The sequence below is a fragment of the Streptopelia decaocto genome (genome assembly GCF_964273445.1).
Source record: "Streptopelia decaocto genome assembly, chromosome: 15".
NCBI lineage: Eukaryota > Metazoa > Chordata > Aves > Columbiformes > Columbidae > Streptopelia > Streptopelia decaocto.
This window is the reverse complement of record NC_138670.1, coordinates 1,208,811-1,451,563: the sequence shown is the minus strand read 5'-3', so window position 1 is coordinate 1,451,563 and position 242,753 is coordinate 1,208,811. Positions and strand designations below refer to the sequence as shown.

The following is a 242,753-nucleotide window of genomic DNA, read 5'->3' as shown; positions in this document are numbered from 1 at the left end:
AGCACAGCAGCAGCCTCCTAACGCTCCGCAGGTGGGGCCGGTGCCCCACACTCAGATTTTTCCTGAGCCACACCTGCCGGTTTGCAGACCTGGGGATGAGGATTTGGAGGGTCTGGCCTGTGTGATTGCTTGATATGGAAGAGCTGGGGCAGCTCAGGGCAGTGATGGCATCCAGAGGGAAAAGCCCCTGAGACATTGCAGCAAAAGGCTCACAGCGGGCTGGGGCTGCTGCTCTGACCCAGCTCTGCCTCCGCTGGGTCCTGCCCGGCAGGAGAGGGGGACACGGAGCAAGGGGGACACGGAGCAAGGGGGACACGGAGATGGGGACAGTGTGTCTGAGGGGAAATGGCACAGGTAAAGCTATGTGTGTGTGTTGCGTAATTTCTCTGGGTGTATTAAGTGTAAAGGTAGAGGTGAGAGTGAGACAGAAAAGGGGGAAGTGATCTGGAGTAATGTATGTATCAGTAGTGAATCAGAAAGCGGTTCTGGTTTTTCAGGGTGGAATGTTTATTCTACAAGTCTTTTTCTACAGAAAGTGATGATTGTTTTAAAATGATTTTGTTTTTCCTTTCCAATAGAAGTTCCTCAAGTATCTAACTCTTTCAGATAAGAAAAAGCCTCTAGCAAGTGCTTTGCTAGCACTTCAAGTGTGTATATATATATTTATTTTTTTTTTTTCCTGTAAGCTCCACACCGGGTTTCTGGGATGCATTTCTTGTATTTGTTGCTACTCATTCTGGGGGCTTTGCTCGCTGGCTGCTGCGGCGGCGGCAGAGCTGCCGTCTGCTCCCTCCCTGCTGCTCCGCAGCACTGCAGCCTCTGCCCCCTCCTGGTGCTGCAAACAAGCTGGATTTTGATGGTGACCAGGGGATAATGCATCCTGTGGCTCTGCCCAAGCGAAGTGCTGCCTGTGACCTGCGTGCAAACAAGTTGTAGAAACTCCCGGGTTTCACCATCGCCTCTTTGTTCTATTCCAATAAACTAGAAAAACCCTCTGGGGGCAGATTTTCTTCTGCCACTAAATGTCCCTGGTCCAGCTGCCATGGGGTCAACCTGGGCTGTGTAGCTCCCCTGAACTGCCTCCTGCTTGTTATTTTGATAGACAATGGAAATACTCGTGCTTTTCCGTTGGCTGCAGGCAGTGGTTGGGGCTCATGGCCCGTTGGGAAGTTATAACAAGAAGTTATCTTAATTTCTCTGGTTATTGTGGATGGTGGGTTGCTTTGGGGGTTTCTGCTAGTTTCTAAAAATCAAACACTTTACCCGTCAAATTCCCGTTGATACATTACTGTGCATTTCTCCTTGGCACCAAAGGGGTCTTCCTACCTTTCAAGTCTCTGCGGCAGCCGCTGTGATGCTCTTGTCTTGAAGCAAATATCAGAGCAAAGCAGACAGGCAGGACACGGCTAAGTTTGAGAACAGTTTTATATGTTCTGAAGTATGTGTCCTTAGGCACGTCTCTGGAGCAGGAGGTGTGATGGCGTGAGGAATTTCAAATCAGACCTCCACAGATCTCTGATTTTCCAAACAGGGTTGTATTTTTTCTGAAGGCTAAGGAAATACTATTTTTTTTTTTTTTAATAGGAAAAGCTTATCAGAGGGATGCAATAGCTTCTCCACATGCAGTATCTGTGCAGAGCAAAGTATGTGAAAGACAAATGTCAGGAGATCTGCTTGTCTCCACCTGTCCCTTAACTCCAGCTGCCCTGGTGCACAGGGGACAAGAGGGCTCCTGGCTGGGGCCTCGGCTGCACGTGGGGTCACGGCAGGGTGGGCTCATCCCGAGTGTCCTCCCCATCCCCCTGAGCACGTCCCTGCCCCGCCAGCCCCGTGCCTGCTGCTCTCTGAGCCTCTTCCCAGGAGGGATGAGACGAAGCCCATCGTGGCCATTGTCTGAGCGACTATGAAGTGCCGCTAATTAAAGGAGCCACAAACGTATGCGAGCTCCTGTGCTGAACTAGCATTCTTGCACAAATTAAATTACAAATAGGAATAAGCCTGATTGTACCAGACAGCAATTAATATGTCTTTGCTGTCTGGAGACAGACGGTTTGTGCTGGGCTGGACAGTCGCTCTGTCCCCTGGGAGGGGACTTGTGTGCACTGAGAGCTCCTGGGGGACGGTTCTGGTGGCTGGAGTGCCTTTGGGACAGTGTGTGTCGCTCTGAGGTGGGAGGTGAGTATTTAGGGTGCTCTGGTACCCCACACCCACCACAGAGCCCCACAGCCATGTCCGTGCACGCTCCGGCTGCTCCCACATCTGGGATGCAGCTGTGCGGAGCAGGACCAGGGTATTTTTTGGAAACCAGTGAATCTGGGATCCCAGACCTTTGTTGCAGACTGATTTCTTTCCAGCGGCACATTACCCCAGTAACTGAGCATCTCTGACCTGTATCTTCCTCAGGAAGCCTCTGAGAAGCGCGAAGCTGCTGCCAGGGCTGGGTGACCGGGGCTCCTGGTTGTGCCTGGTCCCAGGTGGCAGCTCCAGACCAAAGCATCTCCTGCTCACCCACCTTCCTCCTGTGCTCCAGCAATGTAGTTGCCCGTTCCCATGTCAAAACAAGGACAATAATGAGTGAAGCTGGCCCATATTGAGCCTCCTGTCACTGACAGCTGCCTTCTGACAGTTCAAATGCAATGAGTTCAGGTCTGAATCACTTGGCACTGAGGCTTTAGAAACCCCAAACTCAATTGACAGAGGATTTGCAAGAGCTAGACCCCAGTGTGCTCGTTCAAGCTTTAATAACGTAGGGAATTAGTGGTAAAGTATTGGACGATTTTAAAATAATAAAACGATTCTCTAGTGAAGCTTAAAAAAAAGAAGGCATTTGATTGTACTTTGATTAAGCACAGAAAGAGGCTGTACATAAAACATCCCTTTGGACATCTTGCTGCTGTAGCCACCGTAATAAAAGTTTGGTTTATGTAACAGCTTGCAATCTGTGTAATGCACTTGAGTCTGCAGTGTGGACATAGAGCTGAGCTGTGCTGTGATTGCCAGGAGCTGTGGTAATCTGTTATTCTGAGGACACAAGGGGTAAATAAGAGCTTTTCTGTAAAGCAGGGAGACTTTTCAGTAAGACCTTTAATAGAGCAGTGAGATTTTTTTTGCCATATATACCTGGGCATCATTGCAAACAGGAAGATTTACTGGTAGCTTCAAGCCAGAAGGTTCATGAGCAATTTATTTCCAAAGCTCTGTGCTACTGCATGTGTTTGCTCTTGGTAAAGGAAAACCTTTCAGGTTTGGGTTTATTTCTTTGGTTTTTTCTCTAGGTCTGATGCTCTTCTGTCTGCTGCAGCTTCTAATGCAACAATACGTAGCGAGCTGCTTAGGATCCCGGGAGTAGAAAGGAGACATTAAAGTTGAATCCTGAGAAATAATTAAGTTCCCAAAGTTGCTCCACAGATTGCACCAGTGGTTATTTCACATGCCTCTGCCACGGAGGCATTGCCCTTCCATTCTGAATGGGGCTTCTGTTCTTCACCCTCTGCCAGTCCAGGGCAGAGGAAGAGGAGGATGTTGCTCCTCCTGGGTCGGTTCCCTCCTCTTCCAGCAGAAAGCACTTAGTTTGGACCTTGATTGTAACTACCATGGCTGAGAATAGCCACAAAGGCAAAACGTGAGTTTTGCCACCAAGAACAGGTTCCATGGCATTTCACTTGCCTTAGTTAACTGATGCTTTCCCTGCAGGCTTCAAGCCGAGAGGACTGATCAAGCGAGTTAAACTTTCCTTTGGCTGTAGTTTTGCTGAGAAGGTCTGGAGGAAGCTGTGGAGAAAGAAGACTTGCCAGCATTGCTTTGGCTGGATTTGGTGCACTGGAGTTGCTCTGCTCGAGAGATGCGGGGTTTTCTGTTGGGGCATCAACAGGGAGGCAGAGCGGTGCTGGCGCTGCCCTGGGTTGTGGTTAGCGCTGCTGGGGCCACCCCAGCTCCCTGGGCAGCGTGTTGCCAAGAGATGAATTGTTTATAGCAAGAAAAAGCCCTGAATTTGCAACTCTGCCTCCAAAATATCCTTGGGTTTGCTGACGTTTCAAAACAGGTTCCAGGGTTGCCAGCTGGGCTTTGTAACCAACTGGGTTATGGAAAACTCCTGGATGTGCCGTTTGTGAACTGCTCAGCCCTGAGTCTAAACAAGCAGCCTAAACACACCTTAAAGGTTCTTTGCTTACTGAAGAAAAAGTTGAATTTGAATATTCAGGCTCCTAAATCCCGTTATATATGGAAAGCAGCTGGGACTGCATCTGTGTGAATGCAACAAGGGCCTTAGGCCAGTGGCTCTTGAACCTCATGAAGACCTTAAGGGCAAAGAAGACCCAGGTCAGGTGAGTAGCATGAGAAATTAATTATAAAACAAAATTAGGAAGACCATCAGGAAACTGTTGTCCATCCTTCTGCACCAAGGTGGCCAGTTGAGCCTCTTGCTCTGATGGTCGGGGTCCCACAGCCTTGCCAGGCAATGAGGTTACATACGTCACTGTTCTTACAGCTTTCCATAATGTCTGTCTTTCCTCTTCTGTTTTAATCTCCTTTCTGCTTGTCCCATCCTCATGAATGTTTGGGTTTTTTCCCTGCATCTTCTTTTTATGGTAATGTTTCCCCTTCAAAATATGGGTATGTCACACTTCAGTCTTTTCCCATAAAACATCTGAACGCTTTTTGCTGCTCTCTGTTGAACACCAAGTAATCCCCATTTCTCCAGAAGTGAGGTTCTCGGCACTAGGAGGACACCAGCGTTTGTCTGGAGTTCAAACCCAGGACTCCCAGCACCTTAAATAACTGTTGCCCTCCAAGAGCAGCAGCCGGGCAGAGGGAAGAGCAAGCTCAATGGGGAGCAAGGAAACCCCAGTCAAACCCCATTTATTGGGAAGGGGAAGGAACTGGCAGGATGTACAAGAAGGGAAGAGGAAGAATTTTGGGGTAAACCAGGAGGAGGAACAGTGTAGAGAGCAGAGCAAGGACCGGAGATCAGGACGAGCATCCCTGACCCAGCACGTGCAGGTTGCAGGTCTGGTCCCTCCTCACCAATGACTCTGTGATGGAAAGTGTCACTTCAGAAGCTTTACTGACCTCGCCAGCAAAATCCCCCAGATCTATGAGCCAGGTCTCTAGAAAGGTTGCCCATCAACTTGTCATATGTTAAAAGATGATGTATGGCTGGATGTAATTGATGAGGTGTTCTGCCATTGCTGAAGTTCTGCCTGCCTCTATAGGATACAGTGTCCGTGTGCATCTGATGGATTGCTGGCTTTTGATCCTTGCCACATAATTTGCTGTCTTCCTGACTGACAGAAAGCGCCAACACTTACTAAAGCATTATAAAAGCAGGTCAAAAGTTTCATGATTTTCCTAAGCCAAAGAAGAGTCTGTGTTTAAATAGTGTTAAAATTAGTACTTTTTTCCACTGGAAATTCCATCAAATGCTAGTTTCAATATTGGTTTCCTTTTTGGGTTTTGGTTGGCTTTTTTTGGCTAAAGTGACTATGTTCTGGTTAATTAACCTCTAGGCTTCTCTTCAGTGTTTAAACAAGAGAGTGCACGAAAGGATGTTGATGTTATTGAACGGCAATGGGAACAAGGATGGGAATGCTGCTAGTGAAGAGACAATTACACTTCAGTTGCTTTAACACAGCAATCTGGCCCATCCTTCTGCCTGGCTCGTTATTACAAGATCTTGACTGAGGCTTTGCTGTGTGGGGGGAGCTTGCAGCAAAGCTGAGCCTGGAAAACATGAGCTTCTTCTGTACTGTTTTATAATTCATGGGTGTTAATGGCTCTAAACGCTGTTCTGGGGGAAGCGTACAAGGCAGCGGGGAGGCAGACGTGGCTGGTGTTGCGTTATGTGGTGTGTTCTCGCGTCTGCTGGGTGGCACCGTGGCTGAGCTGAGCAATGGGCTGTTGTGGCCGTCGCTGATGTTACTGCGGTGCCAAGGGACTCCGGCAGCACATCCAGACGATCCCGTGGTATGTGCCTCACAAACATGGAAAAAAGAGCTCCCGTACCCAGGAGAAGACACGAAACAAGGTGTGAATCCATGCAAGAGAGATGAAGGAACTACGAAATAATATTGCTTGGCTTTTGGACTATAGATGTATCGGAAAGAATACACCGGGGGGGAGGGTCCTGATCTTATAGGGTATGTTCATAAGCAAAGGGAGAGTAGCACAGCTGATGTGGGTTTGTTTAGAAGGAAAAAACAAAACATGCAGAAGGGGCAGCATGGAGGAAAGTGCGAGTGTGAGTGTTTGGGAGCCCGCAGAGGCAGGGGGAGGCCGGTCGGCCTCGAGGCGGCGGCAGGAGGGAACCCGCTGCTTGGTGCTTAGCGAGTAATAGAAGACAAAGCAGGGTTGTCTGTGAAAGCCTTTGAAATAAAGACAAACAGTTTATGTTTGATCTGATATACAGAATTCAGCAGAGAGCCGCTCAGATGGGAGCACAGAGAGATGGTCAAAGCGATAGGCTTGGAAGAAGACCTCTGAAACAGCTTTTGATACCAGACCTGTATGGCGGTGATTGGCAGGGCGAGATAAAAGGGCTTTACAGCAGAGGAGAAGCCAAGTGGGCAGAGCTGCGGCTGCCGGGGAGGCTGCGGTTCCCGGGGGCTGCGTGGGGAAATCTGCAAGATTTAGACTAGGGGCAACAAACTCATTTTCACCGGGGGCCACATCAGCTTCACGGTTGCCTTCAAAGGGCCAATTGTAATTTTAGGTCATTACAAATGTAGGACTCATTACAGGCTGTTGTGGCCCCCAGTGAAAATGAGTTTGGCACCCCTGATTTAGACTTTGGAGTTAGAGAGGTCTGAGCAGTGTTGCTGGTGGGCTGGAGGGGGATGAGCCCTGGGGGAGATGGTCAGTGCTGGTTTGGCTGGAGCTGGAGCTCGGTGTCCGTGAGATGCTGGAGAACTTTGTGTTGGTGTGTGATCGTGCAGAGACCAGAGTCCCGTGGCCAAGAGCACTGCAAGCATCCCTGCAGCATCCCTGCCCTCCGGAGCCCTGGCCTGAAAGGAACACTGATGTTTTTCCCACTGCTCCTAACTTTGGCTTCTTTCCTTTCATATAAGCTATTGAAGAAATGTCAGTAGGTTGGTCTTTCACTCAGAGAACAAGGAAGAAAAAAGCCATACGCTCTCAAGCCGTGTGTAGATGCCCTGTTCTGCTTCATTTTTATTTGTGGAAAAGAAAAATTTCCAGATTTCCTATGAGTAGTACTTAACATATGTGACTATATGGCTATCACTTGTCTTGGAAAAAGAATTGTATTTTATTTTGTAATCATTGGTCACCCATCAGTCCTAAAAGGGTGATATTAATTGCAAGCAAATGAGTTTCCAGTAATGGATTTTCCCATGGCTACCAAAGCTTCTAGGAGAACAGGAGGAGAATGTCACAAATGTCCTCGTTCTCGCACTTGGCAGCATAAATTGACTCAGCACTTGGGCTCAGCACGAAGCCCGTGGTCGCTGCCCCGGGGACGTGGTGTGTCCCACCCCCCCCCGTGCCGCACTTTCTGTCTCCCTGCTTGATAGGGCAGAAAATTGTCACTTTTCAACTTGCCAAAACATGCGCATCTGCAGCGATATGAGAGGGCAGAAGAAGTTGTAGAGTATCTGCCGATAAGAATTGCTGCATATTTAATGCGAAGGATATTTTCAGTGTAGCTGTGTAATTGGGAAATTAAATCGTCTGAATGTTGTCATACATGCTAATTATACTAAAGACACCAAGAGGAAAAAATCTTCCTCTTGCACGTAGCGCGTATAGTTAGGAGATAATGACATTTTAAATTCATACCATCTTGGTGCACAAAGGTGAAAGTATTTTAAGCACGTGCATTTTGGTTGGAATGCGTGTGGAAAGAAAACAAATACAGTGTATTTGTTTACAGGGTTTTTTCCAAGCCCTGATGATACCAGACAGATCGGGGAAATGCAAACTTGGGAATCAGCTTTGCCAGTGTGTCTTGTTTTGCATAAAAGTTTTGTGTTGAAAAGAGACTATGGGCATCACAATGAAGAGCTCTCTGCTGTGTCTGTCAATTTGCTGCTTCTTACTTACAGATGATTGCAGTTATCTGTATTTTGTGTTGTGCAAAGCAAATATTTTGGCTAAAATATGTTGAAATGCTGTTTTAACTGAGTCATTCATTTGCAACAAGTGAAGCATAAAGAATGCATTTTAGAAGCTACACTTAACAGAATTAAAATTGTCACACTGTTTCTTCCTTTAAATAAATTCTATTCAGCAGCTCACCTGTGTAATGAATGGCGTGAAAACTCTGTCCGCCCCTGTACTGTTCCTATGACATGAGCATGGAGTTAAAGCTGTGCCATTGAGGGGGGTTTTATTGACTGAGGAGTAAAGAGAGAAGAAATATTCCCAGTTCCATCAAAAGCTGATGCACCCCAAGGCGGTGAAACTCGCCCCTGGTGCGCGGGATGCGCAGGCTGCGCAAAGCAGAGCGGGTGGGGAGCGATGGGGTTCTGCTCCATGCTGGTCGCTGGGAGGATGGGAAGCGATGCGGGTGGTGGCTCAGGCTACGCCTGCTGCTGCAAAACGCTCTGCAAACACCCAAAACTCTGTTATTACCACCCGTGCCTGTATATAATACGTATACGTGAGAAACGGCTGTGGGAAAAGTAGTCTCTTGCAATAGACAAGTTTTAGTATATTTTACATTTGGTAAAAATGGGTACACTGTTAATAATGCCACAGGAAAAATCTGAAAGGATTAAAGTACATTTGACACAGAGCAGCATCTTCCATTCGCCCTGCTGTCTATCTGCTTAAAACACCCGGTCTGATGGGAACCGTGAAGATTTTGTCCCTGATGTGCTGCTGTGAGAAAGGATGACCTGGAAGGTGAAGATAAAATGGCAGCATGTGTCCTAAAATCTTGACCCCTTGAAGTTAAGAGCAAAACTCTTCCAGCCGGAGTGGGCTCAGCCTTTATCTTTGGTCCAACAGCTCACAGGCTGCCCACGATGGACCTTTATCCTTCATTGCCCTCATCTGCAAAATGGGATTAAAGGTTGAGGTGGAGCGTGAAGCATCTTCCAGAAACACGAGGAGGGCAGCCGAGGTCCCCTGGCTGCTATGGGATGGTGCCTCCTGGGCAGGAGAGGTGGCACATGGATAGAGCATAGGATTGAGCCATGGAGCTGCAGGCTGCCCAGCATGGGGACCAGGCAAACTGTGCCACGGAGAGGGACAGCGTTTGTGCTGAGCAGCCGTCAGAGAGCCCAGAGCCTCTAGAAAGTCCTCCCAAGTGCTGGAGTATTTGTCAGTCATAAGCCCAAACCTGGTTCATGTCTGTTACTGGGGTCAGTGAACTTGTTCTGGCAGTTTTCACCCCGTCAGGGCTGTCGCTGCAGCAGCTGCTCGCCCCAAGGGCTGGGGGCTTTGCCTAAACTCCAGAATTTGGAGCTACGGCTGCACGTTCCCCTCAGTCCCGCGTGGCCGTGCTGCCTCTGCTCCCTGCCGAGGATCGCTGTGACCTGCCCGCAGCGTGTCAACTGCCAAGAGAAATGACCCCTAATAAGAAGAGGTTCTGGAGCTGCTTAGCAGGAAATTACTACGTGTGATGTTGCTAAGCAATGTCAGGCTGGCCTGGCTGCCCGGGATAACGCTTCTCTGCTGGAAAACCCGGGGAAGGTTGAGGGGTGGTGGGTGGCTGCTGCTTTCTGCTCAGAGCTGTGGATTCTGGGCTTGAGCAAATAATAATCCTCGTCTCATGGGTGCTGGTGTGACAGTTACCGGAGGCGGGAAGGAGATCTCCCCCGGGAGCAGCAGCAGCTGTGGGATGGACAGGACGAGGCGGGGGCAGCAGCAGATGCGCAGACGAGTGAATCCTGCGAAAGGGAGAGGGATGGACAGAGAGGGGAAACCACCCCCTGGGAGATGGGGGCTCTGTGGCCAGGTGGCCGTGGGCTTCTTTCCAAAGTGACATTAAATGGTGAGTGGGAGCTCCTGCCCTTTGCAAACCCCCTCCCTGCACCTGTGGAACCAGAGGATGGGGTTTCCTGGTCTTTTGAAGAAGCTGAACTTTCCTTTATTGAAGAACAAAGCTCTTGAGCTACAGCGGTAGCTCTAGTTGGTGAGGCTCTGGGCCCTGTGATGCAGGGTTGTCCTCTCCAGTTTCTCCGGTGTTGGAGCAGTGATTTCAGCCTGGCTCAGGGGGACACAGGGTGGCATGAACTTGCCTGCGGGAAGCAAGGTCTCTCCGTCAATTCTCTTTAACCTCTTCTGGACAAAGATTTCTCCACTGTTTTGCTCTTGTCCTGTCTGATACTAAATATCTCCTGAAGCAGCTACAGCTCATTGCTGATTTAATATATTTGTGCAGAAGGTTGGCATATCAATGTCCATTATAACTTTGTCCCAGCAGCATCTAGAAGCAATTTTTCATCTCTGCCAATTCTTCATTATTTCAATTTCTTATTTATTTTTAAAAAACAAACAAAAACATTTAAAGTCTCTTTTTACAAACAATTTACAGATCATTTCCAAAACCGTTGAGTGTATTAATGTGCTAGTAGGAAGTGAGGAGCGCAGGTGCTAAGTCTGAAGCACATTTTCACCCCGAACTGGCGGGAGCTGGAGATGTCAGGGTGTCCCCTGCCATCTGGCATGTCAGAGCATGTGGCAGATTCACAGCTCTCGGGGGAGGGAACACTGCAGAGGCTACACGATCCCATTATGCCGTTTATGGGGACAAGCCAGACATTTGTCTTGCTGAGACTGGATATCAGTTGGAGATACACCAACCACACAGCGTTTTCCACAGCGCCTTAAAAACCCCGGAGGAGGAGGCTGGTCCTTAGAAAGATGTTGGTGCTTAGAAGCGTGTCGGTAAAGCTTTCAGCCAGACGTAGATACGAAGCTGAGAGAGGCACATCCCGCCCCCCGGGGCTGAGCCCGCCCGCAGCCGCAGCGCGGGGAGCGCTCCCGGTGCTCGGCGCTGAGCCGCCCCCTCCCCGCCGGAGCGCGGACACCGCCTCCCTCATTAGCATCCCTTCCTCCTCCTCCTCCTCCTCCTCCTCCCGCCGCCGGCCGGACGCACAGGGGTGCATGGCAGGAGCGGCGGAGCCGCGGCGGCCCCGGGCAGCGGCAGCAACAGCAGCAGCCGAGCCGCGCTCTGCTCCGCGGCAGCGCCCGAAGCAACTTTCTCGCTCCGCGGGGTGCGGGAGCGAGGCGATGTGACCGCGCAACCGCCGCCCCGCAGCCGTCCCGGCGGCGGAGCCTCCCCGGCGGAGCAGCGCGGAGCGGAGCCGCACGGAGCGGCGCGGAGCCTCCGCGGCGGAGCAGCGCGGAACCGAGCGGAACCTCCGCGGCGGAGCGGAGCCCCTCCGTCCCCGGCGGCGCCCGCAGCCCGGGGCGGGAGCGCGGATGCGGCGCGGAGCCCGGCGGCCCGGCGGAGCCCAGCGCGGGGCCGGGGCCGGGCCCTGCCGGGGCGGGCGGCGCGGGGCGCGGGGGGATGCTGAGCCCCGCCGCCCGGCACCGCGCCCGCCGCCGGGAGATGCTCCTCGTGGTTGCCCTGTGGCTGGCGTGGCAAGAAGCGCCCGCGGCGCCGACCCCCGCGGCGGACGACATCACCCGGGGAGTTGTGAGTTATCCGCGACCCCCCGCTCCTCTCCGCTCCCACCCCCCCCGGCCCCCGCCTCTCCGCACCCCCAGCCTCCGGGCACCGGCGGTCCCCGCGGCGCTGGCCGAGCTCCGGCGGCTGGAGATGCCCCCGGAGCGCCCGGCTGCTCGGTGCCCCTTTACACCCGGTGTCCCCCTCCCTCTCTACGTGGTGCTTCTCATTACACCTGCTGCTCCCCCGCGCTGAGCGGAGGGTCCATCTCCCGCCACCTACCCACTGCACAAAGCCCTTTTGAAGCCACTGCCTCCCCCCTCCCTTGCACCCTTGCATCCCCTTGCAACCATCGCACACAACCCTTGCACCCGCTGCATGGTGTCCCCCCCGCACCCACTACGCTGTGTCCCCCTGCACCCCGCTGTGGCAGCGCAACTTTCCCCCAGCCCAGCACCCGTGGGGTGATGGCCCCACCAGCGTTCACACACGGATGGTGATTTCTCAGGCGCTGAGAAAGGGCTGGCCTCTCTCAAGGGCTCCCCGCCTGCGGTGGAGCCACACAAACTCCTGCCAGCAAGCAGGATAAAATGACATGTTTGGTGTCGGAACCATCCCCAGGGAGCGGGACACGCTCGGGGATGCGCTGGGGACTGGTGTTAGGTGGAGGGGTGACCCCACTGCGGTCTGCACGGCGAGGGCATCCCTGTGGTCCTGCTCTGCTCACAGGTACCTGTGCGGTTTGCAGGGAGGTGACAGGTTTTAGCAGGCAGGGAGGGTCATGTTCCCGCCAGGTCACAGTGCCAGCTGGTCCATACAGCTCCACTCCATCCTCTCCGAGAGGGGAGAGATGGGGGCTTTTCTCCTGGAGGAGGAAAAGTTTCTTGTCGCTGATAGCAGCCGTAGCACAGAGAGGAGAAATGCCACGACTGCCTCAAACCTGGGTGTGGGGAAGCTGGCTGTGGCTGTGCATGGCAGAGCAGTCCTGGGGCTGGACTGGCCGGTTTAGAGAGATTCCCTGAAATTCATGGAATTTAAAACGCTGCCTGTGCGCCGTGCGAAGGCGCGAGGGAGGATTAGCAGCACGACGGGTTATCTAACGAGCGGGCTCAGGCGGAGCCGTGCGCCAGGACGCTGCCGCCCAGGCTCCGGCGCGGGCTCCGGCTCTAACACCTGCTCGGAAGGACAAAGCATATCGTTCCCCATTGCTTCCTAGCAGAATAGAAAATGTGGGGGAAATACGGCACATCTGCATTATTACGGTGCATTTGCTTCCCTCTATAACCAAATGTTAAAACTGGAATTAATATTTCATGCAAACAGCACACAAATTGGTGTATTCTGCCCCAATCAATCTGACTCAAACTTTGACCTGCTTTTACCCTTGCTACCGTACATGCTGCATTCAGCTTTTACAGGTTAAATGTTAATACTCGAGTGGGCTTATTAGTTTTCACTGACGGCTTCCAGGCATTAAGGGACCATTTTTTTGTCCTGGACTGGATGTGAGCGGTAGCTTAAAACCACGCTGAAGAGCTGTGGCAGCCTCGTGAAGCAAAGGGTGCTGGGGATGGGAATAACTGCGCAGAACTGAACTGCAGGAGAAGGGGAATACAGAGTCCTGTGTTAAAACCAAACCCTATTTAGTCTGGGGAGGGTAGAGTGGATGATGTCAGATGGTGTCTGGGTGATTTCTCCCCTCCGGTGGGTGGGTTTGCTGGGGCAAATACATCTCTGGCTGGAGATGGAGCTGGTGGGACTAGGAAGGGGTTGATTGTAAAGCAGGTTTGTGTTTATGCCCTCTAATGAGCAGCAGGGAGCAGAAAATGCCAGGTATTTTCAGAGGTGTTTGTCAGGAAAATACCACTGTGTGGGAAGTGAGAGCTCTAAGAAGAATTATTTGACATCCACTTAATGAAGCAACTAAGAAATTAAAGGTCTGTGATGCATTTCAATCAAATATTTGAAAACTAGGAAGCGTGAAACCATGGCAATAGAGAGCTCCACTAACCTTCGAAAATTATATCCAGCAATTCTCTGCAGTAAATAGAGCACAATGTCAACAGAGCTTTTACAACCCCAACAGCCCCCCCTTGCAGCCGAGAGGCGCTCGGTGCCACAGGACTGCGCCTCCGAGCCGCGTCCTCCACTCCAGTCCTGCCGGCCGCTTGTTTTAAATGAAACAGTGATGCTGGGCCAAATTAAAGTTCAGCAAAAGGAAAGAGGGCTATAATTCAAAGGTGGTTCTTGTTAGAGTGCTGCCCAAAGCAATATAATATTGAATGATTCTCCAGATTTCATTACTAGTGGAATATCCTGCCCAGTTTATAAATCTAGCTTGATTATTAATGTTTTTATTGTTCTCCATTAGCTGCTCTAACAAAGAGAGCATAAAATAGCAGATGGAACAGAGCTTGACTTGAGTGTTTCCCTTGAATTTTAGTACGTTGCTGTTGAGATTTACTACTTTGCATCCGCACTGCTGCCTCTACAGTAAACCCCCCAACCCCTGCTCACCGCAGTGCCCGGTGTTCACAAATTGCATCTTTTTATGGCTGTTGGGCTTGAGTGTCTCCGGGGTGCGGGCAGCAAAAACTTTATATGTGTTAGCAGTAACCAAGTAATAAGAGCTCTCACTTGACGGGGCTTTGAAGCCGGTCTGAAGACAGGTCTACCTTCAGGTTTTATTTTTGAGAAGAGCTGGCTCGGTGGAGTTTGTGCACTGGAGTTTGATCTGGAGACCCGCTGGGTTGTAAAGGAGCTGGATGTTAAAGAGGCCGGGCTGCGTTACTGCCGCCGTGCGGCACCTGTGCCACGGGACACTGGGCAGCGGCAAAAGCTGCGGCTTGGGGATGGACCAACATGGTCCAACACTGAGCAAGCTTGGCCCCGAGCTGGAGTCGTGGGATGGGAGGTGGTGGTGGCATCACCGCCATCATCCCTCATGAACATGGGCTCTGGCATCAGTGGCCCAGGGATTCAGGAGTGCTGGGGATGTTTCAGTGTGGTTGCAAGAGCGTGGGTGCAAAAAGTACTAGTGTGAGCTGCTTTTTCCTGACCGCGTGGTCAGGGGTGACGGGGAAGGTCCGTGTGTGCCCCAGGCGTTTCTCCAGCTGGGGCTCGCTGGGCATTCCTGGGGGCTTGCGTAGGAGCGACGGCTCCCTCAGCCTCCCGCTCACAAAGCCCCTCTGTGTGGTTCCCAGAGAAGTTGCTCCAGGGGGATGGAGGCATTTGCATTCATCAGTGGAGACCACAGACCCGCGTCCCCCTCCGCCATCCCAAGCGGCTCTTTGTTCAGGGCAGGGCCCTCGCTTTTGTGGCAGCTCCTCATTTGAATGATAAGGATGTGCTTGTGGGGAGAGCCGGGGCTGCGCAGAGCCCTGCGAGCCGTGGGGTGGGCTGGGGGCAGACAGAGGTTCCTCTGTGTCCCACCTCGGGGAGCGGAGGGGCAGGAGGAGCAGCAGTTCCTACGCATCTCCCAGGTGCTTCATTTGAAAGCAGAATCCAGCCCATGCCCAGAAAACAGCTCCTTCCTGCTGGTTCTGGGGTGATCTCCCCGTCTGCGGAAGGGCAGGAGCATCCCACTGCTGCCAGATGTGCAGCACGTGTGTCAGTCCAGTCGTGCTCCTGCCTGTCCTGGGATCAGCCAGGAACTCTCCTAAATTGCTGCATTTAAGCACTTGGGGCCAGACACAGTGTCCCTGAGCCATGGCTTACCAACTGGTTCAAAGCCTGCCATAATTAACCCTCTTAAACTGAAATTCTTGTATGGAAATAGGCTGTTCCCTCACAGTGGAAACTACCAGACTCATAACCTTCTGTTTCTGCTAATGGGGAAATTAAAAATTGATAATCCCAGTTGGAGCTTCATTCAGCCTTCTAAAATGCCAAAATGCTCAATAGGTTCCCTGAGAAATAATGCATTCAGGCCAGTGGTGTTGGAGAGAGGAGCTGTGCTTGGCCCTGCTGCCATTAAAGCACTGCAGTCCTTTCCATGTGGAGTGGCTGTCCCACGTCCATGAATTCCCTTCAAGAAAATTAAGCTACCATGTTAAAAAGAAAAACAAAAGTGCTGCTGGTTACATTTTAAGGTACTTCCTAAAGCCAAAGTACAATGCAAACTAAATTACTTGACAAAAGGCTGGCTGGAAGCTTTCAAATAGACAGGCTCCTGTGGAAGCATTTAATCTGGTATGAAAGCCCTGGCTGGTTTGAACCGCTGCTTCTCCTTCAGATTTGAGCACCCCAGATACAGTAATGCAATTTCCTCCCGAGCTTGGCTGCTCTTGTGTGCCCGGCCGGGTGAATTACCCAGGACAGTGAAGGTAAATTACCCGCTTTAATGAGAATCAGGCTCCAGGAAGGGCGCAGGGCAGGTGGGTGAAGTCCCGCTGGCGCTGGGGACATCCCCATGGTTGGTGCTGCGGGTAGAGTGGGTGGGATCCCACCTTGGCCTCGTTCTTCATCCTTGGGTGCTGTTGGGGGGTAGAAGCAGCTGGTGGCTGGCAGGACCCTGGCTGGACCCCCCGTCCCGGGCAGCGTGCAGTGGGGCTGCCCCTCTGCACTCTTCTGTTGTCCCTAAAAACCCATGGGGCTCTCGCAAGGGAGGCCGCTGCTTGCGTGTGCCCGCCTGACAAGCTACGATAGTTCATTATTCTCCCTCATTAAACTAAACTTGCAAAGAGGTAATGTGAAACACGGTCCGTTCCCACCCCCTGGCATCAGATGGGGCTCTCCTGGTTTGGGGTCTGGGTGACTCACTGGTGGAACCACGCGTGTTGGTCCTGCTGGGGACACGGGGGTGACATGGGTGACATCGTCACGAAACCAGGGCCTTGGATGTCTCTGACACGCTGCTTTGTCCCTGCCGGTTCATTAGTGCCAGCGGCCGCTCGCTCTGACTCATCGCCGGGGCCACGCACTAATTTCTCATTATGTACTCACTGGTGAAGGCGCTGCCGGGTGGGCTGCGTGGCTGCGGGAAAGGTCAGGCTGCGCGGTGGAGCCGACGTGGACCCTGCGTGGGTCCTGGCTCCTCGCTGACCTCGCGGAGGTGACAATGTGGGACGGAAAAGCCCTCGCACCTCGGGTGCAGATCACCGGCTGACGGTAAACCTGGGCCACCACGTCGCCACTCTTTAAAGTGTCACGTTCAGAGGAAAGCTGCGCTTGAAAGCCAAGGATTTGCTTTCAAAATAACCCAAGATCTGACAGCAACACTTCTCAAAATGCTTTCTTTAATCAAAACCACTTTAAATGGGTAGATTTGGGAGTTTTGGGAGCTCTGCACGCGTGCAGCTGCGTGTGTCTTCTTTGTCCCAGATTTTTATGAGGATTGTCTCTGATTTCTGGGTCAGAGAATTAAGAGATTTGATGTTATATTGGAAAAAAAAAAAACCCTCTCAAACAAAACAACAAACCCACACCAAACCACATATGCAAAGTGAAATCCGGTGCAAAACAAAGCAGACGCGCGGGGGCGAGGGGAAGGAGCTGCTGAAGGGCCAGAGAGTTTTAGATGAGCATAATGAGAATCTGCCTTGGACAGCAGGTTTGTTCGGGGGAAAGTCCTGCCCTGACTGACGTGGAGTAAATGCCGACGTTCAGCGAGGAGCATGGTCTTCAGCTGGGGCTCTGGCGGTTTGATCAGCCGTGATGGTTTAATAGAAAAGAACCCGATTAAATCTGGGGAGTTTCCTGCATCAGAATAAACCGTGTGCACAGAAAATCGTTCTTCCAAGAAATCTGGAGATGATCTACAGCTCCTGGCGAGACAATCCGAATACAGTGCTTTGGAAAGCGGCAGCGTATTCAGCATTTTCTTCCCTGTTTTCTCGAGAGGGAGTCTCTGCCTGTTGACTGGCAGTGGTCAGGTGCAGTTCTTCACACGGGCTGACATATTATTTCATCCTGACAATATTGATCTTTTGGGTGAACAAAAGCAATTTTACCCGTGTCACAGGGTCCTTGCTTGAAGGTGATGGACATGTTTGGATTATATTGTCTTGTCATTTAACAGACCCCAAGTGGCACCTCCCGTGGCTCAGCTCCCGGCTGCTGAAGTTCACCCGACAGCGCGGGTGCTGCCGTTTCATCCTGGATTGGCTCTGCCGTCTGTGTGTCCTACATGGCCCGCTGCACACATCTGTAAGGATGCAGGACAGAAGGTCCCCTCATCCAAAATCCAAGTGGGAGATAGGAGATCTGGACTGCTTCACCCACAGGTCTTCATTTGCAGAGGCTGCCTGTCCTACACCGTGGTGGAGATCTTTAATCCCATCAAGGGCCCCTGTCCCAAACCACCCAACTCTGGATTCTTCCACATCCCATCAAATGCCCCTTGCTGGAGATGCCAGACTACCAGGATGTCAAAAGGAAAGCTCATGGGCTGTCACCAGACTTTGGGGATGTCACTGTCTTTTTGGAGGTTGAGGAAGCAGGTCTGAGAGCAGTGTTTGGACCAAGGGAGCAGCTGAACCCTGGAGGGGACCTGAGTGGGATAAAAGGACAGAAAAGACCGGTGTGTGAGGAAGGGGTTCCCATGGGATCACTTTTGAGAGGAAAGCCTGGAAACGCTCATCTGATGAAGCATGCGCTTGATTGGCAGCTGTAGACTCTCCAAAACACTGCAAGTTATAGGCTTTACTGCTTGTTCTCTGGCTTTGGCTGTCTACGTATCAGTCAACCCTTGATGAAGACTCGTTTTTCTTGGTGAGATGTTGTCACATGCAGAAACACCACTGCTGACATTGTGGCTGAAATCCGTCTCAGGAGATGGGGTTTTGTGTTTCCCTCGAAGCCAGAGCTGTGAGTCCTGGAGCTGGGGGGCAGCTCTGCGGGGCTCTCACAGACCCCGGGCAGGGCCTCTCAAAGGCCCATCAGCACCAAAAACTTGGAGGTCCGCTTGGCTGAAGAGTGCAACACAAGCAAATGTTCCTTTTGTCCTATTGTAGCCCCTGGGAAGTCTGGTTATGGATCCCAAGGAGAGCACAAGGAGCAAAAAGATACCATGACTGCTAGAGACAATGCCACCACGACTCCAGATCTCATTACCTGTAAGCTCTGGAGGTGATGAATTCAGCCTTTGGGAAAGGGTGTCAGGTCTCATTTATCACTGAGCAAGAGAGAAACAACAGAGTGTCTCTTGTTTTTCTTGAGCTGACCATGTGGGATCTCCTCCGGAGATACTGCAGCCACTCAGTATTAGTGGTGTCCTCGCTGGTGCTCGGCTGCGGCTGCGCCTTTGCCAAGACACATGGTGGGGACCACGGGGAGCTGCCACCAGCCCACGGGCTTGTTCCCACCTTGTTACTTGTGTTTATTTTGTCATCGCTGTTCCTTCTTCGTGTTCGCTGCCCCTCAGGCACATCAACAGAAGGGTGGTCAGCGATGCTGCTCAGACATCTTTGCTCCTTTGATAAATTCTCTGCATGAAATTGACTTTTATTTTCTTCTTTGCCCCCCATTTTGTTGCTACTTGGCAAATTCCCCGTTGCTCTGTACCAAGCCATGCTGTCTCTACCTTTGCATCCTTCATGTCAGAGATATGTTTTTGATCAAAAGCAAGAGAAAATTGGGTTCACAAAAGGGAAATCCCTCATAGACGAGCCTGTGAAATGGCAACGTGTTTATATAAAGGCGCAGCTAAGAGAGGTAGGTGATTTGGGACTTTTGCCACATTCTGTTTATGCTGTAGAAATGGATCCTTCAGCTCTGATCAATGAGACTCCGAAATGAGGAATAATCTTGCATGGCCTCAGCCGGCACTAAAGTGTACAGCAATCCAGTTCTTCCTCCTGGGCTGGATGCATGTCATATTTCATGACAGATTGACAGCCCTGTCAGACAATCTGTTGCTGTTTTAGCATTTCTAATACACCTCGTGCTTTGGTAGGCACTCAGTGTCCAGCAAGATCAAGATAATCTGGAGGAGATCAGCTGCGATGCTCCGGGCTCTGCTGGGTGGGGGACTGGGCGTCCGTGGGAGCTGGGCCTGCCCTGGCTGCAGCTCTGGGATGCAGCTCCCCCAGGTGATGCTCCGGGGTGGCTCCTGCCTTTGGGACACCAGGTTGGGTAGGTGTGTGCCCCCTGGTCTGCTCTGCAAAGCCCACCTGCTGCGCTACGCCAGCTCTTCTCATCCGTGCTTCTGCTCCTGGGGGCTTTTGGGTCTTTCCCTGCGTCTGGGTTTGCTGGCAGCCCAACAGGACCCTGCGAACGAAGCTGTTTCCCCAGAGGAGCAGCTCCTGAGGGTTCATGCTCCCTGCGTGGGCTGCACATGGGGATGCGGAGAGCGGAGGAGATGGGTGATGGTGGGTGCCCACGCACACCCACCAGAAAAAGACCATTCCCCTCCATGTAGCCCCTTGGTGTTAAGAGAGCTATTCCTGAAAATCACCTTTTTGAGCAAAAGGGGTTCCTTTCTGCAATAGCAGATGCTTCAGTGAGCCAGCACTCCAGAACCGACATCTCACAGCCTTTGCAGGGAGCTCTCCTGGGAGATGAACATCAACCACTCTTCTCCTGCAGTCAAAACCCCCTGGAGATGGGTCCCTGAGCCGCCGTGGTGCCCCAGCTCCTGCTGCCGTGGGGCTGGCGGGAGGGGACCGGGCTGCCTGGGGACACCACCGTGTCCCCGTCGGTGTCGTGCCGGTGCCCTCTTGTGGAAACTGGGAAAATATCCGAGAAAATCGCTTGGTGCTGAGCTGGGTGCGGAGGTTGGACACCCACCCGTGGGTGCTGGGCACTCCTCCCGTGTTCGCCCCGTGCCCAGCCCTCCATGCTGCTGCCCAGCTGCCGTTTTGTTGCTGTTATTAGTAGAGGGTGAGAGAAATGGTATTTGCTCACTTAGCCTGGGAGGCAGGGGCTCCCGGCATCGGTCACCAAATCACCGCACAACCACAGTGGCCCGTGCTCTACATGGATACAGTTTGCAAAACGCCTTCTGCGCCTCCTTGCTCTTATTTTGCTATAATTGCCATTTACCTCACAGCAAATACTATTATCAACAGCTGCACAAACTTTGACTTTCTTAATGAAATAGCACGTGGCGGTACTGAGTGCACCGAGTATTTCCCGTGGCCGCAGCACAGGCACAGACCCGCTGCTGCCCGTCTGCGGCTCCGCCGTTCTCCTCGGGAAGGTTTCATCCCGCTTGGGCTGCCTCTTGACAAGTTAGAGCGTGACCGTGCCCGTGGGACCGCAGTGCCCGCGTGCTGGCTCTTGGCAGCCCAGCACCGTCCCCCTGTTGCGCTCGGGCTGCTCTGGCCGCAGCGGGTGATGATTAATAACTAGCTGCCCCAGAGCAAACCTGCTGGTGCCAGGTGTCTTGTGATGCGGCTGACGCCTTCCGTCCAGGTCCCTTTGTAACAGCCGGCAGAAATCACGCTGTGCTGTGGAGGAAACGCCAGCCTGGCACCGCCGGGCTGTTTTCTGTTCTCTGTTCTGGTTTCCCAGCCATACGGGATCCCCGTGAGCCGTGTGTCCGTCTCCCACCTCGGCCACAGGAATGGCTCGGGCTGTGAATCTAACCCTGCTACAGCTTCCCAGAGTTAAAGTTCTCCTTGGCTTCCCCATGTCTGCCTCCTTTCTCGGTTATTAATAGCCTCTTCCTGAAACAAACAGCTCCTGTTTTAAGTTTCTAAAGGGTAACTGTTAAACCCAATCTGTCTCCTCCTGCATTTCCCAAGCACGTGGTGGCTCCTCTTCCTTCCCTGCTTTCCTGGAAAGCAGCGGCTACAAAAGCCCAGCCGTGGTGGCAGGGGACATCAGTGCCAGCCCAGGGACATTGGTGCCAGCCCAGGACCATTGGTGCCAGTCCAGGGCTACCGGTGCCAGTCCAGGGCCATCGGTGCCAGCCCCAGGCTGTGCATCATCAGAGGCGAAAGGGAGCAGGATTGCAGGAGCTTTGTGTCCAATTCATCGGAGTCCTCGGGGTGACTCGCTGTCCCTCCGGCATCGTGCCTGGCTGGGCAGCCACAGATACTCATTTTCGGTTTTCTGTTTAGAGGAAATCTCCGGGCAAGGACATCTGTTTTTCTTGTGGCTCTGGGATCATCTCTCAGCTTGCAGGTTATCTAGACCCAGACTGTATCTGAGCCCTGACAGTCCTGAATTAATTTCCTTTTGGTGAGGGACAATATTGCGTTTCTGATGCTGCGTCCAGGGAATTCGGTGTTGGGAGCCAGGCTTGTTCAGAGCCAGGTTTGAGCAGGGATGAGGAGCCGAGCCGTTCCTCACGCGCTCAGAGGCTCGGATCTCCTTCAGAGCCAAGAGATACAACTGCAGAAATTTAATTAACGTTGCAAAACCCTTTAAAGCAGAGTTCTGGCAAAATTGCCAGCTCTGCTGTGCAGACGGGTAGGATGCCTGAGCGGCATCCACAGGGATCTGTCAAAAAATAACAAATGCTGCTTTGCCCAGAGGGTTGCAAGGACAACGGAGGAGATTGATACGGCACGTTCTCTTCTGCCGGGGTAGCCTTGAACCCTAAAGAGAAAACTAATTTCCAGCCAGGTCCCCAGGACACGGGCTGGGGATGCTGCAAAGAGCTGGGAGCTGCTGGGGAGCAGCTGGGAGCGGGGCGACGTGCGGCTCGGACCAGCGCGGGAGCAGCGGAGGTCACCTTCAGTCCAAATCACACTTCTATCGTTTATAGCAAATAAAAGTGACCCCTGCAGCCATGACTGAGCCTGGAGAAATAATACTAGTTACGGCAGTGGCAGGTGGAGTAAAGTATACACCCAGCTGGCTCCTCCGCAAGGGTGCGAGGGGCAGAGGGAGCTGCTCGGTTGAGATAATCCCCAAACCTCCATTTTTCAAGGGCTCACAGGTCTCCATCCACATCGTCCTGGAGGAGGAGCTCGTTCCTGGTGGGTCCCACGGGAACAACAGCACTTTCTGCTGCGATCATGTCATCAGAGTCCAGACGGGACGTGCTCAAGACATTTGAAAAGTTGGTGACCAGAACTGGCCCTTTTTTGGGGACTGTTTGACTGAAGGATTGCCGCCAGTTCCCATCCCGCCTTACCTTCAAGGGGCATAAGGGCCTATCAGCCAGAAAAAAAATGGAGATTCTGCTCCTTATTAAGAAACACAAAGGAAATTATTTGTTTCCACGGCATCAAAACAGCTGAAGGAAGCTGGTGGGCTCTGGTCTCCTCGGGCCTGACTTGCTGGCGCGTGGTGGGCTGGGAGGAAACCTCGGCAAGAGCAGCGACCGCAGCAGCTGCAAACAAATCCTTTAAGGGCTCTCCTGACATAAATAAACATGGAAAATAAATGATGTCCCCGGCACTCTGCCCTCAGCTGATGGGAAACAAGCTGCACTAACATAGGAGTTCAATAACAACCTGGAAGAGCTTCAAAAGAGACGTGTCCCCCAGCCCCAGGAGAAGGGGCCGCAGGACCAGGCTGTGAAATGTGGCAGAGTGCGAGATGATGGGGTGAGAAAGTACTCAAAAACTGAATTATGAGTCACGGTGGTTTTCCTGTGAGAGCAAGGGTGTCAGGTTTGTACCCTGAGCTTTGGAGCTGTGACCTGGGAAAGTCACCCGGGTTTTGTGTCTGTCACACCAGCGGTAATCTTACCTTCTCCAGGGGAATACAGTGAGTTAAGGTGAGGGCATACAAAGTCTCCTAGCGCACACAGCTGTGTAGATCCCATCCTCAAAGGTGCAGAGTGAGGTGACCAGGCAGAGGGGGCTGCCGGGGTGGCTCTGCTCCCACCATCATGGGTGGTTGCCCCAGCTCTTCATGGCACAAAAAACCTTGAACTTCACCTCCAGCCCACCCTGCTCTTGATCCAGGCTCCTTCCTGCTTCCCACCACTTCAGCCCATCTCCTGCTTCATCCTTTAATTAGACAGGACGGTGCGTTACCCCAGTATTCAACACTCCCTGAAAGCTTCTCTCTGCATGGACCGGAGGGGTTACCGCTTCTTTTATTCAGACTGTTACATTTCTCTGGCTTCTCTAGAAAATTCCCTTTGTTCATTAAACGACCTGTCTGTTAGGGCCCAGATGGCTGCTTTTCTCTTGGCTTTAGAAATCGCCTGCTTAATTTCGCTGGTGCCCTGCCAGCCCTGCGCCGGGCGGCCGCGGGGAGGAGGGACCGTGCGGCGGCTGCGGCGCTCACACCATGCAGGCTGAGACGCTCCTGCGGGGCTTCCCCGGCATCGTCCTGCCCGCGGGGACAGCTCTGCGCAGGATGGGGAGGACCGAAAACTGCCACGATGTGGCATGACCCCTGGGACACCCTTCCCGCTTGGCTGGCTCTGTGTGCTGTGCCCATCAGCAAGGCAGGGGGGGAGCTGGGGCACCCGAACAAGTGGCCAAGCTGGGCAAACCCAGCTTTTCCACCCCAAGTGGGGATCCGACCGCAGCTCTGGCAGCAAAAGCCCCGCCAGGTCTGCATTAACCAGCCATCACCAGCAATGTGACGTTCCCGATAGGTGAGCGGTGAGACAGCTAATGACTTCTGCCATTTGATAAATGTTTCCTGACACTGCCGGGGAGGTCATTGTATTTTCCCCAGAGCCATTTGTCTTCTCGTCCCAAGTATGTTTGTGATCAGACTGCAGCTTTCTGGGCACTCCTGGGCTGGTGTGCCGCTGCCCATCTGCCTGTACGTGGAGCCTGATGGAGGGTGGCAGCTGAAGAATATTGCACAGATGCAAAAATCCAAATCCAGCGAGCACCTCCCTCCCTAACGGCAGCACGACACGGCTTTGCTCTGCTGGTGTCCCCCAGCCTGAGCCAGGGACCTGCACTGGAAGGAGCGTTTGGTGTGTGATGCTGTGTCCGCTGGTCCCTGCGCTGCACTTTGCATCGGACATTTATTTAGCAAAACATGGAAACAGCAGACAGCTCCAGGCAGTTTTGCCTAGGAATCGATATTTTTGGTCTCATTCTCAGCTAAAATACTAACTTCAACCATTTAAACCAAAAGAAAAATAAAGCAATAAACAAAAGTCTCCAAGCGACTGAATAGCAAGACCTCACAAATGAGATCAAGTAAGACAGAGGAGCCTGGAATTTTAATGTTGGAGGAAATATCTTTCGCTGGATTTATTTCCCCTTGAAAGGGTGAAGCTGCTTCCAGCCAGCACGGGGGCTCCTCTCCTGGTGGGGGGTGCAGGGGGCAGCCGAAGCATCTGGAGGGCTGGACCTGGCCCTGCTGCAGAAGAGGCAGCACTGGGTGGGTGCAGAGCCCGATGGCATCGCTCCTGAATGCATCGCTCCTGAATGCATCGCTCCTGAAAGCATCGCTCCCAAAAGCATCATTCCCAAAGGCATCTCTCCCAAAGGCATCACTCCCGAGTCCCTGGGCTCGGCCGCCCAAGGAGCGGAGCGTGGCGATGCCAAAACGGCGAGTCGAGGTGGGAGCCTTGCGAGACAGAGCTGCTCCGTAGGGAGAGCGTCACCGCTCGGGACGTCGGTGTCTGCTGGAAACCACTCCCGTTATTGTTATTTCCCTCTCGCGGTGCCGTGAGGTGGTTGGGCTTTTTCCAAATCGCCCCCGTGTGGGTGGAGAGCTGAGGGAGCTGCGTTTCACATTTCATAACTGTGTGACTTGATTAATTCAGCCATACGTTAAAACCTCGTGAAACTGGCCAATTTTACCGAGGTTTAAAATAGATTATATCCACCTCCTAACATCAGTTTTGAAAATAACCACTTGGCGGCTTCTTAAAATGTTAAAGATAGCGGATAGGCTGCTCACTGCCAAGGAGAAAGCATATTTAAGAGAGATAATATGTCTTCTGTGTGAGCTCAAATGAGGAAATAGATGTTTGTGAAGCTCTTTAAAGCATGGTTATGTCAAGAGCAAGAAGATCACATGTGTTTTTTCATTTGTATGCAAGGTGAAGGAAGGACAAGCAATATTTTTTCTTCTCCTCTGAACTCTTACAATCTCCCACCATGGAAATTGGTGATAATTGCTGCAAAATGATCCAGCTGGGTCAAGGTGTAATTTTGAACCTGGAATGTCTTTCACTCAGTGAGAAATTCAAATGATTTGACTTTGGCACCTTGGCAGCCCATCAGTGGAACAAACAGGAGCAGGAGAGCGGATGGCAGCCGCCGAGCAGCATCGATCCGGGCGCGGGGCCCTGGGAAAGGCCAGCGCTGCCTTCCCGGCACCCGGAGCCTTTTCTGTCCATTCGCCTCTGCTTTGGGTAGTTGGCTTTTGCACATCAGACTGCAAGTGCTTTAGAAGCTGCCTATCTTTTTTCTTTCCTTCTTTCTGGAAGATTTTGTTAGTTTTGAACAAAGGATAAATTTTGAGTTGCAGGGTGAGGATGAACTTGGAGCAGCAGGACGAGGGTGCTCGGGATACACCCGTACGTGGGTGCAACGTGCCGTGGAATGGGACGGGTTTTCCCTCCCGCAGGAGCAGGGACACCTGCTCATAGGACACAACCTCGTGTCCCCGCTCAGGGATGCTCTGCCGACCGACTCCGCTCGCCCGCGCCCTTGGGACAGAGAAAACTCCTGGTTAATTACCGCAGCTTTGATTTTGACAGCACAAATTTCCCCTGCTGCCTTCTGACCCTTCGGGGTTTCCTGACAGCAAAGATAAAGCCCCTTTGCAAAGGCTGTTTGCTCTCGGGAGCGTCACGGTGTTCTCGTGCTGGGTGACAGTGTGGGGAGGAGAGGGTGACACATGCCAACTGCACCTGCTGACCTCAGCTTCAAAAATGGGAGTTAATCCAGTCTGCAGCGATGCCTTGTAGCCATGTACTCCTGCATCTCCCACTTACTGGAGCTGCAGATGTGACACGTGCCCATGGGGCTCGGGGAGGCTCCCTGCGTCCCTCCCCTTCCCCCCAGTAATGCAAAATTCATCAGGTTAAGGAGGTCTTGCCTCCGTCATGGGGAAGCAAAAGGGGACTCTGTGATGGCAATCAGGTTGATCCAATTTGAAAGCTTAAAAGCACTGACTCAGCAATCTGTAAAGGATGCACATGTGAATTCTCTTCAATAACGATTAATTTATTCACATGCCACGAACTTAAGCACCTGCTTATTTCCCATTGACCTCTTGGGGCCTTAACAGCAAGTGCTCACTGTAGCAGGACTGAGAGAGAGAAAGAACAAATGAATATGCTTCCATTTCCAGGTATCTATTGTTTTAATCTATGCATTTTTAATGCAGCTTCACTGGGGAATAGATGCATTGAAGAAATGTAAGGTAAAGGTTTGGCTGTGTGGATGCCTTTGCTGAAATTATTCTTGGTTTCATTGAGGTAGAGTTTACCTGGGTGGATTTGTCTTTAATTTCACTTTATTGGAAGGAAAAAGGGAGGCAAGGAAGGAAAAAGGCATGAAAAATGAAGCTGCATATCTTGTGTAATTAGAAAAGCTGACAAACATCATTAGATAAATCCATTTATGAAGCAAATGCTGATTGTGGACTAGAACTAGCAGCATTTTCTCCTGGGACAGCTGGGAGATGAGGGTCTTGCCTGGGCTCTCCTGGGTTATTTTGCAGGGATGCTGACGCTCGGCAGCTGCAATCAGCGCTCAAGAACTTCTTCTTTGCTCTGTGCAGCTCCATGTGCAGTAATGACTCTTCTCCATCCCAGATGTGGTGTTGCAGTGCCAAAAGACATTGGTATGGGAATGTTCTTGCCCAGCCCAATCTGCGTGGCTGGCTATGGGTCTCCAGGGCAGACAGGACCATGCAGCTCTATGTTTCTTTCTCTCTGTGCAGCTCTTAAGCTGGTGTTGCAAATGCACTGGCAGGCTCCTCTGCCTTGGTGCGTGCCCAAGGCCTCTCTTGTATATTGATGATCACCAGGAGATGCTCTTCTCGCACAAGCTCCTAAGCTGCAGTTTCTAAATGAGCTTGTGTCTGTTGGAGGAGCCGCATGTTGCTGCCTTCTGGGCGCTCTGGTACCGCATGGAAGTGCCAGGGCTGGGAGAGTTTCCACCACCCTTGTTCCATGATTGCTGCTTTTGGAGGAATTGGTGCTTCGTTGTGTATTAAATTGTTTATAAGTAGTTTTGTTGGTGGCTGGACTTGAGAATTAAAATGCATATGTGAAACAAAGACTTTTCAATAATGAAATAAGGCAACGAAAAGATAAAGCCATTATATGCATAATTAAAATGATGGATAACTATATGTTCTTTATGTAGCTGCTTCAGCATCTCAATTACCTTATTAGGCTGAGCATCAGCCTCTGAAGCCTCTCCCAGGCCAGGTTTGCCTCCTGCTCTTGCTAAATATGCCCCAGAGCCACCTGGCTGGTCCCTTGGGGACAGTGGTCCTGCCTCCCCCTAATTTCTGGGCTTGGAGAGTGGGACATTATATGACAAGGCAGAAAAGCAAAATCTTAAATCTGATTAATGATCTTGCTTGGGTAGAGAGCCCCAGGGAGTGGCTGGTCACGTTAGGCCTTCTCAGTCCCTCTAACCGTGGGGATGGGGAATGGCAGCATCTCAGGATGCTGCTTTGGTTTTCCCAGGGGTGTCCTACAGACTCCCCGTCAAAAAAGCCACAAAATGAGCTTGAATAATGGCTTCTTCAACCAGCTCTTTAATTAAAAAAAGTGGTTTTCACCACTAGCCGCAGCTGGAGCCCACACCGTGCCGAGTGTGCACATGAATATAATCTCCTGCAAACGTAGTGTTTTCCCTTGAAGCCCCCGCAGCAGCCAGACCCTGCGCGGGGCGGCGCTTCCGGCACCTTCAGCAACATGAAAGGTGTCACCTTTGGGCCTCTGTGTTCAGAGAGAATAATTTAAGCTTCTTTAACCTCTCCTTACAAGATCCGTTTCAAAAGGATCCTTGCTGTAACCCTAAAACACATGCACTTGAGCTGCAGGGAAACCCCTGTCCCTGGGCTCCTTGTTTACCCTGTGCCTCTTATTCTGCCCTGTTTTGTCTGCCCAAGTATCAGGGGATTCTTGGCTTTTTGTCCGTGGTCCGGGTGTCCCTGGCGTTGGGGCAGACAGCAGAGCCCCCAGCAGCAAAAGGGGCAGGAGCAACACACTGAAGGGGTTTTTCTTCCTGTCCAGGTCAAGTATATCTTGAATTTACTCTGCTTATAGTTGTTGAGCTAAAGCTTTCTTGTCCAAAGAGCTTGCTTACTTTCCCCTAATAGTTTTGGTTGACGGTGTGTTGGTGGGTTTGTTGTTGGAAATGCTCTTTGTAGTACAACACAACGGAATACAATACACTCAAACACAGAGCGAACAAAACGTCCATTACAACGGGCCCCGGTGGGCTGGGTTACTGTGGGCACCTGCCTCTGCTGCCTCGGCGGCTGCGGCTTTTAGTCAGATTAAATTGTGTCAGAGCGATCTGAATGTATTTCCTCCTGCTCCTCCCTCTCTATCCATCCATCCGATGCCTTTTCTGACATGTCTGTGCTCCCCCCCGGTACCAACCGTGGCCGTGGTTGACGCTGGGTCTCACCGGGTGATGGGTAACGGAGGAGGAAGGTGATTTCTTGGAACTCCTCACCTGGGTGATCGGATGTCGGGGAGAGATCCTGGCTCCTTTGGGCCCCCAGAGTCTTGCTCCAGCCCCAGAGGAGCTGAGATTTCCCCCTTCCTCCCCGAACCCGCCAGCCCAGGAACTGGCAAACTGGGAGCAAAATGAGACGAGATTTTGCCGCGGTGGAAGTGCCAGACTGCACTCTGCTGCCCCTCCAGAGCAAGGCGGTTTATACCCATGGAACTGAGAGAAAAATACAATCTCTTCACTTCTGCCGTCCTAGCAAGGACTTGGCTTTTCGCTGCCCCTCTGCAGGGCTGCGTGGGGACGAGCACCCGGCTCCATCCCCACGGGCTGCGCTGCTCCTTCCCGCCCATCCGGCAAGCTCAATTCATCTCATATCATTTTGGCTACTGTTTGATTTTTTAGCCTCTCCATTCTATTAACTTGCTGCTTTTTTTTCTCCATGTTGGCCACAGAGAAACTGTCTCCTGTGTGTTTTCACATTGTGTTTTCTCCCCTCTTTCCTCTGCAGCTCTGGCATATGCTCCATGACGGTGGCTTTTGCTCTGTATTGGGATGGTTTGGGGAGGTAAACGTGTCAGCCCAGCAGTCAAGAGAAGGGTCATCCTGACGGTGAAGGACGCTGGGTCAGGCTGGATAGGGTCCCGATGCGCTGGTGGGAGCCCAGGTCTTGGTTCTCTTTCTCTGATCCCAGCCTATAAAGGGCAAATGTGCTCGTGGCTCCTGCCACTGCCACAGTGTATGAAATGCTGCTTCTCAAAGGAAACATTCATTCCTGGCTGTCAGTCAGTAGTTAAGGCCTGAGATATATATATGAACTGGTTTGATTTCTTCCCCCATCATGCCATTATCTGACTTTGTATAGCTTGAAATATTATTCATGGTCATAAAATTATCTTGGCCTTTTTAAAAGTCAATACTTGCTACTTAGTAAAACCATGAGCCTACGGGCTGGAAAAGAGTCAAGTCTTGGTAGCTTAGCTAAAAGGCATTAATTCACAGAATATGTACATAACAATGCTGTCCTTACTTGTGACAAGTCCTGTCTGCAAGACTTCTTCCCTTGTCTACAAGATGGACTTGGGATGTCTTATTTTATTACTTTGAAAGCTCATCCTGATGGATAAGTTGTCCAAAGCCAAGTGAGGTCTTTATGTTAAAGCAAGAAAAGAAACAGATCAAAATTAAGCGTCGGGATGACTGAGGTCAGTACAGCTGGGTGAATCCAGCCCTATGTGGGTTGTCCAAGAACAGAGGCAGAGGAAGGGGCTCTGATGCCTGGTGTTGACTGCCGTGGAGTAACTTTACTCTTGGAGCAGGTCAGTTCTTCTCCTTGTTGGGCCAGGCTGGTGTTTGTCCAGCTGTGATGTCCCCATGTCTCTGGGGAATCAGACAACACAGCCCCCGATGGCAAAATCTAATTGACTTTCCCACCTCAGAGTTTCATTCTGTCAGGAGCAGAAGCGCTTGTATCTGGGGATCCTTGGGGAGCCCCGTGTGCCTCAGTTTCCCTGCTTGCTTGGCCACCCACCCAGCCACCCTACCAGCTTGTTGCCAAAGCAGAAAGGAGAGCAGAAAGATGGAAAAAGACATTTATGGGAAAAAAAGGAGAGGAAAAGAAGGGAAAGGCTCTTGGCAACCCCTTGCTCTTCCCACACAGCCAGCTCTGACATAACCTCATTAAACACAGGCTCTCGGCTGCAGCCCTGCTCACACAAACCAGATTTCTTGCTGAAAACTCGCAGGACACTCGCATGCAAACCCATTGCTTTTCCCAAGAGCCTTATAAAGGGTGAAATTAAATACAGAAAAGGGAGCAAAACAAAGGCTACAAAGGGGTTCATTAACCATTATGGCCTGATGCGTGCTGGCGGGGAGCCAGCTGACAGCATCACTGCCTCCCCAGCAGCGCTCCAGCGGTTGCGAGCACTTCCCAAAAGATCAAAAATAATAATAATTATTATTTTAAAAGTTTTTAACCTGAGGCTTTACCCAGGAAAAAAGGCTAGACAATAATGCATAATGTAAAGCACTGCTGTGAGTAACTGCTGAGAGGCGCGGAGGCTCGGTGGCCAAGCCCGGGGTGCGGGACACGCTGTGCTCCCTGCGCTGTGACCTTCAGCCCACGCCGCCTCCTCCCCGCTGCCCTTTGCCGTTCTCCTGCCGACACAGACAGGTCTCTGGGGCAGGACGGGCTCTGCCGGCTGCGCGGAGCCTCTGCGCAGCCCTGCAGGACAGCAGCCCTGCAGCAGAGACGCTATCGCTCGCTGAAAGGCACCGGGGATTATTATTTGTACCGTTGCTAGAAGGATGTTAATTTTGGTGCTGCTAGATTAAGCAATGAAATAAATGTGTGATGGGCAATCAACGCAAAAGCTTAAATTTGCATTAACTCAGGGGTTTATGTTTTGATTTCTTTGGTTATTTTACCAAGGAACAAGATTAACTCGGTTTAATAGCTTGATCACTGAAATTGGCCTAATTATGCTTTGAAAGTCACATCCCTTTGAGGAGGGGGCTGTGTCCTACCTCTGCTCTGCTGCTGGGGTTTTCCTGCGGGACAGCTGTCCGCTCAACTGGGTTAATTGCACAGCAGCACAACTGCTGCCTTGCTATGGAAAAAATAAAGGATGATGTCTAAGCTGGTGGCTGTGGCATGTAGAAAAAAAAGAAGGAGAAAAAACCTGAACATATGTAGTTTGTGTTTGCAGATAGACAGGTCTCAGTGTCTAAGCTGCTTAGAGCTGTTTGGAAGCTCCCTGTGCTGCCTTTGCGCTCTGCAGGCCAGGTGTACCCAGAACGTTTCCTGCAAGGCAGGGCTGGAGCTGGAGAAGCTGCCGGCGTCTGGAAAGGTCAAATTGTCTCGTTCCCTGTGTTAAAGAGGGCATAACACTTATTTACTGATTTCTTTATAGCTCTCCTGTGCTCGCTGCCATTTGGGCACAGCAGCATCCTTCCTTTCCCAAGCAATGCAGGAAGAGTTGACATGTTAAGGTGGAATAAGGATTCACCTTTATGAAAAATAAAACCTGTGGGCAGTTTTAGTCCAGCTGGCAGTACCTATGTATATACTCTGTGTTGCAGGATGATGCTGGTTACCTTCCTGCACAAGGGTCAGCAGGAGATGAGCTGGTTCGTGTGGTATTTAGGGCAGGAGACGGCAGACCTGGATGGCTGGAGGTGACAAATGGTCCTTGCAGCCCGCTCAGCGTGCCGGGCTGGTCTCCGCTCCTGATGGAGCGTTGTCCTGGTGGCACAAGGACAGAGACTCTGCTTGTGACATGATGCACACGGTCACCTTGACGCTTTCAATCAAAGATGTTGACAGAGCTTGTGTCATGAAGCCGAAGGAGTCAAAATATATGGGCCTTTAAGAAAAAAAACAAAGGCAAAACAAACCTGGTGTGATTAAATGTATCCAATTTACCAGATGGATTTTTCTGCTGTGCAGGATGGTCTGTTCCAGGAGTTTCTCTGCATTTCATATTCTGCTTATGTAGGAATGTGAGTCCTCTCCATTCAATGGCTCTGACTGGTATCAAGAGTTACGCTGCGTTGTTCCTGCTGGAACAGGTCTCAGGAAGGCGCCAGGGGATGAATTTCTGTGTAAATCTCGTGAGCACAGAGCAGGGGCTGCCATAACAGGTTCTGTCTGCCTTGTCCTGCCACCACCCACAGCCACGGAGGGGAAACGGACCTTTACCGATGCTTCAACAAGATAAAAACGTCCATCTTCCTTTATTGCTTATGACGTGAGGGGCCAACCCAGCCTGGAGGGCAGGGAAACGTGGCTGAGGGTTCAGGGGAGCAGCTGCTAGGTGGGATCCTCACACCTGCATCTCAGCATGGGGTACGTGGCTGGAAGCTGAAATCTCGTAATCTCAATATCTGCTTGCCACTGGAAATAGATCTAATAGGTACATAAAGTCTGGCTGTTGACGTGTAGAAAGGTGAAGGATGCCCCCAGCTGTGTCAGGCTGTATCAATACTGTAGAGAGGACACAGAAGATTGGGGATATTTTCACATTAGAGCTTTTTCAGATATGTAAGTTTTACAATCTTTTCATTTCATCATTTGCTACCCAGTGGGAGAGAGATGATCCTTGTGCATAAATGTGCCTGTTGCCAGCTGTGCTGGGCAGGGGATGCGCAGAGATGCAGGCTCAAGGGCGGTGGGGAGAGACAGCTCCTTTATTGCAAGCTCGGAGTGGCTTTTGATGTAGAAAATCGCAGGCGCTGGCTTTAATTTGCACATGCCATGTTGGTTCGATCAGGACCACAGCAAGCGAAGAGATGCCGTTGTAATTAAGATCAGGCTTGGATACGAGGCACCGTGCACGGCTGTAGTCACAGTGATGGCCATCGCGTTGGGAAAAGGCTCGTCCCCACTGCTGTGCCCACCTGGAAAATAATGCAGGGGTTTAGGTCTGCAGCCTGGTGAGGTGACAGTGGGGGGACCCTGTGGCTGTGGGCATGTGGCAATGAGCCACTAGGCAGGAACCCAGGGTTGGGGTGCCTGGGGATGCTGGTGTCCCCAGGACCAGCCTCCTGCAGGGGCTATAGGAAGCTGCATGTGGGTACATGGGACAGCCTGTCCTTCAGTGCATGGCTACCCAGTCCCTGTCCCTTCAGAGAGATGAGTCACAACAGCAATGCTCTGTACCCACGTTCTTTAAGGGGATGTTAAAAGCCACCCAAATATCATTTATTGTCTGCAGCCCGTGCATAAAGCATCACCTCTGAGCGAGGGAGCGCTGCGCCGCGGGGCCATCAGTCACAGCAGCCACTGCCAAGGCTTCTTGCTGCTGCTGGTCAGAGCCGGGAACGAGGACTAATTAGGGACATGGTTGCACCCAGGAGATGCTCAGCCAAGCCTGGCCCTGCTTGCCAAGCCTCAGGTTTGGGGGTCCCCATGCAGAATGAGGAGCCCTTTCCCTGGCACCTCCTTGCCTTCAGCGCCACCCATGGGAGCCTGGAGATGATCCTGAGCACCCACAATGTCTGTGCTCAGCGAAGCGCCCTCGCTGCAGCCTGCGGGCTGGTTTGCAGAGGGGCACCGCTGCTGTGCGTGGCTGGAGGGACACGGTTCTCAATGAGACCGGGCTTGGCACTCGGCTCCTTGGCTCTTGCTGTGGAGCTGGTTATTGCTGTTGGTCCATCCGTGGTGCTCTGGTGCATGCACAAGTGGTGCTGCACAACTTGGCCTGGGTTGTAATGCCTCAAGAGATAGCAGTGTGTATAGCCATGTAGATTTATTATTATTTAAATTGGCATTTTTTGGGGGGGGAAGTGCTGGTAAAAGCAAGTTCTACATCGCATGGGTCAGCTCGTTTGCCAAATTCAGGTACTGTGTAATTTGGATCCCTCTAGGGAGGGGTATAATCTGTGTTTTTGTCTGGTTTCAGCTTTATCCCGTTTTTCTGCCAAACTGCTTTGCTCCCAGGTCATGATTAACAGCAGCTCTCACTGAAAGCAGAGGCATCCTGGTAGCCACAGGAAAATGCTCTGGACTAGTCAGAGCTGGTGAAATTATTCATTTCAGTTAGCTTGTTTTAATAATGAAAGAACTCTTGGCATGTTTTGCAAGTTGTCCAATGCTTTGTGGTGCTGTAGGGATTGATTTCTCATCTGCCACCGTTGGGTGGGTAACTGGGGAACCTCCTCAGCTCCCCAGCCCGTGGGTGCTCCTGCGGTTCTGCAGAGCTCTGGGTGTCTGTGCCGCCCACCCGTGAGCTGCAGTGTCATTGCTTCCTTTGATTTAACAGCCTCGCTTATGAAGATAAGGTTCCTTTTTTTCTTCCTGTTTGCACTTGCCCACAGCATCAATAATTGTTCAAGACACTTGTACAGCTAATAGAAAGAGCCTGTCAACAAGAAAAACTCATTGTAATACCGCTGTTTGAAGAGACTGGGGAAAGCAGCAAAGCCAACTACGTCGCAAATGTGTTATTCCTGTAGTCACATAGATCCAGGGACAGGAGACATAAGTGGGATTAATTCTCTCCCAAATAGATGCTCTGTTTAACATGCCAGCGCAGCTTCTGATTTATGGATTTATTAACATCATAATGTTTTCATTGCTAAAAACTAAATGGACTAAATGGGAAGATGCAGCTAAGACCCCATCTAAAAGCTGCTGAAGGAAATCGGGGACTGCGGCTGTTGTGAGCAGCCGAGCACAGTGATCACAGCTTTTGATTTCCCAGCTTGCGGAGGACTAGAGAGTTTCTGCAGTCTCTGGAAAGGGACATGGAGCCGTGCTGCGGGCAGATCCAAACAGGCGGCTGTGTCCTGAGGTTATCTTGAAAACCAAGGCTGCCTGCCTGGAGGGAAGAGTGATGCTCCAAGGGGGAGGAACAAGCCACTGATCTCCAGACTAATTGAGTGGAGGAGAGATGTGCAGCTGAGTCAATCCGTCTGGGTAAAACATTGTTGGCTGCTGTAAATGGGGATATTGTGAAGCTGTGCTGGAGGCTGGGAGCTGTGAGTGAGGACACGGACAGGCCAAGGCAAGCGCTGGCGTTACCAGTCATGCTGCACAGGCAAAGCTGGGTCTGAAGTGCGTCCTGGAGGAGACACTGTCCTAAGAGAAGATCCAATAAATGGAGTTAGTGAGAGGTCTGTTTGGATGTACTGTTTTTGTCTGTTCAGTGAGGTGCCAGGTGTGGTTTGTTCCATCACTGAAACCAGAAGAGCAGGAGCTCATCTCGGTGAGACCAGTAGAGAATACAGATTAGTGCCATTGTGTTCTCAATGTGTCATTGACTTTCCCTATGTACCATGAGCAAACACACAGTTTGGGTCCAATGAGACGGACAAGCTCATTAAGTGAAATGGGGACCTCTAAAGTCATCCCCTAGGAGAGCCTTGCTGCGTGTTTGCACTTCGGTAAGGAGCAATTTGTACTTCTTCTAGAAGAATTCATCATTTTCTTGCTCATCTTGGTCCCGGTCCAGCTGGAGGACAGGAGTGTTTGGAAGTTCTCTGCACAGTCTGCTTGGGTGATGTCAACAGCCCCACATCAGATACACGGGAGGCTTGGAGGTTCTAATGAAATGTCTGAACATCTGTGTGCTGAGATGAACCAAAGCCCCGGAGAGCCCGTCCTGCAGAGCCCTGAGCGTCCCAGCTCCCACAGTGGACAGCGCTGGGGAGCCTCCTGATCCGGGATTCCCGTGGGCAGGGGACAGCAGCTGTCCTCTCTGCCACCCCCCTGCTCTATGGGTGAGATGAGGTGGAGTGCGGGGAGGGGAGGGTGGAGGTCCCTTTGTTCGCTCTGTCCATCTCCAGATGTTTCCTGCGGAGCGCTGTCCAGCTGGCTCTGCTCACAGCAGCCCCCGGCTGCTTCAGATGCTGCTGAGTCCTGTGCAAAATCATCCAGGAAACCACGGACGTTCCCATGTCCTGTGCCCAGAAAACCCTGAATTCAGTGTCTTGGCTTTGTTTCTTCTCAAACAGAAAGGATGTGATTTCAGGGATGAGGCAAACTCTAACCGTGATTTATTGCTCTGTGTTGAGCAGGGAAACCTCCTCCCTGGCTACGTGTGGACAGTGGCCGGGTACACGGGGAGGAGAGTTCTCCTGGGCTTACAAATGCTGTAAAAACTATATCTGGTGACGTTTAATTTAACTGTGTCACACCAGATCTGAGGTTAGATATGGTCCAGTCGCACCTGAGGGTGTGCTGAGAACACATCAGCGGTGCTGCAGGTGGGAGGCGGTGTGCTGGGGACGTGGTCCCGGCTCTGGTGTGCTCAGAGCACATCAGTGGTGCTGCAGGCGGGAGGCGGTGTGCTGGGGACATGGTCCCGGCTCTGGTGTGCTCAGAGCACATCAGCGGTGCTGCAGGTGGGAGGTGGTGTGCTGGGGACGTGGTCCCGGCTCTGGTGTGCTCAGAGCACATCAGCGGTGCTGCAGGTGGGAGGCGGTGTGCTGGGGACGTGGTCCCGGCTCTGGTGTGCTGGGGACACATCAGCGGTGCTGCAGGTGGGAGGATTTGTGCTGGGGACATGGTCCCGGCTCTGGGTGGCCTCTGGCTCCAGGCTCCAGCACAGAGGGGAGCTGGCATCAAAAGCATCTGCCTGGGGTGTTGTGAGAGCTTTGAACGCTGCTTTCGGAGTGGTGGGTGGCAGGTCTCATGGTTTCCAGTTGCTCCATCTCTGAATTGGGCTTTTTCCTCCACCCTGCCTGGCCACTGTCCATCCTACCTGGACTTGGCAGTCAAGGCCGTACCCTGGTTCATCCTGGGTAAATGGAGCCTGAGCGGGCCCACGAATTAACCCAAGAGCCCCCGTGCTCCGTCACCCAGACACAGCCCAGGTACCAGCAGCACAGATGCTCTCAAGTAGATTTTTAAAGCACATCCAAACTCTGCAGTGGATGTTTATGTGCCATATGTTGCAATGGTAATTACTTACTGTGCTTCTCAATGAAATAGAGTATTGGGGTTGTTTAGATCCTCCCGGTGATGTTATTTGCCTCCGTGCCCACCAGAGGACTAGAACTCATTACATTTTTATTTTTAACGCAAATGTTGGCACTTTCCTTTGCAGTGAGCAAGGCTGGGAGTATTTGGGGAAAGTCCAAGCCCCAGGTTTGCTGTTCAGCACAGGAATTTGGCCAGTGGCATCTGTCACCCTGACACGGTTCTGCCAGGGACAGCCCCCCCCCGCACCCCCACGGCAGCCCCCCCCCGCACCCCCACGGCAGCCCCCCCCCGCACCCCCACGGCAGCCCCCCCCGCACCCCCACAACAGGAGCGGGGCTATTTTCATAAACCACGTTAAGCAACGAGCTATGTGATTTAGAGCTATTTTTGCAGCAAGATAAAATCCAGTCATTTACCTAACTTCCCACCATGGTTCAACAGATGATTACATGCCAGGACTTTCTCCTTTTCTTTTCTTAATAACTCATGATGAAAAGGGATGCTTCAGCGGGACAGGCAGCATTATGCAAAACTAGGGCTGATTTAAAACCAAGAAACTACTCCCATTGAAACTCTTTTTTGATGGTCATTTGAAGTTTCAATTACACACAAATTTATTGCATCATTCATTGCCTTCGAGTGGAAATTTTCAGGATGTGCTGAAAAACCTCCAGTGATTTTAGGCCTCCCTGATGTATTAAATCTCCACCAAGAAAAATACACATTTACGTTGAAAATACAGAATAATCTGTACCTTGTTTATATGTTTTTTTTTTTGTTTTTTCTTACTCTGAAAATAAATCTAAAGCAGCTGTAGTAAACATTGTTCTGCACTGCACTGTTCTGCCTGCCTTCTATGGGTGGGAATTGTTTCTTTGATCTTCAGTTCAAAGAGGTTGAGGAGGCTGTTTCTGCAGTCTGCAGAGAATTTCCTTCTGCTTCCACACCAGCTCTTGATTAACTCTGTGTTTCGGGAAGGCTCTCGGTACCCATCCAACCACAGAGATGCTCACACTTTGTGTAGCATCTACCGCAGAGGGGCTGAAGTTTGCTTTCCAATCACGCCGCCCTCCTGCTGTGTCCCCCCCACCCGGTGGAGGACGTCGCCCCCAGCGCCCGGGGGAGCCGCACGGCCATCAGAGCCCGGCAAATGAGCGTTTGGGGCTACAGCCAAGACCCGATCACGTCCACCGAGTCCTGCAGGCAGCCAGTTGGCACCCAGCCGCTGGCTGGGATGCGCGGTGCTCTCTCTGCTGGATCCTTCATGACCTGGATGTCCCAGGTCCAATGCCACCAGCTGGTGAGACGTGTCCCTTGCCAAGGCGCCCGTGGTCTTCGGGACTTGTAGGTTGCGGCCTTTTGCAATGCTGCTGTTGTTAACCTAATTGAACGTTTAAAGTAACAGGGAGGGCTAGGAGATATTAGCAGCTGCATTAACTTCTACCCTGGATTCTGTGCACGGCGTCTGCTGGAATTAAACTGCTGTTTGGATTCCAGCGACTCCTCTGGTGTGAGCTGATGAAACCAACCCCACCACTCAGCAGTGGCAGCAACTAAACCTGGTTCTAATCCAAACTGCAGGTTTTTCTCCTAATGAGTTAATCAGGTGACTATGTGCGTGCGATAGCTCATCAGAGAGGTGCGGGGCAACCTTTGGAAGATGATGGGGTTTGCGTGGCCCAAAGGCTGTTAGATGGCAGGAGCGCGCTCCTCGGAGGATTGCGGCACCATATGTGTTGCTCTAATTAATGGGCGTTGTTCCTGGGGCTGTTTGATCTCAGGAAAATGACTGTAAAAATTTGAATACTATAAACCTTCGAAAACTTGGAAGAAAAACTCGAACAGCCAAAAGCAATTTCCCTTTAATCTGGCTTGTGGTGATGGTGATTTAATTTTTTTTTTTAATTTAATTGTATTTTTTTTAAAGCTTCCACCCTATTTAATGGTGACTGCAGAGATAAAGTGAAGTGTGAGTTGGAAATTAGTTCCGGATGTTTGAGTTGTGGCTTTATTTTAGTAATCTGGGTCATTAAATTTGTTGGATAGTGTATCTGGTGTGTGCAAAGCACGGCTGCACCTCTGGCACAAAGGGGCTTCCAGCAGGAAAGGGACCCTTCAAAGTTTGGAACTTGGGGTGTAGCAGCATCCTCTCCATCTGCAGAGGAGCCAGCGGCTGGGGCTAAATCTCTGCTTTTCTCTGCACTGGGTGATGTGTGGGGTAAAACAACATTCCTGAGCAAAGGGGGTGTCAGAAATTCCACAGGATTCAGGATGTTTTGTTTGGGTTTCCTATATGTTGATGCAACACCAAGAGGAAAAAAAAAGGACCCTTATTTTTTGGGGCTAAGCTTTAGAAACATGGTCATTATAATAACACAAGGGCAGGCAGAAGCATGGAACTGGCTTGGGTAGAGTTTTTCTGCTTATCCTGATTTCTGTTTTGCTGTTTATCCTGTTTATCCTCTCCTTGTTATCCTCAACGAGTTTGTCGTCTTGTAAATGCCAACCTACAACCCTTAAAAAGAAATAATCAGGAAGAAAACTTGCTGACTGAGTCTTTTTTGGCCTGTGGCAGTTGAATAAGCCCATAAGCTTATATAATATTAATATTTGTAAAAGCAAACCTACAGAGCTCATAAATCTTCCATAGAAGAGGGACACTATCTACATCTATTTTAAAATGAAGCAGGTAAGTAGGTTCTAGGACAAAAGGGTATTGATACAAAGGAAGCGGATAGATGAAAGAAATGAAATTGCCATTTTCAGCTGAAAATTAGCTCTGCATAAGTGATCGCAGAGGCTCCCCCCCTGCTGGAGCCAGTGCTGTGGGTCATTGCCTGTCCATGGAGACCCCAGCCCCACATGTTCCATTCAAGGGGCTTAAGGAGTAAATAAAACAGTCGCAAATTGAAGCAGGGCTTGTTTGCGGGGAAGGAGAGGACTTCATTAGTGTTTTTCCTAACTTTGTGCCTTCTCCAAAAGAAAAAAACACTACGTGCAAAAGAATCCTGCAGTATTAGTCAGCTTATCTTTTTTTCAAGGTTTTTTCCCTATTGCGCTCTGCCACAGCAGTACGAGAACCCAGACAAGAAAAAATAATACAGCTTATTTTTAGGCAGTGACGAGAGCGATCTGTCTCCAAAGATGCCCATGGAGCGGCTCCACGGAGGAGCAACGCTGCTGAATCACCAACACGGGCCCTTGTCAAAGGGAAGCTGTGCGTTGAGGCCGCTCCTGTTGGGCTGGGGACGGAGCTCCCGGTGCCAGCGGACTGGGCTGGTGGACGGGAGAGCAGGGGAGCCCATTGCAAGGGTTTGATGGGTGAGGAACTGGGGGCCAGAGACACAATGAGGTGATTCCCACAAAAACTGAGCTGGGAGCCCGTGAGCCCCAGAGAAAGGCATGTCCCCCAGGCCATGACATGAGTTATGTAGCTCATCTCGGAGCTGACACCTGGGCAGGTATTGGCTCAGTCTGAATTTTTTGATGAAGCGCTCTATTTTTTCCTTTTAAAACAGGCAGTTACTGATGCTGAATCTTCTTGGGGGATTGGATCAATTAATTTAGTGCAGCACACTTTTTAAGGAAAAGTTTTTATCGTGCCAACTCGGGCAAGAAATACGTTCAATGAATTTTAGCATTCAGCTCCAAACACCATTTAAACATTTTAAGGTAATGAGAGTTGGGGGAAAAAGCTTTTTTATTAAAAAGAAAACGTGGAAATAAGAAGGGAATGTGTTGAAGTTATCTCAGTGGAAAATATTTTGTATTTTTCATTTATGGAAGTTTATGGGTTTGGCTTTTGTCTGAATTAAGAACAAGGAAATATCTGCAAAGCTTTCACAGGGCATGCAGATAATGAGCCAGACAATTCCTGCTCATCTTTCTCATCTTCAGATCCAGCTGTGTTTTCCCTAATGAAATTTTCTGCCACAGTAAAGGTGGAACGTGAAAGTTCAATATTATGGATCAGCTTTGCTTACAAGGAGAGAGGAAATAAGGCAGAGCCCATACACTGGAAAAGAGATGAATGAGAGTGGTATCACAGAGGTCTATACAATGATGGAGAACCTGAGTGAGAGATGATGAACACGATGGTCTGGATGAGAAACCCCATTCAGGACAATGAGTGCTTGCAAGGTAGATCAGGTGAAGGACTTTATGTGCCTGTTCCCTCCATGTTCCCTTTAGGGAGCCCCTCACCTGCTCTGGGGTGTCCACTTGTGTTTGTGCCTTTTATGTTGCTTTGGGTTAAGAAAGAGCAGATCAGCAGGACATTGCTGGGCCTCATGGTGACTTTGTCCTCAGCCTTTTGCTGCCCCCTCCATCTCCAGGAGGACCTGAGCAAAGCTGACTTACGTACATCTCTGGTGCAGCATCGGCTCCACTGTTGTTAGAGGATAAATTACGCTGTCTCCGTGGCCGGGGAACAAAGCGAATTAAACCCCACCACCCTCAGCAATTGATGGGCCGGCTGCCGAGCTGTGTCACAGCCGATTTCTCAGGAACAATCAGGGGCGAATCGTGTCTCTAACTTCTGTCACAAATGTTTTTGCTATGCAAGGGGATGAACGGGAGCAGGAGGACAGGAGAGAGCGCTGGGCCTGGCCTCAGCCTGCTGGCGAGGGTCCTAATGTGCTCCCAGCCAGGCGGTGGCTGATGGAGCTGCATTAGGCAACAAGAAGTGGCCAGATAAGCTGCTTTCTCTGGCTATAATAGCACATGGTTTGCTAAAATAAGGCAACTGTGAAGGAGAGTGGGGACGGAAATGAGTTGCCAGTGATAAACCTGGCAGAGGAAACCACGCACCCCAATGGAGAGCAACACCATGTGTGGGGAGAGCGTCATAGAGCTCTGTAGGTGTGAAATGGTTTAATTGGGTTTGCCGGAGAGGGGCTGGGGATGCCGTGGTGTCCGAGGTGGCTGCTGCGGGGGCACCGAGCTGTGAGACATTCAGACTGTAGCAATAAGCAGGTACTGACTTTTGGCACTGATCTGACTACAATAAATTTGTGGCGTATTGACCACGGTAGAAGCCTAGATCAATATCCGTCTTCAAGAGGCTCAATGGATCAATGTTTCCTTGATACAGATAAAGAAAATAGAATTTAGGTGTTTATGGCATTCCCTGCATGTGGTATTATTATTCTTTGCTGATCCTGCTGCCAAGGTAAGGGAGGGGAGCGAGAGAGAAGGTAAGAAAGGATTTAGAAAGATAATTCATCAGACATTTAAAAAGCAGTTGTAAGAAGGAGATTTATGGCATTTTTTTATTTTCCATCAGTTTCAGGCTGAAAAGAGGAAGAGAAAGATCTTCTTCAAAATGTACTGTCCTCCAAGAGGCAAATTCCTGTCCAGTGTTGTGTTGGGTTGATCGAGGTGGCCGTGCTTGCTCAGGCTTTGGCAGAGGGACATGTGGCTGTTCCACAGGTTCCCACTGAGCGTGGGGATACCCACACCTGGCTTGAGATGCTTCGAGGCCACTGGTGGGGAAATGGTTACATCAGGGCACATGGAAATGCTGGAGACGAAGGCATGGAGAGAAAAGCCATTTATTTCTCTTCTTAAATAAATCAGTTGGCCCAATCAGGGGCTGCAGGTGGCTGAGGTTTCAGCTTCCTTTCCTTTTCTCATCCCTCTTCTTCCTTGCTCCACAGGACTGGCTGACGAGGTTTGGGTACCTGCCTCCCCCAGACCCCATCACAGGACAACTGCAGACGCAGGAGGAGCTCACCAAGGCCATCACCGCCATGCAGCGCTTCGGGGGGCTCGAGCCCACGGGGGTCCTAGGTCAGTGGTCCGTGAGCCGTCCTCTCCGGTGCAGAGGGATGCAGGGACGGCTCCTTGCAGGTCTGGGGAGGAGAGGGGAGTTGGTGCCGAGCTCTGGAGTAGCATCATCTCCAGGAAAAGCAAAAGCTCACCCAGGTGTAACATACAGCCCAGTTTGCAGCTGTAAGAGTAATTACATGGCTCAGGTGCTTTGTTGCGTTGTGCTTTCAAGAACCTGAGGCAAGCAATTATTTCACCAGACCCACACACCCTTGGGGTTCCCACTGTGCTTAAAATAGCTCAAAAAAAAAGAAAAATAGACAGAGAAACTAAGGCTGATAGGTTGTCCTGTTCAAAGCCTGATTGCAGCATCACATTGAGTTGAAGAAAAATCCTGATGAAGCTTCCCAAATTGTATATGTAGATATTCTGGCTTCTTTACCGCTGGGGCAAGGGAAGGAGGAAGATGGTGTCATGTCCCCCCAGCGCTGCTGGCTCCTGCTGTGGCACGTGGAGCCAGGAGGGGCCTGCGGAGCTGGCAGGGCTCTCCTTGGCCTCGCTGAGCCCGGCAGCTCCGGGCACCCATGGGACAGGGCGCTGGGTGGCTTCTGCCTGACGTGGCGGCCACATCTGGCTGCGAGGGAACCGTCCAAGGCCAGGCTGAAGTGACACACATTCCTCAGTGTGGCTGAGGTCATTCCTCTCAACGTCCTTGTTGAGGGCAGGAGAAAGCCAGCATTGTGTGCTCTCCTCCCTCCCTGACGTGTGGCCGTGACCTCTTGCCACGTGGCCGTCTTGCTTCCACTGCTCTGGACAGAATTAGCAAGAAGCTGCTAATTATCCAGCTGGTGTGTGTCCACACCGGCCCCGGTTGCCCTCCCCTGGCCCCAGAGCTGCTGCTGCCTGTGTCCCATCACTGGGACCTTCCCTCTCCACTCTTAATCCAGCACGTGCAATTACTTCTCTTCCCCCTCATCACGAGCTGCAGGAGGCTCAGGAGCAAGGATGGCGTTTTAAATGCATTTGCATTTTTGGAGGGGATGTTTGAAACAAGCACAGGGGGCTGCCCAGGGCAGGTCACAGATACAGGTTTGTGCCTGAAAATTAAGTGTTTAAGTGGAGAGGTAAAGCCATCGTGGGAAATGGGTGAACAAACAACTCGTCTGCCCTTCAGCGGGTGAGAATAGGGGCTTTAAGCTTTCAGTCTTAAAAATAAAGTAGTAATATGAACATTCTCCAAATGAGCTCCTAGCTGAACAGAGGTACAGTTTATTTACATGTGAATGTCTCTCTGCTTTGCTGGGGGAATAATGGGAAAATCAGTAAGAAAGAGTAAAACAGAATAATTAAAAATCTGTGTTAAAATGTAATCAAAGCTGGCCACAGGTGGTTTTCCACACAGGTTTTGGGGACCTCTAGTGTCACACAAGAGGTAACCTCCTACATTTTCTCCTGAAACTGATACAACTGCCCGTTGACACTGAGAGCAGAGCTGGCACCTTCCCCGGCCGTGGGGCGTCACCTCCCCCGGTGTCCCGGCAGCCCCGCTTGGAAGGCAGAGCTGCCAGCAGGAGCTGCTGCTGGTGGCAGTGCCACCATGGCACGGGGGGACCCAGCGTCCCGCGGGTGTCACCACGTGTCACACTTCAACGTGCTCCCGGCGCTGCCGCCCGCTCCGCTGCCGCATCCCCAGCGCTCCCCTTCTCCCTGTCCCCCCGGGGTTTCTTAACCCGCCATTCCCCCGATCTCTGTTGTTTTCTAACCCCAGACGAAGCCACGCTGGAGCTGATGAAGACCCCTCGCTGCTCGCTGCCCGACCTCGGCGCCGCAGACGCCAGGAGGAAGCGATTCGCTCAGGCTGTCACCAAGTGGAGCAAAAGGAACTTATCTTGGAGGTAGGAATTGCTCCTCGCCTGTTCAAATGGGCTCCATTTTCTCCCTCAAAAAGCTGGCGCTACAGCAATTCTCCTCCAACAACCGCTGAAGAGAGGACCACGAGATGTTCATACTATCCTGAAAACACATGTGGATGCTGTGCAGAGATCTTAATAATAAGCTTTTCTTTGACTTTGATATAGTCCCTAAAATGACTCCACCTCCCACTGCAGTAACAAATCTCAGCTTGGCTGGTGCTGTTAACATGTGTTGAAACTGTGGCCTCAGCAGGGATTTGGTCCATGTTCCAGCACATCCCCTGAGACCTTGTTTTCAGAAAAGATAAACATAATTCAGCTTGAGGAAGAAACAATTTTGGCTAATGGATGGCTTCTTGTAGAGAAGTGACCCATGGTATGGAAGCTCAGCCTGTCCCCCGTCCACCAGCCCCATCCTCATGGGCAAGAGGAATAAACGGCGATACTGCAGCAAAGATTGCCGTAAAAAGTGGTTTAGGTCTGAGACATTTTTATACGTATGATATAAAAATTCCATCTCCTGACAAACTCATTTCTGCTTTTTATTCTTTGATCCTTTCCAAAATCTTGGCGCTTGTTCAAGAAAGGGCTGTGTTTTATAACTGGTGGTTATATAAGCCAACAGAAGGCTATAGCATTATAGGGACTCCAACGTATTATTTACATCCAACGCTTGAGATTAAAACAGCTTTTTTGAAACTGCCATGAAAATCTGCCAATAGAGACATAAAGTTTTACACACTTACCTTTTACGCATTGATTGAAGATTAAAAAAATATATATAAATAAAACCAAATTCTGGTATGCCATGCATTTAAAAATCAAAGAAAAACCTGGACAATTGCAAGGCTGGAATAAACAGGTAAGCAAAGCTGTACAAAAGGATGGTCTTGGGATAGATATCTGCTCTAATGGGGAAGGAAGCGTTGGGCAAACAACATTTTAAAGGCATGCAGATTGTTCAGGTTTCTTCTTTTTACCCTTAAGTACAGTGAGTCAGTGGGAATGGAGGGGTCAGGGAACGAAAGAGAACAGGCTGAACCCTGCACAGTCCATGGTGCAGCATCGGAGCGTCCCAGTACAGCATCGGAGCGTCCCAGTACAGCATCAGACATCCTGTGCCTCATCTCCATGGGAAGTTTCCAGGATATTGTAGCATATAAATCTTCTTTTCGTGGGATATTTTAAAAGTTATTTATTTTTTCTGCACTGTACGCAGGTAGGAGGCGGCTCAGTGAGCTGATGGGGAGGCAGAGGGACAGATTTGGGATGCCCTCTGCTGGCCTTGGTGCCGGGAGCCGCCCGCAGCGAGTTCCCCCTCATATTCGGAGTCTGGTTTTTCTTTCGCTAATTTTGCTTTATGGCTTCTGGTTGTGCCCTACAGAAGGAGAGGTCACAGCTGCCATACGTCTCTTCCCGGGCACTCGCTGGTTCCTTGCGGTCCTGGGAAACGCAGCGTCGGGGCTGTGGCCCCTCTGCTGGCTTTCAGCTCCCAAAGCAGGGGAACGCTGCCAAAGCCCAGCTTTCTAAATTTCCCAGGTTTTTTCTTGCTGAAATCTCAGCCTGGTGCAGAACTGAGCTGACTTTCATCCATCTTTTGTTAAGGATGAGTCCCTGGTGCCACTTCATCAAAGCTGCAGTCGCTGAGCGGTGGCACTGGGCCGTGGGTGCCGGGCCGGAGCAGAGGCAGGCGGCAGGGAGCGCAGGTTCCATCGTCACCAGCTGCCATCGCTGCGGGTGTCCTGAGCCCCCACAGCGGAACTCTGACACCCCGCAGCATCTCCGTGTGGATGGACAGGGGCCTGGAGGGGCTGAAATGGGGGTAACCCCCATGCCACGCTCCCCTCCCCACAACAGACCTGATCTTCGTGCTTTCCTCCTCTAACCGGTGGCATCCCACCGTGGGGGCCACCCAGGGTGACACAGGGTGCAAACACCCCCCCGCTCTCCTCGTGTCGCGTTGGGGTTTGGCGGCGGTGCCAGGGTAGCACCAGGCCGGGGCCGTTGTGCCGCGGGGGCCCTGGCCAGCGCGGTGACCCTGTGCCATGGCAGGGAGCAGCCACCTCGCCCACTGTCTCCTTTTCTCCCTCTCCCAGAAAAATCAATTTGGGTTTATCAGGCGATCCTTAGCCTGCTGTGTTCAGTAGTTATCAGCATTTATTCTATTTCTCTGTGGTTTCAGGGCTGCAGAGGTGAAGGAGCGCTTTCATTAACCAGCGATTGATTTCTCGTACGTCACTAATGCTCTTCCACTTTAGACTATTGGAGACAAAACCCAAAAAGGAACCCAGAAATCAAAATAACTATTGGTGTGGGTGCCCCTCGATAGCAAACAGAGGCAGATCAAGGCCTCTCTGGCCTGTGCTTATTAACCACGTTGGACCCCAAATCTCTTAGGGCTGGGCCGAGCAGGGGGGCTCAGGGCAGGCCCGTCCCCACCACCATCTCTGTCTGGAGCAGAGAGGTTTCTCTCCAGTTACCCACATCAGTCTTGTTCCTGAGATTGGAGCTCTGTAAAGGGAGTCTCAGGGGTATTGACACCCAAGAAGGAGCTCTGCTCTCCACTGGGTACCTAAGCAGCATTTACTACAAATAATAATAATTAAGGTGGGAGGAAGCTTATTTAGTCCTGCGTGCATCTATATGATGTTAGGAATGTCTCCTTTTCAGTAGAACTGGGTAACGCATCCCTGATGAACATCCTATCGGCATTATAGTCTTCTCCTAATCTCATTGAAAACAATTAGCAGAGCTCCGGCAATCAAATCGGATGCTGAATTGAAAAACCCTGATGGGATTCTCTTGAAAAATAATGGTGGTAATGAATAAAGGATGGGGGATTTTTCACTTACACCTGCAGCATGTTAATAAAATGTGGGTCAGCTCAGAGGTGCAGGACTCTTTATAAGAAGCAAAACAAGTATTGATACTGTTTCTACCTTAATCTAATGTTTCTGGAATGGAGTGTTGGGATGAATGTTAATCGTGTTTATCTCTTTAGACAGGGCTTTTCATGCACCCGCCTTTTACAAGGGAGATCAGATTTATTATCCTCATTCTGCAGCTGGAAAGGGAGAGGAGAGGAGCTCACGGGGCTGAGTGGGGCCTGAGGAGGGAAGAGCCGATAATGTCCCCGGGTCTGAGACTGTGGACTAGGCACCGAGATCTTGGAGACAGGTCATAATTCCTGGACTAAACATGGTGTGGTTTACACATATAATGACTTGTTCAGTAGAGGTTACAGCAGCAAAGGGTTTGCTGAAGTCCAGAGAAGCGTTGTGGAAAATGAAACCTTTATTTTTTTTTTAACTGTAGAGGTTTACATCCAGCCACAGTCTTTTCTATGAATTAGAAATTGCCTGAAAATTGTCTTTTCTAAACCCATGCTCATACTGTTTGCACCCCCATGCTGTCAGCTTTACAGGTGCACTTTGTTTGACGTCCTACAATTATTTGATGCTGTGTGTATGCTATTTCATTGAGTGTAGTAGACAAGGTCTTTCCTTGCCCAGAATAGTGTAGGGATAGCGAAGGCGTAGATATGAGTGACTTTTGCTCATCTGGCTGTGATGTCTTTTGTCTGATGCCCCATCTCGTTCCCAACATCTCCAGGATGGGGCTCCCAAGCTCTTCAGAGAAACTGTTAGTGAGATTTCTGCTTGTTCTCATGAGCCCCTTTTTCTTCTGTCCTGGATTTAACCCTCCCTAGTTTTGCGCAGGTCAGGAGGTTGTACCCGCATTGAGCTGCGTGTTCCTGAGGACACGGGACGTATGTAAACACTTGGGAAAGCAAGAACCCTCAGTCAACGAGTCATTCCTGCTCCCCTTTGCTGGTCCGTGGTGTCTCTCAGTACGCAAATCACTATTTGTAGGAAGAGCTGGAGCGATGTGATGCCCCTTTCTCATACCTGTAATTGCCTCTAGAGGTTTAATCGGGTCATCGCTTCACACGGGTGCTGGGGACGGGTGTAATACCGCACGATGCTCTCCCAGCTGCATTATGCAGGAGGGCAAGTGGGGTGATCATAATTGTTGCTTCAGCCTTTAAAAATCTGTCAAGCCATGAATATTTCATGAAGGTTTGGTTGGTGTGCTGGTACACAAGAAGTAAGCTATCCATTATTACTGGGGTAGAGCTGGCCAGAAATTTTCCAGCAGAATTGGTTTTTGTCAATAATTACTCAGTCAACAGCACATTTTCCTGGGGTGTGTTTATTTTTGTCAAAATTGTCAATGAAAGATTTTCTAAACATACTCTTTTTAGAAGCCAAGGTGCCTTGTTTCATCTTTATCTTTTCGCCTCCTCTATTAAATCAACAGCATTAGGAATTCTTTTTCAAAGCTGGGTTATAGAGGAACCATTGACTTTGTTTCATTCCAGCTCAGACCGAAGAGAGGTTTGAACTGTGCAGCACACAGCTCGTCCCGCCTGGCTCCTCATCCAGGGCAAGGCAGAGCTGGGACCAGGGACGCTGAGGAACCAGCATCACCCGCGATGGGGCAGCGGTTGTTGGAAGCCCCTGCTCATCAATGCTTTTGCTACCAAGGAGCAAAATAACAGCTTCTCAACTACAGTGCTCCATCAGGTAGCCCGGCTCCTGCAGGCAATAGGCTGGAGGCTTTTTGAATGTGATTTACATAATATACATCTTTTCCTCTTCCTCCTTGTTATGGATTGCGGGCTCGGAGGCTGCTGGCAGTGCGCTGCTTTCAGAGTATATTTTATACCTCCAGCAGACATGCTGGGAAATAAATGGAGGCAGCAAATCCACACTGGATTTCTCTGTGCGTGTAATAAGAATGAGCAATGACCTGATGTTTGCTGCAGGAAAACTGATGGGCCTGTGTGTGCTGCAAAGGCTTCAGAAGTCAATAATCTTTGCATATTTGGAATGAATAAGCGGTGAGAAAATAATCATCAATAGGTCTGAAATGAAGCTTGAGAAACACATGTGCAGGCTCTTGAAAGGGACTCTGGCGTTGGCATTTCAAGGCTGGCCAAGGGCAGTGGTCCTGGGCGTTAACAGCAGTTTGTGCGTGAAATGTGGCTCTGAGGCTGAGCGACACCTGGTGCTGCAGGATCGGGACGTGTCAGGATTCAGATCCTGGTTGTGTTTCACACCCGCGGGATGTTTCACACTCTGGTGGGCAAGACTGGCTCGGCATTTCCGAAGGACTCCAACTCCGCTTCTGAAATCCTCATAGCTCTGGAACTGGTGTGATTCGGAGATTTGAAGACATTTATAAAGGGTGTTAGGGCACTTTGGAGGGGCGCTAATTGCTCTGGAGGTCTCACCAAGGCTCTGCGACACACCAAGCATCTGCAGAGCCTTCCTGCTGGTTCTCAGAGATCTTTCATGCTACTGACCTATCTTTACTTGGCCTCTTTATTTCAGAGTTCGCACCTTCCCGAAAGAGTCCCACCTGGGCCACGACACAGTCCGAGCGCTGATGTACTACGCCCTGAAGGTCTGGAGCGACATCACCCCGCTGAACTTCCACGAAGTGGCGGGTAACAACGCCGACATCCAGATAGACTTCTCCAAGGCGGATCACAATGACGGCTATCCCTTCGACGGGCCTGGCGGGACAGTGGCACACGCTTTCTTCCCCGGAGACCATCACACTGCAGGAGACACTCATTTTGATGACGATGAATATTGGACCTTCCGATCCTCAGGTAGGCCAGGGTGGGAGAGCTGCCACCAAACACAAGGGCTTCCACTTTCCTCTTGTGCTCTGGTGCTTACAGTGGTTTAGCCTCTGCTGCGCCTTCACCCCAGGCTTGGGGATCCCAACACCTTCTTCTGGTTTCCCCCTCAGCCTTGGTAGTGAAATAACAACAGCCAGTGTTGAGGACCCTCAATGATCATAGGACCCTCAATGGCGTCTCCGTGTTTCTCCCCATTGCATTGGCAGCTGCAGATCACCCATCGCCCACCCCAGTCCCAACCTCTGCTGGGACCTGGTGGGTCACAGGTTGGGTGGGAGTGCCACTGTTGGAGCTCGTGGATCGGGACTGTATTCTCTGACTTAGGCATCATTTGGGTGGCTTCACTGCCATGTGTCCTGGTTTCCTGTTTTAAAGCATCTTTATAAGCTGACCTGCCTGGAAAGGGCTCTGTGGTCTGCAGGGAAGAAGCCTCCTGTGAACACCAGCTTTTCCCTGCCACCTTGCATCCATTACCTGGCATCAGGATGGTTACAAGTTAGTTTGATCTCTTTTTTAAAAATTTTATTTCATCTCGTCTGGCTAAAACAAGTTTTAATAAGCAGAGGGGCGCTCAGAAGTGAGTGTTCCTCAGCCGCGCGAGCCATCTGCGGGGATCGGGTCCCCAACCTTCGCGTCAGGCGCGTTTTGACAGAGCGTCTCCTCTGCAGGCACCAGCTGCTAATTGACTTGTCACGCCACCACCTCCGCCAGCCTCCCAGAGGGCTCCCGCTGCCTCCGCTTAATGGTTTTGTTTAGACCTAATCGTCTGCTCTGAAACCAGCTAATACCTTCTACCTGCCCACTGGTTGACCTCCATCCATCCGCGCTGAGCGCTGGTGGGCAGGAGCGTTCACCAGACGTGCTGGAGGAGACCTGAGGTTAAGACTAAAGGTCTGGACAGGCTGATTCTTCAGGATTCAACCTGTTCCTCCATTTATGCCACTGTGCAACCCCAACCAATATCTCTTATGGGAAAGAAGAAAAAGCAGCAGCTCTGCTGTGCAGGCTGGGGTCTGGCAGCTTGTGAGAGCAGAAGTGATGGGGTGAGGAGCGGTGCCCCTTGTGGAGCTGGTGGTTGGGAACGCTGGTGAAACGGCTCAGGGCCCGCAGCCCCCAGGGAGGATCCCACAGACACGGCCGAGGCACGAGGGGTGAGCCTGACAGTGAGAACGCTGCCCTCTATTTTGAAGGTCTTGGAGCTATTCAAACTTCATCTTTTATTTATTTCATTCTCCCTAGTGCTTCAAAAATAGCAACTTGGTAGGTAATATAAAAATATCCCCAAGGTTGTCAGTTTGGCATTAAAATGTCAGAAAGCATATGTCTTGTTCTCTCCTAGTGCCGGTGAAAACCAGCACAGGTTATAAACATCTTGGCTGTTTACAGACACTGTAAATAATAGTCATCGAGGAAAAAGCAGAATTCAGCAAAGATATTCCCCCCAACACCTCGAGCTGGCGGAGAGCACGAAGCCCTGCGCAGGACAACCACGGCAGCTCCTGCACGGCACCTCCTTGGCCCCGGGAACATGGAGCTCTGAGCTCCGCGGAGACCTCGGCTTTCCAACCTCACCGCTTTTACTACAATACTTCTATTTCAATTTTGTCTTTATTTCCAGACGCTCACGGAATGGACCTATTTGCTGTAGCCGTGCATGAGTTTGGCCATGCCATTGGCTTGACCCACATCTCTGCCATCGAGTCTATCATGAGACCCTACTACCAAGGGCCGGTGGGGGATCCTCTCAAGTATGACCTACCTTACGAGGATAAAGTCCGAATCTGGCAGCTCTACGGTAAGTTTGTGTCCCTCACCCGGCTATAGTCCATTTCTGCCATGGGGCACGCTGGAATAGCTGTTTTCTGGGGTGAATGGAGCTGATGGGGAGGATGGTGGACCCTCTACTGCTTCTTTGTCTTTCACGCAGGAGTCAGGGAATCCGTCTCCCCCACAGCCAAGCCTGAAGTCAGCAAAGCTGACGACCACCCCGTCCTGCCGGACCTGCCCGAGAACCGCTCCACTGTCCCGTAAGTCAAGTTCATGTCTCTTTAGCTGTCACTGATGCTCCAGCAAAGGACGTGTAGTAGCAAAGCTCCACTAAAGCATCAATATCTCATTGCCTGCTTGCTCTGGCTTCAGTATTTCCCTCTGGACCTCTTCTCTTCTGGAAAGCACACACGTCTACACGTTGCCCCTTTCTCCTCAGCTCTCCTGATCCTCTCCTGCGTACGCCATTGCTTTTTCCCAGCAGTATGTGTGCAGACTGGACAGCCAGCCCATGCTGAAGTGGGTAAGAGCGGGAACAAGTGATAGTTGCTATTTATCCCTTGCCTTATTTTTAGCATTCAAGGCATGTCCAGAAATTCTGTATCATCTTGGAATGTTTTGCATTTTCCCAAGACTCAAAATTTTACTTGTGTAAATGGAAATTCATCCCCATCACCCTTAGGTGAACTCATCCTTGCTGAAATTTTAATCAAACTTCCTCTGCAGTGTCCTGAATTGTGCAAGCATAACGTAACTACATCTTTCCACGGTGAGCAGCTCCTAATGTACCTGTGGGGGTGAATATTGGAACAAGTGGACCGATAGCCTGACTCCAACGCAGGTCTGAGCTGGCAAGCGGCTGCTTACGCTGAGTGTCATCAAGCAACCAGCATGCCCTCGTTAAGGGAAGTTCTGGATCTAGCTCATTAATAAACGTTGGAGTTACCAAATAGTTTTGCTGCCAGGGCAGCAGGACGGGTAAGAGAGGAAGGGACACTGAACTAAAAGGCAGGAGTTCATGGTCACACACATTTTTGCTGGGTACCAGGAGCACCCCCAGTGAGAGCAGCAGGGATGGAGCAGGTCACCTTCACCTCCTGCTCTGGGCCGTCACCTCGAGGGGGTCACTTCATTTCTCGGTGCCTCATCTGCAAAGAAGGGAAACAGCACTGAAGCATGAGTAACTGGATTAGTCCTACAGTAATGGGACCAAGAAGAATCTCATATTGAAAAATATCCCCGTGCTACAGTTGCTTTTCCCACTTCAGCACCTTCTTCACCCCGCTTTGCCCTGCCTGGTGTGACGCCCGCAGTGCAGGCACTGAGCACCTGGTGCAGGTGTCCCAGCTGCCGGGGCTCACAGAAAGGCTGTGAGGGACCTAAGGGACCCTTTCCCTCGAACACGCTGAATGCCACCAGTTCTCTTTCTTCCTGTGTAGCTTCTAATGGAGTTATTTTCCAAGGCTTGGTCTGGCCATGGATGGGGTTCACCTCCATATATGTCATTTTGTGCCCAAAGAGGGCTCTGGAGCCGGTGCTGCCAGCCCAGCACAACTCTTCTATCAGAAAATTAGATTTATGCTTCCCTGTCACCCACAGCAGCTCTTCTGTGCATGTTCCCAGCATCCTCTCCTTGCTCTCCATCAATCATTATTTCTCACGTGGGCTTTGTGGTGCTTTCGGTCCCTGTGCACACGTGTCCTGGGTCGAACGTGAGGAACAAGTGATGCAGCCTGTGGTTTTCTGCTGGGGTCTCTGGGGGAGGACGCAATCCGTGGGACGGGGGACACGGCCCCTCGCTGCTCACCCGGGCGTCTCTCCACAGGCTCAGGCGGGACGTGCCCAACAGATGCAACACGCACTTCGACGCGGTGGCCCAGATCCGGGGAGAGGCTTTTTTCTTCAAGGGTAAGCGCCCGCCACCGGTGGCGTCTGCATCGGGGTGACAGCGCGGTGCTGCGGCAGCGTGGGACAGCCTGGGGGGGCAGGAGGACAAGCTGGCTCGGGGTTTGCAGGCTGCGGGTCCCACAGACCCAGCGAGGTCTCTCACGTGGTGCTGACTCCTTTTGGCTCAAATCAAAGGGGCTCAGACCTTTAATCAACCCACTAAGGGTGAGGATGGATGATAAGGAAATTCTAATGTCAATGCAAATCCTGCCTCCAGCGCAGAAGGAAAGCGCCAGGCTCGTGCCTGGACTAAAATCTGATATTTGCGCTATCGGAGTCAAAATCTGGGTCAAACCAAGGGTGAGCAGAGCAACAACAGCTCTCCGCTGCTTTTTTTCCTGGATGCCTCCGACTTCCCCCCCTCCACCTTCCCTCACGCTCGCGGAGCCCGTGTGCGCTGCGCTCCATTGGCGTCCTTCCCCATCTTTCCAAGAGGGAGACATGCCCCCTGGGCACTTGGCCACCCCAAAGCCACCCAGCAGGGAAGCAGAAGCATCTCCCTGGGGATCGGGAGCAGCTCCGGGTGCGTGTGACACATCTGGGTATCACAGTGCGAGTCTTGGGTCACAGCAAAAAATGGCAAAAGGGCTCCAGAGAATTCGACGTTGTCTGTGCCCTTGGGGGAGCACAATACAGAGGCTGTTCCCTTGTGGTATTTCTTCAGATGGTGGCTCCAAAAAGCCACCACGAAGATGGAAAAATAAGAGACAAGAACTGGTGTTCAGGATAAATGGCTGTCTGTCCTTCAGAGGGGGGAAAGAAAGAAAGAAAAGAAAGATAAAAAGTAAAGAAAAATCCATTTCGGTGTCTATTTTTGGACATATTTATTGTGGGCCAAAATGCAAATGTAAGAAGCCCTGGGTCACAGCGGGTGCCAGCTGCACATCCGGAGCCCCCATCGCTGCCACCAAACCGGCCTGTGCACCACGGAGCAGGGACGTCCCAGGATTTTAACAACCTCCATGGTGCTGAGCTCCCCCCATCGATGGGTGTTTTGTTCTGGGTGGTCCGGCTGGTTCCACAGCCAGGAGCATCCGCAGAGACACCAGGACTGGGACTCCCCAGGGCTCCCGGGCTTGTCACCCTGAACTCTGCGCTGGCTTTGATTGAGGTGCCTTGCTACACACTCATCAAGTTTTAAAACGACTTTGGCCCGCGTGTGTGTCTCGCCAGAGGCGGCCCGAGCGCGGAGAGCGTGGCACACAGCTGGGATCAAACCACCCGGTATTAAAGAAAGTGATTGCCTCAACCCTTCATCCAGATAAAACAAGACGCTCGGGACAGCAGGACTAGACGCTTGGTTTTCATCCTGCTCAGTCTGCCGCCTCCGCGGGTGGTTTTAAATCAAGCTTTTTAAACAAACGTGGGGCTGAGATGTTTTTTTCAATTATATTTCTGCATGCTAAGGGCGGCGCGTTCCCCCGGATCCGGCTCCGGCTGGCGACCGTCGCGGCGCTTTGGCGAGCAGGCTCGGCAGTGAGAGAACGCGAGCGCGGGCAGACTGGGGCCGCTGCGTTAGGAGTTCCTTGCTGCTTAATTGCTGCCTTTATTTTGCTTTTTCCTGAAAGCTTATCGAGAAGGGAGCACCAGCTCAGGCTCTGCCTGGCTTCGATGGTGCATTTAAAGCTTGTGCACCTGCGCACCCGCTGAGCCCATCGCTGCCAAAGGGCTGAAATGTCAGAGCACGGGCGCTTCCCTCCCGTCACAACGGAGCCCAGGGCACTGCGGAGCTCAGACACACGAACCCACTGAAAAGGAACCACGGGGAGCCCTATTTCTTGTTAAAAAAGTGAAAATCTGCCTTTGTCTAGTGCCTGGCTAATTAGAGATGCAGAGATCATCTTTATTTAATTACACGCGTTTCCATCGATGTACAATGGCCACCAAATCTGAATCCTTTTTCTTTTTTTTTTTAACGTTCTTAAAAAGAATCTGTAATTATGGCAATTCCTGCCACATTTGAATACATTATTCATTTGTGGTTTTCAGTCGCAGCAAATATGCAAACTGGAGCAGAAGAACAAGAATATGATATAAATCCTTATAATTAGAATAAAACCTCCTCTCTGCAGATGTTTAAGTGTTAGAGTTTTGCCTCCTGCATTATTAGGCTAAGATCCAATTTCCATAAAATTTTAAAAGGTGGTGTCACAATCTGCCGGCCCTGGAGAAAGGGCTGAGTGTCGTGAATACAAATCTGAAGACGCATCTTTGGTTTCTGTTGCTTTTCCCCCTTGGGGATCCATGCAAGAGCAGATGTAAATAACACGCGATCATTTCTAACAGGCAGTAACAAATATCAGACCAAGTGGAGAGCTGGTTCTTGGACATCTTGCTCCGGCTCAGATCTCCCTGCGTGGAGCTCTTTGGGGAAAACACGGCATGAAACGTGCTGCGAAAACTCAGGCTGAGAATCCCGGGGATAGTGCAGAGAGTCGGGTTTTGAGTTGCCCCTAAAATCATTAAGACTTCCCAGGAAATCCCACATAAGGCTCCTCGGGCAGGAGAAAGTTTGGCATCCTCCCCACAGAGAACAAACCTGTTTCTTTTGCCATCACCTAAACTATTCCAGGAACACGCTGAGCCCCTCTGTGTCCTATTTCGGGCATTGTTGCTGCAGGTGCTGGCAGCGCGTTTGTCGCAGGACCGAGGCTTCTCCTGCGCCTCTAGATGGTACCAAACTCCTTAGTTGTGCCTCTTCCCACCTCCATCCCTTCCATATTTATTACTATAGCTTCCTCCTCCTCTATTTTCTTAGTCCCTTTCTTCATTTAAAAAAAAAAAAAAACCTCTGATATTTCTGTGTTTTATCATAACTTCCCAGCCATTTCTAAATGTGCACGCAGCCGGTGTGCAGGGAGCAGCAGGGGCTCCGGGACGGGAGGAATAAGGACGGCACCTGGGGGGCTGTCACTGAAGGCTGCCGGTGCCTGCTGTGCAGGGCGTTTCAGAAACACGGACCCAATTTCAGCAAGACCGAAGTGGTAATTGGGTCCGTCTATTTGAAACACCCCCTGGCTCCAGCCGCTCCTGGTCCCGCTGGTGCAGGGAGATGAAAGGCTCCCACCAGGAGTAAAACAACCCCAGTGCAACGTCCAGAGGGTTCTTTTGATCCCCCAAAAAGGGGATTTCTTCTAACGACTGCCAGGAACAGCAGGTGCCAGCAGCCGCTGCCGGGGTGCAGGACGCCGGTGCCTCCCCGCTCCGTCTCACGCTCCGCTCCCGCGTGCCCGGCGTCGCTCCCACGCAGCTGGGTTGCAGTGTGGTTCAGTAATGTCCAGTCTGTTCCTCCAGGCAAGTACTTCTGGAGACTGACTCGCAATAAGCACTTGGTCTCCCTCCAGCCGGCTCAGATCCACCGTTTCTGGCGGGGTTTGCCGCTCAACCTGGACAGCCTGGATGCGGTGTACGAGAGAACCAGCGACCACAAGATCGTCTTCTTCAAAGGTGAGAGCAAACCCGGTGCTGGAGGCGGCATGTGTGTCTCCCTGGTGGCAAAGGACCTCGGCGGGGGTTTGACCTCTTCTGCAGGTGGGGGACACCGGACCGGGCGCTGGCACCTCCCAGCGCCGCTGCAGGAGAAGCAGCTCCCGGGGAAGCGCCGCAGTGCTGCTCCCACAAAACCAGGGACACGGCGTTCAGGAAAAACTTCAGCCATGCAAAACTGAAATAGAAGTAGGAACCACCCATGCACATACTTTGTGCGGTTTGTGTTCCTTCTTCGGCCTTTTCTCTTTTCAGTATTTGTTGCTGAGAAGTGAAAAAGCTGCAGATGGGACAAAAATGAAAACCTGTCGAGCCTGGTTTTGCTAATTATATTTGTTACTATTTTTTTGCTTAAAATAAGTGTTAGAATCCTCTATTTTTTAAGAAACATCTCAAAAGTTTCTTTGCAAAGAGCTGGAGGAAGAAGGTTAGCTTATGGTTCCTCCACAAATGTTCAAGTCCCTGACAAACCATCTGTCCACACTGGTTGACGTTACCCGTGTGCTAAAAGTCACCCAGGTCCCAAGCAGGCACCGGCTCTTGTTTTGGAAAGTTTGTGCACTTGAGGAACTCAATACATCTCAGCCCTCCGTGCTCCCCAGCTGGAAATGGCTTTTTGTCTCCCGACCATTCTGCTCCGAGCACGGTGCAATTATCGGGTTTAGAATGCTGAACCAACCACGTCTGAGAGCAGAAACGTGGGGCTGGTTCCTCCAGCGAGGCTGCAGGAATGGGCTGTGTCCATGGGAGCCTCCGCGCTCGCAGAAGCGTTTCCCATTGCAGCCACAGCCCGTCCAGGCTGCCCATGCACTGAGCCCCATCGAGCCCCAGGACCGCAGGGAAAAGGCTCTGCCGTGTGTTTCCAGCCCCCTTGAGCAGCCAGATGTGCTCTGCCTCTCAGTAACCTGCAGGGAATGGGGCACTGGCTAAATTTGGCTTGTGAGGCCAAAATGACAGCTGTGCCACACCTGGGGTCTTGCCCCGCCAGGCACAGCGCTCCGCGGTCACGCATGATGTGTGTGTTAGGCCTGCCCAGCTCCTGAGATTAAACTTGAGATTTTCTTGCCGGCTATAAAATAGTGTCTCGTTCTCTCCCTCCAGCGCTGTTTTATTGATCCCTGGACAGAAACCAAAGCGCACAAATTACCCCGGCCCCTAAGGTCCTGCTGCTGATACACGGGCTGCTGCTTAAGCGCCTCTTCAGGTTTTCTAGAAAACCAAGGCAGAAAAAAGCCTCATGTTCAAAACAGGTTGTGTGATACCCAAAAGGACTCTGCAGGTTCCCAAAGGGACGTTGTACAAACAGACAGGCTGTGCCAGTGGTTAGAGGATTACGTAGGAATTGGGAGATCTGGGTTCGCTTTCTTGTTCTGCCGCAGCCCTGGGGCCGGTTGTGTTGTGCTCCGCTTCTATCTGAGAACCAAAGCCAATAGGCCACCACACTGGCAGTGCCCTCCTGCCCAGGGTGGGGACAGGACAGGGTGCTGGTGGCCGTGCAGGGCACTGGAGGAGCAGTGAGCAGCGGTTCAAAGCGCGGGGTTCCCCATGGGGCTGCTGCCTCCCGGTCCCCGTCCTTTGCTGCCCAGAGCTCGTTCCTGAGGATCATCACGGCAACAGATACTGAAACATCAGCTCGCGTGCAGGGAAATGCTGGTTTCAGCTGGGAAACAAATGTGGTTTCGCTCTGTGCTTCTTTCCTTTCCACAGGAGACAGATACTGGGTCTTCAAGGACAATAACGTGGAGGAAGGATACCCACGGCCCCTCTCAGACTTCGGTCTGCCGCCGGGAGGGATCGACGCCGCTTTCTCCTGGGCCCACAATGACAAGACTTATTTCTTTAAGGACAATCTCTACTGGCGCTACGACGACCACGAGCGGAGGATGGATCCCGGGTACCCCTCAGAGACCATCCCATGGAAGGGAATACCGAGCCCTTTAGATGATGCCATGAGGTGGTCGGATGGTGAGTCCATGTGCCAGTTCAGAAAAGAAAAACACAATAAAAAGATCAGTGCTTCGTTTCCCTGGAGCTGTAGCCACTTGTACCGTGTCTGCTGATGGAAAGGGCCGAGCCCGGGGTGGGACGGCAGCTCCCGGATCTGGAAGCTGAGGAGTGGGGTGGCTGCAGCCCCCGCTCCCGCACCGCTCCAGAAATGACTTCATAATTTCGAGCAGGCAAGAAAAACATCCTGGGGGCCTATAATTTTGATATTATTAAAAGAACGCAGTCAATGTTGCTTTGCAGTCATTTTTATCCCAATATGTGCTGATTTGCTCCTCACTGACTTTGTTGTAATTGGATTTTTAGCCAGATATATAAGGATGTGGAGAGAAAATATTTTTGAAGGCGATGTTTTTTCCAGTTTCCTGGTTGTAGCATGGAGGGTGCTGGTCTCTCCTCCCAAGTAACAAGCGACAGGACAGGAGGAAACAGCCTCAAGTTGCACCAGGGGAGGTTGAGGTTGGATCTGGGGAACAATTTCTTCCCCAAAGGGCTGTGGGGCATTGGAACAGGGCAGTGCTGGAGTCACCATTCCTGGAGGGGTTTAAAAGATGTATAGATGAGGTTCTCAGGGACGTGGGTCAGTGCCAGGGTTGTGTTAACAGCTGGAATTGATGATCATGACAGTTTCTTCCAAAGAAAATGATTCTGTGATTCTGTGATAAGTGCTCTCGTGCCCTTTCCACTGGGAGGGCACCCATCCCTGCTCATCTTGCCTTTGGATTTTGGTCTCTTTGCAGGTGCAAGTTACTTCTTCAGGGGCAAGGAGTACTGGAAGGTGCTGGACAGCGAGCTGGAGGCGCAGGCCGGCTACCCGCAGTCCATCGCCAGGGACTGGCTGGTGTGCGGCGACATGCAGGCCGACGCGCCCGCCGCGGCCGGGAGCGGCAGGACCGGGGCGCGCTCCAGACCGGGCCAGCACGACCACAGCCGCGCCGAGAACGGCTACGAGGTGTGTTCCTGCACCTCGGGCTCCCCGGGGCTCCGACCGCCGGCCAGCCTGGTGCTGGCGAGCCTGTGGACAGCGCTGGTGAGCGCAGCGCGGTGACAGCCCAGCCCGCGCCACACCGCCCGCGGTGACAGCCCAGCCTACGGTGACAGCCCAGCCCGCGGTGACAGCCCGGCCCGCGGTGACAGCCCAGCCTACGGTGACAGCCCGGCCCGCGGTGACAGCCCAGCCCGTGCCACACCGCCTGTGGGGCTCCCGGGAGGGCAGGCGGATGCGATGCCGCCACGGTCACTGCTGCGAGCAGAAAAACATTGCTAGGAACACGCCGATGAAGGGTTTGAATTCTCCATGAGAAATGAACAGTGATTTGGGGGTTTTTTGCTTTTTTTTCTTTTCTTTTCTTTTTAATTTTAGTTTTAAGATCTAATAACAGATTTTGAGTTCTGCATCTTCTTATTCCCCTATCTGGTTAAAGATGAGAGCAGCCTAACATTGAATTTAGAAATATTCCACAGAGGTGTGATGCTTTGGATGTTTAAACACGGCAGATGAGGGAGGGGAGAGATACTGCGGTTGAATGGGAGCAGAAGAAATGCTGCTGAGACAGACGGCAGCATCCCGAGGAAAGGCAGGACGGCTATAGGCGGGAGGTGGTAGTTATGTGCTGACACAATGTACACATCCTATTGGATGTACTAGGTAGAAAGAAGCTTTGACTCCACTAAGATTAACTGCAAGGTGATTATTTTAGTGTCAAACCTGCTGTGGTCACTGATGTCTCGGTAACCTGTATCAGTTTCTACGGGGCAGAAACACCTTTGCCTTTCAGAAGGCAGTGCAGCTTATCTTTGTATCCAAGTCATTTGAATTTAACGATTTCTGTAATAAACCGTGGCTGCCTATGCAGAGCTGTCCCGTCCCCCGCCAGCCCGCGGCTGCCGCCTGCAGCCGGGCGCTCGGGAGCAGCCTCACACCTGCGGAGCAGCAGCCACGCTGGACGCAGCCACGCGAGCTGCAATCCCCCCGCCAGCCCCATCCCTGCACACGAGCTCCTGCTCTGGTTTGACATTTGGGGAGGGATGAAGATGCGTGGCGCTCATCTGCGATCTCACCTGGCTGCGTTGTGGGGGGTGGGCTGGAGGGGGGGGATGCTGCAGAGTCAGCATCCAACTCTCTGCCAGGAGTTGGGAGCAACAGAAGCAAGGTCAAGCACTGTATAAGGGTGTCCTTGTTTTGGTTTGGTTTTTTCTTTGTTTTTCTCTCACTGCTAATCCATTTTCTGCGGTATAATTTGTACATCTGAGAGTCCTTGAAAGGTTGGAGTGAGAACGTGCGCTGGGAGCTGCGGTAGCGGAGCCGGGAGGCCCGGCCGCCGTTGTCAGGGGGTGTGCGGGACGGACGGGGCAGCAGCTGCCAGGACACGCTGCTCCTCTGCAGAAACGCCTCTCGCTGCTGTGCCAGGGCTGGGGGCGGCGGTGCCACCGTGTCACTGCGGGACCACGGCTGCTCCTCCGGCCCCGCTGCCGCAGCACAAAGCCCTCCATGGCCAAGGAGGAAAAGCAGCTCACAGTTGCGTCCCGATAGAAAACAAGGAGTCACCTTGAGTTTCCCTTTCTGCTGTTGGCATTTTTAAATAGTCCCGATCATTCACAGGGTGCAGCTGTTTTCAGGACAATGTGCTACAGAGTGACTCGATGGGGCACGATTTAATGGAAAGTTCCCATTAAATCATTAAATATCCTTTAAAAACAACTACAAACCAAAAAATCTCGTGTAGCAGCTCCCTCTGCTGAGTGAAGCTGCCTCTGGTGCTCTCAGTGCTCCTGCTCTGCTCCAGCACCCCCAGCCCAGCGCTGCCTGCCAGCCTGGACGTTGCCATCACAGGAGATGGGATTTTCCTCCAGTTCATGTTGCTTTTTTTCTTATCTGCTCTCGAATCAAGAAGACATGGCTTTTAGTCCTTGCTGGGGTGACACTGCTTGAATGTCACCATGTTATAGATTCCTTTTTATTTTTATGTCTTCCTTCTCAAAAGAACGGTCCCAAAGCTGCTCTGAAGGACCAGAGGAGGCAGGGTCACAGCCAGCACCGCTTCCACAGCTTCTCCAGCCCAATCAAGGAGTCCAAGCTGGTGACTGGTGGCCCCATGGCCATGCTGATATGGTCACAGTGGTGCTGAGACCCACACTAAAGGGACATCAAGTTCAATTTGGTTTATTTAACATGGGGGACTGTGATTTATAAATAAAGCCTGTGGAAAGGCTTTCAATATGCCCTTCTCTACTTTAAACTGTGCATTTTGATAATGAGAAATGGAGCAGGAATCGAGGCTCTGCTGCTGCTGGACAACCTCGAGGAGGATGGAGAAACGCTGCTGTCTGCTCTCAGCGTGTGGCTTGGCCATTCCCCTGGCAAAGCCACCCTGCCATTGCCATCGGCTTCGGATGCGGCCACGGGAGGCTCGAGATGCCCCAGGATGGAAACAGGAGCTGGAGAGTTTCTTGTGGGGGTCACTGGTCCAGCGCGGGGCCAGCTGGGCTGGGGCATGGGGAGCAGATGATGTCCATGGCACGGGGAGCAGATGATGTCCATGGCACGGGGAGCAGATGATGTCCATGGCATGAGGGGCAGATGATGTCCATGGCACGGGGAGCAGATGATGTCCATGGCACGGGGAGCAGATGATGTCCATGGCACGGGGAGCAGATGATGTCCATGGCATGGGGAGCAGATGGTGTCCATGGCACGGGGAGCAGATGATGTCCATGGCACAAGGACACCATGCTGTGCGCAGGGGCCTCATCATCCGCCATGGGGACACAGCAGCCCTGCTGGGTGAAGCAGTTGGGGTTTTGTGCTTTTCGTCCCCAAAATGAGAGAGCCCCGTGCCCAAAAGGGTGGTGGGCTCCATGGCACTGGGGGGGGTGTGAGGCCACGGGGCCCCAAGGCTCCCACACGGTGGCTCTGCAGCTGCCCATCCAGGCTTGCTGTAGCATAATGTAACATAAACACAGTCTCCGTACTCCAAAACGGTGCTGATGCTCCCTGGCACCACCCCTGTGCCTCGATTCCTCTGGTCCTACCCAGCGTCCCTGCGCCAGCTCTGCCCCACAACATCCTTCATCTTAGCTGGAAAAGCCACCTCCACCCTCCGAAAAAATAACCTGAGCATCATATTCCTGTTGCATGTTGCCCAGTCTGGATATTTTCCAACTGTTTAAATGGTCAGAGGATTTTGTGAGGTCATTTCAGAGTTGAGATACTTCTCCTATGGAATGGGAGGGATGGGAGTTTAAAGGGGTTCCTGGCCATCTGAACCCCTGAGTGTTTAAAGCTGAAAACCTGAGTTTAAGGCAGCTACGCCTGCTGTGGCTGGCGCCAGGGCCTCAGTCAAGGTTTTTCCTGGCTCTCGCTCCCTCCCGTCCCCAGCCCTCAAGGCCTTTTCTGTTTTCCTACCATAAAGAAAAGCAGAAGGAAAAAAGATCGTAAGGTGGGCAGGAGCCATTTTCAAATGACAAAGCCATGGCAATGCCTGGATTTCAGAAAAATGAGTAGCAAGTCCACTCAGACAAGGTCTGGCATTTAAAAGCTTGAGAAACACAATACAATTATTGAGAAGAGGCTCATCTTTACTTGCTGGTTCAAGTCATAAGACAGGTGTGTATGCTATAAAAGGTTCCTGCCTCCCATAGCCCCTGTACAGCTGGGGGAAGACTCAGCCTGGACCCCAGACAGCTTTTCTAAGCCGGGACTTTCTGCTTTAAGAACGACATTTCCCTCCTCAGCCCCGGTGTAATCAGAAAATGCCCTTGCAGAGCTGTGGCCAGGAGAGCAGGTGCTGGGATCAGCTCAGGTGCGGCCGCTCTGGCTGATGCCCGATATCAGCAGCGGGTTTGTGCTCCTCAGCCCTTCCCTCGCTGCAGCCCCTGGAGCTGGCGCTCTTCTTTCCTGCTCAGATGGCAGTTTGAGAGAGGACAAACACCAGAGCTGTCTCCAGCCCTGCTGCTTTGCTTTTTCCATCCCTGGTGCCAGGTGAGTGTGGTGTGTGTGCTGGGCTGAGCCCAGCGCTGCTGGAAGCAGCACAAACAAGCCCAGGGGATGTTTTGTCCAGGGGAAGAGGCTCGTCCTGGGTCTCCATGTCCCAGCGGTTCCTGGTAAGCTCAGTGCTGTGATCACTTACTTGCTTTTCTCTGCCATTTCTAGGCAGGGGGAGTTGGTTGGTCTCAGGGGGCTGGAAGAGGCCGGGGGAGGGACATCAGACAGCCAAAAATAGGGAGTACATAGCTGAGTAATAGTCTATAAGAAGACCAGCTTGGGCTAAGAATAGCAGAGGGTATGAAAGCTGGGTGGTATGTGGAGGATTTCTGTAGGCATGTGCTGGGCTGTACGTGGGGAGGTACAGGGGCTGTGCGGGTGATCGCTGACCTTGCAACACCAACAGCATTGCTCCCTGTCCTCCACCCGGACTTCTGGTCACTGGTTTAAACAAACAAATCCCAAACCTCTGGGATTTGTGATCCTGTCAGCAGTGAAACCCTAACCCAGCAATAGGCTGCCAGCTCCAGTGGGCTTATTTCTCACTGGTATGGAACGATTTGCGTTTCCTTTTTATTTATTTAAAGCGTTCAAGCTTGACTGTGCACCCAAACCAGGCAAAGAAAATGAGAGCTAGGCCTGGCTTTTGCTAGGACAGCGATCAGTCTGCTCTGAGCAGCTCTCAGCAAGCACAGCTTGGCAGGGGAAGAGCTGCGCTGACCACAGGGCCACCTGGTTGCCATGACAAGACTTCACAAGCTTCCCAAGGAGCTGTGTTGAGATCTATGGGCTTTGCTGCTTGGGTTGTGGTAACTCATCTTTGGGCTCCACGCGAGGAAGCGCAGATCCTGGGGAGGGGTCTGACGAGCCAAACCAACATGTTGTGCAGCTGGGAGAGGGTCTCTTACTCAGAGACCCCCTTACTCAGATCAGACGATCGGTCTGTTCTCTCTGCCACAACAACAGGATGCTTTTCGGAGGAGCACAGGTGGTGACCACAGAAGCCTGTTTGCATGCAGGGCCTCTACGCTAAATTCCAAAGGTTCGAAGTGCCCTATTTTGCTCCCCCCGCAAGCTGTACTGCAGAAATGGCCAAGCCAGGGTGGCCCCACCACGTTCTCCCTGTGCAGTAGGGGAGGGAGCTTGGTGGTTACAGGGCAACTCCATGACAATGTCTCTTTCCTTTTCCTACCCAATCTGGAGAAATCAATGATTATTCTATATCTGAGGCTCATTTTGTTCAGGGAACAAAAAATTATGGTGTTGAATGGTCTTCATTTTGAGACAGTCCATTGTCGCCATGGCCATCTTGCATTCCCGGGGCCTTACCCTGTTTGTCTGCGTGCATCGGCTCTGCGTGCCAGCGAGGAGGCAGGGCCAGCGGATGGGTTTGCTTGTTTGCCAGGTTGCCAGGTAATGAAGTAGCTCTGGCCAAGGAGGGCTTGTTGTGACAAAACCAGGTTCCTGCCTTTGGGCAGAGCTCCGGGAGGGGTTCCCACACAAGCTGCGGTAACTCTTTGTCCCACTTATTTGCATCGCTGTGCTTGAACTTATCTGAAATGTCATCACTAGTGCCCAACCAAGGCTCTTAACTGCTCTAATTTCCTGAGCATGAGGAAGCAAAGGGCTCGGAGTTTTACAGCAGCTGTCTGCTTTCACCCTCCCTTCTTTTACCACTGTGTTTGTCATCCCTTTATCCTCGCTTGCTGCCATGAAGTTCTCCCTCCTCATTGCAAAAATGCACAGGCCAAGCTGGAGCTGATAGTCTCTTAAGAAAGAAGCTTCTGGAGCTCTGCAGGCACCAGTGGTTAGAGAGCTCCTCATGTCTCTGTATAACGACGACCACCACCCATCAGAGGACAGCGTCACCTCAGCCCAGGGTCGTGAAGTTCAGAAATACCGCATCATATTTGGTGAATCTCTGATAGTCTGACCTGGGAATGTGAAGCTGAGAACAAAACAGGACTGGAGTGACCTGGGAACATCCATGGAAGGGAGATTTGCATGATGGATTCGATAGACGTGGTGCTGCTTTAAAACATCTGTCCAGATGTGCCTGCTGGGCAACATGGAAGCTCCCAGGCTGCGATGAGTGTGGTGTAAGGAAGCCGTGAGGAAGAGTGGAGCAATTTGGCTGTAACTCTGGATGCTCAGCTGGCTCTTTGTCGTGAGCCGCCCCTGCGAGCGGGTGCACTCCTGCGTGTCCCAGCCCACGGCTCAGAGGGGGCAGGTATCTGGCTGACCACGAGGAGAGAGCGTTTCTAGTACTCAGCAAGAGGTTACACAGCACACCTGTGTCCAGTCTCCTCATATCCTCCCTTCTCTGATATGAGAGGGGGACTCTAAGGTGTTCGTGTTGTGCAAGTGTAGCTCCCAGGAGGTTCTGTCCAGAAACAGGTCCTGGATCCTATTCCAGTCTCATAAAAACCTTGTGTAGGCTGCTGAGTTTCCCCCTGAAAGAGCGGGGATGGGCTCAGGAGGGAGAGCTCATCAGGAACGCGCTCCCTTCATCTCTGTTGGCTCCGGAAGACTTTCACAATCATGCACAACCAGGATAAACAAGTGAGATCAGAAACCCCCTGAGCAAAATCCATGCTCTGACGAGTAAAGCTTTGCAGGGCCCATGATTATCCTGTTCTGCCAAGCACATGCCAAGCACTTGGCACCCCTTGCGTTTATAGGAAAGCAGCCGTGTCCCGGCTGGTCTCCATCTCCTGATGGGCCCCAGCTCCCAGAGCTCTTGTCCCCGTGTGCCGGGCAGGGCAGCGAGCCACGGCTGCCGAGGAAGCCTCTAAATAGCTTCGTTCTGGCAGCGTGAGGCACCGCAGCCGCTTGTTATTCTTAACCCTTGGGTCAAGCAAGGTAGCAGTGACGCAATGGAAGAACTTGGCTGTGTCAGGCAGCAATGAAGGATGGCTCATCCATCAGCTGCCCCGCTGGGATCCGCATCGAAACTTGTGCCGTGCTCTTTGTCACTGCAGAGGTGGCCCCAGCGCTCCTCTTCCCGTGATGTGAGCCGTTTCCCGTTGGCAAAGCAGTACGCTCTTCTCCGCCACCAAAGGCCACCTGGTTTGCGGGTGAGGTGACAGCGGCCGTGGGAGCTGCCACCTCGGCACAGCCCGGGCAGAGGGCTCAAGGACAATGTCTCTCCTTCCGCGAGTCTCTGAAGACTGATATGGGCCGGCTTGGCAAGCGCTTGCCAGGAGACAGTGATCCCTTAGTAACTCCTGTCCCCTCGCCTCCCACAGGAGGCTGCCAGAGAAAAGGGCTTGGCAAGTATCTGAAGGGGCTGCTTTAGCAGCTCCTGAGCAGCATCTCTCTCTGCTGTGCTCCCAAAGCACGTGAAATGCTCTAACGCTATCCTGAGCCTTGCAAACACAAATGAAGGCTCCGAGGTTTAATTGGACTCTGCTTCCTACGTGCTTGTCTGTGTCACTGAGGGCGTGCAAACCACCGCTTGCCAGCAGGCTCCACCAAAAGGCAGAGCCGTGCTCCTGCCCGGCCCCGCAGGGTGTGTGTGCTCACACGCGTTATCTCCAGCTCTGTTTGGACTGGGCTGGACTGGGCAGGTGCTGGGGAGCTCCTGCGGCTGTAATCGCGTTGCAGATAGCAGAGAGAAAGTGCAGTATTGTTCTCTGCCCGGTGTCAGGGCTCTCACCTCGCGTGAACCCGGCTTCCGAAGCCTGCTGGCATGGATGGATGTGAAGAGCTCTGATGAACGTTAAGAAATAATTCAAATGCATATCGGTGCATATCCATCATGCCACAGACCTTTGGAAGGTGGGGATTTCGGGTTGCTGTCCCAGCGCTGCAGAAGCAGTTCAGCTGCAGCACAAGAGCAGTTCGTGCGGCTGCTCTGTCTGTTGTGCCCGTCCTTATGGGCAGAGCAAAGGCGATTGTGCTGTTGGACTTTCCTCCTTCACTTCTTGCCTCTTGAAGCCATGAGTGCCAAGCAGATTTTTTTTTTCTTCTTTTTTAAAGTCAGAGCAAAAGCCTAAATTCAGTATTTGGCAAACCATGCTGAATTAGAGCTGGGTGAGCAGTAGGAGAAGTACTAGAAGTTAATTCTATTCTTGCTTTTATATTGCTAACAAGTTACGTCACTGAGCATTTGTATTCCAAATCAGAGCTCGCTGGTGAAATGCAGCCCCAGGAGGGAGAGCGGAGCAGCGCCAGCTGGGGACATGGTGCCCTTGCCTCGGCTGGGTCCTGGTCACCAGGGTCTGTGGCAGGTGTCCGACTCAAGGGCTGTCTTTGGAATCCTTGCTCGGTGCTCCCGAGGTTCCCTCCTCGGGCTGTGAGCCAGGGAATCGGGTCTATCAACCGACGGGCTGTTTGTTTTTCCACCGGCTGTTTAAATCGCACCAGCACTATCAGCGAAACCAGGTCTGCTCGTGGCCTCCTGGTCGGCGGGTGCGGGAGGCTCTGACCTCCTGCTCCTGCGTTTTGGAGGGTGGGGGAACATCTTGCATGAGTTTCCGCAGCACCAAGCACAAGGTGACCACACTGTAACTGCCTATAAAGGCAAGCCAGCCCTACAACAGCAGCTCCGTGTGTGTGGACCTGTAGTAGATGTAAAAAATATTGGGGAGGAAACTGTATGATCACACAGCTGGGGTCACCAAGCTTTTCAGTGTTCCTGCCCTCGCTCTGAAATGAGGACAGGAAAATGCCATTCTTTTGGAGGGTGCTGTTTGTCTGGTTAATGCTTTGCTATGGTCAAGTGGGATGTGACCAGTCTGGAGCAGCTTTGAGGAAGGTCCAGCTTTGGACCGCCTGGATTTTTGCTCTGGAACCTTTTGGTGGTTGGCTCAGTTCTGCTTATTCCCCCCTTGCCCCAGGTGGGGGATTCACCCGCTGGAGTTTCTGCCTGTGCGGCTCTTCATGATCAACAACCGTCCTTGATCGACACCCTGATAAGGCTCCAGGAACCAACTTGCCCAGCGCTGATAAAGCTCTGGGTGCTGGTGCCCAGCCCTGCGCGTGGGCACAGCCTGGAACAGCCGCTCAGACCCAGCTCTGCCTCTGTTGCTCCCCTTATCCAAGCAAAACCAACTGCAATCTGCTCGTGTGTGTGCTGCCAGAGCCCTGCCAGAAACAAAGAGAAGTTCAAATATTTGCGTTGGGTTGTTACTCTTTCCATCCAGGCGATAAATGACAGGCTGCAGCGGAGTCTTTTGCCGCTGAGTTGCAGCGTTTCCACCGTACAGGCTCCAGCTCAACACAGTGAAACACCCATAATCAGTAGTTGGGCTTTAACTTGGGGGAAAAGGACTGAGGGTGATTAAAATATGAGCTTTTAAAAACATTTAGAATTGTCAGTTTCCCTGTGTCAAACGGGAAGTGTCTGCTCTTTGTGTGTAGTTTCCTGCAGAAAAGCATTTTCACCATTAATCAGCTCTGTAAGTTATTTCTGCCCCGGTGCCTGGGATGCAGGCTGTGAGTCTGCATGCAAACGTTCCAGAGATGCGCTGCTTTGGAAAGCCCCAAGCTCAAAGCCATGGGAAGGCCTGAACTTCTCTAGGGCTGGAGCTCTTGTTTCCCTTTGACCGAGTTGATCAAGGAGCCACAGATGTCTGCTAACAAATTAACCCGTTAACTTCAGAGCTCTGCCTCTCGCTATCTGGGAAGCCGCTGTGCTTCAGCACCTGGTAAAGCTGGAGCAGACAGGGGAAGAGCCTGTGTTACTTCTTACGGTGCTGCTGGCCGTTCCTGGCGTCAGTCTGGACAACCGCATGTGCTTGACAAATTCCCATTGCCTTATCGAGTTCATTTGCCATTTTCCATTAGTCTCACCACCGGTTTTCTGGCTCAGAAATTTCTTATCAGGAATTCATTAGCTCTGGAATGTAAAGAACTGATTCTTCAAGCTTAAATACCTTCTATAATTACCTTCTCTTTCTGTTATATTTTAGAAGATACCTCTAGTGTTTCATTTTACACAGCAGGCAGTACTCCCCTAGTATTATGACATGACGTTAAATTGTCTCTACTTCAGGTAACTGAAAAACTATCAAAAATCTCAAGAGCTTCAGGACAAAGAAAACTAGTGCTGGAGATGATGGTTTTTCTGGCTTCCTTTTCTGTCCCGTTCATTACAACCAGCAGCACTAGTGGAGTCTGCTTCAGCTGCTGCTTGTGTTTCCAGAAGGCTCCGTTTTGCGGGCTCTCTGGGCTCCCTCCTGCTCGCTGAGGTCGCTCCAGGATCGTGTCAGAGCCGAGGAATCTCCTGGGAGCCTGTTTTGCTTCTGGGCCCAGCCTGGCGCTTGACACTCATGCCTGACGGGGCTGTCATAGAAGTATCTATTGAAATGGAGATATTCCAGGCAGAGAGTAGAAGGTGGGTAGACACTGTATTGCCCATATTAGAAATGCTTAAATCCAATTTATTAGCACAGCCTGACCCTCACATTCACTGACCGACAGCTTTGAGGGTAGCAGAGGGGTAATTTTTTCACTGCCTTTGGGCCTTTAGCACTGGCAGTGGGTCAAGGTCAAGGACACCAGGACACGTTGCCAGACACATTTCCTTTTTCGAGCTAAATGCAGTATAGGTTTAAAACAAACCCTTTGCAGAGGCTATGTATGCATCATTGTCTATGTAAAAGCAGTTGATTGATAACAGTTCTTGCAATCAGCACAAGGAGCACTGTTGGAAACTTCCTGGAAAAGCCTTGTACACAGCAAACCTGCGACCAGGAGCTGCATGATAAGGGGTGAAGAGCAAAGAGGCCTTGGCTTCTTGGATAACAGAGGGGAAAAAAAAAAGGCAGATGTCATGCCCATCAGCAATGCATAAGTCAGTCATTTTGTGTAGTTACAGAATAGGTTTAATGCTGGCTTTAATTATCACACGCTGTCAGCCTGGAACAGCGTCGTTACTCATATTCTCACCTGCCAGAAGTAACCGGGTGGGTGCTCTGGGTGCTCTGTAGCCCAGTGGTTCCGCGTTCCCACCTGCAGCCTCTGGCGCTGCAGCCTGACGCTGGCCAGTCTGCTCCCAAGAGCTGGCAGGAGCTTTGCTGAAGAAGAGCAATGGATGGCCAGCCTGAATCCCCAGGGCGGTGTGCTGTTCAGGACCCGCCAGCAGCGGTGCTGAGTCACCCGCTGCTGTGGTGCGCGGCGATGCCTTTGCACAGGGCCGGGCAGGACGTGTCCCGTGTGATCAGACAGCGTGTGCCTCCTGGATCACAAGGGAACTGGCTCAACGATTATAAGAACACTTGATTAATTGTCTAACAACAGATCCTCGATGATTCAGATGAGACTATACTTATGTTGTTAGAATGGCATCGTTTGCTCCAGGGCCTGTTTGTGCCTGGTCTTCCGAACTGAAGCCAACCACAAAGGATTTCTCTGATCGAACTAGGCAGGTTGGTTTGGTGTGGGTGGGTCTGTTACTAGCAACTCCTCCCCATCAGTGACAGTGCTGACTTGCAGTGATTGGTGATGTTTGTGTATTGTTTCTGATACTTTAAAAAATATATATATATATTTCTTTAAATGCTGATGGGGTGTTCTATTTGGACATGGGGGACCCTTCCTCTGAAGCTCACTGTGAGAAAACCCAAACCTCCCATCCACACCTCCCAGTTCTCATGCACCACGATCAGAATGAATACGGATGCGTGTGAGAAAATGCATCTTGCTGTGGCCGTTCCTCCTGCTCGCGTGCTTGGCTTTGTCTGTGTCAGTCACAGGGACGGCCCATCTGCGCCTCACGCAGCAGCCTGTGCCATCCAGGTATCAGCAGATTTTATCGTGGCCTTAGTTCAGTGTCCTGTGATGCATTAATCTGATGCCACAGTGGTTACATGTGTCTTTCAAGTTGATTCTCTTCCTAAGCATGTTGGCTGGCGTTAGCCAGGTCCTCTGCCCGCACAGGGCAAGATCATTAAAATTGTTTCAGCTGGCTGAAGCTCTGGGCTCCTATAGGAGTGCGACATTAATTTGAGTGTGTTTTATCATGTGGTTCATTTAAGGCTACACTCTGGTTTCTGTGTATTTGTCTGATAAACTTCATTTATTTGCATTAGAATGGAAGAGAACTGCATTTAAATCTAAGCTAGTATTAATAGCTCATTGCATGTGGTCATACTTTCTGTAACTGGATTACATTAATATCGCTATTCAAGCCTTGAAGCTGCAAAAAGTGCCCCATCCTAATTACACAACCTCAGCTGAGGTCCCTTGGTAATAAGTGAGTGGATAAAACTCTTCCTTACAAGTCCCTCACCAGTCAGAAAGAGGATGTTGGTATCCTGCTTATTATGTCATGTTAATTTTAAAAGGCTCTTGTCAACTAAGAACCCAATGGCTTTTCTTCCCTCTGGGTTTTGTGAGGTTGATCCATGAGTCACGGAATATTTGACTACAGTTCCATGAGTCATGGGAAGCTCCAGAGCCCTCATAGCTCAGGATGATCTTGCTGTCTAGTACTGCCAGGTTAGGTGTACTCACAATGCCTATATATATATATATTTATATCTCGTGAATGCATCCTGCAACATTCTATAGTGTCAATAAAACCAGCATCCTCTACTGGGAAACATGAGAGTTAACCTGGCTTTTTAGGAGAACAACTCTCAGGGCTTGTCCCCAGCCCTGGGGAGAGCATGAGCTATGGACAGAGGATTCCTAAATCAGGGTTAGCCTCTTTCCTCTTGCCTTCATTCAGATCTCTGCTTTTATCGGTGATTGTATCCCAAGGCATTTGACAAAGGGCAAATGACAAATGCTGAGATGTGTACGTTTCTGATCTTTAATTGAGTGCAGCCATTACTGCATTACAGTCACCACCAACATCAAAGTAGTACAGGAATAATTGTGAGAAATTAGGTCTTCAAAGATCTTACCATTTACACAGATGAGGCAAAGGGGGAGTTTGACATCTTAGCAGATCAGTGTTGGGCTTGGGTTTTTTTAAAAGAGTTGGAAAGCATCAAACGCTACAGAACCTCCTCTAATGCTGCATTGGAAACTTCTCTTCCATGTCGCTCATTGCTTCAGCTTTCTGTGCTGGAGAATGGTCCCTCTGCTTTCCCAGAACCGTGCAAGGACGAGGGATCATTGCAACTTGGGGTCAGATCGCGGCTGCTGCGAACAGCAGCATCCAGACTCGCTGCAGGGCGCAGCTGTGCTGGGTTTTACATTGCTGTGGGGCAGCCTGTCCTTGTCCGTTGTAAGCGCCGCCTGATAAGAGGTCCAGAGGAAGAGCGTGGGTTTGTTCTGTTTTCCCAAGTGATCTTGCTTTGTACCTGTAGGAGTGGGGTGAGGATGATGATAACTCCCAAGGCCTGAGTTAGGAGTGACTGCTTGTCTTGACTTCTAGGGAGAGAAACTCTCAGCCTCTGCCCACAACCAAAACACTGGAAACAAACCACAGGAAGGTAGAGAGAGCTGGGCACGACACAGCTGGCTGGTCCAAGGCCACGGTTTGACCTTGCCTGTGTCATTCCCACCAGAAAGGCTCCAGCAGTAACGGTGCTGTGCTCCCTCCTGCACCCATGGCGGGGGACAGACCTCCTCCCGGGTGCTCATGCTCGTTATGTCTTGTCCTATCTCCTGTGGACATTCCTCACTGTCACAGCTGTTATTTACGTGTGTCTGTAAATAAAGGAAACGGTCTTTTCTGCTCTGGCTGTACACGGAATGAGCGAGGCCTCGGCTGGACCGATGCCTGCCTGAAGTTGTATGTGCTACTGGTCTGCTTGAAAACGCAGACGCCTCCAGCAGGTTGGTCACAGGGAGGCCAGGTCCATCACCGTCCCTTCCCAGGTGGGGCTGCACGCAGCCAGCCCGGCGAGCTGGCCCAGGCGCTCCTGGCGTGCCTCCCATCCCACCCACCTGCACAGCGAGCACCGCTGGGGAAGGAAAGCAGGAAAAAAAGCCCAAGAATCCCTTTTTTAAGCTGTCGCAAGTCTCGGACTTTCCAGGTTCCCAACAGAGGGGAAGAGGTGACTGTTTCTATAAGCCTGCGCGCTTCTGTGGCTCTTTACCTGAAGGCAGCAGGGAAAGGGTGCTAAACCTGCTCTCAAATGGGCAGGTTTTGGAGCAGGAATAGTGATGAGGCCTCAGATTCATAACAGGACAGATGCAGGCTCTCTGGGAGGCAACTGCTGACTTCTAATATTTTAGCTTTCATAGGTGATTAAGGCTGCTTTTGAGAAGGTTAAAGAGAGCTGAGGTGATAAATGTGACTTCAGTGTCCCCCAGGACTGCTTTGGAAAGACTTTCTTGAGTGGAGAGGTTCTTTTTGACCATGATTGTCAGCTCTCTCCTGGAGAAGGAGGTAATCCACAGACCTGCAGGTCTCCCCTGTCTGAGTCATGCCCCCTCCTCACCCCACCTTGGCCCTGCCCTGTCTGGAGATAAGCCCAGGCTGAAGGCTTAGCAACCTTCTTCTGGCCTCCTAAAGGTAGGAATCCGTAGATGTGAAAGATAAGGGACGTGGCACTTGTACTCCTCCTCCTGCCGTGAGCTGAGCGGTTATTTTTAACACAGGCCACCAAAGCAAGGGCTGGTGATGAAGCACGTTGGAGCTGCTGCAGAGGATCCTGTAGCCTTGAGTGGGCACGGGAGGGTCCCGGAGGAGCAGGGCAGGGGCTGAGGTGACGTCCATGTCCGTGTCCCCTCTCAGCAAACCTCGGCTTCCCCAGGGCTGACACGAGGGGTCCCACAGACGGCAGGAGCCGCAGCGTGTGGCTGCGCAGGGAGGTGAGCGTGGTGAGCGGGACAAGGTGACACCTCGAGAGGAGCTGCATGGGGATACCTGCTGGTTTATGGACAAGCAGTGTTCGTTCTGGCAAGAAATAGCTTCCAATTAGCCTGAAAACAGACTGCTCTGGGTGGAGGATTTGCAGACTCTCTCTTATTTATTGGCAAACCCCATTTTAATACAATCAGCCACTTGACAGGCAGGGTGGGTAATGGTCCCCGATGTGAGCACTGGCAGATTTGAACAGAGTAGAGCCCGTAGTGCCCAGAGCCCTCTGCCAGCAGCTGAACCGCATCTGATATCAAAATGCAAGGGGAACCCAGGGAGCCCCTTGCCAAAGCACCTTGCTGAGTACATTAAAACACTGCCTTCAATAATTCATAAAATCTGTTCAGTGAGATGGTGGATATGTGTGGGAAGGGGGGTAATAAACCACCTCAGACCTGGCCTGCCAGGATAATTGAGTGGCTAGTTAAATCTCTCAACAGTATTAATCAATAAAGGGGCCCCCAGTGTAAATAAATCTAGAATGTAATATGACGGGGCTATGGAAGTGCATGGAAAGCAATTCTTCCTCTCCTGTGCATGACGCCAGGTGCTGTGCTGCTCCAGCAACCGGTATGTGAACAACCTCACTGCTCTGACAGATCAAACATCCAGCCTTCCCAGCTGTGTTATCCCATGTCTAGATGTCACCTCCATGTCTTCAATCCAGCTGTGCATGCAGTGGAGGGAGCAGCTGGTTGTGACAGGCAGGGAGCGCAGTGTAAACTCTGTCACTCAGCTGAGTGCCTCCAGTTTCAGTGATCGAGAGCTGCCGTCACGAGCAGGGGATCACTCGCTTTCTAAGATAAAAGCATTTTACCAGAGCTGGAACCCTGTTTCTGCAGATCCCTGGTAAGGTACGAACAAATACTCTTGATATAACTTACACTGCTGCTGTGAATTTACAGATGTTTTGAGGCCTCCAAATTAATCTACTCATCCATCTTCTCCAGGAATGCAACACAACACGGCTGTGCTCCAAACTCCCTCACCCTGCTGTGACTTTGGTGCAACGCTGCTGCAGTCTGTCTCACCCTCACTGTAACTGAGCCAGAATCCAACCCACTAACAGACATCGCAAACAAGTACCATTAAAAGATATCATTTTAGTTTTCCATTAAATTCAGTGTGCAGCTTCCCTTGCATTTGTTAACACTAGGCTAATATTTACTTCTACCATTTACAGATATTTGTGGACCTTCCACATATTTCTTTCACCAAACCGATTTTCAGCCAAGCACTGCATATGTGGTTCCTTCACTCCTTCCTGAAGAATTTGGCAAAAATTCCAGCATTCAGGTTAGCGTTGGCTCTGCCCAGATACAGCGCTTAACGCTCAGCTATTAGGATGTTGGTGGAAAGCGGATGTGTAACTGTTTCAACATGTCTGAATTTGAATCAGATTTTGAACCCGCACAAATACGGTGTCTGGTCTTCATCCAGACGTGCTCTGAAACCAAGCCATACCCGAGCCTTTCCTCTTGTGCTGCTCTGTCCATCTCTTGGCTATGAAATACCCAGGATAGGTTTCAAGCACCCACTTCTGTGAGGAAAACGACTTGCCCAGCAGCAGCACTACCTCCGTGTACACCCATGACTGTGCTGCAGCTCGTGTTCAAGCTCATCTTTCATTTCACGCAGAGATGTGTGGCCAATTAACAGGCTCAGACCATGTGCAGTAACTTGTCCAGTCACATCTTGCTCATGTGCCCAAGCCTATTTCAGCATTTCCCTTCCTGCAGAAGCACCGATGTGGTTTCCTGGGCCCTCGGTGCCTCTGTCTGCGAGGCGATTGCTGTGATACAGAGATTACACAGGAGCGCCGTGGAGATTCCCTCTGTGTCAAGCAGAGCTTTGATTTCAAAACACAGACACACAGCGAGGGAAGAGCTTGTTCTTCGCTGTTGCACCTGGCCCAGGATTCCCCTGTGCTGTCCAGACCGTGGGTCAGCTCACGCGTGGCCACGGCGAGGCTCCTCTGTCCCACGGGACAGCGTGGGCAACATGGACTCCCATGCATATTTCCTTCTTGCATAATTCCCTCATGTTTCCGTAGCTTTAACCAATTCTGCAGCACAGAGGTGGTGTCAGAGAGAATTCTATTGTACCCTTGCAGCCCAGAGGTCAGGATGGCACCCTGGGATTCTGGTAGGTCGAAAGAGCCGTATTGATGACTACGGACTAAAACACGGTATCAGAAAAGAGTCTCCTCTGTCATCAGGAGATCAGTTGTCTGTTGCTTCCCTTGTGTGAATTAGAAAAAAAAATAATGGAGTTGCATTAAATTAAAAAGAGAATTTCAAGAAAATATTCCAAGGTTTCCCACAGTCAGGTGTATGCTTATGTTTTTCTGCACCCATCGTAAATCCCAGCAGTAGACCTTCCCCCACTCATGCTTTGCATTAGTAAATTGAACTATATGCTCTGTCCCCTCACAGATTAATGCCTCCATCTGAGGGAGCAGCTGCATACGTGCCGGTGGTAGCACCCTCATCATTAGCAAATGGAAGACTGTGGGAGGAGGGCAGAGTTTGCATGTGCTGGATGTTGGCCTGAACATAGTCTCACTGAATTCTGGACATCAGGGGAGAACTGATAGAGCATAAGCATTTAACCAGCAAACCACAGGGAAAAAAAAAAATGAGGAATCCTACTTCTAATTAAAAAGCTTTTCAGCCACCTTTGTTCCAAAATGAACAAATGTTTTGCTAATACCACGTGTCTGCAGAGCGAACTCCAAATATCTCAAAACTGTACTTGCTGTCAAGTGGCGTTACATTTATTAGTTGTCCTTGAGTAAGTTTCTAAATCTTTGTAGAAGTCTGCGATCTTTTCACTAGCCTATTTTTGGATGGCACATTTGAAAGACATTTAACTGCTACAAACGTTAAACCATCAGCTCAAAGCAGGTGTCGTGACTCGTGTGTGCACGTGGCACCTGGTACAGCTTGGGCACGACCCTTCCAGAGACCTCTGAGCACCTTCACGACTCCTGTGCGGCTTTGGAGCTGCCCGGTGACTCTTCGGGCTTGCTTAAAAACAAACCCGGTTTGCTTGGCATAAAAACAAAAAGCCAAAAGAGAGGAAGCTGACTTGACTGCCCCCCTCGGTGTGTAGCACCGGGATGGTGATGAAAGGAAAGGCAGAAGCACCTGTGGCCACCAGAGATTTCACCGCAGCTCTTGCAAAAGTGCCCTTGCTAACCATGGTGCTCTGGCTGTTCTCCAGGGAAGGAGACAAGATTTTGCCTGCCTAGAAATCATTTCAAAACATTGTCTTCCTGCCTTCAACTTTTGCAACCGTTATGTTCTGCATTACAGTGGCTTTTAACAACTGGTAAAATAAATTCCTGTGCCTGTCATTTGCCAAGTAGATTGATTTTATTGCACCTTTGATGATGTTTGCCATTTTTACCGGTTTGTGTGTTAACTTTTTAATTAACCCCTTGTGATCATTGAGAAACGTCTGAAATTGTAGCCCTCATGGATGGCACAGGCCTGGATGGGAGGAAGAAAACAAATAGTTACGTTTACAATAACAAAGGTGCTCTAGTAATGTTTTGGTTTAAAGGCTATTTCAAGAGATGCGGTTACCAAATTCCCATTGAAGGATACCCTTATCGCTTTTACAGTTCCCACTAAGCCCTAAATAATAACTGCTGGAATTTGAGAGGCCAGTTACCACCAGTCAGGCACTGCTACTTTTATATCAGCGTTTGCTATATGCTGTCATTGTTTCAACAAAACCTTAAGTGCAGGATGGTACCTGAACACAAGTTATCCAGCAACCAAGGGCAACAGACCACAGGCCAGCCCTCGCATCGGTCTGACTTTGTGCAGCAACCGCAGCCTGATGCCGAGGTGCTGCTTGTTCCTAATTTTTGCTGGAAAGAGTGGTAACTGCAGATGCAGATGTCACGATACGAGCACCCTTCGATACCGCTGGTATCTGTGGAGCTGCCGGCACGGTAAGGGCAGCGCATGTTTGGTGTTACAGTGCTGATAAATGCCGATAGACAAGTTGATACTGTTAAATTGTGTAAAAAACAAACTTCAGAGTGGAGTGTGCGAGCAGGGTGCTGCCTGCGCGGCACGTTGTTTAATCCGCAGCTGGAATGTGGTGTTCTACTGTGGACACTTTGATAGGGATGCAGATGAACTGGAGCGGGTGTGCAAGTGGTGCAGACCCCAGCATGTCTGGGGATGGGTCGGTGTGAGGTTCCTGCGGCGGAGAAAACAGCTGGCACAGCTGGTGGGTGACTGCGCAGTGAGGGACTGATGGTGGCCCAACGTGAGCAACAGGCTTGGGCTGGGAAAGGTTCACAGAATGTCAGGGGTTGAAGGGACCTGGAAAGCTCATCCAGTGCAATCCCCCCATGGAGCAGGAACACCCAGCTGAGGTTACACAGGAAGGTGTCCAGGCGGGTTGGAATGTCTGCACAGAAGGAGACTCCACAACCCCCCTGGGCAGCCTGGGCCAGGCTCTGCCACCTTCACTGGAAACAAGTTTCTTCTCATATTTAAGTGGAACCTCCTGTGTTCCAGTTTGCACCCATTGCCCCTTGTCCTGTCACTGGTTGTCACCGAGAAGAGCCTGGCTCCATCCTCCTGGCACTCACCCTTTATGTATTTATGACCATTAATGGGGTCACCCCTCAGTCTCCTCTTGTCCAGCTCCAGAGCCCCAGCTCCCTCAGCCTTTCCTCACACGGGAGATGCTCCACTCCCTGCAGCATCTTTGTTGCCCTTCGCTGGACTCTCTCCAGCAGTTCCCTGTCCTGCTGGAACTGAGGGGCCACAGCTGGACACAATATTCCAGGTGTGTTTTTTCAGCACAACAATCACTGCACATTTGGCTGTGCAGTAGGGTGTCGAGGTTTCTCAGTGGAGAGCTGGCTGGATGCGCCCTCCATCAGCACCCCCTGAGCCGGAGGCCTCGTCTGCTGCCCGGAGCAGGGACGGAGCAGGGACGGAGCGGGGACGGAGCGGGGACGGAGCAGGGGACGGAGCAGGGACGGAGCAGGGGACGGAGCAGCCGTGTCCCCAGCGCAGCGGCACACGGAGACGGGCCACAGTGCGAGCAGAACGGGCCGCCTGTCCCCACAGCCCCTCCGCTCCCACCCGGGCGCCGCCACCCACCCGCTGGTGGATCTGTAACAGTTCACATGAACGGGCCCATTTCTTCGGCTGCCGGGAACATCTCCCCAGGCTCGGGGGCGGTAGGAGCGGGCGGGCCCGTCCCGATCCCCGGTGCTGCGGGGGCACGAGGGCCCGTGTGCGCCCGCTGACTCAGGCCCGGCCGCCGCGGCGCCTTTAAATGTGTCGGCCCGGCCGCTCCGCCTCAGGCGGCCGCCGCCTCCCCCGCTGCCGCGCACCGCGCCTGCGCCGCGGCCGACACTGCGCTGCCGCCGACACTGCGCTGCCGGCCGCGCTCCGCGGAGCTTTGTCTGCGCCCCGGCGGCTGGTGCGGACCGAGCGGGCGGCGGAACCCGAGCGAACCCCGGGACCCGCGGGGTGACCCCGGCCCCGCCGTGTACGAGAGTCGGGGGCGCAGGCGGCCCGTAAGGTGGACTCGCTCTTAAGGTGGACTGGGCGTTAAGGTGGACTCGCGCTTAAGGTGGACTCTCCGCGAAGCCGCGCCTGCCGGGCGGGGAGGGCCGGGGCTCGGCATGGGGAGCCCCGCCTGAAGCGGCCGCCGGAGGAGCCGCGCCGGGCCGTCCCGAGGAGGAGATGGGGGAGGCCCGCTGCTGAGGAGCCGACATCTCCCCGGCCTCTAACAATGCCCAGCGCCCGGCCGTTCTGCAGGAACAGGCGGCCCATGGACGAGGTGGGGAGCGGGGCCGGGCTGGCAGCGGAGCGGCTCCCCCCGCCGCGGCTCCCGGCCGCTCTCTGGGGGGGCGGCGTGGGGGGTGCCCCGTTGTGTTTGGATTGGGAGAGGTTTAATTTTCTTTCAAGGCAGCCGCTTCATCCCCGGCACCCTCCTCCCCGTCCCGTTGCAGCTCTGAAGCCGGCCCGGCCGCGGTGTCCCCGGGCAGCCCCCGGCGCAGCGCCATGGAGACGGTGGGAAAGTTTGAGTTCAGCAGGAAGGACCTGATCGGGCACGGAGCCTTCGCCGTCGTCTTCAAAGGCAGGCACAAAGAGGTGAAGAATCTATTTTTATTATTATTTTTATAACTAATTGTTTTGTTCTGGGCACCGCGTCCCCGCCGCCCGTCCCCGCTGGGCTGCGGCAGCTATTCTTAGCCTGGGCATCAACCCCGGGCTCTGGGGCGGCTCTGCCCGTGCTAGACGTATTTTTTATTATTTATCGCTGTTACTCTGGAGTTTTTGCGGGAGGCAGGCGTGTGTCCCAGCCGAGCCGGGCAGGTGGCCTCACCTTGCGGCTGCGGAGGAGCCCGCAGGGATGTCCTGCTCGCCAACGCTACCAGGAAAACAAGGGAAAAAACACCCCCCCCGCACTATCTATGAACTGGATAGAGGCCTCTTACTTTGGCTTTTATTTGTGTGTCTGCGAAGCTTTGTCCTTCTCCACTTAATTTTTCCAAGAGGAGGGGAAATCGCTCCCTGGTAAATAAAAGGAAACCAATCCGGCAGTGGATTTTCCATCATTAGGGCTTGGGATAAGCCGTGGCTCCCACAGTGCGTTTATTTCTAGTGATTAAATAAGAGGATAGAGGATAATCATCGTATAAAGTAGTAACAAAAACCCAAACCTTGGGCTTTTCTCCTTGGGCTGACAAGCGTAGTTCGGGAAAGGGCAAGTCTGAACAAGTGAGGGATACGCAGCAGGGTAGGAAGTGAGAGGCCTTTCCCAGTGCTGCAAGACACTTCTTTCAGTAGTATTTGTAATCTGTTAAGAGGCTGCTTATCCTAATGTAAATTAATGGTGAAATTTCCATTTGTTACTGAATTACATATGCACTATTTCAGAAACCTGAGCTGGAAGTAGCTGTGAAATGCATTAACAAGAAGAACCTTGCAAAATCTCAAACTCTGCTGGGCAAGGAAATAAAAATACTGAAGGTAAAGGCAGACTGACTTGTTTTCTTTAGCCTTTGTTCTGCATGCCCTTTGTTGCTCCTAGCTTATGGTCTTTGTTTTCCTTTTTCTAGGAATTGAAGCATGAAAACATTGTTGCCTTGTATGACTTCCAGGTAAATACATTCAATTACGGCAAAACATTCTGAATTTGGGAGAGGTTGAATGGAGTTTGTGGAATTTAAGTTTTTAATAGATGTTTTGTTATCAGATGTGTATTCTGAGGGGGGGAAAAAAGTCATCTGTGATAAGTTAGGGAAAGATAAACACGGCTGAGCAGATCACATTTTAATAGCTGTCTGGACCACAGAACTTGTACACAGTTGAGAGCTCCTGTTCCCAGGCTGTTCTGCAGTGAATGCAGGGTGTGGTGGGTATATGTCTGTGTTGGAGGCTCCTAAGTTCTCAAAATGTTAGGAATAAAATGACAGTAGTTATTCTTGGCATGCCCACCTTTTACTTGCTTTCCCTGGTCTGGATGTGCTCCCTGAGAAAATTTCTTTTTCCTAAGCAATGTAAAAGCAGCGTGAGTGTGACTTAGTAGCATATGATTGTCTCTGGCTCCAGAGGATTTTCAGTTGCGTTTTTCTGTTGTCCTTGTGGCGATCACTAAGTGTTAAAAATTGCAGCAGGCATTTTTAGATTATTGTGGTTTCCCGCAGTTGCTTTTTCCTTCGAGGTCAGCTCTGAAGAACTAATCTAAGGGGCTAAAACCGATATGCTCTGCAACCCGAGTTCTCTGATTACTTTTTCTTCTCCTTGAATTTTTAGCTTTAAGTGGGGCAAGTTTTCTCTGACACTAGTCATGCTTTAAAAAGAAAAAGGCAGGATCTAAAAGGCTAAAATGGACCCCTCCTGTGTCTGGGTGGAGGGGCAGGTGTGCCGTACGTGGGTACGTTTGCTGCCCCCAGGTCTGATGTTCATGAGCAATGGCTGCGTGACCGCTGGCCCCACCGGCCCCAGCTGGCCCTGGGGTGGCTTATCGGGACCGCCCGCCCTGTCCCTGTTGTCACCGTGTTTGTTGACATTCCTCCTGCTCCCGTGGATTGGCTCCGGTGGCCTCTGCGTCACCCCAGCACGTCCCGGACGGTCGGTACAGCCCGTTTGCAATGCTTGCTGGGTGCTGTAGTCTGCCTGTGTCACCCACCGGCTCCCTCTCTGTGTCACCCACCGGCTCCCTCTCCAGGGGCAGGGGGTCTCCGTGATGTGCTGCAGGTCCTTGGAAGGCGTTTAATGCCTGACGTCGCTTTGGCGAGAGGGGGTGTGGGGGGCTTGAGGTTGTTCTAGGAGGGAGGCAAAGCTGCCGGAATGGGATTGCTCCTTGGAAACACGCTTTGTGTGAGCGGCCAGCCGTGCACCGCCCCTGAGCCAGCCGTTAGGGCTGGCTTTGCAAAGCCCACGCTGCTGCAGAGGCGTCTGAGCGCTGGGGACGTTTCCTCTGGGCACAGGCCACTTGGGGCATTAGATCTCATGGCTTTTTTCATCTTCCTCTGTACCTTTAAGTTTACTTAATAACTCTTCAGTTGAGGGAGTGAGTGGCCGCTCCTGCGCTTCCTCTATAGTTTGCATTTGTATGGAGCATTATGCTGCTGGATTTGCTTATTGCAGATCTTTCAAAACTTTTGTTCGCATTCTATTCCTCGCCCTGCTTCAAATAACTGCCTGGTAGGAAGCAGCTCAAAGGCATTTCCTGCAAGAGGAGTGACTTCATCACGGCTACAACTGCAGCAATGCATTTTTCTCTTTATGTGATGGCTAATGAGCTTTAGTTAAATTCTGTGTATAGCAACGTAGCCTAGTGAGATGTTAGCGAGAAGCTGTGTAAGGTGCCACAGAATAGGAACTGGAGCGTGGCCCTGGGCTCCAGGCATGCCCAGGTATATGTTAGTTACCAGCTTTGTCAGAGACTCCTTGCATGACCTGGGTGATTTGATTTCTTGGGCGAAATGAGATGACTCGGGTGGTATTGGATATTATATAGTGCTCCCAGGGTGTGGAGTCTCCTCTGGTGCAAGGTGGTTGGTGATCAGATACAACCTGATCGCGTGTAACGTGTCTGAGTGTTTGGCCTTGCTCTGGGTCTGCTTGGAGCACATTATCTGTACAGGTAAAAGTGCAGCTCTGGGGAAGGCTGGCTCCCCTCCTTTCCTTGCTTTGTGGAGAAGACTACTTATTGCTCACCTTGTTCCTCTGATACAAGACCGGTTGCTTCATTTGTGTATGTTTACCCTCGAAAATGTCATAGTTGCAGTTAATTGAGCCCTTAGTTTTAGGCCTTCTAAAACTTGAAGAGGCTTATTCTTGTATTACAACATCGTACAGTGAAAAGGAAAAATGATTTCCTGTGGATCTCCATGCTGCCCTGAAGCTCCGTCTGTCGTTGCACTCGGTGTCGTCCCTTCGGCCGCTCCTCCTGCCAGCGCTGCCGTGAACTCTTACTCGTGTGTTACTTACACGCACGGAAATGGTTGCCAAAACCACAGCAGCTGTAAGCGAGTGATTACACCCTATGATGTTTTTGGTTGCGTTTTCCTGGTTAAAAGCTAATGCTAACCAGGCCTCACACAACTCGAGATTTTTCGATGTAATGAAAGATTTGCCCCAGACAGATACTTGCAGTGCTAATATTTAATATTGACAGCAGCTCTCACCTTGGCACACTTATTTTATCCTTCAAATCCAGGAAAATTGCTGTGTTCCTTTGGATTTCATAGACCTTTGTGATCTTGGTTCATAAATAATGACAAAATAAGAACCTTCCTAGGAATAAATAATACTGGTGAATGTTTAATGCATGGAGGTTCATACAAGGGGACTTTTATAGATCCCCTCACTGGAGTCCTGAGACATGAGAATGGCTGACAAATGAAATATGCATATTCCCATTATGATGTGCTCATGTATTAATGAGAGGTGCTGTGAATAGTCGAGGAGCCTGATGTGAGAACCCCGGCTCAGAATGAGGATGAATCACATTGGGTTGCCTCTCTGAAAGTACCGTCCATGCAGTGCCTGTATGGAGTGGTGGCTCAGGCCTTTCCCAGGCGCGGGAGGCGTTTGACGTACGGTAAAAACCATATTCCACCATTCGTGGAGTGCATTAGTTGCTGCTGAGCAGTTTCCCAAAACTCTGAGGATCAGCTCAACTCTTGGCACATGGTGACACTGGAGGTTGAGCAGCGTATGGTCTGGTGTGTGGGATTCACTTTGGTTTCATTTGTGACTCAGATGTTCAATCTGTGATCAGAGAGCAGTTGACTAGCTAAGGAGATGCGGTGGTAGGAAGGTGACTCTTGAAGCTGTCAGGTCCTGGGAGAAGCCAGACAGCTTCTTCCAGCACTACCAACAAGGGGGTTCTTACATGTAGCAAAGATCTTCGGAGCAGTGGGAGGTCCTGGTGTGTTGTTTTTTCCCGGTGCCCCAGGGAGGCTGGTGAATACATGTCAACTGAAGATCTCGCGTGTGGCCATGTTGGTGCCAGGGCAGAACATCTGCTGTTCCTGGACATAAATCATGTGCATATTAGAAATGCTTTTGCTGCATGAAATAAGAAGGATTATTTTACCGACACGTTTTTTCCTAGTTGCGTGCTGTGATCTGAGTTTGCATCTTAAGGCAGCCTAGTTGTGACTGTGCTTGTATGGGTATCAGGTGGTGTTATGTTTGGGTATTTTTACGGTTTTTGTACCGGTGGGATGAGCTGGTTGTAGGAACATGGCTGGTAATGTCACACTGCTGAGTTTCTGATTCAGCCCGGGTTACCTGGGTCTGCTGTCCATGACTTTTTGTCAGGTTGGCTCGTACTCACCAGCTCAGGATGAGCCGACAGCAATGCTTAACTCACCCATGCAGGACACTCACCAAAAATACTTTGCTGGGGTGACTGTATCACCTGGAGCTCCTGGAGACAAAGAACACGGAGTCCTTGCAGTGCAGTTTTTCTTGTGCACGTGGATTAAGGCATGGGCGGCAGAGCAAACGCTTCTCAGCTGAATGATAAGTCATCCTGGGCTGGTCTTGAGGGCCACGTAATAACAGGCTTGTTCTGTTGTTGCTGTATAGAAAGTCTTTGTGATCAGTAGGACTATGGCTGTTGGATTGGGTTGTGCTGTTGGGTTGGGTTGTGCTGTTGGGTTGGGTTGTGCTGTTGGGTTGGGTTGTGCTGTTGGGTTGGGTTGTGCTGTTGGGTTGGGTTGTGCTGTTGGGTTGGGTTGTGCTGTTGGGCTGTCTGCACCATCGTTCCTTTCTGACACGGAGCCTTCATCTGCTCTGCACCTCGTGTCCGTGCGTCCTGCCGTCCCTGGGGAGCTCCACGTGTGGCAGTGTCCTCTGCTGTGCCCTCCAGCACCGCTGCAGCGCTCCGCTGGTGAGCGCGGTGTCGGGTGAATCAGAGCTGCTGTGGTGTCACCGCCGCGCCACCTGACGCGGGACCTTCTGCTCCTGGGGCGCTGCTGTTGGGGTGCCCTGTCTGCAGCGTTGGAGGGGCTGAGTCTCGGGGATGGCGCTGCTGAGGCCAGGCTGCCTGCCTGGTTAAGCCTGGGTTTAATTCCATCCCGAGCGGAGCTGGCAGGCTGCCTGGGAGTGGGTGTGCAGTGCAGCCTTCTCTGAGCTGCCAAGCCACCCTCAGTTTGCGCTGCGGGCAGGAATGAGGTGTCTGCTGTCCTGCTCCGTCAGCATCCTCGCATCTGTTGAAGGGAATCACGCTGATACTGAAGGTTGGGTCTGGCTTAATTTAGAGCTAGAAGGGGAAAAGGACAAAAACACAACCAGCCTCTGCCAGTAGTTTGTAGGATGAGGCTTGAGAGTTCACTGGACCAAAGTGGCTGTGTTCATGGAGAGGACAGAACTTTATAGACTTGAACTTCTCCTTAATGTTGGCTTCACTAATTGAGTACCCTCCTGTGCAGGTCACAGAAGCATCTAGCAAATGTTGACCACTAAATATAGACTGAAGAGCAGTCATGAGGTTTTTTTAGAGGGAGTTGTCTTGTTGCATTTCTGAAATTATGCTCACTGTTTTACTCATCCTGTGTGCGAAGCACATACCTGTGTTCTTCTCACATGATTAAGGTGTCATGGAAGAGCCGTCGACGTGGACGTTAATAGTCTCTAAAGCTCCCGTGGAAGGTGGCATTACTCAGAATGTAATGACAGAGTAAGGAATGTTTCCCAGGAGTAATGGGAAGCTGGCAGGTTGTGTTCGCAGCTGGACAGCAGCGCTCTGGCTGCTGAGGGGGTGTTCGTGCTGCTCCATGGAGCTCCCTCAGGGCTCCCATTGTGAAAATGTCCCCTGTTTGAATCCTCGTGGTGGCTGAACACGTTGGGCTGGAGTGAGCAAAGCGAGGAGGGGAGATGTGGGAGCTGGGTGGGCAGAGGTGCCTCTCATCAGTGGCCAGCAGGGACGGACTTCAAGTGGAGAACCACTCTTTAGATTTCTTTCAAATACTTACAGGTCCAAACCAAAGCCCAGTTAGAAGTTTTAATTCTGTGGCCGGACTGCACTTGACCCTAAGCTGTGAAACTGCCACAAAACTGTGTGTTTCAAAAGCTCGTTGTGATGTTTAAGCATGTGTAGAGAATGGAGGATGCAGGTCGCTCCACGTCTCCCTTTCCTGCGCCTCTGCCCTCCAGCGGGCTGCTCAGCACAGGGGTGTCCTGGAGCTGCAAGTCCAGGACAGTTTTCTGGTTTGGTTTTGTTTTCAAAATAAATATGGACTTTTTTGCTCATTTTCTGTTGGTTGGGGTTGTTTGTTTGGTTTTTTGTTTGTTTGTGTGGCTTCTTTGTTTGTGTTTTTTCTGCTACTCATGTTCACGTAGCAATAGTAAATGGCAACTTTGGTGGAAAGCAACTGTGAGTGATGTGACAATGTTTCTCGGGTACAGTCCTAAACATCCTTTGCTTAAGAAAAGCCATCTTAATTGTCTTCAGATGTTCTGGTTCCTCCCTGAGGAATTTAATAGTGAATGTCCACAGCAGAATCCAGGGAAAAGCGCTGCCAATGAATAGCTTTGGAACCTCCTTTGTTCTCAGTATATAGCAAAGAGGTGCTTAAACTGTGTGATGTCTCCCATTTTATGATGTGCAGGCCTTAAATACCACAGTGAATGTAAAGAGATGCCCTCAAAATGCAAAGTGGGGATGTGAAAGCTGCGTTTGTTTACTAAGCAAGGTTGTTTCAAGGGGAGCTGATAGGAGTGAATCAAATTCCGCATCACCGCTCGCTTCGGGCACAAATGTTCTGTCTGGCTGCGGGAGCACCTGGCTCGTCTCCTGGCGTCAGAATAACGAGGAATTAGGTCAGCTGAGCTGGCACGGTGGAGATAACCAGACGGGGGGCTGCGGGGGGGGAGAGACAGGATTCTAAGTCCTTAGAGATCCTATTTAGCAAAGCATCTTAGGCCTCCGGGAAGGGAAACCTCCCAGCCGGCTCAGGACATGATGGGACCCCCCATGGCAGTGGGGTCAGGGGGCTGAGCGGGGATTTGGGGTGATGGGAGCCCCCCATAGCAATGAGGTCGGGGGCAGAGCGGGGATTTGGGGCGATGGGAGCCCCCCATAGCAATGAGGTCAGGGGCTGAGCGGGGATTTGGGGTGATGGGAGCCCCCCCATGGCAGCGTTTGCGTTGGATGTGTTTTCATTCAGTTGGCAGTCACAGCCAACATGTTAAACATGTTAAAATATACTCAGTTCTCTTCATTTTTTTTAGATACTGCAGGTTCAAGCCCATGTTACTCTGGTGTCAAGTGACTGGATTTCCCTCCCCCTCGCCCCTTTATTTAAGGCTGGTTTTATTTGGAAGAAAACCCATGCTTTTTTTTTTTTTTTCTTTAAACTCATACCTTCTTAGTGCTGTGTATCAGCGTTTGTAAATCTGGTAAATGAACTATGAAATAAATGGGTGTAAAAGGGAAGACTTGCAAAGCCCTGTCGGTGGTGCAGCTGCCATAGGAACCCTGTGAAGGTTGGGCCTCGAATTTCCAGAGTTGCTTAAAAGAAAAAATAATCTCCTGTAGGGTGTTAGGTTGAGTTTGGGATAGACCGTTTGAAAAAGCAAGCAGTTCTCAACTTTATTAGTAGAACTACATGAATTGGTTCTAAAATCAAACTTGCAGATTTGCTTTGCTTGTGTTTGAGCGTATCTCAGGAGGTGAATATGTCTGGTGGGTGGTGGGAGCTGCGCTGTTGGCTCTCATAGCCTGCCCCGCTGCCCCGACCCACAGGAAATGCAGCTTCATGGTATGCAAGGATTTAATGCCTGTACACGTGACTGAGCTTAAGGTAATGGGGAATTCAGCCTTAAATGTTCACTTTGTAGTATGGCTGTGGTACAGAAAGGAGATGAGGAATAAATATAGAAAAGCAAATAGAATCCCCAGTATTTTTAATTGGTTTTAGAATTCTGGTGTTTCTTCTCTTGATATGTAATGCATTGCCATTCACCAAAAGGAGCTTGCTTTTGTTTAAAGAAGCTTCTGGGTCTTATCCTGCCAGTTGCCAAAGGGGTTACTATTCCTATTTGCTCCATGTCAGAAAGCCCAAACTTTTCAGGATTGTGCTGCTTTTTTCTCCACACTCTGTTGTCCTTGCTGGGCTGCTGGATGCAGGTGTGACCTGCACCGTGCGCTCTGGGGCAGCGATGGCCCCCGAGAACTGGGACACCTGCTGCGTCAGTGTCACCCGGACCAGCAGGACTGCTGTAAGAGGGACTGGTTTTCAGTGTCCCGGCACCACAAGTCTTCAGTTTGCTCTGATGCTTTTGGCCTCGCCTTGAAGCTCGATGACTTATGGAACCTGCCACTTTGTCTCTGCACTCTTATTATGACATTAAGGCTGCAGTTTGGTTCTGCGGTCAGGCTGGGGTGCAGCTCCGGGCTTTGAGGCGCTGTGGCGCGTTCCTGTGCCGAGCGCGGCTGCCTGCGCAGGAGATGGATGTTTTCCTGTCGGAGCCGCGCGCAGCCATCGCTCACCCGCGCGCTGGGTCTCGGGGCTTTGATCGGAGCCTGCGTGAACTCGAGTGAAGCCAACAAGGGCCGTGCCCGGGCAGTGGGGCCGTGCCGGGCTCTGGAGAGGAGGACGGAGCTGGGGCTGCTGTGGGGGGAGCTGCAGGAAGCTCGTGTGCAGTGGAAGGGATGGAGAAGTTTCTCCAGGTCACTTGGAGACTGAGCTGTATTAGCAGCTGTCCTACCATTTGTCTGTGGTGGCATTTGCTGCCTGGCAAACAGTAGCTCCACGGGCATGACGTTGTCTCGTTTGTTTTTAATGTCATGCAGACGTCAGTACTGCTGCCAGGGGATGGGAAGTCCTTTCCCTCCCTTCCTGAAGCTCATGTACAACCAGAGGATGGCTTTCCTGCTGTTCTTCATCTGCCCTGATGTGTGACCTGTCCCAAAACAACTCATCTGTGGTATAAGCAGAGAGCAGGTCTGCAGGAAGCAGAATGCAGTCAAGAGCCAGTACAAAAGTCAGGCCTTTCCAATTCTTGCTTCTTATGCTTATCCCCTGGGATCTACATGAGGAAATTAGGACCTCTCATTCTTTTGGGCAGTCAAAGATCTGCTGAATGTGGCAGTAATGCTTCCCAGTCAGTAGGTGTTATTGCTGGACCTGGATGTGCCAAAATGGGCAAAGATATCAAGTAGACTTTGGTTGATGGTATTTGTTGCTTGCAAGTCATCTCCTGGACTATACTTGTGTGACTGGTGCCGCAGCCCGAGATTGATCATTGACAGCATAGCCCATACAGAAAATGAAAGTGGCCACTGGCTTCTCACAGCCGTGACTCTCTGGGTGCAGGACCTCACTGGCTGCATCCCAAGAGTCTGTCCTAAAATGTGCTTTTGTCTGGCTGTGAAGCTGTGTCTGGGCTTGAGAAATGTTTGTGGTATTGTGTGTCTGTGCAGAGAGGAGATTATACTGCAGTGAATGAGTACTTTCCTCTTCTTTCCTATGTTTCTTCCTTCATCCCAGTTGATTGTTGTCTCTTGACTTGGAAACCAGCTTGTAACGTTTGAGTTCCTTATTGGTAAAGTGCAGAAGGAGTCAATAGAGTGACCGGGGCCGGAGATCAAGGAAACACAATGGGCCCTGAGGTGTGTTTTTCTTTCTGTGTGAGGTCAAAAGGCATGTGAATATCTTTTAGCTATTTGCTTTAGATCTATTTTCCAAAGAGTGAGCATTGGTAGGTGCTCCCACAATTTAGATTTATGTTACTATTGTCTTTTATCTTGCTTCCGTTCAAATAGTTGCGTCAAGAGATAATCCTTGCACAGCACGATGGTTTTCCTTTCCTCCTTTAGAGGCTGGCCTGCTCAAACCAAGCTGTGAGCCGGAGTGAAATAACACCAAGAGATTTTGCCATTCGGGAAGTTTCTTCCCTGTCTGAAGAACGGTGGGTGGTGTTTGGCAGGCCCAGCTGGGGTCGGAGCGCCTGCCTTAGCCAGGGCCTTTCCAGGTGCTGTTGGCCGAGGGTTCGGCTTCTGTACAGCAGAGCTGTGTGTGTTACAGCCTGTGCAGTGACCCCAGTGTCCCAGGAGTGGTGACCATAGGCCAGAAGGGCTCTGGCTCCACGGGGCCCCGCTGGCAGGACAGGCCGCGGTGTGCTGGGTTCTGTGGCACACGGGGGAAGTGACATTGGAGAAAAGCTTAGCTTTCTATTGGGGTCAATTTATTCTTTTGCCGTCAGACCCTCAGCTTTATCTTGCGCTTCTGTGGTGTTGGTGCAATCGATGATTCCTGTCCCCGTTGGGAGGTGTGTGTGCAGCGGTTATCTGTGCTGGGCAGCTGCCGCGGGTGCTGCTGGAGAGGCAGCGCTGAGCATTGCCTGGTACACGTCTTCTGGGGGCACAAACAGAAACCTGCGCTGTGGAGGGCGGCCAACAGACCGGCAGTGGCGCGCTGGTCCTCGTGGGGAAACTAAACCAGCTCTGAGGAGCTGAGTCCACGCGGCTCCTCTCGTGTGGGCCCGGGAGCCTTGTCAGCCATGTGCTCAGCTCACGGGTGGAACAGCGGGGCTGCGTTTGTCTCCCACGTTCTCCTCCTGCATCCCCCGATCTTCCTAGAAAAGGGGGTTTGTGTGAGGTGAAGCCATTCTTCGCTGCTTTTATCCCAGTGTCTGCTCCAACACTGGTCCCATGCAGACTGCTGAGAATGCTGCGTTGCTTGAGAGAGTTTTAGAGCGTTGTGTGATTAAACTTCAACTTTTTTCCCTTTCCTAAGCGTCTTTCTAAACTTGGTGCAGTCTGGGTGCTACGGCCGAGGGCAGAGGAGGATTTCTCTGAGGAAGTTTCCTCTCCCAGGCTTTTTTTAGGCTGCGGCGGGAGGGTGAGTAACTGTGGGTACACCCAGACGTTTCCCTTTGGACACACCTAAACACAGACTTTCCAAGAAGAGGATCATGCCACCTTCCAGTATGGGCGGAGAGAGAACTTAAATGGAGACGGGACTAATGGGTCTCTCTGCCGTTCCCTTCATCGAGCCTGTTTGGTGACAGAAGGAGCTGTGGCTGCCCGGGCTGGCGCTTGTGAGGAGGAGGTCTGCAGTCAAAGATCTGTAGCGTCTCTTGGACATAAGCCTCTGCAGAAATACAACAAAATAATGTTGTTCTTGTTACTGGTGTAGAAATTAGTGGGTTGGGCATCTTGTTTCTTTTCAGAGAGACTGGTAGCCTGCAAAATTTGGCTTGCAGCATTTTTTCCTTGTTTTGTTAATGAAAAAAAAATCAGAAATACCATGGGAGCAGAAAAATGGAAAAGAAATAGTTTCTGCTGCTGAATCAGCTTGGGAAAAGTCCATCAGCCCTTTTGGGTAACCAGAGGTCTCTTTAGACAGCTGTATCTGTTGTGACCACAGTAAGTTCCTGACTGAAGGCTTTTTCCAAACAAGAGCTGTTTCCAGGGCCCTCCTTGAAATAAATGTTTAGGTTTGGTGGCAGCTCCTACAAATCTTTCTGGTGAGTGGGTCTTGAAATGCTGAGGCCGCCAGTGTGGAGGTTGTGTCGTCCGTGCTACGGGCGTCTGCGTTCTGAAAACACAGGTGCTGAATGTTGGTGTGCTGGGTGGGTGTGCAGGATGCTCCCCAGTGTTCCCAGTAAGGCTGGGCTGGGCAGAGGGTGCTGCTGGGGGGTGGAGGGGAAGCCGCCCACTTCTCTCCCAGGAGCCGTTCAGGCCTTGCCCTCTTATCTCCTCACCCTGTGTTGGTGGGATAAAGCCACCAAGGTCCCTCTGTTGCTGGGGCAGTCACGCAGAACATCTCCCCTGCCCGGGCAGGTCCTTGGTTAACCCCGGTCACTGTACACAGCGCCTGCCAAAAATCAATGACTTGCTTGATGATGTTTGTTTGCAGAGCCTTTAAATAACGTACAGTGGAAAAACAACCAAACTGCACAGTGTACATTAGCTGTTGGCTAATAACTTATTACACAAAGTCCAAAAGATATTTCTAAGCTAAACTTCCCTTTCATTTTCTACACAGGTAATAGTATATTAAGCTTCCCCAAACCCTGCGGGTGCTTTACATATTAAAGTGTAGAGTTTACTGAGCTGCAGTGATCGCAGCACATTCAGACAAGAAGTGTCTATGACAAACGTTGCTGTAGCAGTGACTAACTCGGTGTGAGCTGCAAAAACCGGTGCAGACGGTTCCCCGTCCCCATGCTGAGCTCCTGCCCCACAGCCGGTCCCTGACCTGCGTGCCCCGTGTCTTCGGGTTTACCTGTGGCTGGAGCTCCTGGAGAAGCGAAAGGCCTGGATGTCTTTCACAAACCTTGCCTTTCTGCTGTTCTGCTGAGGACAGCAGGAGCCAGTGGGCTTTGAACGCTTCCGAAAACGTTCCCTCGGCGTTTTGTCATGTGCAAAGCTCCTGAGGATGCCTGGGGTTCTCTTCTTGCGCTGCTTCCCTGCGCTGGTGCTTTTAACCGCAGACGGGTTCCCCACTTCATGTGGAGCGTGTGTGAAAGTGGATGACTTAACATGTGCTGCTTTTAAATGCAGAGCTTGGGAAACAAGGCCCATTTAAAGAAGTGCTCATTGTGCAAGGAAATGCAATAAATTCTGCCTTGCAGTGTTACAGAAAATTGCTTTTTGGACAAACAAGGTGACTTTCAAGCAGCTCAGCTGGGCTTGGCGGTGAGGAGAGCTGTGCAGGCTGGGGATGGCCATGCTGGGGTCTGGTGGGGACTTGAACCAGGGGAGCCCCAGGAGCTGAGGCTGGTGCCCTGTGCCCCCTGGGGAAGGTGCAGCTGTAGTTTGGGTCTCTCAAATCGCAGGTGGTTCAGCTTCCTCTCCTCTCCCCTCCTTCCTCCAACCAGTCATCCAGTGAGCATCTGGGAGATCAGATTTCACGTCGTGAGGTTAAAGGAGACTGCAAGAGAAGCGATGGGAGGTGCTGAGGACTCGGAGGGTTGGCAAAGGCAGTTTGGTGTGGGCTTGGCGGGAGGCAGAGATGAAAGGGGCTGAGGGCAGAGTGGAGAGTGCTTGGAAACTGAACGGCTGGTGGGGTGGATGCTTTTTGAAGTTGTGGTCGGGGTCAGAAGAGCGACTGGGCGGGCAGGTGTGTCAGCAGGCCCTAAGCAAGGGCACGCTGCCCTGGAGCTGTGGAGATGGAGGGGAGGCTCTTGCTCTGCTGGTGCTTTCAGAGCCGCTCCACTTGCCCAGGTGACTGCTGCCTGCGCTTGCCCAAGGCTGGGCCTTGAGTTGAGGAGTGACTTCTGGCATACAGGCACTATGTAGCCGGTCTGCTTCTGCCTGACTTCTTTTTCAACAAGAGCATTTGGAGGTTTTCACGCTCTTGGGTTGCTGGAACATGTGGCTGTTTCCCTGTGGGTTGGGGGCTCTGCTGGCCGAGCGCCGGGCTGTGTGTTGAGCAGCGACCAACACTCCCCATGCAGCTCTGGGGTGTTTGTGGGGCTCTTCTCTGCAGCCTCTTGTGCTTGGACAGTGTGTGTCCTGCCTTTCTGTGCTTCCTAAGGAGCCAGTGGAGCAGAGCAGCGAAGGTGGAGGTGGCCTCTCAGACTGGAAGAAGCATCACCCGCAGCAGACTTAGGAAGATGAGCATTTGGCCTGGAGTTGGCTGGTGTTGACCCCTGTGATAATCCAGAAAGCTTTAGGCACCCGATAGTAGCACCATTGATTCATGTGTAGAAATTGACTGGCCAAGGTTACATTTTTGACCCGAGATCTGGCCTTTTTGCCCTCAAATCAAAGGTGAATATCTTGGGTGCTTTTCAGGTGTGGGTTGAACTGCAGGTCCCGAATTGTGTTGATCTTATCTCTGTGCTCACACTATGATGCTCATGTGGCCGTAGCTCCTACGAAGGACCCGCTGAAATGTAGAGATGATGAAGGCTCAAGACAGCGGTGTGCGGGCGTCTGCATTGTGTGCTGCAGTTCCTCCTAGAAGATAGAAGGGAATGTGAAGGCCCAAGCCACAATACAGGAGATTTGCTTGGTTAAATAGGCGCACACACAGCAAGGAATAGAATGCCTAAGTACTTGGCACTTGCAAAATGAGCAGCCCTCCAGGAATTAATCTGTAATGAATTTTTTCCCCTCTCTTCAGTCTGAATCATATAGAGCTCAGTTTTCCTGTTTAAAAACAAATGCAGCAGCTGTAATGCATGTGAAATATTTCAATACATAAATATTTTATTTTCCCATTTTATCTTTCCCCAGGAGCTGGCAAACTCTGTCTACTTGGTTATGGAGGTGAGTGTGGCTCTTTTTGTTGTTTGGGTTTTTTTTTTTTCCCTGTTATATTTGCCTTATTTTTTTCCCTTTTCCTCTCTATTTTTAACTTGTGTAACAAGTTGGTGTGTTTAAACCACGTAGTGCTTTCTGCTCACGGTGCTGTCAGTGCTGCTCTGGCACAGCCTGTGGCTGCATTGCCTCCGAGAGCTGGAGCGGCGGCGTTTCTCACGTCGCTGCTGTCAGAAGGTCGTGCTGACACGGGTTTAACCCATCAGATGTCTTACCTCAAGGGTCAAATGGGTGTTGCTGGGTAGTATCTGCTTCAAAGATACACGGAAAGTAAATTTTCTCCATGCAGCTTAGCTGCAAAGCGTTTGAGTGGTTTCTATGCTCTGAGGTCTTGTTGACTTTCCCTAATGATCTGGAACGCGATGTGGGGAGTTTGAGTTTCCATGTGTGGCTGCTCCAAGGCTTTCCTCAGCCACATTTCTGCTGCTGTCTGCAGCGCTGACCCCTCTGCTTGGCTCTGGGTTTGTCTTTCTGCTGTGCCTGCACACCCATGTCCACACGCACCAAAGCTGGTTAATGCTCATGGATCAAAATGTAACATAACATGTAAGAGGACAGAAGAGGAATGTTTTGTTGGGTGTTTTTGTTTGTTTTCCTGCCAAGTTCTGAACACATGTTTTGACATGTGTGTTTATTTCTGTTTAAATACCGTGATAAGCCTGCCATCCTAGTGAAGTCTACTGTTTTTAAATCTTCGACTTGCCTTGCATTAATGGAGCTTTCTCTTCTGTTTGCAGTACTGTAATGGTGGTGACCTGGCAGACTATCTTCACAGTAAGTAGAACAATACGGAGAATATCTTCTGTATTCAGAAGAAAACACTGGTTTAACTCATTTAAGTTGCTGGGGTTTGTGGAGCGTCTACGCAGATGATCTTCTGGTGCATCCCAAGTGGGGTAGGGACCCCTTTGCAAACAAGAGGTGTGGGGCACTGCTGTGTAACTTTTCACTCTCTGCAGGGAGGTAATTAAGGACATGATGAGACTAGACCTGTCTGGAATAATTCTTCACAGGAGTCTCCCTGGCTCTGCACGGGTGGAGATGGGCCCCAAATAAATCAGCTTGGTCTCTTAGCCTTCAGCATGATTTGGATAGGACCCATGTTAGAGATACTTGTGGCACCTGTGGGTAAGAGGAGAAGTTCTTTTTCCTAAATAACTTTTCCAAAACGATGTTGTGTAACATCAGCGGGTGTCCTCCAGCACATCCTCCCTTGGATCAGCTGCCCAGGGCTGTTTACTACAGTTTACCTGGCAGGTTGAACATCTTGGCACAGGTTGACCAGAGCATGTTTTAGGTGGTTTTGTCCTCTTCCTACACCTCGGGAGGTACAAGGCGCACGTGCCCGTGCTGCCCCGCAGTGACTGTTCGCTGTGACCCCGGCCGGTGCAGCCGCCGTTCCGCGGGCAGTGAGCTGAGCACCGCGGGGGCAGTGCAGCCCGGGGATAAACACGGGGATATCGTTGCTTCTCAGTAACAGCGAAGCAAGGCCTGTGGAACAGCCTTCTCTGCAACAGCGTGTTGCTGACCACGGGCCTCCGTGGGGATGCCCAGGCTTCGGTGCGGGCTTACTGTTTTGCCACCAGTTTTCTGGTGAAGATGAGAGATGTCCCGTTTTACAGGGACAGAATTACAAGTTCCCTATTTGGGATGTAGCCAAGAAAGTGAGTTGTTTTCTTCTACACGCTTTTTTTTTTTCGGTAGCACCTAAATTGAATGAGTTCTGTATCTTCTCCCTCCCTCTGCCTGTGGTAGCCGGTCTAGAAGATCCTTTGCAGGCCAATATTCTGAAGTTGCGGAAAGTGTTGGTTGTATTTATGTCTCTGTCCTGCAGTTGGAGATTGCTGCTGTCTCTCAGAGTGATGGGCTGAGTATGAGACAGAGAATGTGTTTCTGTGTTACAGCCTGTTGGTTAATGGAAGGAGGGAAAAGGGGATGTCCCCACACTCCCCGAGTGCCCGGCTGTCCCTTCCCCGTAGCTTAGGGCAGTGTCTCAATTTCACGGTCCTACCTTGCTGCATACCTGGATTTACAGGGTTTAATGCTGCCAGGGGATCCAGCAGAGCCCTGTCTCGCTTTGCTGTGCTGCGGTGTGGTAGCTCTGCTCTGCCGCAGCACTCGCGCTGGGGGATTCTGCAGGCTCAGACACCCGCTCAGGTTCTGCATGTGTCAGGAAGATGGTCCCTTTGCAGGGCTGAGGGCTTTGGGCAGACTTCTGTGAAATGGAGAAGCCTAAATTCGACAGAAATTGGTAGCTTAGAGGCCCTGTTTTCTTGGGGTGAATGGATTTTTCTGATCTGGGTAGCAGTGTGTTTGTTTTCAGTGTAAGAGTTGGAATCCACATTCAGGAGGCCGCTTAGCTGGTTTGCTGGGGATGGTGCCTGGTGTTGTGTTAGCCTTATAACCCCCAAATTAGAGAGGGGGTGACGCCTTGAAGATGTGGCGCGCTGTCGGGCTGCAGGTCGGGACAAGGCTCTCAACAGCAGAGCTGTTCTGCTGCAGGCTGAGTCTGCTTAGCCAGGGGTTTGTAATTGCCTGCTAGCTGCATGGTGTTAAGAACTGCCAAGTTTCAAGTCTTGCTTCATGTTTGGGCAATGATGAGGTAGCTTGTCCTTTCCTGGGCAAGAAGACTTCGGAATTCTCACTGTTTTGTTTAAAGATGGTGTTTTAACCATTCCTGAATAGATTTCCTTGAATAGGAATCACAGAAATATTGCAGAGAGCTTTTGTTGGAGAGAAGGTGGAGCACAGCTAAGCTGCTGGACCTTGAGTAGACAGAAGGTGGTACAGGACCGAGTGCACTGCTGCGTTTCAGCAGGAGGTCGGGGAAGGCCCTGTTGAAGATGAGGCAGTGCTTTTTCCAGAAGGTGCAAGTGGGTTTGGAAGCCTCGCATCTGAGCTGCCTCTTGATATCCTTAAAACCTCCCCTTCTTGCAGAGGAGCCTCTTGAATTCCAACCGAGTGCCAGCTGGTGAGGGGAAAGGCCCAGTGAGGGGAGGGCAGCTCTGTGTCCACGTGCTCCGGTCTCACATGGAGCCAGGACCAGCCCATAGCCGTGGTGACATTTCAGCCCCGCATGTGCCGCCTCCCAGAGCAGCGAGCTGTGCGAGCCCTGGGAGTTTATTTTCTATTCCAAGTGCTGTTTAACTTCTGTGTCCCTCACTGTTTCCCATGCACATATTTTAAAAGCTAGACTTTTTAATTTCCTGTGTTGTGCTAAAGCTGCGTGCAACCTCCTCTGTGTTTTCATAAGGATTCCTCCCTTCTCGCTGGCTAGGTAGAGTAGCATTTTGAAGCTCTCGCCAGCTTGTTTTAATGTCTTACTAGAGAACAGCTGGAAAAACACTAATGGAGTCCCAAGTAATTTACAGGGACGTTTTAGCAAAGGGATTATTTGATTGAAGCAGAATGGTGCTTTCCCGAAGGCCGAGCCGCTGCGTGCCTGGCAGGGAGCCGGGCCGGTGGCGCTGTGACCCGGGCTCTGTTCAGCAGGCTGCTCCCGGCTCTGCCAAGGGGTTCACACACATGGCTCTTAACATAACGAGAGCTAATGTCTCATCACTCTGATTAGAAGAGCCAATTGAACATTATTTTAATCCCTTCAATGTTAATGTTTACACCACTGTTCTTGGGAAGCCCACATCTCAGGAGAGCACAGTGTAGGACTTCCATATTTGCGGATTTTGATTGCTAATATTTATTTTAAAAAAATAAATTGCTTATAAATGTGTTCTGAAGCAGTCTTGCTGCTCTTTCCTACCGATGGATGCGAGATGGAGGGTGTCAGATGGCAGCTTGCAGGGTTGTTTGGTAGGGCTACGTTATTGGATATTGGACTGTGGTTCATCTTAACACCGGGTGTGGGATTAGAGTTATGGTTTGGTCTGGTGGGTGATGACACACAAGGGTTAGGCCTGGACTTGGACTCACACCCTCAAGTTACAGATTCCCACTGGTCATGTACCCTGACTCTATCTGAATTTAACCTCCCAGCCCTTTCACGGCCCAGGCTGGGCCTTAACAATCCCTGCAGGCGTAAAGCCTAATCCTGACTACCTTTTAGACGTTTTAGACTCAGCTGATAGGCGGGTGCTAAATTTGGGTTGAGTTCACTGTGAGAGGCTCAGTGCTGAAAGCAGCCCTGGCCACAGAATGAGCTGGGAACGCAAACGCTCTCCCTTGTTGCCTGTAGGAATCATTCAGAAATAGTGTGTGGAGAAAAACACGCCATATGTAGAAGTGAAAATGCCAAATTATAGCTAATTGCTGTGGAGAATCTGCCTTCTGGGCTCTTCAGAGAGCTGGCCTTGTAATTTTTTTCATCTGCAGCTATTTTTTTTTCTCCTTCCTAGCCATGCGGACGCTTAGTGAAGACACCATCCGGCTCTTTCTCCAGCAGATAGCAGGTGCCATGAAAATGCTGCACAGCAAAGGCATCATCCATCGGGACCTGAAACCACAGAATATCCTCCTGTCCTACGCCGGAGGCAGGAAATCGAATCCCAACAACATTCGCATAAAGATCGGTAAGACCCCATTGCAAACGTCACCCTCAGAGCTCTGGGGTGAGTTTGGTGACAGAAAGGTGGCAGGCCTCCGTCGTTCTCCGGGCAGCTATCTAGGGGAAGGGAAGAATTACTGCACTTCTTAAAATGCCCTGATGTTTTTCATCTTCCTCACTTGGTTCCCCTGCTGGACATAACCATGGGTTGGCTCCAAGCAGGAGGAGCGAGAGCTTCTGCTCGGCCAGGACACAAAAGAACTGGGCAGGCCTTGCTCCTCTTCCAGTCTGAACGGTGCCTCCCTTGGTAAAAACAAACACCAGCCTGCCCTAATTGGCTTGTAGTCTCCAGGCTACTAAGAAATAAGCAGCGGTTGTGACTTTAGTCTTCAGTTTTTTATAGAATTGAGGTAAACGTTGGTGTCTTAAGGCCTGAAAGTGGCTGCTCTCCTGGGACAGCACAGCGGGAGTCGGGCGTACCTAAAAGCACTTGGAATTAGAGGCAGGTTTCTCAGCCGTATCTGGAAGAGATTATTTTTGCACATTAGGCAAGTGGCACAAATGGCCCAGTAGCTGGGACAGATGCTCTAGAAATCCAGTTACAGAGCACGCTCATCCCCTGTGGTCCCTCAGAAACAAGAGCTGGATGATATCACCCTCAACACGAGGACCTTTTGATGGTGTTACAGTTCACGAGCTGAAGCTGACTGCAATTAGAGAAAGCTGTTCACTGCCTGAACCCTGTGCAGCTGAGAAATGATGTCCAGTGGAAAAGTTGCTGCCCATTAGGCTGAAGCGTTTTTTGCGCAGTGCAGAGTAACCTGGTGGGTGGCAGCGGGTGGGAGCTGCAGATGGACCCTGCAGCCCCTTCCTCGCGCTTCCCTCAGAAATACTGATACGTGGTCCAGGGAACAGTGAGCTGTACCCATTCATCAGCGACAGGTGACAGTGTCAACAGCTCTGTCACTCTCCCAGCCTGAAATATCTGGTAACCTTGAGAGAACCTCTGAGTATCATATGATCAGATGCTGAGTAACCTGCGGAGGGAATTTGTCGTGGTATTCCTTGCCCTGGCTTCTCCAGCCACCAGGTGAACTGTGGCTCAGCTTTCTGTCCTGGGGCTGGAGTCCGCACTGTTGAAGCAGAACAAGACTCTTCACCAAGGCCAGTCTAGAAATGGGGCGGTGACGAGTAGTGGTTTCTCATGGATGTATGTTACATTGCAGCCTTTTTAATGGAAGTTTTAGTTCTCCAAACTAGAAGTTGAGATGGAAGCAGTTGGATGAGCCAGTACGAACTGGCATCCTCTCGCTGAAGCCAGGAGAGCTTTACCAGCTTCCAGCAGCTGACATTTCGAGTGCAAATGGGTACAGGAAGAAGTGACTACTGATCTCTGAAAAATGAATGGGGTTTGTTCTTCAGAATGCTTTTTTGGTTTTGTGGCTTGGTCTGTCCTTCTCCAGGGTCTGCAGTGTGCAGTGGCAGCTAACACAAGGAGAACAGAGCTATCAAAGTATTGCTAAGACTTTGTACTTCACTTGCTGTAAAGATTCATGAGAAGTGGAAGAAAAGTAGAGGGAATCAACTGGGGAAGGGACAGGCTCTGTAGAACTGGTGTCTGATCTGACCTACCTCTCTGTTTCTCTTTGTAGCTGACTTTGGGTTTGCCCGATACCTGCAGAATAACATGATGGCAGCAACGTTGTGTGGTTCACCAATGTACATGGTAAGTGTGGTTTACCTACAGCTTTGTCTGTATTGTTCTTGCTTTGCCCCCCAGAAGCAAGGCTTTGTTTTTGCCTGGTCTTGTCCCCAAAGGTGAAATTTTATTTACTTGTCAGAAAGCAGCGATCACACAGCGAGTTTTCGTGAAGTTCTCGCTGCTGGTTGTGTTGGACAACAGGTGCTTGTGTTGTGATCCAACTTTCAGGTGAGCTGTTGATAAACAGAACTGAGCAAAACGGAGAAATGATTGCTGTCTGCTCCCAGAAACTGCATCTCACAGAGGGGCCTGATGTGTCTGTGCTGGGGGCATTGGGAAATGAATCTGTTTCCTCTACAGAGAGCAAAGCAACAACAAAAGAATAAGGGCTGGGGTGACATTTCACATATCTGGCTATCTCTGAGGTGTTGCTTCCTTGGAGAGGAACCTCAATAAATCGCTGTTTCAGCAAGCACCTTGGGGACGGAGTGGTTCCATGAGTCTGCTGTCACCTTGGGCTTTGCAGTCATTCTGCTAAGGCCACAGCATCAGGAGCAAGGTCTCTGTTTAACAGCAGTTTTGTAAAATGGTCTTTGGTCTTGCAAAATCCCTTCAGATATATGGACCTCTGCAGGCAGAGATTTTGCCATTCCGGTGAACTTACTCCTAAGAATGCTTTGCCGTATGGCTCAGTGGATGGGTGTAAACAGAGCTCACCCGCTTGTGTTTGCAATTTTTGTGCATCCCCACTCCCTGACCTTTCCCCCAGCAAATACTTTGACCAAACCAGCTGCTTCCAGGATCACTTCTTAGCTTGTGAAACTGATGTGTTCAAAAACCAAACCCATCCCTTTCACCCCCTTTGTGCTGTCCACTCTGGGGCCAGGATGTGAGGAGGTGATGTCTTGTTTGTGCTCGTGGCAGCAGCCAAGGCCTCGGTGTCACCTCAGGTCAGTGAAATTAAAAATGACAAACCAGGCCAGAACTAAAAATGTCCATGTCAGCCAGCCATGTAATAGTACCGGGGGATGTGGTGTCTGAGCTCAAAGTAGAAAGATGATGCGGATCAGTTAGGGTGAAATGCTTACAGGTGCCCTGGGCCAGTAGGTGTCTGATGTTGAACGTGGTCTGATCAGTGCAGGGTTTTGCCCGCGCTCGCTGGGCTGCCCTGGCTGCCCTGGCGGGGTGGGCGGCTGTTCCACAGCACTGACTCCAGCAAAACACGCTTTCTCTCCCTCTCTCTCTCCCTTTTTATGAAGCCTGCTGTTTATTTTGACTATGCTATATGTAAAGATGATGTAATTCTTTTTTCTTCTGTGAGAGTTTCCTGAATTGTCTGTTTTTAGTGATACTTTTTCTTTGAGAATCTCTTGTGAAAGTAAATGAAAACACAGCTTATTTTTTTAAAGGGCTAGGGATGAGCTTTCTCTCTTTTTTTTTTTTTTTTTTTTTATAAATTGGACATCACAAGGAATTTCATATTGTTTTCTGTTCAGTGATGCATTTGGAGGAAGATGAGGAGGGAGGGTTCGCTTACCTGCTTTAGCTTGTAGCCCATTGCTGCTATTCCCATTTTGCTCCTTTCAAAAAGGTATTTTACCCCCAGCAGAATGAGCTTTCGGTGTGAACCCCTGATGTGAGACTTGAAACCTCCTTGTGCAGTTCTTGTCCTGCTTCCCTGGCTTCGTTTGGTGTCAAACCTGCTTCCCCTGGGGATCCAACCAAGCTCCCATCCACCACGTGTTTGCTGCCATTTTTTCTGTTACGTGTGGCCTTTACCTCCAACAGAGCTAGAAAACTGCTCTTGTTCCACGCTGGCAGCAGCGCAATGCAATCTGTTGTTGTAAACACGTGAGGCTCTGGAGCATAATTAATAGGCTGCTGTCTTGGACTAAATGAGGACAGTGCATAAGCGATGGAGATGAGGGTGGAGGCTGAAGCTCACCTGTGCACTCTGAGCTTTTCTCCAGCATTTACACATCACTTGCTTTGATGCAGAAGATCCATCCATGGTGTCCATGAGGCGTCTGCTGGGCACGGGTGCGCTCAGGGGATGGTGCGCTGAGAAGGGAGAGTAGGGAGTTGGCCCCAGGTAGCCAAACCGCATAGGGTACATAGGGTATTTCATAGGGTACATAGGGTATTTCATAGGGTACATAGGGTATTTCATAGGGTATTTCCATCTGCCTGAGTGAAAATCTCTGCTTCCCCACTTGGATGGGGCATTGGCCCTTTCAGGGCAGTGTTAGTCTTCTCGGGAGCAAGTCTTTAATGGCTACTGGGGCTACTGACTTCTGTTTCTTTCTTGCAGCTGCTGAAAAAAAGTAGTATATATTTTATAAAACATATGTCTGTTCTCCCCCAAAAAGGCACCAGAAGTCATTATGTCTCAACACTACGATGCCAAAGCCGACCTCTGGAGTATAGGAACCATCATTTATCAGTGTCTGACGGGAAAGGCTCCTTTCCAGGTGAGTTGCTTAGATCTGATGGTTCTGACTCTTTTTTGCTTTTTTCTTTTTTTTCCTTTTAATCCACTTACTCTAAAGCTTCTGTCGTCTATAATATTAACTGTCATAGATCCAAACTCATGGAGATCTGGCTGCCCAACACCTCAACAATGTGGTTGTAATGCCGAGTGTGTTACTTCTCTGGGCTGTATCTCAGTGGAATGGATTTCCTGGTTATAAATCTTTAGGAGTGTCATCTCTTCAGAAAACTATTGTTAATTGGTTTGAGCAGTAGCTTATTCCAGGCCCACACTTAAAAAATTTCTGTTTAGAATTGTACTCAGTGTATATTTTAGAATCATAATTCTGTTGGGTATGGCAGGACAATAAGGAACATTGTAAGTGCAAGGTAATGTTGATGATTTGATGGTAACTGGTGTATCGCAGATAAATTGACTTTGTTTTTAGAGCAGTTAAGTAGGATCTTATCAAAAGGATCTTACCTGTCATCTCCCAGCAATCCCTTCCAGCACAAAACATGTATGTTCATCAGGTCCAAACCTCACGTTTGCATCTCATGTGTCGGCTGATGCCGACTCTGCAGCTCCTTAGCTCAGCCTTTGTCCCGACTCCCTAACAGAACAACGGAGAGCACACGGCACTGTGGGGGGAAGGAGAATCTATGCTCATGTAATAAGGCAAATTTTATGAGCTGCAGGACTTCCAGAGCTTTAGTTCCACAGCTCTTCAGAATTTCACACGAGACCTTGAATGTTTCTGCAGTTACATCACCAGGAAGGATAAAGTGAATTCTGAATCTGCTGCAGGAAGGAGTGGGCAGATACAGCCGTAACCTAATGGCGCGTTTTGGTTTTGTCTGGAGCCAAGAACACTTCTCTCCTTCAGGGTCATTTTTTCCCTGCTGCTTTAAGAATCTCCCATTTCAGTGCTTTATATTCCGTGACCAGCTTGCTCTGTATTTAGATCAAGACTTCATTTCCTTTGCATGTTTCTGTTTTTACAAACACCCCTACAAAGTGCGCTGGAACTCCTGAGTGGCCCGTGTTTACTAGCTGCACCCACCTGTCCTCAGTGTTGGCAGCTTCGTTTGGGAGGAGAAAATGACTCTTAGGATAAAAGAAAATAAATATTTGTGCATTAAGGAAAAAGAGGGGGTGGAGAAGGCAAGATGTGAGCCCTGCGCTCCTTCTGTCTTTAACCTGGTGCCCTTCAGTCTCGAGACACCTTGGTGTTATACTCATTCAGATGATTTAGTTCTCATTTAACGTGGTGCCTTCATCATAGGTGTTCTTCACTTGGTAGCTCGCACGCAGCCTTGGGGCATCTGATTGCTTTGGAAATAGATAGTTGGTTTTTATCACTGGTCATTGAAGCGTGTCACAAATGTTCTTCTGACAACATCTGTTCTTATAAAGAAGGTTTTCCACAGGGTGTGATATTGAGCACTAATCAGCTTCATTCGGCTCTCCAGGTTTTGAAAGGGCAGGTGGCCAGAAAACCATCAGCTCTGTGTGTCCTGTGGCCCAAGGGCGGTGAGAGCAGAGCTGGTGTGTCTGGCTGGCTGGGCACAGCTGTCCCCGTCATGGGCAGCGAGGGGACATCCTGGTCCCGCTTTGTGCCTGCCTGGATACCTGCTCCTTCCCATATACACCCAACACCTGTTGGCTGGGGGTGGGGGTCATTTGTTTCTCCGTTTTGTTTTCCCCCGCGCCCTTTCCTCTGTTGGGGTTTGTGTTCGAAGGGAAGCGCCGGGCCCCGTCTGCTCCTGCTGCAGCAGCTGTGGATTTGTTTGGTCAGGCAGAAAGCAAAGCTCAGCCCAGATGGTTCTCCGGGCGCCGTCTATTTGTTCTGACCATGCGTGTCACAAATTGCTTTCTCCTCGCTGAGAGTTTCAGGTGAAGGAAGCCTGTCTAGGGCAGATGTTGGAAAGCTAGTTAAAGGTTAACCGGGTTTATTTCTTTGTTGGCATGACTGTGCTGTAAGAATTCACTGCTGATGTCACCGAGCAGGCGAGGAGCAGCTGTTCACAGGGCTTGGGGACGAGAAGAGGGTCCTGGGCAGAGGCAATGGGGACACTGTGAAGAGGAAAGATGCTTTTGGGAGGGACGTCTGCAAACAGGTGGGGAGAGAACAGGCTGATTCCACACGGTGCCACCAGCAGACCGGCTGTGCAGAGCAGCCAGGAGCGGGGTTTCGATGTTCAGGTCCTCCCTGTCGTTCCTGGCAGGGACAGCCCCGCTCCTCTATCCGGGTGAGGCTCCATCGGGGTCCGGGGCACGGAGGGTGAAATGTGCTGCGTGTGGGTGCTCGGGCTGTTCCCTGTGAGCCAGTTGGGCATTTGGATGGTGATACGAACCAGGAGGACTCCAGTGTTATCTGTGGTGAGGAGAATGAGCTGTCTATAAATAAAACAGGGCATTGGGGGCTGAGTTAGGTGGAGAAAAGATCAAATGTGTGGAAAGGCTGAGGCAGCTGTCAATCCAGAAAGTGCTTGTAAATCAAGGCAGATGTGTGTGAATGTGACTTCTGGCTGTCTCGAAGTTAAAATTAACTATAGCTGGGTCACCCAAGGCAACTTCCCAGAGCCATTTCTGTCCCTTCCCTGCGTGCAGACAAGAAAGAAGCTGCTGATGCTCAATGGGAGCAGTTGGTAGGATGGCTGGTGAAGCTGTCTTAAGGAGCTTTCTGTAGTAAACATGCCCATAAACAAAACAGCGAGGCTGCCATAGGGATGAGATTAATGGGATTCATAATCCCTATAAACAGATTTGCTGAGCACTGTATTAATGTGGAATTGTTAATTTGCCTGGCCTAATAAGGGGTGTGCACGTACATCTCTTCATTTCTGTTGGTGAGGACAGGACTTGAGCAGCGTGTTTCCTGGTCATGCTGAGCAGTGCAGAGAAGTGTCTCCAGAGTACGGTGGTTTTCTCTTGTCCTTGCTGAGCTGCAGAGATGGGGACCCAGTGTGCACCATGGGGTGACACAGGCTGTGCAGACAAGCGACAATCAGAAGCAAAACTGGAGGCAGAGAGGAAAAATATTCACACAACCTCTAAAATATCTTCCAAAACCAATCTAGTACTTGTCAGATGTTTTAAACAAGACTAGAGTTAAATTATCTCAATCTTTTTTCTTGGTGGGGAGGGATCTCCTGATGTACCTGTTGGTTTCTCGTGTGACCCCTTTGAAAGGTGGGCAGCTCTCGGTGGTGACACAACCAAACACGTGCACTTTGTCAGAGCCGTCCGGCAGCGGCACAGGTCCCGTTAGACACCAGGTCCCGTGAACCGCGGACCCTTGGCTGCCCGAGCCCCCTGTGACCCCCTGCCCCTGGGGCTGCGGGAGGGCCGGGGGGACGGGACCCAAGGTGACAGGGGCGGTGCCGCCTGGTGGGGCAGCTCTGAAGGAGTTAACCTGCCCGCGGGTGTTCTCATCCCAGCTGGCTGCTGGGTGAAAAAGTGATTTCTAAGCCTGGTGTACCAAGTCCACTGCTTTTCTGAGTTAATTCTGCCTGCATAAGCCCTAGGATTATGTATCGCTTCCAACAACTGCTGTGTTGTGAAATGGGCCTCGAGGAAGACTAAGGAAGGCTGAATTTTATACCTACGTTTTGAATTCCTGGTTTAATTGTTAGGCTCTTCTGTTCCCAAAGCTGTTCCTCTGGACTGTCCCGTGTCGATGGGGACAGGTACTCCTGCTGATGGGGGTTACTGTGCCAAAATGGGGTGCGGTGATTGACTTGTTGCTGTAGACAGCGAGCCGCTGGCTTTTGGCCCAGTGTTTGTGGGTCTGATCCTGCTCTGTTGGGAGCAGAGAGAAAAACATTCACAAACAGCTAAAGAAAAACATTTAGGGTGGATTTTTTGTTTATTTGTTTTCCAGTCCTTGTGCTTTCAAGGATCCCCTGCAGGCCAACTGCTTACTTGTGGGAGTCTTAAGATATCAACTGTTAAGGCTGCACACACAGGAGGTATTTGCAGCAGGTTTTCAAGCTTTTCCCTAGAACTACTGAGCTAGAAACACTTTATTACTTTTTTTTTCCCCTAACATATGTGAATCCCTTCTTTACACCTTCAAATCCCCAGGACTCCCACAGGAGAGGGTTCAAAGCGAAGAGCAGATCCCGCGCACCTGCTGTGAAGTGTTGAGCAGACCGTTCTGTTCACGGGGGTGTGAATGTCTCTCGCCCTCTTCAAGCTGAGCTCTGGGCTTTTGCATCCAGCCTTTCCCCGGGCACAACAAATCCGGTGCTGAGCGCTTTTGGAAACACCCCCGTGTGCTTTTTGCCGCCCCTGCGTGCTCTTCACGTGCTTTTCGGCCAGCAGCCGGGGGGGTTTGGCAGGGACACGCCGAATGCCTTTGGCTCAATGTATTTCCACTGCTGCTCAGGACAAAGTCACAGAGTGGCAGGACTGAATTTGTCCAATTGTCTTTCTATATAGAAAGGACAGACAAAACCAGAGCGAGTTACAGTAATGCAGCTGCTCCGTAGTAACACGAGAGGGGGAACAAGGTGTGAATTGTGCTGCTGGTGGCTCCTGTTCCTGGGGAGACCGAGCTGTCCATTCTGCATCCCTGGCTCTGACAGGTGGCTGCTGTCCTACAGTAGCAGCTGGCTCTGTGTACCCTGAATGGTCTGGTTCTTAGGTGCCTAAAATGTGCTTTTTCTGGTATTTTTCTTGGGTAGGCTATATCTGCCTGGAAGGTGGATTTCAAGTTAAGCCCTTAGCTTCCTAGAAGAAATAATTCAAATGGCATTCTTGGTGTTTTACAAACACTTCTGCATTTTTTTTTCCGTGATTCTCAGAGAAACTCTGAAAGGAGAGGTGAGCAAAGCGGCTGGAGGCACCCGAGCTGGGCGAGATGGGTGCTGACAGAGCGGTGGGCGCGCTGGGTGCCCTGGAGCCCGCTGCTGGCAGCACAACTGTGCCGCTTGCTTCATTAATAATGGTTTACATGGAGGCACAGTTGGTTTTGCCAAATTAATGATGATGCAGAGTTTTCTGTGCTGGGCACTGGCTGAAATGACTCTGTTCCCACCAGCCTGGAGCGTTGGGCGCTTGGGTGAGGAATCGTGGTCTGGTGTAGGAGCGCGACATCTGGGTATGGGCCTTGCCGAACAAGGGGGAATCGCACTGAGACGGCAGCGTGTGGAGGAACATCCCTACAGGGACATCTCTTTAATTTGTACAAAGAGCAGGGGAACTTGCTGGGGATTTCATTTGCTATCCAAGCCGATGCTTAGAAACCCTCTCTAATGGACTGGGCCTTGCATATGTGCTGCTTTTAATATACTCTGTCTTTATTGCCAGGAAAAATTCTGACAAAACAGTGTCTGAAATAGATCAGAGCTTCATTGTATTTGTGAAACAATTGAGTTGTTGCGACAGGAAATGACCAGAGCAAACAGCCGGAGCTCGCATCCGATGTGAGCGCATCGATTCCCTGCGGGGTTCTGTTCCTCCTCGGCCCGTGTGTCTATCAGCCGCGCTTCTCGTGGCGCTGAGCACCGTGGCCGAGCCGTTCGGTGCAGTGTGCGCGCTTGCCGAGTTACAGTGTGCCAGATATTAAGAGTCCAATTACAGGGCAAGATCTGCAAGGGAGGAAAGCGTAAAATGCAGTTTACTGAACCAAACTGAGCGGCAGGGATTGGAAATTTTGATGCAATTTGGCATCTACATAACAAGGTGCTTTGCTGAATAACTTTCATTTTAAAGGTTAGTGAAGAAGGTGTTTTTGTGCCTCCTGTTTGGTCCCTGCTGTGTCTGTGAGCAGCGAGGGACGTGTTACTGTGGAAAGGACAACCAGCAAATCTTTCTTGTTTCCTTTTAGGAATCCAATAGCTCTTATTGTACAAATTGATGGGAGAGCCGTGAAGCTTGGGTTGCTCAGACGGTGCAAGAAATACTGTCCTGATCAGTACTACATGAGTATTAATAGTTGCAGCTCTTGAGACTCTCCTTCTGGTTTCTCTTGAGGTTTTGTAGTGAGCTCTGTTATCCTTATTTTCCATCTTCAGCCTGAGGGAGCAGGTGATGTTGAAACAGCATCTTATGTGGCTGCTTTTCTAGCCACGCTGTGTTAGTGCTGTTTTGATGGCCATCTGCAGATTGGCTCGTCTGATTTGCTGTTTTAAGCATCTTAATTGACCTTAAATGCTTCTAATTTAGAAATGGCAGTAGGTGGAAGGCTGGAGCCTGCCCTGCGCATCGGGAGAAGCCGCCTCCTGCCTCCTCATTCACACTTTGCTGCACTCTCTGATGCACCAACAATTGATGGCAGATGAGTCTGTCTGATCTTCCCTCCCTGTCTGTATGAGGCTCCGTGTCTGTGCTGTGCCAGCCAGCCTGCTCGGCCTTCGTTAAGGACACTGTGTCTGGGCAGAAGAGCTTGAGACGCTGGGGTTCATTTACTGGCCTGTATTATTCATTGCATAAAAACGAATGGAGAAATGACGTTGGGAGATTTTTATGTATCTGTACTTCTGTACTGGAGATTTTATTTTTAACCTCAGCTGTAAACCTCTTGTGCCTGGACTTTTGTTATTTTTAATCCCATCTCTCAGAATGTGGGATCTCATCATCGACATCCCCCGCAGTTGTGTATGTTACTGCGCAAATAGGAGCTGTGGCTTGAGACCTTCTGACTTCCTGGCATTAAAGCGGAAAATCCTCATTCGGCTGCTGTTCCCTGGCGTTCCTGGTCTCTTTGCAGGTCCCTCGCCCATCGCCGGGCTCTGTGCCCCTTCTCTGAGTGCCCCGCAGCACTAACCCGCGTTCCCCGCGGGAGCTGCCGCTCCTCACGTCTGCAGCGCCGGGTGCTGGGCTGGCTGGGCCCCGCAGAGCCCTGGGAGGGCAGCGCGGGGCAGGACGGGAGCACAGCGCCTCAGATGGTGCGTTTTCACTCTGTGCCGTGCTGGCTTTGCAGTGCAAAGCACGCTGCAGGTTCTCGTTCTCTCTGCTGGTTCAGCAATTGAAAAGTGCCTCTGTTCTTCAGACTAACTGGGAAATGAAAATGCGAATCCCTTTCCTTCATTGTCAACTGCTTCATGCTTTGCTTTTCTCTCTCCTCTCCAGGCCAGCAGCCCACAGGATCTTCGTCTCTTCTATGAGAAAAACAAGATGCTGATGCCGAAGTAAGCGCTTTTCCAGTGTCACCATTTCTGTGCACTTGTTTACTCTGTATTTACACCTGTCCTCATATGCTCCTAGCTTGTCACTCAGGGAGGTGACTGAAATATTTGGCCACCTGCCTTCCCCATTCCTTAAAGCAGCAGTGATACGGCCCAGAGACAGGCAGGCAGCAGCGCATTGCCAGAGTTGGTGTTCACTCTTTTTGTAGATGCTGTTTCCTCCTCCAGTGTAAAAACACAGGGTCACTGGTGATTTTGGGAGCAGCTGATGGCCCTTCCCTGTGTGTGGCTTCCCTGAGGTGCGAGCCGCTCTTGAAGCCACACAATTCTTCAATCACACGAGCAGCCAAACCGCAGCGTGTCCCATAACCTGCCACACCTGACTGCAGATCACATTCCCATTCCTTACGTGTCAGGACAGCAACTGCTTGTGTCCATCCTGCTCCTAGGAGGAAATATTATAACCTCGAAAGATGGCCTCAGAAAATAATACTGTAGCATAGCAAAGCTTGGTGTTTTAAATGTGAGAGAGAAGAGGAGGCAAGGAGGCTGTTAATCTGCACCATCTTCAGCCTGTGTTGTGACATCTGAGGTCTCCTACTTGACCTGCCTGTTTGTTGGCTTTAAAACCCTACGAAAGCTAAAGTCATTGCTGGGAAATGGACTCATTTGGGATGAGAGCTTTATGTGTCATGGATAAATAAATGATGACGATAATGCTGGAGGACTGCAGGTCTCCAGCACTAATGTATTTTTCAGGAGACTCTGCTAGCTGTGGTATCTGGGGTTATTCCATTGCGCAGTGTGCTCCCCAGGCACACCTGTTTGGATGAGAGGGAGGCTTTTCTTGGCTCAAGCGGAGTCTCAGTTTAACTGTGTCCCATCCATAGTCCTGGTGGCCTCTTTGTTTGACCTGGGAAGGAACTGTTCTGGGGTCGGGGTGGAAAAGCATCTCCAGTACAAACAAGGACAAGGGGTGCTTGCCGTCGTTCTCTCTTCTAGGAAATGCTGGGCTCAGATTCCTGCACCAGCGAGGCCTGGGGCTTCACAGAAAAACAACTGAGTAACAAGGAAACCTATAAATACATCCCTCACCTCCCGTCTCTAGTTTCACTGAGCAGGAGTCTGTTAGTGCTGGCTCCCACCTCCTCTCCCCTCGCTACATTTTGTCCGTTTCTGTGTTTTTGGGCTGTGGGTGGTGGGGCAGAGCGGATGGCGGGGTGTAGGAAGGGTTGTTTCTCCCAGTGTCGCTCAGGCCTGGCTGGAGGATGGTGAGCAGAGTCTTGCCCGAGCCAGCACGTGCTGTTGGATCCTGGTGCTGAGTTACCCTGGCTGCCCCAGGCACGGGAGCGCCTGGCAGACCGGGGGGGCCGCGCTGGACACGGCCGCGGTGAGCAGCATCGGTACCGAACAGAGCTGGAGCCTCCTATGTGTAATTTGGAGAGCTCAGCTCTGGCCCCTGAGAGCGCTGCTGGTTGTGCAGGAAAGGCAGCAGAGCTGAATCCGCTTATGCAGGGGCTGAACTCTGCTTTCCCTGCCTTAATCCGTTCGCTTATTCCCCGCTTCTTGCAATCTGCTGGGGCTGCGAAGGGCTGCCCTGGCCTCCCCGTCTGCCTGTGGGGCGAGGGAGTGCACACTGATTTACCATCTCTCTTTGTGCTGCACTGGCCTTTGAAAATATTTTCTTCCTACCTATACTGGAAAGTGTGGCAGTAGCTGCACTCATTTTAGCTTGTTCATGTGGCAGTTGCTCACATCTTAGTGGCCTTTGGTTAATAAATGCAGTATATCAAGGCAGCAAATAGACAAAGGTTACTTGTTAGTCTTACATAAGCTGCATTGAAAAAGAAATGCCTTAATAAAATGGTGGTAATTGGTGATACATTTCACCACCAATGTCTTAATTGGAAGCTTCCCTTTGGTAACTGCTTCATTTGAATGACCTCCTTACTCCCATTAGAGCAAATAAAAGAGATTTTCTTTATCATGTGCAAAATATTGCCTGTCGAATGAACTCTGCTGAGAGCCAGAGGGATGACGCTGGCCCCGCTGCGGAGGGGAAGGGTCTGCAGTGCTCCTGGGAGAGGCCGCTGAGGCCGGATTAGCTCTGGCCTTAACAATGACAATGGGGACTAAAACCTAAACTGAAATGCAAATAGAGATGTTTCTGTTCAGCTTGAGCTCCTCGTACGTTCCTAGCCCAGCAGGCACAAAGGGAGTTTGCATTTGCAGGTTGCCTTCCTGAATATGTAAAAGCAGTTTAAGTAGACTGCAAGCCTCTCTTACGTTGCTTTTGTTTCAATCCTAGCATCCCCAGGGAGACGTCGAGCCACCTGAGGCAGCTGCTGCTGGGCCTTTTGCAGCGTAATTATAAGGACCGCATGGACTTTGGTAAGACCTCCTTCCAGTTTTGGTTCTGCTGCCTCTTTGTTGTCTTTTGTGCCATGGCATGGCACAAACTGCTGTACTTTTGCAATACCCCCTGTTTCTCAGGGTCTGCAGGGATAACCTGAGCCAGGAGCCAGCAGCGGCCTGCAGACCCTTCCCTCCTCCTCCAGGAGGAAGCAGCCTTGGTTCGCGGGGCTCAGGCTGGCGGTCTCTTGGCTCTCCCTGGAGATCTGTGTCTCAGCCTCCTGACTTGGCTGGCATGAAGATTTCCTTTTCTTCCCTTCCTTTTGATGTCTTAATTCCTTCTAAACTGAGAACAGTCATTGTGCCAGGCAGTTCTGGGTTGGGCAGCCTCTGCCAGATGTGTCCACCTGAGCAAGAGGTCTGAAGAACCTTTAGCGGGGCATGGCTGGCATATGGGACCTTTCCTAGAGCCCCTGAAAGGACCAGGTCATCTCAAGGCAACTCTGTGGTCTTTAATCTTCCCCCCACCTCTCCCTTCCCCTCGGGCAAAGCTGTTTGTTCAGAATGTGGATAGTGTCTCACCAAGGAAGTTGGCTGAACCAAGGCTGATCATAATTATACCACGCTGAGTGTGAAGGACTATGGTTGCTGGGGTGCAGAAGTGAGAAAAGCCTTTTGAAAAGGGAGTTGTCGAAGCTGCTGACAGACTGATTTGGATACAACACCTCTGAGGGTTATTCCCTGCAGATCTGCTGTCTGGGCTCTGGATCTCTATTTCTGCTCTCATGCTGCTGAGTATTTCAAAAGAAAACATCTTGGAGGCTCCTGTTTCCCTGCTGTCAGAAATGGTGTCTGGTAAACCTTTTTAGGCCTTCATAAGCTGTTTTGTACCTCTTGGGAATGAACTGCATGAGTCAGTGTCTAACACTTGGAAATTTGAGATAATAGACTTCGATCCCATTCAGGATAACAGTCACAGCGCATCCTGCCGCGTTAGTGCTGCGGTTGGGTTATGGTTGGACTCGATCCTGAGGGTCTCTTCCAACTGAAATGATTCTGTGATTGAGATTGTTGCCTGCCCTTAATCACGTGTGGGATCCTTTTCTCTACAAGTTGGCACATCCTTGTAAGATGTAATTGTTCCTCAGGGAGGGTTTGTGAGTATATTCTGTACAGAAGCCTGTATTTGAGATATTCCTTCTGCTTTATGGAAGCAGATCTCTGGCTGTGTGGCATCCTATGACTTATTCTAATATCTCCTGTCAGTTGAGAGCAAAGCAAGTACCAGAACCGTGATTTATTCAGACCAATACACTTCTCAGCATCCAGTGGTATTCTTGGTCTCATCCACCTCGGCCTCCTCCTCCGAGTCTCTGCTGAAGCACCTGAGCCTCTTCCCTGCATGTGGCACAACTGTTTTCCTTTCCCCGCTGGTGCTGGGACTTCAGCTCCTCTGTGTTCCTGGAGATCTGAGCTCCACCTGCTCAGTGGTCCCATCCTTTCCTTGGAGGGTCAGCTCAGGAGGCCTCCAGATGATGCCCCTTGCCAAGACAGCAGCAACAGCTACACGGGAGCACTTCCCTGTGCCCAACCGTTGTCGTGTTTTCTGCTGTCATGCACAGAGCATTAGTGTCCAACAGCTCTGATATTGTCTGAAGCAGATGTCCCCCTTCCCGTAGATGGCTCCTGGTAGACAGGTGCTTTGTCCTCCCACTGGCAAACTAACCGTAGGCTACTCTCTTCACCTGCACAACTTAAAGGGTCTGCTTTGGCTGATGGTCACTGCTCCGTTGCCCTCCCGAGCTCTGCGGGTGAGGCTCAGGTGTGCTGCAGGGTCCCCCTGCCCCGAGCGGGATGTCTGCTGCTCCTGTTCCTCCGTTGTGCCTGCAGACCGGCACAGCGTCCTCCATGGAGCTCCCCGAGTTCAGCCACTTCACACAGCAGCAACACACAAGCTTGGAACTCCAATTACTTGTGCGTCTCAGCTGCTCCTCTAGCAGGAACTGATGGTCTTTGCAATCGCAAGATTATCTAGAGGAAAGCCAGAAGGGTTTGAAGTTGCAAGTTTCCTGCTGATGATTACAAGCGGGGTTGTTGAATTTTGCTTTGCAAGCACAACTAATAAACAGTTTGGAGTTGGGAAAAGTGAAAGAAATTGTCATTTCCACCCCTTCGGTTGAGTAGCTCTGGAGGAGCAGGCTGAAGAGGCAGGAAACTCCGGCAGCTGGGTGGGATGGGGATGGTCTCCAGCTGATCTCAGCTGCCAGATTCCAGTTTACCCTGCGGAGATCTCCGTCACTTCTGTTGTGCCAGCTCCAGACCAGTGTCCTGTGGCTGCAGGACCCCAGCATGGCAGTGCCCACGAGGGGCTGGGGAGCGAGAGTTTGTTTGAGTTCAAAAAGCAGGCAAACAAAAAGGCAGTGGCGACTTGCTGGGGAGCTCCCAGGCCAGAGAGGAGCTGTTTACAGAAAGCAGAACTCTGTAAACCTTGGGTGTTGCAAGAGGAAATCCGTGCTGGGCAAACAAGTTGAGCTGCCTGCAGTCAGCCAAATAATGAGTGCAGATCATGACTAACGCTCCCGAAAGGCCGAGTTTGAGTGTGGTGGGAGAGGACTCGGTGCGGAGCTGCCCTGGGCAGAGATGGAGTCAGGAGGGGCGGCTGCTTGTGGGGACAGGCAAACATAGAGGGTCTCCAGCAAGCCAGGACAGAAGGTTTTCTTGGCCTGGGTCTGTAGAATATCCTCCTGTAATGAGTGGAGAAAGCAGCAGTTGTGTCAGTGTGAAAGGAAGGGTGTTCTGGGCTGTGGTTCTGTGGTGGAGTTTTAGAAATTGCATTTCTGCCTTCAGCGCACGGGGTTCAGGTGTAAAATCACTCAGCGGAGCTCCTGCCCATCGTTCTCTTTGTGGGATGAGTGGCGGTGCAGTGCGATAAGCAGAGTCTCACCTGATCCTGCAGGGAGGGTGACGCACTGTCCTCAGCAGCCAGGGACTTGGTCTCTTAGTGCTACTTTGCACCTTGGAGTTTCTCTCTTCTTGCTGATAGCAGCTTTTGACGCGCATGCGCAGACTTGGCCGTACCGGGTCTTGACGTAGTCACCCTGTCTGCCTCCCAATAAGCGATTCCTACAAGTGTCAGAGCTGTTGTAAGGCAGAGGAGCATTCACAATGAATTCAGTGTATTCTCCCTGGCAGCCCAGGGTTGTAGCTTGCAGCAAAACCTTATCAAGTTCTTTAATGCCCTGTGGGGAAGGAGAATCCATTAGTATGGATGGTGAGTCCCAGGGAACAAACCCTCGTGTCCTTCGGCCATGCTTTTGGCTAAGATTTTTACCTCCCTTTCCTCATTCATGGAACTGCCCCCGCTGATTTCCCTTCCCCGCCCTGCTCAGCCGATTTTGCAGAGATGGCTGTAGCAGAGAGACAATTTTTTTGGTCGTACTTACATAGCAGCCCCTGGATCCAAATAACTTCCCACCCTTTTTTGACGAGTAGGTCCAGCATCCAGCCCCCGTGGGCATTCTTGCCCACTGCAGCCGCACTCGCTCAGCGTCCATGGTTCACTACATTGCCTGGGAAAACGACTGTAAAATACTGTGACTTGCTGTGCTTTAATTGCTTTGTAAACTTCATTTCCTTTCACTGAGTCATTGTTGTTGGTTTTTTTTCAGATGAGTTTTTCCATCACCCGTTCTTGGATGCAAGTGCCTCTATGAAAAAATGTAAGTGGTGCATTTTTGATTACAGCTCTTTTTGAACCGTGACGTGACGTGACTTTCTTTGCCGCTACTTCAAAAGGAAAGAAAAAAAAGGCTTTGTTTTCTTAGTTACTCAGGCAGGGATTCAGCATTTGTTACTGCGTTGTGCCCAGATTTTGCCATCAAAATGTATTTGTTTTGCTCAGTTACCTCTGGAGGGATGAGTAGGGGGCTATTTAGAAGGCTAAAGCAGAAGTAACTGTAGCTTTGGAATGCGTTTAGCTGCTTTGCGTGCAGAGCTTGGCCGGGGGGGACGCTTGTAGCCGAGCAGGAACACGCAGCGTGATCTTGCTGTTCACCCACATCCGCAGGACAGTTCAGATGGCGAACGGTGGCGACTGTCCCTTGTCCCTGCATGCCAGGCGGTCCCTTGGGCTGGCTGTGCGAAGCAGCGGCTCTGGTTACCCAGTCTCGTTTCAGCATTTACCTCCGAATCCGTGATAAATCTTGTTTTAGAGGAGTTGAATTTGGGTGCCCTGGGAGAACTGGTCAAAACACAGACACATTTCCATTGAAAATTCTTTCTTTCCTCTTTTGAATCAAAACTTTGGAAAATTTCCAGCCACATGTGTTATGATGCTGAGGTTTGTTTTCAGTGGAGAACAATTTAGAATTGCTTGTGGTGTGGGATGTAACAGTCCTCTGGTCAAGAGGCTTGGTTTAGTAGAATTGTGTCTGGTTGGCATCTTCTTCTGGAAGGATCCTGCTGGGCCTCTGATCTCCTGAGTAAGTGATAGAACCGAGATTTTCATCAGTGACTGACGCAGGGTGCCCAGTCCAGAGGCTGGAGGCTTCAGAGGCAGCTTCCTGAGCATGGAGCCTCTCGTGGATGTATGTCGTGGGTAGACACCCTTTGTCTGATGTCCGTGTCACCCCGACAGTCTCTTACTTTCCTGGACACAGAGCAGAACTTCTCAGTTGTTCCTGATACACATTTAACTGTGTATTTAGGTGACTGTCCTGCGAGCAAGAAGAGACACTTCTGGTTTAGGGGAGCTCGCAAGCCACCCAGGCCTCTGTCTCCATCTGCGCCAGCAAGATGTGGAGTGAGTCCTGCAAAGCAGGGCTGCTCTGCAGGCCAGAGAGGACTCTGCCTGTGCACCGCGGCTCCTAAGCTGGCTCCTAAGCCGGCTCCTAAGCCAGCTCTGCTCCCAGTGCCTGCTGCACCACTGCTGTGCAGGAAAAGCCCTTCCAAGTCCGATCCCGCTGTGGGCAGAAGAGGACTCCATCGGCATGTTCTTGCATGCCCACCAGCTCATCTCTTACCTCCAGCAGTTCCCTTGGTTTGTTGGCCAGGGGAACAGAAAACCCCCTGCAAAAAGGAGAGGGTTCTTCTGATTTGGCCTCAGTTTCCAACTTCTGCACATTTGCTGAGCAGAAACCAGAGGCACCATTATGAGCAAGGGACTGTAGTTCAGCCTTTGCCCCCAGCTGCACCAGAATTAATGGTGTGGGGTCAAGGCCCCATCAAAAGGGCCCCTTTACTGGCAGATAAGGACCGTCTGAACACTGAACCTGTCTCCTGCTGGTCCTCACCTCCAGGTATATGTCCACAGCCTGGAGGAGTGTCCAGGCGTGAGAGGCCACTGCTGGCTTTGAGAAGATGAGGGGAGGAATACCGCCCCATTTCTGGTGGTCCTCAGGTTGTACACAAAGGCTGCTGTTGGAGGAGAGGGTTCTCTAGTCCCCCTGGAGGCCTCTGCTGCTGACAGGGGTGGACGGAGGTCTCTGGGAAGCACAGTGAGGAGCCTGGATGGTAAAGGCTGCATGTGGGAACGGTGCTTGTTTTGATCCCTGAATAGGTTAGAGAAGAGCCAAAAGTTTATCGTGCTACTTCATCTCAACAAGTGGCTCAGCAACATGAGTGTGGGAAGTACCAAAGAGACACGGCTGCATCTGAATCATTATGGTCGTGCGCAGACTGACTAGTCCTCAGGCCTGCAGTGGAGCGCTGGGGAAGGAACAGCGTGTCCTCGCGGTGTTGCTCTCCCGAGAGCCTGTCATGGGGCTGCCAGTGACACTGGTGGAAGCAGGACTAGGTCGTTCACATCTTGGGAGGGTTTGGATGATCCGTACCAGGATGATCTGTGTTTTGGGGCAGTAGCTGTTGAGTGATGAAAACACTGATACCTGAGCTAAGCCTGGGACCTGCTATGCAGCCTTTGCATAAAGGACCATCCTGTTCAGAGGTGTCCGCGCTGCGGGGCAGGCAGACGTGCAGCCCTGTAGGTCCCAAGCCGATTTTAAGGTGAGACACTTTCCATATGAGAACATTTTGCAGCGTGATGTCTCCGTAGCCCTGCAGGCAGATCTGCCTTTGGGTGGCAAGGGCAGAATGGGAGAACATGTGGAGCTGAGCTCATCACCCGGGCCTGAACCCCGCTGGGCTGGTCCAGATCCGGGCACACAGCCATTAGAAATAAAGGGAGAGCCATTCGTTCTGTGGGGATGTGTTAATGCACCACCTCATGGAGTTATAAAAAAGCTTTTGCAATATAACATGATTTTGAAATTCTGGAAAACTGGGGAATCCTCAAATATGGGGAATCCTCAAATATGGAAAATCCTCTAAGTGGATAATTTTTGAAGTTCCCAAGGGGGGGGCTCCATCTCATTTAAATAAATTTGCACGTTTTTCAAGACACTTTAGCAAAATCAACCTTTCTGTCAAAAATCTTTGAATATGGCATCTGTGAGGAGCTTCTCTGCGCTGCAGGTGTGCGGGTGGTTGTTCTCGCATCCCTCGTCCCTGTCCTTAGTGAAGCCGGGACGCGTCTCCTGGTCCCGGGTGCAGCACAGAAGTGAACCCTGCACTTTTCTTTTTGTTTTATTTACATTTTTTATTGTGGGTTTTGTACCTGTGACTGTGTAGATGTGTATAAGTTTATTAATAAAAAGTCTTCAAAATCCCGTGTCTAGTCAGAATGGTGTCTGTGTGTAGCCAGGGCTGATCAGCATATGGTGTGGGGCAGTGTGTTACTGTAATAATGCATGAGGAGGCATAATTAGACGCTTGTGCAAGTCTTCTCTAGTAAACACATTGTAATTGGTACCCGTGCAGAATACTTTGGAGGTTTTGTTGCTCCTGCCATTAATGAATGGTGATCTGGTACGTTCTTTACTCTGAGTTAGGAGAGCTCGAAACGTGAGTGGTTATGGTTCCGAAGTGTTCGGGTGGTTCAGTGTCTGGTTTAACTTGACTTTTAACATCTTAATAATATTATTGTACATAAAATACTCAAGTAAAAACTAGGAAATAAAATCCTTGTGACTTCTGCATTTCAATGGTGCGCATTTTTTAGCTCTGAAAAGCAGCTCATTCTTTGGGCAAGTCCTTCCAGTTTTTGCACTCAAACTATTCCGCTGCCAGAAACTGCAATTAAATGACTTTTTAATGACTGGTTTTAATTGAATCCACATAAACACAAAAATGCATCTCTCCAGTGTGTGTAAAACTTGGATTCCAAATAAAGCGTTTCTATCCAGCTTGAAGCTCAGCTGCTTTTAGGGCACCTGGTGGGATGGTTGAGCAGCAGTGGTTTGTGCAGGATCGGGATCCATTCAGCCCTTATGGCTCCCAGCTCACCTGCTTTGACACCAGTTGGTTACAGGACATGGGATGAGTGTTTTGTTGCTGGAGCAAGTTGGAAAGGACGATTATGAAAACAGACTTATTTACATTATAATTACAATCCAGTAATGTTTGGATTCAGGTGGGGGCCTGCAATTCAAGTTACCATTGCCCACACTCCGACTTGAGCTGGAAACATGATGAGCCAGGTGTTTGCGCCTTTTTAATTGTACCTGGGAGTGCCCGGGCGTGTGGAGATGGAAGCGTCTTGCTCTCAACCTGTCCTGCGTGCCTCGTGTTGAAAAATGCACGAACAGGGCTTATATGGTGGTCAGGGAGGTTTATCAGAGCCAAACCTTGTGGTTCTGCATGAATGAAAGTCTGGTTTTAGTGTCAGGACCTTTTGAGTTAGACCTCCCAGCATTGCAGTGTGCATTGGGGGAATGTACAAGGGTTTAAATAAGAACCCGACTAATAGAGGCCGCGCTAAAGGCGTGTTGAGCGCAGAGAGCTTTCACTTGAGTTTCAGATAATAGTGGCAAAGTCTGCCTGCTCCTCTTCCTTCCTAGACTAATGGAAAGCTGTCCAAAGCAAACAGACAAGAATAGAAAAGTCTAAACTCCAGCCAGGTTTAAATCAATAATAAACACAGAACCAAAATAGAGCGGAGGGGACCTTGAGAGAGAACTGAAATGGCTCTAACAAAAATACTGATTCCAGGAAAGTGATGCAAGTCTTGCAGCAGGCACGTGTGGACGCAGTTCAGAAATCTCTTAGCCTTTTCGTAAAAGCACCTTTGCATACGAGGATGTTTGTGTACAAGGGTGGATTGTTCTGTAGCAGCTGGTGGGATGAAACAGGGAGGTTTCTGGTGTTGAGTGTCTGGGAGGTGCTGGGCTTGCTGTGCGGGCCCTGGGCCGGTGATGGTCGGGCAGGGCAGAGCTCTGCTTTACAGCCGCGTTCCCACAGCGCTGTGTGTGTTCCCGAGCGTGGGGAGCAGAACCAGCTGTGCTGCACACCCGGGGTGCGGGTGGTTGTATCTCTCCCTGCCAAGCCCTGACCCACCTCCCAGTGCACCCATCGCCAGGGCACGGCGCTCACTGGTCCTTCACCGGAGCCGGGGCGGCGTGTTCCACAGCACAGCCCATGGGGGTGCAGAACCACGTGCAGAACAGATGCAGAGGCCGAAAGGGCTTTGTAAAGATGTATTGCGTTATGGACCTGACACGGGGGAACAGTCTGTGTCACCGCACACCGGCCCCGTGGCACAAACCCTGGGACATTGCCACATCAATCTCTATTTGTAGTATAGCTGAACCTCTTTAGGAAAACATTCCGTTTCTGTTAATGTCAGCAACGAGCGGAGGAGATCGCTGTGACCCTGGTTAAACTGTTACAGTGATTGGTTACTTAGGTTTAAACATATATTTTAAGCATACGCTTCTTTGGCTTCATTTTCCTGTTGTTGGATCTTGTTACATCTCTGAGGAACTCGGCATCTGATTGTTGTCTCTGTGCTGAGAGTCACTGGTCCAGCCATCCTTCAACCTTTTTCACAGGCTGCACGGAAAAACTTCTTAAAGCCTTCTATTAAAAGGCATATTTTCCCATTCTTTTGTAGTTGGAATACTGTTTCAACAGTTAATTGCAGAGAGATGTACTTTCATTTTTCTAGCCAGTTGAATAGAGTAAGTACTTTGTAGTATCTAATGTGATTAATGCCAGAGGTAGTTTCACTTCAAACAGAAGCATTCTTCTTCTAGGTGTTATTAACCCTCTTTGTATTAGGTGCGGAGTGGTGGGCACAGATCCTGCACAGCCATGTGCTGCAAGGTGCTCGTTCTCTGCCAGCACAATGGGAGAGCAGCAAAGTGTTCCTCTCCTCACTCAGGCGTTGCCTCTGATCTCTGTCTTAAGTCATTCAAATACCAAAACGGCTGCAGAGTGAAATCGGATTTCAAGCTGCCTTGAAGTGGGGATGTTGGGCTCTTCTGCAGCTCCTGCTCTGTTCATTCCTGTGCGGGTGGAGCAGGGAGTTTGAACCACTGCCTACTTCAAAGTCTGGTGCAGAGTCAGTGTCACCTTTGACTCGCGTCCCTCCTCAGCCGAGCTGAGCTCTACCGGGTTACTCCCAGAGCCTGGCTTTCAAAAGTCATTGGACTTCAATATTCTTTTCTCCTGTGAGGCCTTAATTATCTTTTCTGCCTGAAGGTCAATGCTCACTGCTCCTTGCAGCGTGAGCTTTATGCTTCTGCGAGGGTTACAAAATCCACTTCAACAATGAAGCGAATAAAATGGACAGGTCTGATATAGAAGAATAAAACAGAAAAGGAAGGGATGCAAGAACAGCCAGTGCTGGGGAACCATTTCTGTACAAAGAGATTAAATAAGCAAAACCTCCTTAACTTGCAGAAGTGACTGAGGGGGGATGTGTTGAGGTACAGGAAGCACTGAGCTGTTACCTTGTGGAATGATTAATTCTGCAGGTTTGGTTTGGTTTGGTTTGGTGTTACATCGTGTTCTGGGCTGTCCCGCTGCCCGTGTGTAACTGAGCACAGACCCGCAGTGTTTGTGGTCCGTGTGCTGAGCCGCGGGGTCCCAGGAAGCAGCTGTCAGGGCACGGTCTGGGTTCTGCCCTCTGTCGCTGACACGAGTAACTCAGGCCGCTCTTCTGTTTGTCTTTCCCTTCATTTGTAAAGATGCTTTGGAGGCACTTTGGGGCAGAAGCCACCTTGCCACCTCTGTGGGTCAGCTACTGAGTGGATACCTGACCTTGGTCAGAGGTTCTGAGACCTTCTACCCTAAGAGCTGTAACTGTGAAATAATGCGTGGAAAAGGGGGTGGATGTCAATCCTATAACTGGACAGAATGCTGATTTGTATTCTCCTTTAACTGATGATATTGTCATGACATAATGATGGTACATGTGATAAACTTGTGGGAAGGATGGAAAAGACCTTCTTTATTGCTGATTGATCTTAGTTTGACGACTTCCTTTGTTTTTGTCTTTTGCTGGTTTTAGCTGCTTCCGTGCCAATGCCTTCGTACCCCAGCTCAGGCTCCGGGAGCTCCTCCAGCAGCTCCTCCACTTCGCACCTGGCATCGCCTCCGGTAAGTGCCGCTCCGAGGACGCGCTGCTCGTTAGCCCACGGCCGGCTGCTTTCAGACAAGGTCTGTGCTGCTGCTGGCGGCTGGTAAAGTCACCGAACGCCTTAGTTCTGCCTGGGGTTGGTTCAGTGTCTTCTCCAGTCTGTCGAGAGTTTACATCTCGAAGATTGTCAGGCAATACTTCAGCTTGCTGTTGCCTATTACGTGAAAAGCCGTTATGAAAGAAGTTGGTATTGGCAGCACTGGCTTGTCTTGGCAGAGTTGGAAAGCTCCTTGGAACCAAAGAACAGCGGCTAATTCAGGGTGTAGCGCTGCTTGCGTGGCTGCAAGTCCCCTGCTCTCACGCAGTCCGTGGGTCCTGGCAGCATCTCCACCCTCTCTGGGCGGTGAAGCGGGCGCCGCAGAGGGACACGGGGCCACGCTGTGTGCTCAGACCCGCCACAGCCCAGTGGCCTCCTGAGAGATGATCTGAACTGATGGGTTTTCCCTCTGGTTACCTGAAATGACGAAAGGTTTTCCGGAGGGCAGAACGTTAGCTGACCGGTGAACTGACATTCCTCCAGCTCACTGAACTGAAGGCTTGTTGTCGGAGGCTCTCGGTGAGAGCCGCCTTTTGCCTTTGGGCTCAGGAATGTTGGTGGTGTGATGGGCAGGGGAAGGGAGGATTGGATTTTTTCCTCCCTGGCATTGCTGCTTTATTTTGCATTGTTCTCTGAGTTTGGCTGTGCCGAGGTGTCTCAGCCCAGTGTGGGAAAGGCTGAGAGGCGCTATCAGGAGCTGAAGTGGGTGCTCGTGGTGCAGAGGGAACGTCACGGAGCTGTGTCCTCAAGAGCTTCTGCCCCCCTGCAGCCCGAGTTGTTGGCTGGGGCTCTCCTGCCTGGGAGACCCCAGCAGTGGGTAGATGGTGTGGAAGCAGCCGCTGCCCTCAGCTCCCGCAGGTCGGGAGGCTCAGGGATGGTCCAGACTCACTGCCAGGCCGGGAGGGGTGTTGGGAACTGGTCCCGTTTTGCAGTTTTGCTGGTGGGGGTGTGCAGGCCCAGCGTGTGTACGATGTCACCTCTGTGGGGCAAAGCTGGCGCGCTGGGGGGAAAAAAGACAACTTTGGCTGCTGGAAAGTTCCCTCATCTTGTGTGTCCTGCAGGGGCGGTGAGAGTCCCACCACTGGGACAGCAGGACAGGCTTTGGAGGGTCAACAAGGTCTTAACAGGGCCCAAGTGAAAGCTGATTCAGGTCTTTCTCAGCCTACAAATGCATTAGGATAAAGATTGTGATCTACTCTGTGTATGGTTCAGCTGTTTTAAATCTTTCTTAAACCATCCGGCTTTGTCCATCTGTCTGCACAACATGAGGTTTGCAGGGCTGGTCATTGTTTGGCTGGAGGAGGAGGAAAACCGTCACTTTTCAGTGTCTGTCCTGCCTCCCATGGCCGTGAGGTGTTCACCTATTGAACACCATTCTCCAGCCCTTTCTTTATCAGCACTACACCAAAACAGAGTTGTCTTGAGGTGCAGGGACGCTTATGTGCATGTTGCTGAGCACTGCTTACTGCAAAAAAAGTGAATAGAAGCCAGATGTTTAATGTTTAAGAAGAAACCAACAAAACATAACCCCAAAGAGCAACCGAAACCATCTCTGAAAGCTCTTCTCCATTTCACAGCCACGTTAAATTGGGTTGGTAGAAAATGCATGGTTGTTGGAGAAAGCCTTAGCGGAGGGATGCGGCACCTCAAGTTAGTATTTCTTATCTGGGGAGCATCAGACGTGCTGGTCGTGAGTTTTGTGCAACGAAAGATGCGCTGCTCTGGCATGGGCGTAAAAGGCTGCTCCTTTTCAGTAAACGAAACAGCTGCTTCTGGCAAACGATCAGCCCTGGTTTATCAGCACAATGTTGTTTGTAGCCTTGCACAGTTCGGTTTAAAGATCCAGCAGGATGATGAAGTGGCTGTGCTGAAGCCAGGGTTTGGTTTTTGCCGTTCTCTTGCATTAGCAGTCCCTGGGAGAGATGCAGCAGCAGCTGCAGGAGAAGGCGCTGGCGTCGCCCACCCAGGACTCGCCCGGCTTCCTGCACGGCTCCAAGGACTCTGCTGGGAGCAGCAGCAAGAACTCGTCCTGTGACACAGATGACTTCGTCATGGTCCCAGCGCAGTTCTCAAGTAAGGGGGCTTCTGGAAGTGCAGATCTTCTAAGCAGGGCGGGATGTGGATGCCAAGGATAGTTACTAGAAGGTTAAAAGAGCGATTAAACCTGCCTGCTTTGACTGAAGAGCAGGAATGGTTTTGTTCTCAAGCTGCTACAGACATCTGTCTCACTGGTTAGTTCCATGGGATATTTTGTAATTACCTTCAAATACAGGATTTGAGAGTAAAGATTACTTAGGGACCTCAGTAAGAGGTTGAACCTGGAAATCTGACTGGAAAAGAAGCTAAGCAGGCTCGCAGGGAAATGTCTTTCCCTCACAGAGCCATTCCCATGTCATCCTGTCTTCAGTTTCAATCAGCATCACAGTCGAAGACAGGATTTCAGCCAGCAAGCTGGATTTTATAATGAAAAGATCCCAGAGAAATCTAAAAGATGTTGGGTTTTTCTTCTGACCGTGTGTGTGATGCTTTGCTGAGCTGGGACTCGGTGATAACTGCTGTGATTCCCCCTTCACAGTTGCACTACTTGTATTAAAACAGGAATCTGGAGCGGTAGAACCGGATCCTTACGATAAGGAAGAGCCCAGCGTTGCTTGTGTTCTTCCTGGGAACAGCAGTGGGACCAGTAAATACGTGTCCTGTGCTAGTCGTGTTTCCAGAGCTCAGATGTTTTGGCAAAGGCACGAACTCCCTGTGTTGTGCATCCAGCACCAGCTCATTTGGCTGCCCTGGACTTTCGCCACTTAGGACACGGGCGTTTCATAGCCCTGTGTGCAGCTCACACCGCTGGCTTTCCACACAGCAGCTACTTGCTTGCGCCAAGTGGGCATTTACCTACTGCCCTAAATGATTGGCGGGTGTTGACCTTCTTCCAAAAGGGCTCCCTTTCAGCTTTAATTTGCCAAAACTTCAGGATATAAGGATCAGAGGCATCCCCATCAGCTTCAGCCCATGTCTCTTTGACAAAACACTGACTTCAGAAGCAACTCAGTGGGTCTTGGAGCAGCAGGAAATTCTACCCAAAAATCTCAGTTGCTCTGAATATTTAAAGATTTTTTAAAGACAATTATCTCAAATTGTTTTTCTGCACTTCTGTGTTCCTCAGGTGATTTAACTGGCGAGGCTGCAGGAGGGAAGGCAATCCAGGACAGTCTGATGTACAGCGGGTAAGAGCACCAGAGCTCCTGGGGCTGAGCGGGGGCTGCTGGGCAGACACAGCTCGGTTTCCACGTTGCAGGGGGAGCAGCGTTGGTTCCCGGGCTCTAACATCTGGGCTCTTTCTGGCATTCCTCAGGAGCTCTCTGGTGACTTCAGCAGGCTTGGAAAGCCAGGGGAGGACCCCATCTCCTTCACCGCCGTACAGCGGCTCTCCCAGCCCATCCAGGTAAGAGCGGCTGTTCAGTGATCACTATCCAACAGGGATTAGTTGTATGCCCCTTGACTTCCAGGAGGGGATTTTACAGGTGTTGCTGGGCTGGGTAAGATCTGCATCTCTCCTTTAATTAAAGGGTAAGGAGAACCAGCCAGGAGGAACTCCCCAGCCTGGGGCACTGATCAGTGCCGGTCTCCCTTCTCAGGAGGGGCTGGGACAGAATGCAGCAGAGTTGGAATTAACCCTCTTCCTGCAGGGGCAGGAGTTATTCTCAAGCAGAAAGTGAATGTACTCCACGGTTACGTGTGTGCTACTCATCCCCTCTGTGCTCGGCCTGCAGGGGTGGTGAGTACTCCAACCAGAGAGCCTTGCTTCTGAATTCGTGCTGTGAATTACAGCACAACACTTCGGCCAAGGCAGAAACTGCTGTGTGCTGGGAAAGGATAAGAGCAGATGAGGATTGTTGCTCTTCTCCCCTGGCTGTTGAAGGACAGATCTGGGCCTACTTAGTTGTTTGTAGTTTGCTTGAAGGTCTGAACATCTCCTTGCACCATGTGTGTGTAAAGCAATGCTGCTACATGGGCCTTGTTTAGTGATAGCGAAGGCAGGAGTAGGAGTAACAAGTGTAAATAGGTGTGGTCATAGGTTCAGTTCTAACTAAACCAGTTGCTCTAAGCTCAGCTTTAGCCTTTAGAAATGTCATAGTTGACACCTGCCCACGCAGACCAGCACCAGCGGCTGCCTGCCGATGCGTTTAAGTTCAGAAGATGTTAATTGTCTGTGCAAGGCGATCGCATGGACTCTACAGCTTGAAGCTTTAGGGTACGTGCTTAGCTTGCAGGGAGCTGCTGGTGCTGCTGCCCATCCCGTTGGTGCCCCTGGGGAAGCGGGACAGCTTCCCTCTCCGGTCTGGCAATATGGGACCTGCCGGGGAGGAGAGATGAAGGGGATTTCACACGAAGAGATGGATGACCCTGTAATCTTGCTTAAGAAGGAAATGTGGTCCCAGGCTGTATGTTGAACACGCTTGTCACTTAAACGGAGCCCAGAAAATGACAAAACATAGCCTCAAAGCATGAAGATTTAAAGGAGAAGAATATAGCTCAAAGCCTTGCTGACGTGATCAGATTAATTGGCAAGCACGTACCAGTGTGGAGTTTAATTGCATGAGGCTTCTTATGCCATTGCCTGCTAAGCTTTTTAACAGCTTATTCCTGAACTGATTCCTTTGCATTCTGGGGATCAGTCTTTATTAAAGGATTTTGCCTTGTTTCTGGACAGCAGTGAGTGGAAATTCATGGAATTTCACCACAAATGCTGCCTACTTTTCACTGTTCACCGCAGTCTTCACCAAACCGGCCTCGTCATGCTCAGCTGGATCACAAGGTGGCAAATCAGTGCCCGTGGCTGCGATCTAAACACATTCCTGCTCTCGCTGTCTTTGCTACTCATTCCAAGCAGCTTCTGTGGAGCAGGTGCCAAACCCCTTAGTGCTACTTCCAACTTTTCTGTCTACTTTGGAGAAACACTGAAAAGTTACTTCCTTCCCAGTCCAGGATGGGGAATAAGACATAAATAATGAAAGATTGGAGCAGTCACTCCAAATCCAGAGTGTGAAGCACGATCTTTGGTCCGACCCCTAAAAGCGCTTTGGACCGGTGCCACCGGGGTGCGTCCTTCAGGGCGGGTGTTGTGAGGTCTGTCCGTCCAGCGCCTGGCGTCCCTGGCCCAGAGGACTCTGGGGTTGCTCTCCTCTGTCTGTCTTCGCTCCCAAGCCACGTTTCTCCCTCTCCGGGGGCTCCGGGCTGGCGAGGGCGCCGGGCGCCATCCAGCGGGGCACAAAGCGGCTGTGTCGGGGGCCAGGTGGCTTCTCCTTGTGAACCAAGGCCCTAAGAACGAGGCACAATTTAAATATGCTGGTAGTTGATCTTTTTACCTTTTTTTTTTTGTTGTTGTTAAAGCAGCTCCTTGTTGAAATTGCTTACTAAGTTGAACAAAAAGTACTTCCTTGCCTGTATCCCACAGCAATGGGTTTAATTCCATTTTCAAAGAGTGTTTAATTACCGCCAGGTAATTGAACTCCCCATCCCTGCTTTATCTCTTGGTCTTTGCAAATTTATGCTCAGTTGTATTTTTTGAGGCTTGAGGCCAATTAGCAGGTTTGGTGTGTGTCAGCTCAGTTGGGTGCGTTTTTCGCAATTTGCACGTTGTGCAGAAACCTGGATCCTATAGGGATGTGTTAGAGCTCTTGGAGAGAGGGGGCATGATTTCACATGAGAACTCCTTTTCCTCAAGGGATTTTGACCAGATGGAAGCAAAAAAGCATTTGAAATGTATGTTTGAAGTCAGGATCTGTACAACGTTTGACAATAACACTCAGATTTCTTGATTAAAGCTCCATTCGCTTCATCTCTGTCTGACACAATGTCCTACATTGGTGGATGGCAGAGACATGAAAGCCTCACCTTGCCGCTCAGCAGTCAGATACCTGGAACACCTTTATTTATTATATGTCAGTGAAGAGTCAAGGCTTCCATGCTACCTTTGAGAGACAAACATCAGCCTAAGAGCCTGTTCTCCTGATGGAAGAAGTAGGAGCACACAATGTAGAATATATAGAACTTAAGAAATCATTAGACATATGGAGAGAGGAACAAAGAAATCTGAATCACATCTTGATCTTTCAGCCTTGATGAAAGGTCTCTTCACATACACTCTGGAGATCTGCAGACACATTCCTGCAGGTCAGCTTTGTTCAACACCGTCAGAGTGCTACTGACCTTCCCCAAAGCATCAGTTCTGGGGGTGGGATGCTTTAAACTGGGCAGACCCAGAGCCAGGACCCCTCAACGGACAGCAGGGAAGGCTGCGGAAGCCTTCATTACCAATGAGATCTTTCTATAATTGTGCAACATCCCTGCGATTGGTGTTGGCAGTTGTAAATAGCATTGCCATGGCAATTAATCCTAGAATTCTGAAGCCTTTGGGAAGAGAATTTAGGCAGCTACTTAGTTAAATGTGGCGTTTGCATGGGTTTTGTATAGCATGGCTTGTGCGTAGCGTGGGCTAGGAGTGACGGGGAAGCTGTCACCTGGGGGAACGCGTGTCAGGCACGAGCTGACGAACCTGCTCAGATGGAGCTCAAGGTCTGAAGTTTGCAGAATGAGCCTGTCCCATTTTGTGCCTGTGATACTCTGGCCGGCCTTGATGGGTATATAGATACCAGCTTCTGTCCCAAAAATTTATTCTCTCCCGAGTTGCCTTCTCCACCCTGTAGTTAACTTGCAAATACTCTGGCATACACCGCAAGTTTCTATTGTTTTCATGGAGATGCCATTGCTGCAGCAGTGCCTCTGCGTGAAGGCCAAGTAGCTCTTGGCAGCAAGATCTTTGCCGGTGCCCTTTGTGAGCGCGAGCGTTTAGTCCCGGTTCAGCGCTGTGCTCCTTGGCCGGGCTCTGAGCTGCTGGAAGCGGGGCCGGTTGAACCAGCAGGACTCAGTTCTCCTGCAGGGAGGGTGCGCTGGCGCGTGTGCTTTAACTTCAGCCCGTGGGTGGGAATGGCGCTGGAAGAAGAAAGGTGCCTGTTTGCAGGAGACGCGTGGTGTCACTTCCCTTTGATATGACTTCAAACCGCCTCCCAGTGTAAACCCACAGCCCGAGAGCCGCCAAGGGGACGCGCCCTGTGTACCAAGATAAACCTCCAATTACCTGGCTGGAGAGCCACCCCCACTAGAGCTTTTCTTTGTGTCTCCTCTCAACAGCCGGCCAGGACAGTTTTCCAGCAGCAAGTACGGACACTCCGTGCCCATTCCGGTCCCAACGCAAATTCATAACTACCGCCGGATTGAGCAGAACCTGCAGTCCCCCAACCAATACGCGTCTCCACGGTGAGTGCTGGGCTGGGAGAAGGGGGCAGCGTCAGGGCCGAGGTGCTTGGATCGCAGCTTGGGGCTTGGAGAACAAACTGCTTTACGGTTTATTCACTGTACCTGTAAATACCTCTAAAAGTTTCCCTGTGTGATGGGTGCTCCTCCTTGCCGAAGGGAGCCTGTGTGGTGATGTAGTTTTGGGGTATTTTTGTAGCAGTGCTGAGATTTGTTAGCACATGCCATGAGTTTTGCCCGTGTGTGATTGTGTGGCAGCTCCCGTCAGCTCTCAGCACAGGCTGAGCCCCTCTGGGTCCGACAGCTTTTCCCAAGCCAGTGGGCTGGGTGTCCGAGCAGGACAACCGAACATCTGGCAGATCCCTCTACAAAAGGAAAATTTCAGATAAACAACTAAAATGTCTGGGGCTACAACACTTACCTGACTTCACCTTAATTGGTTCCTGTAGTTAATCACAACCTCGATGATGTGTCTGCCATGAGCTCCATGTTAATGTGGTTACGCAGCCAGGGCTGTTGAGTCACGAGCAGTTTCTGCCCGTGAGGCAGAGGATGTTTTCCGGCGCCGGTGCCGGCCGTCAGCGTGCAGCTCGCCCGCGGGGCTCGCTGGTGCTGCCTTCTACACCCAACACACACGGGGCTCTTACCTCTCCTCATGCGTAGTTTCTGGTTCTTGCAGGTTGGAGATCTGGGTTCGCAGCAGCAGCGCAGGTCACAGGCTGGTTGGAGGGAGACTCATGCAGGGTCTTGGAGAGTTTGTGCAGCAGGGGCACTCAGAAGTGGCTGTGAGGCATCTTGTCGTTTTTGGATGAGTTGCTTTGGTATTTGAATTAGTTAAAGTTCAGATTTCAGAAGCAGAGGAGTACCTATGCCAGCTGAAGTTTGGGCTTCAGCCAGCCTAATTCAGGATAAGGCTTATTCAGAGCGAACCCAGAGGCAGAGGCACTGTATGTTGGTATTAATCAGGGATCAGCAGAGAGATTGTTTTGTGCTGGTGTTACTTTAATACTATCTTATGTTCACTTGTTCGAGTGTGTGGCAGGTTTTGTAGGAAGCTCCTTCCCGTTTCCTGCACACCTTGTATTTTCTACAGCAAAACTTGGGGAGCCTGTTAGTGTTGGAACTTGCCAGAGAGTCCTGGTTGTCCATGTGATGTATCAAGTGAGAGCTCTGGAGAAGGTGCCCTGGGCACCCAGTGCCCACCCCAGGCACCCAGTGCCCACCCCAGGCACCCTGTGCCCACCCCAGCCTGCTGCCGGGCTGCTGGTTCAGGTTCCCAGCCTGCAGCTGCCACTCGGGGGTCAAACTGTCACGTTTTGCTCCTTGTAGTCAGCGCTGTGTAATGGTGAGATGAGCATCATCCTGCAGAGGAACTCGAGGAATGGATGCAATCAGATGATTCACGCTTTGCTTTCAGCACCTGCTCAAAAATCTCTGGCGTCATGTTTTCTTTCTGCCCCAGGAAGCCATAGTTCTCTCTCACCATCACTTCCTCTAATCAGCAAATTCAGGAGCCACCCTTCAGGAATGGCAGGAGAAACCCTCACCGGGCACTGAGGATGTGATTGCACTTTGCTATCAAGTGCCATTACAGCCAAGTGCCTCGTCATGTTTGCCAAGTCATTTGACAGCAAACCCTGATGTACACTCTTGTTTCTGAAAAATGGACATGGCACCTGCCTGGCAGGTGTGTGCCTGCGGGACGTGGCCGCTCTGGGGACGGGTATGGTGCTTGTCGAGGTGGTAATTACGTGGGTACTGTTGGCCACATCACCTGTCCTGCTCGTCTGCTCGCTGGCTCATCCCGCGTCCCATCGGGTGGCAGCTGACATTCCGCGTCTTTCAGCAGCCGCTGTTCTTTTCTGCAAGCTCCTGACAGATGATGTTCAGCCTCCTGGATGGCTGATTCTGGAGAGCTAAGAACAGGGACGGCAGTACCTTCTGCCACTGGATGTCTGGGTATCCTTCCACCTTGCCAGGCGCCCATTCCCCTGTTGTGTGTTCATTTTGCTTCGGGGCCAGGCATTTGATGAGCATGAGGCCTCTGAATCTGGAGCAACCTGAAGAGAAGTCATTTTAGGTTAAAATTGTAAAGGACTTCCTTTTTCTTTTCCTCCCAGCATGTGAATGTAGTGTGGGTTCATTTGGCTGAGAGTGGAGGATTGAAGTCTTTTTATCTGAACTGCTGAAGTAGATAGGGTTTGGTTTTTATTATTTATGTATTTATTTTCTGAAACATGGCAAAAGTGAAACATACACCTAGCAGTGCTGTTGAGTAGATGCACTGAAGCTTCGTTGGAATGACTTTGCCATTCCCGGGTGATGTTGCACTGCAGAAACCCATTTGCCTTTGTTCCTGCTGTGTGGATGTGTATGAGCAGCGCAGCGCAGCGTCACCGGGGAGCAGGCAGGGTTCCGTGCTAATAGAATCTTGCAGTGCTTTGAGCACAGCAGCTTTTTTCAGCGTATTCATTGATTCCTGTCCAGAAAGCCACCTACTAGCTGAGACTGATGTTTAGATTTTAAGAAGGGAAAAGGTGTTTCCAAGTTGAGAGCAGAGCGAAGGATTTGATGAAAAGACTGTCTTCTCACCTAGAGGAGTGTAATGGGGATCTTGGTGGAGGAGCCTGCAGAGGCAGAACGTTCCAGTAAACAGAGTTTAGGTTGTGCATTTTCCTGCTTACAACTAAGCTAATGTCATTCTTTCTTTCCGTTTGGTTGGCGAAATCTTGTTTGCATCGAAACTCTGGAGAACCAGGATGATCATGTTAATCTGTATTGGTGTAGTCCTGGAACAGTGGGATTTCGATCCAGGATGAACAGTCATGAGGCTCCGCTCTGTGGAAGGAGCTCTGTGTGTGTATGGAGTGGTTCTCCTTGCTCCTCTGTACCGGCATCCAGAGTAACGTGTGTGCTGCTGTTTTTCCCTGTAAGGTCTGGTACGGTCCGGAGGTCTAGCAGTACAAGTCCTCTTGGTTTTCCTAAAGCCGGTGCTTCACCTCCTTATCCTGGAGAACATGGATCTGTGCCCAGCTCCAGAAAGCTGTCCTTTGGCGGTGCCAAGCCATTCATGCCGTCGCCACAAGGTAAGATGTCAGCTGGCGTGTTGCTGCCCTAATAAAATCGTGTGCCTCTTTCCTGCAAAGACGGAGGTAATGACCAGCTGTAGCTGCCAGGTAATAGGGAATTCAGACGCTTGTGTTCTCCCATGGCTCTTCTCAATAGATTATTTGACAAGTGTTTTTTGGCCTCAGTAAGGAGAGGAAAATACCTATTAGTCCCAGGAGAGGCAAGCTTTGGTTTGGTGCCTGCTTCAAACATTTTGCTGCCCTCCGAAGAGGATTTCTGTAAGTGCAAAGTATCTTCTTACTGGCTCAGGCTGGGATGTGAAAAAATGTGAGCCCATTGTTGTCAGAGCAAAATCCCGACCGGCCGTGGAAGGGCTTGAACTTCTCTGTTCACACTGAAAAGCAGCTGTCTGAGTATCTGGCAGCCTGATCCAGGTGCTAACAAGCAATTCAAGTGGAAAAGGGATAAGAAAAACCCCAGTGTGCAACTGATGCAATCTGCTGTTTTCTATAAAAGAACAGATTCCAATGTAACTAGCTATTCTGTATCCCTTGTGTCTCCGATCCTGTATTTATTAGTCTCTGCTGGTGGGGGAATGCAGAATATTCATATTCTATTCCTCTAAATTAATATCACTGCAAAGTCAGACTAAAATTGGCTAAACTAATATGAGACAGCTTTGTTTCTTCCTTTTAGAGGAGTTGTTGATCCTTTCACAGCACAGCTAGGGCTGAGAAGATGGGAGAGATAACCAGCATCTTTCTGTAAAACAGATGATGTATAGTGTTGTTATTGCCAATGGAAACTTAATAGTGAATAAACTTTTTTTATTGTGTTCTCTCCAAGTTGGAACAATCCCAGAGCAGCCCAGCCAGGCTGTTATCCCCTCTGCTCTGGGAGCAGAAGTGAGGAGCCGGATTCCTGTTGCTGGTGCGTTGGTCCTTATCTCATTATTCCTGTGGCAAAGGCCAGACCTGTAGTCTCAGGGTGTTCAAGGTTGGATATGGTCCTTCAGCAGCTTCTCCTGATGCTCAGCCAGCAGGATTTCTGTGTGCTGGTCGGGGTCAATCCATTCACATCCCACCGGTCAGCCTCTTCCAGTGCTGACAGACCCTGTGTCACGGAAACTCTAATTTGAGACTTGGGAGTTAATGAATGAAAGAAAAGCATCTCAAAAGCTCCAACTCCCCTGTTGCTGCTGAACTCTGACAGTCAGGGTCCCTTTCTCTGCAAGGGCTGCAGTGAGGAGAGAAGCTGTGCTCCCGTGTCCCTGCTGCGCCCGCTTGTCCTCCTGCAGAGTCACAGCCCCACCGGGCCTGGCAGCCTGCGGTGCTGGTCAGAGTCCCACCCTTAGCCACCACATGCTGTAGCAGTGGACCCAGGGGTCAGGCTGGCGTTTTGTGGCAGAACCAGACCATGATGTGGTTTGTCTCTGGGCCCTGCAGGTTCCTCGGCGCCCGAACACTCTCCCCGAGGGATGGGCTCGCGGCTCCACAGTGCTCCCAACCTGTCGGATCTGCACTCCTGCCGGCAGAAGATCACCAAGCAGCACTCGGACCCGCTGGTTGCTCAGCTGGGTCACGGCGCGGGCAGCCAGCCCCTGCAGATCCACGGCCTGCAGCACTGCCGCCAGCTGCGCTCCTCGCCCAAGCTGTCCGAGTTCATGCAGAGAAGCCCCCTGCCCACGATCATGGGCTCCCCTACCAAGGTGGGTCGAGGAGTCTGCTTTGGGGCTTCTCACGGCTCGATGTTCTGGGCTGTTTGAGGATGAATCGCTGCGTGATCAGATAACTCTGGCCTGGATTTGTCTCTGCTCGTTCGCTTTTCTTCAAGGGCTGTGTAGTGATCTGTGTGAAATGGGGTAGTGTCCTACTTCTTAGCGGGCAGCTCTCACTTGGCAGCAGCGCTCGGTGTCGGGGCAGAGCGCAGGGTTTTGGGAGGTGGTGGGGAGGAGCAGAAGCGCGTTAGTGGCCCGCGGTGCCGGGGCTGGTTTGCACACCGCGGCTCGGCTGGTGACGCGTGCGCGTCCCGAAGGAATCCCCAGCGGGGCGGGCGGACGGTGAGGCAGGTGACAGCCCTGGTGTCTGCGACGCTGGCGCCGTGACAGCGCTTCCTCTGCTTCTTTTAGGCTGCTACAAACTTCCAGTGGAGTTTGTCCTTTCAGTTTAGTCGTTCTGGGGTTGGGCGCAAGTAACTGTGTAGGGTGGGATTTCTCCCTCTTTATTTCAGGCAGATTGTTAATCATGTGATCTAATTTTAATAAACAGATGGGGGGGTGAGGGGAACGTTCCTCCTTCACTTTAACGACAGATCTCTGTTTTTTTGTTCTCCATAGGCTGTGTCCCCCTTTGAGTTTCCCAAAACCCCAAGTTCCCAGAATCTGCTCACCCTCCTGGCCCATCAGGGGGTCATGATGACTCCGACACGGAACAAGACCTTGCCAGATCTGAAGGAGATGGGTCATTTCCACTGCCAGCAAACTGGCTTGGGATTGAGGCCTGTGGAAGAGGTCAAGGGCAGGTGAGCTTCACGCAGTGGTGCTTTGTTTCTAAAACGGGACAAATGGGGCGAATTTCAAACTCCAGTTAACATTTAAGTTGTAACATAGATAACTGCAGAATGCTTGCAGATGCTGCTAGCACCCTTGGGTTACAAGCACATATGATGCAGATTTTTAAAGTCCTCCCCTACAGGGCTGGGCCACGGCCTAGATTTTTATAAAATAAAAGATGGTTTGCAGTTTCACACGGTGTTTAGTGTCAAGGGTTTCATCAAGTGGGGATCAAGGATTTGGTTATTAGGCCAGACTCCCTGCAATTATGCAGATGCCTGTTTTCTTTGTAGCGCCTGTGCCTGTCGTGGCTGAGAGCGTGTTGCGGGTGTGCTGGCTGTGAAACAGTGGGCACCGGCCTTCAGAGCAGAGATCAGAGGGATCGCAGATACCAAGTCACTGAGGTGTTAGTGTTCAGTTTTTCCAACATGCCTCTTTGCAGATTTCTGCAGTGACATGGGGGACTCCTCTGTTATTAACTTCTGTATCGTCTGCCAAAGAAAAATTGTGTTAGAATAATGCTGGAGTCAGTGCTTGCATTACTGCACTTAGTCATGGTAGTTGTTTGCTTTCTGCAAGTAGCAGGAGGTGCTTCAGACGCTCTGTTGAAAGAGGAAGAGAGGTTATTCAGCTCCAGACTGTTTGCCGCGTAGTGCTAAGTGGTTGTGGACCAGGAATGACACAAACTGGAGTAGAATTTAGTGAAACCTTGCACCTGTTAACTTTCTGCATCATGGTATTTGGCCTCTTTTTAGATCTCTGAGCACGGGCCGGCTCACTGACCTGCTCCTGAAGGCAGCGTTTGGGGCACAGATCTCGGAAGCTGGCAGCAACGACAGCCTCAACAACGAGAAGCCCATGGAGATCGCAGGTGGGTGGGGGGGCCGGGCAGATCTGGCAGGGTGTCCTGGGCTGGGTGCGTGGTTTGCCTGAGTGCCTCCTGCTCTCCTGGTGGCTTTTGGCGAAGGAGGTGACTGCCGCGTGTGAGGAGTGCGATGGTGTCTGCTTTCTTTGTGGAGTGCTCGAGGGTCTGTGGGCTGCGCGTGCTGTGTAACTGCTGGCTAGCGGTGTGATTTCGTAGGCAGGGCTTCCTCTCTCGACCCCTTCTGAATGCGATAACTTGTGGAAGTGGAAACTTTTCTGCCAGGCGGTTGGAATACGAATGGCTCTTCGAGGGTGGGTGTCCCTGGGCTCGCAGGTTGGGAAGCACGGAGGGAGAACAGCTGCAGCAATGCCGGACGCTGCCCAGGCGCGTCCCGCGGCCCGTGCCGGCCCGGCCTGGTCCCAGCGGTGCCTCCCAAGGGACGCTGGCCCGTGCTGGTCACCACTGCCTCCCGGACGGTCTGCAGAGCACCAGCTGCTGGGTGAGGCACACCGTGCTCGAGTAACCTTCCTGTAATGCCAGTCTGCACCTTTCAACTGTCTCCCCAGCTCCCTCAGGTGCTTACGGAGGGACCCTGCACTCTGGTGCCCGGGCTGGGGGCTCTGCCAGCCCATCCCCAGTGATTTTTACTGTCGGATCCCCTCCCAGTGGAACAACCCCCCCACAGACCACGAGGACCAGGATGTTTTCAGGTAAAGGGCTGATACCTGCCTGTTCCAGTGGGAGTGCCCGGGGGCAGAGCGATGTGTTGGATTCCTGGTGGTGGCTCAGAGCACAGCCCACAGCTCAGCTGCTCCAAGTGCCTTTGAGATCCTCACGCTGGCTCCTGCCAACCCCCGGTATTGCTGAAAACTGTCGCACTGGCACAAGGACTCATGCCATATACTGGTTTTCCAGTGCTGGAAGAGTGAGGCAAACTTCATTTACTTCATTTCTCTCTGCTTCAGGAATAACGCTGCAGCTGTTCATAAACCCACTGTTGCTTAGAGGTCAACAAACGTAAAGATTGTGTTGTGTTCTGATGGTTTTCCCTGTGGGTTTTGGATGAGCTATAAAACGTGAGCGTGACCATCCGTGCCCAAGAATTTCAGTGCACAAGTACCCTTAGGAAAGGGCCAGGATGGCTCTGTATGCAAAATTATTAGTGGTGTCACTTGTGCTCTGAGCTGCTGAAGTGGGAAACGGGGAAACGCGCTCCTGCTTGGCAGACCCGTCTCTTAAGCCGCCAGCGCCCTGGTCTGCTCAGCCAGCAGCTGACGCTGTGGTAATCGGCCCTTTTGGGATCGTGCGTCTGGGAGCTGGAGTCTGTGTTCAGTTTAAAAAAATATTTGGACACTTTTATTTGCATTTTTGGCTTGTTTGGGTTCTTGCCTTGGCTGCTCCTCATCTGAATGCGGTCCACGCTGGTGGTGTTCATCACTGCAGGGAGGGGTTGGATGTAACCATGAATAAGCTGCTTGACTGGGATGGGGGGACTCATGGGCTGGGTTCCTGGGCATGGCTTGGGTTTCCATCGTAAATAAAACTGCTCACATCCTTGATCATCTGGAAACCTGGGACCATAATCCTTTCTTTGTCTTTTCTATTTAGAGGGTAAAGCTCTGTAGGGCCAGGACTTGTATGAAGTGTCTGACAGGCCTGTAGCACAATGGGGTTGCTGTCCTGGCTGCAGCCCATGGCTGAAATGTTATGAATAGAGGATGCAGACTTCCCGTGTTGCTTCTGTGGGGATAATAGCGGTTTGGAAGCAAATCCCAGCACTGGTTTTCAGTGGGTCGATATCTGGATCCTTAAGGGTCTGCCGAACAGTCCAGATCTCAGGTGGGACACCTGGAAGAGAAGGCAGCTGAACAGTGAACCTGCATCACGGCTGCGGGGCTGGGTGAGCGCAGTCAAACCACGCTGCTCCACAAGCTCTGTTTGTTGGGTCTGTGCAGTAACTCCTGATGTTCTAGTTAATGCACACGGTTAATGGTGAAAAGGGGAGCTTTGCAAGCTAAAACTGCACCCCAAGTGCCTGGGCAAGCCATGAGTGAGATCACTTGGCAGATATAAAGGCAGAGCCATTTCATGAGCCATCATAACAACTTCTGCAAACAGCCTCTTGGAATTACGGGGTATCTAGAATGTGCTATTGTCGGTCCTTTCCTCTCTCTGGAAGATGTGGGATGAATACCCTGAGACACAAACTGCTTTTGAAGGGCTCGTTTTATAAGCAGTGTGCCTCTTAGGGTGGGTTCAGTGGTTGAGAAAGGGAAAAGATGACGGCGAGGGCGTCGTCTGATGGACACTGTGCTTCAGGGTCCCCTGGATCATGAGATTACAGTCTCGACTCAGCTGAACTCACTCCCGCCCAGCCCCCTGCTTCTAAAGAGAGGAAGCAGAAGCGCAGGGCACGTAATGGAAAGCCCTCCTGGTTTGCATTTAAGTGCTTGATGTTTGAAAACCCTGATAAAAGCCTCTCTTATCAGAGATGTTCATTCAGTGATAGTGTGAAAACCGGGGAAGCAGCGTTCTGATCCGTGATGGGGACATGGCTGTGGTGCTGTGTGATATCAGTCAGCCCAAGATATTGGGGCAGGATTCAGAAAGGGTTTGGACAAAAAAAAAAGAAAAAGAAAAAAAGATGCGTCTGAATTCTCCATAAACGACAAACACTCTGGAAGGTGCGTTAAATCTGCTCGAGCTTGTAGGCTGGTCTACCTGAGCCACCAAGGAGCTCATGTTGGGGAGCGCTTATTCTGCACGAGTCCTTGCGTCTTCCTCCCAAGTACATGTTACTGCTCCTGTCAGATCCAGGATCCTACAGGATCGTCCCCTCTGCTGGGCGAGGAACACCTAGCCTAATATTAACATCTTCAGTAATTCCTTTGCCTGTTTTTCTTCTCAGTAGGGTCTTCCAGCTCTCTCAGTTCTGGAGGCTCGTTCACCGGCAGGCACCTGGCAGTGGGAACTGGTGGGGATGCGGTGGAAGGTCCCTCGAGTCTCCGGTACGTGTTTGCTGATCCCATCACCGCCAACCTGGAAGGTGCTGTGACGTTTGAGGCACCAGAGCTGCCCGAGGAGACGCTCATGGAGGTGGGTACATCCCAGGGGCTTGTCGGGGGGAATGAAAGTGAAGCAAATCCAGAGGTGAGACGGCTCCACGTTTGCAGCCGAGGAGGGGGGTTGCTTCCGAAGGTGGTGGAAACTGGCTTGGAGACAGCCAGGCCAGCGCAGCACCCAGAAAGCCCAGGGCATGTTCAGCACAGTGACTTTTGAGCCAGTTACCAACCCGTTTAGGCCATGAGACAGCCCATGACCGGGGTTAAAATTCACCATTTCCAAAGCTGCACTCACAGGTGGGAAATATCAGTTACCTGGTGCATTCTGTATTAACAGCTTCTGAAGAAAAACTGGCTGCTTTGGGCCTTTTCTAAAAGGCTCAACATTAGTAATAGCTGCCTTGAGAGCATGAGAAGATAGTGTAGCAAACAAGTGCCTGCACTGGGGGGTCGGGCAGGGGTACGGCCCCTGCTGAAAGGTCTGAAAAAGAGTAAACCTGGCAGCTCTGTGCCCAACGGGGGCGGCGACACCGCAGTCTGCACCGCGAGACCTGGACCAGGTTGTGGAGCCGAAAGGCCGCCAGGCACAGCGACTGCTCCTGGAGCCGAGATGCGTTTGAGATGTGGGTCAGGCTGCCCGTTGGCAGCGGAGCTGGAGGCAGGTCGGTCACGGTTCCGGTCTGTGACACCTCCCTGGGGCTGGGGAAGGCTCTTTGTGTCTGAATTCTGCTGGTGTTGCTAAAAACCTCTAGATAGCCACAGAGATATGGGTACGTTTTTCTAAGGATGTGGGTTTGCTCTTCTACTTCAGAGTTTATTTAGCTCAATTTTTTTGTCTATTATGCGTTGAATTGCGTTTGTTTGCTTAATTACCTGCAGAGCCAGAGTGCTGGGTCTTTCAGCACTGATGTGGTCACAGTAGTAGTGAGTTTAACTGAGCATCCTCGCCTCTGTGAGGTCCCAGGAGTGTGGGGCACTGCCAGCGGCACCACATGGGACACTGCTCTGAAGTGTCCTAGGAACTAGCAGCTTGATCTTGTTAACACCACCCACTTCAGCTTCCCATATCTGTAATGAATCTTTAGGGTTTGGTCACCATTTCTGCTGAGCACAATAATCCATTTGCATGTCACAAAACCTTCACAGCATATTCCAAGAGCCCTTTGTGCTCTGCAGAGTTGGCCATTGAAAATCCATGCCCGTGTCAGTGTTGTCCCAAGCACGGCTGCGGCGCGGACCAGAGCTGGGCCCGTGCTGCACATGGTCTCTCCCGGTTCCTCACTGACTTGTGAAGAGCCCCGCGGAGCGGGACTGCTCCTTGGGAAGGGGACGTGGAATTTCGGAGCAAGTCTCAGCAGCTTCTCCAGGGAGCCGCCTGGGAATTCCTGGCCCGGTGCTGTCACTTGCTGGTGTTACTGGGGCGGAGGAACTGGTGCGGTGTGCGAGCTGGGCGCTGAGTTGGGCTGCCCCTGCCCAGAGCGGAGGTGTTGGGGCGGTTTGGGGGCCCAGTGTTGTGTCTGTTAGCTGGGAAGAGTTGCTGGCGCAGCTGCAGGCGAGCAGCCCTCCCCGGCACGCCAGCTTTCTCTGTCTAACCCCCTTGGTGTCCCTTTGACAGCAAGAGCACACGGACATCCTGCGCAGCCTCCGCTTCACGCTGGCCTTTGTCCACTACGTGATGGAGATCGCTGCCCTGAAAGGCAGCTCCAGCGAGATGAGCAGCTCGGTGGCGTCCGAGTACCAGCTGCAGGAGAGCGTGGTGGCCGACCAGATCAGCCTGCTCAGCCGGGAGTGGAGGTGAGCACTGAGCCGCTCCCCGGCGGCTGCCGCCCCCTCCAGCCCACGTACCGGGGTGCGCTGAGTCCTTCGGGACGCTTCCCGCTGTGCTGTCCAGCTCCTCACATTGCAATCTTCTTTCTTTGCAGCTATGCAGAGCAGCTCGTGCTGTATCTGAAAGTAGCGGAGCTCCTGTCCTCGGGGCTGCAGATGGCCATAGAGCAGATCAAAGCTGGCAAGCTGTGCCTCTCCTCCACCGTCAAGCAAGGTAAGAGCCTGCTGGGCACCGACACACAGGGCTCCCCGGAATGGGAGGTTTGGAAGTGCTGCAGAGGGTATGGAGGGGGGTGAATGAGTGTGAACCCCATCACTGTGCCCACTGGTTTATTTCTTGTTGCCCCCTGGCATTAGGAGGAATGTTCCTCTCTTCACGTTGACTTTAGGTCTCAGCACTCCTGCTCATACCCCTGTGAGAATCTCCAGAACTAATTAGTGAGAGGGGAATGTATCTTATCTTAATCCTTGTGCAGCTCTGTCTCAGGTGCTTATTTGTACTTGACGTAAGCCCAGCTTAATTACACAGTGCATGTCCTAGGAAGTGCTTACTCGGCAGATGGAGACCTGGCTTGGCAGTGAGGACTTTTCAAGTGAAACAAAAACACAGGAAGTAAAATACTGATAATGCTGGAGTCACTTCTTTGTTGGTGTTACAGCCTCACACCTGCCGCTGGCTGGTGATGTGAGCTGCCTGTGATTCGGTGATTAGAAAAAACAGTTTAAAAACTACCATTGTAGTGCTACTGAGGGAGCTTTTTGAAGCGCTTGAAGTACTTGACCCACCAGCCGCCTTCCCCAAGAGCTAAATACAGTGAGCACACATAGATTGTAGCAGGCAGCATGGAGCTAGATGCATGGCTCCTCCTATGTGTTCAGGCTAACGGGAGACTTGTCATAACCCGGATCAATTACTCTTTTCAGGGCAGATTGTAACTTGTAGGTTTGTAGTGTGATATGTCATTCAGTGTGGAGGAGCAGGGCAAGGCCTCTTATTTCTCTCCGCACAAAACACTGCTCCCTGGAGGCTTTTCAGGGCACAGCAAGGGCACGAGGATTTCAAAGGTACTTGTGTCCCCTGTACTTGGAAGAGCAGGGGAGCAGGACAGGACGCTGCCCACAGCCGTGTCCTCTTTCTGCTGATAACCTGGGCCCAGCTCAGAGCTGGGACTGAATTTCACGGAGGAGGGTATTGCTGTGTTTGTGTGCTGTTTGCTTTTTGTTTTTTAAGTGGACTCTCTTCTGGAGTTTTTCTTTTCACCCTCCTAATGTCACCCATGAGATCTGGGTTCGCACTCCTCAGATTTGTTCTAAGCAAGGAAGATCTGGTGGTCTGGCCCCGACAGGGGTAGTTTTTGTCCCTCGGTGCTTTTTTCCGATGAAGAGTCACAGCCTTTCTCCCCAAAGCCGCTCTCTTCTCTGGCTTTCTGCTCCTATCTCTGCCCAGGAAGACCAGGTTTAGTTGTAAGGCCTGGCTGTCACGTGAGCTTGTCCCTCTGCATCATAGCCGAGAGAGGCTGGTTCATGGAATGGGTTCATTTGCTTCTCCCAGCAGCAAATTGTGCAGCGTGGGTATTTTCAAATGCGCACGTAGCAGTTACCACGGTTGTGTTTGGTACTTGGTGCAGATAGTGCCCTGCAGCTGGGGACGCTCAAGCCTGTGGCATCACTTGCTGGTTTGGATTGTTATTTAATTCCTTGGAATCCTATTTTATTCCTGATTCTCTGCCCCGTGACCTTCCCGTCCGAGCTGCTGTGGTTCAGGGCAGGCGGTGGCCGTTCGCAGCTGCCCGTGTCCTTTCTTTCCGGGACAGCAGAGTCCCGGGAGAGAGATTCCGTTGCTGAGTCAGTGCTGCTCGTCCCCACCCACACGCAGGTCACGTACTTCATGGCACGTTGTCAGCGGCGAGTGACAGCAGCTTTCTGTGTGTCCCGTCTGCCGCTGCTGGGGCAAAGTGCGCTCTGCTCCCGGCAGCTGAGGGAGGGGAGAACAGCCCTGGCCTCGGGTACCCCGGCCTGCGGTGGGCGCACCTGCAGGCTGAGACCTGCTGGGGGTGGCAGGGAGGACAAAGACCCTGTTTGTGCAACGAGTACTTTCCTGCAGGTCTTTTGTCTTTAACAAGACCCTTTGTCTTGAAGTTGCTCGCTTGGGGTCCTGTGCGTGGAGACTGGGAGGCACAGAGAGCACTGGAAGCAGCACCTGAAGTGTTTCTGTCCTTTACTCTAGTTGTGAAGAAGCTGAATGAGCTTTATAAATCCAGCGTGTCGTCCTGCCACTGCCTCAACATGAGGCTCCAGAGGTTCTTCTTGGACAAACAGAAACTCATGGATCGGATCAACAGCATCACCGCAGAGAAGCTCATCTTCAGCTACGCTGTGCAAATGGTAATAACCACGGAGCAGGGGCAGCGCAGAGCGGTGCTGGGCATTGACGCTTCCTGCTGGAGGCCTCAGCAGGTGCTTTGCTCCTGGTGCTGGCTCTGGAGGCTGCGGGAGGGAGGCGTTTGTGCAGCTGAGGGGCAGCGCTGGGAACGCTGAGGCTGGTCTGCCAGGAACATCTTGGCACGGGGTCATTTTCCACAGGTACAGTCTGCGGCGCTGGATGAGATGTTCCACCACAGAGAGGACTGCGCACAGAGGTACCACAAGGCTCTGCTGCTGATGGAGGGGCTCCTGAACATCATCACCGAACAGGGGGACATAGAAAACATCAATAAATGTGAGTGTTCCGGGACTTCTTTTTCTCCCACTAGAACGTGTGTTTTTGCAGCTGCATGGATCAGAAATTTCAGTACCCAGCGTCCTTTTTTTCCTTTGCCTGCATCTTGGTGGACATGGCAGAGGGGAGTGAATTCCACCAAACGCGGAGCTGTTGAGAGAGCCCGGGGCTCGGGCGCTGGGGCTCGGGCGCTGGGGCTCGGGCGCTGGGGCTCGGGCGCTGGCCGTGCTGGGCCGGGTCTCTGAGGCGGGAGCTGTGACAAACGGCACTGGAGACCCGGAGTCACCGTGCCTGCTGCCAGTGGCTGCTCCGATAACCAGAAGTGAATCAATTGTCCCCAGTGGATGGTGGTTCCTTATAACATCTTGATACCTCTGTCAGAACTGCTGCCTCCTGCCTTTCACTGTTGTACCTCCAGTTACTCAACCCTTGGGCCTGTCCCTTCCCAGCACGGTGTTTGCAGGTCCTCACCTGCTCTAAATTGGTGTGCGGTCACGATTCTCAAAGGGCTGCTTAGATTTGATGAAGTTCTGCCTTTTTCTTTTTTCCTTTTTCAATCCCTAGCGTGTTTTGGCAGCCTTTATATGGCCAGGGAAATGAGAAGCTGATTTCTTGTGTTTTCTGTCTCCCAGGTAAGCTGTGCATCGAGCGCAGGCTGTCAGCTCTGCTCTCGGGGTTCTGCGCCTGAGTCCCGCCTTGTTCCTCACGCCCCTCGCCCCAGCCCATCTGTTTCCCGCTCTGTGCTGGGAAGCGGTTCTGGCAGTGGGAGGCCCGGAGGAGGCACCGCTCCATCTTTTGTATTCTGACATTTTGGGAAGTTGTTCCACAGACTTGGATTCCTTCGCGGGGATGTGTGACTGCAGCAGCACGGATGCTTCCCCGGGTGGAGACGCAGCCGATGTGGAAAGGGTGAAGGATAAAGTCTGCTTCTTCCCAGCACTTTGAAGGATAAGATTGCTGCCTATCCCTCTTGCTTACGAACAGGGTATTCCAGTGCTGTGTCCATTGCAGGCGATGGATGTGCTGAAACTGCTGGCTTCAGTTCGTGTCGGAGGGTGTCGCGCAGAAATCAAGGCCAGTTTGTGTACTTTTCCCTACCCAGCTGGGAGCCGGGTGTCCTCAAGCTTCCCGGCAGCCGCAGGCTCCCTCCTCTCCCTCCTCACACGTTCATGCCTTGGAGTCCTCACACCGAGGAGGGAACCTGCTCCCTTTCCCCGAGCATTGCTGGAGCAGCCCCGGCGGCGGAGGACGCGCTGCCGTGGGACGGGGCGTCTCCCGCGGGACCGTGGGCGAACGCGCGGGCAGAGACTGAGCACGGAGACGGGAGCGCGGCAGAAGCGTCACGCTCCTGTCTTTGCAAGAAGCCAAACCGATCCGTTCCGCGGTGGTCCGAGCGCGGCGCAGCGCGGGCTGTGCGCACGGCGGCCCAGGGGCGCCCGGCTGCCCGCCGGCGGCTCTGGGCTCCGAACCCCTTTCCTGGACCCCCCAACCCTGAACACTAGCTTTGTGAATCAAAGGAGCACTTTACACACTATGGGAACTTGGAGAAGTTGACTTTGCATCACACAACAACCCAGGAACATCACGACTGTTAGGAATGCTGTTCCTTTTATTCCTTTCCTTGCTTCCTGGTTGTTTCATTGCACTACGTGTGTGCGTATATTGATATGTATTCCTACGGGCGAATATGTATTGATATGGTTTGTGTGTAACTGTATGTGTTTAACTGTACTGTAGCTGTGCGTGTGAGGCACAAGGCTCTACGGAGCCCGTGCTGCCCTCCCACACCGGGCAGAGCTGACTTGCGGTCTGGCAGTACCACAACTTGAGTTTTTTATTTAAATGTTCTTTTAAGGACGGTCGATACAAAGCTCCGTGCTTTTTAAGAGCTCAAGAACAGGTGTTAAGATCCTACACACACTTACAATTGGAAATGCATTTTTTTTTTTTTTAAGAAGTTTTATTTGCTGCTTCATTTTGTTTTTTATAAAGAAATCTCGTAGTGTTCAGTTGTATGTTCAGCATTTCCTTCAAGGAGACTCTGTGGCCAAGTGAGACTGTGGTGCGAGTGCTGGAGCTGTGGCTGAGGCCTCGGGCGCTGCGTGCGAGCAGAGCTGGCTCCGTTCCGTCCGTCTGCGTGCGCGGGTGTGTGTCCTATTTATCAGAGTCGTCGCAGTATTTCGTTAGCGCTGGGCAGAAAAGGATCTTTGAAAGCAACTCGGAACCTCAGGCTTTGTTTTTGGGATCTAAAAATACTTTGCACGCGGTGGTTAAGTCCTCATTGCTTGTTATCTCTCGATATTGGCACATTCAGTGGTTTCAGGAGCAAGTTAATTGACCTTGGAGGTGGCAGCAGCTTTGGCAACGTGGGTGTTTCTGGTCCCAGAGCAGAAATGCCGATCAAGAAATCTAAAACTATTTCACATTGCCACAACCAGGGGAGTTCAAGTGTAGCTTCACAAATGCTGGGGTGACGGGCTGCGCTCCATGGTGGGTGCAGCTCCTGCGGCTCCTGCGGCTCCTGCGCCTGGTTGTGCTGCTGGAGAAATTAAAGTTAAAACATCTAAAAAAGACAAAAACAACCATTCGCCCCCCAGGGTGTGGCCAGAGGTGCCGAGGAGGCTCAGAGCGCTTCCCAAAGGCTGAGCGGCTCTGCACAGGAGAGGCGGCAGGAACGCGCTCAGCCAGGACTAACTCTGGCTCTGCAGCACGGCCACTGCTGCACGCTGAGCCAGGACTAACTCTGGCTCTGCAGCACAGCCGCTGCAGCGCGCTAAGCCAGGACTAACTCTGGCTCTGCAGCACAGCCGCTGCTGCGCGCTAAGCCAGGACTAACTCTGGCTCTGCAGCACGGCCGCTGCTGCGCGCTAAGCCAGGACTAACTCTGGCTCTGCAGCACGGCCGCTGCTGCGCGCTAAGCCAGGACTAACTCTGGCTCTGCAGCACGGCCGCTGCTGCACGCTGAGCCAGGACTAACTCTGGCTCTGCAGCACGGCCACTGCTGCACGCTGAGCCAGGACTAACTCTGGCTCTGCAGCACGGCCACTGCTGCACGCTGAGCCAGGACTAACTCTGGCTCTGCAGCACGGCCGCTGCCGCACGCTAAGCCAGGACTAACTCTGGCTCTGCAGCACGGCCGCTGCTGCGCGCTGAGCCAGGGCTAACTCTGGCTCTGCAGCACGGCCGCTGCCGCGCGCTAAGCCAGGACTAACTCTGGCTCTGCAGCACAGCCGCTGCAGCGCGCTAAGCCAGGGCTAACTCTGGCTCTGCAGCACGGCCGCTGCTGCGCGCTAAGCCAGGGCTAACTCTGGCTCTGCAGCACGGCCGCTGCTGCTCACCCCAAACCTGTGGGTCCCTCCTGCCCCACGGCCGGGGGCTCCAGCGCGGGGTCCCCGGTGTGGGGGGGTCGGCTCGGCACCCACCTCCCCGCTGGGCTGTGTTACTTGAATGTACCAAAACTGTTCATATTTGATGTATACAAGTATATATTGCTCCAAAAAATTTTGGTTTACAGACCTGCAAGCGATGTATGTTTGTGTATATACGTACAAGAATATGTGTGTGTACGTGTACAGATACACACGCGAACACAAATGTATATGTGTGTTTTCTCTCAATACTTGAAACTTAGCCACTGTGCTTGAATTATAAAATAAAAGAAAAAAAAAAAAAGAAGAAAAAAGTAAAAAACCCCATACATACAAAAAAAAAGGGGGGGAAGCAATCAGCCAGGTGACTCATTTTGCCATCACTTTGGTGACTTTCATTTTTTATCTAATTGCATGTAGCGTGAATCCAACTTTTTTTTGTGAAAAATATTTATTGCTTTGTAGACAATAAGGTATGAAAAAAAACAAAAAAAAGGAAAAAAAAGACCCCAAAAACCAACGGCAAGCAGTGCTGAGGTTGCCAGGGCAGTGCCGTGCCGTGCAGTGCCGTGCAGTGCCGTGCAGTGCCGTCCGCCTGCTGGCGCCACGGCCCCGTCCCCGTTGCAGCGTTTGTGTCTGGCGTCTGTAATAGATTTCAAGAAACCTCAGTCTAATAAACACGTACCTTCAGGTTTGTGAGAGTGTATGATGATGTTCTTTACGAGGTAATGCTTGATACTTTGTCAACATTTTTTATTTGTGTTTTGTGTGACTTTTTTTGGCTTTAAATTGTACATCACTGATTTAAGAAAATAAAGTTTATTTGAAATTGTTAGTGGCCCGTTTTCAGTACTTTATAATTCAAGTCAGTGCGGTATCTGAGTACGGTATTTAACATGTTTGGTTCCACCAGCCCTTTCTCTTGCCCACGGAGCGATGCAGAAGGTCTGAGTGGGGCAGATGGTCCAGCAGGGATGCTGAGGGCTGGTCCAGCGGGGATGCTGAGCGCTGGTCCAGCGGGGATGCTGAGCGCTGGTGCAGCGGGGATGCTGAGCGCTGGTGCAGCGGGGATGCTGAGGGCTGGTCCAGCGGGGATGCTGAGCGCTGGTCCAGCGGGGATGCTGAGCGCTGGTCCAGCGGGGATGCTGAGCGCTGGTGCAGCGGGGATGCTGAGCGCTGGTCCAGCGGGGATGCTGAGCGCTGGTGCAGCGGGGATGCTGAGCGCTGGTCCAGCGGGGCTGCTGAGCGCTGGTCCAGCGGGGATGCTGAGCGCTGGTCCAGCGGGGATGCTGAGCGCTGGTGCAGCGGGGATGCTGAGGGCTGGTCCAGCGGGGATGCTGAGCGCTGGTCCAGCGGGGATGCTGAGCGCTGGTCCAGCGGGGATGCTGAGCGCCGGTCCAGCGGGGATGCTGAGCGCCGGTCCAGCGGGGATGCTGAGCACTTGTCCAGCGGGGATGCTGAGCACTTGTCCAGCGGGGATGCTGAGCTGGTCCTGCCTGTGGTGCGGGACAGGGAGCTGCAGCCCCTGCTGTGCCTGAATCCGGATATTCCAGGACGAGAAGCTGAGCTCTGTGTCTGGGGCCTGAGAAAGGTCCTGAATTGATCAGTCCGGCCCTTCCACTCTTGCAGGAACTCGAGCAGCAGCGCTGTAATCGTTCAGGAGCCGAACACCGTAACTCCAGCGAACACTTCCCGCAGCTCCGCTCGCTGGACCGTGCACGTTGTTGGCTGAGCATCCCTGGGACAGCCCTGCCCGCCAGCCTGGGTGATCCAGCACCACCCCACACCCTCACTGGAGCGTATTGGTGTTTTGTAAGAAAATACCCCGTTTCAAAACCTTAATTTACCACGAGCTGGCATTGTTTTTCCTTGCTCAGCCCTATTTATAACTGTGTCTCTCCCAGGCTGTGTTCTCTCCGTGAGAACAGCCCTGCCCAGGGACGCCGGGCTCCAAACGGCTGGTGACGCCACTCGGGGACACTCGAGTCCCTTCCCGGGTTGTCCCACGCTCAGCGGCGTCAGCGGTGGCGACAAAGACGAGAAGCTGCACCTCAACATGGGACAACACCGCGGTGGTTCAACCGCGGCGAGACCCCCGGAGCCCTTGGGAAGCTGCTCAGAGCAAAATAATCCAAGTGCTGGTGTTGCTTCAAGCCTGGCAGCTCAGCACACTGGGATCTTTGGGGTTCGGTGGGGGTTTTCTTTGGTTGTTTTTTATGTTTGGGGTTTATTTTGGGTTTGGATTTTGTTTTCAACGTGCCAAGCCCACCTTTTGCGAAAAACCTTGTGTTGTCCCCTGCAGCGTGGGACTGTGGTAAAGAACATCTATGTACACGCAGGTCTCTGACGCTGGGGGTAAGACGCGCATGAAGAAGGTTAAAGGTTCAGGTGGAGAACCTGTATCTGAACCAAAGCTGGAGCAGCGTGTCGCATGGGCCGAGGACACTGCTGGGGCCGGGGACACTGCTGGGGCCGGGGACACTGCTGGGGCCGGGGACACTGCTGGGGCCGGGGACACTGCTGGGGCCAGGGACACTGCTGGGCCGGGGACTCTCGTGGGCTGGAAGCGCTCGCTGAGAGGACTTAACAGAGATAAACTATCTCGTATAAAGTGCTAAACCGTGGGGTCCGGGCAGTTTAAAAGCACCAGTGAAAACTGCACAGCCTTCTGGATGTTGACTGTGATGTGATGTTACTGTTGATTTGGGGAAAAAAACAAACCTGAGCAACTCTCCCAGGGCATTTGGCTTCATTCCGCCTGTTATGTTTAGTTGTCGGTAAGTACATCAGCACAAACGCGGTTGTTGGTAAGAAACCGCGCTCGTTCAGCTCTGAGCGATCAGCGGCGGCTCCGGTGACAGCGCGAGCGCGGCAGCGGGTGGGCGCGCGCTGAGCCGCGGCCGTGCGGGCGGACACTGCGGGCCCGGTTTCCCGCGCTCTCACGGCTGTCGCGCGGGCGGGCGGACACGGCGGGCCCGGTTTCCCGCGCTCTCACGGCTGTCGCGCGGGCGGGCGGACACTGCGGGCCCGGTTTCCCGCGCTCTCACGGCTGTCGCGCGGGCGGGGGCCCGTTCGGGGCGCGTTTCAGCTGCGGCCCGCGGGGATTTGTCCAAATTTATTCCCGTAGATGCAGCGGGGACGGCAGCGCCGCTCCGGGGTGAGGAGCGGGACACCGACCGCCCCGGGACGGTTCTGTTCTAAAACAGCACTTTGAGGGACAATGGAGGCGGAACCGCTCCACCCCGCTCCAACCGGCGGGGCTTCCAGTGCCTTCAGAAAACACGTTAAACAACGAGTGTCTAAGAACGAGCTCAGGCAAATAATGACTCGGGTTCCTGCCCTTCCTGTGGACAGAGGGGGCTCTGGGGACCCCGTGGAGCTGGACGCACCCCGGGCCCGGCTGTGCCCACAACCCCGCTCGGATCACAAGCGAGGAGGTTCCGCTCCCGAATGAAGCCGCTCCCGGGCCGCCCGCGACGCCGCCCGCACACCCGCCGAGCGACGAGCGCGCTGTCCCGCGCGGGTCCCCCCGCGGCTGCCGTAGGGCGCACGTGACTCTCCGGCGCCGCGGTGACGTCATTCGGCAGCGCCCGCGTGAGTGGCGGCGGGAGCGGGCCGGGCGGCGGGAGCTGAGGCGGGACCGGACCGGACCGGGCCGGGCGGAGGCGGCGGGACCGGGACCGGGACCGGGACCGGGCTCGGGCTCGGGCTCGGGCTCGGGCTCGGGCTCGGGCTCGGGCTCGGGCTCGGGCTCGGGCTGAGGGGGCGGCGGCCGCGCTCGGGTCGATGCTGCGGCTGCGGTGGGGGCTGCGCGCTCTGAGCCGCGGCCCGTGCGGCCCGGCGTGCGGCGGGACCTGGCGCCGGGCGGGCCGCGGGGGCGCCGCCCCGACTCGGCCTCTCCCCTCCGTGCGGCTCCTCCCCGCGGCTCCTCTCAGCGTCTGCTCGGTACGCGGCGGCGGCTCCGGAGTGACCCGGGGGCTCCTGGCCCGCCCCGCCCGGCGCCCCCGCCGCCGCTCCGGGAGGAGCCGGCGCTGCCCGCGGCCCCGCGCTCAGTCCCGCCCGCTCTGCCGTCCCGCAGGGTCGCACCATGGCCCAGCACCTGAGCGCGGCGGGTGGCAGCCGGACAAAGAGACCGAGCGGCGGCAGCGCGGCGGTGGGGAGGCCGGAGGAAAACGGGCATCACAGCAAGAGGCTGAAGGGAGACACGGGTGAGGAGGAGGCAGAGGATCAGAATAAAAAGTCACCTAAAAGGAAGATCGTGCTGCTGATGGCGTATTCGGGGAAAGGCTACCACGGGATGCAGGTATGTGGTTGCGCAAAACCATGCGTCCTGCTTTTTTTTGAAGTCTTAAGCTTATAAGTGTAGTTGCAGTGACTGAGCAGGGAAGCAGCTGCAGCTTGGGAAGCTGGGGAGGAACAGTGCGTGGCTGGATTCAGATGGCTTGGTAGTAACTGGGATAAAACACCTCGGTGGTGCATCTCGTGTATCAGGTGATTGTAGTGAGCCTGTTGTAGTACAGCGTGCCGGCAGATCTCCCAGAGGCTGAGCTGCAGACAAGGCTCTTGAGGGGACGGGCACTGCAGTGCTGTCAGAAGCTGAACCGCTGCCTCGTGATCCCCTTCTTACTTTTACTATATATCCTTTTAGAGAAACATGGGATCTTCACAGTTCAAGACAATTGAAGACGACTTAGTGTCTGCCCTTGTTCAGTCAGGCTGCATCCCAGAAAACCACGGGGAAGATATGAAGAAAATGTCTTTCCAGCGCTGTGCTCGAACAGACAAGGTACATTGATCAGGGCCTGTGCTCTCAAAGCTCTGCTGGTGCTACTGGGATCGACTGGTAAAGCGTTGTCTAGAGGGAGATCCAACAGCAAATGCTAGTGGCAGTGAATGTTGTTTGGAACTTCTCCCTTCAGCTGCACTAAACTTAAGCGCAAGTAAATATTGAGAAAGCGCAGGATGTTGATTAGGTGGTGTTTGCAAAGCTGGTGCTTCGTACCTAAACCTTCCGTTTGTTTTTCTGTCACATTCATCTACTCCAGCCTCCCAGCCCGCGCCTGCTTCTCCTTGTTGCTGCCTGGCTGATGTGGAGCTTGAGAGTTTAACTGCATCTGATGCTCTCAAGCCTCCCACAGTGGGGTTTTGAGTCTGAACTGGAGCCAATGGCTTATTATAAGTAATTTCTTTTCAGTTGGTGCTTTACTTAATAGCAAATACAGTGAGATGTCAGAGGAGGAGATGCAGTGTTCTGCTGCCTGGGATTGCTCAGGTGCCGTGGGGCAGCACCAGCAGGGCTGCCAGGAGCCCTCTTGAATTTCTGCCTGTGGCCTCACCTTCCCCTCACTGCAGCTTGAATGACCAGTGACAAAAAGGACTGAACTTCATTTTTCAGCTGTTTCAATTCTGCAAGTGCTGTCCCAAAGCTTCCAAAGTACATAATTCTGTGTGTGTGTGTTTGTGGTTTTTATAGGGTGTGTCTGCAGCTGGACAGATTGTGTCGCTAAAGGTCAGGCTAATAGATGACATCTTAGAAAAGATCAATAACCATCTTCCTTCTCACATCAGAATTCTGGGTAAGGATGCTAAAATGGGCAGGGAAAATGTTTTCAGAGAAGCTTTCTCAAGTAGAAGGTCTCTCCCTTAACATTATAAGTTTACTCATACATGGTTTAGTTTTAACACGAATCCATATGTTTCCATTAGTTTGAAATTAGGGTCCGATAAAATAAATCTTTCTATCTTTTGAATGCGTTTCATTTTGAAAGTATTCTTGTTGGTATGAGTGGGATCACAACCAGGCTGTAACCTGCTGATTCAAAAACCTGATGTCCCTTTCCAAACAAGGTCTGAAGAGAGTCACTGGAGGATTCAACTCCAAGAACAAATGTGACGCCAGAACCTACTCCTACATGCTGCCAACATTTGCCTTTGCCCATAAGGACCATGACGTGCAAGAAGAGGTTTATCGGCTGGACAGAGAGACCCTCGACAAAGTCAATAAACTGCTTGCGTGCTACAAAGGAACTCACAACTTCCACAACTTCACGTCTCAGAAGGGACCCAGGGACCCCAGTGCCAAGCGGTACATCATGGAGATGTACTGTGGAGAGCCCTTTGTGAGGGAAAACATGGAATTTGCCGTGATCAAAGTGAAAGGCCAGAGTTTCATGATGCACCAGATAAGGAAGATGATCGGGCTGGTGATAGCTATTGTCAAAGGTTATGCTGGCGAGTCCATCATGGAGCGCAGCTGGGGAGAGGAGAAAGTAGATGTCCCCAAAGCTCCGGGACTTGGGCTGGTCTTGGAAAGAGTGCACTTCGAAAAATACAACCGGCGTTTTGGAAACGATGGGCTGCACGAGCCGCTGGAGTGGACGGAGGAGGAGGAGAAGATTGCTGTTTTCAAAGAGCAGTACATCTATCCTACCATTGTCAACACAGAACGGGAGGAGAAATCCATGGTGAACTGGCTCAACACCCTCCCCATCCATGACTTCAACTCTTCTGTTGTTGGGGTGCACGCTAACCACAAAAATTCAAAGGTAACTTTTGAAACCATTATTGTATCAAATGAGAATTTCAACATATACAATTTACAGCCTCGTTAAATAGTACAAGATACCAGCAATTTCTCAGGCTTGTTTTTGTACTTGGCGTCATTGTTTCTCTGAAGTCTGGTGCTGTATGAGGACAGTTGTGATGGGAGATGATGACAAATGCCACATTAGTACTGGCTCCGGCTCTTGCTGGCCGTGCTGGCAGAACCGCTGCTCACCGCTGCGGGAGGCTCTGCTGGCCTCAGGTAAACTCGGCCCCATACGGCTGTGCTGTCGCAGTTAGGACGGGCTGGCTGGAGCGAGGGCTCCTCTGGGAGTGTGCGGGCTGTTTGCGCTTCACGGGCTGCGCTGCCTGGTAGGAGGGCAGCTGCCTCTCACAATGTGTTTTGTAGCGTTAAATTGTCGGTGTTAAATTCATGGGATTTGGGAGTTTGTATGGTGAGGCAAAAAAAGGAGTAACTACAGGTATCTTGTGTTAACCTTTCTTCATCGAATCCTGTGATGCCCATCAGAGCAGTCAAAATACGTGCTTCAAAAATGGCATAAACCCCCCAAATTAGTCGCAGCCTGTCGACTTCAGACTTCAGCTTCCTCATAAGTTACTGACATTTGTGGTATTTCCCTAATACTACTCTGTACAAAACTGGCTTCAATTTTAAACAGGCACCAGTGAGCCCTTCATATGTCTAACACAGTTTGGACATAAATCCTCTGTGCAGACAAAAAAAATCCTCAGAGAGGGCTTTAGACAGTGTAATAAACTTGGCTTTTGAGGGACTTGCATAAAAAAGGACTTGTTAACTTGTCACACCTGCATTTATTTTAAACATCAGCATTTCATGTTCTTATCCCGCTTTTAGGTTTCCAGCGTGCTGTAGGTTGTAATCATGCTGTTGTAAATATAAATGAGATTTCTTCTGCTGCTGAGTGTAATCCAATGCACCCTTTTTTTGCTACAAGAAGTGTCATTTACCATCATAGAAGTTTGTTATGATAGATGGATCTAAGACATGAAGCTGGGATCTAACCCCATTTCCTTAACTTTTGGAGAAGTTTGAAGCCCCTGTTTTTGACGTGGGTCGGTCTCTGGGTGTAAATGAGACACTGACAAAGCGTTTTTGATGTTACTCCACAGAGCAGCAGCGATCTGGAGGGCAGCGACGGCTGCGGCGACGATTCCGACTGAGCCGTCAGGGCTGGACACGGGGCCCTTGCTGCTCCCAGTTCCCTTCACCTACGAAAAGTGGCCTTTGCGAACCCCAGATCCCGCCCCGCGGGGTCGTGTCCTTGCGGAACCAGAACCGGCTGCCCAGGAGAACCTGGGTGGGAAACTGCGCTGTAGGAAAAAGGAAGAGAGGCTTTTTATACCACTGATTCACCTGACTGGTGCACTTGAAAATAACAAGAAAGAAGCTTTCTAAAAGAATCTTAGGATCTTGGAATGCAGGATGTCTTAATTGCTATTTGAATAGTGTTTTTATTTTATGTTTACCGGGAAAATAGTATTTTAAATATGTATAATCTATACCTAAAGATGGGGCAGATCATTTTAATATACTCTTTGATTATGAAATTATGACTCCATTAACTTTTGGGTTTGTTTTTTTTGTTTTGTTTTTTAAATTTTCTCTACCTTTACTTACCCTGATCTCTAAACACCACTGAGGTTTTATTTTCCACGTCACCCGTGACTTTCCCGTGGAAGAACATCCCTGGGTTAGGAGCTCATGGTGCTGGCTGCTGTCAGTTCTTTTGGTATTGGAACAAATTTTCTGTGTTTTCTTCTAAAGCTTCGCAAGTGTGAAAGAAACGATCCCTGCGCTCAGTGAGAGGGCCTGACTTCCGACCATGGACTGAACCAGATATTTAAGCCTGGACCTTTACCTGGGAGGTGTCGTCCTCCCTGTGTTGCTGGTTTTTTTGCCAGAGTGCAGCTGTCCCATAAAAAGAGATTTGCTTGTTTATTTTATCAGGGTTTTAATTAGAGCTTTTTATTATGAAGGCCTTGCTCTATTTTACCAGAGCAAATGTGTAGAAGTGCCCTGGGGAGGGATTCTACCCACATCTTCATTTGTATCCCTCGTTGGTTCACACCATTGACCTGTCTGCGTTAGTCTTCTATCCAGAGCTCCGTCTTTCTAGTCTTTCTACCTTTATTTGCTGATAATAAAGGCTGCAAAACTGATGTGTATCTCAGTTGAAATCAATGAGAATTTCTATTTATAGCCTTTGAAGAAAACAATAATAAAAAGAGGGTATTTCTTACCTCTTGCTGCGTGTGGTGTTTTATTTCATGGGGATTATTAATTTGGTATTTCAGCTCCTGTTTCATTGCGGGAGCGGAATAAAAAACCCCGAGAAGTACAGACGTGGTTTCGATTCTAAACCGGGCTCTTTGGAAAGGTGCGGCACTAAGCTGTGTCATGGGAAGAAACACAAGGGCGGGCCCGTTCGGCTGTCCCGCCGGTGTCCCGGGGCTGCTGTGCGAGCCGCCCGAGGAAACGCCGCGGTTTAACGGCAATTGCGATTACCCGCCGCTAATTGCGGAGCTGCCGGTCCGCCCGGCGCCGTTCGGGCTCTGCGCATGCGCTGTGCCCGGCAGCGCACCCCCGCCTTGCGGGTGGCACCGCCGGGTGGGAGGTGCCCCCCAGGTTGAGAGGGGAATGGTAGCGCTCAGGGACGGGGCCGGCGGAGGGGGCGGGGCCGAGAATGGGGCACCGGGGTGTCCCAGGCGATCGCGGGTTCGAGTCTCACCCGCTCCGCGGGAGGTTCCACACCGGGTGCCGCTCTGGGGCACTACAGCCGATCTTTCCCCTGTCAGGGAGGTGGAGGGCGCGGAGTGACGCGCCCCGTGCCGCCCGGAGCCGCAGCCCCGCGGGAGGAGCCGGCTCAGCCCGAGCCGCCCCGCAGCGGGCGATGCTCTGCGGCCGGTGGGTCAGTTCAGCCGGGAAAGCGTTTCATTATTTCGTGCAGCAATAACTGACCCTTTGAGTAAGAACGAGAGCCGTCGGAAGGATGTGTTGCTCCCAGATCTCACTTCTACCGCAGGGAAACACGCGGAGGGTTTGGCAGAAGCTGCGAGAGTCATTACCCGGCGGCCGCGCTCAAACCGCAGCAGCAACCGCAGCTACTCCGGCTTTACTCCGCGGCTGCCCGAGGGAGCACCGCAGGGCTGGGCTGGAGTGGCTGGCACAGCTCCACAGGGTGAATCCCCATGGCGTTCTGGCTGACGGAGCCGGACTCGGAAAAGCAGTGCAAGTTGTTGCTTTTTTTGCACACCTGGCATGTAATGACACTAGGAAATATTGTCGATCTTTATTTTGTAAATCTCTGTTTTTAACAGTTCATTAATGAAGGTGTGTTCAGTAAGGAAAAAATAATCCTTTTACTAATTAACGCTTTAAAGAAATGTACCTGTAATTAATTTTATAGAATACGATGCTTTCATTGAGTGTTAGCGCATGTGTATGTTGTTTGTATATACACAATCACCTTTTCCTGTGAGTCCTGAACTGGTGTGCAACGATTTCCAGTAATTTTGTACCTTTTCTCTCTATAGGTAACTGGGGTCCTATTCTTGTTGTTTCACAAAACTTTAACGTGCTGAAGTGGCAGACTGAACTGAAATGCTGGTGTCCTACCTTGAAAATTCTTCTGTATAATGGGAATTCACAAGAGCTTTTCAATAGCAGACAGGTATTATGGAGCACTGTTTATCTGCACATGTGCTGGGTACCATAAGTACTACACAGGAAATACCAGCTGGAGTCGCCCTTACACCACTGTGGTTCTGAAGTTCCGTATGGTGATACCACAGCCGGGTCTCTGCTCTGCCGTGATGTGCCGTCCTGGAAGAACGAAGGTGTCTCCTCATCTCATGGATGCTGGGTCAGATACTTACTAATAAAATCTTCTCTGAGGACCAGCAACGCCTGGCTACCCTTTCTGAGTTGGTCTGCTGTGTTTGCTGGGTAAAGGTTTCCTTTCTTTAAAATAACCAGTTTTTGTTAAAGATATTTTATATAATGCTTTGGACATCACAACCATAGAGTTAAATAGAGCATTGTCTTCCCTTTGGGGATTTTGAAAGCTTTGAAGAACTGCACTGGGGTAAAGTGCAAGATTATCTATTTTAATCCCAGAAAACAATAATCTTTGCTCTGAAATCCATCAGAAAACCCTTTGGGATTTTTTTGTTTTATGTTGCAGGAATGGACAGACCCCAACAACTTTAACGTCTGTGTTGTCTCCTGCAAGCAATTCTTTAAAGCCTACGAAGCATTCCTGGAAGTCCAGTGGGAGTACCTGGTTTTAGATGGGCGGCAGAACGGCAATAACGTGGCAGAGGAGCACGGGGATGCCACGGCTAGAAAAAGAAGTTCCTCAGACAGGTTTCTGTGTGATTAATTTTAATTATGTAGAACTTTAAACACTGTCATATTTCTACACTCTGTCACTTATTTTAGTTTTACCTCTATGCTTTCAGCTAGCAACCGATATTCACCGAAAATTTAATGCTAGGCACAGGATGTTCCAGAACCGCGTCCTGGTGGTCAGAGCACGGCGCCTTCTTTGGCAGAGGTGAGATCCACGTTATCCTGATGGCAAACTAGGAAAAATAAACTAAACCCAGCCTGGATTTGGTGTGCGTGACACCTCCAGTAGCTGATGTTTACAGCAGTGGAATCTCTGCTGTGTGAAACCAAATAATTCAGCAGGTAGAAGCTGTATTTTCCTTACTGCTGAACTATTCCCCAGGTTTTGGGTGGTATTTTTTGTAACCAAAGGTCGCACCAGGTTACTTTTAAAATTATTATTATTTTATTGCCCGTGCTCCAGGTAAGCAGTGTCTAGTGCATCCTGGGAGGGGGAAAGTGTTCTTTGCACGTTTTTACACTAAATCTTGAAGAGGATTGCCAGCACTGCCGCCGATACTGACAGAAACCGTTATTTGAACGTTTTTACACTAAATCTTGAAGAGGATTGCCAGCACTGCCGCCGGTACTGACAGAAACCGCTCTTTGAACGGCTGTTACTCTCCCTCCGTGTACTATACGCTACAATAAAAGTTAATTTCCCGTCCTGTCCCCGCGTCTGGCTGCTGTCCGTCCTGTGCCCGAGGCCCCTGTCGCGACACACGACCGAGCGACAGGGTGCGCCCCGTTCCCGCCTCCCCAGCCCGCGCTCAGCGGGACGCACCGCGCAGGCGCAGGGCGCAGGCGCAGCGCGCGGAGCGGCCGGCGGGGGCGGCGCATGCGCGGTGCGGGAGGCGCGGTTTGTCTCCTGCCGGCGCTGGTAGCGCCGCCGCTCCGGCCGCCCCCCGCCCCCGCTTCCTGCGAGGAGCGAATGGAAACTCCGGCCCCGGCGCCCGCGGTAAGTGGGGCCCGCCGGGCTCGGGGGGTCACGGGGCCCCGCTCCGATCCGCCTTCCCGTTTCACCAGCCCCGCAGGCCGCGGGCCCGAGGCCCGGTGGCAGCGGTCCTGGCGGCGGGGGCGGCCGCGGAGGAACGGGCCTTCCCCGCGCTGGGCGGGGGGCGCGCAGGGCCGGCCGCGTCCCGCCGCGGGGAGCGGCGGCGCTTCCCGGGGCGCTGCCCCTGCGGGCCGCGGCGGGGGAGCGGCGGGGGAGCCCCGGGCAGCCCGCGGGTGCGCGGGGCCGGGCCGGGCCGCCGGGCGGGCCCTCGGCTCGGTTGGGTTCGCACACAAAAGGCGATCGCCGCTCCCGGGCGGGCAGCGGCAGCGCCTTCGTGACGCTCCTTATCAGCGTGTCATTAATTAGGTGTTTTCACTTGGGCCGTAAATGTTAGTGTGGTATAGGTAATTAAAGCAATAAGACCTTTTTACTGGCGATAAGTGATATCACTTGAATCTTAATTATTTGATTTTAGCGCTACGAAAGAGTCACAATACCACGAAGTATCATTAGATCTTTTGGAAAAGGTGCTTGTAAGGAGCGGAGTGTTCTTTTCCCTTCCCGCTCTGCTGAGGGTTCTCCCCCAGGTTTGAGCTCCGGAGCTGCTCGGAGCCGCAGCGGTGACAGCGCCGGTCCCGCTCGGGATCGCGGTCCCCAGGGCTGGAGCAGCTGCTGCTGGTGGCCCTGCCCGGGGGAGCGGGTTCCGTGCCCGGGGGAGCGGGTTCCGTGCCCGGGGGAGCGGGATCCCTGCCCGGGGGAGCGGGTTCCGTGCCCGGGGGGGCGGGTTCCGTGCCCGGGGGAGCGGGATCCCTGCCCGGGGGAGCGGGATCCCTGCCCGGGGGAGCGGGATCCCGCCGGAGCGGCAGCCGCGGCAGCTCCGTCCTTTCCAGCAGCGCTGCCGTGTTGTGCTGCTGCCACTTGTAACCAACTCGAGTTGGGAGCAGAGACGTGTACTTGTGCGTTCGTCCTGAAACACCAAAAAAGAAACTGTTGCTTTGAAAGTATGAGAGAGTTTTTGAAAAAACAAAAACAAAACCCAACCCACCAGTTTTCATTTTTCTTTTCCTCCTACTGCTGTGTGACACCTGGCACTGAATCTACCTGTCAGTGGAATTTAGTTTTTATCAGTGATTGAAATACAAAACCAGAGCGTTTTGGGATTTCTGGAGTAGCTTTGCTCAATGACCAGCATTTTAAATTAAATGCAGATTTGGTTTAATTCTCATCTCTTTAAGGGGTTGGTGATCTGAACAAAAGGCAGAGTTAAGTGTCAGGTACAATACTTTTTTGAACATCTAGATAACTTGGTAGTGAGATTTTTCATGACACGTTTTTTTCTTTGGTAGCTAAACCATAACGTTGAATAGTCTATGTCCACTATTACCATCTTTTTAGTTATTGTTGAAAAAACCTACAGTACATTTTAAGCAACTGTTGTGTTTTTGAGAACATCATACTAAGCATTAAAAGCACTGAAACATTATGAATAATGAAAAAAATAGAGTAGATACTTCTGATCTTGGAGAATTGATTCTTGAAGTTCTGCAGAAAGGGACAAACTTTTTTTTAAATTATTTGAAATCATTCTAACTAGCGAAGAGGCACATGTCATTTGTAAACTATTCAGCAGCACTTTGTTAGCTAGGGAGATGTCTGAGGGGTTCAGGTGAGCTTTTGTGATGAGGAGGATTTCAGGCTGCTGATGTACAACATTGTAAGTAACGGCAAAGTCAGGATAACCTGTGTAGTGTAGTTCTTACTATAAGGTAGTCTTTGGAATCGTAACTAAATAGTTTCAGTTACAGACATATTTTTAACTTCTCTGAATTTCTGGTTTTGTGTGTTTCTTTAGAGTGTACTGTAAAAACCCTAGAACAGTGAGAATGCACCATGGTAATGGTCCTCAGAATGCCCAGCGCCAGCTCCAGAGGTCCAGATCCTTCACGGGCAGTGAGGGAGAAGAGCAACAGGCAAATTTACCCCAGTCACCTGCAGCTTCTTTCGCACCTTCTGCAAGTCCATCTGCACCCCAGTCCCCCAGTTACCAAATACAGCAATTTATCATGAGTCGGAGTCCAGTGGCTGGGCAGAATGTGAACATCACGCTGCAGAACGTTGGACCGGTGGCTTCAGGAAACCAGCAGATAACGCTTACCCCCTTGCCAATTCCAAACCCAACATCTCCAAGTTTCCAGTTCAGTCCTCAGCAGAGGCGGTTTGAACATGGATCTCCATCATATATTCAAGTTACATCACCGCTGCCTCAACAGGTCCAGTCTCAAAGCCCCACACAGCCTAACCCTGTGCCAGTGCAAACGTTACCAAACGTTCGGGCTGGCACTCCAGGCCCTGGCTTGGGAATGTGCAGCCAGAGCCCTACGAGAGGGTTTGTAGATGCTAGTGTGCTCGTGAGACAAATCAGCCTGAGTCCTTCAAATGGTGGCCACTTTGTTTATCAAGAAGGACCGGGAATTGCCCAGATTGCTCAAGGAGCTGCAGCGCAAGTGCAGCTTCCATCTTCTGGGACAGCTGGTACGGTAAGGGAACGCAGGCTTTCACAACCTCATTCGCAGTCTGGTGGCACCATTCATCATCTTGGTCCTCAGAGTCCTGTAGCTAGTGGAGCAAATATGCAATCTTTGACTAGCCCGGGCCATATCACGACTACCAGCTTGCCACCCCAAATCAGCAATATTATCCAAGGGCAACTGATGCAACAGCAGCAGCAAGTGCTTCAAGGCCAGCAGCTGGGTAGACCCATTGGATATGACAGGACTTCTGGTGGATTGATAGCAGGAGTTGGAGGACCTAGTGCCTTTGGAATGACATCACCACCTCCTCCCACAAGTCCTTCACGGGCCACGGTACCACAGGGGCTGTCGAGTCTTCCTCTTACTCCTACAGTTAATACAGCAGTGAAAAAACAACCTAAAAAATTGGAGGAGATTCCTCCTGCCAACCAAGAGACTGCCCAAATGAGAAAACAATGTTTGGATCATCACCACAAGCAGATGGAAATTCTCAAGGAAACTTTTAAGGAATGTTTGATTGAATTGTTTTTCCTGCAACATCTTCAGGGGAATATGATGGACTTTTTAGCTTTTAAGAAGAAACATTGTGTTCCACTGCAAGCGTACCTGAGGCAAAATGACCTGGATCTGGAGGAAGAAGAAGAGGAAGAACAATCTGAGGTCATCAATGATGAGGTAAGAAATCCATTGATTAATGTTTTGCAATAAAATTGTAGATGAAGTTGTGGCACCTGGATTGTGAAGAATTGAGAATGTGACAGTACCTGAAAAATGATTTTTGTTTGATGAACTAAGTTCTGCTAGGTTGTGCGATTTGACAGGTCAGCTTGAGTGTGGTGGTAGATGTGTTTGAAAGAACAGAGGTGAAAGGAGCTTTCTCTGTGCTAGTTGGTATGCAAGGCAATGCACAAATAAAGATAGCATTGCTGTGCAAGCTGTTTTGAGCTATCAGAATGAATATGAATAGGAATCACAGATTAAATTTCACTTACTAAAATTACACAAGCTAAAAAAGAATAGGCAAGAATTCTTATAAGAGGTCAACCTTTATTTGACTCCTGTGACTTCTAACCGTAGATGTTACTGAAGTTTAGTGTTGCTGTAACCAACAGAAAACCCTGAAGTAATCTAATTACTCAGGAAGAACACGTGAATTGTAATGTGTAGGGGTCTGTAGTCATGAGTCGGGTCACTTAGGCTGTCTCGGAGCTCCGTGCATGTATTGCTGTCTAAGTATTAAACAAATAGCACTTACAGACTGGACATTAACAAGTTAACTTTGTTACTTACGCAAAGATTTAAAATTACTCACTTGAATTCACTGTTTATTGATGGCAAAGGACGTGAAAAGTGCCTGCCTGGGACAGATGCCGTTTGTGCACGTTTGTAGCAGTTCGTGCAGCTCTCGACCTGCAGCCTCAGAGCTGGAGCGGCGTCTGTCCCTTGCGCAGATACAGCTGATGCCACCGCATCAGCGACACTCAGAAATACCTTTAAACTTTGTAAAAATACCTATGAGTATAGAGCTGCCAGTTTGTAAAGAACCGAACCAAGCCTGTTATGCAAAAAAACTCATTCTTCTTTGAAATATCTGTTAGAAATGAGTATCTTCAGTGAAAATGGACGATTCTCTTAGGTGTGAATCCTTAGTGATCGTACCTTCAGTTGGAACTGGTGGGAAATTTTAACAGTGTAACAGCTGAAGTTTAATTTGTTCATTGTTTTGTGGTCTATACTTCTCAACTAGGAAAAATACATTTCTGCTTGTGATAGTTATTGATAATTTTGAAATAATAATTTATTTCTATACATAGTAACATAAAAGCTAGCCTGTTGTAATTTATTGACAAAGGTTATTCAGTATTTTTTTTTCACCTGGTTTGTATTTTGTCAAATTGTTTAGGTGTTCTTGTTGGCTTGCGTGTTTGTCAACTGAAATACCAGGTATTTTTAATTACAGTACACATATTTTGAGAGACCTTTAGTGGGTGTAAATTGTGTAGGTTCGTTGAAGTCAGTGGTGCTACTACAGTTTACATCAGTTGAGGCTCTGCCCCCCTGTCTTTGGGGTTTGGGGTTTGCTGTCTTCACTGCCTTCTTGCGATAAGAGTCTTTGTTTGTGAAAGCCGCTTGTCTGTCGAACTGCTGAAGAATTTTGCAAAGTCCAACAGCAAAAATCTTTGTGTTTTCAACTGATGAATCCTTTTGAAAGATTAAGACATCTTTTGATTATGTTCTTTCTTTGTATTTTGTTTTGTCTTCTTCTCTTTTATTTCCCCCTCCCCTCTCTTTATCACTTTCTGCTAAAGCAACGTGCTTCATCCCTTGCCTGGAAAGGTTGATCCCTTTGGGAATTCAAGGGAGAGCGATTGGTGGCTGTGCTCATTGCTTAAATAAATGTTGGAGCTCTCTTAAGTTCAAACTGTCTGTCATGCTAATTTGTTGTCCGTTAGGAGCAGCAATCATTCAATTTAAAACACACTTTCATGTTAACTGGATTTAAGAAAAGGTTTCCAGTGCTGAGAAGTCGCTATAAATAGTCAAGGCCATACGCTGTTCTGCTACTAAAAGCGAGACAGAACTCTTCAAAAACGGCCAGTGCTCAGACCGAGCGGTGCTGATGGTCACGTAGTTATAATCCCCTCTTCAGTGAGGTGCCATCGGTACAAGATGAGTGTGTTGAACAGTTAAAAAAAAAAAAAAAAAAAGAAGAAGAAAAACTTTTAAAAAGAAAATGATTCTCCCTTCTTTTTTTTTTCCCCCAAATATTTCTCTCAGGTAAAGGTTGTGACAGGAAAGGATGGGCAGACTGGTACTCCTGTCGCTATAGCAACTCAGCTTCCTCCAAATGTTTCTGCTGCTTTTTCATCCCAGCAGCAACCATTTCAGGTACTTTTCAATGGTTCTAAAATGTAGTTTCATCCCAGATTTTTTTTCTTCATTCAGATTTGATATTTCTTAGATGAATTAGAATTTTCCCGAGAGCCCATCCCTTATCATCTAAAACAAACAAACGAACAAAAACCTTTGCAATCTTCAAATGCATCAGTATGAATGAAGTCTTGAGGAACTGAAATCTTTGTCTCCAGGTTGCTGGCTTATTTCATTAACTTTCAGCTTGAATGTTTTCACTTTGGTTTGTTTGTCTTTTGTTTCCCTAATGCATTTGGTTCATTTGTGCATTCTGCATAGTGATAATATGGATTCTTTTGTCTGTGGCATTGTAATTGTGGATTTCTTCTAAATTTCTTTTCTTTATTTCTTTATCTGTTGAAGGTTTTGAGTATGGCTACAGAAGGTTTTGGATTTGCCTCCCCTGAAATGTTTTAAAGAACAATAATAACCCTCTGACACGTTTTTTTTAAATATCTAACCTCTTTCCATTAGCTCTACCATAAATGTTGGGAAGAAGCAGCTGAAGTTTGTATTATATAAATGCTTTTTTACCTTTTTTTTTTTTCAATAAGGGAATGCTTGACAAAGGAAATAAATGTGATAATCAGTTAAAATTTCTGTGGATCAGTGATGTTGCAACCTTTAAATTCAGGTTAATATGGACTTATGCAGCTACCTTCAAATCTCTGTCCCCCAGACATGTTTGCGTATATACCCTGAGAAGAAATAGACCCTAATTCTTCTGCAACTAAAATATTGACCTTCAGCTCCAATATATACACTTGAATAGCAGGTGTTCCAGGGTGAATGACTCTGCTGCACCGGGGATGCTGTGCAGTCTGCAACGCCTTCATTTAGGTTTGGAAATGGGGAGTTAAAGGAGTGTAAAATGGGTTGTATTGTTGTGTACAACATGTGGGATGGGCACTGTGATGTTTTACAAGTGAGTTGCGTAGTTAAGGGCTTGCACTGAGACATCTTTGCTATGGCCAACACTGACATGTCTTGGAAGTCTCCTCAGGTTGTTAGGCTTCATCTAAGCTCTTTAAAATATGTAATACTATATCAGGTTATTGATTATAGTAATTAGGGTTATCATCAAGCTGTAACTATGGCAGTGATGAAGTACTTTGGAAAGTATTACACCCTTTCAGAGAAACAGACAGAGATGCTAAAACCCTGCAGAACTCTGTGTAATTGTGATAATACCTTTATCACAAATTGTTAACACAAAGTATCATCTCTTTCCATCAGTCTTTCTCGTTGTAACTGTTTATAGAGAAGTAATGTGCCCGATGAGCATCATCATTCAAATTTGAGTGCGTAAGTGCAGCACTCAGAATGATTATTGTGCGTGTGCTGCATAATCATGACCCGCAGAGAGCTACATTATTTTAATGAAAGTTAGGACAGTGTTAGTCTAATATTAGTGGTATGTGACTGCAATTTATAAAGATGTAACATCTTTGCTCTTTGAAGTGTCTGGCCTAAATGACATGGTGCTAACACAGAGAGCTGGGAGGCAAACTCTTAAGAAAATGTCAGTCAAAAGTCTGAAGCAGAGCTGCAGCCTGGAGCGGTGAGTGTGCACTCACCCAGAGCAGAGCGCAGCTGAAGAAATGGCATTTGAAGCAGTTTGGAGAACATACTTTCTTAAACAGCTCTCCCAGAAACCATTTGATGCAAATGGGAATTAAGGTGAATTTGTTAATTGACTCAGTAGCATTGTACAAAGTAAGTTCTTGTGACTTATTTTGAAAATTCTATAAATGCCTAAGTGTATGATGCTCTGCAAGCCGCTGGCTGTTGGACTTGAAATAAGCTGCATCTGCCTTGTGAGAAAGCAAACATTTGCAAACTTAATTCATATCGAGCATGATATGACAGTGAACTGTGACCATTAGGGATGAATGTGAGTCAGAGGTTCTTAAAACCAAAATTCACATCTCAGGGCTACGGCTCTATTGCTAGGGTGGCCACGAATGCCCTCACAGCAGCAAAGAGATCAAACGTTATTAATTCAGAGCTATTGATAGAATCTGAGTGGCGTGAGAGATATTCAGCTCCAAAAGGAGTCTTCAAAAGCCGGTCATTTTAGGTGACATTGGCTGTGTTTATTAATATTGTTGGATGAAGCATTGAAGATGGAGGATTGTGATTGCTACGGTTTATTTAAATATAGACTGGAGTTTACTTCCCTAGGCTTGATTTACAGTGGTAGAATTTCTATTAAAAACTGGAGAGGAAAAGACCTGTGAATAAACTAGGAGGTTCTTTCTGGAAATTGCTGTCTTTGCTATGTTGTCATAATACATTTTCGCAACATTTGCAAACTGTTACTGTACATCAGTATGGCCGAGACTCTCACCAATAGCAAATTATACTTAGAGAACTTGAATGTTAAATTAGATCATTTTTCAGGACATAAAGACATCGATAAAGCCCATCTTTGTGTTTTCTGATAGGATCTCTTAAGCCCTTTCTTTGTGTGATGTTCATCCTCAGACAGAAGTAATTTCTGGTGAGCTCCGATGTCATATTAGCCTTATGGCAATATTGTGTTTCTCCTCATCGAGTTTCTTCACGATACTCATTTTGCCAGCTGCGCAAACAAGCACAAGACTGTGTAGATCTGTTCACAAGTCACATCCTGGTGTTAGACTATCTACAGATTGAACTTGTGTGATTTGTTTTCTTTTTCCAATAGCAAACGCATACAGGGACTCCAGTAACGGGGACTGTGAACACCATCGAAATCGAAGCTTTTAAGAGGCAGCAGGCACTTGCACCAGCAGGTACGTCCCACTGACAGAATTTCGCTTTGGTTCTTTCTTTTTTCCCAAACAGTTAATGGAACTCACTGATTTGTAACTCTTGGAGTACAGTTTTGCCTCACCTCGGGAACTGCCACGTCCTGAGGCCTGTGTGTGGTGAACGGTGCTGTGTGGAGGGTGCGCTCCACCGCAGTGTGCAGGGCTGGATCTGGCAGGCATGGACACCTCATTAGGTTGATTGTTCTGGCTGAGAAGGTTGGAGATGGCCAACTTGAAGTGAGAGGGACTCTGCCCTTGGAGCATGTTCATCCTAAATGCTACACATGTCTAGTAGTCGTAGCTTTCTGAGCTGATGTCGGAAGCATGTGTAGTAGTTTGCTTTGTAAAATTGAACCCATTCCATTATACCATGCCATAAATGGAATTTGAATATCACAGATTCGTCTAAGAGACCACGAATTGAAGTGGGCCGCCATGGGATGGTTTTTCAGCACCCGGGTGTGGCTTCAGGAGTTCCTCTTCAACAGCTAATGCCAACGGCACAAGGTACTGTGTCACCACATGCCAGTTGCACATTAATTTAACAAGGAGATGTTAGTGATGGGACTAGAAACTTGGGCTTCCAGCCTTCCAAGATCCTAGTCCCACCACGCACTTCTCCATGTAAATTAATACTTGGTATGCAATGCCTGGTTTGTTAAAGGAGCTGAGTGACGGGCTCCAAGGTGCATGTGGGCATGGAAATACGTCACAGGTGCTGATGCAAAATGGTTAATCAGAAAATTCTGGAACCGAGCCAATGATTTGTGGAAAGGAAACCTCTTAATTTGGAACATCGTGACAAATTTTTATTCATTAGTCATGCCAAGCTTTAGAATATGTGTTAGAGTGAATGTGTTAAGAACCAAATTTTATACTTGATGCTGTTATCTTAGGTTAAATTCCATTAGCTCACCAGTCCTTTTTGTTTTGTTTTTTTTTTTTTAAGACATTCAGGAGGCATCTAATGACATCTTTTTTTATAGTTGCTCTGCTCTGAATTTTACTCGCAGTCTTGTGCATGAAATATTTTGTTGTTTATTGTAATGGTGTTTTATTTTGTGATTGTGACGTGTTATTTTCAAGTTATGGTGTCTTGTGGCAAAGTAAGTAACAAATTAGCCTGTTTGCAACTGATTTCCTCTTTCTATCAGTAGAAAGCATTGGATGTTGTGTTGTGATCAGCGCTGTGTTTCCTCTTGCCGTGCAGGTGGAATGCCTCCCACTCCTCAGGCCGTGCAGCTGACGGGGCAGAAGCAGAGCCAACAGCAGTACGACCCGTCCAAAGGCCCCCCGGTGCAGAACGCTGCCAGCCTGCACACCCCTCCGCCGCAGCTGCCGGGGCGGCTGCAGCCGGCCAGCGGCCCCGTGACGGCTCTCCCGGCCACGCTGCAGCTTTCCCAGCAGCAGCCGCAGGTCGTGGAAGCTCCAGCTCAGGCTCAGATCCAGGTGAAGATCCAGCCGCAGAGCGTGGCCCTGGGCGCTGCTCCGCTGCCGGCCCCGCTGCAGCAGCAGGTGCCACCAGCGATCCACGTGCAAGGGCTGACACCGAACCAAGTGTCACAGCCGCAAGCTACAATACAGCAGCAGGTTTGTGAACTTTATTGGGGTGAAAGTATGTTTGCTTCAATGCCCACTAAAATCTGAGAACATCTTCTGGAAAATATATAAAATATGTTAATTTTTTTTTTAATTCCATTGGACGCTGAGATCTTTTGCTTACAAAAACACAAGTGTAAATTTTTTATTAAAGTAAATTCAAGTCTGCTTTATGTTCTGCTGTAGTGTAGATAAGTGTTGAATCCTAATGTCATCACTGACAAATGTGTTTCTTGGGCAGACTGTGACTCTGACACGACCACCTGCGGATCCTGCTCAGACTTCTCAGCGTCTTACGGCAAATACGCTACCGCCTACCTCATCCGTTGCACCAGCAACCGTCTCGGGCACAACACCGCCTTCTGCATACCCAGTGCAAGCAAACAGGACCTCTCCAGCCACCACCAAGTCCCTGTCTCCTATTGCATCCAAACCCCCAGGCTTGGCAGTAGCAGCGGCACCGAAAACACAAAGCCCAGCTCAGAACGCAGCAGTGTTGCCACAGGAGAACTCTCAAGACAAGATTGCTGAGCAAGTAAAGCTGGTAAGACTTTTTGGTTTTCCCTGGAACTTACGAACAGTTAACACACAAGTAACAACCAACATCAGCGCTGTGTTTGAGTAATGAAAAGGGGCTGTTTTCCAGGGGAGTGGGATGTTTGTTTTTTTTTCAGTCTGCTTTACGTACTGAGTTTTGCTTTTATGGGCATTCAGAGAAGTTGAGGATGACTTATTGGTCTTCATACCGGTGTTGGGTTCTTTCTATTATATTGATTCTGTCTACTCATTTGAGGTGACTGCAACCTTATTTCTTTCTATAGCTAACTGGCGATGTTTTGCTTATTTATCCAGAACATCACAGAGAACTTGTTTTTTCACAAAATCAAGCAGTATTAAAAATGACCATATATTTATCTTCAGTGGATAAACACATCTGCAACATCAGTTTGTGGGAAAAAAAAAAAGGACTGTCTGATCGCAGCTTGCCTACGGCTTGTAACTTGGTTTTTGTGCTGCCCAGTGACCCTTTTTTATCCTGTTATTTAACAAAATACCTCTTGTAATACAGGTTCAAGTACTGTGATTCTCTTTATGCATATGTTGAATTTCGTCCAGTAATTTTTTCATTGATACAGTGTTCAGACTTGATTTTTGTAATGCATGTGTCATGGTGTTACAGCTTTTTTGCTGTCAATTATTCTGATGGAGTGGGAGCAATTGTTCTTTTTCTATTTGGCTAGTGTTTTAGGTGCATTCTGCAGCATTTTTGTAACTGTATGTACTTCTTCTTAAGGAAAATCAAATCCATCAGCGAATAGCAGAACTGAGAAAGGAAGGTTTATGGTCCCTGAGGCGACTGCCTAAACTGCAGGAGGCTCCAAGGCCAAAATCTCACTGGGATTATTTGCTGGAAGAAATGCAGTGGATGGCAACTGATTTTGCCCAAGAAAGAAAGTGGAAGATGGCAACTGCTAAGAAGGTACTTGAAAAACCTTTTTGGATTCAGAACAGTAGATCTCGGTTGATATGTTTATGACATAACGAAGACAGCAACTGAAGGTCGTCAGTTTAAATTGCCGTGGTCTTTTCTGTTGTGTAGTCTCTCCCTTTCCAGCAAAGTAGTGAAGTAGGTGTATTATTGTGTAAAATTAAGATCTGCATTTTGGAGGTAGTTTAAATGTGGATTTGGAGCACTTGTTCCATGTGTGGCCAGTGGTTTGTATGAGCAGGAGAAGCGGGCAGGGCAGATCTGAACTGCTCCTTCCCCCGGCGCTTCATTCCGGCTGCTGGAGTCAAGGTTTTAGGGCCCTCCTGAGCTAAAGGCTGCTGTCAAGTCAGTCTTTAACAGCCGCTGGCTGATCTTTCACTCGTGTGTACCCTCTTTTGGAACTCATTTTACCTTTGCTCTCTAGCTCTTTGTGGTGTGATTTCTATGAATTCATTCATGTGAAAAAAAGTTTTCTTTTGTGTGTTTGCTGCTAATGTCAGTAGATTTTTTTTTCCTAAGTTTTTTATGGAGAGGCAGTAGTCAATTGTTTCTTACTTGATTGCGTAGTTGTATTTCTTGTATTTTCTTTTTTCCTTTTGAGTTTCGTGTCTTTTTTTTTTACTGGCATGGTAATAATTAGAAATATCGGAGGGACGTGCTGCCTCTGTAAAGCTGTAGTCAACACCTGCCTGCTGATAACCACCATAGTTATTTTGAGGTAACCTAATTCAGTCTCACTCATGGTATTTTAGATGGTAAGAACTGTGGCTCGTTATCATGAAGAAAAGAAGCTTAATGAAGAGCGAGCTAAAAGGGAAGAACAAAACAAACTGAGGCGAATTGCTGCATCAATTGCTAGAGAAATAGAATACTTCTGGTCCAACATTGAACAGGTAAAATCCCAACTCAGTAATACTTGTGCAAGCCATACTGGTTTTAGTTTATAAAATTAAAGTGCTATACTAGACTTGATTTACATTTCAGGTCGTTGAAATAAAACTGCAAATTGAATTTCAAGAGAAAAGGAAAAAAGCGTTGAATTTAAAGAGAATTTCAAGGAAAGGTAATACTGTTCCCTTTCATAAGAAATGCAGTATAAATTCTGATGCTGTAGTTTTACATAATTACTCTCAGTGGTTTTAATCCCGTTAGCAATAAATTGTGAGATGCTAATAATAGGTTGTGAACAGATCTCAACTGTGAGTTACAGGTTTTTTTTCTCTTTTTGTGGTGGATTTTGTTAATGTTTCTTGTGTTTTATGTTGAATGCATTTAAAACTTTACATAACAAACACACAATTGCTAAGTGAGTAATGCATCCATCAAGTGTAATAATTTTCCAGGTAAGGATACAAAACTTGGAGAAGACCTTTTATTGGAAAAAGACAGTGAAATGGTAAGTCTTTCTGTTTCTTCAAAAACCCATCAAATTACCTGAAATATGACTACTTCTGTGAAAAAGTTCTGATAAATGCGAAATGTTTTCCTGAAATACACGACGATGATAAGCAGATTTCTGTGTAGTTACTGACAATTGAACATATTGTCATAAGCACATTTACCAGGTTTTCTGGTTATGAACCACGACGTTTAGTGGGGAAGTGGATTGCAGTTGATACATGTCTTGGAAGAATTCATACTTAGTGGCTCTGAATTAGTCATTCTAAGATTTCAAGACCACAAAAATTGTACAAATTAATTGCCAGATTTTGTTTTGGGCAAGAGTTTCATTGACTGTAACCAGGGGTGAGCTTTTTGGGGCATGAAAACATGTTTGCAGCTGTTCAGCTGTGATTTATCTGCTGGAAGATGTAGGTGTATGTTACAGAGTGGATCAAACTGAGTGAAACGCCTGAGATGAAATGTGTGCTGGGACCCCCTGGCTACGTTTGTGCCATTGGGAAAGAATGGCTGAGGGATTGTTCCTCATTCATGGTTGTCGATGTGTAAAGGGTGAGCGTCAGGAGGATGGAGCCAGGCTCTTCTCGGTGACAACCAGTGACAGGACAAGGGGCAGTGGGTGCAAACTGGAACACAGGAGGTTCCACTTAAATATGAGGAGAAACTTGTTCCTGGTGAGGGCGGCAGAGCCCGGCCCAGGCTGCCCAGGGGGTTGTGGAGTCTCCTTCTGTGCAGACATTCCAACCCGCCTGGACACCTTCGTGTGTAACCTCAGCTGGGTGTTCCTGCTCCATGGGGGGATTGCACTGGGTGAGCTTTCCAGGGCCCCTCCAGTCCCTGACATTGTGTGACTCTGTGCGGTCCTGCCCATCTGGCCCGGCGCAGCTGATGCGCACTTGCTGCAGAGCTCCCCCTCACCAAGCACAACGCTGCAGCGGATTTTCCTGTTAGGAACAAGCCTCAGCGTGTCTCAGCAGCCAGAGGCTGCCCAGGCTGACCCGTTTGGCAGTGCTGGGCAGCTGGAGCTGGGCTGTGTCCCTTCGCTTTTGTGACTGGGGAAAATCCTGTCCATGATTCCAACCTGTGGAAAAGTTTTGTGCATCACTAATATTTTTGAGGGAAGGAGCGTACTGAGGCTCTGTGCCACAGTTAGACCTGAGTAGTTTGAACCACAAAGTAGCTGATTGCACACTGTCCTCAAGTACAGAAGCAGAGTATCTGGTTTTGTGTGACCAGGAAAGTGCTAAGAGCTGTTAAGTGTCTATTACCAAATGCTGTTGTGCAAGGTGCTTGTTGCTTCCTTTAAAACAAACAAACAAACAAAAAACTTCCCTAACTTTGTTGGATATGACTTCATGTATTTTAATTATTTAATGCCAGGGTTCTTCGTCATCTGGCAGGAAGAGAAAGGCAAGCACATCTTTGACTGATGAGGAAGGTAAGTTGCTTTTCAAAATTGTGCATCTATAGCTTAGTACGGAAGTTGTGTATCAGACCTGAGAGCGCAGGTTTGCAGTCTGGTACTGCATGGATGCTGTGCTTTTCACAAACCAAATGCCAGCTCTCCTCCATTTCTTAGATAGATTATCTAGTTAATTAGATAGTAAATATTGCTTAAAAGAGCTTCATTGAAAATTTGAAAAAAAATCTTTTCCCTGAGAACACACGGACATCATTAGTGGATTTTAATTTTTTTCTGTCCTTGTTCTTTTGTTTTTCAAACCGTACTGGTGGCCTCAAACTTCCTCTGAGGATTTCAGACTGAATAACCCATCTGCTTTAGTTCCTCTGTGGTGCTGACATCTGTGTCGTGTTTCCGACAAAGAAGATCCCCAGTTTACTGCTGCAGAATGACCTGTCTCTGGTGGCCGTTGACAGCCAACACGTAGCAGTTCCAGGCTGCCTTTTGTCCTGGGGCAGAAGTGCTTCTCTCCTTTTCACTTACCTTTTAAGTTCTGTGTGATTCTCTCAAATTTTCTTGTTTTCTGTACATCTCGTTCTTTTTGAATCCTGCTAACATTATAATCTCTGCTAGTACCCTTCAGAGGCACATAATTACAACCTTCCTGAATTACTGTGTGATTTGAATGCCAAGGTTAGCGTTTGTTTTTATTTTAGTTGAAGATGAAGAAGAAACAATTGAAGAACAAGAAGCTAAAGAAGGAAACATAAACCATCAAAGCGAATTGTCTAACCTAGCCAAAGAAGGTAGGCATGTGGCTTGATTCCTCCCTGTGGTGCGCTCGGAAACAAGAAGCGAAACCATGCAGCGGATATTGTGTTTGTAAATAGTGTTGTAGATGAGGGGTTGAATGCGTTCAGATGTTGCCATATGCAATTTGATTTTTTTCTGTTTGTAAAGTTGTAGCGGTTGGTTTCTGGGCTGATGATGGATATCTGTGTTTTATAAAGTGGTCCATATGCTTAGCTAGTTATCACACAGGGTAGCTTGAGAAAAAGGCTGAAGCTCTGCATTTCTGTAAAACCTCACAGCAAAAGACTCTCAGCCTGAGTTCTCGGAATGCATGATAAATGCTTAAAAGCAGAAGCGTATCAGATTGAACATGAACATTTAATTGTCAACTGTCTTGAGTATCTCAGCAGGATTTTGTCACCCACCTCATAAGTCTGAAAGGGCCCATAGTGCTGATTTTGGGGGGCATAAATACTTGAGATAAGCGTTTTTTTCGAGACAGTGCTCTGGCCAACAGCTCTTTTTCATTAGCAGTGAAACAATCACTTCTCTGCTGAGCCTGACTTATGCAAAGTATCCCATAGGGCTCATTTCACTTATCATGGTGAAAACCTTGCTGGGTTTTAGAGGCAAGCCTGCAATTAATATGCAGCTTGCAAATCCGTTTGTTTGGTCTGTTTGGCAGCTTAGTGGCCGCAGCCAGCTGGCCAGTTGGAGGGATTATAACTCTTGGCCAGTCAGCCAAGTTCCTAATGAGGATGTTTCCTGATGGGCTGGCCGCTGTCAGCACACGCATTCCCGCTTCGGCAGCTCAGACAAGGGATCATGGAGATCCTGTGCAGTGGGGTGGAGGTGCAGCTCCGTTTTGAAACTTTGAGGTCTTGAACTGTCCTTCCACCACCAGGCTGGACTTGATGCCCCTGCCTCCCCAGTTTGTTGTTGGTTTGTATGGTGGGTTTGTCGCGTGGTACGAAGCGAGCTGGGTGAGCAGACTGCTTGGTGGCATGCCAAGTGTTCTCCGTAATCGAGGTCATCAAATAAATAGTGCCATCATCCACCTAATAATTACTTCTCCAATTAACTTCTGATTAGAGAACTGGCTTTATACAATTGCGAAAAAGTAACGAGATTAAGAACAATGGTATTGATTGTGACAAGTTTCGATATTTCTAAACTTCATCCTTTAATGACCTTCAGCTGAATTGCCTCTGGAAGATTTACTGAAGATGTATGAAGGTGCCTTTGCAGAAAATTTCCACTGGCCCCAGCCGAAGCCCGACAGCGAAGAGGACAGCAGTGAGGAGGGTAAATCACTTGTTGTTTAGAAGTTGTGCTGACTTAAAAGGTGAAATAAATTGATTAGCGCCTCAGGTCTCTGTTAAAAGACATTTTATACTAGGGGAAAATGTAAGTTTATTTGAAATACCAATGTCATTTTTTGTCCCATAGAAATGGAGGAGCACATCTCTGATCGGGAGAGTCCCCAGAAGGAAGTTGTCCTCATAGACTCCCTGCTCACCATTGACCAGTACAAGGGGCTGGACAGATCGAGTCCTCCTAAGAAGAACATGCGAGACATTTCAGAAGTTGCTGCTGCAGCAGAAATGCTGTTACCTAAAGGCAGCTCCAGGATAACAACAGCAGTAAGGCTCTCTGTTTTCTGCTAGCACTGTGCTTACTTTTACATAAAGATTGTTTTTTTCATGGTTTTGCAGGTTTCAGCAACAAACTACACTAAATATTTTCTAGTTATTGAACTAGATAATGGCTATGCTTTGTGAATTTAACTCAGAAAAAAAATGTAAAATCGTTCCCATTACAGGTAAAATACAACACTCCATCGCTGCTGTATGGGCCTCTCAGAGAGTATCAGAAGATCGGGCTGGATTGGCTGGCAAAGCTGTACAGGAAGAATCTCAACGGCATCCTGGCAGACGAGGCCGGGCTTGGGAAAACAGTGCAAATTATTGCCTTCTTTGCTCACTTGGCCTGTAATGAAGGTGGGTTCATTTGCCTAACGATTTTAGAGAGGTGCCGGGCCGGCATTATCTTCGAGAATTGTAGCCTAGGGTCACATTTTTTTCTGCTGAACTGTACCAGACTCTAGTTGATGCAGTTAGGGGTGTCTTCATATCAAGGATGCTGTTTGATCAGTCTGCTGTTACCTTCTAGGTGATAAAATTCCTCTGAAGCCAGTTCATTAGTATATAAAAGCCTCACAAATTTCTTAATGACCAGATGGCCATAGTTAATTTCAAGGAGTAAATACAAACAGTTGGACAAGTGTGTCTTTGTATCATCTCAGATATTGCTAATAGTGGTGGTGTATTGAGGATGGTCTAAGAATATAAGTAAGGCAAAATCTGTTGTGGGGGTAGTATCTCTTATTGGAGCAGTTGATGTAGTTGAGGGAAGAATGGATACCAGGTGCAGAACGGGTGCATGAGGTCTGAAAAACAATAGAGACTAGATTAGCCATTGAAATACTTCTTGTTATTGGATTGCACTTTTAATGATGCACTGCACTTAAAAAATTAGGGGACAGTATAAACCACATGAATTGTCAGGAGTTTCTCTCTGCTGTTAACTGCTCTGTTTCCCCTTCTGTAGGTAACTGGGGCCCTCACCTTGTTGTTGTACGGAGCTGTAACATATTGAAATGGGAGCTGGAATTGAAACGCTGGTGCCCAGGCTTGAAAATACTACTCTACTTTGGCAGCCAGAGGGAACTTAGGGCAAAAAGACAGGTACTGTGATTTGCAGCTCTTACCCTGTTGTATCGAACATTTTAGATGGCAAGATTCTTCCTTTGACCTGCATTTGTCTGTGTGTTCCTTGTATGCTGATGGGAGATGAGAAGTTTTTAACACTACGAGTTGGTTTACAAAGAGATTCATACCTAAAAGTTCTAGATTTTCAAAGGCATTTTTGGAACTTTCTTGGTATTGAGCAATACATGCAACACTTTACGTGCTTTTTGAACCGAATATAATTTGAAGAGCAACACTATCTTTTAGAATGCATTGAGTCACAGCATCTTTCTGCTCTTAGTTGAAAAAATAGCTGGTTGAGAGTTCTGCTGTAATTTTGTCTCATCCTCTCTTTCCTTTTCTGCAGGGATGGACAGAACCCAACAGCTTCAATGTGTGCATCACTTCCTACAAACAGCTGTTCAAAGGCCACCCGGCGTTCATGAAAATGCGATGGAAATACTTAATAGTAGATGAGATGCAACAAATAAAGAACATGACTGAGAAGCACTGGGAGGCACTTTTCAGTCTCCGCAGGTACGGAGCAGAGAATTGCTGTCCTGCTGGCACTGGGGTTTTCTCTCTTGTCACACAGTTTCCTTCTTGGCAGAAAACTGCTAAAAACCCTCATGATTTGGCCTTCCCCAAATCCTGTGCAACGTGCAGCCACAGAGGTGCCTTTGGTTGAAACACTCAGGATTCACAAACATGCTTGGGATATTTTTTTGCCACTGTTGTAACAATGTAATTGTCCTTGGCTGTTAATTGTGCTCCCAAACAGACCCCCCTGTATGTTCTGAGACTCTGCAAGGAGGAAGCTAGTTTGGTGCTATATTTAGGATTAAAAAGATAATTTATCCTAGATTTAATTTTGTTAGCAATACTTATTTCTTTTGTGTATCTGACAAACCTAAATCTACAGTAAACAGTGTTTGAGTATTGTTGTCCCTTTCATCGTGATGAAAATGATGTATCAGTTAAAACTCTCCTTTTATTATTCACAGCCAGCATCGTTTGCTTCTGATAGACACCCCTTTGCATAACACATTGATGGAGCTGTGGACCATGGTGCATTTCCTGATTCCGGGAATTTCCAGACCTTATCTTGATTTTCCAGTAAAGGCAGCTAATGAGGAGAACCAGGACTATTGCCATAAACTGGTCATCAGGTTACACAGAGTATGTTGTCGTTTCTTCTCATCTGTCCTACTACTGTAGTTAAGCTGTTGGAGGAAAAAGAAATGAAGCAAGCAAAAGATAGTGCTTCAGCCTGAGATTTCTGGCCTTTCTTAAAACTTTGTCCAGTTTAGACAGAAAATTCTGCTGAAAGCAGAGATTTCTGCTACCAAAATAGTGTGGAAACTTCTTTTAAAAATAATACAAGGCTCAGATTTTGAAGCATAACATTCAGAAATGAAAGGACAAATTACTGCTGTGCAACTGGGTGCATGGCAATGTGATTATATGTGGTACGTGAGGTTTATTCCATCAAATGTGCTAAGTGTAAATAGGTTCAGCTTCCTGTTGTAAAACTGCATCTTTGAAGTGAGAAATGTTATTTTCCCTCAATTACGAATTGTTTCAGATGATTCAGCCGTTTATTTTGCGAAGATCCAAGAGAGACGTTGAAAAGCAGCTGACAAAGAAATACGAACATGTGCTGAAGTGTCGTCTCTCTAGTCGACAAAAAGCCATGTACGAAGATGTCATATTACAGCCAGGGTAAGCAGTTAAAATAGTGAATAAAAAAGGCTGCTGTTTTTGGCGCTGAAGCAGGATGAGAAATGATTGTCATGTTGGAAGTGGTTTAGGTTTTTTTTCTGAAATGTTCCATAATGACTAGTGATTAGAATGTGATTACATTGTAAAGTAAATTACAGGCAAGTGATGCTATGGGCCTAATCCCAAACATGCATTTACCTCTGGAACCTAAAGACCAAATTGTCATGGTCAGGTTTGCTGCTATTTTGTTTTAAGATTTGTCTCTAATGCGCGTAGTTCTTTATTTCTTAAAGCCCAAAGTGTTTCATGTTTCCACATTTACATGTGGAACCGTCTACTTAAAAGGTTCTAGAAAGACCTGGGTAAAATCAAAGCGTGTTTTAAACCTTTTGCCTAACACACTGTGCTGCACATTCTCACCTTGCTGATTTAGGGACATCTCCATGAAACCTGTACTTACATTAATGTGTTTCTCTATCACTTATTTGGTAGAACCCAAGAAGCCCTCAAAAGTGGACACTTCATCAGTGTCCTGCACGTCCTGATGCAGCTGCAGCGGATCTGTAACCACCCCGATCTGATCAACCCCCGGCTTTCCAGCACCTCGTACGTGTCAGAAACACTGGAGTACAGAACTGCATCTCTGGTACTGAGTGCCCTGGAGAGGGATATTTGGAAGGTGAGTAGGAAAGTTAACTGTTTTCTTCTTTCTTAGTGACCCTGTAGAGTTTCAGTACTTAATATTGTTTAGTCTACCTGAAATTTGTAGATAGAAGGAGTTGACTGTTCCATAGCTGTGCCTGCCAAGTGCGTAGTTGCTGCATCTCTTTTTTAGGAATAGTAGCCTGAGCTTTTCAGGTGATTTGTAATCAGTAATTTTTCATTAACCACTTGTTCAAAGAGAAATTAACAACTTTGCTTCATCATACTCATGTTTGCAGGAATTTTCCAAGAGGGAACACACTCTGGGTAGCACGGTGCTGATTTACGGCATTCTGAAATTTTCTTTCAGCTTTCAGTAGCTAAAGGAGAGCAAGACTTGCTCTTTTTCACATAAGAGTAAGAACTCTGATTTAGTGACTAGATTAATACACTTGTGTCAAGCCATTTGAAATACCGCTACTTGTGTTATCATTAGAGAAGTGATCCCTCTCTTTCACATAATCAAAGGAAATAATTGCATTAGAGAGAAGTAGGAGTAATGGAGCAGATGAGGTGATCTTTTTGGTTGATCTTATTTCCATCCTTCATATTTTTCTACTCCTAAATTATACGCATGCCTTTATAGTTTGGCATTTGAACTCGATAGTTAACAAACACCTTGTAAGAGTTCTACGTGATTCTTTGGAAATTATGGTACATGAAGACCTGTTAAATGTGCCTTGCTTTGATTTCCCTGGCTGGGTAGTGATTGCAGTTCTTTCTCTTCCATGCTGATGTTTAAAATGGGACTGTCATTTTAAAACAGACTTCCAAAGTTTCTAGACAGTTTTGGCTAATAACTAATAGTTTACTTTTTAAAATTACAGCATTCATTTCAACATTCATTTCAAGTTAAGTAGTAAAGTATAGAAAGTGAATTCAGCATAGAAATAGAGAGGGCTTAACTGTTTGGGTCACCACATAAAATGAAGTTTATTTTACAATATCCCTAGGAATCAGACCTGTCTCTCTTTGATCTCATTGGAATGGAAAACAAAATGACTCAGTATGAAGCACAATTGTTGCCAAAACAAAAGGTTACTAGAAAGTTGATTGAAGAGATCTACAGCTCCCCGGCCCCACCGGCCAGGCCCAACCCCGTGAAGCTCAAACCCAGCAGGTACGTGCAGCTGCCTCCTTTTCAACTGGAATTGCAGAAGCAACTGCAGTTCTGTTGGGACGTTGACAGTTTTGTCTGCATCTCTGGTTACACAATTCACACAAAATCTCAGACCGGACTTTGCGCTGTATTATTCTGCTGCTTTCTTGTTTACCCTTGAAAACAGAGATTCTGTTTTAATAGCTTTTTGAGGCACACAGTTCTAGTTGAAGTTCGTTCATGGATTTCCCATAGATTTTACTTCACCAGCAGATGAATTTTATTCTTGGAGTCCTTGTTTATGGCGAGCGTTGTTTTTCAGAATTAGCGTGGAGATAATTCTTCAGGACTAAGCTGGACTTACAGTGTTAGCTGTGCTTGCCGCGTTCTAAAAGACATAATGGAGTTTATAGCAGTAAATTTTTAGAAGTATTTCTCTGCTAGTGCAGTAGTGATCTCACAGTAATGTGGAGCTGTTTTTCTGATGCGAAGGAGCTCCCGATGACCAGCTTGGCCTGTTCCCGTCTCTCTGGGAGTGATACGAGAGCCCTGTTCTTTTTGCAGATACTGGGCTAGACTCTCATAGCTGTTTGCTGTAATTCTGATGCATCCTGCAATAAACTGGATGCACACCAATGAAGGTTTTCTTCTTTCTTGGACTTAGCTAAATGACACTGTAGAATGTCCACGCGTGAAGTTTGCTTAAGTGATGAGTCTTGCCAGCTTCAGCCATCCGTAAGAGAGAGACGAGCATCTGATGGGATCAGTTTATACTTTCCCTGGGTGACAGAGTTTATTTTTAAAGGCCGAATTTTGCTCTTCCTGTAGCCTTTGACTGTTGGTATCCTTTTCAGGTTGTTTCAGCCCGTTCAGTACGGTCAGAAGCCGGAGGGCAGGACTGTGGTTTTCCCCAGCACACAAGTCCAGCGCACGGTGGCCACAGCGACGGTGACTCAACAGGGACAAGTGCGAGGAAGGTCACCCATCGCTACGGTGTCTTCCAATCAAGGTAAGAGAGTTAGTGCCAGGCTGTTTACCTTCAACCTGTGCAGAGATGATACAAGTTAGTCTGTTAATAGGACTCCTTTTCCCTCTAGCTTAATGGGCTAGAATACTAATGGCTTAAAAATACCAACAGACTAATTGCCAGTAAGTTTCCCCACTAGTTTCTACAGTACGATCTGCCAGTATAATGCAAAACTAAGCTTTGTGTAACCTAACTGTTAGCGTATGGAGTAGATATGGCACAGTTGGTATTTAAACCCTGATCGCGTGTAATGTTCTGTCAAAGATGGGAATTTACAGTGCTTTTGTGTGTTTTATTTAACCCTTAAACAATGCTTTCCAAATATATAATGTTGTAAAAGTAGGATGGAGTAAAAGGTGTGGTTAGAAATCCCAGTCCGTAAGGACAAACCGTTCCTGTAGCCATTTTAATATCCTGTTGGAAAGGTTTCTTTTTAATGCAGGTTGTTTAAAAGAGCGGAGTTAAAAACAACCTCTAACAGCTTGCCCACACAACCCTTATCGATTGCAGCCGCAGCAGCACAGTTTCAGACAACTCAGGCTTCCACCAGTGCTCCAAGACACCAGCCCGCAGCGACCTTCAGCACAGCAACTAGCACAGCCAGCCCCGGGAAGGCGCGGGGCCAGACCTCCGCGCAGGCCCCGCTGGGCCAGGCCCAGCCCGCGGCCCCCCCGCAGCCCGGCCCCCACACTGTGCTGCCCCAGAGGCTGGTGCTCACCTCCCAGGCCCAGGCACGGTTGCCTAGTAAGTGGCCTCCCCTTTCAAGGTTTCTCCCACCTTTGTACTACAATGAGGTTAAGTTACTAGGCACCCTAAAATGTGTACAGAATCGTTGTTTTCTTTTTTTTTTTTTTTGTTTTTATTCACTCTTCTGATTAGCCTTGCTCAGTATGTCACTTGTGACCAAGGAAAATCGAAAATTGGATAAGAAACAATAGAATTGCTGTGGACATACATTAGTGGTGTCAACTTAATCTCCTATTTCTGCATGTTTCTTCCGCTGGCAAGACTTCCTTCAGAACAAATGTTTTAGCTCTGTCCTAATGATTCCTTTCATATTAAACACTAATCCATCTGCTAAAGGCCTCTCTGGCGGAGAGGAGCGTCGCAGCTGTTAGGCAGAGAAAAGCGATGAGGCTTTGCTTTAAGGTTGTATGTGCACCGCCTATTAGCATGTGTATAGAGTACTGAGCACTGATGTATTAATTTTATCTCTGGGGTAATGCACTGCCTTTACAAAAGCTACATTTTCACACCAATATTTCCTCAATGTCATAAAACTTAATGCTTAAATGCCTCTAACCTTTCTGCATTTAAATCACAAAAAGCTTGGTCCTTGTCACTCTAAAGCTTTTTGGTTTGTCTAAGTGCAGATCATTTAATATAAATCAAATTTCACCGTCAAATTTCAGGCCATTTCAAATGTGTATTTATAGTGGCACGTGTGTGAATATTTTTGTCTCAAAGCTTCGTGCTCTTGGAAAGGCAGTGAAAATCACTTTAATGTCTATACTTGTTCTGTTACAAAGTGTCACATGAGTTTTCAGGTAGCTCTTAACCTTTTTGCTAATGAAAGTGATAATTTCTAAAATGTTGATGTTCTTACCCTTTAAACAATCAGCTTTTTTGCAGTTTGTCCAACAAATATAGAAAGCAATACCTGCTTAACTTCTATATGACACTTTCGATGCACTAAGTATAATTATGCATGGAAGGCGCTTCAGCACCAGTTTACTAACCAAAACTTAGAATTGTGAATGTTGAACAACCTGCCTCCCGCTTTGTTGTTTTTGTAATGCCCGTTTCCCTCCCTCGCAGGTGGTGAGGTAGTAAAAATAGCCCAGCTGGCTTCTATAGCCGGAGCACAAGGCAGAATCGCTCAGCCAGAGACCCCCGTGACGCTGCAGTTCCAAGGGAACAAGTTCACTCTGTCGCACAGTCAGCTCCGGCAGCTCACTGCGGGGCAGCCCCTGCAGTTACAAGGTACTTCCTTCTAAACAGGGACTTTCCCATTCTCTAGAATGCTCGTGTTTCGACGTGCGCACTGTGCTCCTCGTTCTATGTTAAGGAGATTGTTCCATCCCCACTGCTTGTGCTGTTCTGCTCTACCTGTGTTCTGTGTGAGACACGAGGCAGGTCTGTTTTGAAAAATAGATGTCTAGCAAATGAAAGACAGAGTGACTTTCTTTTTCTGCGTTGTATTTCACTATTTTATTATTGAACTTGTTTTTACATGTGTGCAATACAGCTGAAGTAGGGTGAGATGTTATTTCAGATAAACTCCCTGAGGAGAAGAAACAGACAAAACTGAGGATGTTCTTGGTTTGTTCTGAAGTGGTGTAAATAACACTTCAAGATTGGGTTTTGATCCAACTGTTCCCCTGACCTGCATGTTCTACCTACAATATATTTTGTCCTCACATTTCCCTTGCTGGTGGTGTGTCTGTTGCCAAATTCAGGACAACCTGGAAATCTTGATTCTCTGTGGCCAACACAATAAATAGAGGGAATGCTAAATGAGATTTTTTAGTCGATTTGGTTTCATCTGAATTCTGTATAAAATACCTAAATTTAGAATGCTACCCTTACAAGGTGAAACTCCTCTTTCGCTATGAAGACTTGGGTGTTTCCCTCCTGTTGGATATTATAGAACTTTAAATCAGATTGGCATAATGAACTTCTCTGGGAAAATTTAGCACAGTTTTGAACGGTGACGATGAGTTTGTAACAGGAGCATCTTTTGCTAGAGAACTCTATTTACCGTTTGCCGCGCCATCCAGCGTTATTTTGGTCCAATCCTCTGTTGCAGGAAGCGTTCTTCAGATAGTCTCAGCGCCGGGCCAGCAGTATTTGAGGCCCCAGGGCCCGGTGGTCATGCAGACGGTGTCCCAAGCGGGAACTGTTCAGAACGCTCTGAACGCTTTAGGAAACCAGCATCAGGCAGGTGTCCCAACCTCCACAGCAGTGACACAGCAAGGTACGTTTTGTAGCCTGAAGAAACATCTCTAAATATTCACTCACTAAAAACACATTGGTATGTAACTCCAAATTATTATAGACCATAGTTTTGTAAGTTTGGTTCAGAAGCAGGTAAACTGTGTGGCTAATCCATCTGGTTTGTGCATGATGTGTACTGGAGTTTTAGATGATTTTCTAGTGCAAACTTGGGAGAGCTTGAAACTGTATTAAATATATGGATTCTTTTTGTACCAGTTGAGTCTTAGGTCAGATTTTTGTGGGAAGAAGTGAGCTTGTAATACTTTGTTACTTTTTCAAAGAAGGATCAGGGTGACTAATTTTTATACTGACAGAGAATGTCCAGCAATTCTCTCCTGTTTTTCCACATTGATTTTGCTTTTATCTCATTTTCTTTGCTTCTCTATCTAATCAAGCTACTGTTTTCCCTTTAGACTAAAAACTTGTCTGCAATTATGGTACGTTACAGCTGCAAAGTGTCTACTTGTTCAAAATAATAAATGACACCAATCTTCAGAAGAATAAATATATAAACACAAGGTTTATCCTCAGTTTGTATTCCAGGTAGAACTGCAGTTACTAGTTTGTCATCCGCTGACATGGGAGCAGCGCTGAAAGCAGCGCCCACGCATGGGCAGCCGCAGGTACTCCATTCTTATTTTTTTATGGAAACACAACTTTCCCGAATTGATACTAAGGCTGGACTTAATTAGGAACTTTGATGATTACAGAACAGGTAAAAAACCTTTTTTTTTTTTTTTTTTCTGAATTTTCTTGATAAAGGAAACGTATGAGGAAAAGAACCGGCTTTTGAAAGAGCGCCTGGACAGAATCTTTTCTGGCAACGAGCGCCGCTGCTCGCGGGCTCCGGTGTACGGCAGAGACCTGCTGAGCGTGTGCTCCGTGAGCGGCGCCGGGGCCCCGGGGGCCGGCGGCTGGGGCTGGGCCGGCTCCGTGCACTGCGGCCTGTCCGCCAGGGCCCCCGCGGGCGCCAGGAGCCCCTTGCAAGACATGATCCTGACCTTGCTTCGGCAGCAAGAGTCTCTGAAGGATGTTGTTAACAGGTAACGTGGGACTCGGCCTTTGCCATGTTTAGTTATCTCCTAAAAGCTCCTTTTCAAAAAAAGCTTTAAAACCTTGTTTCTCTTCATGAGCCTTTTTGGCTTAGGCTGATATATTCAGCAGTGAATGATGTGCAGTGCGAACGTAAAAATAGCAGTCACTTCTGTTTCTTTTAGGATCTTTATAATAAGAGTTTTCAGTGCCTCACTCCTAACCCAAGCTCCAATTCAGTTGACCATACTTCAGCTTGCGTTCTTACGCTTTGGATTTATCTCTGAGTAGGAACCTCTTGGAGCCAACCAGTGAGAGTTAAGACACAGAGATGTAGGCAGCAGCTGGTTTAGCTAAAGCTGATTTTAGTGGATCGTATACAGAGCAATAGCTGCCGTTTTCTAGAAACATGAAATGCGATTAGAACTCAAGCTTTTTTGAATTGCTTTTAGTAAGTTTGGTATGATTTCTGGTGTTTGAGCTCCAGTGAGGAATACAGTGGTCACAGTGCAAACACCTTGGCAGAAGCAAAAGCAAAGCAGACAAAACAAAGCAAAAAGATCAAGGGATGTAGAGGATAGGCAGCACTTACTAAGTCAGTTTAACAAAGTCCTTAGATAATAGTGTAAAATCTCATGGTTGACAGACTGAAAATTATTCCTGCAGATGATCATTTTGTATGTAACATTTAAAACTGGTTTTGGTGCTTTTCACAGGGCTCTTTTCGTATTGCCAGCTGCTGTTGCCGCTCCCCCATGTTTATATGTAGCAAATCCTCCCCCTTCGTATAGTCACAGACTGAAACTCCTTAAGCACAGTCTGAAGGAGAAGGCAGCTCCACACCTGCATCAGTTGCAACAGATGACGACTCCTCACTTGCTGCAGTTCCCTGACCTCCGGCTGGTGCAGTACGACTCAGGTAAAGGAGGACATGTAGTGATCATAGTTCAGTAATGTCCTGTTCCACAGGAATGGAATTTCTGTATCAATCTGTCATTGGTTTTTGTGTTTGAAATACAGGAAAATTAGAAGCTCTCGCTGTCTTGCTTCAGAAGTTGAAATCTGAAGGGCGCCGTGTGCTGATCTTGTCACAGATGATTCTCATGTTGGACATACTGGAGTTGTTCCTGAATTTCCATTTCCTCACGTTTGTGAGGATCGATGAATATGCTAACCATGAACAACGGCAGGTAAATTTGCACTGCTACAGCAATACGTGCCGCTCAGGCTTTCCCCTGGTTCTTACTCAATTTGCAACACTTGACTTTCCTGGCTTTCCTTAGGCTGGTATTTTGTTTTCATTAGGTATTTTGTTTTGGTGTATGGTTTTTTTACTCTCTGCTTCTGTTTGTGTAGGAGCTGATGAAGATTTTCAACAGAGACAAGCGCATCTTCTGTGCCATCCTTTCCTCTCACAGTCGTTCCACTGGCGTCAATCTTGTTGAGGCGGACACGGTTGTGTTCTATGACAATGATCTGAACCCGGTGATGGACGCAAAGGCTCAGGAATGGTGTGACAGGATCGGGAGATGTAAAGATATCCATATATACAGGTGATGGTTACTGGTCAACAACTGCTTTTTAACATGCTTTAATGTAAGGTTAATTCAGATAGTGCTACTTTGTATGATATGGAATAAAGTGGAAACAGTGCCAAAAACTTCATCTCGCTTCAATAAAAAGGATACCAGGTTATCATATGAAAAGACAGTCTCACCACCAGCTCTAAGGAATGAGTCCTGCCTGCCTGGGTTTTGTCTGCTAGTTTACATGGAATTAATTTTAAGTGAGCTGTGGTGTTGTTTCGTTTCTGTTTTTAATAATTACACTACCTGTTAAAAGAAAGCATTAAAGTAGAGGTGGTAGTATGTGTTTTGTTCTGGGCCTGTACCAGAACCAAAAAAAACCCCCCAAACCACCACATTTTAAGAGTTCAGTGTTATTCTCTAAGGGCAATTTCTCTTCTTGTTCTGAATACTGTTTTGGAAATGACTTATCAGATTTCTGTTATTTTGGTTTTCCTTTTTTCTTTAGGCTTGTCAGTGGTAATTCTGTAGAAGAGAAGCTTTTGAAAAATGGCACAAAGGACTTGATCAGAGAAGTAGCTGCTCAGGGAAATGACTATTCAATGGCCTTTTTAACACAGGTAAGTTAGCATTCGAAGTATGTTCGAACACCGGTGTTGCAGTGTTCAATACATTCAAGCATCTGCATTGAAGTATTTAATAACAGAGTAGCAGAGATCTGTTTGGGCTGGAACTGATTGGAGAGCAGGTTAGCTTTCGTGATCACCCGCGCTCTGGCTGTGCCTGTCTGTCTGCTTTTGTTCCGTTACTCACCTGGTGATGCACAGGCATCGCCTGTGGGCCCCTAAAACATTCTGCTTTCTTGCACTCTTCTGCAAAATTCTCTATAGAGCTTGTAAGGATGAAGATTTCAACAATTTGAGAGTGTGAGGTGGGATATGTAGTGGTGCAGCTCTCCAGCGCTGCTCTGAAGACGCAGATGGGGACAGCGCTGGAGCTGCTCCGTCCCCCTCTGGTGCTCCTGGGACGATGGGGCGGGATAAGACTCTGCATTTCTGACTTTCCTGTGTCTGAACTGTTAACACTTTATTCTACTCTGTCCTGCAGGAGAGTTACAGAAGAGATTTTCCAGAAATAATAGATAGAAGTTTATTTTTTCTTTAGTCAGTCCATAGTTTATAAAGTCACTTGAACCTGGGCCTAGTTCAAAGTTATATAAAAAAACAAAGTGGCCCTGAAAGCTGAATATACTTCACTTTTCTTTTTTTTCTTCTCCTTACTAAGCAAACGATTCAAGAATTGTTTGAGGTTCATTCTCCTATGGAGGATTCTGGATTTAGAGTGAAAGCAGAAGAATTTGTAGTACTTTCTCAAGAGCCATCTCCAGCAGAAAATATTTCTCCTAAAGTTGCAAGACCATTCATAGAGGTAATTATTAACACATACCTTAAAAACACAGCTGCGCAGCATTGGTACTGAACAGTTGTCTTTTTTTATTTGGGTAAATTTTATCAATCTCTTTTGCTGGCAGTTTTATGTTGTTTTGTCATTTTCCTTGTGACAAAACTTCCAAAAGCCCACAGCAGAGGCTTATTCCAGAAATTTGTGTTGGGGTTCAGTGAACTTCTTAGGGGATTTCCTTCCATATTTTTGAAGCCTTCATTATTTTTAAAATGTGTCTTTCTGAAAGGCCCTCAACAGTATCGAACAAGAGGATGAGGAGTCGAACGATTGCGTACGAGAAATAGGACCTGAGTCAAGCCTTGAACCTTTAATCTCGGAGCTCTGTGAGACAAAATACAATGAAGAGCCCTCACAGCTGGAGGAATTAGTTGCTGTTGTGGATCAGGTACCATGACTTTCCGTGCATATTTGGTTCTAAAGTAATGTTTAGTGCAAACATTTCCGTTTTTCTGCAGTCTGGCCTTATAGCAACTTTGTGGGATTGATACTCCTGTTAAATGGATGGGAAATCTCCTACTGACTGAACATGTTAAGCCCTCAGAGAGGGAGATTAGCGCTAAGCAGAGCTTTGATAGACTCTCTTTCAGTTAACATCAATACTAACCTTTTTTTTTCCTTGATACGTCCTCTCAGCTGACTCCAATTGAGAAGTATGCTTTGAATTATTTAGAGCTCTTCCACGTTTCAGTTGATGAGAATGAGCCGCGGTTGAATGAGGTAAAACAACTACTCTTTGTTTTCCGTGTTGTTCTGTCACGGTATGTATGATCAGGCTTAGATTTTCAGTTCTCCAGTGACATGGGATATGCTGTAGGCACTCCTGTGATCTCTCTTGCTTTATGAACACTGGAATGCCCCGCAGAGGGCTGACTATGTTGGGATTCTCTTGGTTTAGGCGCATGTCAGTTCTCCATTTATGTTGTCTGCAGTGGGAATGACATTCTTCAGCACAGCTCAGCAAGTACCCGTACTCTGCTGATAGTGGCTGAAAAAAGGTCATTCATTTCAGTGAAGCTGCTTATCTGGGTAAAGGAGCCAAGTTCTGGTTGTCTTGCTTATTTAACTGAAATTTTGAGTTTTATTCTGAGTTTAAAGACCTTCAACAGAGACCGAAAAAGTCTTTTTTAAAATGATTGTGAAAATCTAAAAAATTCTATAAGATTTCTGTGGCTGAAAATGTCGAAGTTCAAAGAGTTTGTCCATAGAAGTACAAATCGATAACTTTTAATCCAGTATCTGTTACTGCATAAAGTTCATAAGGAGTCTGACTTTCATCTAGATGGAATTGAGGAGTGCAAAGAAAGCCTGGGAAGTGCAGCATATGAAGGAGTTAAAGGAAAAAGAGCAACAAATGCTTTGGGAGGATGAAGAGGAACTACTGACCTACACGCGGGAGGATGCGTACAACAAAGTAATTCCTCATTAGTCTTGTTTTTCTTCATAGTGTATTTATTAATGGGTATTCTGAGAATACTGTTTCCTTCAGGGTTCAGTTGGATCATTTGAATTGAATTCTCTTTTTGCTGTGTAGGAATATGTCTATGAAGGCCCAGATGGACAGACCGAAATAATGCCGGTAAGTCACAGTAACACCAGGTGGCCTAAATAGGCTTTTTCTTTTTGAGAAAACATAAAGATCAGTGGAGAGTTAATAGTGCAGTAACTACAGATGTTGTTGTGTGCAGCTGTGGACTCCTCCCACCCCCCCTCAGGATGACAACGATATCTACATTGACTCTGTTATGTGCCTGATGTACGACACCACCCCGATTCCGGAGTCAAAGCTGCCCCCGGTGTACGTCAGGAAGGAGCGTAAACGACACAAAACGGATCCGTCTGGTGAGTGTTTGCTCAAAGCTGTTCTGGTTTATTGCTGAAAATTTAAAAAATTGGGATTTTTCATACCTCTGCGTGTCTGGTCTGGTAAAGGTCAAACATGCAGGTTTGAAGACACAAAAATTCTTGTCTCATTACGGTCTTGAAGCAAAAGAAGCCCCAGTTTTTATAGTGTGTCTTTCTCTTTAGACATATAGGAGCTTTTAAAAGGACAGTTTTATAAAATGGACTTTCTACTATGTGAGTAAGGACGAAGACATCTTACTTTCTGCCAGGCTCAGTTTAGTTACTGCCAGTATGCTTTGAAGAGGCAGTGGGGAATACTCAGGACACACGTGGGAGCATTTTGCGGCTTTAAGTAGCAGAGGAATCAAAGAATGGTGGTAACTGCTCACCAAGAACGGTTTGGGTTTCTTTGTCTCAGCTGCAGGCAGGAAGAAAAAGCAACGTCATGGAGAGACAGTCATTCCACCTCGTTCACTGTTTGATCGAGCAACTCCAGGGATGTTGAAGATGCGCCGAGAGGGCAAAGAGCAAAAGAAAAACATCTTGTTGAAACAACAAACGCAGTTTGCAAAGCCTTTGCCGACCCTTGTCAAACCAGCTGCCGAGGCTGGGCAGGACAACCCGGAGTGGCTGATCAGCGAAGACTGGGCACTTCTGCAGGTCAGACCATACCTGCGCTTTCCGCTCTTGTTAATTATTGTATTTTTGCTTCTAATTTCAGAAGTGGCTCTTTCTTCACTTTATCTCTTTCTTAATGGTTAGCTTGGCATTTTGCTGACGTAACTCAGAACAGATTGCCTATCATTTGCGTTCCTCTAAGGACAAATTAAAGGTTAAACTACAGAATGCATGATTAAGTTATTTTTTTGTTGTAGAGACTGCTCACTATCGTGTTCCAGATTGGTTGTGCTGGCTGAACATTGAATCATGCAGCTGAGGTTCTCCCCGCCTTTGAGAGCCGCTCTCTGCTCCTCTCACCCCAATCTCCAAGGCTTTTCTTGCTCGCCAGTCTGCAATAATAGCATTTTATGCTGATTTATTCTCTGTGAATGCAGGTGAACCCAGGGCCTGAGCCCTAAGCTGCGCGTATCATTGTAGTAATGGTGTGTGGACACATGCAGATAAGGGGAGCTTTGGAAATGGGAGTGATTTGTCACCTGAAGCTGTTGTACCTTTATCTCTCGCAGGCAGTGAAGCAGCTGCTGGAGCTTCCTTTAAATCTCGCTGTCGTATCGCCAGCACACACTCCCAATTGGGACCTGGTTAGTGATGTTGTTAACTCGTGCAGCAGAGTCTATCGCTCACCCAAACAATGCCGAAACAGATACGAAAATGTCATTATTCCAAGGGAAGAAGGAAAGGTGAGCTTACATTGAATGATGCGTCATTTTTTACCTTAAGTTTGTAGAGTTTTTTTCCTTATCTCCATAAACACTTTTTTTTTGTTAAATGTTTCAACAGTGTAAATAAATAACTTTTAAAAGATTTTAAAATTATCCTCATCAGGATTTCCACTTATTTTATGTGATTTCTTTGAAAAGAAAAAGCACCTGAACAAAATCTTCCACAAAAGATCATCTAACTTTCCTTCTTATTTTACAGCTAATGTACGAAGCTAATCCTAAAAAGAAGACAAAAAGTATTTATAAGGTGTGCATTGGTATTCTTTCAAAATCAAATCTAGACACTGTGGTATTTAGCAGCAATGGAGGTGGGCAGATAATTCATATGAGATCCATGTTGAGTGTTACTTGAGTTCTGAAACATCAATTAAAATTCCAAGTTTGTTTTTCCTTTCTTTGTTGATACAGTGGATTGACACCAGACCTCACCTTTTGGATTTGGTAGACAAATTCTAAATCATGCAAGAAGTTTGTGATTTCACTTAAACTCTAGTGGGCATTTTCCCACCTAACAACCGCCACGTAACTTGTCCTGATTATTAGGATGCTCCTTAAGATCTGTAGGAATGTACTTCATGCCAGGGTCTAAGTGGATTCCAAGTATATAGTGAATGTAATGCTTGCAGCACCTTTTAGTAGATGAGGATGGTAGTGTGCTAGAGAAACAAAAATAAATTCCGTGATTATAAACAGCTTTTTCCAAACCACACAGCAATGTGGTGACAGAACTGGGTAGGAATGCAGAGCTTCTGAGCGCAGTCCCTTCTCTGGGCAGGGAGCAGGCTGGTGCTGCCCCGCCAGGCTCAGAGCAGCGGCAGCGAGGCCGCTGTGCCGGCTGAGCGCAGAGCAGGTCACGGCGCTTCCGTTCCGCTGAGTGCGCTCTGCAGCACTAGAAACTCATGGGCTTTTGGTTTGGGTACCGAATTAAACTTGCAAAATCTAAACGGAAGCAAAGATTCTTTTTCAAATTAGAGTTTGCCATTTTGTATGTCCCCCAAGTGCCGATGCCAGTGTGACCGTGAGAACTGCTCCTTATTTTGCTCTTTCTTTACGTATTTCCCATAGAGTTTTGTGTAACAGTAAGTTATCAGTGACTCAAGGCAGAAGCCAGTCTGTGATAGATATGTTGGAGTACGATTTTAAATAACCTACAAGCGCACCATGTGTTTATACGTAGACAAAATGCCATGTGGGTGTGTTCACAATTGAAAGTTGGTTTGTTTTCATTTTCTAGACTAAAAACAGTCGTCCGCTTCGTACCAATCAGATCTATGCTCAAGATGAGGGTGCCACCCACACGCAACTTTATACTAATCACTTTGAGATGATGAAAATGATTGCAGGGAAAAGAAGTCCACCCATCAAACCTCTGTAAGTGTAACTGGGATCACTTGATCAACCCATCAGCACAGGTGGCTTGGAAACTGTTCTGAATGGTTCTCACCACCGAGAGTTATTTTACACTCTGTCCAAGCTGCTGGTTTGTTTTTCTGTTCGTGATCTCTTTCCTCGTGTCCTGGCCGGGTGTTACTGGAATGCCTTTATATTTCATATGTTTGGCTTAGCTTTGACTCACTTGTTTTGTGCGATTAAAAGCAGAAGAGCAGCCAGTTGTTTTTTTTAATCTGTTTTATAAACCACATCCCATCTGCCTGAATTGCAAACATTTTGATGTCTGTGCTGTTTTGTAGTACATTGTTTTCTATGTATATTCCCGCAATGACTTTTTCTGTATCAATTTAGTATTTACTCAGAGTCTCTGTTAAAATGCCTGTCTGTATGTAGGCTGCGGTACTGGTGGGGATATAATGAAAATTTCGCCAAAACTGCAGTGTCACCTGCTAAAACATGTGAAATTAAATATTGGTTTTAAGTTTTTTCTGTCTCCAGTAATACAGTTTTGCTCAATTTCAGACTTGGCATGAATCCTTTCCAGAAGAATCCCAAGCATGCATCCGTGCTTGCAGAAAGGTGGGTGCCATCTGTCCTAAAGGAGTTATGAATTGCATAAAAGTGCTTGTTTTCCTTTTTTTGCTTTCAGTTATTTATTTTTAACGATTGCGTGCTTTGTCTTATCGTTGTTTCTAGTGGAATCAACTATGATAAGCCACTTCCTCCAATTCAAGTTGCATCCCTCCGAGCAGAACGCATTGCAAAAGAGAAAAAGGTAGGGTGTCCATCTGAGCTGTGCACAGGAGTGCAGGGCCGAGCAGTCAGACAGCAGAGGAAGGATGAGGAAAGCGGCCTCCTGGGAGAGGTTTGGCGGGACGGGAGATGTTACGAGCAGCCGCAAATTGTTCACGTACTAGGGTTTAGAAATCCAGGGTCCAAAGTGGGACCTTTCCTTGGGCCTGGATGTCACATTCATACTTGTTTGGAAGCATCTTTTTGGAAAACGTATTAAAAACAAGTAAAAATCTTGTTTTAGTTTTGACCATTACGTGGTTTTATTCTTGACCGTTGTGTAGTCTCCTTTCTTATATTACGCAAAAAGAGATACCTGTCCTTGCCTGGTAACCAGTTGTGCTCTAAACCATATAACCATGAATGTAGCTTGTAGTTTGAAACTGGGTAGGTCATATCATCGAAGTCAGAGAGTTACAGTGAAGACAGATTTGTGTGCTGTCCCTGCACCACGCACATATATAATACATCCTTAGAAGTAAAGGCGTTTTGTTTATTGAAGACACGCACCCGGGTTGCTCCGCGCGCTGTTGTGCAGACTGTGCTCCCCCCTTTGTCCGCAGGCGCTGGCGGAGCAGCAGCGGGCGCAGCAGCAGCCGGGCGCGCAGGCGCAGGCGCAGCCCGCGGGGCCGCAGCCGCAGCCGCCCGTGCCGCAGGTGCAGCCGCAGCCGCAGGTGGTGCAGCAGCCGCAGGCCGTGGTGCAGACGGCAGCGACCACCGTGGCCAACACAGCCGTGCTGGTAAGAACGGGAGGGCTTGGTGCCTCTGCTGTAGTAACTTCTGTGTGTACAATACCCACGTGTTTTATTTTCTCTGGAAAGTGAGGATTTTAGGTCAGTATAGTGAGAAAAAAGCTATTTCCCTTTTCCCCTTTCCCTTTTCCCCTTTCCCTTTTCTCCTTTCCCCTTTCCCCTTTTCTTTTTTTCCTCATTATGCTGGGTATCTTCTTTTTCGCTCGTTTATTAAGACTATGTTCATACCATTACAGCAATAAATCTTGGCATTCTGAGGTGGAGAAACCCCATACGGTTTGCAAAGGTTTTTGGCTTTTCTCAGTTTAGACTAATTTAATTGAACTTAATCAAAGTCTGAGCAAATACATTTACAGTCAGCGAACAGAGAACTGGGACAATAAAGAGAACGTAGCTGTAAGAGCTGCTCTGTTAGAGTAGCTTTATTAACCTTTGCAAGGCAAGTGGAACGTTGCATCCTGCCGGACCTACCATGGTTGTTTTATTGCAAATCTGCAAACTTTTTGGAGCTTCTTTGAATCTAGAGTCCATTTTAATGAGTCTGACACATCTGAGGCTTTTGTTTTCAGAGCCAGTCCAGTTTGCATACTAATGTCTGCAGGCAGTGGTGACTCTGGTTTGCTTGCTGAAGGGCAAGGACACTGCAGCTTTTACAGGGAGAGGCAGAGGAGGGGCTCTGACCCAGAGGAGCTGCTGCGCCTGCTGCTCGGTGACGCTCACGTGTGAGCAGCCGGCTGTGGGGCGCCAGAGGAATATTCATATTTTCCTCCCTCCTTCTGCGAATGAGAATGTCAAAATGGTGTTCACCAAGCATTTCACTGGTCTCCAATTGCTCCTTAGTGTGGTGGAATCCTGATACATACATGACTTGTTGTTGACATGTAAAATGAATGAACGACTGCAGAAGTATCCTTGTATTTTATTGCATTCTTCTTATTTTGTTATTTCTGGAATACAGCATTGTGTTAAATGGCATAGTAGCATAAGAGCTATGTTCAGTTTTCTTTTCTTGTTTTTCTGAACTGTTACCTCAATTGTCTTCTAACTAGGCGGGCACAATCAAAACAGCAGTTACGGGGACAAGTATACAGACTGGTAAGAAGACTTTATCATTAGGCATTGGAGATGACAGGACGTTCGGATTTTTGCTTTGAGAATCTCACATTTAATCTTGGCTCACTTACAGCTACAGTGAGTGGAAACGTGATCGTGAATACGGTTGCTGGTGTCCCCGCTGCCACCTTCCAGCCCATCAACAAGCGGCTGGCGTCACCGGTTATCCCTGGGACACTGACGGTGAGTACATCCCATCACAACCCGCGCTGATCTTGGCTGTGGGTTATATCAGTGCATGTGTTTTCTTCTTCAGCTTGCCATGGGATCAGAAACTCTGCTTCTTGCAGATTTCGTGGGCATCGTGTGATTCTGTATCCAACCCCACTCTCTTGCCAAAATATCAGAACGCACTGGAACAGTTTATCAGAACAAAGTGTCTGATACTGCTGTTAAAAATAGTTCACAGACGAGTGCTATCCCAGGCAATGTATTATGTTGTTATCGTTTCCAGCTTGTAACTGTTTTATGCTTTGTTAATTATGATCTTTATTATTATTTTATTAATTTAAGGCTACGGAAGATAAAGCAAAAAATTGAAAGGTAGTAAAATCAAATTTCTGTCATGTAGTGAAGGGTTTGATGATCAGCCTGTTTGAAAAAGACTTGACCAGATGCTGATTTCTGAGACGTACCCAAAGAGATAGATACCTTAGAAAGATTTGGACCGTCTTTGCCTTTGCGATGCTTTTGTATTTTTGATGGTTGTTTCTAAAGTTGTATAGTCCATTTCCAGAGGTTCCGTAGCTGTATAGGAGGCATGGAAGCTGTGAGAAACAGGGACTGTGTTCGTTTGCAGAGCTCGGGAGGCACGGCGGCGGCACAGGTTGTGCACACCCAGCAGCGAACTGCGGCGGCACCCGCTGCTTCCACAGAGCTGGTGACCATCGCGTCTACCCAGGGCGTTCGAGCAGTGACATCCGTGACAGCATCCGCGGTGGTGACCACAAACCTAACGCCTGTGCAGACCCAGACAAGGTCTTTGGTGACTCAGGTGACACCAGGTAATAATCTTGTGTTTAGGGATTTTTTCCAAGGGTATGTAAAGGGCCCCAGAATTTGTAGGTGGCTTCACCACTGTAGACCCACAGTATTGAAAGTCTGGATTTGTTGGCAGCACAATTAAACAGTGCTATGATTTTTAACTTGCTTTATTGTTGGTGCTCAGGTTACGTTTTTCTCCAGTATTTTTGGATAAAGTGTTGCAGTAGAGAGCTGATTGACCACCAGAATTACGTATTAAAAATATCATTAATAATCTAGCAATAAGATATCAGAATTGACTGTCTCGTCTAAAAACCATTGTGAAGAAAGGAGCATATACTTTATTATTTCCTCTGCTTTTGCATCATGTTTACGCTAATGTGTTGTTATTTGTAGTTAGTCCACAAACTGTGCTGGAGCAGAAAAATATGCATTTAACAGCTTGGCTTTTCAGGTGAAATCAATGAATTGAATAGAATGTTGAGAATCTTGAGAGCATTTTGTTCTGTCTTCATTCACAGCCACACCAACAGTCCAGCTCTCTGGCAAAACCATCACCCCCGCTCACTTCCAGCTCCTGCGGCAGCAGCAGCAGCAGGCGGCGCAGGTGCAGGTCCCGCAGATGCAGGCGCAGGCGCAAGCCCAGTCTCCAGCTCAAATAAAAACTGTCGGGAAGTTGTCACAGGTGAGGAAATCCTTCTGGAATAACGTGGCATGTTACTCTCATTGTTACTGTAAGCATCGTTAGCAGTGTGGGTTGTATCCTGTTTTCTTCAGCTAAATTGAAATGCAGCTCTTTCCTAAATTTGATCCTACTAAAATTTCATTTCTTAACTAAAGTCTGGCATAGGCTGTTTCTCCCTTAAAACTCCAGATACATCTCCCTTCTTTTTCCCTCTTGTCACATAACAGATTAGAAATGATGGCAGTGTGTTCTCTCTGCAGGAACAGCTGCTCAAGCTGCAGAAGCAGAAGCTGCAGCTCCCCCAGCAGCAGGCGGGGCAGCCGGCGCAGCAAGGGGCGCAGCAGCAAACAGCACAAGTGCAAGTGCAGCAGCAGCAGCAGACTCAGCAGCTCGCTACTGTTACGGCACCTCGTCCTGGCGCAGTCCTCACAGGCACGACTGTGACAAACCTGCAAGTTGCTCGTCTTGTAAGTTGTCTTTACTTTGCAAAAACAGCCCTAAACACCTTATTCTCTTTGCTGGTTTAAATGAACTGGATACTGGTCATTCGAACTCACGAGTGCCCTTTGCATTACTTAGTACAAAAGATACAGCTGTAACATAAATAGCTTTAAATTGTGCTTACCCACTGATACCTTCTCTGAATTGTTTTACTGTAAAGGAGCGATTATATTTAGAAACATGTACAACTATCACTTTATAATGACCTGTTATATGCAGCAAACTTTTTTTGCGCCAGTACAATAATCTCCATTCCTTATTGCTTAGACTCGTGTTCCTGCTTCCCAGCTCCAAGCACAAGGACAGATCCAGGCCCAGACTCCGCAGACAGCCCAGGTTGCTCTGGCGAAGCCTCCGGTGGTGTCTGTTCCAGCTGCTGTGGTCTCGTCTGCAGGAGTCACCACGCTCCCCGTCACTGTTGCAGGCATTAGTGTTGCTATTGGGCAGCCCCAGAAAGCAGCAGGTATGGCAACAGACTTGCTAAAGCATCACAAAATTTGAAATCCCACTTTTTTTAAGGCAGGATGTTTCGAATAATGTCTTCTGTGGGACACTTAGGCTTTTTAGAGACTAAAGTGATAGAGGCTGAATTCCAGTTTGGTTCAAAAATGGGGGAAGATAATTGTGCTCATTCCGTGTAATCTGGAGGGTGGTGTGATTCTTTGGCCAGATATGGCTGAGTTTTTAAAAAAATCTGTGCATGAGAGTAGGTGAGCAGATATAGTTTTAAAAAGAAAGATATAATAATCTCATTTTTTTTTAAATGCAGAATGGAAATAGAAAAACTTGTATTTCATAACTGTCTCCTCTACTGTGGACAGAACATTTCCTGTAGTAAGATTATTGTTAGGAATGGAGTTAGCTTACTCATGCTCTTAGATAACACTGTCAAAATAATATGTCTTATTCCCGTTAAAATCAGTTGGTTATTAGTGCTCAAGGCTATGCAGATGTGCAAGCCTATAAAAAGCACAATTTGTGTTTGCAAGCTGTGATTACTGGGACAAAACAGCAAAGTGAAGACTCTTACAGTTCTAATTACGTTTGTGATTTTAAGGAGGCCAGACGGTCGTTGCGCAGCCGCTGCACGTCCAGCAGCTTCTGAAGCTCAAGCACCACCAGGCAGCGCAGCAGCAGAAGGCGATCCAGCCGCAGGTCGCGCAGGGCCAGGCCGCCGTGCAGCAAAAGGTACTGGCTGCTGCTCTCCCTCTGGGTTGTGCGATGCTTCCGTGGTTGAAAAGCTTCGGTTCTGAGTGACGAGGACAGTCCTACAGAGTCAGCCGGTGTTTCTAGGGGTGGATCTTAAGTATACCTCAAGAGAACGGTTTCTCATGTGCCTTGTCAGGTGCTTGGTGTTTTTTAAGTAAGACTGTTGTTTGGTGTGATTTCTCATGCCTCAAACTAGGTTTTCTTCTTTAGGTAATAAAGATAGTCTTTAGTCACTTCTAGTATAACCAAATGTGGAAAGTTCCCCGAGATTTTCACTGTTTACAATATAATTTGTGTAAAATATACTTTTCTCCTGAAATGTCGTGTTCTCCTGGGCTTCGCTGTCAATCAGCCACCAATGCGGTTTTTTGGAAGTGTACGTGTGCGTGAACCTTTTCAGTAAATACTTTAAATGCTTCATAATATTTGTACAAATGCATGAAAGCTTTTGCTTAGTGCTCATTTTGCTATTATTAATCCTTGGAGTATTTTGTTTCAATAATGAAATGTAATTAGTCTCGTTAGCTACATGCCTGTTCTTTAAAATACATGTTTTGTAGTAATTGATGCACTTTTTTCCCTCGTGCAGATAAATGCTCAACAGGTTACGGTCCAGACCCAACAGCAGACTTCGCAGCAACAAAAAGTAACTTATACTACACAGCCTGCCATTAAAACACAGTTCTTAACAACTCCAATTTCCCAAAGCCAGAAACCAGGTGGAACTCAGCAAGTGCAGGCCCAGATTCAGGTACAGGTAACACAGGTTTACACCTTTAAACTCTGCGGTGACTGGAGGATTGTAAAGATGACAGGTGACGTAGCATTTTAGCACCACTCGTATTAATTCTAGTCACACATTTGTTTAAAGTGACTTTGTCATAAAATTAATTGGTGCTGAATGCATAGTCTTGTAGCAGGTCAGAGGAAATAAGCCATAAATTCACTTTTCCTCTTTAAAAGAAATACATTGTCCCTCGTTTTTATTGCACAAGGAATTCTGTGCTGTATTTCCTGAGGGCCGTTCAGCCAGAGCTGGTCGTGTTGTCTGACTCTGTCCCAGTCCGGCCGCTGTGGGCAGAGCAGCCGCAGGCGTCTGCCTGGGGATCAGTGTCGTCCAGGGGGGGAACTGGGGTATATCGAGGATAATATCACCCATTAGAGCTTCTGTGCTTTCTTCAATTTTATATATAGTTAGGAGGAAGCGAGTCTGTTGCAATTAAAACTGAAAATACGACCTTTCCTCTTCCCCTCCCAGCTGAGTTCTCCAATACACTGATCTAAAAAGTTTTTTAATGGAAGTTCAGTATGACTGAGAATGCCAAGCTGCAGCTTACCATGAACAGGACTTGGGGAAGGTCTTCACTTGGTAGCAGTGTTGATACGTACAGTGTGTTGCTGCTGTTAGCAATTCCTTGTTTTGACCAAATCTTTCTTTATTTCATGTTACTACAGGTCGCAAAACTTCCCCAAGTGGTCCAGCAACAGGCTGCAGTTGCCAACATTCAACAGATGGTTTCAGTTTCCCAACAGGTAGGTTTTGTGCTTGTCAAATACAGCACTAGAAACACAATCCTATTGAAAGCTCATTTATTTGGAATGTGTCTATTTTTCACCATATGTGTGGCACAGGCAGTATTTTTGAAGTATATAGCAAGTTATCTTCTATAAAAATGAATTGTGTGAATACTGAGTCAGCTGCTGTGTATCTGCTCTGATACCGAGTAAGATGCTCGCTGTAGAGCAGAAATGTAGTGGATGCTCAGTTTAATGCCAAACTATGATTTTGTAATTGCCTTGTTATCTTGGTGTGTAGGTCCAAGCTCAGCCCCAAACGGTGACGCTTTCCCAGACGACAGCAGGGCAGCAGCAGGTGCAGGTGATTCCTGCAACCACCGCCACCGCGCAGGTCGTGCAGCAGAAGCTGATCCAGCAGCAGGTGGTGACAACAGCGTCTCCCCAGATCCAGGCTCCGGGGGTGCAGAATCCAGCCCAGCCACCAGCAGCGTCCGAAGCCCAGAATCAGCAAGCGAAAGTCCAAATGAGGACGCCCACGGTCAGATTAAAGGCTCCTACTAAACCAAGTTGAACTGATGATTTCAATGCAATAACGGGGAAACACAGCATTTCTTGCTTGCTCAGCCAAGTGAGAAGCTACTCCAAACATCCAAATGAAGACAAACCACCTCTATATTTTTTTTAGCAGAAGGTTTCTTGCTGGTGAACATTTAAACATGGAAGCACTTGCATAACTTTCAGCATATTAGCAACTGTTTAGCACTCAAAATCTGTACAAGACGCATTCTGCCAGTGTTCTCTGTGCTCGTTCGAACCACATAAAGCAAACATTGCTTACAGTTAAATTCTGCCCAGCTTCACGAAGTAAAATGGCGATATGCCATAAATGTCAGTAAAATCCATCTGTGTTAGCGTTGCATAAAGTGCCCGTGGGAATATGCAGTTCTGTGCTGTAGTTGGGCCGTACGCTCGATGTCCCGGTGAAGCCGTTCAGAGGTGCGAGTGGGGCTGACACAGCAAAGTGTTTCCAGCGGTAGAACAGCCCATTGAGGTCGGTACCTCTGGAAGATCCAACTCACCTTTGAAGTGCTCCCTGCAAAGTTTAGCCAATAAATGTGAAAACCTGTAAGTATATGTAATTAAAAAGGAAAAAAAAAGTTTCATTCTCCATTTTTGTAAGTCTTTTAAAATGTTTGTTAGTAGTTTTGTGTACAGTTTACTGAATCACCCAACCTGTGCGCTCATTCTCATCTTTCAATTTAAGATAATGGATATTTTAGGCATGAACTGAGTAAATACTGTGTTGATAGTAGATGTGTATTACAGTGTAGCCCATTTTTTTGGTAAAAAGTTTGGTGGATTCAGCTAAACAAATGATCCACAGCTGTTTCTCATGGGACTTCTGTCAAGGAAACTCTCCAGCTGATAGAATTTGATCTCCCAGTTTCATTCTGCTCTTGCAACATGTTTAAATGTTCAGTTCTTTCTACTCAGCTTTCGGCTCGGGGGGTGGGGGCCGAGGGAAGGGGGAGTAGGGAAATTAAATCTAAGACTTAATTCTTCAACTGTGTAAAGAATAAGATCTAACTTTTATACTATTCTTTTACTAAAGCTAATGATGAATGTATCTTCAGGTGGATATTTTGGATGCGAATAGAGCGTGGCCTCTTCCTCCAAATCAGTTTGCCTTATTGTTATGAAAAAAAAAGCAAGAAGCTGCCTGGGACTGTGAGGGGGTTCTTTCCTTTTCTGGTGTCAAATGAACCCAGACTGTTTGCAAACAGCACTGAGTGAGGAGTCAAAAAGCTCTTGGTGGCTCGAATGCATTTGTTTTACTTTGGCCATGGAACCGCATGATGTGGAAAATTCAGACAAAGTTGTAACATTCCTTTTCCGAGATGGTTTTAAAGTTATTTTCCCGTTCTGTGATCTTTTTACTCTTTTAGGGGGGCAGCCTGTTTAGGGGCAAGGAAAGCGAACCTTTTGTTCTCACCTCTGTGTGTAACACCTGTCGGCACCTGCAGTCCAAATGGCTTAAACAAGAGACCAGCCAGCTCCTGATTTCCCCAGGGCAGGTGCAGCGGGCAGGGAGGTCACAGCTGCCAGCGCCGGGGCTGCCCGCGTTCCTCATTTGGTTTTTCTTAGTTTTTATTTTAGCTTATACCTCTTTTCTCCTGCATCCTCTTTTTCTTGGACCCTCCGGTCTGCAAATACAGGGGCATTGTTGGTTTTTTTAAGCTGTTCGTGCAGTCGTATTGCCCGACCCTGCCGAGCCGCTGGCTTGTGCCGTTACCTGAACTTCATTAGTAGCCACAAAGCTGAAGCATTGGCAACGGAATAGTTTAAAATGCAAAGCAAATGCAGTGGTAACAGATGACTGACCCTGTGTACAGTATAGTGTTGCTCATCCAAAAATATTGCTTAGTTAGCCCCAGGCTTACTTTTAAGTGTTTAGCTCTTATTATGTGCATGAAATTGGGGTGGGGGGGAAACACTTGGAAGAGTGGGGGAGCTGTGGGCTGCATCGTTGTGCTGGTCTGATTTGGTGTCTAAAGAGGCAATTGTTTCTTGTTTAGGTCAGTTAATGAGATAAAAATAACTTCTTTTTTTCCTTATTTTTCATTTTTTTTCCTTCTGATGTGTCTTTCTCCCAGGAGTGTGTTAGGAAGTCAGCCTGTAAATAACTGATGAACATAAGCATTTGTACTTGATCCAGTAGGATTGTAAGAATAGTGATGTATCCTACCTGAAGGTGTAATAAAGTGTACATTTTTATAACACCGCCTGCCTGCCCTTCTGTAGCGCGCGGGGGTCACTGCTTCACGGAAAGGAGGGGCGCGGGCAGCTTTGCCATCCCCTCTTTTTAAAATTCTTTTAGACGTGATGAAGAAATTGTCCCCGTGGGTGGTGAGAGCCTGGCCCAGGTACCCATCCCTGCAGACATCCCGGGCCAGGCTGGACGGGCTCTGAGCGACCTGAGCTGGTGAAGATGCCCCTGCTCATGGCAGGGGTGGCACTGGGGGAGCTGGGGAGGTCCCTTCAACCCAAACTGTCCCATGGTTCCCAAAAGCTGCGGTTCGGGGTGGGTGCAGCGGAGGGAGCGGGACTCGAACCGCGGTCCCGCCCGCGGGCGGAGCGGCCGCCGGCTCCTCCTGCTCCCGCCCCTTCCTGCTCGCTCGCAGCATGGCGGGCCCCGCGCTGGCCGCCGCGCTGGAGGCCGTGCTGGCCAACCGCGCCAACGCCAACCGCGTCTTCGACATCCTGGAGCCGCTGGCGGTGCGGGCCGGGCCGGGGCGGCGGGCGGGGGCGGAGGGCTCGCGGCCGGCCCGGGGAGCGGGGGCCGGGGGGCCCGGTTTGCTGAGCGCCACGCTGTTCGCAGGGCCAGGAGCAGGCGGAGGTGCTGAGCGCCGGCAGGACGTGCAGCCGGCTCTTCGGAGCGCTGCTGGAGCGCAGGGAGCTGTTCGTGGGGGACCTGCCCGCCCAGGACGCCTCTCTGGCCGGTGAGTCGGGACGGGGCGGCTCCCGCGGGGTGTCGGGGCAGCGCCCGGGGCGGGGGCGCGTCCCGCTGCGCGGGGCTCAGGACGGTCTGCGCGTCCCCCGCAGAGACCTACAGCGCCGAGGACAAGTACAGGATCTGGATGCGGCACCGCTACAACGAGTGCGTGGAGAGCCTGGCGGAGCTGCTGGCCCACGACGCCTTCCCGGTCAAGGTGGGTGCTGAGCCTGCTGCGGTGACGCCAGCCCCGCGGGGTCCCTGTGCATCCACTGCTCCAGCGTTTCGGTGCGGGAGGGCGGGCGGTGCTGTGGGACACGGCACCCGGCGGGGTCCCTGGCGATGCACAGGGATCCATTGCTCCAGCGTTTCGGTGCGGGAGGGCGGGCAGTGCTGTGGGGCATCGCTGCGCTCCGGCTCGCCTCTGCTCACCCGCCCACACCGCTTGCCCAGCAGAGAACGCCCCAGTTAACTCTTCCACCTTTAGGAGTTGCCTCCGTTGAGTCTGACCCCTGGTGTCCTTGTTGAGGTGGGTGTTTTCTGTTGTGTGGTTTTTTAAAGGAACTGGCACTCTGCACCCTGATGAAGTTTGTTGAGTTGGAGGCAAAATATCCGTTGATCAAAGCAGAGTGGAAGGGGAGTTTAACTTTTCCTCGTGAGCTCCTGAAGGTAAGCGGCAAAGCCCAGCAGTTCTCCCCGTGGTGCCCCCTGTGCCCACCTTCCCCCGGGCTGCAGTTCCAAGCCAGCAGGTGTTGGGATGGAGGTGGCTGGTCTAGAGACACCTCCAGCTTCTGGTGGCACCTGCAGTGCGGGAGCAGCTGCCTCGGACAGGGTCGAGCTGCGTTCCTCACAGGTTGTAAGGTCATGGGGTGTTTTTTTGGAGTCCCCAGCCTCACTCGCAAGGATTGTGGGATGAGAGGACAGGTGCTGCCCCTGGCTCAGCCACCGTGTCACTTCTGAATGACACTTTTTGATAGAAAGGGCCCATCTCTGAGGTCAGGAGCGCCTGTCAGGTGGCTGGTGGGTGTTGCTGTGGGTCAAGCAGAACGCTTCCGCCGTTGAGAAGCGCGGAGGGGGTTGCAGCCGTCGCCCCCGTCTGCCTCAGCGCTGAGAGACTGACCTGCTGCTCCACCCGGCGAACCCCGTGTAGGTGGTGGTTGATGGTTTGCTTCCCGTGGACGAGGACGCCTCGCTCCTCATCTCTCGCTTTCAAGAATACATGGAGTATGACGACATCCGGTACTTTGTGATAAAGGCGGTCACCGAGAGCATCGGGCAGGTCATGCAGAAGACAAAAGAGGTATTGAATTGTGGCTGTTGAGGTGGGTCTGCATAAACTGCTCTGAAGTGTGGATCTTGTGCATAAAGCAGGGAGGAACTAGTGGTGTATGGAAAGACTTTAGAAGCAAGAGGAAAGACTTTGCCCACTTAAAGGCGTTGTTGTTTTTTTCTTGCTCACAATGTACATGAATTACGCTAAGACCATCTTCAAGCTGAAACTGGAAGTAAATCAAGACAAACTCCTGTTCTTGCAAATCTTTCTGGTTTGGGCTCTGGCTTCTGTTTTACTCAGATATCTGCAGCTTGGGTACCACACACAGAAAGTTTAATGCTGTTCTCTCTGGTGCAGAAGACTCTGTTTTCTTCAGTTGGTTCCGCCAGTCCTGCCAAACCAGAATTAGTTTGGAGACGGGTTTTGTGTCAGGCAAACGAGTAATGCTCCAGGACAGGCAGCAATAGAGGATACACCAGGTTGTGCTTCAGCTGCCAGTATTTTTCCTTTCCTTTGTCTTTCCTAAATGTATTAACTGCTTGGGAAATAGGGCAATATTGAAGTCCAGCATCTTACTATCTGCTGTGGAACTTGCTTCATGTTTGATTATACGCTTTTTTTCTCAGAGGCCGTTACCGTTTTACCAGCAGAACGTGTTTTCCCTCATTTCACCCATTAACATGCCGAACAAAGAGTCCGACATGGTCAAGTTCCTGGTGAAGCAAGGTTAGTGAGCTCTACGTGATGAGCCGCCTACGGCAAGGAAAATGGCATTGGAGATTTGTATTGGCTAAAGGCTTTCTCGCTGGTTGCTGATGAAAATGTCTGCTGTGACCACAGTGACTCTGAACGGTCCTACACAATGCACATTCCTCGGGGTACAGCGGGGTCTGTCATGGCCTTTCATAAGACAGGGACTTCAGCCTAAATTTTTAGGATATCAAAGGACTAAGAATAAAGGGTCATTAATATTTTTTAAACATCCATTTTTCCCTTTCTTCTTAGATAACTGGGAGGAGCTGAAAGTGTCGAAGCTGCAGGTAACTGTTCATTTGATGCTTGGGGGTTGAAATGTCATCTACTTGAAGCAGAGCGTTATCTACAGCACGGTGTTTAACTCGCTGTCTGCAATTGTTTGAAGGCGCACAAGCAGGCGTTTGAGAAGATGTGGCTCAGCTTTTTGAAGCACAAGGTGAGTGTTGGTGGGACCCCGCGAGCGTTCGCTCCTGTGGGATCGTTCTCCTGCCAGAAGCTCGACCTCAGACACGGGCTGTTCTTCTCCTCTCAGCCTTTGTTTCCCACCCAACCCATTCTGCCCATGAGGAGCGATCACAGTGGAACAGCCTCTGCTCATGAGCTGGTGGTTCCCGAGCTGGTTTTCGGCTGACTTCCCCCTCTGCAGCGTTACCCTCTGGGCTGCGATGACACTTTGAGTTTTCAGCACCCGCTTCTTTGAAATAACTTAATTTGGAACAGTTGGGAACTGTTGCCACCAGCCGTTCTGCGTTGTCCTTCGCTTGTGTGTTGCCTTTGTGAGCCCTGGTTGCTGCTGCTCTCCCAGTTCTCCTGTTTCTCTGTGTTGTTTTGTCCTCCACAGCTGCCCACCGGCCTTTACAAGAAAGTTCTCGTCATTCTGCACGACTCCATCCTGCCTTACATGAACGAGCCCACCCTCATGATGGACTTCCTGACCGTGGCCTATGGCATCGGTGAGTGGGGACGGCTGTTCGGCCTTCGTGAGGAAGAGTAGAATACCGGAGTGATTTATTTTAAGTATAGCCAGCAATGCTGATACCTGGGCTGCATCCAGACTCAGGGTGTGCAGATTCCTATGGAAATGGAGACCTTCTATTCCTATGGAGACCTTCGCCTCCCCGGGCGGTTTTCCTGGGGGATTAGAGCAGCGTGTTTGTGTCTCTCAGTCCTTCAGAGCCTGTTCTTCTAAACTGCCGTTTAATCTTTGTAAGTGACTTATGAGCCCCTGGCTGGTTTTGGGTGAATTGTGTTACCTTACAGCCATCGTGCTGGCTCAGATTTCAGGTGCTCTTTGGTTTGTGTTCCTTGTGGGAAGGTTTTATCATAGAAACAAGTTGAAGCTGATATTTATTTCCTTATTGTGTTGATGCCTGCCTGCTTTCTTACAGGTGGAGCAATCAGTCTTCTGGCCTTGAACGGGTTATTTATTCTGATTCATCAGCATAATCTGTAAGTGAAAAGAGCATCTTGTTTAAAGGAACATGGGGTTTTGCACTTGTGTATTTAGGAACTGAAATAAATTCTCCACACCATCAGGTTTTACAGTTTCTCCATGAGAAACCAGACTCTGCACAAGAGGCTCAGCTGCCTGGAGACTCAGCTCTTTTGATAGCCTGACCTTTCTTCAGCTGAGCCCAAATATCCTCTTGTGCAGGCTCTGGTTGCTCAGCACTTGGAAATCGATCCCTATTGATCTGGTTGCACAGCGAAGCTGTATTCTCTGGTGTTCCTGTCGCTGGATCCCGTACCGTTTGCAGTCGATGGGCACAGCTCCGTGTCCTGGAGATGGCTGAGCACCGCAGGAGCCATAAATCCGCCTTACGGCGTGTTTGTTGTGGCGAGCAGGCTCCGCAGGCTCTGCGGGGCGCGGGGGCTCCAGACGCAGCGCGGTCCCGTCGCGCAGCACCGAGCTGCACCGCATGTTCTCCTTCTCCTTTTTTAACAGGGAATATCCTGACTTCTACAAAAAGCTGTACAGTCTTTTAGACCCCTCTGTGTATCACGTGAAGTACCGAGCCCGCTTTTTCCACTTGCTCGATCTGTTTTTGTCATCGTCGTAAGTAGCCTCTTTATTATGTATGTTCGCGTATTTTCCTCCTGCTTTTCTGTTGGCCAGAGACTCTTCTGGAACAGTCCCCCGCGTGTCTGGATATAATGTATTCAGTGTGACTACTGGGTTAGATTCATTTTTGCATAGAAAACGGAATCCAAGACTGTTCCTCTAGTGTTGTGTAATTTTTCATGTGGTTTTTTTTGAAGATTTGCCACACAGCCATCAATTTCAGAAAGTAAAAATGCACTTGGTTATCCGAGTTTGATCTGCAAATGGTTATGGATGTATTTTGATATGCGTTCACCTTTGACTGAAAGTGATGATTTTCTGTCTATGAATATGGAAAAGTAACATTTGCAGGCTTTTTATAGATCATAAAGCTGTTGATAAATAGATGACCTTTTGCAGACGTGTAACATGGCAAGATGAAGCGTTTGACACTGTTGATGCTGGCAATTCCCTGTACGCCAGGAGGAAACTAGATAAGCAGCTGGTCCTATAGTTGCCATCATATGTTATAAACCAAACCAAAAGTAACTCCTTACAGCTCAGCACTAGGCACGTACATGAAGCCCTTGTGTTCCGGGTGTGCCGTGGGGCGAGTGGCGGGTCTGGTCCGTGTTGTCCCATGGGCGGCTCTGCTGAGCCTGCAGATGCAGCTGGAAATCGTCATCTCTCATCCGGCCCATCTGAGCAGAGGAAAGTGCTTAAATGTGCTGATTGCTGGTAGAAATTTGCATTTTTACCATAAAAAGAACAGCTACCCCGCACATTTACATTACAGCAGCTTTATGTTCCCGTTAACAGCTGCGCCGCTTACTTTAGTCCTGGAAGCATTGCGTATACTTAACACCGTGGCCTGTGTATTAATTAAACCCTCAAAATGACATTTGAAGAATATAATTAAGGTTGCCTGGCCAAGCACTCAGAAGTTGATAAAATGACTGAATGAAGGCTGAGAACAGGCACGTCCGAGAGCTGCGCTTGGCCGCGGCGGAGCCTGGAGCGGCGCCGTGCGCTGGACCCAACCGCGGGCTGATTCGACATTATTCCTGTATTCAATGGAAACGCGCCCTATTTGTTCCCAGGAGCGCACTAGAGCCCGTATTGCTGCTTGAAACCAGGATTCTTGCAGCTTCTCTTTACTCTGTAGCCCCCAAAAACCCAAAGAGCCCCGCTGATCCTGGGTGTCCCCGCATCCAGGGGGGGTTAGAAGGGGGTGGTCAGTAGGTCAGAGAGGTTCTCCTGCCCCTCTGCTCTGCCCTGGGGAGACCACACCTGGAATCTTGTGTCCAGCTGTGGCCCCTCAGTTCCAGCAGGACAGGGAACTGCTGGAGAGAGTCCAGCGCAGCCACCAAGATGCTGGAGGGAGTGGAGCATCTCCCGTGTGAGGAAAGGCTGAGGGAGCTGGGGCTCTGGAGCTGGACAAGAGGACACTGAGGGGGGACCCCATTAATGGTTATAAATACATAAAGGGTGAGTGTCAGGAGGATGGAGCCAGGCTCTTCTCGGTGACAGCCAGTGATAGGACAAGGGGCAATGGGTTCAAACTGGAACACAAGAGGTTCCACTTAAATATGAGAAGAAACTTGTTCCCGGTGAGGGTGGCAGAGCCTGGCCCAGGCTGCCCAGGGGGGTTGTGGAGTCTCCTTCTGTGCAGACATTCCAACCGCCTGGACACCTTCCTGTGTAACCTCAGCTGGGTGTTCCTGCTCCAGGGGGGGATTGCACTGGATGAGCTTTCCAGGGCCCTTCCCATCCCTGACATTGTGTGGCTCTGTGATGGCTGACGTGCCGTGGTTGGGGTGCTGGAGCTGCAGGCTCCCGTGCCGGGGCTCTCACGCTGATTTCTGCTCCCGACAGCCACCTGCCCGCCTACCTGGTGGCCGCGTTCCTGAAGCGGCTGTCCCGGCTGGCGCTGACGGCTCCTCCCGAGGCTCTGCTCATGGTCCTCCCCTTCATCTGCAACCTGTTCCGGCGGCACCCGGCGTGCAGAGTGCTGGTGCACAGACCCGACGGGCCGCAGGGTGAGAGGAGAGCTGGGCAGGGGGGTCTGTGTGGTGCCTTTAGACAACGTAACGAGCAGGATTCACGGGGGAGAGCAGGGGAGATCCCAACCCAGTTCTGAGGTTTAGAAGGACCCCTCAGCCCCCGGGCTGTGCCAAGGCCACCGGCTGCTCCTGCGGGTTCTCTGAGCGGGAGGACCTGCCTGTGTTGCTCCTCTGCGCTGGGCACAGCTGCTCCCCGGCCTCTGCTCGGCGCCTCGCACGCAGAGCCAGGCTGCTCACAAACGTTGACAGACCGCAGGAGCCGAGCCAGGCGCTCAGCTTGCCCTGTTCATCTCAAGAATGAGAAAAACATGGTTGCAGAGACCAGAGACCTCTTTGATTTCAGCCTGTAGCGGTTTTGTGTTGGTGATCCCACTGGGGCCTCAGCAGCCTCCTGAGTTTTTACTCCATCTCCAGCGTTTCCTGAACCCTACACATTTTGGAAAAGAGCAAGTCTGGCTGCAGCGCTGCTCGGGGCTCCCTTTGGTTGTGTACGTCACGCAGGTTAGCTCTGTATCTCGTATTTCTTTAGATATGTCAGAAGATCCGTACGTTATGGAGGAGGAGGAGCCATCTGAAAGCCGGGCTTTGGAGAGCTGTCTCTGGGAGATTCAGGTACGTCGGCAAACAAGGAACATCTGCACCGGGTATGGGCTTCTCGCAGCCTCCCGCGCCCTCCACACGCGTTGGCCATGGGCAGTCCCACCTGGGAGCAGCTCCTGGCGTATGTCTTGCACATGAGATGAGTTTCTGGCCCATCTTTTATTCTGCATCCTTTTCTATCCCAGCGTGAGAGGCAAAGGATTCCACGCTCTGGAGAAATCGCACGTGCTAATTAGTAGGTGACTTGTGAGCACACAACTGACCGTGCAGCTGAATAGTTGCAGTTAACAGCTGAAACGGGCTAAATGGCTGAAAATGCTTGAGGCTTTTTATTTGCTTTTGAGTGGAGAGAGGAACTTGCTGAGCACTGATGGAAATTAATTGGGTACAGCTAGGTCATCTTGTAGAAATGGGTTGAAAAATGCTGGAGAAGATTGTAGCGTTCACCTTTCACCTGGATCGTTTGTAGGATGGTGTATGAAGGCCGAAATCGCTTAAATTACTTCTGATGGCTCTAAAACCGTAATGCCAGGGTTATCCCTTGACGTTTAAATACTACAAGGTTTTGCGTGAGGGGCTGTACTCGCTGGACCGTCTCCTGTTTGTCTTGCCTTTGCAGACTTTACAAAACCATTATCACCCCGAGGTGGCCCAGGCGGCCGCGGTGCTGAGCCGCCCGCTGGCGGAGCTGGAGGACGACGTCTCGGGGCTGCTGGAGCTCTCGGCGCACGAGGTGGGCTGGCGTGTGCTCGGAGCCGCGTGAGCTGGGGGGACGGAGCCGCGTGAGCTGGGGGGACGGAGCCGCGTGAGCTGGGGGGACGGAGCCGCGTGAGCTGGGGGGACGGAGCCGCGTGAGCTGGGGGGACGGAGCCGCGTGAGCTGGGGGGACGGAGCCGCGTGAGCTGGGGGGACGGAGCCGCGTGAGCTGGGGGGACGGAGCCGTGTGAGCTGGGGGGACGGAGCCGCGCTCCCGGGCCCCGCAGCCCGTCAGCCTCGCTGCTGGGGGGAACGCAGCCTGACCTTCGTTACCCAGGGAGAACGGGAGGATATCCGTTAAATCATGGAGCGTGAGGCAGCAGGGTAACAGGGCTGCTGCTTAACACATTTCCTGCTGGATCTTTGAAGAGGTCAGAGTGAGCAGCGGAATTGCCAGGGTGAAGAGCTTGTACTGAGTTTTGCCAATACCCTGTTTTTTTCTTTGTAGCTTTTTGATAAAGAAGTAAAGAAAAAGGCTGCTGATGTGCCCCTGGAGTTTGAGCAAATACGAGGCTTGTTTGGGAAGAAAAACGATATTTTTGCACAGCACTTCGCTTTAGATTGATGTGACCTCTTGTGAACACCTCTGCACGACTGACTGACCTCGGGACGCTCACAAAGCCCACGTGTTGTGCTGGGTGATTCTGCCGTTGAGCATCTCCCTGCGACGGGAGCTGCACCGCTGGGGGAGGCGCAGCCCTGCTCCGCGCCCTCCGCGCTGCCCGGGGATGGACTGCTCTGCCGCTCTGTTTCTCACGCTTGTGTATTGCTGCCTGATATTTGGGAGGGATTTTTGGTCAGGGCAGAGTTTTCTGGCCCTGTTCCTTGCTGGGGTTCCAGCCGTTCGCTCCGAAGCTGCTGACGCTGGCTGTGATCAGCGGCTGCACTGACGGACCATCGGCTGCCGTCCATGGGGCTGCGGGGAATTCAGGTCTCTACTGCTGTTATTTTTCACGTGTTACTTTTATACTAGAGCTGACAATCTGTTTGTACAAGTGACTTTGGTACGTAGCTGTAAACACCTGATGATATTCCAATTATATTTTTATATACGCTTTTAAACTCGCAGTTCAGATGGATGTTTAGCTCATCTTAACGCTCCCATGTTTGAGGCAGCGAAAGCTCTAATTTGTCCATGATGCTCAATAATTCCGTCTATGAAGCGTGGCTGGTGTTGCTGTATGCACACCCATCTCCTGCTGTACGGCTGCTTAAGTCAAAATGCTCATGAGCTTTGGAAATGAGGATAATCCTGGTGGCTGCTGTAGCCAGAGAGGCCAAATGATGTGCAGTGGGAGGTATCTCTAATCCTTGAGTATTTTTTTTTAACATTTTTTTTGCTTCAGATTGATAAGCAGCTTTCTGGAGTGTTGCTTGTAGTGCTGTAGGAGCTGTGGCCAGAGTGTATCCAGGTGCTAATCAAGTTTTAGCTCGTCCACTGATAAGTCGGTGGTTTCGTTAATTTGGGTGTTTCGTGTAGTTCCAGAGTCATGCAGAAATGCCTTCTGATAGGTTTTATTGTTTTTTCCCCCAAGCTTTTAAGTTTGAGATAAACTCCTTATTGAGGATGCTGATTAATTCACTCGGGACTTTTTTTTCTTAATCATTTTAAACAACTTACTGTTATCTCATTAGACTTTAATTCTGCGTGCATATTTTGAAATCATATTTTGTGGAAGAGAAGGATGCAGTCGAGACAGCGGAGGCCAGGAAATGCAATTTCTGGCAGCCAAGTCTGTGTCAGTGAAGGCAAAGTGCAGCTGTCCTGGGCCTCTGAGGGCTGCGTCTCCTCTTCTCTGCGGTAGGAAGGCAGAATGGCCGAGATAACTTAAAATTTGAGGGGCCTCAGGTCAGGTTCACCCAAGCCTGTATTTCAGCTCTAAACCGTGTTTTCCTGTATCATATGGACGTTGTATGCATGTGTTTATTAAACATTTTGAAGTGCTCTGGTGCTGATGAGGATCACATAACTACCTTTGAAAGAAGTATGTAAGCTTATCATCTTTCAGATGAAATGAGTTAATATATATATTTAATAACTTTGCATCTTTTTGTTTTGCTCAGGTTGGCCCAGTTGTATCTGTCAGACGTTACTCTGGGCAATGTCATTCGTGTCTTTCATGACATTGACACTCGGGAACGTCAGGATTCTTTTAAGTGCACAAACATGAAACCGTTTGGGCGCGGGGCAAGTCCAGGTCTGGTGGTGCTGGAAATGAGGGAGTTTGGCTGGTTCCAGTATCTGGATGGAGGGTAAGCAGGGTCGGTGCCAGCACAGCGTCCAAAGGGCTGCAGACCCTGGGCATCTGGCACCCTGGGGTCACCTGGCACCCAATGGGGTACCCGGTATCCAGCTCGGGGAACAGACACTGCTGGCGATAGTATCAGTGCTGGCTAAAATGTCAGTGGGGGACGCTCCTGGGAACGGGGGGTTTGTCTTGTCCCAGGAGGAAGGCTGCGAAGGCGCCGGCATCTCGGCGTTTGGCCGGCCGTGGATCCTGAGGCTGTGCTGGGGCTGATTGGAGCAAGGTGCGGTTTATTCTTTGGGGTGCGCTGATGGTTCCAGCTCCCGGTGGGCCTGGGGCTGACGCTGCGTGACAGGGTTGGGCTGACACGGTGTTTTCAGATCTCTCAGTGTATCTCGGTGCTGAGCTGGAAATGCCATTAGCACTTTACGTAAGCGTGTGCAGCTGACCTGGTCTGACTTAGTTATTTCACAGTCACGCCAGCAGTCCCGGGCACGGCCGCGCTGTGTTTGGGCAGACAAGGCAAAAACCGCAGGCAGCTCAGGGAAGTTTACAGCTTAAATAAAGCCTGGCTGCTTTAGACAAGCCTGGAAGGTCTTCCAGAGCCTTCACCCCCATCTCTGAGGCTACACCTGCCTAAGCAGCATCCTTAAACCAGCTCTTAGGTGGAGATTGCTTTAAGCCCCTGCCTGTCCTTGGAAAAAACATTCCACCTGGTCTTTCATCAAGCTTTTATCTTTAAACTTTCACCTTCCTCCCCTCAATAGGAGGCATCAGGAGAAAAAAAAATCGGCAGTTATAAATATTAAAAGTTTCATCTGCACTGAGCGAACAGCCCTTATCAGGCTGCACACCCGCTGCTGCGGCTCCGCAGACTGCAGATTAGAGGGGCTTTAATCAGCGTGTGCGAACGGGAAGGCCAGATTGAAGTACCGGGCAGGGAGTGCATAAGTCACTCCTGTTATTATTTGATTTATATCAGATGTGGGGAGAGGGCGGTACTGGGTTTTGTTGCTGTTGGGTTATTTCAGTGAGCATAGAAGATAGTTGTATGAAAGCATGAACACAGTTTCCCCATCCTCCCCACTTGTCAGTGCCTCATTTCCCCACCAGAGGATACTGATAAGGTCTCTCTGTGTTCCGCTGGACTGCCCTTGGTTTATTTTCCTGAGCTTTCACTCATTTAAAAGCCATTCAAAGTCATCCCAGCCTGAAGGTAAAAGAGCCGCTCAGCAAGAGCACGATGAGATTCCTCGTGTGAGTCGAGGTCCGGGTGACCACGGGCTGTGTGCATCGGCTCAGATTGGCACTTTTAAGATACTCACAGGGGCGCGGAGGGGAGTGCAGATCTGCATCCCTAAACAGGAGGGCCCGCTCGCAGCCTCCCAGGGGCTTAAAAGAACAATAAGAAATCCCTGTCCGCTCTGCCCAGCTGCTGTTGGCATTGGGATGGTTTCCCAGCCCCGGGACAGCGGTAACCGCGGCGTTTCCCACCGGTTTGTTTTGGAAAACAAATGAGTTCTTGGGTAATTTACAGCCCTGCTCAAACAAAGACGGGCACAGGATCTCAGTTCAACTGACACCAGCCTTCTCCGGCACTATCATAATCAATATTCATTAACTGAAGTCTATTGGACTTGGAGATTTACTGCTATTAATAAGCCAAGAGTCTAGCTTAGTGTAGTTTATGAAGGAAATTTTAGGTCTGCTGATGAAAACTGCTTTTCTGCAGTTTCTCAGCCCTGCCCCTGGGCCGTGCTCTCACCACTGAACGGGAGAACCGGAGCATGTGGCTGGAGCCAAAAGGAGGAAAACCAGGGGCCACGGCTCTTCAGAGCCGGTGGAAGGCGCTGCACCTGGCCAGCGCAGGGCCGGCTCCGAGACAGCCCTCTCGCTTCCCGGTACTTTTCCGAGCTGCCCTCCTGAGTGCAGCAAACCCGGAGCTGGCTGGGAGCGTCACCCGCCGAGCAGCCACCCGGAGCTGTCCCGCTGCTTTACTGGGGTCCCGGGAGCCCTCAGTCGGGTGGGCGCCCACCGGCACCCCGGGAACTCGCCCGGCCGTTTGCGGTGCAGGTTACTGGCTCCTCATGGGCTGTAGAGCCAACCTTCCTCTTCCGAGAAGCTCTGGCCGATGGTCCATGCACAGAGGACCTGTCAGCTCCATCCAGCAGAGTTCAGACCTGCAGACTCCATGGCCTGCTGGTATCCCCGTTTTGTAGACGAATGAATGAAGCAAACCTTATCAAAAGGAGCAGGCTGCAGTCCTGCTAATGCAGCTCTGCTTGCGCTGAAGATAATTGATGCTTTAATAACGCTACACATTCTCCAGATTGTGGCTGGAGTGCTTATGTGAGGAGCAGCATCAATCACAGGTGGCTGTATTTAACTTTTATCAGATATTTAGGTGGGTGGCAAGGTGCGTTCTTATGCTGCTCTTGGGGAGAGAGTGTTGGGCTCTGAGATACAAAGTGAATTACTCATCACATCCCTTTTGCCTGCATTGGTTTCCTGCAGACCGGGGGAGCGAGCATTCACATTTCAGTTATCTCAGCTGGAACGGGAGGGACCACGTGCTGTGGGACTGGAAACTGCTTGGTGACGAGGAACTGCATTTCCCAGGCGGCAAGGCTGCAGTCTCACCTGCTGCTGCCGAGATGGGCGTCCCCGCCAGGCGCTGCTCTGCCCAGGTGAGCTCCTCCCGCGGCCCGGGCAACGGCTCCTGGAGCTGAGCAGCCTTGAGAGAAGCTGTGGGTGCCATTTGCCGCTGTCACAGCCGCGGACCGGCAGGACAGGACCAGGGCGAGGGATGTGGCAGGCGGACCCCAGCGCTGCGGCAGGGATGGCTGCGGCCACCTGCTGACCCAGCCGGTGCCACGGCGCTCCGGTAAGCTGTGTGCATGGCTGGAGCTGCGGGTCGGCACACGGTGGTCTTATTTGATATGCACATGGCGGTCTTGTTTGATTCGTGCTTGAAGGGTGTCTGACCCTCGCCAGCCCCAGGTTGCCCCATGGGGTGGCTCTGAGCCTGGGGGCCGCCAAAGGGAGCTGGAACAGGATCCCCCTCTGCAGCCCATCCCAGGGCTGGGCTCCCCGCGCGCCGTGAGCCGTAGCTGAAGCTGCAGCGTTGCTCCTTGCAGAGACACAGTCCTCTCCTGCGGAGCTGTTCCTTGTTAGCAGGGCTCCTGAAGCATCCTGCCTGCCTGAAAGGTTTCCTCTGGACCATGTCTGCCCGCAGGCTTAGTTTCTCAAAGGCGTTTAGTAAATGAGCTCCTATTATCTTTGAGGAGCTGAGTATAAATAGTGATGGGAGCTTTTATTCTCTTTCAGCTTATCAAGAGATCTATGGCCTGATTTACTTCAAATTTCTCTTTATTTCATACTCAGCAGCAGAGATTGTTTCCCCAGCAAAAATCCTCCCCGTTCTCTGCCTGAGTGGGAGGCTGGAGCCCCCGTCTCCCTCCTGGGGGTGCTGCTGTCACTTCTGCCTGGGGGTTTGGTCCTGGTGGCTGAGCTGCTGATGTGGGGCCTGCCAGGCTGCCCCCCCCGGCTGGTGAAGCTGGGAACCCTGCGTGGTGCTCTGTGCAGCACCCGCGCCATGGGGGCTTCTCCCGGTCATTGCCTTGTGTGCAGGGAAATGCCAGCCTGGGGGTTTTGCACGGGGTTGGGCAGCTGGCGGTTGCTGTGCAGGGGTGTCATCCCTTGCTGGTCTCTTATCTCCTTGTTACAAGACTGCAGAAAAGCCTCCGCTTCTAGAAGCTGGTGGCATGTGCTATCATGGAGAAAAACAGATTAAAAAACTCCGGTTGGAAACTAAAAGATAGGGATCAGAAAGAAGAGTCTGTAACACCAATTCAGCGTCCCACTGTTTTGACGCAGTGACTGGTGGGGACGTTTGGTCTCAGAGAACATCTGATGTGTGCAGGGGGATCGGGATCTGGCTCTTTGGAGCCGTGCTGGTGCAGGATGGTCCTGCTGGGTTCTTCATCCCGGAGCCGCGCTGAATCCAGCACGGAGCGAGGAGGAGCGAGAGCTGTCGTGGGACTCACGCTGGCTGCTGTCAGGTTAGCAGCCACGGAGACCAGAGCAGCAGGCTCAGAACCGGCCCAGGACCTGCGTTGCCATCGGGTGGCCTTTCCCATCTAGGTCCCCCCAAGATCTGAGCGCCCCATTCCCGCTCGGCAGGGCTGGCTGCCCGACAGGATGGACACCAGCCTTGGAAAGGGGGGGACAAATATTAACAGCTGCAATTGCTCTCTGCAGCTTTGCTCTTGGGGTGAGGAGTGGACCAGAGTCTGGCTGATGATGAGCGGGATGGCTGCAGTAATCGGAATTTCACCGGTGACAGTGAATGGGGGAAGGTGGAGGAAGAGCGGGCACAGTGCGATGGCCAAACCGGGGCTGCCCGGGGCTCTGCCCGCCCCTTGGGCCAGTGACTCGGGGCTGGTGGCCACTAGAGGACGGTGCAGACCGGCCAGGCTGTGCTGCCGGGCTCGGCTGCCGCGGTGGCACCGGGAAGGCTGAAAAGGGAGGGGCAGAAATAGAAATCGCCGTGTGCCCGGCGGGTCCGGCCGGTGTCCCGCGTGTGCCGCGTGTCCCGCGTGTCCCGTGTGTGCCGCGTGTGCCGCGTGTGCCGCGTGTCCCGTGGCTCGGCGGGCGCTGCGAGCTCGGGGAAGGGTCTGATCACGCTTTGAACGAACGTGCTGGTTTTTCCCTCCCGTGTTGCACTCGAGGCTGCGATGGGGTGAACTCCGAGCTCTGTGGGTCCGGGTGTCACCGGCTGACCCGGGTGTCACCGGCTGCAGTGACAGAGCCCGTGTGAGCGGAGCTGCGCCTGCGGCCCCCGTGTTGTTCTGCTGCAAACCACCATCCTGGCTCTGCCCAAAGAGAGTGGCATTTCGTCCTTATGCTTTTAAACCATCTTCTAAAGATTTGTAGTCCCAATTTAGGAAAATATTCTGATTCAGGAGAACACTTAAATACGTGCTCTAAATGTCTTGGCAGATGGGATGTAAATTTGTACTTTAGAGCACTTGACTGTCTCTAATGCTCCCCCAAATTCCTCGCTGAGGAACTGGGGTGGCCAAGCCCCATCCCGCTGCCCAAACACGTACGTTACCTCTGCAAAACACGTGTGAGAGGTTGAAGGTGGTCTCATGGTCTCTTCTGCCTTTCAATCTGATGACGAGTGAGAGATGCTCATACAGATAACGAGAGGGGAACATCCAATCAAACACTCATCCCAGCCACCCAGCAGGAATTACCCCTTTATCACTCCATAATGCATCATAAAGGCTCTAGCGATGGTTTTGTACTGAGTATAGCAAACAGAGCTGGGTTCTCTTTCTGTACTAGCTGTTTCTAACACTATCCACCACTGCTATATCTAAACATGAGCTTACTTTGATAACAGGACTCCAAGCAGTGATAAAGTGAGATTAAAATAACTACATAACAAAGTTCCAGATTAATCTGAAAGTATAGTAAACCTTTCAGAGCTGTAGAAAGGTAATAGCTAAGCTGCATGGACTCGGTATTTCATTGAATGACTGTTATAGAATGTGTTGATCCCCATTACAGCTTTATGTCTGTTTCTGTATAATAACCATAACTACAGTTCAGCTGCAGTTTGGCACTTGCAAATCTGGGGACTGAATTACTTACAGCACAGGTTACAGATCTTCTTCCTTTACAGAACTGATGGTACTTTTGTATTCTTTTGATTTACTGTTTATTCTTTCAGTTCAGATCAGTGATCCGGCGCCTGGCTCTGCTTAGTGTATTGATTAGTCCAGAATCCCATCTGCCGCTTTGCTGCAAGATATTGTCAAACTATTGTAAAGCCCTGAAACCCTTCTGAAATAACATCAGAACCTTGTGCTCTCCTTGCCAACCAGGACCTCGTGGTGCAGCTCTGAAGGCAGGCAGGGGAGGAAGAGTACTGGAGCAGGCTTTTAAACGGAAAATTAGAGATTATTTAGCGGTGTGACCCAAGCAGGGATCCCCCTCAGCCTGGGCCCATGGCAGCCCGCTTGTTGCTGGAGTTTTGCTTTACAAGATGAGTGCAGACAAAGCCCCTGCAATGGCAAAGTGCCACAGCACATCCCGGGCTCCGCCACCCGCGAGCGGGGCTGCTCAGCCCCATCCCTGCCCCATCCCATGGCCGTGCCATATAGCACCTATACGGTGAGGGAACAGCAGACGCCGTGCACCGTGTGTTCCTTGATCCCATCAGGAAACCCAAAAAAAGAGAGCGAGCCGTTGCGGGCTGTGAGCGCGCGGGAGGGAGGACGGGCAGGCTGCAGTGCGGGCTCACAGAGGGGGGTTCTCCAGCAGGGGTGGGGGCGTGTGCCACGAGCAAAGGCTCCGTACACACGTCACATGCAGAGCTTTGGATTCCTTGAGTGACATTTTCCTTTCAATTAACAGAGCAGAGAGCTCCCCCCTGCTCCGGAGCGCGGCAGCGTGCTGACCCCCATCCGCGGGGATGGACCCCAGGGGCGTTCAGGCCGCTGCGGGCAGCCCTGGCGTCAGTGATGGACGGACTGACTGACAGCGCTGTCTGTCCTCCCGTCTCACGGGTCAGGTATGTGAGGATAAGGCACAGCGGTCAAGTGCTTCTCCCCAGCAGAATTTCCCTCTTCAAGGCCCCCCCTTCACTGCTGCCTCAGAGCTGGATTCCAGCCCTTCTGAACCGGCTGATGTCAGAGAAGGAGGCTTTGAATTTTGAACATGCAAGAAGCTGCCTCTGTAGGTTTGAATTACTTATAGAGTATAAATGGTGCCTGAATATTGATGTACATTTCAGTATGCACGTTCCGGAGTGGATGATAACTTCACTAAGCGCAGCAGCGTGGCACCAAAGATGAATTCAGCCTGGGGCGTTTGCTGGCAAAGGCACCGCCATCAGTCCCAGCTTATTTCCCCAAAAACCCCAAGTTTTTGTTGACTTGTGAGCCATGAGGACCCCAGAAGAGAGGCAGGGAGCAGGAAATATTAATAACAGAGGTATGTCTGTAGACTGGAAAGGTAAATCTCTCCCTCTGACTAAATTATCCCAAGGGTTAGCAAGTCCCTAGTAAATACACGAGCAGGTCAGAGCTGAAAAGAGAGAATGAGAAGATGAAGCTGGAAGGCGGCAGCCAGAGAAACCAGGAGGACCCGAGTGTCCGGTGGTCCGGGACTAATTCTGATCCTGCTCTATCAGGCAAGAGCAGTGGTGGGTACAGCATGGCTGGGGAGGGAAGGTTGACTTGCCTGGCAGAATGTGCATTTTAATTGCTCATTTTCTTTGCTTTTTATGTGATTTGATTGTGAATTATGTTTTCTGCATTTGTAATTAGAGAGTAGAGCAGATGGTGAGGCTTTGTCTGAAGGGATGGAGCTGTTGAAATAACTCACGCTCCTGGCTGACGGTTTGCTGGGAAGGGGTGTGTAACACCATGAGGATGCCCTGGAGCTGCTCTGGTGGAGGCTGAGCTCTAAATGATAGAAATCAGCGTTGTCCCACTGAAATCCACATCCGTTCATCAGCTCCCCACTTGGTTTGTGGTTTGCAGTGAAAATGTTGGGCTAGAGTCTCAAAACAATAGTGTGTCCTAATCATATTTTTTAAATAGAGAGAACAAAACCTTCCTGGAAAGTTGCTTAAATATGTTTTTAGACATTCATTCATGTCTTCTTGTGTCACACACAAGCTTTTGGTGATGTGCCAGTGTGCAGAGCAGGGAGCTGAGCTGAGCTGGAAGGGTTTTCTTGGAGCCCCGTGGAGCCTGGTGCTGGAATGCAGGTGGTGGACGTTTCCAGCGCTGGTTATGGCGCTCTGCCCCCCGGTCCCGGGAAAGCTGAGCTGGGGAGGAGCTTTGGCTGTGTCGGAGCAAGGGCTCGTCCCTGGCTGGGTGACACTGGGCACTGCAGCCTCAGGTGAACTTCAGGCTGCTCCTGCGTCCGTCCCCACACATGGTGGTCGCTGGTTTGTCCTCCCGAGCCCCCTGTGCACACTCAGCCATAACCAGGTGCCCCCGCCTGCTGCTCAGCCTGCGCTGATGCAGCTTTTGTTTGGTGTTTGATTGATGAAGGACCACTGAGAAGAGCCCCAAACAAACCCCATGCGCTGATGGGCTGTGTGCCTGCTCTGGCAGCGCTCGGCTGGGCGGGACGGGAGCGTTTCAAAGGGAATTCTGGTGCCCTGGTGGCTGTAGGCGGATGGATGGGCTGCTGTGTGATAGCATCCTTCATCTTCTGCAGTGATGTGGGTACTTACCTGCGCTCTTTGTCTGGTGCTGTTTAATACAGCGACACTCTGAGCTCTTCCTTTTTGAGATCTATCCAAAAAGAATTTAAGAAATATATCTACAAATGAGCACACAGGCACACACATATCATTTAAGACAACAAATAACTAGGAAAGGTGAGACAGTAGTAATTCACTCTTGTTTTTCCCCTGATGTTTCTAAATGCCTCAAGTTTTCCTCTTATGGTTTATGATGTTATCATGCTCCTGTCTAAACTACTACCTTAAAATACATTCTATGGGGTTATTTTCTCCGTAAAACCCTGACAATAATAATTTCTCCTGTAAAACCTTCAGTTCCTACTTGCACTGTAATTTGGGAGCTGCCAAGCCAGCCACATCAATTTGATGGCTGGCAAATTGCACGCTCGCAGGTACCTGCTGTCCCGCTGCCGCGCGCAGGTCACGTTCTGCGGCTCCCGTGACTGATTCCCCGTGCTGGCGGTGCTGGGCTGGGATCCACCAAGGGTGAGGGGACAGCAAGGGGCGCTTTTAATGCATTGATTCCTTTTGTTGTTCCAGCTTGTGCTGCGTCTGAACGTGATGCTGTGACCTTGAAAATGGACTCACTGAAGGCAATGTGTGCCGGTTGTGCCGTCTGATCCTGTTTGTCCCTTTGTGTGTTTTTGGCACCGGTGGGAGTTTCGGTTGAGAGTGTCTGGGGCCGCTTTTCACACCAAAACTGAAATACACCATTTAACGTGATGACGCTTCTCCGAGAGCCACCGTCTTCTGCTGGTGCTCAGGTAAGTGCCCAGCGATGTCCAGAACACGTGCAGTTCCACATTCACATCCCCAGAGGTGTTGCCTCTTTATCTCCTGATGCGGTTTGTTGAGCTGACAGTTTAATTTCTGCTTCCATTCCTCCCTCCCTGCTGCAGCATCTCCCTGGTTTGTAATCCGTGCTTTGCCAAACCAGGGGCCTCCCAGAGAAATATTCTCCATCTCTTTCGAGTTGGTGGGGTTTCCTCCCCGTCACGCACACCCGCTTCCCCAGCGTCCCTCCCCATCGCCAACCGGCCCTTCCCCAGCGCGGCCCTTCCTGCTCATTCCGACCCGCTGCTGTGCTCTCTCGCCCTCCCTCCAGCTGTTTGCACAAATAAATACACTACCAATAGCTAAATCACACAGCAGTGAAGTTCATCAGTATTTTGGAAGAGATATCAGTAACAAAATTGCCGCAAAGTCAATGAGGGGAAGTCAATTCCCGGCATATCTACCCCATGGAGGAAAGCACGGATGGTTTTTCCCTTGCTGCCTAGTTAGCTCTTCAATTTCTCTAAAATCAAGCTGACACTGGACAGCAGAGATGCCCAATTTCTTTCCCCCTCTCTGCTTTATCATATATATTATATATATGTTTTAAGAATAAGACCTAAACTTTCTTACTTTAATCACACTTTCTATTTCAAGGAATATGTTACATTTTCATCTTAGCAATGTAATTCCTAAGACCAGCACAGAAGCGGTGGTAACAGGAGAAAGATAGAGTGGAGTGGGGTTTCTTTTTGTATTTTCTCTTTTTAATTTTTTTTAGCATGGCGATAGCATTTGCATTTCATTTTTCTGCTACAAACATTTGTACTTGTCACTATTTAACAAGCATATTAGCAATGAAAAATGGGAGTTAAGAAAAAAGAAATACAATGCGAACATGTTGCAATTAGCCCATTATATATCTAAAGTTATAGCTCCAGGAGCTCCCGATGCAGCGCTCGTTTCCAAAACTAATTATAGCAGCTGCATCCCAAGCTGCACCGTTGGTGTCGTCCGCACCCGCAGTGGGAGCGCTCGGTCCTGGAGCTGACCTGGAGGGAGATGCTGCGGTAACGTGGGGTGCAGGAGCGGAACCGCGCTCGCTCCCACCAGCAGGGAGGGTTCAGCCCATGGCAGAGGCTTTTCAGGAGCATTGTCATGACAACTGAGTCAAGGAATCCCATTTCCTGCCCTTGTTACAGCCGTTGTTGGGTGAGAATTGCATCACGACATTCCGTTTGCTGGTTCATTTTTGTCGGTGCTGCGGATGTGCTTGATTCCATGCTCTACACGTGGTGCAGTTTCTGTAAACATGAATTCTTGGCGTTTGACTGTATCTTTTCAGTTTTTTTTTCAGAGAACTTGGAGGGAGTCAGTCTCGTTTTGCCTTTTGGCCTTGTTTGCTGTTGTGGTGGTTGGTTTTTGTTTTCCCCACACCCATTGGATTTAGAGGCGTTACTGTGGTGGCAAAGTGACCAACCAGAGGGTTCAGGTACTTTATTCTGAGAGCTGTCGATGAGCTGTTAATGAGCTGCAAACAGCTGCACACCTGATGTCTGGGGTTTCACCAGCAGCCTGAGGGCTGTGGCCTTTAGACTTGTCTCTAATAAGTGTTTACATCTATAGATATTTAAATTGCATCTGGGGCTTCGTTGTGCAATCTGTGAGGGCAGGGCAGCCCTTGCACCCCCGCTGCTGAGCGCTGCGCATCCCGGCTGGGCCAGCAGGATGGGGCTGCTGCTCTTCCCCTATCGCCCCTGCCCAGGCTGGCGTGGAATACAGTGTTGGTTAGAAAGCCAAAAGGTGATCGAGAGGTGGCATTTCATCCCCTTTGGTTTGAGAAATTTAATTTTGAGTGCAGTTGCAACTTTAATTTGCTGATTTTATATGTGTATGTATATATATATATGTGTTTGTTTTCTTTTTGATGTGTTGCTTGCTATGCACAGTGACCCAACAGACAAAAACCCAACTAATGAGATGTTTGGGTTTTTTCTTTCTCAGCATTGACTTCCAGGGTAGCAGATAAACCCCCGGCTGCTGTGTCCCCCTGCGGTGGGGTGGGCAGAGCTGGGGGCTCAGAGCAGATCCTGTCCTGGGCTGCAAAGCCCCAGTCATTTGTAAATGACAGTGACACCAGTGGACACCAACACGATACAGCAGTGGGAGCATCAATCCTACCGCACAGTGACCCCCTCGGCAGCTCCAGAGCAAAGCCAGCAGTCACGGTGAGTACAATAGTACTGAAGGCAACAAAAATAAGGAAATGAGGCAAAAGAGAGGTAATGTGTTGGCACAACCCGCAAAGCCAGAGCCAAGCAGCAGCCTGGGCAGGCCGGGCTGGAGCAGGACTAGGTGTGATGTGATTTCTTCCCCAGGCTGGCCTGGATTTCTTTGCCATTATCGTGGTAGCTACAGCAACCGACTCCCATCCTATTATCTTTGGAAACAGCAGGACCTGCATATTAAAGTGGCATATTTATTTTCATTGGATTTGTAAATTTAATTAGCTGCCTTTGTACAGGGGCCACATCCTTGACCTACTTGCGGCACCTCAATAACCAGGCGCCGTGCAGCAGTTCCCCGGGGAACCCGCCTTTCGCAGGCGCTGGCAGCTCCACCGGCGTGGGCTGTTCTGAGCTCAGGGGCATTTCTGGCCAATAACTCAGCCGTTTGCCGGCCAGACGTGGGCTGAGGACCCGGCTCAGGCTCCGCTTGGAGCCCCAGAGGCACCGACTCATTGAGAAGAGCAATGGGAGGAAAGGCAGCGGCCCCATAACAGTGACCCTGGCAGCAGCAGAGCAGACAGAGCTGGGATATTCCAAACTGTGATTAATTTGCACCCAGGCTCATTGGTGGCTTTGAATGTCAAGTCTGTGTATTCTTACAGGCTCTCCTCCTGCTTCATGGAGGTTATGTGGATGAACAATGGGTTAAATTCCAGCGTGAACCATAACTTTGATGTCCTGTACATCAGGAATAGTAAGTTTGGGTTCTCATTCCTCAAGTTAATTAATTAAAATGAGTTATTTTCCTACAGATGAGCTGTCTGCTGGAGGTGGGTGCCCGGGGAGCACGAGGATCCAGCAGCCTCGAGCCAAACAGCCGCACGGGCACAGCAGCATCCTTCGTTTTGGAGGAGATTTGTCAAGACTAATGCATATAGCCAGATTAAAGGGGAATCCGAAGAAGCCGGTGCCAGAAGCACAGCGCATTGGCTCTTGCACTTGGCAACGTATTTTGGGGTGTGCTTCTTCCAGCCCTCTGTAGTGGTGTGAATAACCTCCAGCCTCCTTACAGGCTGCTCCTCACCTCTGGCAATGATGTTCTTTTGGGAACACCAGAATGATTGTGGCTCCTTTGCCATGAAACGTATCTGTGCCCCAGCCTGATATGATGGGCTGGTTTTCTACTTTTAAAAACTTACCTTTCTTCTTTGTTTTTAAAATAAAAATTAACCTGTTGTTCATCTTTGATTTCCTTCCCATGCTCTGAGTAGTGAGTAATTAGAGCTGCATCACACTGGAGAAATTACAACAATATAGTATTTCCATAGTTAAACCTGCAGAAGCGTAATATCTTTGAAAAATAGCAAGCTGCTCTAAGGGAAATTAATTATCCCATTGGGACAGTCATTATTCTGAAACAAAAGCTCTCGGTTTTCCTTGCCCACTTTCATTTTGAGCATTTCTTTCATTTTAAGTACCGGCCACGGATTCCAGCCCTTTTCTCTGTGGCTGGAACATAAATACTAATATGTTTAAAGCAGCGTAAAGTCTGTCTCAGAACCTTTTACAGATATCATGGGAATATTCAGCAACTTTAAAAGGAAGTCACGTGCGTTTCGTCGTGCAGGTCTGTGTATCAGCCCATCCACTCTCATTTTCCTGGCCTATTTTTCCATGAGTTGCTGCTGCTTCTTTCAGGAACAAGACTCCATTTATCATAATGAGCACTTATTATCTGTGCTCTCATGCTCTCTACCCAGGCTCCAGCCATTGCATTGAGAACGAGATGCTGGGCTACCATTACTTTTAGAAAAAACACTTTCATTTTACGGAGCACTTTGGGTGGGATATTAATATTTCTGTATTTTTCCACAATGTATTAGGGAAAATCCCAATGGCTTTGTCTATGCACAGGTAAGTTTCCAGCAGTACAAACATGGAGAAAAACCCCCCACCAACACCCAAAAATATCACAGAGCTATTGCAGTCAAGGTGAATTACAAGGATTCTTGCTGAATCCCCAACAGATACAAATATTTACTTATCCTTGGCTTTTCTGTTGAACCTAATCAAATATATTGTTTATTAAAACCCTGTTGTCTCTGCAGTGAAGAACAAGCACAAACTTCTCTGTAGTGGTTTAATACTTCCGACAGGTCAGAGTGAAGATTTATTGCGGCCAGCCGAAAGTGCGAGCGCAACGCCCGAGTCATTGCTGTGAGTTTGCCACTTTAAAACAATGTGTACACAAGGCTAAACCCGAGTCCTTCACAGCTCAGTGTGAGCTGTGCTCAGAGGAACAGCCCAAAGCATAAACCCTCACCCTTCCCTGCAGGCGAAGGAAGGACATGAAGCTTTAGCCCTGCGTTTAATCTGCCTGCGTGATCCTGCAGCACACGGGGGTTTAGACTAGAAACTGGCCTTAAAGAAATAAAAAATCAGACTTAATGGTTTAAATTGCCAGTTTAACTGATCCCCAGGCGGGGACACCTTCCACCTTCCTTATATTTAATCTAAATCTACTCTCTTTCAGTTTAAAGCCATCACCCCTTGTCCTGTCACTACCTGCCCTTGTAAAAAGGGAGCGCAATTAATAACTGCAACAATTCAGCCCTCGGAGCTTTTAAACTGCTTATCTAATCATATGTAATCTTCATTCACGGTGTTAAAACTCTCACATTACAACCGTTGTAAGTCAATTAGGAAAATGAGTTGAACGGTTTAAGGCAGGTAAAGGCAACGCGGGCGTTTCCAGGGGGTGCAGTGAATGGAGCTCTGGCTTGGCGGGTCTGCTAAGGACCAACAGCCGAATCTCAAATTGACCCGAAGGGAAAGCTGCTGCCTTCCCTGCCCCGCGACACCTGACCCCAGCCTGGGAAACTGATGGGACACGAAAGCACCGGCGCCGCAATTTCTCTGTGATCCCATGGGATTCCTCTATCTTCTATGGGTACTTTTTCAGTAGCCTATTAAATCACACCAATCAAACAAAATTTCCTCATCCTTAATTATCTCAGAAGTTCTAGTTATAACAGCTTCTTACTATGCGAAAGGAGTTTTCTCTCCCTTTGGCATTGTAATATTTCCCCACCGTGTTTCCAGCTACTTCCTTTCTCACTGCTAAAGCCACAACATTTTCAATTTCAATGACATTCCTGGCAACATCTCTTGACTTTGAGTCCGAAGTTCCCTCTTCGCTCCCATTTAATTTGCACGTAACTCTTATGGTGAGATAGTTCTGGGTTAGACTTTGTGTGTAAGATGGTTGGATTTAACAGCGTGTCTCCCCAGCTCATTTTCACCCGCAGCCTGTGCGGGGCTGGATTCTGCGTCACTCATTTCCAGCTGCCGACCCCCACTCCTGCACTAACTGGTGACAACGAACGCAACAACCCCCAAACCTGCATTTTCCCTGCCTTCCTGGGGCTTTTTTCACTTAACAGCTCCGAGGTTTCTCTCAGCACATGCCCATTAATTCGCCCCAGACTTTCTGCTCCAAAAGAGGCTGCGTCTGTGTATCAGAAAAATGGAAAGACACGTCTGAATTTTTGTGGTTGCCCCTGACAGCCACGCTCTGGGGAATTTAATTAAAGAAAAAATAGTCTCCAAATGTAACACATCACACACTCACCCTCCCGCCGTGCGTCGCTCCCGCTGCGGCTGCGGTGGCAGCGTGTGCCGAGCGCTGTGCTGCGCGGGCCTGAGCCCGAGCGCCCGCCGGCCCTCCCCAGGCTGGAATGGAACAAGGACTTGCAGGAAAAGGGAAAAACAGTTGTTCTCTTTGATTACGTTTTGTCTTTTTGTCCCAGAAATTAGCTTTGAAAGCAGTCTGTACAGCTTCAGAGCTTCAGAGCACCAGGGAGGGGCAGGCTCAAACAGTCTGCAATAGGTTTCTTACCTGTGGAAAAGGTCACACATCAATTTCTATTTAGAGTTAATACTTCTTGGAAAAGTGACAGAAAGCTCTTGGGATGGGATTGAAGGGACAATATGAATATGACGAGGAAAAATGCAAAAAAAACAAACCCCACCCCAAAACCAACCCAACCTTAAAGATAAAGTGGAAGGTTTGGCCTAATACAAAATCTTCAGTACTGGTGAAATTTTGAACACAAGCTTACAGAAGATTTCAGGACACCTTCCAGGTGTTATTGCACTATATACTGTGGGTTTTGGCCAGACCTGGAACCCTTGAGATATCTTGGAAAAGGAAAATCTTTGGGTGGTCCCGAGGTGGCTGAGACGCAGTGACTGACACGCAGTGACCGACACGCAGTGATTTACAGAGCTGCCCAACTACAGATTTCAGACTGTTTGGGTTTTTTTTGTTGTTGTTTTGTTTTTTGTTTTTTTTTTTTCCCCTCCTCTCTCCAGATTTGGAGCCCAATCTAGAGGTCATTGCAAACATGATGTTGCTAGAAACAAAAACCTGTGCCCTACCCCACGTTACCCGAACATTCAGTCTCGCAGTCCGAGCCGAAACCCGTTCCGTACCGCCCAGCCAGACTCCAAGCTCTGGTGATGACGCAGTCACTGATACAGATAATTTGGTTCCCAAATGTTTTCTTTGTGCTTTGAAAAAGCATCTTTGAGCAGTTTCGTAAATGTCATTCCTTGTATAGAGAGCAGGCAATAAACAATAAAATTACTCACCTTGAAGAAACCATCTGCCGTCTTTAAGGACATCACCAGGTTTTTTGTTGCTTTGAATGGTCCTTTGAGATGCTGTAAGTGTCATTAAAACACTGTGTTCCCCATTGTCTGTGTGCCAGGCTCATTTTGCTTTAGAAACAAAAACGATGATGGGTAAAATAAGCACAAATTTCATTGTCTATTAGTTTCTATATTTCATTTATTTTGTAAATGTCTTATATAACGCTCGCTAGTTGGGATTATTCTTCGAAGGCTGCAGCCGAATGGTTCAGCCTGGGATGTGCGATTCTGCGGGTGTTCAAACCCTCTGAGCCGATCTTTGGTGCAGCCGAATGGGCCTTGCAGGGCTCACCCTCAGTTTCGAGGTCCTGAGGTTAATTTATTGAGCCTAAATTTGCTAAAAAAACCCTTCCACACCCAGCTAATGTAATAAAAAAGCAATCAAATGCTAAGAAAGAGCCATCGCACAAGAGACAACCCACCATTATTAATCCAGCTGAAACCAGCTTTAAAAAATAAAATTAATTCTTTTTTAGCTCTACAGCCTTTAATTGTTCTTTTCACCAATCAATGAGTTATAAAATAGAGACAAAAATTTCACGCTAAACCCAAGCTCCTTTCAAAATAAAATAAAAGCACAATAAAAGCAGCTCAGGGTTCTAGTAACATCAGCTTTGCTGTTGTGGTTTCTGATGTCAGACCATTCTTTGATGGGATTATTTTCCATGTCTCACGATCCATTCATTATTGTACCCGTATTGTAGATTTCATGTTACAGTCAACAATAAAAAATACTCTTGGCAACCTCCCTTATAGCCTGCAGTTCATTTGCGTTCTTGCAAAGTGCTTATATTTACTATGAGTGATAATCATACATATGCATGAGACCTTAAGTGAGGGAGAATGCACTTAGGCGCCGATACAGAGGGAGGTTTGCCTAGAAGAGATGTCAAAATCAGTTCACTTTTTCTATATGTGGGTAATTTAATTTCCTCTACAGTGTTATTAGAGCAAGAATGAAGTAACATTCTTTGGCATAATTGAAGCAAATCCCGGCAAGACAAGAGGATAACAGAGCCTTCCCATCTTGTCACGTCGGCTTCTTACCTACTACTCAGTGCACACAGATGTGTTCGTAGTGTTGAATTAAATTATCCAGTTGAGTTTATTATTAACTTGTTGTGTCCCGTGACCTTCAGCACATTTGCTGTTGGATCTTTAAAGTTCCCTCTTTCCCAAGGAATACAGCTGTTCTGCACCTGCCCCGGCTCAGCCCAGACACACACTCTGGTGGGAGAGTCGCCTTTGATATGGATTCGTTCCTTACCAAAGTGTGGAAGCCGCTGTGTGGTACGACCCAGCGTGGCAAAGGCACATCTCGCTCCGCTACCCCCGCTTCAGACCCAGCTGTGCTCTTCTGGCACCGCCGTCCCTCTTACGGCATCTGTAACATAGCAATAAATACTATTTATGCACCTGTATAAAGCATTTAAGAGCATCATAGGGAAAGCACTGTGCACGTGGATCTATTATTAAGTCTATTTAAACAAAGAAAAGTGAAATGACAACACACAAGCAATTTCCAGCGACTCGTTTTAGCACCATTTAGCCAGGGAAGGTCATTGCGCACAGTTACTCCAGAGAGAGAAAACTTAGTGCTGAGCAGAGAACCCCTGGGGAAAGAACACTGTGGTACCACACATCAGCTTATCTCAGCCACACACAAGTTACCCTTTTTTTTCACTTGGTATTTAAACACTCTTAAACTTGTGAATTCCTGAATATGCGAGATAAAAACAAGTCATTGTCGTCTGAAGCTCAGCTCCCCGAAGCTGCCCAGCAGGAACGGAGTGAAGCAAAAGGAAGGGGATAGACATTTCCCAGGTGTGTTAGGCGGAGCCACAGATTGGTCACAGGTGCTGTGTGTTTAATTTAACACATCCTTCCATTCTTGACTTGTTTTTAATTGTTCCCTTGAAATGTTACTCCTACATATCTGAATTGTGTGGCAATTTAATTGGGAAAGGTGGTAAATAACGGAAGAAAGAAGTAAATAAAGTAGTAAATAAAGAGCAGCAAGAATTAAAACAAAATCGAATATCAGCAAGTGAAGGGAGTTATGTTGAAATTTCTCACAGTTATAAATCAATGACAAATTCTGCTATACCCAAAGAAGGGTAAGTCATGAAAATTGGATTTAATGGATGCTCCAGCTTCTGAGATTTTTAAGGCTAGAAGAAAATGTAATAATCTAACCTGCCCTTCTGCATTACATGAGAACACCCCAGGGAACGGGTGCTGTCTGAGGCTGGGGGTGCAGCAAAGGCATCGTCTCTGATTTTTCCCCGTTGAAGACCACAAATGGTGAAACCCAGCTGGGAACTCTCCAAGTCTCTCCGCCAGGTATGGGACAGAAAATCGCCTTTGGGCTGGCTTAGGCAAAGCTGCGTTAAGCTAAGCTGTAGATGAAATTATTGTTATATATTCATTGCAAGGGCTGCTATGACAACAGATGAATGCTACAGGTAATTTAATTACGTTTCTGTCAGCCCCTGTGCCTTTCAGGAGACAATGCAGAAGCCAACAGCATTTTCTTTTAATCTTGCAGGTGACACAGCAAATGTCAGATTCTCCTCCAGAGGGCCTAACGAGAGCATCGCACTTGAGCGAGGAAACATTATTTAAGTATCTTGAAGCATCACTCGTCGTTTTTTTTCCCCGGCATCTCCAGTTCTGTTCATGTTCCCTCCGTCGCTTCACGAATTGCGATGCACGGCGGCTCTTTCTGTCCCTCTTGGTGCTGTATAACACACCTATTGTGACAAAAGCCGTTTGTCCCCTGCCCACCCCACTGGGAGAGGGGCAGCGAACAAGTGCCTGAAAGTCAGAATCGTTCATCTAAGAGATGAGAGTGCTGAGTCCGCAGTGTCCCCTCCCGCGCTTGTCTGTCTCGGCTCAGCTTTGGAAATCAGCTCTGGATTGACCGTATTAATGGGAAAAATACTGGGGGACAGAGGAGAGAAAAGTTCCTTTTCCTGGTGATCATGAACACTGAAGCGGGGAAAGGGAAACAACAGCTTTAAGGATGAAGAATTGACTGGTATAACAGAGAGAAGTTAATCGATATTGACTCCCACTTGCTTGAGGTAGTTCACGCAGTGCAAGAACATGTAGCACGTCCTTTGAGGCATGGGGACAGCCAGCTCGTGCCACAGCGAGCAAAAACATGAATGCTGTGATCTATGTGCCATTCCCTCATACGGAGGGACAGTATTTTCACATACAAAAGTCCCAGTTTGTGTGTGACGGGATGGAAGGCTGGACAAACGGACAGCGTGTGGGAGCTCAGCACGACTCCAGAAGTGAACTGTGCCTCACCAAGGTTGCACCCAACATCATTCACATGATCTTATAATTTACATTAATTAAAGCAGGAACATGCCAATTATCTATTGTTTATCTGAGGAGCAATCTTTCCATACCACGGTATAAAATCAGTTGCCATGTAATTAAGGCATAGTTACAAAAGCACTGAACAAATGTGCAACAAGATTCAGATAATACATTAAGGTGATAAGAAACACCCAGGCATTTAGCTGGCACTGAAGAAATCAGCCACACCAGATTAGATATCAATGAAGACATTTACTACCATGTCAGTTATTATTCTGAGTATAAATTGAAACTTAATCAATTATTTTTACAGAGTTCTAACATAAAACACCTGAAAAAAACCAAGAAGCAGGTTCTGATCACTAGAACAAGATCAAACAGCAGAAAATAGTTGAATGCGTTAACATCAGAACATTCAGCCAGCGCGGAGACACTGATCGTGCACACGTTGAAATTCATGCTGGATTCCTCGCAAAGGAGCTACAAAATCAAGGGTGATCTGGTGAACAGGCAAATAAAGGTTGAATGTATTTTATGAATTCAATATTCGGTATCAGTAAATTAGTTTCCACGTGTGTTGCAGTTCTTTACAATTACACAAAAGCATCTAAGTCCCCAGATTTTTCCATACGCTTTTTTCCCCAAAACAGTGTGTTCTGTTGCTGTGAATCTCCCAACATCCCTACAAGATCAGGACTGATTTTCCAGATAAGTTTATCAAAAATGCAAAAACGCCTTTGAAGGTGCCAGCAGCAGCCGGGTCTCTGTGGGCTCCAGGCGGGCACAGCCGCTCCTCTGCCGCTCCCTACAGGGGTGTTCCCAGGGTTTTTGTCCATCCTTCTGCGGAACTTGTCTGGCACCCTCCAGCCACCAGTTTCCCTTAGAGTCTTTTTCTCTGATGAAAAGGAAGCAGTTTGGTATGTGCATCCAGCCTTGCTATTTGGACAGTTTAATGAAAACATCAATAAGGCGCAGACCGGAGAAGGAGAGGGAGGTGCGCAGTCATTAGGGTCTGTTATTAGCACTTTGCACATCACCACAAGCTTTTGTACATGAGCAATTAATACAGCAATAAATATCACAACGAGCTCACTGAGGCTGGGAGTGTAAACACTGCCTTCCACTTCAAGTGATTGTCAGAAGCATTTAAGAACCTTCATGGAAAGGAATAGCTGAAGCTCCTGCTGCAGACACGAAAGTTCATCCCCAGCCACAACACAGAAACCTTCCACCAGCCGAAAAAGAAGCGAGAACACGTGCTCAGCCCGTCGTCCTTCCAGACCCACGTGCCACCAGCCCCTCCAGCTGTAAAACCAGGTTTAGAGGAGGGGAAGCTGAAGGTCACTCTGGGTTGATCAGGAGCCTGTGGCTGCATAAAGGAGCACAGGGGATACTTGAGCTGCTGGAGCACAATTAACTCATCAAGAATTCTTGAGCACACTTGAATGACGGACCAAGTTTGTATAGGGAAAGTGTTTCTCCTTTTATTTTTGACCAAGCATTACAAGCCCCTGTGCGGGATTTTCTGTGCTGCCAGGCCATGCGGCCTTTGTCCGACATGAGCTTGGATTCCTTGCATCTGTTTTAAACATTTTCCCCCAGAGACAAATATTCACCCACTCATTTAAAACATCTCACAAAGTCAAGTTACCCCAAGGAAACACAGACTGCAAGAGTCTTCTCCCACAATTTGCTTGCACATGGTAGATACCAGCGACTTGGCTTGTAACACATTGCTCATGCAAATTAATTCAGCTCAGAGAAACAAGTCTTGATGATTATAAAATGCTGCAATCACAGTATTGCTTCCGGCCAGCTGAGAGTAAATTCATCAAGTATTTGATATTTAAAGCTGCCGTGGTGATAAATGCTTGCCTTCATTTGTGACCGTACACCGAGAAAGAGAGAAAATGGAATACAGAAAAATGACTGCATGATGGGAATCCCAACAGAAACCACTGGAGACAAAGGCGGAGATACGAGATCTCTTTCCCAATCAGCTCAGTGTCGCTGGCATGCAGCAGTTTGTCCTCTCACATTTAACGAGGAACTATTAGAACAAAAGCAACAACAAATACCAGTTTTACTCAGACAGAAGCACTGAGTGGGGTTCTTGTTGGCTCTGTGCGATAAAAGTCTGATTATGCCCAGGTCAAGGACAGCGATGGAGTAGCAGGTGCCTCCCTGCCCGCAGCACACGTGCAGCCAGCTGTTGTGACTATGGACGCCTGCTCCGTTTGCGCAGAGCACATAAAGGAGAGGAGAAACTCCTCCGGGGTTTGGATAACAGCCCTGTGCTGCTGGGCACCTCTGCTCTGTATGTGACATTACAGGAAAAACAAAAGGACAATGAATTCAACAAGAAATACCCATGATTACACTGCACTAATTGTTCTCATGGTTTCACGTAAAGTCAAATTTTGGGCAAAGCTGTCCAAGACAGAAGAAACAATTAACATAATTGGTATTCAGATTAATGGCATTAATCACAATGACCTCTCTTCCTAATGGTTGTGGTGAGAGCAGTTCAAGTCAGGGAGAGTGAGTTGTAACTGCTCCTTCAGCCGGAGCTCTGCCCAGCTGCCTTGCAGCAAACGGGTGACGGTCTGGAGACCATGGCGAGGCCAAGGAGCACCCAAGAAGATGGTCAGAGTGAGGATATCGGGCAGACTCAAGCAGATCTTTTCCCCGTTTGCCCTCAGGACTCACTTTGTCCTCACGACAGTCCCAGGACACTTCACTGGCCCAACACTGACGGCAGCAGCACCGACCCGTGGCTGATTTGCTCCGTCAGTCTTTCTGATGGATGAGACAGCAAACGTGTCCTTCTGGGACGTGTGGGTGTGCAGCACCCCTGACAGACCCCGTGTAACGCTCTATGAGCAGCAGCTGCGGCCAGGGGGCGAACAGCAGCCCGGGCTCGGCTGGCGTGGCGGAAAAACCTGGTCCCAGATGGAGGAAAAACATCTGGGGAGAAGCAGAAAACCCTTGGACACAAACCTCTTGGCAACCACGTCTGGCAGACATCTATTGTCATTTTTCCTAGGATAACATCTTAGAAAAAGGAGCTGAATTCCCATCCAGCACTCTATAAGGAAATTATGCAGCAGCTATCTATTTTTTCATTAAAATTAAATAATTGAATCTACCCGGATTCATGTACTTTTCCCCCATGAGATATCCAGCAGAATTAAGTTTCAATTGACTTTCCAGACCTTGGTTATCATAGGAAGCTTTTCAAAAATTGGGACATTTGGCAATTTAAAATTCAAATGGGTTTCAGTCAATATGTTTACTATTGCCAGACAGGCATCTTTGTCCCCTGGGTGTTTAATGCCTCAATAAGTAATTGGTCCTTTCATCTTCTATATGCACAGAGTGAAGAGTTTATGGCTCATACAGTGACTTGTCAATACAAAGGACCTTTGCACCAGTCTTAACTAACCCAGCTCCCAGCTCCATTAAAAATGCCCACAATTAATCTCTGAAGATTTCCCCCCCAGCTCTTGATTCCCAGTGGCATCTTTGGGAGGTTTTATGGCTCTGATTTGCTCACCAAGGCTGGGTGCAAAGACAGGGGGGCCAACATGAGGAACAAGAATAGGCCTGCAAAAAACTGAAAAACCCAAGGATTTCCAGGAAAATTCTTATTATCTATTAGTTCTGAAATTCAAAATAGTCAAATATCCAGAGATTCAGGTCTCTAGAGACAGGAATGCAATAACATCAGTTTTGCGTGAGTGTTTTTCACATGAAGGTATTTTCTGAAGCTACAGATACATGGGCAGTGCTGTCTGTAAAGCTGAACTGAAGCCAGGTTTTGTGTTCTACATGAAACTGCTACTTTTTCATCTTCTTTTGCTCTAGGGTTTTTAAAGGAATATATTTGCCTCGATTTAAAATATTTGAGATTTATTTTCAGACAACTGAGACATTGCAAATATTGCAGCTGGCGAACCACTGAGATTTTTCCCAGCCTGATTGCACAGGGAAATATTGAGCCTTTTAGCAACGGATCTACGCTATCGCTCCCATCCCAGCATCCCCAGAGCTGACGATACGGCTCAGCCGATCTGCAGGATCAAACGGGTACCATTTCCCGCAGCTCAGCTCTCGTCCCCCCATCGCTCACCGCCCTCCCCATGGCCTGCAGGGTGGGCCATGCTGCGATACAGCTCTTGGTACAGATGAACAAATCTTCTCTAAGTGCTCAGCGGATTTGCATTGCAACCTTTTATATTTAGTAGACGTGCTCTATGTGACAAGCAGCATTTTATCAGTAGCTGGTGGTGACCAGACATTCACGCTGAGGTCTGCGGGCAGACAGAAAGCAGCGTGTAATTGAGGGCAAACGCAGGTAAACTGAATTTACCCACTTGCAATATGGGCAACACAGATCTTTCCCTATCTATATACGTTGGAGTTGAGATTGCACAGGCTTTTTGTTTCTCGCTGTGCTACAGGGATGAAGGAAGCCTTTACACATTCAGATCAGAATCCTTCACTGCTACTAATTGTTCATTTTTATTGCATATGCCTTTACTGAATTTAATTAAACTTGGCTCACAAGCTTTGCATATGTAATAATGAATAATAGTTATGAGGCCATTTCTCGTTACTTCTCAGTCAAAGGATGCTCTACAAAATGCTCTACAAAACTTACCACCTATATTTTGGATGTTTTGCCCAGCAGTGAAGCACTTGTCTCGCAGGGTGCCTTGTAGTGAATCTTCAGCAGTGCAGAGAGACCCCCTCACCTCGGGCTGGACTGCACGGGCAGCCAGTGCAAATGAAATTCCCCAACTAGGGATGGGCAGAGAGGCTATACTGATTTATATCTGGCAAACCAATTGCAAAAACAGATTTATGTTCTGTGAATGGAGATATAACTTGCTGTTGCTTTTCCTTATCAGAACAGCAGCATGTCCTCTTAGTAATGAGAGATCAGATGCGTTTGCAAGTAGCAACTATCTTATCCCTTAGTCTGCAAAGTCAGTCCACACCGCAGCCCGCGCTGATCAGGATGACAAAGGCCCCTCTCCAGCCTGCCAGGTTTGCAGCCCATATTTGCTCAGCCCTGAGAGGAATAACTAGAATACAAAACAGCTTCCCAAGAAACAGCCCTTGTATCAGCTAAAATATTAAGACAAGATGTTTAGAAACTTTGCTAAATGTTTTGTTTAACCATGGGAAAATCCATATTTACACTGTGGCATGTGGCTTCCCCTGAGATCCCTCTGCAAAGCTCCACTAGAGCCGGATCTTAAACATATGTCATTTCTGCAATCTCACACATTGCAAAGGTCAAACATTTCTGCTCCGCAAAATCCCATTGCAGGGCAGAGATACAGCTGCTCCTCTCACAAGATTAAACAGAACGAGGAGAAAGAGTAAACTCAGCCCAAGGTGAGCGGCTCGCTCAAGACTTGCAGAGAAAACGCATGGAGAAGCCGCCGTGTTCTTCACGGAGCTGCTCACGTTGAGACCCTTCGCCTCAGACTCCTGATAGCGACCTAATAACATCTGCTGTCATTGCAATCCAGGAGCAGCTTCTGTGGCTCGGCGTGAGAAATATCTTCTCCTAGGATAAGAAGAGGAAAAAAGTAATTAATAGATAAGGGTCTTCCCAGTGGAGGCTGATCTGCTTTCTGATCCACGAGGCACTGCGAATTAAAAACTGGAACTAAACAAATCCCAGAGAACTGAACCTGCTGGAGAAGTGGGTGCTGTTTTCCCTCGGCGGCCGAGGGACACGCTCACCCCTGTCTGCAATCAGCACTGCTGGATTCCCCAGGCCAGCCTGCCCACTAATTGCTCCCTTTGCTTCATTAAAAGGAAGGTGAAATGAAATTTCCTGCACTGATTAGCAATGTGGAGGAGGCAATCACTGTCATTTGCATTCAATCAGATGTTTGTTCCCCTGATAAAAGAGCATGAAGATTATTTGAAAAGCACCAAACAAGTGCTATGCTATTTCACTAATTAAACCCACCCTCCTGCTCTAAAATTGATGAACTTGACTCATAATCCCTTTGTCTTCTGTTATTTACTATTTTTTAACAGTGATTTATGGTAAGGTAGTTCTTTCATTATTCTTGTTAATTACTTTTGTTCTCTACTTCAGCTTATAAAATGTAATTGCCTAAAACATAAATCTAGTCTTGCCACCTACGTTCACACGTCATTAATATTATTTGGGCTATTCTTATAAAATCTTTATAAAACATAATCGTACACATGCCATTAAGTGCTATGTTGTGTTGAAGAGGCACTAAGCCTTTCCTGAGGACTAAGCTGGTCTGTCTATTAAACCTTCCTGTTAACGTTTGTGTTCCTGTAAGGAAAAATAAACCTATGAGTTGGTCGGTGACTATTGCAGATCCGCCGAACGAGGCTCCTGAGCCTGCCAGCCCTGCCGAGGGACACGGACACCGCTGAAAGGGAGCGGAGGCACTTTCATAGCGCTCCTCCAACCCACAGCCCTGGCAACAATGACTGCACTGAACCGAAGGATGATCACTGGGCAAGAGGCAGCAAACAAACGCAGCAGCTCCTCACTCAAGTGATTATCAAGTTTCTTTCTGCATGTAGATAATCCCCAAAACAAATTATTTCCATCCTCTCTGCCCCTGATACTTCAAATCAAAGTAGCTGCGGATCACAGAGAACAGACATCTTCCAGGGGCTGCTATTCTCTGTTGTAATTTTTTAGTATTGTTTATGAGTATATGTAAGGAAAAAGCTATTA

The 242,753-nt window shown here is 49.6% G+C and overlaps 5 protein-coding genes and 2 long non-coding RNA genes across 22 annotated transcripts; all 7 read left to right on the top strand.

The window, feature by feature from the left end:
- Positions 1-11,476: 11,476 nt before the first annotated feature.
- Positions 11,477-62,038, top strand: MMP17 (matrix metallopeptidase 17; the record flags this gene model as incomplete). The annotated part of the gene is made up of 10 exons (XM_082066235.1): positions 11,477-11,605; positions 43,129-43,261; positions 45,009-45,135; positions 50,550-50,833; positions 52,485-52,661; positions 52,794-52,893; positions 54,459-54,541; positions 57,875-58,027; positions 59,774-60,031; positions 60,811-62,038. The coding sequence occupies 10 exons, from the start codon at positions 11,477-11,479 to the stop codon at positions 61,116-61,118; spliced, it is 1,752 nt and encodes a 583-aa protein (XP_081922361.1). The 3' UTR covers positions 61,119-62,038.
- Positions 62,039-74,676: 12,638 nt separating this feature from the next.
- On the top strand, positions 74,677-77,369 carry LOC309446527. The gene is made up of 4 exons (XR_014185470.1): positions 74,677-74,789; positions 76,570-76,673; positions 76,770-76,901; positions 77,003-77,369. It is a non-coding gene; the product is annotated as an uncharacterized lncRNA (long non-coding RNA).
- A 3,828-nt stretch (positions 77,370-81,197) lies between these two features.
- ULK1 (unc-51 like autophagy activating kinase 1) lies at positions 81,198-150,891 on the top strand. 6 transcript variants are annotated; one of them, XM_082065867.1, is made up of 29 exons: positions 81,198-81,642; positions 81,771-81,956; positions 82,746-82,838; positions 82,928-82,969; positions 96,523-96,555; positions 97,344-97,380; positions 100,959-101,132; positions 102,760-102,833; positions 105,179-105,280; positions 112,360-112,418; positions 114,724-114,806; positions 118,436-118,486; positions 125,116-125,204; positions 127,192-127,354; positions 128,445-128,505; positions 128,634-128,723; positions 132,473-132,598; positions 135,530-135,681; positions 136,511-136,594; positions 137,110-137,372; positions 138,000-138,184; positions 138,971-139,086; positions 139,647-139,790; positions 141,989-142,176; positions 143,758-143,936; positions 144,065-144,183; positions 146,197-146,354; positions 146,553-146,688; positions 147,321-150,891. In XM_082065867.1, exons 1-29 carry the CDS (start codon positions 81,595-81,597, stop codon positions 147,374-147,376), a joined length of 3,291 nt encoding a protein of 1,096 aa, XP_081921993.1. In that variant the 5' UTR covers positions 81,198-81,594; the 3' UTR covers positions 147,377-150,891. The 6 variants fall into 6 exon arrangements, with proteins under 6 accessions (XP_081921993.1, XP_081921992.1, XP_081921991.1 ...); XM_082065866.1 differs by having other exon boundaries at positions 127,189-127,354; positions 141,992-142,176; XM_082065865.1 differs by having other exon boundaries at positions 127,189-127,354.
- Positions 150,892-153,687: 2,796 nt separating this feature from the next.
- Positions 153,688-158,881, top strand: PUS1 (pseudouridine synthase 1). Its single transcript, XM_082066583.1, has 6 exons — positions 153,688-154,001; positions 154,135-154,359; positions 154,705-154,842; positions 155,530-155,632; positions 155,904-156,601; positions 157,752-158,881. The coding sequence occupies exons 1-6, from the start codon at positions 153,843-153,845 to the stop codon at positions 157,800-157,802; spliced, it is 1,374 nt and encodes a 457-aa protein (XP_081922709.1). The 5' UTR covers positions 153,688-153,842; the 3' UTR covers positions 157,803-158,881.
- Positions 158,882-160,466: 1,585 nt separating this feature from the next.
- On the top strand, positions 160,467-161,574 carry LOC309446418. The gene is made up of 3 exons (XR_014185455.1): positions 160,467-160,587; positions 160,826-161,197; positions 161,456-161,574. It is a non-coding gene; the product is annotated as an uncharacterized lncRNA (long non-coding RNA).
- Positions 161,575-161,864: 290 nt separating this feature from the next.
- Positions 161,865-206,237, top strand: EP400 (E1A binding protein p400). 11 transcript variants are annotated; one of them, XM_082066509.1, is made up of 54 exons: positions 161,865-161,989; positions 163,878-165,231; positions 170,159-170,246; positions 170,664-170,771; positions 171,475-171,854; positions 172,105-172,407; positions 173,158-173,343; positions 174,105-174,245; positions 174,337-174,415; positions 174,696-174,748; positions 176,134-176,191; positions 176,872-176,961; positions 178,145-178,252; positions 178,397-178,590; positions 178,770-178,947; positions 179,558-179,694; positions 180,065-180,234; positions 180,702-180,876; positions 181,283-181,419; positions 181,912-182,098; positions 183,075-183,241; positions 184,075-184,229; positions 184,758-184,991; positions 186,066-186,230; positions 187,057-187,224; positions 187,788-187,867; positions 188,007-188,287; positions 188,993-189,195; positions 189,297-189,466; positions 189,633-189,829; positions 190,311-190,422; positions 191,087-191,230; positions 191,493-191,651; positions 191,900-191,983; positions 192,546-192,677; positions 192,798-192,842; positions 192,952-193,105; positions 193,527-193,768; positions 194,296-194,469; positions 194,711-194,758; positions 195,746-195,882; positions 196,426-196,482; positions 196,600-196,678; positions 197,259-197,435; positions 198,497-198,542; positions 198,634-198,743; positions 199,360-199,564; positions 200,066-200,229; positions 200,490-200,696; positions 200,998-201,193; positions 201,788-201,918; positions 202,529-202,696; positions 203,395-203,472; positions 203,756-206,237. In XM_082066509.1, the coding sequence occupies exons 2-54, from the start codon at positions 163,909-163,911 to the stop codon at positions 204,026-204,028; spliced, it is 9,237 nt and encodes a 3,078-aa protein (XP_081922635.1). In that variant the 5' UTR covers positions 161,865-161,989; positions 163,878-163,908; the 3' UTR covers positions 204,029-206,237. The 11 variants fall into 11 exon arrangements, with proteins under 11 accessions (XP_081922635.1, XP_081922636.1, XP_081922634.1 ...); XM_082066510.1 differs by having other exon boundaries at positions 187,776-187,867; positions 201,019-201,193; XM_082066508.1 differs by having other exon boundaries at positions 187,776-187,867; positions 202,529-202,690.
- A 384-nt stretch (positions 206,238-206,621) lies between these two features.
- On the top strand, positions 206,622-216,388 carry NOC4L (nucleolar complex associated 4 homolog). Its single transcript, XM_082066581.1, has 16 exons — positions 206,622-206,733; positions 206,837-206,957; positions 207,061-207,167; positions 207,512-207,619; positions 208,101-208,250; positions 208,850-208,949; positions 209,229-209,263; positions 209,365-209,415; positions 209,821-209,932; positions 210,368-210,428; positions 210,925-211,035; positions 212,896-213,059; positions 213,613-213,695; positions 214,303-214,416; positions 214,888-215,254; positions 215,371-216,388. Exons 1-15 carry the CDS (start codon positions 206,641-206,643, stop codon positions 215,002-215,004), a joined length of 1,527 nt encoding a protein of 508 aa, XP_081922707.1. The 5' UTR covers positions 206,622-206,640; the 3' UTR covers positions 215,005-215,254; positions 215,371-216,388.
- The last annotated feature ends 26,365 nt before the right edge of the window (positions 216,389-242,753 follow it).

Excerpts from the sequence above, each read along its gene's own strand:
- ULK1 (XM_082065865.1), top strand. The coding sequence starts at position 81,595 with ATGCCCAGCGCCCGGCCGTTCTGCAGGAACAGGCGGCCCATGGACGAG. Across the intron at positions 128,506-128,633 it reads GACAGTCTGATGTACAGCGG|GAGCTCTCTGGTGACTTCAG; the intron begins GTAAGAGCACCA and ends GGCATTCCTCAG. Across the intron at positions 143,937-144,064 it reads CTGCTCAGCCGGGAGTGGAG|CTATGCAGAGCAGCTCGTGC; the intron begins GTGAGCACTGAG and ends CTTTCTTTGCAG.
- PUS1 (XM_082066583.1), top strand. The coding sequence starts at position 153,843 with ATGCTGCGGCTGCGGTGGGGGCTGCGCGCTCTGAGCCGCGGCCCGTGC. Across the intron at positions 154,002-154,134 it reads CTCCTCTCAGCGTCTGCTCG|GGTCGCACCATGGCCCAGCA; the intron begins GTACGCGGCGGC and ends GCCGTCCCGCAG. Across the intron at positions 156,602-157,751 it reads CTAACCACAAAAATTCAAAG|AGCAGCAGCGATCTGGAGGG; the intron begins GTAACTTTTGAA and ends GTTACTCCACAG.
- EP400 (XM_082066505.1), top strand. The coding sequence starts at position 163,909 with ATGCACCATGGTAATGGTCCTCAGAATGCCCAGCGCCAGCTCCAGAGG. Across the intron at positions 183,242-184,074 it reads GTGAAGCTCAAACCCAGCAG|GTTGTTTCAGCCCGTTCAGT; the intron begins GTACGTGCAGCT and ends TATCCTTTTCAG. Across the intron at positions 188,288-188,992 it reads CTGAAGGATGTTGTTAACAG|GGCTCTTTTCGTATTGCCAG; the intron begins GTAACGTGGGAC and ends TGCTTTTCACAG.
- NOC4L (XM_082066581.1), top strand. The coding sequence starts at position 206,641 with ATGGCGGGCCCCGCGCTGGCCGCCGCGCTGGAGGCCGTGCTGGCCAAC. Across the intron at positions 208,950-209,228 it reads CAAGTTCCTGGTGAAGCAAG|ATAACTGGGAGGAGCTGAAA; the intron begins GTTAGTGAGCTC and ends CTTTCTTCTTAG. Across the intron at positions 213,696-214,302 it reads GCTGTCTCTGGGAGATTCAG|ACTTTACAAAACCATTATCA; the intron begins GTACGTCGGCAA and ends TTGCCTTTGCAG.